Consider the following 272,661-nt stretch of genomic DNA (forward strand, 5'->3'; position numbering starts at 1 on the left):
TTTCATTTTCGTTGAATTTTTATATTCGCATTGTTATGCAACTAGAATTCAATTTTTTGTTAAATTTTCAACCAACTTCATCAGTGAAATAATGTATCAACTAAATTAAACGAAAAGTAATTTATCAAATAAAAAAACATTTTCAATCACTACATTTAATACCAATAATTGACAAGTAATGGTAAATTAGTTTAATACTGCTTCCGGTTTGACGTCAATTTCAAATGCGATCAATATGAGTAAAGTTCTCTTTTGTTATCCGGGAGATAGCTAACAGTACTAATAGCTCTTGCCCCACGACAAAGCAATTAGCAAGTCTGTCCCTATTTGGCACGTTCAAGTTATAAGTGCCCATCTGGGCGAACGAATCCCAGCTGAACCACCCGGCACCACTAAAGAAAGAGATAAGTAAGAGTATAGAGCATTTACCTCCAACATTCAGATAATCGTGATCACGACATTTATGAGCGTAAGCATGGAATGTAACTACTAATTGCTTTAGCTCGGTTAACTGGAAATGATATAAATGATTGGTATACGAGGTCCCTGATGACATCACACGCAGTAACTTAACAACGCGTATTTTAATTGTATTTTTTTTATAATGGGATGTGATTGCGAGAGACCCAAAACAACATGGGAGCCCATCCGAATATCATTCACAAAAACTGCCATCAACTTGTAATTATAATCATTATGATCAGCCGCATATCCGCTTATACTAATTTAATGAACGACCCGATGAGCCTTTTTTCATATTTGATAAACAACAACAAAAATGAAGCGAGCTGCAAAATTAAATGCTAATTACATTGTGGTTACTTATCAGGCAGCCCTAAAAGTATGCAATGAATTATGACCAAAATGAAAACGGACAACTTTAAATGTTTTTATGGCATACGCTGCCGCGCCGCTCGCAATGAGGGTCATAAAGAAAAACAGAAACACTTTCGAGTCAGGTGGAGATGGGCATGTGGCAATTTAAGTTATAATTTGCAAATAAATCTAATTGTCTTTAGAAGAGGGTCAACAGCGAACAGCGAACAACGAACAGCGGACTGCTGATAAAAGAGCAAATTGAAAAAGAAATTCGTGCACACAAAAAAGGGACATCAGGTGCGGCAAGGACTCGTAAACAATTCACCATAAATTAAGATTGATATGCAAAATATACACAGATAATTTAAGTTTTTAAATTATAAATTATTCTAGGAAATTCTTAAAATATCGATTATTTAAAATTAGAATTATGCATAATGTAATCCTTAGCAAAAGTTTATACTTTTAGTTTTCATTCACTACTGCTTAATCCCAGCAAACATTCCTGATAACTGACTTCCAAGCGCAACCGCAGCCACATCAAGCAAAGCGGCAAGGGCAACTCGCGTTGTTTCTAACGGTTTTGTTGTCTGTCAGTCAGTCATGATTGTTTTTCAGGCGCCAGCAATCTGTTGTTCTCTTTTACGCTCATCTCTCCATCTCTTTGCATTTGCTGCCTCTGCGGCTGCTGCTACTCACACAGCCGTCGGCTACATCAACTTTCATCGCTTTGTAGATGCGGACGCGGATTTGGGAGTGCTGGAGGCGCTGTCTTTGATGCTGCCGTCGTCAACGTTGCCGCCATCAACGCCTTGCCAGTCTCCATGTCATTTTGCCATTGCTCTTTATTCGCTTTTTTGCGCATTTCTTCACGTTATCATGCTGTAGCAAGTAAGTGGGGACAATGCATTGACTGCCCCTTAAATGCAAAAACAAAAAAAGGAGAAGACAAGAAAAGAAAAGAAGAGAGGGGAAGGGAAGGGAAACAAAGCAATAACTGGCCGCAACCGGCGTTGCCTTCAGGCAGTCAGAATCTTTTTCTTCTACTGCTTCTTCTTTTTCTAAGCCGTCAACGTTGTTGTCGTCTTCGTTTCAAGTTTATCCTTTCGCGTGCCGTTTCACTTTCGTTTCGTTTCCTTTCCTTTCGTTTTCGCTTTCGTTTTTTTTTTTTTTTGTATTTCTTTTCGTCAGCGAACTCTTCTGTTGTTTGCTGTTTAACGAAGCAAATCAACAAATTGTAATGATGCTCAGCAGATAGGGAGAGCAGAAGTCTGTTCTGCGACGCTTGCACTTTTCTCTCCCCCCGCCCCAGCCTTCTTCAGCAAAACACTCCAAATCCCGAATGTGAACCCGAGCTGAGCCCGCAGTCCTTTTTGCATGGCTCGCTCCACTTGGGACGCAGTGTAGCGTAAAATGAATTGAGACATTCATTTCGAACCCAAAAAAAAAAAAAATCATACAAAAACAGCAAAAACAAAAACATAAAAAAAACCGCAAGAGAAAGAATGAGAAAGAGAGATAGAGAGAGAGCAAAACCCTTGCAAACTTTTCGAACAACTAGCACTTCGGGTCTACGCTATACAAAACTGTGAATGCAAAAGTGGCAAAAGTTTCACAGCACTCAGCAAATGCTCGCCTACGACGAGCTGTTGTGCATTCAGGTGTGAAGTTTTTGGTTGGCGCACAAAAGTATGCTACAAATAATTAAATCATGCAAAGGTTATCGCAACTTTGTGGACACGACATGCAAGCTGACGAGAGTCACTTGACTTCGATGGTAATGGCGGTGGCGGTGGCGAAAACGGTGCGTGGTGCCTGGTGCGTGTAATATTGAGTGCACATAAACTCGCACAAGTTCAATGCCGCCTCTAAGTCCTTGTCAGGCTGTCAAGTAGTTTGATATTGTCTAATCGATATTTATATTTGCTCTTTGCGAAGGGTTCTCCCAATTTGCATACACGAAAAACTGAACAAAAATACGGCTCCGTTGAACATTGGTCCGAGTCCGTGTTCATGTTCGAGTCCTCCAAGTGCCCAGCAGCCATGTCGGCTTTCCTTTCCTTTCTTTTTTTTGCAGGCACGGCTTCTACTGCTGGCATTTCCGTTTCCGCTTCAAACGCACAGAAAAAACGTTAAAAGTTAAATGTTTACTTTTGCGTAGACAACTAAATGCCCTTGCTCAACGGACTTTATGATTTGCTTTAAGGTCAAACAAATAGTAACGTCGAAAGTAATGCAGTGAAGTGCTTAAAGCTGAAACACATTTCCATAATACTTAATGTTGCATCTGTTTCATAGCAGTGAATATTCCAAGGCAATACCCTTTCCATTGCCAAATGTCGAGATCAGCTAATCAGAATAGTACCAAAAACAGGTTACCTAGCAACCAGGACCATCCAAAGCGAACACTTCAGTCAAGATAAATTGAAGTTTATTTGCTCGGCTGACTGTGGGCCATAATTTATGAGCACCAAATGATTTGCATGCAGTTTTTCTTACACCTTTTTCGCACACCGACCACGTATGCAAGAGGCAAGCAAGAAAAAAACGTTGAGAAGTGGGCCAGGAGTAAAGCATAAAACATGTGTGGGGTTGACTTGGCTTTCGATATGTTGCACTCAAAACAATTGGCGGTAAACAACAAGCAAATGGCCAATGGCAAACTGGTCGAAACGGATGCGCAAATAGGTCGAAAGTCGTCGCCTGTGCTCTCGTAAAAGCTCCACCGACAACCAAAAGCTTTTCACGTCGCTGCCTTATAAACAGACGCGCTGATAAAACGCAAAAACAGTTGCCGTTTCGTCCGCGTTGCCAATGCAGCAGCAGCAGCAGTTATCGGTGTGACCAGCTCAAGTGTGTGTATCGTTGTTTGTGTGGTTGAAATAGTAGAAGAAATAACGCCAGAAGCAAACAAAAACCGTTGCCTACTTTCGAGCGCCAATTTAAATCGCCAAGCCGAAGGCGAAGCAAAGAGTTTGCCGGTAAAAGTGCATGAATGCGTTTGGCAAAAACAAGTTCTAAAGTATTTTTTGATGATACAAAAAGTGAACTACAAGGTGAAAGGTGAAAGAGCACAGCAAAAAATAAAAAAAGTACAAATAAAAGAAAATTACATTTTTAAATCCAAGCGATAAACATTCGGGTAAGTTGCTTGTGCTCAACCGTTAATTAGTGCTTATGTTTTACAAGCGATTAAGGGAATTAAACAAGACGTTAAATTAAAAGAGTTTAGCATAGGAACAATAACAACTTGAAATATTTAAAAATATGTCTTACTAAAGGCTGTTGCAATTTCACGTTAAAAAAAATAAATGTTGACAACGCTTAATAATAACATATGAAATTATTATTCATCCATCAATTTCAATTATCATTACTAATTAAGTCAGACTTCTTCTCAACAAATATTCCATTATGTTGTACGCTTCTCAGAATCTGCGTGTACTTAATATATGGAGTTCAATCGAAACATAAACTGAATGAAGCCCACGGCTTTAGCGAATAACTGTGCCGCATTCGAGGGAGAGAGAATGCCTAAAACATGTACACAAATCACTCACAAAAATGTTTGTTGACAGAATATTCCCAACGGGCGGCAATTTTACGGCAGTTTGACTTTGCCAGCGGCGCATCCTTTAAAGCCTGCACGTGAAAATGTGAATCGCGTAGGCTTAAGTGAAGCAGTGAAGAAGGAGCAGGAACACAGCGAAGAAAAAATGGCAACGCTCAAGTGGCGCGGCGCTTAACACAAATTAGACGCACTTAATTACAGCGCAAACAGTTGCGGGGAATGGCCATAAAATATGCGATGCAAACACAAAAAGCCACAAAAAATACACACAGACATTTATACTCTTATAGCCGAAGCAGAAAGACAGAAATTAATAGAAAGAGAGTGGAAGTAAGAGTGAGAGTGGGAGAGTCCAAGAGATAGAGAGACGTGCTAGTAGCAGACGCTGCATCAAGAACGTTGGCAACTTTCAATTTCGTTGGAAAACCAAAAGTTGCGGCTTAAAACTCAATTAAACGAATTGCTGAAAAATTTAATTACATTCCAGTTTATACTGTTTTGCTTTTTGGGGAAAACATTTAGCCAACTGTAGAGCAAAAGTTTGCACTCAACTAATTTTCATTTCAAGTGAAAAAACAATTCAGACTGTTTATGAATAAATGCAGAAATAAGATATCAAAGGGGGGACTCATAGAACAATGAGATTGCCATGAGAACATTTCGTTCGAATTAAGGCTATTGACAGCTTGAAAATTTAGTGTTTCAAATGGATTTTGATTGTGGACATCAGCTCAATTAAATTGCGTAGTTATCTGCAACTGTTTGAGATCCTTGAAATCTAAGCGGCGATTACGAAAGTAGCGAAAGCTAAATTTAAATTTAATTTGTAGAAATATTAAATAGTAATTTAATGAGTAATTGTAACAGTTAACAATTATCATGGAAGCCTTACAAAAGTAGAACAATGTAATCAGATTTTGAGGCAAATTTCAGCGAGCATCAAATCAACCCACGCACATTAGCTGGATACAAGTTTTCAAGGCCTCAACCCTTTGGTAAATAGCCGAACGCCCCGTCGACAACAACGGCCATTTCCGCCGTTATTCTGTTATTCCGCTGCTGTTACTTTTTCCATCGTTTTTCCTGCCGCCTCTGGCCACGCTTAGCTGGCAAACAATACGCTCATTAGTTGTCGGAACCGCCTCATTTCGGGGCTGTGGACCTCGATGTAACCGTAACCAAGCCGTTGGCTCAAAGCTCTTGCGAATGCTAAGCAAAGTTTTCTTAATTTCGACGGCGCACACATAAAATAATATTTTTGTTTCTCGAAACTTTGCTGGCAATTAAGTTGTAAGTGCCAGAAACTGGCCTCCAGGCCTCCGACAGTTTGACAATGGGAAGGGAAATGCGAATGGAAATGGGAATGAGAATGGAGTCCAGTCTCGATGAGGCCTAAAATGAAGACATTCATTTTAATTATTTAGAGCCTGGCATTAGCCGCGCTGGCATCAATTCAATGGGCTGCCATTATCAGAGGGATTTCCAGGGGCAAATCATAAAAGTGAAAAGCAATAACTGCTGCACTTGAGCTTAAAGTAAAACTAAAAGTTTTCCACTCGAGTTGTCACACAGCTGTGGGCCAAGTTAAAGTGGCCTGGCCTACTTGAAACTGGTGACAAAGTAACGCAAAATGAATATGCAAATGGCTGAAAGATTGACTGCCACAACTAAGTGGCAAGTAGAAAATGGCAAGTGGAGCAGCACAACAAGTAATACCTCTTTATTTAAGTTTTTCCTGCGGCATAAACTGTTTTGTCATTGGCCTCGAACTGTTGTCAATCCGTTCCGAAACTTTTCAATGCAAATCGTGCCAAAATGCAATCTCCCAACTCTCCAGCGATCATTGTCCGTTGCTCGTGGCACTTGGCACGTTGCAAGTTGCACTTCGCACGCAGTTCTCTGCAACCAATAAAAATGCAAACGCCCGAAAACTTTTCCACTGTTGCACTCTATGCACAATACTCTGAGCTTAGCATGAATATGCATGACCGGCAAATACTCTATAAAACTCTCTTCAACATACACAATTCAGACTCAAGTGTACTTCTTCTTCTGTCGAAATTATTCCATAGAATTCGTTCACCACTCTCACTTACCTCTCTCATTCAAGTTGTCAGCTCGACAGATAAATCCTTTCTTGCTCTGTGTATAAATTGCGCTGTTGATAAAGTTATTTGCATTTATTCAAACGCTCTCTTATCAAAGTACGAGCAGTCTCTTTTAATATAGTACTTGCTAAAGTACCACCTCTAACATTTGCATCCCCCCCCGACAACTCCCTCCATAAAAAAAAGGGAAAATGGAGGGAACTATAGTCTACTTTTGTGCCGGGCGTTCAACAAAAAGGCCGCTCTTGAGTTGTGGGAGCACTTTACAACAATCTGCACTCCACTCAAGTCATAAACATAAAATTCTTGGCAATGAAATGCGAAACAATAAATAATAAAATGAAATGAGAGCACCCAGAAATCAAATACAAATGAAAAATTGTGAAACAAGGCTGAAAGCGGAAAAGTAGATGTAGAAGTAGAAAAAAAAACAAAATAGAATTCGCTATACCAAAAAGGAAATGAAATATTTACGTTCAAAAAGCGAGGCGAGGAAATTACGCATAGTAAATAATGGAAGCCAAATAGATGTGGCAACGGGGCGTATGAGGAATATGCCAATGGTATGAGCAGATGTGGAATTTTCGGTGCGGGGTCCGACTAATTAAAGCCCCCAAGGGGACGGTTTGGTCTATTAGGCAGCATTTTGTCCTTGCTCACCACACGCATAGCCATTAATTTATTTTTATGCTTGGCATAATTTTATTATTATTATTTCTCTTTTTTTTTGTGTGTGTTCTTTTCCTTTTTCCATTACGACTTCGACTTTGGCGATATTTCTTTCTTTCACAGCATTATTGCTGCGGCTAAAACAAAAAGAAAAAACCCAAATAACAGCAACACCAGCAATAACAACAACCAAAGCACAGTCAGACACGCAGAGCGAAACGGCGAGAAAGAGGATCCGAATCCGGATCTGGATTCGATGGAGGCTTTAAGGATGCGCCTTAACCAATACAAAGGCAGGGGGCATTGGTCTGGAAAAAACCAAAAATCTCTCTCCTGGGCATACATTCCCAATCCTCGCATATCCTGCATACTTGCTCCACTCTCTATATATGTGTATACATATTTGTATAGCCCGCTTTAGCGTTGCCATTGCCTTTGACTTTGCCACTGCCTCAGCCTCTTCGACTGCCACTGCCACTGCCAAAGTGCGAGAGCCTCGTTGAGCCATTTGAATACGTATGCATACTTAATTTGGCACGGCTTTGGCTGGCGCCGGAGCCGAGGAGTTGGGCTACCGGGTAGAAAGACGGACGGACTGAGGGACGGAGAGACGGACGGACAGCCGGATCCAGCAATGGCGTACTACATTATTGATTGGATATTTGTGCGGGAATTTAATAAAATATGCAAATTTTTTTGGCAGTCCGCATTCAATTGGAAGCTGATGACGCTTGAGTAGCGGTAACTACCGGTAACAATTCCACATTCAACATTCAACTGCCTTCAAATGAGTTCGGTCAGACAAGACATTCTCCGTCACGATCATTTTTATTGACTACGAAAATGATTTGAAATCACCTCGTAAATTTCTATGATTAAATTGTTTTTAACTGTGTACTTAACAAAACTAATTTGGAATTCTCTCTAATCGATTTAATCTCTTTGACAACTTATTGATTACAAACATTCCAAATTCCTGTGTTATTTGACTACACAATTCGATAATCAAATTTTAGTTAATAAGCAAATAATTAAAGAGTTCGAATAGCACTCATTGAAATTAGATAGCATTGATTTAGCTGTCTGTGCAAGCATTTCAAATTGCATTACCTAAAGTCCTAATTAGCGGGTTATCAAACTTCTCTGCTCACCTCAACCTTTACCCCTTTTGCAAATGCAGCTGCGGTTAATCTGCATTTACATATGTAATTTAATAAACAATGATTAAAATGCATAGATATCATATTCCTATACTCAGAGACTAATATGTTAAGAAGTTATATATGCTCTGGGAATTAAAATATTGAAGGAGTAACTATTTTAATAAATTGATTATAACAATGTATCAAAACAAATTAGATGAACATTTTTTCAAGCTAAATAATCATAGTGGAATGAACTTCAGAACCTTTTAATCAAAAAGAGGATCGCGTCAGTTGTTGAACATTTTACGACTGCATCTGCACGATGTGAAAATTATTTCATTAGAGTTCGAAATGCAGTGTAAGCTGGTCATAAAAGTGAGGCTCCGACGTAGACCTCATTGCTTATGCAGAAGTAATTCCAGTTGGTCTGCGAAATGCCAGAGAAATATGTTAGCTTTTGCATTTATCCGCTTTCATTATCATCCAGTTCAGATGTAAGCCGCATGACTTTCTATGCATAGTCGTAAAAATAAAAGTCGCTCCTGGACAAGGTCATCAAATCGCATGACCAAAAACATTGAACCCGCAATTGTTCACAGCAACATCAAAAGACGCCGACGTCAAATGTCTTCAACAGCTGCCCGAGCGAAAGAAGCGCACACAAAAGCACCGACAATAAAAGGAGATGAGGCTAAAACAAAAACGAACATCACGTGGCCTACATAAAATCAAGCCAACCCAACACTAGTTCAACTTTAATCTGAGGTTGGACTACAAGTTACTCTCTATGCACTCTTTATTTTAAGCGCTCTTCTTCTTAACTTATTATTTCGATAATTGGTTTAAACAGATTAACAAAGTAATCTATGATTAAATGATTATATCTTATTTTACATAATATATTCAAATTTAGAAATATAATAATCAACCCCATTGATATCTTCATTAGAGGGTAGAAAGCCAGCAGATGACGAAGAAAACTTTTTGGCAGACGACTGTTGCCTGCAGCTGCACTGAAACTCTCCCATCTTTCACATCCTGGTGACCATTCCATTCCAATCCAATCCAAGCAAGCCCACTTGACTTCCTCCCAGCACTTAATCAGTCAAATTTTATGCGTTGCGCCAATGAAGAAGCGAAAAGCACTACTGAGTGAAAGAGACAGCAAGAAAGAGAGAGAGAAGTGAGAAATTGCGCTGGAAGCAGCTGTTGACAAGGGGCTTTAATTGCTTTTAGTTTTTGGACGACGGGCACATAATACTATATAAACGTGTTATGGAATTTACGTTGCATGTCTTAAAGCTGACAACCAAAGTTACAACTCAGCGACTGCAATTACACTAAATGGACTTTAATGCGGCATATTCTTCGAGCTGCCTTCCACTCCTCCAACCCGAGACAAAAAAGTGCTGCAAGTCATTTTAGCGGTTGGCAAAAAGTTGCCTACAACTGAACTTTGCATTTGCTTGCCGGCTCAAAAATTCTCTCAACAACCAAGAAGAAAGAGACGCAAGAAAAACAAAAACAGAACAGTGGGAGAGGGAGAGGGAGAGAGCAAGGCTGACGTTAGTTGACAGTTCGTGTTAGGGCCAAAACCTGCCCTATTGTTTGTTCTTCCCCCCTTTTTCGTCACCAGGCTTTTTGCAATTTAGTTTGTGGCAAATTATTTTGGAGCCTCCTCTCTGTCTCCTACTTAGATCTCGGCAGTGGCAGCAATGACAAAGTTTCCCTTGCCACAAAGTTGTTTTTCTTTTTTACTTTTTTGCGGTCTTTTATCCCAACTGGCTGAAGTACACAGAATTTGTGGTTTAATTCGAGGCTAAGATGAATTTGATTTGGATGCCTGAAAGTGGCAGGTAATTTAAGCTTCATCGAATGAAAAATTATTCACCTAAGATAGATATACTTCTTTAGTATCTCTGTAGTATAGCTTGCTAAATAACTGCCAAGCATGAGAGCAATTTCCGACATATACCAATTAGCATGAGTCATCTTTTTAGCGCATTTAACGCTCATCCTTACAAATTGTATTTGGCTGAGGAATTAAACCTCTCTTTTATGACTCATGAAAATGTTTAGAAGTCAGCCGAAAATGCTTTTCATCAGCTTTCAGCAGAGAGTTGCGGCCTTGGCTTTCGACCTATTTTAATGCTGATTTATGTCAACCGCAGGATAAAGTTTACCTAACCTTGGATGATCTGGCTGACGCTTTAGATAAATATGCATAAATCCTAGATGCGTGCCCCATAAAAGTCTGTGATTAAATGAAACCATTTATTAAGTAGGTAAAGACAATGCTGCCACGACACCTTAAACCACAGTCAGCCGCCTTTCGCCTCTCGCTGGGCATAAAACAATTTCTTTAAAAGTCACGAGCAGAACACGCAGACTTATGACAATGCACGCTAAATGCCAAGACACCTTTCAGCCCCATTGCCACAGACTCCCTTTCGACCTGCCCCCGTTCCACAATTTTCCACCGACAAGGGCAAGTAAACACAAACAAATTTTTAAATTTGTAAACACGCAGCAAACGAGCCACGCGGTAGCTGAAGAAGGTAACGAATTCCGACCCGAAAAACCAACTGAGTCCCAAGCCACTTGACAGACGATGCCGCACACCTGTGTAAGTTCGTGTATGTGTGTGAGTGTGTGCGAGTGTGTGTGTGTGCGTGACGTAGTGTGTCTGTTTGCTATACGCGTTCGTAACAGGAAATCCGACAATTTTTGAGTTTTTCGCATGAGCCAAATAAAATAAACAACAAGCTGAGCTGCGTTGCGTTTGTGTACTCGTAGTTTGCCAAATCGCATTCCAGAATACACAATTCAATATTATTTGTATTTGTATTTGTATAAAAAAAAAAACTAGAAATCAAATTGCATTTCCATAAATTATTATTTATTTGGTTTATTTGCACTAAGCTAATTTGCTTATATCAAAATAAACGTACTTAGTACTCCATGTGTAAATTATTCAATAATCATGCAATTAATTAAAAACTAGTATTGATTTAATGGGTACTTTAGATTTCATCAATATAAAATATTCAATTAAACTTTATACAAATAAATCGATTTATCTTTTGAGGTTCGGAATAATTTCCTTTTATTTAAACTACCGTTTTATTTAACTTTACTTATTTCTCTTCATTTTATTGCAATATTTTTACTTTGAGAAGAAAAAGTAAAGCTTAACTAATTTAATATTTTTCCTTTATGATTTTATTTGTAAATTTACATATTTCAAATACGATTTTTCGTCGTCTAATAGCTAACTAAAATCAAAAAATGTTATATCTAAACATTTTTTAAATTTACCAAAAAGTATAATAAAACATGCATTAATATATAAATATATATATAAACCTAATGTTATGAGAAATGTACAAAATTGTTAAGAGAAAGGTATTCTAAAACTTAATGCGTCTTGTCTAAGCCGTAAAAAAACAAAAGTGTTGAAATTTCATGTATCAAAGCTCAAGCGGTAACGACATATAATCAAAATGTATGCGATTTCTTGGAGCACTTTTGATTAGGCACAAAACACACAGCCCAACCCGCCCACAAAGATGACGCCCATTTGGGCGTTTAATGGCACACTCGGCGTATGCGTAATATTCCCTGCTCATATGCCACGCATATTTGCATAATTTGTCTGCCAGCCTGTACACACGCAGACCCACAACCACACACAAGCACACACGCAGAGTGTAACACACATTCAAGCACATTGCCATCATTTAGCCAGGCGAGCTGTCTGAGTTAGTAAATTGCACATACGCCCCGTATGCCATCGCATTTGGGTTTTGGGCTTGGGTTTAGCACTAAGTGGTAAGGCAAAGGTAAAAGGCATTGTTAGAACACGGTTGAGCTTATTTCACGGCGAGCACTGAGAATGGAATAGAGAAAGAGAAGTAGATGGAAAACAGAAGCGAAGGAGGTCGACGTTAAGTGTCTGTTGCAATGTTAGACGCGCACTTGCTGACAAATTGAGCCTGATGTGCGCAAAAAGGTCTAGGAAATGAATAGAGCTGCTAGACTGGGCCAAATTGCTTTGTGATGCAGCGGCAACAGGTACTTAGACACAGCTAAGAAGGCGAAGAGATAGTCAACAAAGTGAATTCATGCTCAGGTTTCTGAATCGATTTAAATGAATTTATTTGGCTGGACACTCAAGGCGATTTATTCCATTTCCCTTTCATCGGTCGATTAATAATCTCTGTGATCTGTCCATTCTCGACTCATCCTGCACACTCATTAATAAATGCTGACAACAGCAGCTGCCGTTTAACTGCAGAAACATTAACTTGGCTAAAGAACTTCATTATGTAGTATGTGCTTCGGTGGGTGGAGGGACTAATAAATCTACAGAATTGGCTACCTTTTGACTGTGGCCTAACACAAGCGAACCGAGCCAAAACAATGAATCATAATGCGGCCCCCCAAAATGGTAAACACCTTCAAGTCAAAGACAAAAGGCGGCAATGGCAGCCGCAATACGCATACGCCCCGTGTTGCCTGCCCAACCTGGGAGGCATGCTCCAAGCTAACTGATAATGTTATGGCGTGTCGACAAAAGCAAGCAATAAAGCGTAGCATAAATTAGCCAAATAAGCAAGCGGCTAACAAACAAAGCCAAACGCAACACAAAACTTTAATGTTTGCTAGGCAAATACGCACACACAAACAAACAAATACACAAAAAGTCAGGGCAAGGACAAGGCCTGAGGGCAGGACAAGAAGTAAAGTTTGGGGCCCAGTTTTGTTGCCACAACTTGCGTAACACGCTTGTTATTGTTATTAACGTTGATGTTGCTGTTGTTATTGTTGTGGTTTTTGTCTGTGTTACATTATTATAAAAATGTAACACACAGCACAACACAGCATAAAGCATAAACCATAACCGAAACAAAGGGCAATAATGAAATGTCTTTATGTGGCGATTATCTGTACATAACCCGGCCCAATGTGCAATTAACTGGCATGCGGTTTTTCGCCTCAAGGGTTCGCAAAACGAATATCAGCTGAAATATGCCATTAATGCATATATGTATATATGTATTTATTTATTATTTGCGTGGCTGACTTTTCAAATGGTTGCCAATGGCAACTGTAGCTGTATCTCTCTACTTTAAGCTTGCATTTCAATTGTGCGTAAAGAAAAACGCAAAAGTTCCTCATTAATCTTGGCTGCCTTATTAACTTAAGCTTCGCATCTCTTACATCTTCATAAGCCGCTTTATTCATTTTGTGCCTACTACAAAGTCACCATTTCTTTCTTCTTCTTTTTTTTGCCTACATTTCTCACTTTAATTCAATGTCGCCTTTGCCTTCGCCTTCGACTTTAAGTCTGGCGACCCATCTGAGCATTTTCCTTTTAATTTTAAAAATTATTTCATACATTCATATCAAAGCTCATCAAATTGTGCGCCCAGCAACAAAGTTAATAACATCAAGTCAAGTTTGTTCAAGCCGGAAATAGTCCAACAAGGAGAACAACAAAACGACTCTCTGCCGCCTCTGGTTGTCGATGATGTGTCCTGGCTGGCAGCTGGCCAATGTTTATCCAACTATCTCTGGTTCTGTGGCTATTCCAGATTGGCCTAGAGTTGGGTTTGGTTTTTTTTTCTTTTTTTGGGTTCTTAGTTTTGGGCTTTGGGCTTTTCTCTGAGTTTGTTTGCCATTTTTAAGCTGAACTGTAAATGAGATTTTGCACATTTGCTATGAGCTCATCTTTCTTGCTCTCTTGCCGTCTTTCCACCTCCGCTTTGCCTATTGCCCCTTAGCTTTCAAATAGTAATTTGTGACCGGCCCCTCAAAAACCCTGATGACTGCCTCTGACTGAGTAATAATCAACTGACTGTCGAACAGCTCCAATAGCTAGTCCACAAATTTTGCGTATATCCAAAGAAAAGAAAAAAAATAAATTACGGAACATTCGGTTTCAGCAAAATTGATAAAAAGAGATACAATTTGCTTGATAACATATCCAGCTGCTAAGGAGAAGAAACGAAGAGCGAAACAAACAATATTTTAACTGTTCTCGATCATTAACAAAAAGAAGTTTGTTAATTTTCAATTATTCATGTAGAAATTTATAAGAAAACTTTCCTTAAGTTGGCTGACTTAGCCAACTTTAAATTTCTACTTTTGTTTAAGCATACACAAATTGTTTAACTTCTGCGCAAATAGTTCTTAACTCCGCTTTCAACTCAAATTTTAAGTTTAAAATTTGTGGCTTCTACTTTATCGTCTTATTCAATTCGTTTTATAAGAAAATAACTTCCCTAAAGTCGAATTGCCGGCTGCATCTATAATCAAAACATCTACAAGCATTCACATAATAAACGCGCTTGAATTCACTATCTTCTCACTTTCAATTTGGCACACTTAAAGATATTCGATGCACTGCGAAAGTGGCAATCGATTTTAATGCTATTTTTCGCACTGCCACTCAATGGCACTTTGGTTCCCAAAGTTAATGCTGAACATCAGTATCTGATGCTGATGCTGACGCTGACGCTGACGCTGCTACGGATAAAAGCAAGCGAAAGTTTCAATTGACGTGCGAGCAGACAACCCGTGATATTTGTTGTCGGGTGAATCATGCGTATGCTTAATTAATGATGGGCCACAGGATTGTCAGTTTTTTGACAAATATCGCCAGATATTTGTGGGGCCTACCACAAGGCACTTAATCAACGCCAGACAAATCTCTAAGATGCTTTCAATTAGTTGGCGCTTAAGTAATTATGTCTAATGCAAAAACTTCTGACATATGATTGATGGCAAAGCCGTGTTAAGAACTAATTGGCAAGCAAAGCATTTAGTAGGGTAAAATGTGGCATGTCTCCGAGAGAGACTCTTTAGCTCAGTCCGAGGTATGTGCGCAGTGCAAGGACACGTTTCTTTACCTCACACGCTCTGATGGTCAGACTCAAAAGAACGGCCAACAAGCTACACATACTGAATCCCATTCACAATGTAAAATGTTTACAGTGTCATAAAATATCAGCAGCAAATGCGAAACCAAAACAAACAATGGCAAGCGCTGAAAGTAAAACAAATAAGAAAATGCCAGCACAGCTTACACGGCAAAAATGATCAGGTGAATATGAAAGGGCTGCGAATACTCTTACCACAAAAATGGCACATTCAGGCCAAGGATATGTCTTAACTTATTGCACTCGAAAAGAAAGAATAAACATGAAACAAATTCCAAATGCCAGCCAGAGTGCTGAAGCACTTTGCAGTTGAGATATGCAGCATTTTTTGCTTTGTTTTAATTGAAATTAAATTATTATTTGCACTCACTGCATGCCAACTTGAATAAGAGTCTCAAGATTGCTAGCCATAAAATCCGGTTGAGTGCAACAGCAGCAACAGCAACCGAAGCAACCGAAGCAAACGAAGCAACAGAAGCAACAGAAGCAACAGCAGAGAATGCTGAGCATGCTCTCGCACATTTGCGGTTATGCAGCTTGAAGGGTTTTTGTGTAGCTTTTGAATGGGGTTTGGCCTTAGAGTCAAGTTGCAAATGCATATTGCAAACATCAAGAGCTTTCATATCAGCCAACTCGTCTGCCTCAAATACAATGTGCCAGTGCACTCCCCTCGCACACATCACTCCGCTTTATTCTACGCTCTATACGCAGTCGAGTGTCGCAAACACACAGAAAGTGAAAGAGAAAGAGACGAGCACATATAAAAAATCAATAAAAAATATCGCATTACACACTTTGCCTGCTTTGTTTTCGGTTTCAGTTCGGTCGTTGTTTTTTTTTCTCTCGTCCCTTTTTTTGTTTGTGTCAATTTCGATTTTGGCGGCCATGCTGGCGTATGATTGATTTCGGGAGGCGCGCATACACAGAGGCACTCGCTCGACTAAAGTCCTCCCGCTGCTGTTGCATAACTAAAGGCGCCACGAGTCGACACAAATTGCAATCGCTGCGTTGACATGTAGCAAGCAACACGGAACAGCTGCCATATCAAAGCGGTTCACGAATTCCTAGTCAACAAATTCAATTCAATAAGCGCTCTAACATGGCCTGCATCAATTTTGCGTTCCACTTTTTGTATACCCTCGACACGTTAAGAGTACCAATCAAGGGTATTATCAGCTGTTACACTGAAGCCATGTATTTATTTCGTTGTGATTCTCTTGTGTATATTTTTCTCTATTTTCAATCGAGAGCATCAAAGAGTCGATAAGAGTTTTTTATGTCTTTTTTTTTGTTGCATGATACCTGCAAGCATTGACTTTATCCATGTCTGTGCTTGCCACATGCATGAATGTGGGCGATGTGCGGAGGAGGGGGCGTGGCATAAGCTGATCAGAGAATCTATACATGGCAATGGTTTGTTCCCTGTATCGCAACACGAAATGACTTTTGTGTGTTGCTGTTGTTGGACTGTTTCTAAGCGTATTAGTGTGCATGGAAAGATGGTTTTGAATGGGGCCTGGGGAGGGACACAAAAAAAGGTACGCAAATTGAATAAATGCCGCAAATATTGTATAAGAGACGTTTGCTGAAATTGTTTCTATCAATTATTTATTTTGTTGTCAAGCTAAATACTTCTCCATTTGCATAAAACAACATTCAACTCTAGCGAAATTTGGATTTTCTCTTATTGCCCACTGTGCCTCGAGGAAATGTACGTTAAAGGCAGAAGGAGGCATATTCAACCCTTTAAAGTATATATATTCGATATTGATATGACTGTCTGTCCGTCTGTGTGTCCGTCCGAATGAATACCTAGATTTTAGAGACTATTACAGGTGGAATGAAATAAGAAGCGCAATTTTGAAGGTATGCATATAATAAATATAGTATTTATGAATCTTTTAATTTTTGTATGCGATCGGATAAAAATTATGGAAGTTATTTAAGAAAAACTTTTGTATTGGTTGAGAATCTGGTATATATACTGTGGGGTACTATATCAATATACCAAATTTAATCGATGATAAATTTTTTAGTATTTCTTGTAATAAATTACTTCTCTATTATACCTTTATTCAAAATAAGTGCCGGGTATCAAACAGTCGAGCACACTCGACTGTAGTTTTTTTACGTGTTATAGATAAAAAAAAAATGTAAAGAACACTTTTCTCATCAAAAATGATCTCAATTAAAAGCTTCATTAATAATGTTTGAACGCTTGTTAAAGCCTTTCGCAGTACGGATTGATTGAGCCATGAAGCAATAACTCAATATGTCCAACTTTCACATATGTATATGTATAAAATATGAACAGCATTTAATACGGGCTTAAACAGCTTAAGTGCTCAAGCGAGAAATGCAGCAAAAATTCCAACAATTCGAAGCATTTCACATGAAAATATTTACAACAAATACGAGTATGTGTATGCATATAGAATGAAGTAGATGCAGCAAATTGTTGAGGCAACTGAGAGCAACATATGGGGAAATAAAATGCTTGTTGTTGTGCAAGATTGATTGAATTAGAGAGAGAGAGAAGTAGAAATCACGAGAGCACACACAACAAAAAATGCAGAGCAATAAATGAAAAGTCCATTTAAATGCAATGATTTAACGCAAATTTGAATTTTATCTTTAATTTTTGCAGGCCAACAGAATACACAGAGAGAACCAGTGAAAGAGTCGCCTTCAATGGATGTTTTTGCGTCGCTAGCTCAACAACAACAACAACGACAACAGCGACAACAAGGACGCAAGCAACAATAAGTGCGGACAACAAGAGCAACAACTGGTCCTCGTCATGTTGTCAACGTAATGAAAACGAAACACAAAACTTGCATTTCGGTTGCCACAGCGAGCAGTGAAAAAATGAAGTCCGTCATCCTTTATCCATATGGACCGCTAACTGGTGGCACTCGCTGCTGTCGCATGTTGCATGCCAAAAATTTGGCCATAACAAGTGCAATTTACACAATTGTAAGTGCAACGAGTCCAACAGTTCTCCTCTCCTCTCCCCCTTCTGCCTGCATTCTGCATTTGTTATTAAGTTGTAGTTGCACATTGTTTGTTTTTGAATGAGTGCCTCCCGTCCCACGGGTGGTATGCGCAATGTCGCTGCAAACTGCTACCATTGTTTCGCCCAACCCAACCATTATCGCGTTGCCGTCGCCTCCGGTTCGGTCCGGTCCTTTATGGTCCTCTAGTAATTATGTCGTAATTAATACAAGTGTCGCGACAAGCGAACATTTTTATAGCATTTTTTCCTTTCATTTGCAACGCGAATGTTTAAACCTCATTATCATGTCCTGTACGAAGTCGGGTTCTTTTTATTTAGTGAATGACCTGACCACAATTTTCTAAAAAGCAAACCACAAAAGCAATACAAAAGTACGATTAAAAAGTGCACACACTTTATTTAGTTAAAATAAAATAAACAAAAATGCTTTTGCATGCAAAAATACACAATGAAATAGCTAAAAAAAAAGAGTAAATAATTTGATTACAAAAGAGCTTTGCAAAGATAGAAAAATAAATTGCAAAATTTAAGAATTGAAAATTGCTTGCAAAAATAGTTTAATATAGAAACAGGTATAAAAAATGTATGCAGTTTATTAAATTTTAATAACTGAAAAAGAAAAATTAATTTGCTTGCCAAAATTACCTCAAAAATTAGATAAACATAGAAGAAGATTAAAAAAATAGACAAACATTATTTCGAATACAAAAATTATATATAAAAATAAAGAAAAATTATCATGTGTAATTAAAATGCAAAAATACAAATAAAAAATATATAAAGTTTATTAACATTTATAAAGAAAAATAAGGAAAATAGAATAAATGGTATATTTTGCACTCTATGGTATATTTGGAATGTATGGTATGGTATTATATCGATATTCCAAGTATACCATTTGGTATATTTTTAATATTTTTGTGGTATATTAAATAGATGGCGGGTATCTCACAGTCGAGCATACTCGACTGTAGCTTTTTTACTTGTTAGTTAGTAAAAATGAATATCAAAGAATTTCAAAAGATATTTGGTAGCCAATGGTTCCGTGCAAATGAAAATTAATTGTTGTCTAGCACAATCTACAGTTTCTACTGCATTATTTTTTCGTAGTGAGGCTTAAGTTAAGATATTCAAGTTTATGGCATTCCGATGGAGTGTTATGGAGAGCACAACAGAGCAGAGCAGTAGCAACTTCTTTGTGCTCATCTGTTGCCCCATATAAATTACAATTACATGTCGCTCATTATGGCTTATAATTTATGTTAATGGCCGAATCGTGCTCAGGATTTTTATACCCGCTACCCATAGGGTAGAAGGGTATTATAACTTTGTGCCGGCAGGAAATGTATGTAACAGGTAGAAGGAGGCATCTCCGACCCTATAAAGTATATATATTCTTGATCAGCGTCAACAGCCGAGACGATATAGCCATGTCCGTCTGTCCGTCTGTCCGTCTGTCCGTCTGTCCGTCTGTGTGTCTGTCCGTCTGTCCGTATGAACACCTAGATCTCAGAGACTATAAGAGATAGAGCTATAATTTTTTTTTTCGACAGCATTTGTTATGTTTGCACGCAGATCAAGTTTGTTTCAAATTTTTGCCACGCCCACTTCCGCCCCCGCAAATCAAAAAAAATCGAATAACAAGCGTAATTTTAAAGCTAGAATTGCGAATTTTGGTATATACAATAACTACTATAGTAGTTATGATTCCTGAAAATTTGGTTGCGATCAGATAAAAATTGTCGAAGTTATTAAAGAAATACTTTTGTATGGGCAAAAACGCCTACTCAGTAGGGGTCTGAGTTGCTTTGGGTGACAATCTGGTATATTGTGCCGTCTATGGTATATTTTGAATGCGGTACTATGTCGATATACCAAATATACCATTTGGTATATTTTTAGTATTTTTGCAGTATATTCGGTATATTTTGAGAAAATACCGCAAAATATGTTTCTTTTATTAAAAATGGGTAGCGGGTATCTCACAGTCGAGTACACTCGACTGTAGCTTTCTTACTTGTTATACTTACGCCTGAATGTACTCTTGTACTCTCTTGTACTTGAATGGGAGCAACAACTTGCCACAATTGCCGTAGCGACTGCAACAAATTATGTGCATGCAACTGGCAAAGTTAACTTGGATTTGTTTTTCGCCCTCAGTTTCTGTTGTTGCCATTTTTTGTTTCTTTTTTTTGATACTCGTATCTGGCTGCAATTAGTGCCACGTTTTATTGTTGCAAAGAGACACTTGAGTGAGTTGGCAACGAGAAGGCTACGTGTTTAGCATGAATGCAAAGCCCAAGTACACTTACCCCCAATGAGGCAGAGTTTGAGAGTAATAAATGTGCTCAGCGAGTGCAAAATTTCGCATTTAATTAGGTGAGGTGCCGCATTTATGTTTTGCTCTGCCAATGAGTTAATGCCTGCTTAAAGTAAAAACGTGTTTCATTCGGATATCAAAGAGAATACGACGATACGATACCATTTTACATGCGGTTGCACGTTGCGTATGCGTGATATGTGTTTTAATAAACCATTTAATAAGCCATTCTTTCGCTTTAGAACATTTCACTGCTAATTGTCTTGATATACTCGTGGCGCATCAATGTGAACATGCATAAATCTGCCGACCTGCAGGACGTCTACTACGGTAAGCATAAACCTCATAAATACTTATAAGCAATTAAGCATACGCAGAGACACACACACACACACATACAGGCTTTGAGCAAATACTCTGGACAGCAATAAACTGAACATCAGCATAATAAACAAGACATTTTAATAAATAAATAATACGTAGACAGCATTGCGGCTGTCACACTTGCAACTTAATAAAGCACATTCCATTTCAAAGCAAGCAGACGAACATTGCGTTAAACTGCTAGACTATAAAATACTCTGGATATTCAGTAAGCGTAAACGAGTTACCTAAAGAGGAGAAGGGTATTATAAATTTAAGCGTACAAAAATTATATGTAACAGAAGGAGGTATTACAGACCCTGCCATTTATATATGGGTAATTCTCTGGCGAAAAATGTCACATGAGACGCAGTGAAAGAAACATCAACTGAAACAATTTTAAAAATAAGTAAAGGTTGTTCTTGTAGCTCTGGATTAGAAACAGAAATAAGAAATACAGAAATACAAATACAGAAATAATTCTGTGAAGTATAGAAAGAAATATATTAAGTATACCTAAAAAAACAAATTAATTAAGTTTAGGAAGTTTTTCTGTTTTACGATTAAATATATTAATTCGATAATTTTTTGATTCTCGTACAAATTCCTTTTTTTGACAAACACCTAGCTATCAAAGACTACATGAAATAGAGCAACAATTTTTACAAAAAAATATATATGTATATGGTACACTTTTGGAATAGTAATTAATATTAAAGCACTGTTCAATTTTTATTTAGCACAGTCTAACACATTCGACTGTAGCTCCAATCTGATTTTATAACTACTAAGCATGGTATCCAGGGTATTCCTTGAACTGCTATTTAAACAACTACAGGTATAATAGATAACATGCTACCAAAAATGTTTTTTCTAATCTACACAGTCGAGTCAGTATTTATTTTAAAATAACAGCAGTCATTTCTTTTCATATATTTCCAATGCTCAAAGAGTTAAATTGTTTGGGTAAAAGAACATTGCTAAAAGAAACATGTTTAAATTTTCCAGTTGAAAAATATGTGTATTTATCATATTTGCAGCTTCTGCAGAATTTGTGGGAATAATTTCTTTGTAATTTATGGCAAAAATGGGAATTCCTGTTGATACAAAACGCACTCCTAATGGCTTTTGAATTGTTACTAATTTTATACGTTTACGTGTTTGTGTTTTGCAGGTGTGCAAATTGCATATTTTGCCATAATTGGCACACAAATGTCGATGATATTGCTCAGCATTGTGTTGATATTTGGCATATGTCGGGTAAGTCTCATTCACTGTTTGGTTAAGAGCTTTTTTGGGGCATTTCACAAAATTCAACAAAAGGTTGACAAGCAAACAGATTTCCCTAACACACACACACACATACACACTCACACACAACCTCACATTTACATATACATACATATGACGCATGTGCCTAAATTATGCGAATTTTTGGGGAACTGTAACTCGAACTCTGGACTGAACTGTTTACCAGACCCTGGCAAATAAAGCGCATTCAAATGTAAATTACGAACCAGTCCGGCCAGCTATATATGGTAGGCGGAGCTCATATCCGACACGCCTCCCCTATTCACTCACTGCTGCATCGAATGATATTTGAAAAACAATGGTAACAACTAGAGGTCATTAGTGAATTTGCTGAAAGTCAAATGCCCTTTTTGCGACGGAACCAGAAACAAATAAATCTTTTTCTGACCAAAACGTTCCGTTTCAATATTTGAGTTGATACATTATTTATGTGGGAGCAGCTAGATGAAAAAGTTGTTAGTTAATAAAGGTCGTTGATCATTTCATTTCTTACATTATTAATGATTTAAAAAATATAATAAGATATTAAACTATAAGTTATAGAAAAAACGTGAATAGACTTAAACCACATATGAAGCATAGTTTGCTTGAGGAATGTGTTAGTCGATGGGTTGAAATTCTAAATAAAGATGAACCCCGTGATGAACTCTTCATGTTCTAAGCTTCAACAAATGCAAATATGTTGTTACTTCAAATGGACCGACTGGCATATTTGGAAGGGTTGTCAAAAAAAAAATAGAAAAATGACAAGGACAGCTACAACAGCAACAACAAAATGACATTCGCAGTGGCTGAAAATGTAGACAATTTGTCACACAATTGGGTATGAAGATCCATCTGTCGGTTTAGCTAAGCATGAGGATGAGGTTGGAGTTGAAACTGACGACTGCCGGCGACACATGACAAAGATTACGGCCAGGCAGGAAAGAGAACATTGCGTAGCGCTTTGTGTGGAATTTTTTAATTTCGACCCAACAACAAATAGAACAGAACAGCAAAAGCAGCCCAAAACAACGGCGATGACAACGATACAGTTGCCGCCCCCGAAAAGTATGCTACAATTATTTGAGTACGACTGTATGCGTGTGTGGAAGTGTGTGCATGTGTGTGTATGGGAGTGTGAGAGAGTGTGAGAGTATGCCATTTGTTGAGCAAATGAATTGCAGTTTGTTTTTAGACGCCAGCAGCTGATGCGCTTAAATATTACATTGGAAAGTGGCCTTAATTAGAGCTGCCAACGTATTTTGAAATACAATGCAACAATTTTGTTTGCCAACAATGCTATTCAATGTGCAGCTGCGTGAAGAGAACTAAATTAAAAACAACAACATGATGTGTACTCTACGGAAACAACAATTACTTGATGTTTTTATATGCCAATAAGTTAATTATTCGAAAATCAGTTTGTATATATTTATTTATGCAACATTTTAATTTATTTAATTCAACAATAAACAATCAGTGTTGATGTGGCAAAATGTAAATAGCAATTATTGTTAAGCGCATGAAAATAAAATATGTGTGTATTAAAAATTGCAATGAAGTCAACACAAAATTCGCTTGTGTATAAACTAAAATTTTTGCAAGCGCTCTTTTGTTAAATAATGCTAATTGCATTATTTAATTATTACCAAAGAATGTTTGCTTTTATCGAAAAGTTCGTAATTACATTAGGATTTAGTTATCGACAGAAAACATTAAACAATTGGATAATAATTTTGTTCAATAAACAAATTAACTCGTTATATTATAAAATTAGGAAATAATAATGAATTGAATTGAATTCAATTAAACTATTAGTAATGTTGATCTGATTATCGCAATAATATTAAAGTAAGGTAGAAAAATTAAACCTAATAAAATAAAAACATAAATAAATGAAAAGAAAATGAAATAGTTTATTTAATATCATTATATTATAAAATTAGGAAATAATAATGAATTGAATGAATTTAAATTTATAAATTTAAATTAATGAACAGAATTTAAGTTCAATGATGTTGACTTTCGAAATGATTTAAAAGTTTTTTACACTTGTAGCGGTAGGATTACCAAAATAAATAAAATATAAACATGAAAGCCATTTTCATTCAACAAGCTATTTTATTTACCTAGACTAAACCAATTAAATGAATATAAACTATGCAATTTACAAACTGCAACATCGACATTACAATTTAAACGCAATAAGGTTATGAAACATTTTTGGTCTACAAATTACTGCGCAAAATATGTGGTTAAAACTGTCAGCAGCAGCTGCCCACAAAAAAAAAAACGAAATAAAAACCGAAAAACGCCACACGCGAAAAAGCGCCAAAAATCCAATCAGAGGTTTTGCGCCATTGCAAGATAAATTACAGCACACACACACAGAAACACACGCAGGCCCACACAATCACACACACACACACACTCACAGCTGCATGGTCTCACATGGCACATAAAATATTTTATATAGTGGCAGCGAGCAAATCAATGCCAACAATTTGATTCCCAGCCAAAGGTGTGCGAATGGTTTTTGTGGGCAGCCTCCTTCCATTCCCTTCTCCCCCGCCCACGCCCCCACATTTACCTTATTGTCGAAGTGAAAATGTTCTAAGAGCGATATAATATTGTGTTTCACCGGTTTTTTGTGTTTTTGGTTTGATTCTCACAGGAAAACCCTGGCCTAATTGTACCCTGGATAATTGGCTATATTACGTTTATGGCCTTGGAAGCTGTCGCCATGGTTTACTCGAATGTTCTGCGTGATCATGTGAATAAGGTAAGTGAGAATCCTTTCGGGGGGGGCGGGCAACGCTCTACATCGTCGACAGGTTGGGGAATTTAGAGCGCCAGCCAAACGCTTTTAATGCATATTTAAGATGCTTTTTTCGCCAAGGGCGATCCATTAATTTAATGAAAGGCAACCCACTCTTGTCCTTCGTGAAAGTAGTCTCAATCCCCCAGACTTTGCACATAACTCCACGAAAGCTTTGGCGCAGCGGGAGCTGCTGGTGAGTGATATCAATAAGAGTTGTTGAATGCCGCGTTGGCATAAATCAATTGGAGGCAAAAGCAAAGCAAGACACAAAGATCTGGCAAAACAAACAAATAAATTACAAAGGCCCAGGCACTAGGAAACAAACAACAATAACGAGTTCAACAACTGCAGCAACAACAACAATAACAACAACAGCAACAACAAGAGGCAAATCCGTTACATATGTAAAAGTTGGTTCTTTTTATGCTAAAATCAAACAAAGGATTTAGGTTATGCTCGGTTGCTGGCGACAGTTGAATGCGCTGCAAAGCACAGACAATGAAATTGAAATGTAAACACAAACACCAAGCATATGCTATGCTAGAAGTAGAAAAGAGTAGGAGAGAGAGAGCTAGCGAGGGAGAAGCTACGATAAATTGAAAATGGTAAATGGGAAATAGTGTTTGAGCAGCAACAGACCAATTTATTTTTGCTTCAACTCAGGGGGAGAAGCATTTGATTAGAATAATAAATACATGGCAAACACTATATATTCACTTCACTTAATCAGTGTGCATGTCAAATAATTGGTTGGGAAACATGCTTGGAATGAGGCAAATCAAATACGCTCTGGATAGTTATCTAATTTGCAAAACTATTTGATTGGAATAATGAAAGAGGAAGCTGTCATGCAAATCTTTTAATCAGTGTACCTATCAAACAATATCTGCACAACTGACTACATTTTCCAATTGTAATTTAGCATTGCAAAAACGATTCAGTGAAAAGGTTCAGTTCAGTTCATTTGAGTAAATATCAATTAAGCACAAAGCTAAGAAAGTTCCTCATCCTCATTTGTCAGTGTTTAAAACTTTGTTTGTAATTTTAAGAAATAAATAGCAAAGTTATCTTACAAGTTAGAAAATGAGCTGAAATTAAATTGTTCGCTACAAAAAGTACGAAAAGTTTAAATAACTTTCCCGTAAGCTTGAGCAAAATAAATAAATATAAATTTAAAATTAATTTTTTGCTTTACCTTTGGCTCTAAAACTTTTTAAAGTGTCCAATGCAATTGAGATAGCAGCTAATTGTTGTAAAAAAAAAAGCTTTTAATTTTGTTCTTAAGCCTTAAGTATCTAATAGCTAGTGGTTCGTACCTATTTACTAAACCTCATTTAAAAATCCCAAAGTGGAATTCTTTCTGATGAGGAAGCTAAAGTACCTGCTTTGCCTAATGAAGCGTATATAGTTGAGCAAAAAAAGGAAAAAAACTCAAGAGTCCGTCGCCTGCAAAGCGTCGACGGCGGCAGCAGCAAAAGCGGCGGCATAGCACAAAGCTGACAACACACACACACACACATGCAGTTCATTCACTTGCTCTCAAACGCTCTCTCCAGTTAACATTGCCCCGCTCTTCTTCCAGTTTATTCTCCCACTCACTCTATCCCGCTCACTCTTTTTAACTGCCTCTCTTCCATACTTAAAGCACTGCCAGAGGCATATTACACACATGCACTCACACTCACTTACACTCACACACACAGACAAATAGATACTGTGACTTGTACTTTTTTTTCCATGCCATTTTGTCTGCCCCTCGTCGGCTTCCCCTGCCACAATTTATATTTGTCTCCAACATTTGTTTTTGCGGCTTTCTCTATTACGAACGTGCTGCGAGGCTCATGTTCCTGTTCCCTGCGTTGTTGTTGTTGTTGTTCTTGCTCCTGTTGTTGTCGCTGCTGTCTGTTTGTTGTTTTTTTCTACCAAAACGTTACAAAATTGTCGCCTCATGCATAATTTATTGCAATTGTAGAGGTAAAAATTCATGTTTTTTGCGCTCTGTTCGCCGGTACACAAAAAAACTTTCACAGTGGGTGGCATTTTATTTTTGTTCACTCTCTCTTTCTCTTTGGGGTTTTTATGTTCTGTCGTCTGCCTTGTCCGTTTCACTTTTGTTACGCCTTCTATTGTTGTTGTTATTGCATTTTTCAGACTAGCCGTTTACATATTTTTACCTGGACACCTGGAGTCTCAGTTACAAATAGCTTTCATATAAATAATATTCATTTTTGCGATAGTATAAATTTAATGAAATTAAATTGTTACATGTTTTCTCTTCCATATTGCAGCAATTCGATGCCATGTGTAAAGCCGAGGTTGCGTTTTTTATCGCTCGTGCTTTTATCAATGTAAGTAGAAAGTGAATTTGTATGTTTGATTTATTGTGTTTTGTGAATGTGCCTTGCGTGTCTGACGTCAAATATTAAAGCATTGCATTATTTATAGAACTATTTGGTGATTTCATAATAAATGTGAAAAGCTGCTAAGAGGTAATAGCCCATAACAAAAATAAGCAGTAAAGTTTAGAGTTATAAATGAGTAATGAAAACGAATTGACTTTATTAGCTTAACTCTATTTAATGTAAATAAAAACAAAATTAAACACTCTAAAATTTATAAAATATGCATATCCACTTGATAAACTTTCTCTACTTTTTAAATTACTCATTAAAAAAATTTTAATTATCGCTGGGTTATTTTAATTCAGTAGGAAGTTCAATAGCATCCAAACTTGGCGACAGCTGCTTCTCATAATTAAGCTTGCAGTAATAGACAAATTTAGTGATCAGAGTATGCATGAAAAGTTCATTGATTAGAAAGTGTTTCCAGTCTAAACAGCCCTTTACTGAATCAATTAAAAATTTCGCTATATAGACGACCATGAGTAAGTACTGATAAGTCAGCCAAGGCCACATGAATTTAGGCGAAACCTGTAGGAAAAAATAACAATCACATTTTAACGAAATATATAAGTTGCGAAATCAGAAATAGCACTAACTTTTGTTTTTATTTTCCTTAGCTGAACTAATTATTTATATATTATTTTGGTATATAATTTTATTATCTTTTAATGCAACAAAAGTGAAATTAAGTGTTCTATTAATGAGATTCTATTAACGAAAGAACTTTTGAATCTAGTGCTATTTCTTATTTCAAATATCAAACTTACATTAATAGCAGCATAGCTCAGAAAAACCCAAAAATGCAGTTGTGCCAATCGATTAATCGTGCGCACAAATCGTGCATATTCAGGAGAAATTAAAGGATAGTTATCATTTTGCCACAGAGTCAGCGGCATGAAGCTTCTCTTGCTATAAGATCTTACGGTAAAGAATAGAGCATCCACCTTTTAAATAATTATATACCAATATTAATAATATACAATTTTTCTAAATACTTACCACCCCGTAGATACACAATCCAATCAGTATAGTGCGTAATGTGAAAAAATAGCTGTCATCACGTTTGGGAATCTCCATTATTTGATCGCACAATTCTCCCTTGAGGCCATAATGACGAGCCAATAAACAAAATTGCTTATTAAACGATTTTAGCTTGAACATTGCAAAACTTTTACTTGAAAAAGTTTTAATGTTTTGCTATAAAAAATTTAAAAGTTGTTGTGTATTGTGATTAAAATCTCCGGTGAACTGAAATGTTATCAACAGTTAATTCTTTTTACGTATGAGTGATTTTTATTGATAATGTCAATAAAACTGCCATTAAATTGTACATATCTTTTATCTATGGCTATGTTTGGCATTTGATACATAATCTATTTACTACTCAAATCCATTAACGTCTGTGTTATTAGGAAATATGTTATTAATTGCGCATCAATCACAAGTGCATTCGATTCAATGAATTGTGATTTGTGAATGACAGTGTGTGTGTGTCTGAGTGCTTTTGTGAATTGCATTTATGCATTATCAATAACAATTTTGCACTTTGCTAAATCAAAACAGGTTCTTGCCATGTGGGGCGTGCTGCGCTTCTACAATCTGGTACGTTCAGGAATTACATGGCGCGGACCAGAGGTGAGTTAATGACAAATAAAATAAAAGCACTGAAAATATATATTTAAGCAATTAAAAAAGATGTATCCTTTAAGTAATCTACGCTCAAATTAATAATATTAAATGAGTAGTCAAATAGTCTGAATAAAAAACTACTGTTATTAAATTCGTCCTTAAATGACAAGAATATTCTTTGTATTTGCTAATATTAAATTTTGTTATTAGATTTATTTTTCTTTAATTTAAAGTATAGAGTTATATATAAATGTAAAGTAAATACTATCAAAGCTTTCAGTATGTCCAAAAAGTGCAACTTATCGTCACAGTCTCTAATTTCCTGACTCTATATCTTGGACAGAAAACAAAATAAATATATATATTTAAAAGATATATTAAGGATAGTGTATTTCAAATAACTTAGTTAATGACTTTTCTGTACTAAAACTAAATAGAACATCAACTACAGACATCAAAAGCAAACTCTCATTCAAATAATGAATGAATGTAATGATTATTGTGAATTTATGAAAATGTTGGTAGATTTTCAAAAATATGAAACAAAATTATAAATTGTTTACTTCTTTGTCGTATTTTATTAATAAATAAATAATTTAAAGTCTTTTAAAAAATATTCATGTTAAACTTATAAATCCTTATCATTATCTCCTTCTCATTTCTTGCCTTCCTTCTCTTCTCCTCTGTTCAGGCCAAAACTGCCATCTTTGCTCCGATGTACAAGAGCGTAAGCACTCACAGCAAATCCTCGCCAGCGCATCTCGAGAGCAAGAGATCGAAGCGACAGCGACGCTACAGTGTTGAGGTGGAAAGCGGTTGCTGTGCCATCTTTGACTTTGACTTTGACTACGACGAGGAAGATGACGACGATGCAGATGAAGATGCCGTTGGCTACGATTATGATGACTACTACGATTACTATGACGATGAGGATGAGCAGCAACTGGAGCTGGAGCAGCAGGATGATGCCGATTGCAGCATGCTGGGCGCCAGAGTGCACAAGGCGCGAACACGCAGTGCCACACTGAAGGTCAAGGGTCAGCGAGGTCAGCGTCAACGCACCAATAACAATATACGCAGTGTACTGATAAACAAAAGACACAACAAGTACAAGATCAGCAGACCACAGACGCAGCTGGAGGTGATCAATGAGTCGGAGCGAAGTGCGGGCAGCGGCAGCGATGAGAATGACTCGCTGCTGGTGGCCTATGACAGCAGCTCGTCGCTGGCGTCGGTTTGACATTGGCCGCCATGCCACAATGGAGCTGCAACAAATGGGCGCGGGAGTCACACTGCCACGTCACCCACCGACGACGACGGGAGCGGGAGCGGCGGAGGAAGCGGAGAAAGTGGCGACGACAGTGATGTCAGCAGCAACAGCAACAGCAGCGGGAGCGGGAGCGAGGACGATAATCCGCGACAGCGTCTGCAGACTGGAACGCGACTCCGGGGCAAATGTTGTGGTCAACGTCAGCGTAAACGTCGACGTTCACTGCGACGCGTCTACTGCGCTGTGAATCTCTCCATAATGGGTCTCCTGGTTGCCGTGGAGATCTATGCCCAAGTCGCTATATTTCTGTAGATATCAGTCTATAGTTATCGTACCCTTAAGCATGCTGTAAAAGAGGAAATAGAAATGCAAAAATCGCAAATGAACTGACGAAACTTTCAAAGAAATCGAAAGACGGCTTTGAAAAGTATAAAAAAATCACAATATCAGCAAAAATTTGCATATTCTTATTCTTTCCTTAAAAATAAATTCTATAAATGATGCAAGATACTTTACAAAAAGAATCTAGAGAAAATAAATCAAATCTGTTAGATATTGGTAATGTTTCTCCTTTAACAATACATGTATTTAAGAAGTGGAATAGAATCTATCTAAAGAATGTTCTTTTCTCAAACTGATCTGACGTATGACCAGCTGAAAAAGCTCATAGTTAAAAATGTTCGATAAAATGATTAACAAATTACGATATACAAGATTGGTGTACATAAAGTAAGGAATATGTTTAGTTAAACTTTCAAATATGTGGACAAAAACTGGATCAAATAAAAAGTATAATAAACAGGGAACAGAGCCGCAAAAAAGATATAGAAAATACAAAACATTCTAAAAGAAACATATTGTAAATTGCAATGAAAAAAATTAAAAAGTTTCTCTTTCTTTCTTCAGAAGAATTGAACAACTTGATATAGCTACAACTGAAAAAGAAAGATAAGCATAAAGTCAGCCATAAGAGTTAATCGTATGTCAGATAAGATCTCTCTGTAATATTGCTTCATTAATATAGTCTTCGCCCTATTTCGAGTAGCTTCACAGCATGAAAAGCTTTAAAAACGTAACAATAGCTATAAGAATAATTACCAGCAAAAGTCTAACCAGCCGTAGAGAAGCAAAAACAATAAGCAGTCCTAAGTATATATAATAAAATTGTAATGTAGTTATAAACGTTGTAAATGTTTAAGTGTATTATTATTGTAAATAAGTGAACACAAAAAAACAAAAGCCAATCGAACAATAATCATATCGCTAATAATATTATTAATATTATGGTATTGTACATAAGTACAGTTGTGCCGGCAAAACAAAAACTAACCATTAAATGTGAGTTGATGTATACCCAGAGATATAAAAACCAAAAAACAACAACAAAATAATAATAGCGAAAAATAAACACTTGATTTTTGTGCATAATGAAATGAACCCCGCTCCCCTAACCACTTGAGCTTTAAACGTGTGGGACACGTGAGGGAAGTAACCACTCATGGTTCAGTCAAAATTCATATATTTGCTAATCAAATCGATAGACAGATACTTGCCTCTTGGGAGTGAGTGACGTTAACAGTGGGAATGGGCCCGACTAATTAAATGATAAGACTAAAAAACCCAAAAAGACAAAAATGTTCGCACGTTGGCACGCGCAACACGTGATGTGAGAGCGCAAAATTGAAACACACTCGCTATCTGCTCGAGTTGTATTCACAGCTTGTAGTTTGTACTCACATTCGCACTCACACTCATAATCGCACTCAAAGTTACGGGGGGATGTTAAGTGTCTGTCAAGTTTCCCCTGCCAAATGTCGATCTAATCAGTTTGGGCCGTTTTTGATTTATAAGCACCTTGGTTTTTCGGAAATTCCATCAGTAGTGAAACATGTGGAGTCCAGTTGCCATTGTCCTCCTCTGCTTGGCGGCCAGCTGCCAGGCACGTCTGCTGCCCCAAGATGCTGAGCTGCTCTGGTCAGCCGATATGATCGAGTTGCCACAGGAGCTGGAGCTTTTTGAATCCCGCGCTTGTAAGTTGAGCTAGCTATAGGATATCGAGGTTAACTTCATTTTCCGAACTTTTTGCTTAGCTGGCTGCTCCATTAAGATACGCAGCACTGAGATGAAGAACCCACAGCCTTTGCTGATTAAGCCCGGCACTTCGGAGTTTTATCCCTTCTCGGCCAGCGGCTATGTGGATGTGGAGCACGACAAGACCATTGAGTTCCATTGCACCTCGGCACTCGCCTCGCCGCTGTCGGGCAAATATGTCACAGCCAAGTGCGTCGGTGGAACCCGCTTCAAGGTGGGCGACAAGGAGCACGAGATCGAGGACTTCAAGTGCACCTCGTGGCCAGCATTCGTGGGCAAGAAGTCCGGCTCCAGCTGCAACGGTGGCACCACCTTGATCAATGTGGGCTTCGAGCTGAGCGGCTCGCGTTTCGCCAAACAATACGATGTGTGCTTCAATGAGAACGAGGAGGTCACTCGTTATGTCTACCACACACTGGATTCGGGCAGCAATTACTATGCCACTGGCGTGGATCGCATCAACTTTGCTCCTGGTGGCTACTTTGACGGCAAGAATGTGGACAAGCTGTACACACAGGTCACCCAAAAGGAGACCATCGACAAGGCCTTGGGCATTGACTCGTCCCGCTACTTTGACTCGGCCAAGAATGTGTTCCTCGCTCGTGGTCACATGGGTGCCAAGGCTGACTTTGTGTATCCACCCGAGCAGCGTGCCACTTTCCTGTTCATCAATGCCGCTCCCCAATGGCAGACCTTCAATGCCGGCAATTGGGCGCGTGTCGAGGATGGCGTCAGGGACTGGGTGTCGAAGAACAAGAAGTATGTGGAATGCTGGACCGGTGTCTGGGGTGTCACAACCTTGCCCAACAAGGATGGCCACCAGACGGGTCTCTATTTGGCCTACGATCACAATGGCAATGGCTTGATCCCGGTGCCCAAGTTGTACTTCCGTGTGGTCATCGAACCCAACACTAGGAAGGGCATTGTCTTTGTCGGTGTCAACAATCCCCATTTGAGTCTCGACGAGATCAAGCGTGACTACATTCTGTGCGACGATGTCAGCGACCGAATCAACTGGATCAGCTGGAAGAAGACCGACATCACCGCCGGCTACTCTTATGCCTGCGAGGTCAACGAGTTCCGCAAGAAGGTCAGCCACCTGCCCAACTTCTCCGTCAGCGGTCTGCTGGTTTAAGTTCCTTTGAAGTCTGTTTAAGTTTGTGTTAATAAATGAATTGTTAAAAGCAAAGTTCCTGTCGGTATAATATGTATATTAAATATATTCATAAGCACCACGAATAAAATGCTCATCTGGCTGCAGTTAGATTTCTAATAAGTAGGAATTCGCTCATTTCCCCAATAAAATGTATTCCTATACCTCGTTTTACTTAAGACTTATTTATTTGGCTATAGTCGTATATGCAAAATAATAGTTTTTAATAAGTTAAACGCTTCTAAACACGTTACAAACAAATTAAGTATACGTATAAAAAAAAATTTTTTAATTAATACTATTTTCCTTTTGTTAAATCATAAATTTTATTTAATGCTAAGCAAATTCTTAATCTTATCTCAATTTAAATATTTAGTATTATATGCATTTTCGTTAAAAAAATTTTAAAATATCACGTATACGCACAAAATACATTCAATCAAAACTACAATTTCAATATTTTTGAAACTAACAAATTATCTTCTGCTTTAATTTCTTACTTTGAATGAATTTCTACATAAATTTAAATATCACGTATACGCATTTTTTGATGACTTTCTCCACATTGACAAACTATTAAATAAATATTAATTGTTTGCTTAGCTAACTCTTATACTTCGTCTTATTTGTCAAGCTAAAAATTTTATATACTATACATTTTTTTTCTAAATATTATATATAGAAAAAATATCACGTATACGCACCCACTAATATTTCAATATTGACAAACAACAATGTTAACTTTTTGCTTTTTCATTCTTATTCATATTCTTACTTGCGAACTCAAATATGTAATACAAATATTCTTCTAAATAAATTTGTAAAATATCACGTATACGCACATTTTCGACATTAACAAACTGCAAGTTGATTTGTTGGCTTTTCAATTCTTATTCACATTCTTACTTGCTAGTTGTAAGTGTGTGTATTTTTGTAATACAATTTTTTTCCAAATAAATTAAGTGAATATCACGTATACGAACAAATTAACATTTTTTTTAAATTCTTATTGTTCTCTTTTGAAATTTTCTTATGATTCTCAAATATTTCTTCAATACTCCTTAAACAATAATAAGTGTCTTCATTGGAGAATTTATTGAAAGTATATATCAAAATATACTCAGCAGATAATAAGTTATTATTATTTGCAGTATCTAAACCTACATAACTTTTTCAAGTGGTGGCTTCTACTTTTCATTCTGCCTCTTTCCTTCAACCTATTTTCTTCTCCTTCTGACTCATTCCCACTTCCCATTGTTATGCTCGCAATGTTTGCATATTCGATATAACCGCAGAGTTTATTGATACATGTAATAACTTAGACAAGCAGACCATTCTTAGCAGTCAGAGCAGGCAAGTGCTTCACAGTCTTGAGGAAGTCGGCGACCTCGCAGGCATAAGACCAGCCAGCCTTGATGTCAGTCGTCTTCCAGCTGATGTAGGTGACCTGGTCGCTCACATCATTGCAGATCACATAGTCGCGCTTGATTTGCTCCTCAGTCAAATGGGGATTGTTGACGCCAACGAAAACGATGCCCTTGTGAGTCGAGGGCTCAATGACGACGCGGAAATACAAAGCGGGCACTGGGATCAAACCATTGTTGTTGCCATCGCGAGCCAAGTACAGAGGAGTCTCAACGCCATCCTTGTTGGGCAGCTTGGCCACACCATAGACACCAGTGTAGCAGTTGACATTCAACTTGTTCTTGGACACCCAGGCCCTGAGACCATCCTCAACACGAGCCCAATTGCCGGCATTGAAGACCTGCCATTGGGGAGCGGCATTGATGAACAGGAAGGAGGATCGCTGGCCGGGAGCATAGTCGAAGTCAGCCTTGGCAGCGAGATGGCCGCGAGCCAGATAAACATTGGCAGACGAATCGAAATACTTGTCAGCATCACCGCCCAGATCCTTGTTGATCGTCTCCAGCTGTGTGACCTGAGTGTACAACTTATCCACGTTCTTGCCATCGAAGAAACCGCCGGTTGTGAAGGTAATACGATCCACACCGGTCTCATAGTAGTTGCTGCCAGGGGAGAGTACATGACGTGAGTAACGGGTCACTTCCTCCTCCTCGTTGAAGCAGACGGAATACTGCTCGGCAAAGCGAGATGTGGTGATCTGGAAACCAACACGAATCACAACACCGCCATTGCAGGTGGCACCCGATTTGACAGCCTTGAAGGTGGGCCACGATTTGCAGGCCAGATCCTTGAACGCGTAGGTGCTTCCATCGATCTTGAAGTTGGTGCCACTCTCGCAGGTGAGGGTCAACACGTTGTCGGAGTGTGTGGTAAAGCCGCTGGGACACCACAGCTGCAAGGTCTTGCCGTTCTCCACCTCAATGGCGCCGACATCGTTGAAGGGATAGATGTTCTCCGAATCAGTCTCAAGCACCACAGGCTCTGGCTTGGGCATGCCACCACGAATGGTCACAGAGCAGCCTAGAGAAGGCATCACTTTGAACACAGTTCCATGGATGGATCGTTCACTTTTCAGTACTCACCTGAAGCACGGGCCTCTGGCAGAGGATCGAGGTAGATGCCACGCTCGTAGATCTCCTCTTCCATGAGTGGAGGCAGCTCCACATCGGGCAGAGGCTGGAGGGGCACACGAGCCCAGGCAGCGGGAGCTACAACCAACAATAGCAGACAGATGCACTTCATTTTTGCTAATAGCAATTGTCTTGGCATCGATCCATGCTTAAATAGCCTTAGACTAACTGATAATGCCGATTTAACATTATCTCACAACTTTTTATCATTGATGAACAAATTAATAAATATATATATAGTATCTTGTCTAAATGTTAAATACAAATACTTTAAGAATTGTCTTATCATTGTGTGATTGGGCATTGGAGTGTTTCGTTCATTAAATTCGAGTGCTCACAATAGATAGGCCGAAAAGAGAATACAAAAAAACTGTAGAATTGGGAGTCCCCAAGGGTAGCGAAAGAGCAGGAGAGGAAGGGCTTGCGTCTAAGCTCAATATGTCAAAGTTCGACGGCCATTGGCGTTAATTAATGAAATGTAAAATGAACAGCGACGCAGACGACAACAGGAAATGCGGTGAATGAAACGAAAGCAATTAGGTCCAAGGACACAGCTGAAAGCACGGCAAGGATAAGGATGATGGGACTTGGAATGGGAATGGGATTGGGTATGAAGACGACAGCAGCGAGGACGACAATGAGGGGAAGGCGCCGCGTATAATTTGTGAAAATTGATGATTTGTTTAGATTTACGAATGAGCGAGCAAAACGAGCCAAATTGGCACGTAGCAGGAACAACACAACAGTCGACAACAGGGACAACGCCAGCAACAAAATGGCAGAAAGCAGAAGAAGAAAAATAAACGGAAAAAGGGAAAAAAAGGTGCCTCAATTTCTAAGGAAACGGAATGTGTTGGCCAAGGTCCAACGGACCAACGGTCCAACGGTCCAATGGAGCCACGGTCCCAAGGTGTTCCCTAATTGATTTGATGCAGATAAATGAGCTAAGCTGAAGTCAGGCGCAAATGCTTAGCAACGCCTACCGCTAGATGGCGCCAGATAATGATTAATGGCTTCCACCGGGCCGACGCTGCTGGCCAAAGTTTTCGCAGGCATTAGAGCGTCTATTAATTATCCTAGTACTAGTATTTCTTATAGGCCCCAAAGGACAAAATCGAATAGCCACAACACGAGTCCAGGACTCGAGCGTGAGGCTCATAAACCTTAATTACTTGTTGATTCCAAATTATTGGCATATTCGAAATAATGCCATGCGCATTCCAGGTGGAAGCAGCTTATGAATGATTAACCAGTTTAAATTGCAAATGAGAGACTCCACAAATGTCACGTATACGCCCAAGGCATATTAGTAAAATCGTAGATTGAAATTATTTGAATAGTTGTAAATAGTTTTTGTAAGTGCGCAATTCATAAAATATAAGAAAAAATAAGTATTCCAGTTTATTATCATTTCAGACATATGAATGCAGTCATCCGAATCAGTTGAAATATTTTTAATACGTCACAAGAGATAAAACAAAAGGAATTTTTAAATGCAACTTTATAGCAGATAATTGAAAATATACATAAGTGCTCTTCTTTTTAATGGACTGCAAATTTAATAATGAAATAAAGAGCAAAAACTCAAGTTTATTATCAACGCAATGAGTTTCGCTTAATAATTCATAACAAAATTGCGCAATAAATGGAGTATTTATTAAGTAGCAAAAATTGTTATTAAATACTGAACAGAATTTCATTAAATTAGTGAACATGAGATGAAGCATTCTCTCAATTGATACAATAATATTAAAGTTTACTATCGATCCAATTATAAAACACTACAAATATCACGTATACGTCTTACAAGATAAGACAATCAGTAATTAAAGAAGCGTAAATTCCGATTTTTGCCACCAAGTTTATATTTAGTAACTTTAGGTGGCTAAAATAATACGAATACGCCATGGTGGTCAAGATAAAGCAACTTCTATTGTGTAAAAACCAACCAATTATTTAGCACGTGTCAAAAGAATTGAAAGAATTCGAGTATAATAAAAATGCCTTATATAAGTATCTTAGTAGTAAACATGAAGAGTTTGATAAAGAATTAATCTGACAACATTTGAAATATATCTATATTATGTTAGACTTCACAGACAATTTAATATTGCTCAGATTCCATTGCAAAGCTTCAAACAACATTAAAGTATTTTCAAGTATCGGAACTTGTTTTGAGGAGTCGCCCAAAGGTTTCTTCGCAAGTCGTTTCATATAAATGGAACATATTAATAACATATGTATGTATGTAAATCTATGTGCGTGTATACGCGTGGGTGTGTGTGTGTGTGTGTTAGGCAGATGCCTTTGATTGATAAGGCTGCCTAAGCGTGTTTGCTTAACATAAAGGAAAGCGAGTCAAAGAAGCAGCCAACATTTTGCACCTTTTCAACAGGTTGTGAATAGGCGTCAGGCAAATTGAAAGCGGGACTCAATAAAGCTGTGGGCAGAGCCAAAAAAGAAGAAACGAAACGAAAGGCAGAATAAGCGTGCAGCCCTCGGGCGAACAATTCTCTGTCTGTCTGACTGTTTAACTGTACCTTTTCATATACAAGATATAAGCTATACAAATATAGCTGTGTGTGTTTGTAGGTGTGTGTGTGGGTGTGTATTACCGTCTGAGCGCAATGATGGATTAAATGTATTTCAAAGGCGTGAAAGCTAAAAGGTAGCACAAAGTATCGCATTGTGGTTACATAATAAACATCGAGCACACTTCAATTTAGCTTAGGGCTGTCACACCCCTCTCCCCTCCCTCCTCGTGCACACAGACAATCACGCACACACTTGAAAGAATTCAATGGCTGGTCGGATTCAGTGTGGTCCAATAAAATATATTGGCTAATTGTCAAAGGCTTACAGCAGCTTGTTGCCTGCGAGGCTTATGCAAATCAGGCCAACTGCCAACTGTGCAGTCAGGTGAAAGATCTCCGATAATTGCACTGGACCGACCCCATGTGTGTGTATCTTTTGAGGGGTTATCCTTTGGTTTACATTGACTTACGCTCAATAAAATCAGACAAGGCTAAAGCTGCGGATATGTGAGAGCGTCCTTTTAATATTTACTGCCAGTCAGCATCGCTAGCGACCAAGCGACCAGCTAATGAAGCGTATGCTAGCAGTTCGCCTTCGGGGCAATCAACTTTATCCTTAAAGGATGATAAAGGCAACTCTGCTCAGTCGTTACATCTTTAAGCACAAGAACATAATACATCACCCCCTTCCCCTCCTCTGCCGCAGCCGCCAAGGGGAATTCTCCATCTTCACTGTGACAGCGATGAAAAATTAAGCGAACAACAGTAGCGTGAAAATTATCAAAGTAGTTGAACATGACGGGCAAATGTCCAAAAGCAGCGGGCATGATTAATGGCACAGCAGCGCCCTCTAGCGTGGCGTGGCAACATCTCTGCAGCAGCGCTTTTACGCTGTCGATGGATGACAGCGAAAATTAGTTGAACTAAATTTAAACTAAAACTCAACTTCTCTGCGGTCTTTGTTATATTATGTTGACTTAATTGATGGCGATAAAAGCTTAAATTGCAGTAAAATGAGCAACGATTTTGTGAGTAGAATGAAGTATTGAAGTAATTTCTCAAAAAATATGAGAATAATTATGCGAGCAATAAATCAAAATTTTAATTCTGCACACTATTAAAAAGACAATCATGATTTATCAATTTTGACTAGTGTCCAAAAATAATTAACAAAAGGCTAAAAATATATTTTGTAGATAAGATTATAGCCCAAGACAATTCAATTACAGACAAAAAAAAACCTTTTAGACTTATTTTTAGTATTGGAAACAGTGGAAAAGTAAATATAGATATGAATTATTCAATGTGATTTGTAATCATATTACGCAAAGCTTTTATACTACATGATTAATATAAAAGCTCTGCTAAATGTTATTAATTTTTAACATAAAACTTTCCGGCTTGATGCCAATTTAAGGTTAGGTTAGGGTAATTGCTCGAAGTTTGTATTTATTTATGAGAGACACAAACAATAGGAGAACAAAAAGAACACAAACAAAAGTCAAGTTAAAAATGTGCAAAGTTTAAAGCGCAACTTTAAGATACCTCGTATTCAGTTTTAATGAAAACATTTGAAAACTAAGAAGGATTGATGATGCCAAAAAGTATGCTATAGAAAAAAAACATAGTGAAAGTTTCTTGAATTCGGGATTGTTATGAACCTTTAGAGCAGAAAATAAATAATTTAAAATCCTAAAATCCTGATTTTAAAAATGTAATGCTGCATTTAGCTAATTACATCGAGTGATTGTACCCTTTTTAGAAGGAAGTACAGAGAGGGTATGATAATGTTGCAAATTACTTAAAGTTACTTTTCCTTGCGCACAGACACAACGAGTTAAAGAGCAAACTTGTGCAAATTTGTGCAAGTTTGTGCTTGTCGGCGTATGACGCGCATTAAGAAGCAATTACGAAAATTGAAAGCATGAAAATCTCGGGACGACAACGCAAACACAACAACAACAACAACTGCAACAAAAACAACAATAAAAAAAGAGAACAACAACTGAAGCGAACAACAACGAGAAACAGTGGCATTAGTCTGCTGTCACAGAAACAAGCCGAAACACAAACTGAACACGCCTTGTCACCACACACACACACACACACACACACACGCAAGCACACGCGTATACACACACTGGTCGCACACCCATATTAACACAATTACAATCTGCACATGTGTTAGTCTTATGGCCGCATAAGACATGCGTTGACTATAAAGAAAAACCCAATTAAAAGTGATAAAAGTTATTGAAGCATGGCCGTAGTCTTTGCTATTCCCCCCTAAAGAAAAAACATGAAATGAAGGAACAGCAAAGACACACAGAGAGACACAAGCAAAGTGGCGGGGGGTTAAAACAAATGGGCAACAAGCAAAATGCGAAAAGCGGTCGAAAACTGCCGTACAAAGTGGGTGCCATTAGTGTGTTTGCCACACCAACAAACAGCCAAGATCCAGATTATCACACGTTTGTGTCTAGCAACTGTCACGAGACAAGAGCACACGACTTCCTGAGGTAAAGAGCAGATTGGGCAAAAAGGAAGCCAGCCAAAGTTGAGCCTGGGCGTGCTGCTGCAATCTTTATTACGCCATTTTTCAAATCAATTAGAGGATTTCTTTTTTTTTGTCGCTGCTCTCAGCGCGAGTCGACACGTCAAAGAAGATAAATTGGAGTTAGAGCCAATTAGACGGGTTATTGAGAGAGAAGGTGTCAAAAGGTGCGCAATACAAGCCTTAAATAATGGCAAGCTATTGAAACTTTGCCGAAGATTATGGAAAGTGCTATTTTAGAAAAAGGATCTCTTGTTGTAAGTGACAAAATGTTTATAGTATAAAATAAATGAGACTATATACTATTAATATAAACGTATATGCACTGAAAAAAAAGACTAGATTCTAAAATCAAGAACATTAGTCTTAAAAATTGTATTCAAATTAACAAACTCTTAAAACTAATACCATTAGACTTATAAATGCCAAACTCTTAAGGTAAGACCAAAATACTAGATTAAGGTTTCAAAATTGTGTTATCTACCAAAATTCTTAAATATTTTTTTATCTATCTTTGAGTGTTTTTAATCATAGCTCAGTTAGTCGCACCATTCTTCATTGTCTAAAAGAGTTGTTCAAAAGCTGCGCGAATCAATGATAGGAATTTTGTAAGTAAAATAATTAGCATACAACTCAATAATTATATGCGCTAATTAGTAACTAACTTTTAAATTGAACTGAATAAAAAAATTGATAGAACTTGCTTTAAAATATAAATGAAAATTAAAAGTAATATTAAATTATTTGTATTAAATTCATACAGATTTAGTTTTCAATTTCGTTATATATTTTAGTGTTTTATAATTTTTTAAAATAAGGCAACATTATTATTCACATGTTTAATGTGTGATATTCCACTAAAGCAAGCTTTAACTTCATTTTTACTTAACAAAAGTTTATAAAATTAAGAAGATTCTCTAATATTTAATCGAATTTATCCTTAGTTGAAGTTTATCAATTTACAAAACTTCTTCATATCTGACATTTCGTTATTCCATTACATTTTTCCACTACCCTTTTTTGCCACACGTGACTCGCAACGATTTCATTTCACTTCCGCTCAAAGTTATTACATGTGGCATTTCATCGTTTTGAGCGGTCTCAATTAAATTGATTACTCCGCTGGCCAATGTTTTGGTCCGTTGCAAGTATTTCAAAACAGAATTAAAGTAGACTTCCGCCACGCTTTATCCTGCTTATCCAGCAAGCAATCAAAGAAGTCAGCCAAGTATAAGACCCACGCGTCGTATACTTATTGCATTGCCATAAACCAATTCAATGGGTGGATGGCCGTAAGTTTCCATCAATGGCACGTAATTGACTTTGGCTGGGCAATTTCAGTAGCACTTGGTTGACCAATTAAACGCCATCGTCGACCAATTGCAGCTGTCGTCAGAAAATTGCTACAAATTGCATGACCATCACGTCGTATACGTAATATGGCAGTAAAAATGAAAGTGCAACTGGATGTGGACACCAATGCGTAATCAATGCATAATTTTAATGCCATTTGTTGTATTTTAAATGCAGTTATAGTTAATGACTTAACGCGGGCTATAAAAGGCGACTCTCAGCCGTGGCGATGACCACGCAAAAGCGGGAGTCGCTAGCATGAACTCGTTAATATTCCCAGGACGGCTACTCTGCCTGCTGACAGCCGCGACAACAGCGACGGCAGCGACATCAATGTCAGTCCACGTGTCACCAGCAGCTGCCGGGGCAATCCCCCGCGGACAGCAAGAACCGGAGCGGCAAACGCGCGAGGTCAAAGGCGATTCATGGGGCAATCAGTTGCCGGAAATGCTAGTCGCTTACTATCGCCAGCATGGCGTGCACAGTCTGCTGCTCGTTGTTTGTCACGCGGACATTGGTGAGTTGTGAATGCTGGATGTTTCCCTCCCCCCACTCCTTATCCCCACAGCACATCCTAAAATTTATGAACCATCCATTCATCTCAACTATTCGGATGCCCTTTTGCCACAGCTGCCATACATTTGCAATTGCTGGTGCAACACTTTGCCGCACACAGTTTCTATGTGCAGGTCATCACGGAGCGCTGTTTGAACGATCTGCGTCATGCCGACAATGAGACGGACACGCCAGAGGCGCCACCACCACGCAGCTTTCCGGACGTCGACAATGCAACGCACTGGCAGCTGTCATTCAAGCTGCCCGCATTGGCCAACAAACTGGGCATCCTGCTGCTGCAGTTCACCAGTCCCTGTGCCCTGAATCTGTTACGCTGGTCCGCTGCCACCGAGCATAATTACTTTACGACGAACCGTTATTGGTTGCTGCTCTCACAGCATCTGCCGGATGTCGAGCTGCTCGAGGACGCTGAGATCTTTATACCACCCGACAGCGAACTGAAGGTTCTTTGGTATAACGACACGGAACACTTTACGGCCAGCCTGCTGGACGTCTACAAAGTTGCTGCCTGGAAGCCCTTGAAGCGTCGCATCGTTGGACAAAACCTCCGCAATGCTCGACATGTTGTTCATGCTTTGCAGCATTATGGCTCGGCGATTACGTATCGACAGAATCTGGAAGGCATTGTCTTCAACACGGCCATAGTGATTGCCTTTCCCGATCTGTTCATCGACATCGAGGACATGTCACTGCGACACATTGATACGATATCCAAAGTCAATCATCGCCTAATGCTGGAGCTGGCCAATCGCTTGAACATGAAGTAAGTTGACTCAATTTTGAGTAATTGAAATATTACTTAGATACACGGTATCTGAAACTGTCCAATTGTATTATATCTTGACTGAGTTTGAACTTTAAGTAATTAAAGTATTACTCAAATAATCGTTAAATAGGTCATGCAATTTTACCTAAGCTTAAACTCTGAATAAATCCAGTATTACTTAGATAATCATTAAAGGAAAAAATCTGGTTAACTGTACTACTTTTTTCATTTGTTCAGACATCTGTTGGTCTTAAGTTTTTCTGTTATAATTTAAGTTTGTTTTAAACTGACTAAATTGTTTTAGTTCACATACAACATTAAAGTTGAATTAGAATAGAACACGTTATTAAATAAATATTATTTATGTCATTTATTGTCAATCTATTTGTTGATTAGTTTAAATATATCGTAATTGATATTGTTAATTTATAATATCTAAAATTAATTGTCTAAATTAAGCAATTGAAATAATATATGTAATTATTATTAGTAACATGACTCAGTTGTAGGTTTTGTTTTTTTTTATACCCGCTACCCATAGGGTAGAAGGGTATTATAACTTTGTGCCGACAGGAAATGTATGTAACAGGAAGAAGGAGGCATCTCCGACCCTATAAAGTATATATATTCTTGATTAGCGTCAACAGCCGAGACGATCTAGCCATGTCCGTCTGTCCGTCTGTGTGTCTGTGTGTCTGTCCGTCTGTGTGTCTGTCCGTCCGTCCGTATGAACACCTAGATCTCAGAGACTATAAGAGATAGAGCTATAATTTTTTTTCGACAGCATTTGTTATGTTTGCACGCAGATCAAGTTTGTTTCAAATTTTTGCCACGCCCACTCCCGCCCCCGCAAATCAAAAAAATCGAATAACAAGCGTAATTTTAAAGCTAAAGCTGCGAATTTTGGTATATACAATAATTACTATAGTAGTTATGATTCCTGAAAATTTGGTTTCGATCAGATAAAAATTGTGGAAGTTATTAAAGAAATACTTTTGTATGGGCAAAAACGCCTACTTACTTGGGGTCTTAGTTGCTTTGGCCGACAATCTAGCACATTGTACAATGGTGTACTATATCGATATACCAAACATACCATTTGGTATATTCTTAGTATTTTTTAGTATATTTGCAGTATATTCGGTATATTTTGAGAATAATACCGCAAAATATATTGCTTTTAATCAAATTGGGTAGCGGGTATCTCACAGTCGAGTACACTCGACTGTAGCTTTCTTACTTGTTTTATAGAAAATCTTGTTTATGCTTTCAAATACTTTTTATTAGTTATACACATCTTCAATTTTATTATAGTATATTAATTTGCTGTTTAACATATCTTAATTAAAATTGTAAATTACTTACATTTTAATTAATTTCTTTGATTTATTCTAATTTATTTTTATGTATAAATAATACTCAGCTTATCCAATCATTTCTTCTCTATTCTTTTCCATATTTTAGCTATAATACTTACCAGACTGTGAATTATGGCTGGCGTCAACCAAATGGCTCCTTCGATGGCTTGATGGGTCGCTTTCAGCGCTATGAACTTGACTTTGCCCAATTGGCGATCTTCATGCGCTTGGATCGCATAGCTTTGGTCGACTTCGTAGCCGAGACTTATCGCGTGAGAGCAGGAATTATGTTTCGGCAGCCGCCACTGTCCGCCGTGGCGAATATCTTCTCGATGCCTTTTCAACTGGATGTCTGGATATCCATATTGATGCTGTTGATCATAACCATTGTGGTGATGATGTTGGAAATGATCTTCTCACCGCACACGCATCCCATGTCCTATTTAGACTCACTCAACTTTGCCTGGGGTGCCATGTGCCAGCAGGGATTCTATGTGGATGTGAGAAATCGTTCGGGACGCATCATCGTATTCACCACATTTGTGGCAGCCGTATTTCTCTTCACCTCCTTCTCGGCCAATATTGTGGCATTGCTGCAGAGTCCCTCCGATGCGATTCGATCGCTGGGGGATCTAGGACAATCACCGCTAGAAATTGGCGTACAGGATACGCAATACAATAAGATATATTTTACCGAGTCCACCGATCCGGTGACTAAGAGTTTGTACCACAAAAAAATTGCCATCAAAGGCGATCACGTTTATATGCGTCCCACCACGGGGATGGAGAAGATGCGCACTGGACTCTTTGCCTATCAGGTGGAGTTGCAGGCGGGTTATCAAATAGTCAGCGATACGTTCAGTGAACCGGAAAAGTGTGGTCTCATGGAGTTGGAACCGTTTCAGCTGCCCATGCTGGCGATACCAACGCGCAAGAACTTTCCCTACAAAGAGCTCTTCCGCAGACAGTGAGTAACAAAACAGCGAAGAAATAAAGAAATAAATAAAATCTTTTCTTCAGACTTCGTTGGCAACGCGAGGTGAGTCTAGTAAATCGTGAAGATCGCAAGTGGATACCACAGAAGCCCAAATGTGAGAGTGGAGTTGGAGGATTCGTATCCATCGGTCTCACCGAATGTCGCTACGCATTCGGCATCTTTGCCTGCGGCGCAGGTCTCAGCTTTCTACTGTTCCTTACGGAATTCGTCTGCAAGCACAGCAAAGCCATCTTTCGTATTATTCAGGGCTACACAATGCATCGCTAGGATGGCAAATGGTTTATTGAATATATGTTACACTTATGAAGAGTAGTTTGCTTGAGTTGTACAGTAAACATTGGTTATATGCGGCAACAGCATAAATTCGCAAATAGGCAGAAATCAACGAGGTACAATTCATGTTTACTAAAATAATATTTTGCTAATGATTATGAAAAAACTTTATAGCGCTTATAAATTGTCAATTATTTGTTGTTTCAACTGATTAGGAAATGAGTTACTTTAATTTTTGGCAATCCTTAAGCTGAACTGTCGAATTACTCTTAATTTTTTTTTAAATCACGCATCTAAATTAAATTTTTTGCTTATAAATATGCCTTTTCACTGTAGCATTGCAGCACATAACCGACCTACACTGTACTTAGATGGGTATGGATAGCTGCTGGACCACTGCACGCAGCACATCGGGAGCTTTGAACTGCCAATTTCGTATGCTCTTGCTCACACTGCACCACGATTCGCCGTGCGTGGGTTCGGCGGCAATGCAACGCTCCAGAACCTCCTGTTGCTGTTGTTCCGTGCCATGCAGCAACTCAAATTTGTAGAAATACGCCCAAGCATCGCCCAAATCCGGATCGATTTTTACCTGAAATGTTTAAATTACCCAAATGAAATATTTAAAGTGACCAAAAAAAATTTACATTTGCTTACCGTGCGATTAAACCAGTCTCGGCATTTAGAGAACTTGTGCTCCGACCAGAACAGCTTGGAGACGGCCAACAGCACGTGCGGATCGTGCTCGCACTTCTTGAGCGCATCCACAGACTTTGTCTTGCGCTGCGGCTTTGTCTCCATGAATATCGCCTCTGCCCACAGCTCCCCAGCATTGGGACACTCTTGTAGCGCACGCGCCATCATTGTGCTGGCAATCTCCTTGAGTCCGGCACGCAACTCCACACGTATTGCCTCCAACCAGAGCACGGCTACTTTTGGATTGCGTAGTCGTCCACGCTCCAATATCGAACGTGCCTTGGTCAACACACCTTTGCGCTCCTCCAGATTGGCAGACAGAATCCACAGCGGTATGGAAGTGGGACACTTTTTCAGTGCCAATGTGTATGTCGCGGCCGCATCTTCTGTACGTCGCTGCTGCTCCTCAATCTGCCCCTTCATCATCCACAGTTTTGGGAATTCAGGGAATACCTCGACTGCCTCGGCCAGCAGACGCAGCGCCTCATCGAAACGTTCCAGCGCCCATTCGAGACGCGCTGACTTCATCATGACACGCGGTGTTGGTGCCGAGCCACGTGCCTTGGCCAACAGACGTCGAGCGCGCTCATACTCTGAATTCTCCGACTCCAGTTTGACTGCAGCCAACCAAATATCCTCGGAATTGGGATTCGCCTGAAAAGCTAGCGAGAGAATGCCTCGGGCTGCGGGCACATCGCCAGCCATCCACTTGGACTTGGCGCCCATCAGCCAAAGTATCTCCGACTTGGGACAATGGGCCACAGCACGTTGCAGCAGAGCCTCCAGAGATTCGCGCGTACCGTGGTTCTTCTCAAAGTAGGCAGCACGCAGCCAAATGCTCTTCTTCGAGGGAAACATCTGCAGTGCATGGGCGTAAACTGCTCGGGCGCACTCAAAAGCATTCTCCTTTGCGCACTAGAAAAGAGAGAGAGCAGCAATTAACAAAATGAACAAGTTTACTAAGAGATGTACTTACAAATTCGGCATCATCGATCCAAGTCTGCTTCCGATCCTCCTCCTCGACACCAATGCCAATGACAGCTTTTACAATTGCCTGACAACAATTAACAGCGCCCGATTTTTCCGCTTCGATGGCCTCCTGGAACCAATGATCTCGATTGATTTCCACACCATTTGCAGTCAGTGATGTCAGCGAACGATCAACAATCTTCTCCACCATGTGAATGTTGCCATTGGCCTCTTCCAGCTTGGCTGCTGTTGTCCAAATCTGTCGATCTGTTGGTATATTCTCACGTGCCTTATTCAGCACCTTACGCGCATTTTCATAGGTCTCCAGGCGTGCCAAGGCCAGCCACAGTTCCACACTCGTATTGCAGCATTCTACAGCACGTGATAGCAAAATACGCGCATCATCCGGATTCTCCAGCTCCACAGCCGCCTTCCAAAGACGCACCGAGTTGGGTATGTGTTCAAGAGCCTTGCGAAAAACGCGTCTCTTTGCCTTGGTTTCCGTTTCCAGATCAGCAGCCTTTATCCAAATGCGCACCGACGTTGGAATGTGGCGCGCCGCTTGTGCAATGACAGCTTTCGCAGTGTCGGGCGGCTGGAGACGCGCTGCCTCAAGCCAAAGATCCTCCGACTGCGGATTGATCTCACAGCCGCGCATTATCAGATTTCGTGCCATTTGCACCTTGCCGGTAACTTCTTCCAGACGTGCTGAGGCAATCCAAGCTGGCGGATGATTGGGATTCGTCTCGCGCACACTCTTAAGCAGCAGCCGCGCCTTCTTGATGTCATTAATGTCGCCACCATAAGTGGGTATCATGCTCTGCAGATCCGTTAGATAACCCTTGGGATCGACCACTGTCTGACCCGTCACCGAGTCCGATACCTGTGATAGCTTCACATTCATTAGCGTATTACGTGCCTGTCCAATTTTACGCAAATCCAAATCCCCAGTGGGCGTCAACATGCCAGGAGTTGCCACGCCAGGCACCATAGAAGCCAAGCCAGAGCTGGCATCCAATGAGGATGTCGTCTCGCCGCCCAGATTCCGGGATAGCACACTATCGGGCAATGGTGTAAATTTCTCGGCACGAGGATTTCGCTGCTTGCGGTTGCGACTGTCGCCCACCTCGGGTATGGTAGACCATTCCTCGGAGGTGACCGTGGCCAGCGAACGCTTCAGATCGCTAAACTGCTGCTGAATCTTGGGACGCTCCTGCCGATAACGTTCCAAGTCCTCGCGTAACCGTCGATCGCGATACTCTTTTCGTTTCTCGTCCATGCGTTTCTCTATGGAATCATAGATGGCATCCGCCTCCTCGTCATCCTTATCGTAGGGATCCTTAGAGAACAGTGAGCCACTATAACCGCTAAACTCATCGTAATTCGAGTCGTTCAAGTCTTCATCCTCCTCTTCCTCTTCGTCTTTTTTCTTACGCTTGGTGGCAGGCGGTGCATGGCGATCATCGGACACATCGTTGGCATCACGCGCTGGACCAATATCCGATCGTGTGGTAAAGCCAGTGGCACTGAAATACACAATTTAAATATTAATATTACACACTAACAAAATGAAAATGAAATGAGAAAACTTACCCTCGACCCACGCCGGCAACATAGCCAAGCGGCGCCGGCACTCCTAGGAAATGCTTCTTATTGCGGTTGGCAATCACCGCAGCTGTGATGTTTGACATTTTGAAATAGTTTTTACCACTGATTTTCCTTAATAACAACTATTGAGGAAAATAAACAAAACGTTTACCGTTGTAGTGTTGGGTTGCACATGAATTAATGAACAAGCGACGCAGCTGAACTGCTCAAATGAACAAGTTCCTTATCAGCTGTTTAGGTTAGTAAGACAAACAACTGTGTCTGCATTAAAATTATACTTAAGAAGTTTGAAATATTAAAATAAATAATAAATAATAATAAAAGATAAAACAATAAAAAATAAAAATTTTGTACACCATTTCACATAGTGCTCTTGCTTATTGGCGCCCTAATCTTTGAGATGATAAACAATGCATCGATAACATAAATATCCGGTTAAGAATTGATACATCAACAATGTATTGTATATCGTATATCGATAACAACCAACACTCGATATAGCTCAACAAAAAAATCGGCAAAATCAAAGCAGCTTAATAATTTTTTGCAAATTACGCTTGCTCTCCAAAACGTAGCAAGATGCCAGTGCTGCCCATGCCGCCGCTTTTGCAGGTAAGTAATTAATTAATTAGTTGGTCGCAAATGTTGCCCCATACTTGCATTCTTTTGTTTCTTTCGTAGAATGCCGTCGAGCCAATGCAAGTTGATGCGCCACCAAACGAAGACAATGAAAACAATGAGGAGCTTCAAATTGTGGTGGAGAATCCCACCATAGACTTGGAAGTGTATGCTAATCAATACACGGGTATTGCTCGTCTCGATCGTTTGATTTACGTTGCCGACGTGTGTCCACTGTTCGCCCTGGAAGCACTTAAAATGGCCATCACCTATGTTCAGTCCACATACAACGTTAAAGTCTATCAAATGCTGCATAAGCGACTCAGCGATTTGCAGGCAGCCAATGGCGCCGGCAACGCTGCTGCTGCAGCTGCAGGAGCCGTTGGAGGTGAACAGGCAGCCGCTGCCGCCGCAGCAGCAGCTGCTGTTGCAGTTGCCGCTCTGCCGGATATTGCTGCTCAACCGGCTGCTGCCGCTGCTGCTGCGGCTCAGGGCAATAGTGCTGGTGGCGAGAAGGATGCCTTTGCCTACGACGCCGTCTGGGTGGACACAAAGGTGAAGAAGGCCGCACTCAAACTGGAGAAACTCGATTCTGATCTAAAGAACTATAAATCGAATTCGATAAAGGAGAGCATTCGACGTGGTCACGATGATTTGGCTGATCACTACTTGAGCTGTGGTGATTTAACCAATGCCCTGAAGTGTTATTCACGTGCTCGCGATTATTGCACAAGTGGCAAGCATGTGGTCAATATGTGTCTGAATGTCATCAAAGTGTCCATCTACTTAAAGAACTGGGCGCATGTGATGAGCTACATCTCCAAGGCGGAGAGCACACCCGACTTTTCCGAAGGCTCGAAGGAGGCCAATGCCCAGGTGCACACTAGACTGGAGTGCGCCGCCGGTTTGGCGGAATTACAGCAAAAGAAATACAAAGCGGCAGCCAAGCATTTTTTGTCTGCCAATTTTGATCATTGCGATTTCCCCGAAATGATCTCCACCAGCAACGTGGCCGTCTATGGCGGCCTCTGTGCTTTGGCCACGTTTGATCGACAGGAACTGAAACGTTTGGTCATTGCATCCACATCGTTCAAGCTGTTTTTGGAGCTGGAACCACAGTTGCGTGACATTATCTTCAAGTTCTACGAAAGCAAATATGCCAATTGCCTCACACTGCTGGACGAGATTCGCGACAATCTGCTGGTGGACATGTACATAGCTCCACACGTCAGCACACTCTACACCAAGATACGCAATCGTGCGCTCATCCAATACTTTAGTCCTTATATGTCGGCGGATATGCACAAAATGGCCATCGCCTTCAATTCAACGGTGGGCGATTTGGAAAACGAGGTGATGCAACTGATACTGGATGGACAGATTCAAGCGCGCATCGACTCGCACAACAAGATACTCTACGCCAAGGAGGCGGATCAGCGCAACAGCACGTTCGAGCGTGCCCTGTTGATGGGCAAACAGTATCAACGCCACACACGTATGCTAATCCTGCGAGCCGCCATGCTCAAGAGTCACATACACGTGAAGAGCGTTTCGCGCGACACCGGCAGCAATCATGGCGCGGAGCTCTGTGTGTCCGCCGGCTCCAGCACCACCACGCCTCTGGCTCGCATTTAAAGGCAAAACTATATGCAACTTTTACTATTATCTGTGGCAAAACATTCGATACACCATATGGGAGAGGGGAGAAGCCCCAATAGCCAATAATGTATCTATCGAAAAGTTTTCCTCCCTCTTTTCTGCGAATTTCATTCATTTGTGCGGCAAAATAAAGTCTTATAGCGAAGCTAATTAATTGTAACTGACTTTTATTTTTCTGTTCTGGAATAAGGAATACAACTAATAATCTTTTCGTAAAACCTGCAAAATTTCTCTAATGTAACCTTCGATTTATAAAATTAAAAATTGCAAGTGTGACATTCAGAATTTGGGTCTTACTACTTATTAAAATATAAACTATCCAGAATGCAGATAAAAGACAATATTGTCAGATTTAATTTAAAAACTTTAAAATGTTATATTGGCGGGTTTTTACCGGTTTGATTATAAAAATGTAAATGCTTCTTAACACTAGCGCCTATCGCGCTCCCGACGCTCTCGGTCCCGACGATTATCTGGACTGCGGGAACGCTGACGTCTTTCTCGGGAACGTCGCTCCTCTCTGTGATGACTGCGTGATCTGTCACGATGTCCATTGCTGCGATGGTTGTCCCTGCTACGTTTGTGGGTATCCTCAGCGGCCTTCGAGTCATTGCGTCGGCTGATACGATTTTCTCTCTGGTGGCTGCGGGAGCGAGATCTCTCTCGATTGGTTTTTTGACGATTGGACGCTTCGTTCTCGGAGTCAGAAGATGAGGACGATGATGAAGAAGAGGAGGTATCGCTTCTGCTCTCTGTAGATCTTTTGCTTTTCTTCTTTTTGACGTCCTTACTGTCCCTCTTTTTGGTCTTCTTTTTATTTGGTTTCGAGGACTTTTTCTCGCCCTTGCGTTTCATGCGCTCAATCTTCTCCAGTTTCTTCAGCAGCTTCAGTTTCTGCTTCTTACTCAGTGACTTGAGAAACAGCAATTCAGGATTCTGTTGACGGGCCGCATGTGTTGCCTCCTCGTCTTCCTCATCGCTGGGCACCAGCTGATGCCGCTGCTGCACGTCTTTGATACTCTGCAGTTCCTGAGCAGACTTTTTCATCATCAATCCGTCCTCTTTCATTTGCTCTTCGAGCACATTCTTCGACATAATATCGTTGGCCTCTGATTCCGAGTGTAGTTTACGTGCCTCGCTCATCGATATGCTGTACATGGTACACTCCTTGTCCGTGTTGATATGTCCCCACTTGTGGCACTTAAGACAACGCACATTGCGCACTTGGATGCCAAAGGGTTGATCTCGGATCTCCGTGTCGCCTTTGCAATAGGATTCACGGGGTGCATTGTACTTGCGCTGCCATTCGAATTTGTACTCCGGTTCGTTGTCGTCCTTTTCACGCTCCTTGCGAACGCCTGGCGGCGGTTCGTACATAAAATTGACGCTCAACTTGTCCTTGCTATCCTTGCTGAGCATTGCCTTGTTCTCGTGCAGATTCTGTTCCTTTTCGTACTGTGTGCGCAGCTCCTCCTGCTTCTTTTTGTACGCCTCCGCTTGCTGCTCGGCCATCCATACCTAAAACAACGAAATACAATACGTAAAAACGTTAATTATGAGAGTGCAAAACATAAACGTTTAAGTGAATGTCACTTACCCGCTTCAGGTTGTCTCTGGACGCAGGGTGGAAGAATTTCTTACACATGTAGTTGTTGAAACCCTTGCCCATCTTGTTGATTTGTTTATTGCTTTAGTCTGAGTCTATAAAACTTAAAAACTACAATTTATTGTTTTCCTTCTAGCTGTAAATATTTGTCAATGAATTGTCTATTTCAATGTGGCCACTTGCTAGATTCAGAAATATACTACTTGACTTTAAAAATATACTGATTTTCTAAATAGAACAACTTTTTAAAGCCAGTGCGACCATTTACTCCATAATATCGCATTACGCTTTTTGTTGACATTCAAGTTGCGAAACCACACGTTTATTATTAAAAGCTAATTTGCATAAAAACCGATTTCAAAATGTCTGATATGGATCCAAACGATATGGTGTATTGTCCCTACGACAAAGCCCATAAAATGCTGCGCAAAAAACTGCAGCAACACATTATCAAATGCCGCGAATATTTTAAAGATGAGATCGAACTAATGGTGTGTCCCTTTAACAAGGCGCATTTAATACCCGAACCAGAATTTTTTGTAAGTCGCAATTTAAAAGTCAATGGAAATGAAGCACTAAATACTGACTTTTATTTTATGCAGCAACACACAAAAACTTGCGACGATCGCAAAATTATTGCGCACTATCAGCACAATGCGCCCGCCGAACTCGTTGAAGACACGAAGCATGAGAAAATCGAAACTGAAGAGAATTGGGACGACGATGATGTGCCCGACTACGATCCTGAAGCATACGCTTCCAATGCAAATGTGCTCCGGTCAGCAAAGGGAATATTTCCAGCTCAGCGCAAAGCTTTTGTAAAAGAGGAGCGTAAACGATTATTGGAAGAGCAAAGCGATGATGATACTGCCAACGACAATATAAATTTACCTCAAGCAATGCCAATTCCCACAAGAATCACAACATCAGCATCGAGTCGATCAGCACCATACAAGCTTTCAAATCGACAGCGCTAAATAATAAGATGAAAATGTAATCAAGGATAAATCCAACATTAAAGAATGAGGGATGTTGTTTATTTTAAAGCATAATTAAAGTAAATTCAAATTACATAGTCAATTTTTGAGTAGGCAAATTTACTTCTTATTAGCTAATCGACGACGTTCGCTCTCCCGAAACTCCTTTCGTGCTGCCTTTGAATGTCCTTGTAGCGTGCGTATTATAGCATTCTCTTCGCAATAGACGCTTGGGTCATAAGCTTCTACGGGGGGCTCATCATCCCAGTTCTCATCGCACTCTACCAACACTGGCTTTACTGATTGTTGACCGTTGCCGTTGTCGGATCGAACTGTTGATGCCCTCAACCAATTAGCCTCTGGGCACTCCTTCTGGTGCTCCTGATGAAAACATGCGTCAAAGTCCACAATATTATAAATGCTTTTTATTTACTTACAGCAAAATCTTTCCGTTTAATATGGTGCGTGGTATTACACGGGCAAATGGTCCATTCTTCTGATATTCCCAAATTACGACTGCATTTTATTAAATGTTTTGCCAGACGTCCCTTGAGCACCCGGTGAGCTTTGTCGTAAGGACAGGTCACAAAGTCATTAAATGAATTTGATTCAGCCATGCTTAAATATTTTTTCGAATGTTGTACGAAGAAATTGTCAAGCAATGGCGGCAGTTTTTGACTCAATAAACAAAACGGTAATGTAACAGTGTGACCGCTAGCTTTGTAAAAAAAAATATTTCTCAGTTACTAGACTAGGCACAAATTGCTTAGTGATGATACACAATGAAATTGTGTAATGGCCCTTTACGCAAGTTTTATTGGGGAAATATATTGAAAATACTTTTGGTATATTTATTCGGCCCCGATTCAGGTTTCTGCTTGTCGCTACAAACCATAGATGGCGCTGCTAGTGTAATAAAACTACTGCACGTTTAGGACATTTGATTTAACCAATTGAATATGCTTTAAGAACTTTAAGTAAAATATAAAGTCACATTCTTTGCTACAAATAAAGCTAGCCAACGATTTAAGCTAATGGCAAATAACTCCGCCATATAATCCATAACTCTACCCTTTAACAGTTAAAGTACATGAGGTTTTTGTTAAGTGCATATTTGAATTAGATCCATGTACTTCACTTGAATCATTTACGTTGAAAAAGCAATAGGAATAGACTTAGTTGCTAAAGATGTTCAGAACTAAACAATTAAAAAAGCACACTATTATTATTACTTTTCTAATAAAACTGCTAATATCACGATCAGCATCAATCATTGATTGAATTCACCATTGGCAATATAGCGCTAGCCAAACGAATAACACAAAAACAGAATTTAAATTTACAATTTTTTTTGGGAAAATGTAACTCTTTTTTATTATAAAAGAATTGCGAGATTTTCTCACTTCACACTTTTTTGTTTTCTCATTACACTAAGCGTCACGGTAAAAACTGTAAACAGAGACGTTGGCATTGAATGTTGTTTTTGTTGTTGTTTGCTGCTGCAGTTACTGTTTATCATTGTTATTGTTGCTGCTGCAAAGCTTTTACGCGGTCTCCATGGGCTGGGCAGCGGTCTCCTCGGTGTATTTGCCCTTGTCCTTGCCCAGAGCAGCCAAACGTCCCTTGCTGCGACGCTCCAGAATGGCCTTGCGATCCTTGTCGAGCTTGAGCTTAACAATCAACACCTTGCTGGGATGGATGCCCACATAGACGTTGGTGCCATTGGCGTTCTCACGCTGGATCTTCTCGACGTAGACGACGAACTTCTTGCGGTAGGCCTGGACGACTTTGCCGACCTGGTTGCCTTTGTAGTGGCCACGGATCACCTGAACCTCATCGTCACGACGAATGGGCATCGAGCGCACGTTGTACTTCTGACGCAGCTCCTTGGACAGAGGGGCGGACATCAGACGACGGCGGATGTGTGAGGGAGCCTGGAAGTGACGCTTGCGGTTCTTCCTGCGGGACGATGACACGAACTGGTTCAATTTCATTTTGAATGGGCGTGCGGGCTGCTGTCGATTAAACAATTCCAATCATTAGCAATATTCATACATATATTGACATATTATGGGTCAGTGCAATTTGCTCTCGCTCCGTTTCATTTGTTTATTTTTGCGTTTGCATTTCTTCTAGATAAACTTTAAAACACTGCGCAATTTCACTTAAATCGTGTGTGCCACAATTTGCGCTATACATCTTGATTAACAACACCGCAAAATAAACAATGATTGCAGAACAAATGCGAAATTATATTGAACATGGAAACTTACACCAAACTACCGTCGTAAAAACAACGAAAAGAAAGAATTTTGACAGCTGCGACCGGCGGAAGTGTCAAAATCGGCGACTCAAAATGGTACTTGTGCGCTTTACAGCACTGACGCAAAAACCATATGTTGCTCAAAAGTTGAGCAGCTGTTACAATTGACATTGATTTAAAATTATATGATTAGTAAAGCTGTAGAAAAATGCATGTCAATGGGCTTTTCAGTTGCATATTTTGAAAATAAATGTTAAGTGATACAAAACAGAACAAAAATGAAGTAATAGTCTAATGGAGTTGACCTAAAAATACTGAAACAATATTCGAACAATTATTAGTGACGCCATTTATGTGTCTTACAGTTTTTATTGTTTTTAATTTATGCCATAATAATATTAAAAATTTTTATTTAAGTGAATTGTTTTTTATTCGTTTTAAACAGACAACAACTTATTATATTTTGAACTAAACTAAAAAACAGTGATGGAAAATGGTATTCGGCTTCAGGTGGTTGTTTTTGTTGGATGCGATCACAAATGTGTTGAGTAATTTTATTTACCACGTTTTGCCGCAATATACACCACATTTGCTGTGGTGAGTTTCTGTGATCAGAGCTTTTGAAATCTTGATTTTCTTCTTGCGGATCGCTCACTGAAATCAACTACTGGAGTCTAATTGGAAATTAGTTGCGCGTTCGTAGTCAACTGCTGCTGTTGTGCCTGTTGCTGTTTGTGGGCAGAGTTCTAAATTACTGTTCAGTCCTAGTCTCATTGATTGATTCTTTGCATTACATACATATTATCTCTACACACAATGATGAACAACCTGAAGAAGCTGCCCATGCGTATGGTAGGAACAACAACAACACAATTGCCACACCTCTTTTGTTCCCACAGTTCTTTAATTGGAATATCACAATTCTTTCAATGCTTTTTATAGCTGGCCAATGCAGCACGTCAGCAAAGTGCTGCCATGTCCTCCTCTGCCACCGGCTTGCCTCCTCCATTGACTTACCTCACCGACGATGAGAAAATGATGAAGGAGACGGGTAAGTCCTTTTGACCACAAAATTTTTACTTACACAAGTCGTGTATCCTTTGCTAGGCAGCCTTTTAAAGTGAGCCCATTAATTTAGATAAGTTTTTTTTTTTTTTTTTTGTATAGACAACTTCAGGTCTCAGTTTGTGTTACGTAATTTAAACATCGCATGTTGACTTGTTGTTGTTACTGTCGGCGTATTTATTATTATGATATGCCATTATTACTTGGACATTTTTGGACAACAAATGCTTGATGCAGTTTTATAAATTGTGTTTTTATTTTCTAGCTAGCAATGCTACTGTGTGCGTGTGTGTGTGGGAATGTGTGCTGATAAAAACTGTACATGCTTTGTTTGGTTGTTGTCTCAATGGCCAGAGGGAAGGAGGCGTGGCGATGAGCTGCCAGATAAGCATATTTAGTTGGTGATAGTGGAAAATCTGGTGAAAACCTCAAAGTTCTGTAGTGGAAAACTACATACATATATATTTTTATATACTTAATTTGTTTCATATGTAGATATGTATGTGTATATATCTGCGTAATTTTGCATGTATTGCGTTTTTTATGCCATCTAAGAGCAGTGTTGCCATTTAAATTCAATTGATCAATTTGCACAGCAAAGCAATGCAAATTATATAATTTAAATCTGTAAATCGCAGCGACACCTTCAAGGATATTTATATCCTCGTACAAATACTGTAGTCAAAAGCAAAATCTGCTAAAAGCTATAGTCAAAGGATAAAGCAGGATGTCATGAAATTCACATTCTCAATATACTTTTACAGATATATAAACATATGTACATATATTATATACAAATCTACATACATACATATGTATATGTATGTAGACATACTTTTTTTGACAACGTGGCAACTTCAAGGTCTGGGTCAAATATTTATCATTGGCTTTATATAATTTCCTTTAAAATGCATATTTTCCATTATTAACATTTCAAATAGAGTAATTCACATTAAAGTGCTCTGCTCACATTTTTCACGCAATTGCGTTTTTACCAAAAACAAAATAAACCAAATAATATCTGATGTTAGGGTGGTAGGAGGGTGAGTGGCGCACACGTGTGCTAAAAATAGCTTTTGTCCGCAGCCGCAACTTTGCTGCTGCTTCGGCTTCTGCTGCTGCTTTTGCCGAAGACGATGGGCGAGCGTCGCTGGCGGTGAGCGCTAAAGCGCTGCGCACAAAACTCAAAGCTCGTTTTAGTTGCGCGTGGGAAAGTTTATGTGTTGTAAAGTGTGCTCGAGTTCAAATCAATCTGGGGATGAAGAAAAGAAAGAAATGGCAATAGTGAAAAATAGGGAAGGGGGAGGAATAGAAGCAGCTTTTTCAAATTTTCCAGACTAAAATATCCTGTCGTTTATCGTGTCACGAGTCAGTCAGCTGTTCAGTTGCCAATTTGTATGAACTCCACAGCGTTACACTTGTGATAGAGTAAATATGCGGCTGTTCCACGCCCCCGCTCACCTGTGTCTACTGTTCTAGTGGGCGCGCCGAGCAATGGTGTGCGTGGTTCTTGGTCGCGTAACTCGCCTAGAGAGTTGAGCCAGTGGATTGGGGAGGAGTAAAATCCTACTCAAAATTCCTTCCGCTGATTCTTAGTTGGAGAGTTGACACTTTTTTCGCTTTTACTTTTTTTTTACGATTAGAAGAGATCAGAAAGGGCGTTCAAGGTGCGGCCTGTGGTTGACCGGCTGTTCGGATTCTACTTATCAATTGTGTTGCGTAACGTTATATTTATTGCATGCAAATTGTTCAAGTGCTTTGAGCTCGAACTAAACGGGTTTTTAATGAGGCTGTAAATCGTTCTCAGATTGCACTTTGCAAATGGGAAAATTGAAAAACTAAAAAACTCACTGCCATAAAATATAAATATAATGAAACAAATATGAAGCATAAAATGTGCCTGAACTAAAAGTACAGTTGCCTACAGAAGGTATGTTTAGTCGGCTTTTAAAAATTCGATAGAAGTGGTAACTTAGACTCTAGAGGCTAGAATCTGCTGTCTGCTGGCCACGTCAGGACGACAGCTGCGCATAAATACACGCTACTGAAATGCAACGTTGCAACTAAAAAATGTTTAGAAATGCTATTAATTACTCATCATTTTTTACGGTGATTGCAAAAGTCGTTCACAATATGCAAAAATATCATTTGGAGCTCAAAGTGGGCGTGTGCCTGACGTCGTCATAGTCGTCAGTTGCTGTCTTTCCGAGCAAAACAAAGAAAAGTGCTTAAAAAAAGATCAATAAAAAATAATAATGCACACACTCACACCTAGAGATTGTCATACGTTTTTCGTACATACCAAACGAGAGAAAGAGAGAGAGAGAGATAGAGTGGAGAGTGAGAGAACAGGGCAAGTGGGAGAGCGACACACGAGTTGAGAGCAAGCGGCTTTATTGATAAAGTGGATACACGCGTATGCTCACACACATGCTAACTACACACACATTCATATATATTCACTACACACATACATATGTATAGAAGCACAGCAAAGAGATAAATAACAATGTGGGGGACCAGTTTGATAACGACTTTAAAAGCTTATTGTAAAGCTTTTTAAAAGCTAACATCAAATGATCATAATAACGGCTGGTTTTGAAAAAAGCTTAATGGCACAACTTTTTTCGTAAAAAATTCCTAAGCTTTTTTCTTTTTGCTTTTCATTTTTTTAGTGGCCAAATTGGCCCAGGAACAGATTCAGCCTTTGGTCAAGAAAATGGACTTTGAACACAAGTTCGACCCCTCTGTGGTGAAGGCTGTGTTCGAGAATGGTCTGATGGGCATTGAGATCGACACTGAGCTGGGCGGCAGTGGCTGCAACTTCATGACCAACATCATTGTGGTTGAGGAGCTTTCCAAGATCGATCCAGCTGTTGCTGCCTTTGTGGATATTCACAACACGCTGGTCAACTCGCTGATGATCAAGTTTGGCACCAAGGAACAGAAGGAAAAATATCTGCCCAAATTGGCTCAGGAATATGCTGGCAGCTTTGCATTGACGGAACCTGGCGCAGGTTCTGACGCCTTCTCCCTGAAGACTGTGGCCAAGAAGGATGGCAACCACTATGTCATCAATGGCACCAAGATGTGGATCTCCAACTCAGATGTCGCTGGTGTTTTCTTGGTCTTTGCCAATGCTAAGCCAGAAGATGTAAGTCTAATGGGATAACAGGATTGTATTCAGAACGTATTTTAATTTTATTTATGGCTGTTTAGGGCTATCGTGGCATCACCACCTTCATTGTGGATCGCGAGACTCCCGGTCTGATTGTGAACAAGCCCGAGGACAAGCTGGGTATCCGTGCCTCTGGTACCTGCATGCTCACCTTCGACAATGTCCGCGTCCCTGAGGAGAATATCCTGGGCACCTTTGGACATGGTTACAAGTATGCCGCCGGCTTCCTGAACGAAGGCCGCATTGGCATCGGCGCCCAGATGGTGGGTCTGGCCCAAGGTACCTTTGATGCCACCATTCCCTATCTGCTGGAACGTAAGCAGTTCGGCGATGCCATCTACAACTTCCAGTCTATGCAGCACCAGATCGCCACGATCGCCACCGAGATTGAGGCGGCTCGTCTGCTCACCTACAACGCTGCTCGCCTGCAGGAGGCTGGTGTGCCCTTCCTCAAGGAGGCGGCCATGGCCAAGTTCTATGCCTCCGAGGTGGCTCAGCGTGCCGCCACCAAGTGCATTGACTGGATGGGCGGTGTCGGCTTCACCCGCGACTTCCCCCAGGAGAAATACTATCGTGATGCCAAGATCGGCGCCATCTATGAGGGCACCACCAACATGCAGTTGAGCACCATTGCCAAGTGCATCAAGAAGGAGTTCTCTGGTTAAGCTAATACCTTATCCTTAAGTCTATATTACAAAGCTGAGATATCGTACGTCAGATACGTCAAGTGCATTTACCAGGCCTGGCCAACGATTAATCTGTGATCGTGAATTGTTCATCAATATGCGTCCGTTGATCGTTGCCAACGCATTTTCATCGATTTTTTCTGTTATATATTGTATTAAATACAATTAAATTTTTAATAATATAAAAGCATGGTTTTAGTCTAATTGGAATGTCCATCGGTTGTGGTAAAGGCAGCCAGGAGCACATTAATCACAGTGACAAGGAATACACCCATTATAAGCACTTCATTGGTTCTCACATAGTGACGACTTTGGCGACAATGTTTCAGACGACGCTATAGGATGAACGTTTAGTTTAGATTGCAAGCTGAAGATTCTTGAACTCACCTTGAAGATTAGAACAATGCCCACGAGAACCTGCAGCACGAGGGAGAGTATAACGAGAGCCAGACTGTAGTAGTATGTGGAAGCTTCGTGATTGTAGGTGATTAAGAAGCGCAGCTGATTCGCATTGGCCGAGAGCAAAGCTATATCCATTAAACCTAAAAGCTCCCTCAGATAATTATATAATACTACCCATAACTAAATACAACAACAGCTGCTTGACTTACCCTCGGCAACATTTTTACTCGACGCATAGTTGTTGCCCCCAGAGAGTTCGCTAGGACTCTTCTTGCCTTTGGTTTGTGCTGTTACTGTCACCTCGTCAAGTCGTATTGCCTGTTGCTCATCCACTGTAGCTTCGGAGTTGCAACATTGTCCCGCCACGGTGCTAGCAAAGCTGCCCTCGGAACTGAGGGTTTCCTCCACTTCCATGACCACTTCATTGGTGCTGCCCATTTTAGCTCAACTGTTCGCATTAATTATACAATAACTACTACTGGACATTTTACACAATAACAAAGCTCTGCTTTAATGTGCCATTTGTAAACATTCATTGAAAGCTGCGGTCTGTTCTTGTTGTGGTTGATCCACTGATAAAAGACCCATGACACTGACCCCACTGTGCGAGAATTCCACTTGCTCAAAATGGTGTCACACTCGAGACCCACACCACTTGGGTTCGTGTCCACGCTACGAATAGACCGCCTGAAAGTGTGCTACGTATTATTATCTGTGTCCAAAGTAAACATGCAAAACACACAACATCAAAATAGCTAGCGGCTCACATACATACATACAAACACCCACGCCTTGTGTATCTAGGAGATACTCTTGCTGACTTGGCGCCAGTTTGGCTCGCACAGCAGATTCGCTGTCTTGCCAATTTGCGCCCAGCTTCGTGGCTCAAAAAGTCAGTTGTTTAAGGGCCGCAAACGGCCTGTCGTAAAAGGTTGCCTCTAGAATACTGTAGACTAACTACAGTACCAATCACATTGAATTTTTTATGAGTCAAGTTGGAACAAGTTTAAAATCAGGCCAACGATTCCACAAAATGTCAACGAAAACACAACAGCTGTCAAAAAGGACACATACATAACAAAACTACATAGACTGTTCCAGCAAGCGCTTTAGGGCGAGAGGTGCTCGTAAATAAAGCAAATTGATTAATGAAACAAATATAATATAAAATCTATTATCATAAGGGGTAGAAAATGGTATGGAAAATATGGATGAAAAATTTTATAAAAAAATAAATATATATAATAAATTTAATTTTTAATAATTTAATTTAATAGTATTAGACAAAATATTATTACATTTCATCATTTTTAAGTGAAAACCCATTAATTGTAATTTGTTAAGTTGTCTAATAACTAAAGAAAATTTTATTTGCAAATAATTTAAAATTTCTCATATGGGAAATACGTAAAAATAGAAGAAATATAAATAACTCATTTTATTAATACGTTTTTTGGTTTTTGTTTCTTCAAGAATTTTTTTCTTTTAGAATCTGCACTTAAAAGTAAATTGAACAACCCTCGCAAACACATGTCGCAGTGCAGGAGCAATTGCGTCACGAGAAGCACGACGATACCAACCACCCCCAAATTATGGTTTTTTCTTTCTTTGCACATGACGCACAAGCCCCGCTTCCCTCAACTCGCTCTCCTTGTTACGTTCACTCTTTCGGCGACACAATGCACGGTGGCATGCAATGCCTCTCGCTCATACTCCAGCTCCATCTCTCTTTCCCTCTCTGTCATTCTCTTCTTCTTTGTAAAGGTCTCTCCCTGGGTTCGCCTGTGTAAACTGGAGCCTGCACGTGTCGCGTGTTTGCCTTTTGGCCGCTTGTCGGGCAGTTAAAACTGACTCGAAAACATTGTTTTGACTGCTGCCGCTCTCCCATCAAGTGCTGCGCTCTCTCCCACTCGCATTGCGCTCTCTTTGTGTGAGGTGGTATGTGTGTGTGAGTTAGTGGCGCTCTCTCGGCTTCATTCATGCCTCGCTGTCGGCTCGATGCACGCATGCCCCGCAGCTCCCTAGGCCATCATGCTATCTAAACTGACTTTTTTTTGTCGTATTTTACGTCTGGACGGAGACGGTTGTTTGTTGGCTTGAGACTCGGTGTCGAGCTCGTCGATAGGCTTCTCGTGTTGGCAGTGCGGCTCAGAGTCTCAGTTCAGTTTAGTCGCTCGAAACGTTTAGCAGTATTTTTCGGTTTGTTTCTCTGGTTCTATATTGCTCCTCCTTCCCAAACCCGTCGCATTGTCTAAATACGGCTGCCGGGTCGCTGTCGTTGTCGGTGGCGGTGTGTTAAACGTTAATTTCATTGATTTTCCCAACATTTATTTATGGATATTGACTTAAAAATACACAAAGTGATAAAACAAACATTAAATAACATGCAGACGCGTCGTATGTACATTTGATACACATAGAACAAAACCTGAGAGTTTCATGCTGCGGTAAGTCGTAACGCTGCACGTGTGTCTCGCCATCCACTTGGCGAAAAATCAATGCTCCCAAAACCAAAATGCAGTCGAAAAAAAATAATATGTAAAAAGAACACTTAAGCATAAAGAGAGACCCAAAAAGACCGCCTTGACCCCACGATACTAAACGCGTCTCTTTATCGCAAACACTCACTCTCTTGCCAGCACCCTTACTCTCACCTCCTTTTTCTCTCTTTGCCGCTTTTGTCTTCCATCTATTGTTCCACTTGATCCGCTGCTGACTCCGTATGGATATTGAGTTATAGTGTTTCAACTTAGTCGTAGTTCAGCCATTGCATAATTATGCAAGTCTAGACCAGCTACCAAATAGGTCGCTTCTTGGTCTTTGGTCCCCAGGCTGCATAATCGCATTACTATATGATGAGTGCAAAGTTTCAGCTCCACTGCGAACCGGGCACTGATAAAGCCGACTTTTATATATATATACATACATATGTATATATGTGCCGCCTCTGTCTGCACTTATCAGTTCTGCTTTTGGGCTGCGCTAGACTGTTTACTTCAAGTTGTTGTGGGCGGTGCAGTTGAAGCAGTGTCCGGGAAGCACTAAAAGAAGAGTAAATCGCTTCAGTTTTTGCTTAGTGTGTCCTCATTCTAAGGTTATTACACCCATAAAAGGTAACTAAATAATAACCTTAACAGCTACTGAATACCCACGCTCATTTTGTACATATTTTAGCAGCTATTAAACTGCATACTGATTGAGTAATTAATACCACTCAAGTTGAACCTCTATTTGATTTATATTAAACATAAATGCATTTGTTTTTTTCCGGAAAAACCTTTTCAACTTTTCAACTGTTTAGAATGCTGCCGGGAATTTCAGGCACCTGCAATTGAACAAGTTTAACAACAAATGCGAGTATTGTAAATAATGCCAAGTTAGCATTTAATGTTCAGAGCACTTAAATTCAATATGTAAATTTATTCAAACACGATTATTCGCGATTGCTATTTGTTTGTTTTTACTTGAAGCTTTTATTTCTCAGGTATTTTCCCAAGATTTAGAGTTTCCTCGATATGATTTTAATCTACAATTTTATCTACATTAAAGAACAAAATATAATGAGAATTGTAAACAACGCGTTTGCAGCTTCCTATTGCTAGATGGCGCCAGTGCTGCTTGCCAAGTACTTTTGCTTTTTAAAAATTTTAAATTGCTTGTTTTTTTCTTTTTATCGATTAGTAGTTGAATGGCAATTCAGACAATTATAAATAGCACAAGTAAATATTGATTTTGGCTTCCAAATTAGATTCGTTTGTGGGAGGATAATCCTTTCTATCCATCCTAGAAATATATCAAACTTAGAAGGGATAATTTGACATACGAATTTTAAATAAATTACCAAGATAATAAATAATAAATTCGAAAGCAAAGCTATATAATTTTGAAGGAATTTGCATTGAATATAGCTGAAGATTTAATAAATAAAACAAGTTGCTTAAATATAAATAACATTACATAGAGTATGAAAGGGTATCCAAGTGTTGATCATATCATAAATAGCGTAGAAAAGCAAATAGAAGTGCCTTCTATGAAGTATCTTAGCATTTGTTGTTGTGTTGCATACTAAACAATACAGATAAAGATTGTACAAGTGTGTCGGTAAGATAGTACAGCTGTTTCCATTATTATTTTTATTATTATTATGGCATACTTCATGTCTCAGCAGTTTTGTTTTGGCTTTGAGAGCAACAGTATCAACCTGGGCAGTTCACTGGGCCAAAGAGCTGAAATCCAATAACACCTTCTGACCTGGGGTAATCTAAATATGGAATCCAGCAGCTGGACCTTGTCTGCGAGGTCTTATCATTGCCTAATTTAGCTTTTAACCCCACAGGTTAAATGCGGCCAAATAATAGTGTTGTACTGTTCGAATTATCTTCTATTATGGAATAAGTGTTTATGTTTATTATTTCTCAATATATACAAAGGTGCTGTTTATCAATTGTGTGAATCCAATGGTCTGGAAAATTGTTTAAATATGTTTTTACGATATGGTTAGTGGAGTTATCCTAGTAATTAAGGGCCTTAAATGAATTCTAAAGTAATTACCGTTGCCCACGAGATTGTAAAATGCATGTACCACATTAAAATTGTATATTAATTTGCGACATTGAGTTGACGTATGTTCATTCTATTGATTTAAAAATTCGTTTTCATTGCAGGCAAAGTTTTGTGGGCAATCATTAAGCTAAACACGTAACGTTCACTCAGGTATCTAAGAAAAGCAACAACAACAACAACAAGAAAAACAACATCGTCAACAAGTACAATTACAAAACATACAACAGACAGCAATAATCAACAACAACAACAACACCAATAAAAACAACAACAACAACAATGACGCCAGAGAAATCGGTATTAGCTTATATCAATCATTTGATAGTCAGCAATTTTTCATATTTCTGTAAGTACAACAAGTTCAAGAAACGTATTTCATTTTAAATACTATAGTCGTATTTCAATATTTATTGCACAATTTAAATCATTTTTACAATCACTGAGACAGAAATTCGGTTGCCATTGAATATTTTGAACAATTTTCGAAATTTATTTCACATTGAATCTATGAGATCATTGCTAACAAGGGTGGATCGAACATTTACTAATTGTATTGAAACTAAAAGAAATAAAACACAAATTCTTAAAGTGATTTTTAAAGTATATATAAAGTATATATATTCTTGATCAGCATCAATAGCCGAGACGATCTAGCCATGTCCGTCTGTCCGTCTGTGTGTCTGTCCGTATGAACACCTAGATCTCAGAGACTATAAGAGATAGAGCTATAATTTTTTTTCGACAGCATTTGTTATGTTTGCCACGCCCACTTCCGCCCCCGCAAAACAAAAAAGTCGAATAACAAGCGTAATTGTAAATCTAGAATTGTGAATTTTGGTATATACAATAATAACTGTAGTATTTATGATTCTTGAAAATTTGATTCGATCAGATAAAAATTGTCGAAGTTATTAAAGAAATACTTTTGTATGGGCAAAAACGCCTACTTACTGGGGCTCTTAGTTGCTTGCGGTACTATATCGATATACCAAATATACAATTTGGTATATTTTAGTATTTTTAGTATATTTAGTATATATTAATAATAATACCCCAAAATATATTTTTAGTATTTTTGTAGTATAATTGGTATGTTTTGAGAATAATACCGCAAAATGGGTAGCGGGTATCTCACAGTCGAGCACACTCGACTGTAGCTTTCTTACTTGTTTTATATTATACTTAAACCCGCTCCAATATATCATATTTTGATTGCAGGGGACGAAATCGATGGGTATCTTTATTATTTTGGCGGAACGTTGGGCACCCTGACCTTGACCAGTGTGGCGGCCAGTATTGCCTACTACTTTGCAACGCGACCAATACCGGAAAAACCATTAGTGCCTCTGGAAAATCAATCCCCATTGCTGGAGGTAAGCAAAGTCCTCCCTCCTCCATCTTCCTCATAATTGCAATTACCAATCACTTGTCGCTGCCAGCAGCATTATTACATCATCAATTTGTCGATTTGTTTGTTTTAAGAATTTTCCTCATTTCTTTTTTTTTTTTTCGTTCGTTTTTGAGGTAGAACAGCACACGAATCTTGGGACGGCCTTTGATGTGCACATGTCTCGCAGCATTGTGATTCTGTTTCGTTTCTGTTGTCGTCACATGATTCTTCACTTTTGGGACTTTTCTCATTCAGATTCAGATTTTGTTGTAGATTTTCTATTTTTGCAATGACGCGACAGCTACCGTGGTGCAAACCATTCAAATCCCACGCTCTAATTGGCGACCTATCCAAATAGCTGCCAAAATGCCAAAATGCTAAAATGCTTATGGTAAATGTGCAACAAACTCGTTGACTTGCTGCTTTGCTGCTGGCTGATAATTTATCAACTGGTCTCAGCGACAATCGCGACATATGTAGATAAATAAATCATGTCATGGCTCAATTGACGTTGAATTTTGACTTAATTAGTTTCGATAATTCGATACTCATTCAATTTGCATTGCATACATATAAGTAAGTAGTATATTTGGTATTGTTGCTTTGCAATTGTTATAAATATTTATGGACAGTGCGCCGACATTTGTTAACTTTTGACCGCATTTTGCAGCGCACTTTCTTTTTCTTTATTCAGTTATCTCGAAAATAAACATCTACATAGATATATTGACATTCTAAATAAACAAGTCGCTGCACACAAGTTCAAGTACTATATCAACAAATGCACATCGATTTTCCGATTTTCGAAAATTGTTCTTATTTCGTTAACTGCATTGTCTGCCTTGTGCCATTTAATTGTTGTTTTACACAATCAAATGCAATTGATGGGTTTGTTTACAACATTTCCTTGTTTTCGTAAACATTTTCCAATCAAGGAATACCCTTACTATAAGCTGTGATTATCGATTCAAGTTGCTTGGAGCTGCGCTATCAATGAAACGATAACAAGCCGATCACAACAAGGAAATATTGAACTAGTTCGTTAAATGTCTAATGCTATAACGAGTATGTATATTTGCTTAGTATTCATATATGTATATGTAAATATGAATGACAGGACAGGGACAACTTGTCTGGCGATGCAACAACAGCAATTTCAAGAATGTATATATCGAGCATTTAAAATGTCATATTACGTGTATGAATTATAAACGCTCCGTTGTAAATTGTGCTCATTGCGCATCGACACAACTATTTTCGTCAAAATACAAAAATACCAAAAAACATATGAAAGTATTTACATACTATATGTATGCGCATAAAATACTACAATAATTGCATTCATAAATTGAACCACTTGATTGAGGTTAGGATACACGGCATTAAATTTGCTTATTATAAAAGTTTAATGTGTGTTGAATACGTATAACGAGTTTATTCGTACTAAGTAATAGACATAATCCACGCAAGCCATTCAAATAATTATTGCATTTTCTTCGATGCTTGAGGTTATGTCCGAAATGTAAACAAATGTTTTTTAGTGTTTATTTGAAACGCGCTTTTAACACCATGCTCCTGTTTTAATTCATAAATTATGCTTTCAACACATCAAAGGGCATTTTGCCGCCACCACGCTGAATCGATTCGATTCGCTTGATTTCCCCTCTCTCCTCTCTCTCCTGTCGATCACAACCACCTTCCCCAAAAACAACGACGTCACATGTGCTGCCCCCCTGTGATTGCTAATCGCGTGCACGTAACGAAGAACAACAGGCAAGCAGAAGAAGAAGCAGACAGAATAGACAGACCAGACAGACAAACAGACAACTTGATCAAGCCAAAAACTAAGCAGAGAAGAAGAAGGTGAAATCTACATACATGAAAATGTACATATGTATGTATGTCTGTGGAAAACAACATACGAAAACCGTTTAATATAAAAATTATAAACGAATGAAATTCCTAGGCAAGCATTCGTATTTGCCAACCCCATTGCCCGACTCTCCGACCCCCCTCTGGGCACCCGCTGAAGCACCTTTGGTTAATACACCAGTGCGCTCACCCGTTCTCTCGGCAAAAGTCTGAGCAAGATCAAAATCTTTTGCCAAAATCATTTTTAGCCACCGAAATCGCTGTTCAGTTCGAAATTCAACATCGTGTCGTCGAGTTCTGCGTTTTGCGTGTCCACAAAAGAAAATACAATAATATCACAACGGCAGCAGCAGCAACAACAAAATCAAATTCGTCTGTTAACAACAAAAGCAACATCATGTACATATCGTATATATACTCTACATAAGTCGCGTATTACTTTTTTGCTTTTTCATATAAATAATAGCTCGTATATACTACAAAATTTCAAAAATACAAAAATCACAAAAAATACGCAAAAAACAGAAAACGCAAGAAAAACACACGAGTAGCTTGACAATTTGCAACAAATTGACAAAAATACGGTCGTTTAATCATTACGTAAAGCAAAAAAAGAAAGATTGTGTCAGAAAGAGAACGACATATTTAATAGACCAATGTTCAAAGTGTCAAAGTACCGTTGTCCTCGCCACGATCGCTGGGCCTGTAAACTCAGACCCTCAAGTTCAAGTTCACATCGGTGATCAGTGTTTTCTTTTGCCACATAGCGTAGGGGCCACCGCCCAGACGCCTCTACTCGCAGAACAAAATACTATATAGCATAAAAGAAATAAAGTGTTAAAGAATATAAAACATACTATATATGATACATAAAAATCAGTTGAGAAAATACTTCGGCTCTAATTCATTTTGATATATGAATCAATAAAATTAAATTATATCGCAAACAGTTGAAAAACATAACACAATCTGATTCAATCCAGTTACTATCCATAAAATCTATTCTATACTTACGTATACGTATTTTTATAGTTGCGTATACGTAATGTTGTTTGGGGGCGCGTCTAAATTCCAGAATATTACCATGTGCGCTTAATTGAATATTTAGTTTGTGGCCTTAAATACACATTTGGTAAATGGACAAATCCCACAGCGAATGTCTCATCATTTATATATAGCGTACAATATGTAATATTCCAGCCAGAAACCATAAATTGTAAGTCATGTGGAATAAAATTAGAGCACTGAACAATTGAATATCTATACGATGTCCGCATATATCTATAAGACTTTGTTCTTTGGTCTTACTTAATCATGACAACTGTCAAAGAACATTTCTTAACGCACTGCTAGTTGGATTATAATGAGAGACAGGAAGAATCGTATTATCTTACTTGAATGAGTCCTATTTTAAATGTCCAAATACTTTGTTAATTTGCTGCGCTTGACAGGCGAATTTTCCAACCGAATGATGAAAAACCATTTGAATTTATGTGTTTGAGGTCAATTCCCATCTTACCGATAGCCGCCAACGGTTTATAGCATTTTTACGGCATCCACAATTACCATAACTCAAACATCAATTGCCCATTTATATTATTCAATCTGCCATTGCCTCGAGGCATCCCAGTGAACCGAAGAACTCTTGAGTCTTTTCCCATGACTCAGACTCGCAAAGAATACTCTTATATCATAGTATAAAACCATGTAGTCTATATATTTCACATAGCTTCCGCACTTTCTTTTCTCTAATATGTTGTAGCATTTATTCGTGTGCAATTAATTACAATATTGTCAAACAACTTTGTAACTAGCGGGGCGGTCTTTCTTCAAGCGTAGCGAAACTATTCAATTATTATTATATTATATTATGCAGACGTGAACATTTGCGTATATATATTGAGTCGGTTCGCTGTGAAGGGACTTGATTTATCGAAATTAGATTTGTGTCTTTTGGCATTTAAATATATTCGAATTATTAAATTTATTATATTCTAACGTCGTCCAAAATTTGTATTCTTCATTAATGAAGGAACAATTCATGTTTCTTGAACTTAAAAGACCTTCATAATTATTGAAATTAGATTTGAGTTTATTAGCATTTAGATTCATTCATATTATTAAATTTATTATTTTCTAATATCGTTCAAAACTTCAGTAATGAAGGAACAATTTATGTTTTTTGAACTTAAAATGTATATTATTTAGAGTTCCTAATTATTTCTTAAAATTCCGGAATAACATTATACAAAAAGAGTATTAAATATTTCGTATGCCAAAGAGAAATTTTCTTGCTTGTTTTTTTCTAATTTGTTTTTTTTTGGTTTGGTATGTTTTGCGTCCACTCGGCTGTAGATAACAACAGAAGAGCGCACCTATTTTTAAACATTTGGGGCAGGCCAACTAAAGTCGGCCGTCTTGTCGATATATCGCCCGAGTCTTGGGGCAGTTCAAGTGAGGTGGCTGCAGACTGACATTATTGAATAATTATAAACAAAAATTGAATTGGCAATTGTAAATTGTCAACAGGCGCCATAATTACAAAATTTCATAATTTGCTTTGATGAGTTTCCCCCACTTCGGTCGGTCAAAAGGGCAGTGAAAAGCGACAGAGTACGTGTTTGAAAAATAAAGTGAAAATATAAATAAACCAACAAACGCGATGTGATTTAAATTTAGATCAAATACAAAACAATCTTAAATACCTGTGCAAAAAAACAAAATTGTGGAAAACATTCATATAAATAATATACTATATATAAGTACGTGCGTTTATAATTAAAGGAGAAAAGTTGTGTGACTGAATTGATTTAATTTTGCAGCTCGTTTGGAAAATGTGCATATTAAATGCGACAACAACGTCTGCGTCAACTGAATGAATGACCCATAAACAGAGACCCCTCAATTCGTCCGAAATAATCGTACGCAAATAAAAGTCAGTGAAACCAATTAAAAACCCAGTGAATTATTGTGTTAAATAATTAAGACAAACACACGAGAGTATGTCTTGTTGCGGCCAAATCACCAGTGTACGCGTGCCCATCGAACTGAACAGCCAAAGCGATGTGCTCAAGGTAAACACAAACACATTCACGATATGTGGATGAGAAGAAAATTGAAGAATTTCCCGTACCACGTCCCGTATCCTCAAGACGAAACCTAACCCCCGCTTGACTGAAGATACGCGCCAAACTAATTAACAATTTTTTGCATTCTCTTTTTATTTTGTTTTGTATTTTTTATGTTATTTCACAACTCAGCTTAAATATGATCCACTGCTAGACACACAGCACAGGGTAGGCGTGATGTGCCCCTAGGGGTAGGCAACCTTATTATGTATTTCGCATCTTGCTGTTCTCTAATCCCAAAAACCGATCCGATCCGATCCGATCCAATCTAATTCGTGCGTCATCATTATCATTCTGTCAGTCTAAACAAATCGATAACTTGCGATCAAAATCATTCTCTCTACTTTTTATCTGTACAGAAATACACGAATTTTTAAATACTTTTAGATTCGCGCATTGAAAATTTGAATGTTGTAGAGTGTACACAACTACATGATTCCCGGCAGTAATAAAATGAATTGAATTCTTTAAGAATCGTTTATTTACTTTTATAAATTACGACAATGGGATGTACTCTAAAGATACTTTTTGAATTGGCAGCCAACTGCATCCAGGATGCTTTTTCAATTGTCACTCAGCCGTAATGACCTTGTGTTTTTTTTTTTTATAGTAGCTGTGTCGGGTATATGAAAACAAACAGTGAGCAATCAACATTTCCCCCTCCTGCTGTTGCCTTCATTTATTCCAAAATTCCTCCGCCAGAGTTCCATTGCTCAGCAGGTCTCTCTGGTCTATTTTGATATTCGTTTCCATGCATCAACACATCTGCCATAGTCGAATTATCTTCGCAGCTGTTGGCCATAAAGGAAGTGGTCTATTGCCTATCGAATCAATAGCACCCACTACATCTAAGTACATTAGATGTGCACACACACTCACAGTATAGACACTCACTCTATCTTATTGCTCAAAGCTCTATTGCGCCCATTAAAATCGCTGAGTGATGGGTTTATGTTTCTCGACTAAAATAAACCATATATCATGCGAATTGCCATTTCCATAATGTACAGCAACTCGTTCGATTATTGATTTATGTCCATCAAAGTATAGCAAACGATTCGTTTTCTTTGCACTTTCTCAATCTGTTTTCGAGCACACAAAATGCGATGACAAAACAAATAAATATAAATATTTGCTCATTTGGAAATAATACAGTATTTTTGGTAAATCATATTTGCTGGAGATATAATACTATATTTGTACGAAAATTAATTTTGAAAATACAAGTTTTAAATAATTAGAGTTAGTTACTTGAAAAAGAAAAATAGTTTTCCAAACAGCAAGAGCTAAAAACATACCGGAAGTGTGATTCATTAAATTTATTTTTTTATCAATTACTTTTTCTTGGTAATTTGTTTATATTTATAAATTTAAATTTATCTAGATTAAAGTATGAGTATCATTTAGAAGCATAACCTAATTTTTAAAGAACCGAACAATTATATTACAGAACTTTTTTTTATTATATTCACAACTGTTATTTTGAGAATACAATGCTTTAGTAAACTTTAGAGTATTTATATTATTATTTGTAGATCGAACCGAAAATTTTAGATATTTTAAAATGAATAAAATTATTTTCAAATATTTTAATGAAATATAGGTTAATAAAATAGAAGGGTAAAACTATAAATAGGAACCAAGTTGAATTTAACTATGAACTTCTTCCCCCTGCTAATATTAAGTAGATCTTAATGGAAATGGTGTAGGAACATGTAAAAACGATCAATCACTTTAATTTCGAATCACTTCTGATCATTATGGTATTATATCATTGTGCTATCGTAACGATCTCACAACCGATCTCTTCCTTCTTACTCCTTCACTCATTTTGCATGAACTCGTTTTCTGTTTTGTGTCTCAAACTGATTGCAGGGTCCAGAACAAATACATGTCTCCAAGTTCTACAAGGAGTCGAAGAATGGCAAATTCGTGTCCTACATCACAGAGAATGTGCGGACGCTGTACCAAACGTTCCGTGAAGGTGCCTACGCATCCAACAATGGACCCTGCCTCGGCTGGCGCGAGACTCTGACGTCGCCCTACCAGGTGAGATAAAGTAAAGTGATTAAAATAGATGAGCAAATAACCATAATTTTCTCCACTTTCTAGTGGATCAACTATGATGAGGCGCTGCTGCGTGCCAAGAACTTTGGCGCCGGCATGTTGGCCTTGGGTGCCCGGCCCAAACAACTGATTGGCATCTACTCCCAGAATCGTCCCGAATGGATATTGTACGAGCAGGCTTGCTACTCCTTCTCGCTGGTCGTTGTGCCGCTCTACGACACACTTGGCCCCGATGCCTGTGCCTTCATCATACGCCAGACAGAGATGTCCATCATCATTGTCGAGGACGATGGCAAGGCAGCCATGCTGCTGGAGAAGGCGCCGCGTAGCCTCAAGATCATTGTCTCCATCAAGCCCATACGCCAGACGACGCTGGAGCGTGCGCGCAGTCGTGGAGTTCAGATCTTCTCATTCATCGATGTGGAGAAACTGGGTGCCAAGGGCAATCATCCCGAAGTGCCGCCCACAGCGGAGGATCTGTGCACAGTGTGCTATACATCGGGCACCACGGGCAACCCTAAGGGCGTGATGCTCACACATGGCAATGTGGTCGCCGGCGTCTGTGCCGTCATCCTGCAAATGGGCGATCATCGCATCAGGGCTGGAGATGTGATGGTCTCGTTTCTGCCGCTGGCGCATATGTTTGAGCGTTGCTGCGAGAATGGCATGTACTATGTGGGCGGCTGTGTGGGATTCTATTCCGGCGACATCAAAGAGCTGACCAACGATCTGAAAATGCTCAAACCGACCGTGATGCCGGCTGTGCCGCGTCTGCTGAATCGTGTCTACGACAAGATACAAAACGATATCTCTGCCTCGGGATTGAAGCGTGCGCTGTTCAACATGGCACTCAAGGCCAAGGAGAAGGAGATTGCCCGTGGTGTTCTGCGTCGCAATGGCTGCTGGGATAAACTGGTCTTTAAGAAGGTGCATCAAGCCTTCGGTGGCAATTTGCGACTCATGGTCGTCGGCTCAGCGCCACTCGCTGGCAATGTGCTGACCTTTATGCGATGTGCTCTCGGTTGTCTGGTACTCGAGGGTTATGGTCAGACTGAATGCACTGGCGCCATTACGCTAACAGTTCAGGGTGATCATGTGCCCAATCATGTGGGTCCACCTGTCTCCTGCAATGCCGTCAAGCTGGTCGATGTGCCCGAAATGGAATACTTTGCCAACCAGAATACCGGCGAGGTCTGCGTACGTGGCTCCAACGTCTTTCATGGGTATGCGAGAGAGTTTTTATTGCTGTTTCTATAGCTGTTTACTAAAATCTGTATTTTGTAGATATTATAAAGATCAGGAGAAAACAGCGGAAGCCATCGATGCTGAGGGCTGGCATCATACGGGCGATGTGGGCATGTGGCTGCCCAATGGAACACTGCGGATCATCGATCGTCGCAAGCATATCTTCAAGCTCAGTCAGGGCGAGTACATAGTGCCCGAGAAGATTGAGAATATCTACACACTAAGTCAATATGTCAATCAAGTTTATGTCTACGGCGAGAGTTTAAAGGTAAGACGAAAAGAGAATTTTTGGGAAAAAGTGAATCTGATTAAATTAATATATGCCATAACAAGGGAGTTAGGAAATAGTGGCATTCATTAAAAGAATTTATAATATTCAATTGAATCTGAACATAATGAACTATGCAACTATGCTACAGTCTGAATCTGATTAAAAATAAAATACATATTAAACTCGAGCTTGGAAGTATTGAAATTCATTAAGGGATTTCTAATATTAAATACAATCTGATCAAAATGAAATGTGTTGCACGTATGCTAAGAATATAATATTCGAGCAGGGAAATATTAAAATTCATTAAAATTCATTCTAATATTAAATAGAATCTGATCAAAATTAAAAGTATAGCTATGCAATTCTTTCTTAATTTTGCTAAATAAAAAGAAGAGCATACATAGATATTTAAAACGAAAGTAGATCTAATAGCTACCAATTAACGATTAGGTACTGAAATATGGATCTAAATTTATATTGTATCTTAATTATGAATATATATATCATTCTCAATATTATACTATTTCTCATAAATGTAAAGTAATTCTTAAAAAAAAATGTGTCCTTAGATCGATAAATGTGAATATAAATGTAACATATTCAATTAACTATAATTCCAGAGCTGCATTATCGCTGTTGTTGTACCTGATATGGATGTGCTAAAGCAATGGGCCATAGAGAATAATGTTCGGGGCACACTCTCCGTCCTGTGCAATAATAAGAACGTGAAGGAGCTGATCATGAACGACATGCTCAATTGGGGCAAACAGAGTGGACTGAAGTCATTCGAACAGGTGCGAATAAATAACTACATAAAGTAATCTTTTTACTATAATATAACTCTACTTTTTCGTTTAGGTCAAGGATGTGTATTTGCATCCCGATCCCTTCTCGGTACAAAATGGTTTACTCACGCCCACTTTTAAGGTGAAGAGGCCGCAATTGAAGAGTTATTTCAAGCCACAACTGGAGGATATGTATAAACATTTGGATTAAACAATTATTGCGTAGATAACCAAGAACAACGAACAACAATTTAAATCAGAACAACTTTATAGTATCTTAACTGATCATTACAAAGACTACCATACAATACAATACAATGCATAACAACCGTCAAATATTTTGAATACCGCGAAGAGAAGAGAAAAGATGTGAGGAGAGGAGAAAATTATAACAATATTTGTGATAATATTGTTTGGAGACCTTAAGAAGAAGAGCAGTCTAATTTTTTATAGTTCCGTCAATTCTTAGCATGTAAGCAAAGCGCAAGCAAATAATACAATATACAATACAAATACATATACAAAACATATATACGTATGTACCATAGAAGGAGGTACTAGAGGATGGAAGGTACATCAGGATTCTTAACTGACAAACAACTTTTGGCAGACGCATTTTTTTCTATATTCTATAATTTAATCAAAGACTAGCGGCACTTTACATCAAAAGTAACACATTAACAAAATATGTTAACTATTTCGTAACCCTATGGTTTAGTTGAAGTGACATCAAAATGTTTCAATTTTAGCAAAAAAAAAAAGAACAAAAATAAAAGCAAAATAAGAATTGCGTAGTCTGAACGAAAACATATTGAGAATATTTATAAATCACAAAACAAATGAAAAAAAAAATCAACAAAAAAAAACCAAAGCTTTAATTACCTAACACTCGTATACTACACTCACTCAGCGTTAGTTTAAACATTTTTAAAAACAAAAAGTTAGATACTTGTACTATGCTAAATTAAATAATGGGAAGATCAAATACAAAATACTACGTTAGGTAACTTAACATACACGCTTTAAAACGTAAACATATTTACAATGAATTCCCTAAACTAAAAATGGAAACCAAATTGCCAGAGTAAAACATACTACTTGGACTTCATTGTCTGCCTTAAAATTAATAGAAACATAAAAACAAAATCCCGAGTCGGCCACTCAATTCAAAATTACGCTCTAAACCTTATAATAATAATAAACCCAAACGTATAATAATATTACAACAAAAAATACTATTTTCTTTACGTAGATAAAAAAAGTACGTGAATTTATGCAATGAATTCATATTATAATTTTAAAATAAAATAAAACAAACAAAAAATGTTAAGCCTTTTATTCAAATTCAAAATGGAGTTGCCAGACTGCGAAAAATTGAGCAATATATGCGGGTGCATGCAAATTTTTTCCATTTCGTTATTGTTGCTGACAATATATTGCTGATTAAGAATTTCTATTCTCTGTATTTCAGATTTATATTTTTAGTCTAATGTCAGTATTAACATCCTTTTATAGGTATTAAATGTTGAAAGAAAACAAAGGGATATTGGCTGTTGATATTCACATAGATATTTTCATACGAAAAATATGCGCATTTTAGAAACTGTTCCACATAACCTCTTTGGGGAAGAGAAACCTCTTTGGCACCACCTATTGTCGAGCGCCCCACCACTCCGCTGTTTGCATATGACAATGCATTACTTAAGACAGTCGATAAAACATTTGAATTGGGTTGCATTCAGTGCTTTGCATTTATTGTATTAATTTCAGCTTAGTTCAAATCTTGGCGAGAGGCTCTTGGAATGCAAAATTAATTCAGACTTGGGAGCTCCGCGGCCCTTTTAATTAGTTACTAATTAAAATGTCTAATTTTATTTTCGTTTGGTTGCATGATTCTTTTTCGCTTGCTAAGTATAAAGGACATTAGACTTAATATTTACTAATGAAGTGACACAATCACAGCTCGCCATGCACATGCTCCGGCTCTGGCGGTTCCGTGGTGACGACCACCTGCTCATTGGGGCTGCCGCTGTGATTCTCATGATCCTCGATGCGGGCGAGCAACGCCTTGAGCTCGGCATCGTAATCCTTCCATTCGGGCACAATTCCGCTGCGCCGCTGTCAATTTGGCCTCCTTGGTCTGTGGATTGTTGCACAAATCGATAACCTTAGCGCTCTTGAACGAGCTGTCGCTACACCAGGTCTGACACCACAGCCACTCATCCGGCAGCGACTTGATGGCCACCTGATGTATCATATTGTTGGGCAGATCCTGATCTAAATTCGATAAACTATTCGGATCCTGACTGAGTGCCTGGTACTGACCACGTAATCGATCGCCGGCGGCAATCTTGCGGAATCGCTTCAAGTCCACCACATACAAGGCAGAGATGTGATAGCGTCTGCCCATCAGATGACTGCGCCAGTAGCCCTGCTTCCAGAAGCGGAATCCTTCCATCTCCTTGCGTGAATCACAGAATGGCGTGTACGCATATGGAGCACCGCCCAAATCCAAGTCGTACAGCTCCTTAATGTCAGTGCGCACAATGGCATCGGCATCCACAAAGATAATCTTGCGCACATTGAGCGGGAAGAGCACGTCCAAGAAGAGAATCTTATAGCCCCAGATGGTACGCTGCTTCTCTGTCTGCTGGTGCAGCCAACGTGGCCACTTGTATTGCACCAACTCGTACTGGAAGTTGTACTCCTTGGCCATGTGCGGCAAGAAGTCGGTGAACTGCGGCGACAAATAGTTCTTGAGGAACCAGAATTTCACCGGCGACTTGGTGTGCTTCAGCAGCGACACCATCATAATACGCAGCAGACGCTCGTACAGATGTCCAGAAGCCACCGAGAAAATGTTAATGGTCTCCACATCCTCATCGGTGCCAGTGGCTCCACTGCTGCCGCCAAAGCTATTCGCAATGCTGTTCCAAATGCCCGTCTGTGCTGGTGCTGTATCATCGGACAACAGCTCAGCGTGTTGCATGCCCGGACGCTTGGACACGCGCAACTTGGTCACATGCGAACGCAGCGATGTAATGAGCACCTGGACGGCTCCCGTCTGCTGTTGATGCAATGTATTGGGTCCCTCGGCATGGCTGATGGCATAGATGTCTGTGGATTTACCCTCGCGCAGACGCAAAGTCCATGCACCCGGATTAGCCTTGAGCTGGAAGTAGCCCAGATTCGCCATCACAATGGTGTCCACCAGCGTGGGCTGCGCCTTAGTGCCGAGCACCAACTGCAATCCTCTGGGTGGTGCACCGCTGGCCGCATCGAAACAATGTCCCTCGAGCAACAGATACTCCAAGCCAAATTCGCTGTGCACAGGTCCGCCGATGTCACGCAGCTTAATGTTATCCAGATCGTAGACAGCATGCACCGCCTCCACAAGCCAATTCTCCGGCACTTGCAGCTGTTGTGTGAGCAGTGGATTGGCAGGCAAGCCGCTGAACTTGGCCTGCGGTCCCTCGGCACGTGCTCCATTCGTCTCGAACTGCACTTCTGGCTCCACGACATAGCGATAGAAGTTCTTCACTGGCATGTCGCTGTGTTGTGCCACCGGCGTCAAGAACAATTGCAACTGGCAGTTGAGAGTTTGACGCAGCAAGATCAAAATGGGTGTCAGCTTCTGTGCTGCTCTCGACGCGGGATCAAGCACAGCAGCAATGTCAAAGTGCGGCAGCTGCTGCTCCTTGGCGGGCAAATTCACCACAGAGTGTTCACGACGCAGATCCGTGGGCAGCTTAAAGCGTGTCTTTGTCTGACGGGGCAATAGACTAGCATAAAGCTTAAGCAAAGTATCGCTGTTGAAATTCTCGTGCACTTCATTCGACGATTGCTTCAGCACCTCGCGCACCTTATCGCCATACTGCAGATCGCTGTAACGCGCCAACAGCGCAAAGTCCGCGCTATCGAAGCTCTCTGAAGGACCAAGTGGACCATAGAGTCGTCCATTACCAATAACCAGACGCTGGGACTTGGCCAAACCCAATACGCGCTGCGAATAGACGCGCAGCATTTTCAAATGCAATTCAGTGCTGCCCAAGATGTCCTCCAGCTGCTTGGGAATGTCCTCAATGCGTTTCGCCTGCTGTCGCAGCCACTTGAGCACCTGATCCGTTGCCTTCGCCGGCTCCAGCGTCTGCATAGCCGCCCAAGCCAAACGATTCAAACTGCGCTTATTACTTGATCCCTCCGTGTTTGGTATAAAGGCCAATCGCACGCTTTGGCTGCTCTGCACATAGTCTAAGGCATGTGTCAACAGTTCGCGTCCCTCGGTCGTGTCCAGATCGGCAAACACCCAGATGGTCAAGAACTGCAGATTGGCGCTGCCAATGCGTTCGTTGCTCTTCTTGCCACCAAAGTATTTCAGATTCGCCATCAACGTGGCTGTCATATCCCTGTTAGAGAGCTTATTCAAAGCAGCTGCATTGCCCAGCTGCTTGGAGGCGACTCCGTTAATGTCTAAATACTTGGCATCCTCTTGGCTGAGAATGCGCTGATTGAGACGCGGCATCACATGTGGTTGATTCATCAGGTAATTGATCATCTCATCGTTGTCGGTTAGTTCGCCACGATACACCGCCTTCTGCAGCGTTGTGGTCTGGCTCATAATCTCGGTGAAGATAGCCTCTTCGAAATCACTGTCGGCACTGATAATGTTGCTGGGCATGGGAGCACCATTGAGCAGCGCCTGCGGCTGGCGCACGGCACCGAAGCCCAAGCGTTGCACAAACTCGGCTGCCAACTGCCTGCCATAATCGTAATCGGAATCCTCGCCGAGTATGTCCTTGGCCTTGCTGCTGCTCAGCGAGCTAAACTCCTTGGTCAGCTGTTTGACAATGTGCGCCTTGTTGACGGGCGACGTTTCACCGACAGCGGCATAAATGTCGGTCAGGAAACTGAGTGCAGCACGTGCATCCTTCTGCTGGCTCACATAGTTGAATGCACATGCAATGGCCACATAATCCTCAACAGTTTCATCGTCGGAGGCTCTGGCGTCAAAGACCAAACCCAATCGTATAGGCGCCTGGTGTATGACAAAGGATTCGGCCAGCTTAATGACGCTGCGTGCTTCAGGTTGCAGTGGATCCACAACCAACACCAAGTTGAAAACATTCTTGCGAATGTTGCGCAACATGCCGGGGAAGGTGGGACGTAACAGATCCATGACGGATGGTGGCCAACGTTTGTACTGAGCATCTTGCTCAATATCGTTTATCCACTGTACCGATGTATCACGAATGTCAATAGCAAACTCTCGCTTGCTGGCGCTATTCAAATCCAAAGCGAGCAAGGCGCTGGCCAAATTGCCATGCACATTGTTGCCATGCAGACTCTCCAGCACACGCATCTCGGAGCGTAGCGTTTCCACCAGCGAATACAAGTCCATAGTGTCCGCATCGAAAAACAGTCCGTTGATAAACAGAGCACCATCTGGTGGCGCCACATTTAAGCTGCGACCCAACGAATCCGTGTTGTGCTTAATCTCCGCGCGCATCTCATCGCTCACCTTATGGGCGAGCAACGTCCGTGCCAGCATTGGGAAATTGTGTGCAGTGTATTGCAGAATCTGCAGCGCTTCATCGCCCTGTATTTCAGCGACAGCAGCAGCGGCCTGCAGTCCCAAGTCCTGGAATTCCCAGGCCTTCAACTGGGCAATCTCATCGTTGCCCTGCAGCAGTCGTTGTCGCAGTTGATCCAACGCGCTTTTCAGTGTGGGATGCTTGGCCTTCAGCACCTTGAAGTCAAATCCTTGAACATCAGTTTCATTGGCCAATTCGTCGGCCGCAGATCCACCGCCAGCGCCAGCCTCAGGCTTGGGTGCATCATCCTGGCTCTTGTACTCAGTGGACTTCAAATGCAACTCCACGCCATAACCCGACAATCGGACAGGGCGGTCACTGCGTTTGGCCAGCTGGTGGCGCAGAATGTAGCGCACTTTGCCTGCATTTGCAGCATTCTCCAGCAGCTTGTGATATGGTCGAAAAGCGGCACTGCCCAGATCAGCATAGAGCACCACTGTGCGCGTATTGTTCTCACTGCCCGGATAGATGTGATCGAAGCTATAGCTGCCCACGTCCGCATCCAGACTGCTCGCAGTCTGTGAAAGCTTCAGTTTCTGCTCCAACTGCGTATAGCTGCAGGCGAGTTCGGTGCCAACCTGAGCGAAGATGGCGTTATCACAGGCGCCTGCTGCACGCAGTTCGTCGGCTAGCTGGAAATGTGTTTGGATGCGTGGCGTCAGACTATGCATGGATACGACCAGCTTCAGTAGCGGCAGTTGGGGCACGCTCATGTGCGAGCGTACCACTTGCAACGCAGCATTATACTGTTGCGATTCCGTATCTAAAAGATATAGCATTTGAATTACAGCAATCTGGCCACTCTGTTGTTTACGCACTCTCCACCTACAACAAAAACATACCATAATCGTTGAACGCCGTGTCCAATGCTGACGCTGCTTTTACGTAGTCCCAGAACAGACCGGCCTGTTCATCGGCCAGATACTCGGCGATTTCCAAATATAATGGCGTTTGTGTCCATTTCGCGTTAATAAGCGTGGTAATTGGGAAGCTTTGACTGGACTCTGCAGCCACTTGCGGCAGGAGGACTGAGGCAGGTGCTGCGAAAGCGACCAGCAAAAAACTAACAAGACGTAACATTATTATGGCTGCTATGCGTTAAAGTATGCTTTCGTTTGTTACGTGCACATGTCGCATGCACAATACTGTTGTATTTTAAAATCAGCACAATACACTTTTCAATCGCGATCCACCTTTTTTTATTTGTTAATTCAATTTAATGCGAAAAACTGATGTGGCGTTTTACCGGCCGACAGCGTTGCCAGTTAACTGTAAGAATGCTGCCAGACGCATGTAAATGCTGTTTATAAACCCACAGAACTTTAACAGCTGTTGGGAAACAATATGACCGCAAATGGGGATTTTAAATTATGTTATTTTAAGTCAAACAAGCTTGGTTACTTCAAGTTGTGAACATTTCCAGAATGGTTTTAATACGGGTTGGTTTAGTTGTATTTCTGTATGACGGCTAGCGTTACCAGTTCCTTGCACGTAAAGTTAAGCGGAACCAGCAAAGTTCTTAGCCATGAACTAGAACAATTTCAAACAGCTCCTGGGATGAGCCTAACATGTTCTTCTTACCAAACAGCTGACTTGTGCGCTTTGTTTATAAACGAAAGCGCGCGGAAATCGTAAATAGACTAAAGTGTTTTTACTGATTTTCAATCGATGAAGTGCACCTTAGAAGGAAGCAATGCGCGCGGTAAGTTATACAAATGTCATATTATAGCTTTAATTAATTAATTCATTCTTTAGTCCTTGCAAAAGCAATACAATCGCTCTCCAAAGTGGGCAAGGAATTGTTCATTGAGGCCGATGGCCAAGGATTACAGATGCGCACCATTAATGCCACACAATCGGCTGTGGGCAGTATTCGTTTCAGTCGCGCCATGTTTGATACATTTCAGATGCCTCCTAGCGGCGATTGCTACTGTAAAATTGCCATGAAGTCGTGTCTAGGCGTCTTCCGCAATATGAAGCAGGTATGTAAGTTAAGGGAAATAATTGGAATAAACTTATGTTCATAAAGTAAATACTATAGGTGGAGCACTGTGAACTAAGCATTGTAAATAATAGCACAAAGTTTCAAGTTAAGCTGCGGTGCAAGTTAGAAACTACGAAGCAAGCACTGCTCTCTATTGTGGATGAACAGAACATCACTTCAGCTGTACCCACAGATCAAAGCGTCAATTGGTGAGCCTTAACTTCCTTTTGTGGATATTAATATACTAATAAATATTAACAATTCTGCAGCATACGTGGAGACTTCAAATTGTTTATGGAAATATCGAACAGTTTCATTGCCTCGGAGGAGGAATTGACCCTGGAGGCCAAACCTGACAGCTTGTCGGCCAAAAACTACATCGAAGGCGCTCGTGTAAATGATAAATTCATGCGATCACAGCTGAAACTGAAGCCCAGTGAATTTTCGCACTACCAAGTAGCCAAAGAATCCGTGATTACATTCTGCATCAAAGAATTTCGCGCTTTTCTGCTCTTTGCAGAAGCTCTAAACGCTGAAATGTCAATAGAGTTTGATGATGCAGGAAGTCCCTTTCTGCTTAAGATTAAGAAGCATGCCGAGATTGAATGTTTACTAATTCTGTCCACACTTTCACCCGATGACGTTAGCTTTTCTGAGGATTACTGTCAGCGCGAGATTCGCGAGACTGATCTGCCCAGTGTGGCTCAGAAGCGGAAAAGCAGCACACCGGGACCCACAGTGCAACAGAAACGTCGTCTTGCTGAAAACACCACTGTAATATCGGACGAGGATGCGTCAGTTTTTCAATTTCGTGAGCATCGCCCACCTCGTCCATCCGAAGCTCCATCCGTACAACCAGCAAGACTGCTGGCCGATGGCGATACTGTGGATGTGGTTGAAGAGGAGGCTGACGAAGAAGCCTTGCTGTTGGCTGTGTCAGAGGCAGCACAAGCTAGCCAGGCATATCCACCGAACAGCACTGAAGTCTACTTCTTTGAGACGGAGGAGGCGCCGCCCACAGTGTTGCCACCTGAAAACATCAATGACGCAGAGGAGGAAGACGAAAGCATACCACAGTCGCCGGAACGTGAACAAAGGCATAAGTTGCGCACGATTTTCTCACGTTGCTTTCAAAACACATACGTGCCACGCGAACCATCTCCCAATAGTCAAGTATATGCTCCCAATTCAGATACCGAGGATTAGCCTAGTTTTGTTCGTTTGTATTTATAACAAATTTCATAAACTGTCCATTTCATTGTTCTAATTGCGTTGAGTTGATTAATCTATTTGGATGACGGGCAGAAAGCTGCTCGTTAATGCTGCCGATGTGCGGGATTGCAATTGTGCTGTGTTCCTTTGAGCCTGTTGCAAGGCTGTATGTGCCGATTGCAAGGATACCTGCGATTTGATGAGCATTTGATCCGTGTTCAACAGCTGTTTGGATGCGTTCACCACAAAACTTCGTGTGAACGCTGTCAGCGATCTCCAAATATCAATATTGCTCTCAACTGCAGGTAATTATGAAGGCAATTAATAATTAAATTGTTATTTACTTGTTTGGCGCATACTTAGTTTACGTTGTAGTAGATTGTTTCGATAGATGGAAGCAGTTACACTCGCCCTGCTTGGCTTCTCATAGATGTCTTCATCTTCTTCCTCTTCAGTTGCCTCTCCAGAAACTTCAGCTGCGAATATCTGCAGGTACTAGTTATGTAGTGGAATTCAATGTTTTAAATTTCATAGCTCAATTGCCTCTTGTTTGTCTTGCTCCTCGTCCGATTCAGGAGCTTCACCGCGCACCACATCAGTCATAATTGAAGCGCTCTATTTATTATTCTAATTTGTTTATTTACATTTGACAGATCCAATAAGCAGATTTCTACTACGTCTCGATTTATCGACTAAATTCCGATTTATTATGGGAAGTCGATATGCAGTGCGGCGGTAGTTTAAAATGCCGATTGTTTTCGATAATCAAAGCATTAAAAAATATTTTTACATTCTTTGTATGCAACAGCAATATACGTACATATATATTTTAATTATTATTTATAAATATAATTTCACCATTAACACAAATAGATTTATGAACAATATTTGAAATCACATAATTACTTACTGTTTTACATTTGTAAAGTGATTCGTCGTTGGTTTTCCCAAAGAGTGAAAGTAACACATAGATGCAAGTAAGGAAAATATTGAAAAAAGAAACAATTTATTTTACAACAAATTTCTTTTAAATTACACCACAATTAACTAGTAATAGTAATTATTAAAATTATTCAAAGTATTTTTGCAGTGTTCCCAGCTCATACATGCGCTTAATATCTGTGCCTCCGCCAATGAACTTCCCATCTATAAAGACGCGGGGAACTGTGCGAGCGCCTGTCATTTCGCCCAAAACAGATTGAATCTCATTGCCATCCTTACGGTTATCCAGCTCAATAATCAAAGCGTTAACATTCAGCTTGCGGAACGGCTGTTAATTTTACAAATCCGATAAGATTAAAGCATTGATTTTACAACACTCACGATTCGCTTACCTCCTTGGCCATTGTGCAGTAAGGGCAATAAGTTTTGCTGAAAATTGTCACCTTGTTGTTGGCAATGGCATCGCGCACAAATTGAGCTTCAACGCTATCCATATTGACTGTAGGTTTCTTTAGCACACTCTCAACTAAACCCATAAAAGGAAACGGGAATTTCTTGGAGAAGGTTGATAACGCCTGAAAATCAGGCGTCGAATGAATGCGAGTGCAAAGTAAGCTGTGGGGAAAAGGTTAGTTTAATGACGCTCTATATGTAAACATTGCGTGGCTCTTAGCGTTGCCACCGTTACATCGATAAGCGATAGATCACTTACAATTTAGTGGTTACACTGAACATGTTAAATAAATGTATGCTTCTGTCGGGATTGGTACTATATTATATTATGTTAATGTTACATAAATAAATTTTATTTGCTGTTAAAATATATCGAGCAAGACAGTGCTTCTACTTACTAGAACTCTAATAAGATATTTAACCTGCAGAGTTGCCATCTCGCCAATCAGCTGTTATCAGTTGTTCGACAGTGTGGCAGTATTAAATCAACTTGAACGGAAAATCAATTATTTGGTAAATGCGTGCCACCCACAATGGAACACAAAGAAAGACTGTTGTAGCGAAAGAAGTTTAGTTAAAAAACACTCCGCCATGCCCAGCAGCTTACTGTTCGCCACCAGCAGCGAGGGCCGCGTTCACACGCTGTCCACAAGCTCAAGTGGATGGCGCGAATTCCCCTATCTTGGATTGGAATTCAAGAAAATCAGTGCTGTGCCCAACTATATGTGGGCCATTGGTGGCGATCGGCAGGTGTATGTGCATGTGCATGGACTCGATGTGCCCATACGTGTCAAAGAGGAATCCTATGAGAACGAACGTTGGCTGCCCATCGAGGGATTCTCGAAGACGCTGCTGCCCACCGATCGCTACCGTTACTCGAATGTTGATGGCAGCGTCGAACGGAGCGTGGACAAGATACGTTTGCCTTCTATGGCCTGGCAGTGGGATGGTGATTGGCATTTGGATCTTGAACTCGATGGCCAGCAATTAGCCGAAGATGGCTGGATGTATGCACTGGATTTCCCAGCTTCCTATTCAGCCAAAAAGTCATGGAACTCGTATGTGAGGCGTCGAAAATGGATACGCTTTCGACGCTATGCGGCGCTCAATAGCTGGTGTGCCGTCGCTCCATTGCACAAGGATCCTACACAGGAGCCCTTTATCGATGTAGCCATCGGAGGCACCCACGTACCCAATGCCCGAGTTGGCACTCTTTGCGTGTGGGCTATAACAGCACATGGTCGTGCCATGTTTCGCACTGGAGTCACACAGTTCGCTCCCGAAGGTCTGCGCTGGACTGCCATCAATACTCCCACTGGAAGCGAGCTCGCCCAAATTAGCGTAGGTCCCACTGGCCTGGTTTGGGCTGTGCTCTACAATGGTCGCGTTATTGTGCGCACGGGGATAACTCGCGACAACCTGTCGGGCGAGGCATGGCTAGATGTCAAATCACCAGTTGCTACAAGTTCGCAATCGGATACACCGCGTGGACTGCGCATTGTTCAGATCTCGGTGGGCACCGATGCCGTGTGGTGCATTACAAACGATAATCATGCTTGGTTTCGACGTGGCATCAAAGGCGATGTGGCAGGCATAAGTGAGGATGCCGCCATAGGCAGAGGGTGGGTGGAAATGGTAGGCAATCTATCAATGATCTCGGTGGCACCAAATGATCAGGTAATGCAGTATACATATTGTTGAGCTCCATTTAATCTTCGACTCTTTCAACAGGTGTTTGCTATTGGCGCAGCTGATCGCGCAATTTACTATCGATCTGGCGTCAGTGCAGCGGATCCCACCGGCAAGAAGTGGCTGAAGATACAGTGTTCAATGCAAATAAGTCGGTCCTCCAGTTCCTTGTCCATTGTGTCACGTAAGAGTGGAGGCAGCAGCTCCACGCCCGGCTCCAAACATCAAAGCTTCTCCAATCTATATTCGAAGGAAAAAGAGAAGGGCGTGGTGGAAACGTGTGCTGTCATAGAAACCGTCAGCAACCACAGCAATGCATCCCTCAGCAATGGTCTCAATAATCGCTTGAAGAATGAGCGTTGGAAGCTCAACGCTGACTCGCCGCCCACAATTGGCAGTCTCAATTTAAATGAGCGGCAGAAACATCGTGCCACCGCCTTGCGAGAGACCTCCTCGCATGCCTCCAGTGCACCAGCTGCAGACATTGCCGAGATCACCGGCAAGTTCGAGACACAGCTGAAGAATCCACGCGCCTGGTCGCCAGTGCGCAGCGTTGGCTCTGTTGTGGGCACGGAGGCGCATCCGGAAAGCGATTTGGCTGTATTTGAGTCGGAATCCACGCATGGATCTGATGCCTTCCTAGGCGAAGATGACGACCACAATGGCTCACAGTTTTGGACCGAGTGTGCGGTAATGTGGAGCTGCATTGCAACGGGCGCCGTCACCGTTGATGTCAACAACATACCCAATTGGTTCAACGACCACTTGGCGAACGACGGCAAAGCCGAGGCGAATCCCATGTGGCGCAACGATATACTCGACAAGCTCAAGCAACGCCAACTCAGTCTGGCCAAGTTGCAGCAGGTAACGCACTTCGAGAAGGCCGTGGAGCTCACCTCGTGGGTGAAATCAGCCGATGCTCGCTATCAGCATCCAGCTGGTGACTACGAGGACTGCATCATTGAGCTGGAGTGGGTAAGTGGCACGGGTACGGGAAGCGACAGCACCACCGACAGCGATTCCGGTACCTTCACGGTGCTCAGCCCTGATGGAGCTGCCACCAAGATACAGTTTACGCTCTCGGACATTACGTGTGTGCAGTGCTGCAGTGAACCGGGCGCGCCACGTCTGGCCATACACGCAGTGCATCTGCCTATCAATTGCAGTCCTGTCAAGCTGCAGTTTGCTGGCGATGCTGAAATGGAGGATTGGTTATCGCACTTGTCGTCAGTGTGCAGCCAAATCAATATGCTGATGGGCAAGCCGGCGAGCAATGCCATCTGGCTGACCAGCGATCTGGGTGATGTATTTGTCTTTGATGCGGCCAACATGAAGGCGCAGCAGCTGGAGAAAACCGATAGCGGAAACTGTCACTACGTGGAACGCATGGATCTGTCCACCTGCGAGACGCCCTACTACAATACGCTTTACAATGGGTAGGTAATCTCAAAGCAATTGTCCAGCATAACTCTACTAATCCCAGAATTCTTTTCTAGCATGCCTTGTGGCAGCGAAGTGGAAATCACTGGCTGTGTGTACGATGATGCCGATCAAATACGCTTCGATTTGCAGTGCCATTCGAATATCAAGGCATTGCCTCATCGTGTGGAGAAGTATCGTGTGATTGCCATGCATTTGAATCCACGTTTCAATGAGCGCACAACAGTACTCAACTCCATGGTTGACTCGGAGTGGCTCGATGAAATACGGAACGATCGCATGGTATTTGCACCTGGCGCTAGTTTCACTGTTAAAATTAGGTGAGTCATCAAAGATTATTTTTAAATTTATCAGTACTTAAAAATCGTTTTACAGAGCTCTTCAGAATCAGTATCAGATAGTAGTCAACAATGCGCTCTACGCCGACTATAAATATCGCACTGATCCCGCCGCTGTCACTTGCCTCTATGTCAGTGGACGCGTTAAGCTCTTCAATGTCTTGTATCGTTCGCCCTCGCTGATTGTGTCGATGCAGCAGATGCACTGGCGACAAATGGGTGGCCATGTTAAGCGTGTTTACAACAGTGGCGTCGATGTTGTCTGGGCCATTGCTTGTGATAATACAGCTTGGGCGTACAATGGCGGCTGGGGCGGCATGTTTCTCAAAGGACTTGAGGGATCGGGCAAAATTAATACCATGATCGATACACATACTTATTATGTGTATGAGAATCAACGCTGGAATCCAATTAGTGGCTTCACTGCCAAGAGCTTGCCCACCGATAGACATATGTGGAGCGATGCCACTGGACGACAGAAACGCAGCAAGGAGCACACCAAGCTGCTGTCCACACACTGCGAATGGATCTCCGACTGGGCCATTGACTATAACATTCCTGGTGGTGCTGATAAGGAAGGTTGGCAATATGCAATCGACTTTCCGGCTAACTATCATGCCCACAAGAAGCTGACGGATTGTGTGCGACGACGACGTTGGATGAAAAAGTGCCGGCTTAGCAGCAGCGGGCCTTGGCAAGAACTCAGCCATTCAAAAATACTTGATGCTGCCTTACAGGTGTTGGATGACGATGTGGACAGCGCAATTAATGTAGAGGATATGCCTGTGGCTGCTTGGGCCATTGCCTCGAATGGCGATGTTTTGATTCGACATGGCGTTACCACATTGAACCCACGCGGAGATAGCTGGGAGCACATTGTTAGCGATCAGCCGCTGATTGGTATTAGCGTGTCGCCAACAGGACAAGTGTGGGCGGTTGCCAGGAATGGCATGATCTTCTATCGCTTTGGCGTCAATAAGCTCAATCCGTGTGGCGACGCTTGGCAACAGGTGGAGGCTCCACCGGGCGTTACCTTTAAGGCCATTAGTGTGGGTCGTGCTGGTATCTGGGCATTGGATAACCAGCAACGGTTGGCAGTGCGTAAGGAGATCACTCGCACATTCCCCGAAGGATCGCATTGGCAATTTCTTCCAAATGCTGCCAATGTTCCGCCACACACGGAAACGCACTGTGGTTTTAGATCCGTATCAGTTGGCAAAGAAGTCTGGGCTATATCCCTAAATGGCGTCGTTTGTCGGCGATGCGGCATAACCAAAGAGAATCCAGCTGGAGCTGGATGGAATCTCGGCATTGCAGTAAGTTGTACTACCTAGCCAATTGTGACCTTAATTAAAATTTGTGTTTAATTACAGGGCCAGTGGCAACATGTGTCTGTGGAGGGTTATATGTAACCATACTGCATTCCGCTTTCAGTATTTATATGTGTATATATTCCCAGTTACCCAATATGGGTACGAAATGGGTAATAACGTTGTGCATATTTATAGGAACAGTCATTGTCTTGGATGCACATAGGATGTTTAGTCAAAACATATTCTTAATTTGCGAATAATCTACAAAAATTATTCCTTTACGATACATTCTGTAATCAACTAAATTAATTTTATATTGATATTGTCAGCCTCATACTTCCTTATAATTTTAAATTATTTAATTATTAATAGAGCTAAGTCTAAGTTATGTGCATCCATTCGGCAGCCAAGTCTAATTTAAATTATTATATTTATTATTTATATTCAACTAGCGAACCTGACATGTATTTATACAGCTTTTGCATAATACATTGCTTAGATTTACAAACTTTGTATAACTATATATATACATATATATTTCATACGCTTTTTTGATTTCCCCAGTGGTGGCATATATTGTATGTTGAATGAATATTTAAAAATAAATCATATTTGGCGGGCGCCAGGCTAATTGGAAAATTTTTATAATTATCGATAACTTTCACTACTTATGATTACATTTATCGTATTCGTTTTGATTTGAAGGCAAGTTTAAATGTGGTATATTTTCATATTCATTTAACGGCCACACTGACTCTAGTATCAAAACAAACATCAATAGTAATTTGTTTAATATATAAATCTTCTGAATCATGGCCGATTATGATAATGTACGCATAAAAAAAAATTAGTTTTAAAGGGAGAGAAACCCAAGTAAGTGTATACTATGAAAGCGTATTGCTGAAGATAAACCCTAATTTGGTTTGTTTTATAGAAAAAGTAAGAAACGCAAGAAGGAAAAGGAACACAACGATGACGATGTACCCAAACGTAGCAAGACAGTTGTTGACGAAGATGCAATTCAGCATGGCGGTTGGTGGACAGCTACAGCCGCGACCAATATTGTCGGCGCGGTGGCCATAGAGTTTGGGGACCGCTGTTACTTAAAGGCGTTGGACAATGGGTATGTCAGCAACCAAAGCAACCAAATACTTGAATTTTCTAAGAAAATATAATTCGTAGATTATTTACGCTGGGCGCTCCACACAATCAAGGTGACGGTCCAGATCCAGAGGAGATATTTACAGCGTTTCCAATCAATGATCGCAAGGTCTCTTTTAAATCTGGCTATGGAAAGTATGTTAAAATTGAGAAAGATGGCATGGTGACTGGACGTTCTGAGGCCGTTGGTTCCATGGAGCAATGGGAACCAGTTTTTGAGGTAATTTCTGTTGAATAAATAATTTACATTATTATCTAATGAATGTGTATGTCTCTATCATAGGGTAAGAAAATGGCTTTGCTATCGGAGACGGGTCACTTCATGTCCATAGATCCAGAGGACGATGCTTGTGTAGCACTCCGCAAAAAAGTGGGAGACCAAGAAATCTGCCGAGTTCGTACTAATGCGGCTCGTGATGTTGTTGTGGACGAACAGCCCAAGGAAGAGAAAGGCGACTTGGGAGAAGTGGAGAGAAATTATGTGTATGAATTCTTTAAATCCAAAATTAATAGAATTATTCATTTGAATTTTATTTTCTGCTTGATGTTGTAGCAAAAAGTTTCAAAAGTTCCAAGACAAGAAGATGCGGATAAGCAAAAACAATATCAAGGAACTGGAGGAAGCAAAGGCTCAAGGACTTTTGCATGAAACACTTTTGGACAGGCGCAGCAAAATGAAAGCAGATCGCTATTGCAAGTAATGCGTGACAATGCGTTAACAATGTAATAAATGTAGTTTAAAAGAAAATATAAGAGCATCTAATTAATGCAACGCACTCGAAATTGTATCAAGATTTGGATAGAAATGTGAAAATTTTATAGAAATCTAAGAAAAATATGATACAATGGGAAAGGAAACAAATTTAAAGAGAATTTTTAAAGTTTAACAGGCTTAACTCCGATTAGAAAACCATAGGAAATTAAACTACTATTTAAAGCCAAGTTTTATTTAGAAAAATACATTCAAGTTCAAAATGGGATTGGAAATCAAAATAATAGCTGACATTAAAGCAGAGTTAATTTCATTCGAAATTCGAACAGTTAATATAGGAACCAACAATTGTCCCACACTTGATGTCGATCGGAATTCTAAACAATGATCGCAGAGTTTCTCGCTAGCTGTAAAGTGAAATGCTCAAGAGAACGGCGAAGAGCAGGTAGCATAAACTCAATGGAATTTACAGCGGCAGCGCGAGAGCGAAACGTAAACCGGTTTTCAAAGAGCACAAAAGGCCAAGTTAGAGAGATTGAGCCTAAGATTCAGTTGCAATTTGTTTGTGAGCCAAGGCAGAACGATACGCTAAACAAAAAAAAGAATAATTTTTTAATCGATTTAGATTGTTTATATTTATATTAGAGATGCGTAAGTCGCAGGGAGGAATGTCTTTGGCCTCGGACAGACACAGACTTGGTCTAGACGCCTCAGAGACTTACTCGACATCCAGTTCGTCGCTTAACAGCTCGTTCAGCGATGGCAGCGATTTGGTCAATTGGGAGGAGTACGTGGCCGAAGACGGCAGCCTATTCTATGCCGAATATGTGCCCAGTGTCAAGACAAATGCCACAGACAAACGGGGAGAGCTGCTGCGTCGTTCGCTGCGCCTGGGAAAAAAGACAACACGGCGGCAGCAGCAGAATAGAGGCCAACAGGGCAAGCAACAGCAACACAATGGCAACAATAATAGCGGGCCACAGCCCGAGCCAGCAGACAGCAGCAATTGTAACTCCAACAACGCGCTGTTCCGCTTTGCCGACATCAAGAATTCACACGACAATCCCAAGCAATTGGAGCTGGTTATAACGGCAACAGATCGCTTCCGCTTTGGCCGACGCTCCACCGCAGTGGAGTCCATTTTGGGCTTTCGTGTGCTACCCTTTCCGGATCAGCCCGAGTGCCTGATGGTCGACAGCTTTGTGCACGACATCAGCGCCATGCAGCATAGCATTAAGCGTGGCGATTGGTTCAAGTCCCTCAATGGCATCGAGTTGTATGCCAGCAATGTGGATGAGCTGCTGCAGCAGTTCCTCGAGCCCACACAGGTCTGTCTGGCCTTTCAGGGCACCAGCACAGGCAGTCCAGCCGATGCAACTGAGGAATCCCTGGGTATGCCACAGGTGCAGCAGGTGCGCAAGCTGCTGAACTTTGCCATGTTCGCCGAGCAGTTCGAGCAGCTGCTGCCCGTCTCCGCTGCTGTGCCGGACTCACTGACACCCTTCGGTATGCTGTTGCTGCCGCCGGAATGCTATCAACAGGATCAGCACAAGGACTCGCTCTACTATTATCCCGAGTCTGCAGTCACCAACTTTTTGTACAAGGCTAGAGGCAGTTTTCTTACTTTGTCCTCGGTGCTTAACGAGCTGCAGACGGAACCGCTGACGTCACGTCTGCTGGTGGAGCAGGTCTCCTACTATGTCAACTATCGTCGACTCAACGGTTTCTTGGTGTTGTTCGCCTACGCCGCCGAGTTGTACAGCGCCGCCGAAAGCAGCTTGAGATCGGATGAGCTCATTGGCTACATACGTTTCTCGCTGCCCGGACTTAATTTGGACAACTTTGCCACCGCCGACGACGGCTCGAGTGGCTTGCGGTTGTTCCTGCGTCACTTTTGTGGCATCCAGCGGTGTCGATTGTTGGCCCAGCCACGCGGTGAGCTGCAGTTCGAGCAGCTGCTGCAGGAGTCGCGCAATCTGCCGCTGCCCAAGGAGGCGCAACTGCGTATTTTTGATGCACTCAGCGAAATGGAGGCCATGGACTATCGCAACTGGAACGATGAGCCGTTGACCACGCATCGCGAGTTCTTTATATATGGCTGCGCCTTGTACTATGATCACTTTCTGCTAGCCAGTCTCCTGCCCGCCGAGGTGCGCTCCAATGTGGAGCTCTTTCTACGCTGTCGTGGTATATTTGACTTTATTGGCGCTGCTCCCGGTGTTCGTGTGCGTGAGCTGTATGTCTGGGAGGAGATTGTGCTGGCCAATGCCACGGGTCGTTATTTTCTCACTGTTTGTTCGCGCAGTCATCTCATCCTGACCGTCATCCTCAAAATGTATGTGGATGAGCCCGAAATGGAGGCTTATGGCTCGGTGCCGCCTTCGCTGTTCTACATCGAGGAGATCCAAGAGACTTTGGATCATCTCATTCAGTGCGGCATTGAATCTTTGGCTAAATTCTGGTCCGTTTCCAATAAACGTCCTGAGGTATTGGATCAGCTGAAGATCGAGCAAGCTGGCGAAGAGCAAGAAGCAAATGGTAAACTGGAATCGTTTCTTAAGCCCAAGCTAACCGTTGCCCACTCTACGTCAGGGAATGATGATGAGGCGCAGTTATGTTCTTCGCTGGGCGGCTCCTCTATACACAGCCTCACGCCCAGTGAGGATGACATCTCCCGTCGACGTTTGACGCCCGCCGATGATTCCGATAGCGGTTCCGATTGGGAAAACTTTGCGGAGCAGCATCCACTGCACTATGGACTCAATTTAAATGCGGAGACCCAAAGCCAGATAACCACGTCGCTGTGGAAGGAGATCAACAATGTGCTGCCCGTCAAAATATCCGCCGGCTGGAAGAATTCCGTGTGGCACTATGTCTACGTGGACATGGCTAATGGGGTGGTGCTCTGCCCCTTTACCGCCACTCCCGATAACTTTCCATATCTGTCCGAGATGCGCAGGGCTTGTCACACGATTCACTTGGTGTTGGAACGCTCGAAGCTACATCGCAGGCAACTGACTGAATCCACAGGTGCAAGAAGCACCACTGGGCACGATATAACCATGATCAAAGAACATGGCATCACCTTAGAGGTGGCAAATGCGGGCAAGGATCAGGCTGGCGTTCGCTTTGTGGTGGTCGGAAGACTCTTTCAGTCACCCGCTAAGGAAGTATACGTTTGTCATCGTCCCGAGGTGCCTCAGAATATGGTGGAATTGGCATTCCGGTTGTCCTTCTTCTCGATGGGCTAACTGCTGCAATAATTAATGGATTAATTTGTTAAATAAACTTTTAAAAATAATTCTTTCTTGGGGTGCAATGTATTAATGATTTTCTGACAAATAGAAAAAATGTATATTTCTTGCCGATTCAGACTTTTATCCGTGTTTTAAGGAATACTTTAATTCAAATATTTAAATTTAGTGAGAATAGTTTAATAAGTTCTGAAATGAGTAGGACCTGTAACGAATTATTTATGTATTATTCAAATAAAATAATATTAATTAATTGAAGACAAATTATAATTTTAATTGAGAGTTAAAAGCTTACTTTTATTTTTGATACATATTTTAACAAATTGGTCACTAAATTTGAATTTAATAATAATTAAATACAAATTTTATGACCAATTTTTTAAAATTCCTATATACCTATTATTTCGATTATCGGAAAAGGACGTTATATAAAAAAAAAATGTTCTTTGAACTTTCCTTTGAAAAGTTGAAGATTTGTATGGATGTTTCTTACTAATATTTCCTTCCTAACGATATATTGTGCATAAAGGCTAAAAGCTTTACAAGAAACAATATTCTATTTCCTTCACCGAAATGTCTACCGGGTATTATCAAGACGAATGCAGCTCTTGAACTTGCTGTCATATTTCCTTTGCAGATCAGCTGGATATATGAGTGTATTCAGCGCGCTCTCCGCCATATCTTTCATTCATATTTTCAAAAATGAGCGGCGAAAACATTGGCACTAAATTTAGAAGATCGGACGCGACACGCGCCCCTGTCGCATATTTATAAACATTTTCATTTCATAAATACACGAATGTCTGTGTATTCGTATTTATGTTCGTACTCCCACAATGTCAGCTACGTTTTATGCTCTCATTTGGGCCCAAACATCCATCCATCTGTCAGTTGTCATTGTGGCCTCGCAAACAACGGAACAGAGTCATTAAAATTGCTAACTGGAGATGCCCAAGTGGTTATTGTGCATGGTATGTTGTCTGCTACTCATAGCCTCATCTCTGGCCATCGATGAGCTAGAACCAAATGTAGATGGAACTGAAGAAACCACCGACAAGCTGCCCAGCGTGGTGCAGAGAGCTGTGTGCACCGTCAACGCCGGCGAGGTCAAGGCATCTGCTGAAGCGGTTACCACAAAGACTCTGAAAGGAGTCTGCGGATCAGGTATGCTGTGAGCACTTCCAAACAAAACATCCACTAAATAGTGCCGCTTTAGATGAAATGAATCTCGCATTTCGCAATCTGGAGGAGAAGTTGTACGGTGAATTGCGGGAAATCAAGGAATTACTGAAGAAACTAGCGGATGTCCAAGAGGAACAGGATGGCAACGCCATTCCAATTGTGCCTGCACCCAGCATCGTTAAGCCTCTAACTCTGAAGCGCTTTAAGTTTGAGCAGATCACTGTGAAGCCCAACCAAGAGATTGCATCTAAAAAACTTCAACCACTGCTGAAGCAACTAGAGAGTGCGCCAGAGCGGGAGGAAGAAGTGGATAAATTCAATAATACTATGCTGGCTGATGAGGACTTTAAATTGTTTACGTATTACTGGAAGCTGGAGAACATTACGGAGCACTTTGCGAATGTATCGACGGAGTCAATGAAGAGTCCCATCTTCAGCATTCGAGGCAAGTTTTAATTGTAAGCAGTAGCCAAAAACAATCCTCCTAAATATCTGCCTACACAGGTCGCACAGTTCAGCTGCAGTGCACGTTCCAGCATTTACATCGTGATATGATAAATTTGCAGTTAACACAGGCATATCCATCCAAATCGAAGGAGAACAATATTATATTGGATATGGGCGGGCATTTGAAGCATTTGAAGTGGGCTGAGCATGAGACATTGAAGCATAAAATTTCGTTGCTCGATCAGAGTCAGACCCATCGGCGTACTCAGGATCTTAGCTCGCAGGAACTGACCAAGCTCGACATGGGATTCTCCATACCGAATAGCGCGCTCTTGGGCAGCAATTATGTGCGTCACAACTCACTGCTAATACAAGTTATTTTATATTTGTGATTGGGATTCTATATAATCAAAACTGTTATTTAAAATTAATGAAAGCAACCAAAACACCATTTAAAATACAAAATAAGTGGTAGGGGGATACAAGGGGGGTCAGTTAAAATTACAATTGAGATGCAGGCGTTCAAAGTTTGCTGCGTGCTCCCTTCGCCTTAATGTCCAAGAAAGGCATTGCGATGGGATACAATTCTTTGCAAGACTTAAAGGCAACAATATCGTTGATTGTCTTATGACGATCCATGTTCGTCACCTCGCTGACATTATCCTTCGAGTCCGCTGCGCTTGCAGTGGCAGTATTAGCATCCTTAAGTGTGGAAACAATGTGCACCGACAGAACTCTTCGCTCATCACCATCCTTTGCTATAAATCTCTGCAATAATAATAAATCAGTAACCAATAAAGACAAGATGAATGAAGATTTTTAAAATACCTTGAAGTAATCAACAAAATCAGATTTTGTTATTTTACGCAGAATTGCGACTTCGGCCTCTTCGCGCTCAAAATGATACGTTTGCAATGCAATTTCGCCATAGAATTGACTAAACTGCTGGAATATATTCTTCGGTTTCTCCAGTTTTTTAACGATCAAAGCCTCTTTATGGCGCTCGAATTCATCCTGCGGCATGTCCTCAATAACTTGCTAATAAAAAAAACCAAATTAGATCGATTTTTTATTTGTTATTGAACAGTGTCCTTACCAAATACGTCTCGAGGAAGTTCTCGATTCGATCTTCAACAAATGAAGGATGCTTTGCGGATTGTACAATGATGCGTATGCCATTGGATCCATTCACTTTGCGCACGCCACTGAAGACAATGTAGCCCAGTTGTTCCTTTGTGCGTAAGCAATCGTAGCAAGGTTCCGAAAGCACCTGCGACACCAAATTGACCATAATATTTGTGTGATCCGTTTGTGCCCCGCACTGCATATACAGCTGTGTGCAGGAGCTCATGTGATACTCGTTTTCCTTTTCGAACAGATAGCTATCGCCTGGTCAATAAAAAAATAATATTAATAAATCAATCAATCAACATTCTGTCAAATTGTATTACCAGGCAATAATTTGTACTCTCGTTTCTTGAGCATTTGTCGGGCTAAAATGGGCAATTTTGTGGCATTGGTTTCCTCGAGACGTTTGTTTACGCGTCCAGCGATATCGGTTGCCTGCTGCTTGGTCACATTGCCAAAGATAAAGCATTCAGTGTGCAGACGCTGGAAAAACTCCTTAGCAAAGTTCAGCACGCGATCGTAGGTCACAACTGTAATTTGCAAATTAATAAATGCAATTAGGTAAAATCAATTAAGAATAACTTACGCTCCATAGCGTCGAGTAGCTCTACATTTGCCCAGGCATTCTCCGTGAGGAGCAGGGCCAGATAATAGATGGAATGTTGATACGGCTGCTCAGCGTTAAAGTTCTTTAGCGACCTAATATGTTCCTCCTTGAGTATGTCAAAGCGTTTCTCATCAATATTGAAGTTAAACAAATGATCCAGCAGTTTTTCAAGCAATACAACTTGCTTGTCATTAAAGCCACGAATGGTAAACTGCAAACCGAGAAGATTGGTATTTCAAATCTAATTGGATTCAGTTAGCTAATTACTTACATCAATGCCGCATGGTTTGGTAATCACGCTGAGCTTTAAATTCGCCAGCTCTGCATCATACAAGTATTCATTAAGTTGATCCTTGATTAGCATAACCATCATGTGGTTTAAATTGCAATTCAGCGGATCCAAGTAGGCAATCGGATTGGACATGTCGAAAGTCATGCAGGCTTTTGGCTTGTTAAACTGGTTGTCCTGCTTGTGCCACACCCGCAAAATGGGTGTGTCCATAATAATCTCGGGATGCTTAGGCGCATCACTGGGAACTTCAGCGATGTCAAAGTTGCTTGGTATAAAACTGTTTGGCAGTGATAATTGTAGGTTTTCGTTGACTTCACAGTTTCCCCAGCACTGAAAGAAACGACCAAACATTTTTTTCTGAACCGTAACTATTTGAAATCAATGCTTTACCTTCAATGTAGCCTCTGGTATACGCTCCAGCCCGTACTTCGTCTTGTAATAGGGCTCAACCTGATCAACGGACTGTTCATAACTCTGACTAACTAGAGAGATTCTACTTTTTTCGGGCACCAATTCTTCGAGCAGCTTACAAATTAATTCGGGACGCCATTCATTACTTAAATAGGGAGCGCTTAAAACTTCCTCTAATGGAAATATTTGCATGGACGACACGGTGTGCGTGACTAAGTTCTCGGGTTGCTCTTTCTCTTTGAAACAAAAGCGCATTTCGTTCAATTTCACGCACTCATCAAAAATCCATTTTTTTGGTCCCTCTTGACGTAACATTCTCAAGTATTGGAATATTATGTTCACAATATCGTCAACATGCTCCAAACCTTCCTGTGTCAGATCCACTACGATGTCAAAGAAACCAAAACCATTCTGTGTGTTCTGATGTCCGGCCATAAGACTGCAAAGAGATAAAAGCATTAATTCAGAGCATTTAATACTCTTCCATTTAACTTACTCATTGCACCAACCGAGTCTGCGCAATTCCGACAAAATGCTGCCTTTGCCTTCATGTCCAATCAGATGAGTTAAATAGTTGTCCGGCTGCAATTACATTTACATATATATTAACCTATAGTTTAATTTGGAATTAATTAAATCTTACGCCAGATTTATAGAACTGCGTTAGATCGTCCGTAGTGAAGCTAATGGTAAGCGAGCGCACATCCTTTATAGGCACCACCTTCACCTTTTGACCATACTGATCATCTGCAAACGGTTCCCGCGGCCATTCCGGCACCTTTACATTTTTATTTTCAATTTCCGAGAACTTCTCAATGACCATATCCTCCAGTTTGTCCAGAGATTCTAAGAAATTAAAAGAGTAGTTATTAAATTATTGAAATTCTTAACGTTTTCTGTAGTCACAAACCTTTGCCAATGACAGCCAGGCACATGATGTTCGCCGAATACCATTGTTTGTGAAACTTGAGCAGCTCATCGCGCACATCGATGCCCTTTGTCTTGGGGATTTCGGAGAGCGTCGCCTTGTTTCCGCTGCCAAACTTGTTGTACGCATGTCCCGGTTTCGCTAAGTGTCGCTGAACTTGCTTGATACGCCACAGATCACTCGATAGATTCTTCTCATGCTCCGAATTTACTGCATTTATCTCACGCTCCGTTGCACTGGACGTAAACAGTGGTGCAATAAAGAACTGCGCAAAACGATCTAAGGCACCGTCTAGTTTATCGGGAGCCACGTGGAAATGATACTTGGTCATGAGCGGATATGTTGCCGCATTGCTGCTACCACCGCTCTGCGATAAGTAGGTTGTATAACCATTTTCATGCGGATACTTCTCGGTGCCCAGGAAGAGCATGTGCTCACAGAAATGCGCCAATCCGGGCAAATCCTCGGGGTCTGACATGTGACTGCAACAGAAAATCGCCTTTTATAGTAGGATAATATGGAATAGAAGAGCTAAATTACATACCCAACCTGCACGGATAGTGCAGCAGCGGACACGTCAGTTGTCGGATCGGAAATGAGCAATACCTTGAGGCCATTTTCCAATTTAAGTCCACGATAATCGCGCGTGTCCTGTTGCGATTTCTCGATGTTGTTTATGCTGCAATTGTTTCGATATGATTCATTAGATTTTTACATATTAATTAGCATGATTTGCAAAAAATTCACCGAATAATTGGTTTGATTTCGTCAGGTTTCACTTGCACCGTCATTTTAGGCTTGGGAGTCGCAGATGCTGATGATACAAATCGATATCCAAATAATGTGTGGCTCCTGCAAGATATGCCGCTGCTGCGTATTGCAAAATGACGACAAACAATAACAAAATACGTTTTATTATGTTATTAATATTGGTTTATTTATTCAATTCGCGTACGCTCGATTCAGATCAGCTGTTACCGCAAAAATCGATTTGCGGCTGGTGGAAAGAGTTAGATACGTTCGCCTGACAAACATAGGACCGATCGATGTAGCTATTGTTGGGGAAAGTGTATAGCTGGCATTATGGAAGCGAATAGAAATATAAAGAAATAAACGATAAGAATACAAATCAAACTTAAACAATTTGCGAAGCCAACGTTTGTTTGAATTTTTACCAAAATATGTACTTATGATTGCACCTTGTTTCGCAACAACACCAACAATTCAAAACATCTGTGATTTAGAGTTGCCACCTTGTAATAAATTTTGAGAATGATACTTGCTATTTTTGTTCGCAATGCAATCATTGATATTTTAAATCAAAAATTTAAACCAGTATATAAGAAATATTTGTAAAATTAGCCATAAAGTCAAGACAGATGTGATGTATATGAACAAAATATTTATTAATTAAAGTAAATAAGCTGGATTATATATGGGAATGGTAACCTTAATTACCGCCAACGACTTTTCGACTTATAAAACACTGGCTAGCTGCAATTATCGGCAAAAGTTTATCGACGGCGGCGCACGATTGTTGTAACAGTTGTTGTAACTGCATTTTATTATTTAACAATTAAAAACCATTAGCAAGTGCACTTTGCTGTGCTGTGCAAGGATTAAATGCAAGATATTCGGTTAAAAAACCGTTGTCGAGTTCAGAAATGTGAAACTAGGGAGTTTGTGCATTTTTTTTAAAGAATATTGGTGCAAATAAGGCTTGCAATTGTTGTAAATTTTGCTTGTGCTACTGTGAGTGTGAGCGTGTGTGCGTGATAAGTGCAACACGCAAATAAAGAAGAACTGGGAGAGCAGAGCACGCGAAACAACACAACACAAATAAAGAAGCAATTGTCTCGAGGTATAAAAATGAATATTTTTCTTATTCTTAATTCGTGCAATATACTTTTATGTGTAAATATAGATATTAAAGGTGTCAATTAAAATATATGCTAATTGAATAATTTCGGAACTAAATATTTCTGTTTGTGTGTTGTGTGTATTATATTTTTGTATGTAAAAAAAACTTGTGTAAATTGTAAGCGCACATCATTGATTTATTTAAATATTTACATTGATTTAAAAGCAAATAGCATTCATCAGTTTAAAATATGTATCATTTTTTCTTGCTAAATATATTCATATGTATTTACGTAGTACATATGAGGAAAATTCGGTGCCATTCTCATTTGAAAATTTCGCTGACGCGGTCGCTTCGACCTGAGTCTGAGTCTCTCGAGTAGTCGGAGGCCTGGAGGCGACACCACTTGACAATGGAATGAGAAAATCAATACGCTTTTGGTAATAGGGCATCTTAGGTGCCGGTCGTCGTTCCTTCCTTCAAAGGAGCTCATTAATATTACTGCCAATTGATTAATTGAAAGCGATTACGTTAGCAAATATTAAAGAGGGAGGAGGTTTAATATGTAAACAAAGAGATGTCGATTGAGATTAACGTCTGGATTAATATGCGTATATAATAAATACTTTCTGGAAGGTAACTAGTAGAATATTTATTTCTGATAAGTAAAACTCAATTTTAAATGTTAAGATATGAAACGTATATCAGTAACTCTCCTTAAAAGCTAATAATACATTTGCATTTTAATGGTAGCTAAAAACAAGTATGGATAATTATGAAAAGGGTCCGCGCTATTGTACGTCTCGAGTGTGTCCAAAAATAAACACCAAAGGAACAAAACGGCACGTTTAACACAAAGAACGCAATGAAACAAACAACAAAATGTTACATTTTCATATGTCGCAGGCTAAATACCCTAGTTTTTTTTTGCAAAATAATAATATATATTTTGGTATTACTGAGTTTTCAATAAATCATCGTAAAATTATCTTATATAGTAATTTGAAATGTATATTAGGTATGCGCATTTCTTTTTTAGTGGCAAATTGTGGGGAATACCCATTATTCGAAAATAACTAGAGGGTATAATAAGTGCGATTTCTGCTCGCAATTTGATTGAAGATATTTTTATTTCAGTTTCAATTGAGTTCAATTAGAGCTCTAAAAGAGCTCTTCTCGCTGTATTTTAACAACGCAATGGGGTTGTCTTTATCATGATTGTTTCTTTTGCTTTCGCACTCGATGTCATTACCCACTGCGTATCACAAGCGGTGGAGTACTATGTAAACAGCATATGCAAACAAGGAAATGTTTATTAAGAAAACACAATTAGCTTATTAATCCTCCAATTATTATGATTCAATTACTGTATCACCTTTTGCAGAGTTTGTTCAATCAACCAACCATTGCTTAAGTGAATGCCAAAGATGGACAACGAACAGCCGCATCAGGAGTTGGTCAAGTGCGTCTTAGTTGGAGACACTGCCGTGGGAAAGACGCGTCTGATTTGTGCCAGGGCCTGCAACAAGCATGTGTCGCTATCACAACTGCTGTCCACACATGTGCCGACCGTCTGGGCGATCGATCAGTATCGCATTTACAAAGACGCAAGTGACAAAAACAGTCTGAGATTCGTCGCAATGTTCTTCGATTACACATAGATGTTGTTTTTGTTATATTTTTATGACAGGTGCTCGAACGATCGTGGGAAGTTGTAGATGGGGTTAATGTCTCGTTGCGATTGTGGGACACATTTGGTGATCACGACAAAGATCGCCGCTTTGCCTACGGCAGGTAAATAAAACTGCTCTAATTCGTTGAAATATTAATAAATCAATTACATTCGTCCTTTTTAAATGTAGATCCGATGTTGTGCTATTGTGCTTCTCCATTGCAAGTCCGATCTCGTTGCGCAATTGCAAGGTCATGTGGTATCCGGAGATACGTCGCTTCTGCCCAGATGTGCCCGTCGTCCTAGTTGGTTGCAAGAACGATCTGCGCTACATGTACCGCGATGAGAACTATTTGTCCTACTTTGGCGAAAAGGGAACGTTCGTAAGGTATGCGTAAAGCCTTCTTTAATCTATGTAAGGCGCTCTTTAAGTTAGCTATAAAATTAACGAACTAAATGATATACTCATTGTTCCAATTAAACTTGGAACTTATTTAATAAAGAATCTTACTTAATTTCCTACCATTCTCAAAATATATCATCTCCAATCTTTTTATTATACTCCCCAGAGCTGCATTAAAGAGCGATTTGGTCATGCCGGATGAGGCACGCGCCGTTGCCAAGGAGCTGGGCGTAAGCTATTATGAGACTAGTGTCTTTACATACTTTGGTGTGAACGAGGTGTTTGAGAATGCCATCCGATCAGCGCTAATAGCGCGTCGTCAACAACGCTTCTGGATGACAAACCTGAAGAAAGTACAGAAACCACTGCTACAAGCACCATTCCGGCCACCGAAGCCGCCACCACCGGAGGTTACGGTCATGGTTGGCCACTATCGACAGGACATTTACAACATGTTCCTGTCACAGGCATATGCCGATCTCATTCTTGTCGCTGGCGGCACAAAATTTGCTGTGCATAGATTCATGCTTGCCGCTGCATCGAGCATTTTCCAACGCATCCTGACCACGGAGTTGAGCGACATGGGAGGACGCAGCAGCAGTGAGTCCAGCATGGTCAGCTCAACATTTGGAGAGGCGACCATTGCTGATTTTAATGATGATACTGAGTATCTCATACGCTATGAAACACGCACACAACGGTAACTAAGAAACAAATTTGGTGTAATTAGTTAAATTATTATTTCTTAATCTTATTCTTCAACTAGCATGTGGGAGCATCTTAAGAGGCGTTCCAGCTATCAAGCCTTGCCATTGGTTGAGTCAAAACGGTCGGGAGATTTACATAAAGATCTGCAGCATCCAGTGTTGCAAAGTCTTCGCTTGGTTCAAGTGGAAAATCAACGGGGAGTCAGTGCAATCCAAACAATCGTCACCCTCAACAAACTCATTTCACCACAGGCTCTTCATCAGTGCCTAAGATTCATTTATACCGGCACTATTGATAAAGAATGCAGCAATATTCAGGTAAATTGACTGTATTTCCTATTTAATAGATTTTATAAAATCATGATTATCTATAGGAAATAAGAGAAGCTGCCGATTTCTTAGAACTGCCTCAATTAACCATGTTGCTTACCAAGCCACAAAGCATCATGGACAGTCCAAGTGATGAACCAAATCCACACATTTGTCTTGTGAGTTGAAAATTTGAGATAAACAAGATTCGATTAACTTATAAGATTTGCATTTGCAGCGCATAAAGGAGAGCATGGAGAGACATTGCATCGGCGATGGTTGCTTCACCGATGTTACCTTTGAACTGGATGATGGTCTGATGAAGGTGAGCCACAATATTCACAATATTTTACTCCAAATATATGTTAAATTCTGTTTTTACTTAAAGGCACATCGAGCTGTCTTGGTTGGGCGCTGCGACGTTATGCGAGCCATGCTCTTGGGTGACTTTCGAGAGGCACATTCTAATGTGGTAAGTGATTAAAAATGTGTCATAAATTTGAAATCCTTTTAACTGAATTGGTTTTGCAGATTGTTTTCCCTGGAGTTACCATCTATACATTCCATAAGCTGTTATGTTATCTGTATACAGATCAGATTCCGCCCATCTCAGCGGTGAAATGCCTCAATTTGCTGGAATTGGCCAACCGATTGTGCCTGCCGCGCCTAATCAATCTAATTGAGTGTCGCGTTATCGAAGATCTCACAATAATCTCACAAAACGAAACCAATGAAACGGTGGATCACTGTCTCAAGCTGCTAGAGCCCGTCAAGGTGCGTCCGTCAACCAAAAGCAAAATAAACAATATTAAAATACTTTTGATTTTTATATTGCAGTTGCACAATGCTCATCAGTTGGCCGAATGGTGTATGTCGTATCTGTGCGTTAATTACAATGTTATTTGTAAGTTTTCACTCAAGGGCCTCAAGGCTCTGCATCAGGATAATCAAGAGTATTTGCGGGAGCATCGTTGGCCGCCAGTTTGGTATCTGAAAGACTACGACTACTATCAGCGTTGCATCAATGAATTGAATAAGGAGCTGAAGCTTAAGAGCTCACGCCGCGATTTTCCCAGCGACGATGAGGGCTGTCTATGCTTCACTGGAGGTAAGTGTCATCATCATCATCACTCATCTGCCATACACATACAACAGACAAAGAAAAACATGATATCACATCAATCTGCCACAAGATGACCCGAAGAAAACCAAGTTATGTACTGCAATATTACTAATTGCTTAGAGTTTTTTCCATTGAGATACTACGATCCAATAAATAAGAAAAAAGGAAGAAGTTCTGCTTCTGGGTTTGTATTTGTTTTGAGTCTCGTTACCTCGTTTTCCTTGGCTTCATGCAACACACTGTCCAAATCATCATCACAATATTAACGTGCAATATTTGGACAAAGTGTTTTCTTGGCTGCTAGGTAAATCAAAGCGGAATGGAGTCGTCACGTCCAGCACGACCAATGGAGACAGCAGTGGCGGAACAACGGCTGAGAATCAAATATTTAATAGCTCAGCCAACTCAATGAACCACATCGACTTAGAGGCGGACATCGATCTGAATCTCTGACACCCAGCCTTAGGGCACGGAAGGTGCGTAACTTGTTATCAATTTGATATTTAATTCATTAATATATTTCTATGTTAAAGATCACTGCGATTTATTGTGATTCTGCCCGTGCTGATTTGTTTCATCTGTACAATTCTAAGTATTTTGATACTTTTCCAAATACACACATAACAATCGCCGTGGACTAACGGATGGTGGCGGCGACTCTGCTTTTGACACTCAAAACACCGCCCAGGGACATATATGGATTCATTAATTGCTTCTCTCTGATATGCTTCAAATTATGCCTAACTAAAGTGCAATATACTCGTATGCATATATACATACTTAGTGTGTATATATTTTTGGGCCGTATGTCGTTTATTTCGTTTTATTAGTGCGCACTTTTAATGCCGAATGCAGAAATATTGAATGAACTGTATGATAAACCTAAATCATGTGTATACTTATACTTATACTTGTGTATGTATATTTTTAAATTCCAACTTAGGGAAACATTTGTCTAGCCATAGCTTTTAAGCAACAATTTATAATCTAAGAATGCATTTTGTACAAAATGATATAGAATAAAGCAATTATAAATATGAAAACCAAACCGTAAACGTAAACAGAAAACCAAACATTGTTTTGGTATAAATATTACAAGATTTTTAATTCAACCATAATCTCACAAAAATATAAATATATGTTTTAACAAACTCTATGCTGACTCTTTTGTCCTAAAACTAGCATGCGAAATTGTTTCATCTGCTACCTCCAAATTATCCAACATGGCAAGCAATTCTGCGTCATCAATTACTATCTCAGGCTTATTGTTATTACTAAAAGATATATTAGGAAGCACAGCTTCTTTTTCGCCCAAAAGTTCCTTCAGTTCCTTTTCTAGATCATCCTCATCCACAAAGGCCCCGTCTGCGTTGCTATTGGACAAAGCATCTTGCACCTCTCTATGCTGATCTATTGTGTCACGCACATCGGCCAACACCTCATCTACATTATCGTATTTAAGGCCAGATTCATTAAGAACATTTTGCAAAGTCTTGGAACCAATCTTATAAGCATCAAGCACAACGCCAGTGTTTTGTGCCTCATCCACATTGGAGAGTAGTGTTTCAATGTTATGCAGAGCAATGCTGCGACGCTCTAAGTATAGAAACATAGATAGATTAATCGAATGAAAGTAAAAAGATTTCAACCACTACCGACCATGATTCTTTTCCAGCAGACGTCTTTTTCTAAGGTATGTCTTGGCCAATTGTCTTTTGTTTTCCTTTACATATTGGCGTGCTTTGGTGTCATTCACTTTAATCTCCTCTTCCAGCTCCTCCAGCTGTTTCAGTAATCCAACACGCGTCATATCCAGATTATGCATTGCATGATCCTTCTCACTGATAATTGGACTATCATGATCGTTAGCTAAAAGATCAATTACGTGAGATTAGTTAAATGCTTGCTGATGATATTTTTGACTACACTTGCCTGGTATCTTGATGAGATGTATACTTTTCGTTTGTCTCTCAATCTTGAATTCTATGGCAATAAGTCTACGAACCTGCAGCGTTATTAAACACAATGGCAAACAAATCTCGTGAATGTCCATTTCACAATTCTTACAAATGGACTTGAAGCCCTCGAAATGAAGCAATTTTCCACGATTCTTCTGCAATACTTTCGTCTCCAGTTCACTGCAAAGATGCTATAAATATGAACAATACACTTAATTATACATCGAATAAGTTGTGAACCATATATTGTACCTGAATCACATCGACATGGATCCATTCTACGAGGGATCGAGCTCCCATATCCTCGGCAACAATGCTATGCTTGAGTTTTAGCCAACTTTGCGATAGTGGACGTTTCACAAAACTATTCACCAGCCAGCCGCTCCACGAATTTACTGGATCGTACTCGTATTCAGACCGAAGTCGAATTTGTTTTCGCTGTGCCATGTCGGCTATGACCGTCTCGAGGCAGGCTGGGATTTGCTCCCCTCGCATGAATTGCAATTGCAGTTCACGCAAACTGAAATTTGCTTTGGCGTAATGTTGGCAGTATCTTTTTATTAGATCAGTCCAAAATATCATCTTTGCATCGTAGTTTCCGGGACTTATATGACGCGAATGAAAAGCTGCGAGTAACTCCTTCATTTTCCCGTTCTCCTCCCAAACAGGTGGGAACTCGAATTTTCTAGGATTATTATTTTTCTCCATTTCTTGATTACTTGTTTGCATAGTTTCAGTTTTCCAAAAACCAGTAGAAAATGCGCAATTTAAATACTATGAAACGAAATGTGTTTTTCTTTAGTGCCGCAGTGCTAACGGACATCCAATATTATAATAGGAATAATTACAATCAAATTTATTTAAATAATTCACGACATAATTAAAAATATTTGGTTTTTGTTTTGTTTTCACTTGGTTTTGCTTATTTATTTATTTCGCACTGTGACCAAACGAATTTATCGGAATTGCGCACATTCATCGATTAATCATGTTAAATTTGAGTGTTCACTGTTATATTGTTTTCAGTTGCATTTTTATCTATGGTTTCAAAGAACAATAATAATTAGTAAAGGAAGTCAAAAAATAAAGAATTTTATTTTTCGCGTGGTCGTTCACAACTGTCTATTTATTTATAATAAAATAGGAAAATAAACATATGTGTCTCCTGCAACTGATCCTTATCACAAATTCGATAAAATGCGACCTGCAACTTTTTATCGTTCCTTAAAGAGGCATTTAGCAGCTGTTAAATTTAAAAATAAGCGGCAATCTTCATTTCTTTGCGATATTATAAGTATAAAATAAGGAATTATGTTTTCAAAACCCAATCTTACTCCAACAACAACAATCTAACACCAACAACTCTGTTGAACAATAGTTGCAACTTTTGTAAACCATAAATCAAGTATTCATGTTAATAACATTTCAGCAAAATGTTAATCATTTGTTGTTGTATTGCTGCAGCTCAGCTGTTCTGATTTAATGTAAAGAAGCAGAAAACGTGCAAGGCCACTAGATTTAGCTATTTTTCTTAATTGTTGTCGAGTTTGAATTGCAAAGTGCGAAGTTCAGCAAATAAGTATTAAAATAATTTGATCCGGTTCTGGTTTTGCCAACTGAGCATTGCAGTGTTAAGAATTTTCGCGGCAACATAAGAAAAGAAATCGAATTGTAAACAAAACAAAGGGAGCAAAACTTGCCTGTGTTTATTTGTGTTTTCACCGTTTGATGCGCCTGATGAAATAGAAACCATCTCTCTCTGTTAATAAACATCGCTGATGTGTGAGAAAAGGCTGCGCCAACGCAATTGATTGGAGTTGGGCCAAATTCCATATTTCCATAATCAACAATATATATTATCAACGACAACAACTGCAAGCAAGTGCTGTGTTAGCTGACTCACGTTACTGGTGGTGGGCTTATCTTGTTAGGATACTGCGCGAAATAACGACCGCCTCATTACCGGTGTTTTCATTATTTTTCGCTGTGAGTGCATTGATAAGCGTCAACTACAGCTGTTGTGTGTGTCATTATGTGTGACGATATTATATTTTGCACCAAGCTGGGTAGAGGTAAGTTACATGAATTTTAATCAAGCTAATTTATTATTTCAGATAGTCTAAGCTTTACCCGTTTTTTTTGTAACACTGAAGCTCACAAAAGCTTATTTCGATATTTCTGATTTCAGTTTCAAGCTCTACTTTTGTTGCTTGCCATTTCTTTTGTTTCGCCTATTCGCGCTCTGTAGAAATTTCTTTTACAATTACATATAGACGTGCATACATATATTTATGGTATGCATTTGTATTAGTATTTAAGCACTCAGCACATGCGTGTAGGGCGAGAGTAAATAGTACATTAGAGCTAAGACGTTATTTGGTAACTAAACGGATCTTTGCTTTAAAACTCAGACGAAGACAGTCGCGTAGATATCTCAAGCTCATGTCAAGGGTATTGGTATTGTTGTAGTTGTTATTGCTGTCGTAGTAAAGTTCAGTTTTACTTTTGGATGTAGCTTTTGCTTTGTTTGAAATGGGCTTTCGTAATGTTTAAGTTCGGCTTTTGCTTGACGCCGATGTCTCCTCATTAATACACTTATCTATGTATGTAAAAAGCTAATATATACACGCATACAAATACACTGCTTTTGTTTTTGGATTTGTGCAAGCGCTACAAGCGCGATTGAGACGTCGACGCCAACTCGGCTGTTGCCGCGCTGTCGTTGCCTTTGCTATTTGCTTCTGTCGCTGACGACGGCGCTGTTGCCTATCGTATCGGCGGCGACGGCAGCGTCGTTTTTAACGAACTGACAATGAAATTTCATTCAAACACGTTTCACGCCTTCAAGCGGTCGGTCAAACGACGACGCGCGTCTCTTTTTCAAAACAACTCAAAAGCTAAAGCTGATCTTTTTTGTCCGGGATTATTTACTGTGCTCACAAGTAGTGCAATGTAAATAAATACCTTTGCACACATTATATATGTAAAGGTGCTGCTCAGGTGTTTGAGAATCAGTGATATGCTTAGTGTGTGAAAAAAACACTGAAGTAACTGTTGTTAAATTGTAAATTACACACAAACGATCGACAGTGGGACAGATACAACGCATTTAAAATGAAAGTGCCTACGCGAGACTCGAAATATTCGTTCAACTTGAAAATATTCAAATTGCATAACGAGAAGAAATCAACATCAACAACACACGCCTCGTTAGCTCCGACGGTCAATTCACCGACTTCCCCAATGATCACAACTAAAAGAAATTCATGGCGCTCTTCATGGCGTGCTGCCATTGGAGTCGGTCACAAAGCCAAATCGGTCAACACCACCTCACACAATAATAACATCAACAACGACAACAGCAATTATGATGATATCAATAATGACATTTTGCATGAGAAATTGTCAAATGAATCATGCAATCAACTCAATCTCAATCCTGATCGCATTCCCAACATTGATGATTTGATGTGTAAGTAGTTGTCAAAAGAAATCAGAAGTCTGAAGCATGACATCCAAAGTCGAAAACAAAAATACAATAAATGCAACAACATAATCAGCATCTGATCCACACCAAAGCTCAAATTGATAAGAATCTTTCCATTCGTTTGGAAACAAACTTGATTACAGTTGTATGTGTACTTTGTAGCCATCAACATAAAGCCAAAATACATTTCAAATAAAATTAAAAAAAATTGTAAAATAATATACACAGAAAGTAACGAATATTAAGTTCTATACTATTATTGTACTGTTTTTATTATTAGCAAGGTGGCAACTTTATTTGCTCTTAACATGGACTCAAAGTTAAAAGAGAAACAAAAGTTTAATCACTGTCGCTCTCTTGCTCTTTTGAAGCGCATATCAGGCGGCTTGCTCTTGATGTCCTCTCCATAATCAGCTGATACAGACCAGACAGCAGATTAAGAAGTACACATGTATTGTGTTTTACAAGGGAATTTCTGCAAATGTTTTTTTCCTCTCTCTCTTTTTGATATGAGTTATTTGATAGTGAAACCAACCAAATTTGCTGTCAAAGCTAACCCAATACAAATATATGGATGAATACGCGTGTATTTTGGTACCCATTGACATATGTATTGTGATTAGATAACATCATTGGATAGTTTGGGGACTTATTGTAAGCAATTCAGAGGCCAGCGGTCAAGTTGAAAACTTTTAACTGGCGATAACTAACGAATGCAGGGGGTAGATAAGCGAACACGCATCGATATCGCTCGCTCTCTTAAAGTTGCCCTGCAGTATCGCACATGTTTCAGTCTGATTCGCTCAGTCTGCAAAGGCTCATCTAAACGTTGTTATAATAATATCGGTCTCGTTGTCCGTCGGTACTACTTACATATATAATTTCTTGTGTTTGAAGTTAGCCAAAATGATTTCACTCTCTCTATAAACATTTTATAACCGTGAAGAAAAAAAGTGCATATACAATACGTAATACAAATTAACTTTCAACAATGACTGAATTGCATTTTACGACGATCTTTGATCTCATCATTCAAAGCGGTACGTGTGTGATGAGTCCAAGTTTCTTAGTCCAAATGTTATATCCAAGCACATAAATTTGAATTTTCCAGTTAGGCAATATAATTATATATTTTGAAATAGGTAGAAACAATTCCAGTATAAGATTTATTTACGAAGATTATGTTATACATATATTAAATATTTCAATGATAGATTTCATAAATGCTAATTTCTTTTTATACCCGCTACCCATAAGGTATAACTTTGTGCCGGCAGGAAATGTATGTAACAGGTAGAAGGAGGCATCTCCGACCCTATAAAGTATATATATTCTTGATCAGCGTCAACAGCCGAGACGATATAGCCATGTCCGTCTGTCCGTATGCAACACTGGATCTCAGAGACTATAAGAGATAGAGCTGTAATTTTTTTTCGACAGCATTTGTTATGTTTGCACGCAGATCAAGTTTGTTCCAAATTTTTGCCACGCCCACTTCCGCCCAAGCAAATCAAAAAAATCGAATAACAAGCGTAATTTTAAAGCTAGAGTTCCGAATTTTGGTATATATAATAGTTTGATTGCGATCAGATAAAAATTGTCGAAGTTATTAAAGAAATACTTTTGTATGGGCAAAAACGCCTACTTACTAGGGGTCTTAGTTGCTTTGGCTGACAATCTGGTATATTGTGCCGTCTATGGTATATATTGAATACGGTACTATGTCGATATACCAAATATACCATTTGGTATATATTTTTTGCATTTTTGCAGTATATTCGGTATATTTTGAGAAAATATCGCAATATATATTTCTTTTATTCAAAATGGGTAGCTGGTATCTCACAGTCGAGTACACTCGACTGTAGGTTTCTTACTTGTTTTTCATTTGTATTGCATTAAATTGTTATTTCTTAACGTTTAACTATTGTTGTGAATTTGATATTATCATTTTCAGAAAACATTGATTTCAAAGACTCTCCTAAAAACTTGTAATAAAAATATACCTTGTAAATTCAGAATGTAATATATAATGCGATCCTCCAAACATATGCCAATATGTGTGCCAATTAAATGTATTATGACTATCAAATTAAAATCCTTCTTTTGCCATAAATATTTAATATGTATGTAGCTTAAATCATCTTGAAATTGTACTATATACCCATTATTTATCGGCAAGCAAGAAAAGGAAATTTATGAGCCTTCTTCTATTACAGCGATGCCATGGTTTGGCATGGACATTGGAGGAACACTCACAAAATTGGTGTACTTCGAGCCGAAGGATATAACGCCCGATGAGCAGGATCGCGAGGCGGGAATCTTACGCAATATCCGGCGATATTTGACCAAAAATTCGGCCTATGGCAAAACCGGTCATCGCGATACCCACTTGCAGGTGAGTTAATTCTTTGAAATGAAATTATCTGTCAGTATAATCGTTGTGAAGTATAGACTTTTTGATTGGATTTCCAAAGCGTTACATGATGTTAATTTTCTCAATCTCCCTCTCTGAAACGTTATCAGTACCTGTAGCCATGATCAGAGAGATGAGGTCAACTGATTCATACGCTAATTTTGCATTCATTTGTAAGTTTTGATGTCATTGACGTCAGCTACCTAGGGGTTACTTCGCATTTGCAACTCATATTATATTCGACTAGTTTTGTAATTCTAGATTACGAAAGTATTGAAACACTTCATTGAGAATTAAGATTTAATATCAGATTGAAAAATTTTCCCTTGAAAGTTTGCCAAAAATTTCCCAATTTCTGATTTATATGTATAAACAAACACACAATTTTATTGTCTTATCGATAAGAAGATAATCGTGGTACCAATGAAAAATTTCCCGACTTATCAATATAAATGGAAGTTGGTATATTTCCCTGACTCACAAATACATGCAAGCATATGTATTTAGTTTACCACTTGTGACTAAGTGAATTTAATCAGATTGAAGTTAAGTAGTTACGAGTTCAATGAACTGATTGATCTACAACTTAATAATATAGCTAGTACTAGCTATAAAACAAGCCAAGTCGTCAGCACTGTTAGGAACTTGGAACCACATGCACGTCGATGTTCTCGACAGGTTTACATAGAGCATTCATTGACTTTTGACTTCCTGAAGTGCGATTTTTGTTTCGAATGTTAAATGGTTATTGGCATATAAAAAGTCCGAGTCTCAGCGCGTCACTTATTACACATCGGCAGCACGACAGCTTGTGGTCAAGAATTCCTCTCTAAACTTGGACTAAGTTCACAATTTGGTTACGTCTGCTTGTATAATGAAGATATGTCTGGTTGATTGGCAACAGCAAAAATGTTCCACATTAGGAACGCAGTTTTGTTGACAATTGCCAATTTTAATTTTAAATTAGCTCGACGTATTGAATTTACGTAAGGAAATGCTTTTTTAATGCAGCTTTTGAACTGGAATGGGCAATATACATATATATGTATATTATATATATTTTTTTTTGCCAAAATAAAATAACATTTTATTATCAACTGCTTAAAAACTCTTCAAGAATGCAATAAAGGGATAAGAAAAATGTTATCCCAATTTTATTTTATAATTTCTAATACCTAAAATTCGTCAGGTTTTTTTTTTATAAATTCAGCTATTTTGGCTTTTTTAATGGCAACCCAATAAATAATTGTATAATAACACGTCAACATACTTAAAGAAATATAATATAATATATTATATATATATCGAAACACCTTAATGAGAAAAGTATATATTTTTCAAATTGAATGATCAAATATACCAAAGATGATCTCTTTTTAAATGTATCAAATACTTAAGAACAGCGTATTAACACCTTCTGAATTGTTTACTGAATTGCAAGTGTTTAATCTAACTTTATTTTTTTTCTTTCAAGATGGACAATGTGGTAATTCGCAAGCGAAGAGGATCTTTGCATTTCATACGCTTCCAAACCACAGATATGGGCAACTTTCTGTCGCTGGCCAAGCAGAAGGGCATGGCCGAGCTGGTGACCACCGTCTGTGCCACGGGCGGTGGGGCGTTTAAATTCGAGAAGGATTTTCGCGATCAAGTGAATATGAAGCTGGCAAAGTTTGATGAACTGGACACGCTAATCAAAGGAATACTCTTTGCCGATATGCACAACAGCACCGAGTGTTATTACTACGAGAACGCACGTGAAATTCTGTAAGTCAATCAATTTGTATTGTGATTCTTGTATTAACTCTAAGCTATCCTTGCAGGAAGAGCGAAAAACGTGCCTTCAACTTCTCACAGCCGTTTCCCTTTATTTTGGTAAATGTTGGCTCAGGTGTCTCCATTTTGGCCGTCTACGGACCAGACAACTACAAACGCATTTCGGGCACAAGGTAAACGATCTACGCTTTACATTATTACCGAGGGTAATGTGATTAATATTATTTGTTTTGCTATGCAGCTTGGGTGGCGGAACATTCCTGGGATTGTGTTGTCTACTCACCGGTTGCACAACATTCGAAGAAGCAATACAGCTGGCCACTAAGGGTGACAATCGAAAAGTGGACAAACTTGTCAGAGACATTTATGGCGGCGATTATAATCGCTTCGGTCTGACTGGCGATTTGGTAGCATCCAGGTTAGCAATAAATAATTTCACAATTCTATTTCACGCAACTGATTAAATTTGCGTTATTCTTGCAGCTTTGGGCAGATGCATATGACCGAAAAGCGACAGTCAGTCTCCCGAGAAGATTTAGCAAATGCCACACTTGTCACCATTACCAACAATATTGGCTCAATAGCACGAATGTGCGCTTTAAACGAGAAGATCGACAAGGTAAGACTAAATAGCATTATCTATATTGGGTCGTAAATCTAATTTATTTGTTTGGTTGCTAGGTCGTCTTTGTGGGCAACTTTCTGCGCGTGAATCCCATTTCGATGAAACTCTTGGCTTACGCCATGGAATTCTGGTCGAATGGCACAATGAAGGGTCTGTTCCTGGAGCATGAAGGTTACTTTGGCGCCCTGGGCTGCCTTCTGCAGTTTAATGGTGAATTGGCTGCCGCATTGAACGAGGGTCTCGACCATTCAAATACACCAAGCACAAACCCAACGCATACCACAGATGCCGGTGGGGATCCGTCCACATCGTCACCCTCACTAACCTCAGATGCAACGGATAAGCCAAACGATAACACAAACTCGTCAAGTAGATAGTCGTTGCCCTAGAGTAAGGGAGAACGGTGTACGGAATGACGACAAATGCAATAGTGGCATTTTCTCGCTAATAAATTAATTAAATTGAAATTTTTGCTTAAGAATACACTTGTAGAGGATGCACAAATTGTAAATGTATGAAATTAAAACACACATCAAATCGATAAAGTGCCTGTTAAAACGCAACAAAACAACAACAAATTAGGGCTTGTTCTTATGTACTACTTACTATATATACACTGCACTTACTTGCAATCAAACTTGATGCCAAATGTCTGCACACATTTCAATTGTTATTATTGGAGGATTCTGGTCTAAACATAAGTTTTGTTTTCTGCAACTAAAAATATTACGATAGTATTACTAATACTTGAATACACCAAAAGGCCGCGTGATTGTCCGATATTCATTTGTCTTCTATCGAACTACATACTACGTATATACGATTATCAGAGAATCTATGGAAAATAACAATACTAACAACAACAAGAGTACATCTAAGTTTTTACCATTCACATTCGGCGTGTGAAACATTTTGTTTTCAGTGGATTTTTAAGGCCTCTTTGTTTAGTATAAGTTTGTGGTCTATTCATGTAAGATTTTACCTTGTCAACCATTTCTACTATTAAGCAGCTCAATGCAATTTGTTTATCGAAAACCCTTCGATTGAATTCAAATAAATAAATATACTATCATACATATGGAATTTTAATGTTTAACAGACTATAATTATACATAATAGACCGTAGCTTGGCAAACAAATCACAGATTTTATTGTGGAAAGAAACAAACAAGTTGCTATACAATCAATTTGTTGGTTGCCAATCGCTATAATCTCGTTTAATACCAAAATTTGTTCTAAAATCAAAAACCCGCAAATTGTGATCAGTGGCAACGAACATATATTGACTGTCACATGCGAGACTATATACAGGTGAGCTTCTATGATGTTGACGCGTTCGTCCTGGAAAGTACAATTGAATGTATTTCCCCGGCACACGAATGTCATATAAATTAACACGACTGTGGTATTTGGCACCGCACAGCACGGCATAGAGACCATCATACTCGAGGCAATAGAACGATGAGTCAAATGGATCTTCCCAAATGCAGACGTCTCGATCGATGCGTCGATCAAAGATGCGAAACGTGGTATCAAAGTTGGCAGTGAATAAAACTTGATCGTCTTTCATTTTGAGATCGTAGATAGAGATGGTGTTTGAATTGAAAACTTGCTCCTCACCACTGTTACAAAAAAAAAACAGAATTATAAATAAATGTAATAAGAAATTTAATAAAGATAAACCAACCTTTCTGTGTGAATTCCTCGAAGCGCTCTTCTGCCCGCATCTGTGTAAAGACCACCAAAGAGCCACTGACCATCGTCACTGAGTTTCATGCACTTGAATGAGCGTTGCAGATTCATGAATAAATCAAAGTGCGACAAGCCAAACTCCTGCGAACGTTTCCACAGCTTACAACACGTGTCGGTGCTGCTGGCATAAACATCGTCCACAAAGTCAACACAGAAGAGGTATTCCTTGGCGTGGTGCAATGTTTCCTCGGTGATGCCATCGCCGTCTCGCACAAAACAAGAGCCATTTACTCGTCCGGCGAATATTGTGTTCTGTTTCATCACAAAATCCGATATATCCGATATCGTTGGGGTGCTGATCTCCTCGGCGTAGCGACGCTGCAGTGACTCTGGGCCCGTTCGCAGATATTTGCGTAAGTAATTGGCATGCGTTATGTACAGAGCATCAGCGTGAACGCAGAGTTTGGAGGGGAACATTTGGACATGATGGAAATAGTGTCGTTCCAAGTAAATGCCACTCAGCCAATTTCTCGCCACCTGCAGACGTTCAAAGTAAGTCATTTGTGATTGATTCCTGAAATGAGATAATGTATAAGAAAACCGTGTGTACATAAAAAAAACTCCTTACCTCCTCTCTACACGTGGCCGATTCCTGTGGCCGCACAAGAGCGAATCCATTGTCATGGCATAGAACACATACTGCTCAATGACGCTGCCTAGATAGTTGTTAGCCTTGCACAAATTGACTAGATCTCGTTCGGGGCAGTATTTAAACACTCCCAGCAAGCAGTCAACGTTTAGGTCCGTAAGCTTCATAACGACTATTTGTATATTTGAATCACTGCTACCAATTAGAAAGCTGCCAACAAATTCGCGGCATTTTGATTAAGAACACTAGATTGGACAACAAAAATGAGCACATCTTCCTTGCCAACAGTTATCATTATCGAGCACTATGTTTGTTATCGAGCACCATACGTGTAATCGAGTAAAAAGCTTGTATTCGATTTTAACTGACGATAACACGATAGTCCGATGAATGTACTGACGATAAGAAGTAGAGTAGAAATTTCAAATCTTAAAGCTTTGTAACCGTCAATAAGTGCACATTCGTTTTATTTCATGTGCATTGAGCTTTAGCGGAAAATGTCGTGCAGTTCTCATCAACCTATTTACACATTTCATCAAATCAATTAAATGCCACAATGTGAAGCCAAAAAAAGAAACATTCTCTGCATTTGAAGTTATTTAGCACAGTCTTTCTCTAATTAGTCACAGAACTTTTGGGGGAAAATTGTTGCGCCAAATACCGAAAATAAAGCACATTTGGTTATCTCAACAATTTTCCTAGAACGCCTGCTGTCAGACGTTTGAGAAGCCATTGATGTAATACCTGCATAGACAATATGCTGAAATATTCGCTTCCGATTGCATTATCATATTAGGCTATAGACGTATTTATTGTATGCATACATACTTACGTGCGTACAAAATTGTCAGATAAGAAGAAGACCACGTAAATTTATTTACCAACAGATTAAACATATTCATATAGTTAATATCACGTGCTGCCATCGGAAATCGCCAGTTGTCAACATGTTGTTGTTTACATTTTCTAGATTTCGCTAGAATATTAAGCGTAAATGGAAAAGACTTCAAATTAAATTATCGCCCCATTAGTTTATCTCTTCAAAAGCAAGGCAATCATAGTTTCAAATTTTGCCACACTCATTAATAACGGGCAAAAAGAAACAAAGAAGTCATAAAATGTTCTAGAAGTTCAACCACACCCAATGCAAAATGTTCCTGCATGCCAAGTTAAGAGAGTCGGAAGTCACATTCACATTCGACTGGCGCTAAACGTTATTCTCTGCTGAGCTTTACGTTTTTTACGAAATTCTCTCAGCAATTTCATAATATGATGACTAAAGTACACAACTCTGGCTACGTAGAATTTGTCACGTCGACTCGTCGTCTGCTATTGCGTCGTGTTAAAAATAATAGTTACTAGCTAAATGAAACCGATTTTTGGGGTGGAAATTTTATTCATGGAAACAATATTAATGTAACCCAACCCCCTTCGCAATTGTATACAAACCTTTTGTTCTTTGTTCAGGTTTTTCATGTGCTGTATTTCGCATTATTACTTAATGGCGTTAACGTCGTATGCTCATGCATACTATACATATGTCTGACTTTTAAACTGGTTTAAGATTTCAATAAGCAATTTCAATTTAGTTTTGGAGGTTCATTAAATGTTATGTAGGACTTTGACTTATGTTATGGTGATTATTTTTTTTGTTTCGAGTAAGATAGATAAATTGGTTTTCGTATATTATATTTAATTTCGATTTTTCAAAGTTCACTTTAAAATAAATACTTTTTTCTTCATCAACGTAACAAATGATCTTAAAATAAAAACATAATTCGACTAAAAAATACTCTAGAAAAGGTGAAAGAGTTTTGAACTAATTTCGATCATTATTACAAATATTGATGAATAATTTTAAAATTTCCAGATGTCGATCATTAATACGAATGGAGAAGACTTTTTGAATAATTTACAAATGTAAATTTAAAATAATCGAAAGTTTTAAATATGTATACATATGTATCTGCAGTTTTTTCGATTCTATAACCTTGAAGCGATCGTTTTTTTACGGCAACCTTCACATACGGTTACGATACCCTTCATTTTCAACGATTTAAGAGGGTATACACGTTGACATTGAAATTGCCATCTCATTCTGGCTGTCACTGATAAGCCCCTTATCAAAAGATTAAATTTTCCCTCGTGTAAGGTATTCAACATTTTTTCCCAGGTACTACGTGTACATATAAACATTATTACTTTTATAGCACCACAATGGGGTAAGGTAATGCAGGTGCAATGAGTCCATATGACATCAGCATGATTTGGCCCTAGACGCACATCATATGATGATGACGTCAATCTACATACATATATCTATAGATTGAGAGAATCTGTGTGATGGATCTATAAAATCTGTCAAGGTAATTCTCAAAGTAAATGGAATAAAATAGCACGCAATTTATTTTTGAAAAGTGAGATCAAAGTTTGATGTTTTATTCGTTTCATAATTTTTTTCACTTTGTATGCCATTTTTTCATATCTATATGCAAAACTTCAAAAAAAATATATATATTAAATAATAAATAACAATTTGCATTCGTTGCCATTTTGAAACATTGAAAATAATGCTTTCTACTTGATATATAGATTGATAAATTCAACAATTTACAGCAAAGTATTAATTTATGTATTGTACATAAGTTGCTTTTAGGAAGAATAAGTTGCAGTTACGAGGATTCGGATTCGGTGTCTCATCTCTCTCATCTCAGTTTAGACAACACAATAAGTTTTGAGAGTTCTACATAATAAAGAACGAACTACAATTCGTCTCTCATGGAAGGCAGTGAGTTTTTGTTTTTAGTATAGATTTGTTTTTTTGTTTTCCTATATAAATGATACTTGTAAGTGAGCGAGGCTTCAAAGTCTTTTCGTGTGCGAGTGAGTTGGGTGTTTTGGTCACCACCCCAGGATGGATGACGTGGAGAGCCCGGGGCCGCCTTAGCCTCGGCTATCTGACGTCGCAGCTGTTAAATCAGTCTACGAGTATACGCCTCCCCAAAAAAAAGGGTCGAGGGTCGAACATCGAAGCTTGAGACGATCGAATGATCGATCGATCGATCAAGTTCACGCGCCAGCGTATACGAGAAAGCGAGTTTCAAGTGGCTTTATCCGCGGCTCAATGTCAACTAATGGTCAGCCCATGTCCTCATCAGCGTCATCATCGTTTACCGTCGTCAAAGGTGTGGCAGAGCTATTGCTGTTGCTGTTTTGGGCCATTTGTAAGGTGGTGTGTGTATAGTCGAGAGGTTCGACGCCAATATCCTCGTATTCATGCTCTTGCTTATCTCCGCTTAAGGCACACATTTCGCTCACATCTCCATCCTGCTCCATGCATTCAAGCTCATCCTCATCGTTATCCACATCCCAATCGTCGGCAATCTGCACATTGACCGGCAGATACAAATGAAATGGTCGCTGCTCCTTCAGCCAAGGCGTTAGAAAAATATGGCTGGCTGTCATGCGTTCCGTGTAGTTCTTGCGCAACAACGAGAGCATCAGCCAGCGCACCGACTTGGACAATGTCATGGGGATCTGAACGTTGCCATGTCTGATTACTGTAATCAGATTGCAGTTGGCCTTCTCATAGAACGGATACTGTCCCACTAGCATGGTGTACAGTATGACACCCAGTGACCACATGTCCGCTGGCTTGCCTTGGTACGTTGGCTGGGGGCAGAGTAACTCGGGTGCGGTGTAAAGCGGGCAGCCGATCTTGTCGCTCAGTGTATCATCGTCACCATCGAGTATCATAGAGCCTTCCAATGATTCATATTGCAGTTTCGTTCTGTAATCGGTAAGATAAATAGGAAATTTTCTCTTAAGTAAATCTCTTCATTGTAATAAAACAATTATACTACATTATTGGATATTAACCTTATGTACTTCAAAATTCAAATTTATTAAAATAAATCGTTCTACATCAATTAAATTAAATAATAAATACTAAATTGTCAAAGCTCTCACATTTAAATTCATTATTGTATGCAATCTCAATAAGCTGCAAAGTTTCAGAGTTGCATAAGATTTGAAATTTGATGGTGTTGCCATTTACTGGCTGGCGCATTACAACACTGACACACACTCAACTTAACTCAAATCGATTGGCATTGCGTTGGCGTTGCCAGTGTTGCCAGCTGGCGAACGTAAGTAATTGATATAACAACAGCAACAACAACAATACAACTTGTAGCCCATCTCTGACAAAGCTGGCGACCCCAAACACCCAAGAGCGGTGACACCATGTTGACATTGGCCTACATTATTTCCATGCAAAAAAGCTCGTGAGCGAGAAAGAGATAGAGAGAGGCTCTCAGCTCCAAGTGACGTTTGGAGTTGCAACAACTCCACCTACGGTTTCAAATCTTCTCGTGGAGAGACAATGAAACACACAACTGCCAAACATCTATAAGATAATGGAGTGAGGAGCCACAGCGCCAAACCCAACCAAATATTTTTGATTGTGCCATGAAACAAACAAATAAAGATACATAAATATGTATGCATGTTTGCATATGTATGTATGAACTCAAAAACCTCGAGCTGACCCTGAGCAAAAATGAGCAAACCAAACCGAATACAACAACGAAATAACGAAAAAAAAAACACAAAAAAACTGAGCGCACCTCTTGCCATCAGACAAAATTACAATACACCACACCAGCAATCAGTGAGATAGAGAGAGAGAGGAAGAGAGCAGCGTGGTGTACCGACGACTCTCAGCGCGATCGTTGTTACAACAAGCGACCTTGTTGGGTTTTTGGAAGAGGGGAACGACGAGCATTGCGCAGTCCATTCATTTGAAGAGCGCAGCGCAGCGCATGTGATTGGTGATCAGTCCTTCTCTCTCTTGCACTCTCTGTACAAATAATGCGCGTCTGTTTGTTGTTGCTACGATTTGAAATTAACAAAATGTGTATTTTCCAAAAGATACTCACACACTCAATTAGCTAGAGAGGTGAAGTGGAGAGGTGAGAAGTGGCAAGCAGAAAAGAGAGAAGAGGGCAGACAAGGTAGCTAATACGTGCTGCTAATTTAAATGCTATTTAAATATGTATACGCGTAGCCAATATAATAACACATGAAAATATACACACAGAAGATCAGAGTCAGGGCCACAGCACAATTTGACCTTACTGTCGAATGTCTTCAATTGTGTGTTTTAAGTGTGTGTATTAGTTGTGTATATTAAATTCCCGTCTTTATCGCCCAGATAGATATTTTTGAATATCGATAACTTATCATTCTATTTTGATTATTCAGAGTGACTGATTTCTTCACACATGATCGTGATAGACAACTTAACGAAGAACTTAGACTGTATCTTAAATTGACGTAAACAACAAATTTGTATTCGTATGTTTCATATTTCAACGATAAGCGAACAAACAACGTACATTCAACTCAAAATACTGAGGAATTGTTTTTCTGTTTTTGATGATAATTTCCAAATTTGCCTGACTCATACATATATAAATATAGTCGTATTCTGGGGATATATTTACAATGATTATTATTAGCTCCTCAAGTTAAAAATATACTTGTCAAAAATAATGTGTAATAATAATAGTCAACTACTAAATATATTGTACACACAGTTCCTCAAACTGATCATTAATATTCCGCACTTGCACAACTGTACTACATACATACAAACGTACATACATACATACATATAAACTCTCTTCAGACTTGTGTACAGAGTATGAGAAACAACAAAAAAAAAATGCATAAAAATAAACGGGCAATACGTAAAGCGGAAAACGTCAATGCAATAAATTTGCTAATTGCATTGGCAATGGAAACGTAAGGCAAACAAAAAAAATATACAAAAAGTTCAAAAACATTCAACAAGTATTGCTTCATTGCTAAGAACTATACACTCACACAGACAAATACGATATAATGTGTGTGAACATACGAACAGAACGAATAAGTAAGAGAAAACGATTTGCAAGTGTTTTTCTCGCAATCAACAGGTACGACGAGAATGAGGAAAAGCAGAAAAGGAAAGCTTTTCGCTTTGCTACGAGTCTAGATTCAGAATACGTTATACTATAAATAACTACATTCACATTTATGTACATATTCACTAACATTCATTGCGAGTATAATGACACAAAATGAATTATTTTGCAAGCGGCACACAGAGCACAAGTTTGAAGGTGAGCCTAACATTTCGACGTGCACTGTACTCATACCACCATACACACACGCACACACATTCACACATATTAATACTTAAACCGCAAACAGTGAAACGGGTAAATGAGTACAAAGTAGGAACCTCGCTGCGAGCACTTTGTACGCTCCAGATATACATACACATATGTGCGTGTATGTTTGTAAGTACGCATTTTGTTGTTGTATTATCAGTGTTTCGTGTGTACAGTATTAACGAAAATATTGAGTACGCAACACGTACGCGTTTGAGACGAAAAGAACACAATTGTTCTATGAGCCCATCATAGTAGCGGAACTACTTCTATAAATGGATGCTATTTCTTCATCAGGTCGTACAGTAATTTTCGAGCTGTACTGTATTCATAGATCATAGCATTTGTTGCTGCTGCCGTTGTTGTTGTAGTTGCTGTTGATCTATTGGTTATTTTTATTGCAACACTTCTTAAACGTTCAATGTTACCCACAACTGGCCGACAGACAGCAACAGCAATAACAACAACAACAACAGTGTCGGCCAATAACAAGAGCAACAATTGTGGCACCAATAACACTACGAAACGAACGAACGAACGAATGAAAAAAAAACAAACTGTTGCTCATAACGAGTTTTTATCGAATTGCAAAATAAAGATATGCAACCAGTACAACGAGCAAATGTGTGCGAGGTGTGAGTGAGACAGCCTCTAGTCTGTCGTTGCTGGTGGTGAGTATATGATGCGGGTGAGGGGAAGGGTCACTACCAATCGATTACGAAAGTCATCAGCACATACACATACATACTACACAGATGCATATGTATGCAGGCGAGCATATGAACATATGCCACAATTGTAATGGCACATTTGAACTTTATGTGTGGCGGTTATCGATTAATTATCGATAATATGAGTGGGTGGGTTTGTATACTGACCTCGCCTCGTCGATAAAGTAGAAGCGCTTTAGCTTTAGATCACGCAGAATAATCCCATTGCGATGGCACACTTGCACAGTCTGGCAAATCTGATGGAAAATCGCACGTGCCTCCGATTCACACAGTCGCTTCTCATGTCTGATATATGTGTGGAGGTTCTCATAGACACGATGCTGCTGCTGCTGTTGCTGCACAACGGGGGCAATGATGATGTAGGTGCGATTCTTGGAGAGTGGCACAAGGTCATGCACACCACGGATCAGCGTATGGCCATAGATGGTGCTGCGGCAGAGCTGCTCGTCCTGCTGCAGTTGGAAGTAGGCGCGTTGCACTTTGTGCAACGGTTCGTTGATGATCTTGCAGAGAAACTGTTCGCCGGTGAAGACATCCACGCACTGCAGGTTTGATGAAGTCAGATCGATGAGATGGCGATAGGAGGCGGGTGTTTTTGCCGCTGCTGCGGCTGAGATGTGACTAGGCTGGGCACTGATCAGATAACGGTTCTTGATCACCTTAACGGGCTGCTCGTTAACGTTGCTGCCGCTGCTGCTGCTGTTGATGATCGTCTGCTCGGCAAAGCTTAAAGCTTGCAGCTCCGAGACGCCGCCTGGAGTGCGTAAAAGCTTCTCGCGAATGGTGCGTAGCATTTGTGCATTCGGGAATTCCTTCGTTGGCGTCGATAGCGCAGAGTGCGGCATGGCGGGGGATGAGGGTGTTGCAGTTGCAGCTGTTGCTGTTGCTGCAGCAAACGCTGGCATTCTGCTCGCAGCTAACGGCATCGCATAGTTGACTATTTTGTTGGCCTCCACGGCAGTCGTCGCATTGTTGCTGTTATCCATTTTGCTGATGTTTGTTGATTTGTTTTTTTTTTTTCCTTTTTATTGTGGCGGTTGGTGGTAAATGTTATTTTTATTCACTTGCGCCTTGCCTTTTTCAGCTTACAATTATCACAGTTGTTGCTTTTACTAACTGCAGTTTGACTTTAGCTCACGATTGGCATTTTCATTGTCTCTTTGTATGTGTTTATATGCGTGTATTTGTGATTGTTGCTGTTTCTGTTTTGTTGTTGTGTTCGAGAAAACGAGGAGACGCCGCGCAGACAGCAAAATTTAATTTGTCAATTTTTGTGCTGACTTTAATTTCACTTGGTTTGGTTGACGCAATGCAGCAGATTTATTGCGAAATATTTTTGTTTAATAAACGAATATATTTATTTTCGCGTTAGTAGTTGTTGCTGCTTTTGTCGATTTTAAAACAAATCGAACGATACAAAAATTCACTCACTCGTCGTACAACACGAAACGAAACGAACGCGCCCGTCTGTCTGCTTTGCTCTCCGAAATTGTAATGGTTCCATTTTCAATATTCGTTTCGTTTATGTATGCTTGGCATGGCGAAGAATGTCAGGTAGCGTGTTCCACTTGCGAGAGTAGCAAACGTGAGCAGCTGACGTCACAACGCCGAAATGTACTGTACATGCTGAGCACGAAATAATATATTTTGAAGTTGTGAATCATTGACGTTTTTGAGTAAGAAATGAGTAATTCATTATTTCAGTTTAATTTTCAAATTTCACAATCTGTGTTATGCATATACTATATACACTTATTTCTAAACAGATAACAAATGCATTCTAGTCACCATATTTACTAGATGTCAATTTAGTAAACATTTTACATACTACACACGCTCTAAGACGTCGTGACGTCATTCTTCTCTCTTGCTATTAACTCAACATACGAAATACAGCACAAAGCAGTAGATCAAAAGGCAACCTCTCGTAGCGAAGCGTGAATGGAACGTCTGAAAGTGAAACACTGCCAGGGCTGCGCTATCAAGACTTGCATTGGTATGCGTGAGAAAGTGAGGGCTTGTGCGACGTTATTTTCGAAAACAATTGCGTGGAGCATTGAAATACTCGCCATTTCATACACAACACGCTTGCCGACAGTCTTCGTTTACGTTTTATTGTTAAACGTATACGGAAATTTTTGATTTGAGAATGAAACGTTTATTTTGAATGCCATATGCTAGCGTCGTTTTTGCTTTACAATGCTTACAAGCAACAACCCCTAGATGTCATATGAATGTATGAGAATGTGTGAGTGTTTATGCGTTGCTGTATTCTAGCACTAAATACCAAAAGACGCTTACTGTATCAGCGCAATGATCAACACGCATTAAATGCGCTGTAGTTTTTCTTGCTGCTGTAGTATGTGCACACGACGCTGACTCTGATTTTCATGTCGTGTTCCACTTTCTACTTCAAAAAAGGTATTTTTGCATGATGTATTATTAGTGCCAGCTCTCGAAAGTTAACTTATCGATATACAATGTTAATGGTCAACGATATCAATACATCACTCTGAGTTTACATCAGCACAATCGTAAATATTAATTTGAGCATACTGTACATTCAACATCATTCAGACAATGTATACATACATACATATGTACATATGCGAACGTAAAGTATGCCTGAAATAATTATTCGATATGCGCAGCGCAGTTTATGATTTCGTTGAGCAGCTGCGACTCACAAAATAAAGATCATTGGCCTACGCAGAGGGAATTATGCCAGCGCACAAGCAGATCAGCGACATGCACATTGCATTACTGCCTTAGTGTTTGTGTGCGTATGCGTGCATGTGTGTGTATGTGTGTGCAGGTAAAGACAACGACAACAACTACAACTACAGGTAGATTTCCATTTCCCAAACTCTGCTTGCGTCTGCATCATCCCCTAAATTGTGAGGGATGGCTGTACACATTCATTGTAGGATGTTGCAGCTGTTGCAAGGTGATTTCCAAGTACATTCGAAAAGCATATGCGTGTTTTTCTGCTGCCTGTTTGCATCCATCTGTCGCTACGATTGCGAGGTTAGCTTGAAAACTATGTACAAATGGCGTTGAGAAAAACAGGAAATACAAAAATATATTACTATACATGCATAGAGTAGCAGAAATAATATGCTACTATTTTCTTGTTCGCTATTAGTCATCAAATATTAATATACAAACAAACATATGTACATATGTACATACATGTACGTACATTTGTTTATGTCTGCTGATATTGATATTTGAGATTACCACCTACGTACTTCTAAATCTAACCTCGCATGTCTTTATTGTCTGTATTTTTTGAATTCATCGCATTGGCATTGGTACATTTCGTTTTCGTCTTCGTTGTCTTCTTCTTCTTCTTCATAACGTTACGTTTTTTGAGCAGCCGGCATCCATCCTATCACCTTGTGCTTCTTCAACAATGCTCGTGCACGAACGAATGAAACGAAATATCGCAGAGCGAAACTTGTCAATGGCATTGGCTGGTTGATATGTTGGTACAGCAGGCGCGTAGTTGTGGATTTTGTTTTTCTCTCAATCTTTTTGGGGGCCATCAAACGCACGGCAGAGAAACAGACAAACTTGGCTTGCCGGAAGAGCAGCAAAATCAAAATACACATTTCATATTAAAATGCACTCATTTTGACTAATTGCAACAGTGCCCAACTGAACAACATTTAGTCATCGCATTGGAGCATCCGAAGTTTCACACACAAAACATACATATTCACACATACATACATGTGTAGAACGCGCGGCTGTGTGAAATTAGCGAGCGTTACTTTTTAAATTTAAATTTAAAGGCAAATACGTTAAGTTCAGTATCAACGGCTATTTGCGCTTGCGAAATAGCGCCAAGCTGTTGCTGCTGCTTAATAAAGCGCCGCCGCCGTCGGGAACTCGTTTTGACTTTGAGCAAATTCTAGCCGCAGAGATTTTTTGTTGTTGCCAAGCTCGTAAGCTCTCGCACGATTGCTTTATGCTCTCAATCCGAGGCCTTGTCTCGAGTAGTGCACAAGCACTCAAACATACATACATAAATATCCATATGTTTGTGTGTATGTCCAAGCACGTGAACATGCTTGGAGTAAATATGCTTCTCTACACATTGTATGCGTCATCACGGCTGCGTCATGAAATTCGAACTTGTTTGTTGTTGACGATGACGCTTTATCTCCGTTCTTTCCCTCCCGCCCAACTTTTACTCTGCAGCTTTATTTCGTTAGATAGACAACTCTCTTGAAATCGCGCGATTCGCGACATTCCAAATGCACAAATTATTTTTGCCAGTCACATGGTTACACTCTCGCATGAAATGCAAAAGTGTATGATACTCGTATAATCGCTCGCATGCAAAAAGTCACGAATATTTTGAATGATAAGTGACGGTATGTGTGTTTATGTGTTTGTTTGTGTGTGTTTGAACCGTTACTACACTGATTACAAAGCTCGTTCGAAAGTTTAGAAAACCATATTGGAATACGGAAGAGTACCTGACTTGCTCTTCGCTGCTTTATCTTCGTTTTAATCTTATTTAACTTGATAAGAGTGTTTTTCTTCTTTTATGTGACTTCTCTTTAGTCATGCTGCGATCTTATTCGAAAAGTAACGATGACACATCGGGGAAGTATTGACCTGCTAAGGGCAAGCAAATGTTCCAGAAATAAAACCATGCACTTGTAGTATTGTTGCAATAAATATTTAATTGTATACATATAATATATCTATATATATCAAACAATTCATCTTTAATAATTTGCAATATTTAATGTAATATTTGATGTACAGAATACATACATACATACATACATACATACATTAATAAAAGAGATGTTGAAAGTATATGTATTTTCTTTAGGTAGACACTTTGACAGTTTACAGTTTACAGTTTAGTTGAGTTTAATAGGAATGAGAGGTACTTTATTAACAATCGTTAGAGGCAGGGATATCCACTAGTGTATATAGACATTGTACGTAGTATATGGGCAGAATAGACATACAGACATACATCGATAAATTACTGTTATTTGTGTATACTCTGACATCATAATATGTAACATATCTTCTCTTCTAACGAGCAATTTGTTATGCCCGCTACCCAAAAGCGTGAAAGGAAACAAAATCTCAGAATCCATCAGAGCTAGAGATACTAAAAATTGACGATAATACTTCATATTATTTCAAAGCGATATCATTTTGCAATGCAATTTGGAATACAGAATACCTACAGTAATCTAAATGGTTCCTGAGAGATTAATTACGATCGGAGAAAGAATAAACAGTTTCAAAGGGCGCACTTTGAAAATGGGTAGCGGGTTTCTCACAGTCGAGACCACTCGACACTAGCTTGCATAATTGTTTTTGGTTTGTTTTCAACATGTTTTCGATTTATCATAAAGCATAACAAAGGAATAAATCAAGAATCTTGTTGCTTCACAGACCATTGTGCTTTTCTCCCAGATGCAACACATCTAATGTGGGCTCTCTGCATTCTCCTCGTCGTACTCCTCCTCGACAATAGGTTTCTTATCCTCCAGCTTGCTGCGACCCATGAAACGTTCCAGGACAGTGTGTTTGGCTGCTGTCGAACTGCGCGATCCCTTAAATGAACCCCAATTGAGCTTACCTGCCTCGGAGGAGGTCATCAGTATGGAATAGGAGGAGCACACTTCGCCCTCTTTGCTGTGTCGTATGCCATAGAGGAAGTAGACGACCATGCCAATCGATACCCAAACAAAGAAGCGTACCCAGGTCAAGGCATCCAGATGCACCATCAGCATAATGTTGCAAAAGATGCCCAAGGCCGGAACAAATGGAACTAGCGGTACCTTAAAGTTGAGGCCGCGCGTATTCTGATTATGCACGGCCATGATGGCAACACAAGTGCTGGCCGCAAAGATGATGAAACCATAGACGATTAGAGCCCACCAGGTGCCAGTGTACAACTCCGTCCAGGACACCTTCAGCTCCAAACAGATGGCAAAGCTGAGCACAATGAAGAGCAGCACGCACACAGAGACCACAGACCCAGGTGCAAAGCGTCCCAAGAGCGGTTCCAGCCAGCGGAACTGCGGCTTCAGGCGACCAGCCAGTGCTCCCTCGATGAGATCACTTGTGGGCGATGCGGTGTCAATGCTGGACTGCGACTCTGCATCCTCGTCGTTCTCATCCTCGGGTGTGTCGGGCGCATAAACCGGATTCGGACTGCCCAGGTGTGTAATCGGACGATAGCGCAGTATGATGACGCTGGCCGACACAATTGTGTAGGCCAGCAGAGTACCAATCGACATGAACTCCACCAGCTTGGCCAAATCAAAGACCAAAGCCAATGCAGCACTCAGCAATCCCGAGATGATGAGGTTCAACAGCGGCACCTGAGTGCTCGTATTGATGCGTCCAAAGCAGCTGAAGAGCAGCCCATCCGAGGCCATGGCATACATGCAGCGGGGCAGCGCATAGAGGGAGCCCAGTAGAGTCGTTGTCATGCCACAGAGTGCGCCTATAGAGATAATGTACTTGGCCCACGGCAGTTGCAATTGACCAAAGGCCTCGGGCAACGAAGCTGCCGGATTAATCTCACTGATGGGTATCATCAAGGTCAAGGCAGCGCTCACAAGGATGTAGCCCAGTGTTACCACGCACAAGGACAGCACCGTGGCAATGGGTATGGAAACCGAGGGATTTTTAGCCTCCTCGCCGGACGTGGCAATCGAATCGAAGCCCACAAAGGCATAGAAACAGGTGGCAGCTCCCGCAATGACGCCACCAAAGCCATAGGGCAAGAAACCTCCTTCCGCTTCGGACCAATTGTTGGCGTCCGCATACCAGAAGCCAACGCTAATGACCACAATCATGACGCCAATGTTGACCAGAGTGAGTATGCTATTGAAGACCGCGGTCGCCTTGACACCGCTGCCCAAAGCTGCAGCATAAATGATGCACACAAGGAAGGCCAACACATCGGGGTATTGCGCTAGACCGGGTTCATGAATGCCGCCCATCAGCGAGAGCGTCGTATTGGCAATCCAGCCGCCCAGCATGGAGTCCACATAACCACTCCAGGCTCGTGCCACCGATGCAGCGCCCAGCATATGTTCGAGCAGTATGTTCCAGCCAATGACAAAGGCCCAAAACTCACCAATCGATATGTAGGTGTAGACATAAGCCGAGCCAGCCTTGGGTACCCGAGTGCCAAACTCCGCGTAGCACAACGCCGCTAGCATAGACACAAATCCGGCTAGCACAAAGGATAAGATGATGCCAGGACCAGCCATTTCCTTGGCCACAGTGCCAGTCAGCACATAGATGCCCGCTCCTACCATATGGCCAATACCTGAAAGCAATCGCGCACTTGAATTGATATTTTAGTTCTCTCACGTCAAGATCCTTGTCTTACCCAGTAGCGCAATGTCGAAGGTGGTCAGACAACGCTTGAGTGGCGTCTCCATCACATCCGCGGGCACCGGCTTGGTGCGATTCATTTTGCTGCATAGGCCAGACATAATGTGTCCCAGTATCGCACGTCTTGAGCTGGGCATATTACTCAATATTTCCTTCTATTGCTCAACCATATGCCACATAATCATTTAAGGTGCTCCCAAGTTCAAGTCGTTTAACACCTTTGTTTTTATTTATACGAATTAATACTGCTTTAATTGGCAATTTGTTGTATATTTTGTGCAGTTTGTGCGCGATTTAAGTTTCGATTTTCAATATTTTCCGGTTGTGTGCGACGTTACACTTGTTGTACACGAAACAGCTGTGACAGTATTGATTTTTCCTTCGGTTCCCCCTCACCGACATTTCATGTACGCCCACACAATTTCGAGCTTTGCCAACACTGTTTGTGGAAAAACACTTTAATCACTGTGAAAAGCTTTTGTCCTAACGCATCCCTAAAGTAATTTTTGTAAAAATGTGAGGATTACACAATTCACAATGGCGTTTCTTAAATATAATTTGAATTCAGATATTAATATTTATACATTTTAATTTCAATGAATCTCAAATTAGCAAAAACATTAAATTTAAATAATAAAATTGTTTATCTTCGTTTAATAATGGTCCTAATTAAATTTTACTCCTCAAAGTATGCTACAATATTTTCAATTCGCTGCAGAGCTACGCGAAACGGTTTTCTAGAAAAGTGTTGCATACTTTTGTGTTCTACCTACAAAATACTGAGAAACCAGTATTTTCGACTGCAGCATAAAGGCAAAACCTTTTTGATTACTTTTTGTTTCATGGTATTTCATTGTTTACATTAGCAGTCATATCAATCCATCAAAAGCCTTATTTTCCATCCAAATTAATGTTGTTCATTATAATGCAAAGCTTTTTTCTTACAAATATTATTATTACTAATGAAAAGATAAGCATAAAAACCATTTGTTCATTAAACTTTGAATTTACAAGGTATATAAAATCTTTTTGCTGACATATCGAAGGTGCAAAAATAAAAATAAATTATATGCACAACCTTCGCCCATTCGGAATGGCCAAAAAATGGCATGACTAGCAGAAGACGGCATTTCCGACCATATGCAATTATACATTTTATACAAATGTACAGATGCTGATCAGTATCAGCACATAAGTTGTGTTGCCCAGCCCATCAAGTTAAATCTTCGTGCGTCTATACGTCCGTCCGTCCGTCCGTCCGTTTATCTCTATGAGAAGAAAAGACCCAAAATATTGGAGTGTGTGTCGCAATTGATATATTCGCAAATTTAACTTCAAAAGACATCAAGTTTTTAATAGTTTTTGTCAGGTATGAAATTTCCTTATTTTCTTTAAGAGTTGCTTTTATTATATTCTAGATAATACATGCTTAAATCGAAAAGCTACAATACACTTATTTATTTATGAAGGTAGTTGTTAAATGGCTTTTATTTCAATATGTGTATATTAAATGTGAATATATGAATATATATTGTGAAGTTAAAAATGTAATGAAATGTTTTGTAATTAAGTGTATAATCAATTGTCAATTCTCAATTCCAATTCCAATAAATATATTATTTAACCTTCAAAAAGATTTTAAGTTCAATAAGCTCATTAGCGACGTTCTTTATGTGCGAAATATAGTTAAATCTTGTATTTCATATTTATGATAAATAAGATAATATTTTTATTTGTATTTTAATATTTTCCGATAATATCGTTAATTGGCTACAGTTCTTACAGATCGAAGATTGTGGCTTCACAGACTTTTGTGCAGTTGTGTCGCTCACTTTGAGGTCGAGCTCACTTGCGACTTGTTCTCCCAGGAATCATCCGATGATGACGCAATGCGTTATTGGAAGTATTCTCGGTTGTCAATCAATGTCCCTTTTGTGTGCTTAGAGTTTTGAAGTAGTAAGTTGTTTTTTTCTTGTTGACATGAATGCAAAACTCCATGGCCTCAAAAGTGAGTATTGAAAAATAGAAATACTTTGACACTAGGCGTAGTTTTGCGAGTTATTTTATTATTTTTGAACTTTTTTGACTAGTTATAAACTAACCAAAGGGGCACAAGAAATAATGATAGACAATAATTAAGTATATGTTAATATGTATAATTGAATATTTGCACACACATTTTCATACATATGTAAATAGTACAAGCATGTCTCTAGGCTATAGGTGTGTGTGTTTTTTTTTCTACTTCACTGTCTGTGTGTGCTAGTGTGTGTGTTGTTTTTTATACGTCCCTCCAGCGTCAGCGGACATAACTAAGTATGAGCAAAGACATAGCACACATAGCAATTCGCCGTCGTCGTCGCCATGACCGCTTGGCGTCTGTCACCAGCACGAAGCGGACGCTGGGCACCCAAAAAATCCAACTCTGACTTCGACTATACTATAGTATACTACTACTATATGTATGTAGGTATTAATACCTGTTCGGGATGATCGGCGCGCAATGACTGTAGTACAAGTGTGAGTACAAATACGAGTACTCGCGTAGTTGCATGACCAGCTCAGCGTTGAAGTCGATGTCGATGTCGCTGTCGATGTCGAAGCTGGCCACGATTTCAGTTACGACAATGACGGATTTTGGCATTTCGGCCCTAAAATACATACAGAGGTGTTAGCCATTTGAATTTGACGTTGCGGATCTTTCAGCTGAAGTTGTCGCCGCATCGCGTCGCCTTCTCGCTGCTGTCGTTGCTGTTGCTGTTGCAGCACCTGGGACCGGGTCAAGATGAAGAAGACGCAGTGCAGCGGACAGCGAGTAAGTTCGGCTCACGCGACTGACTTGCGCATAAATATAAAAATGCATAACATAATAAACGCAGCAGCTCGACGAACATCCAACACCCTATGAATGGCACTTGTAATTAATTAAACTTTGAAAAGGTCATTGGTCACATGGAAAACTTACAAATTGTAATACTTAATATTTTACTCTTTTAATAGTAGTCATTTATTATTATTTAATATGATTAATTGAATGTGTACAGGAAGAAAATAAGAATAAGATTTAGGGATCATCCCAAAACATTTCGAAGGGAGTTTCGGGGTTATAGAAGTAGCTAATTTGTAATAAAAGATTTCTAAAAAAGGTCATAAAATATGAACAGAAAACCTGAAAGTTGATTAGCTAACATATTTAGCACTTAGCTGATAATAACATATTTATTCAGTTTTATTTCGCATTTTACGAAAACGTATTTAAGCAAAGCTGTTTTTTTCTAAACAGAATTAATCCTCAAAGTGAATGACAAAATGTCAAATGCTCGAGTTCAGTATTAAAGCTTTCTGATAAAAGAAAGAAATTAGCTAAAAATGTTTTTTGTCAAGAGCATTAATACTGAAAGTGAATAACAAAATGGCAATGGTCATAGTTCTAAAGTAACGATTTTTGATAAACGAAAGAAATTAGCTAAAAATGTCAATTCACAAACATAACTAGCAAAGAATAAATATAATTTCATTCAAAAAGATTTAAGAATTATCTCATGTTTTGTATGACGCAAGTAGCGGTAGAATAAATTAAATTAAACCTGGAACAATGCTGAACAAATAAACAAAGTTGAGCATTTGAAATAAATATAATTTTATTGCCATTTGAAATATTAAATTTTACAACAGCTGAGCTGGAATGTTAACCCAGCCAGCGACATTTAAAAAACGAATATATTCGGATATTTCTAAGACGAAACCTGAATATTACATCACGTAATAGAAAGCAATCCTTAAAAGGACGAGCTGCAGATTGTATTTGGTTTGGGAGAAGGTGATGCACATCGCAGTGTAAATACTCGACAGCTGAGCATTTGGGGAGCGTATTCATTGTGGGCTTGGACGAGGTGCAATTGAAAAGTATCTGGAATCTTGCCACATTTGTTTACAATGCAATTGGCACAGAGTTTGTTGTCGCATTGTTCAACACTGCACAAATTAATATAACTGCTTGATCAGGTCTCGCGAGTATTCAAAAAAATAACAAAAATAAAAAAACAAAAATTGTAAAGTAAATAACTCTTTTGTGGCCGGCCGTGCTGCTGTTTTAGCTGCTGCTCTTTCGCCCGAAGTTGATGTCGTCGCTGCCGACGTCGCTGCTGCTGCGACAGCGGCTGCTGATGCTGTTGTTGTTGTTGTTTTTGCACTGACTGCGCCTTTGGATTTTGAAAGCAGTGTTGTTCCAAACGAATTTAGTTAAAACATGCTACGTGTGTGTATAAAAACGAAGACGCGTCTTCTCGAAGCTTAGTGCGACAGCGAACTCTTAACCAGCCGGCGATCCAACCTAACTCATATTTTTAAAGCGCCGACCACTCGACAATTCCAGTAAGTTTACTTACTTTTCGATCAAGTGCATTCATTTCAATTCGAAATTCAAAAGGCCATCTCCTAACGGATTTCATCATTGTCCAGAATAATGCATTGCATATGTTTTGTTATCTCGTTTCTTTCGCTTTTGTGTGTGCTGGAAAGGTTTAACCTATTTTTGGAAATCAAGTAAAAGTGAAATTTTTGGGGATTCTCGACGAAAGTGAATTTGAATTGAAAGTGAATTGAAAGTGCTTATGCGTTGCGAATATTCTTAAAAAGAAATTAAAATTTAAGCGCTTTCGGCTTTAGCGGCATACGAAAAAACCTGATGTGTGAATTATTTAATTTTAATAGAACTATTAGCATATTATTAACATTTTCTTCAACGCTCCGAATGACAAAATATTCAAAACAAACAAAAATATCAATCAATTAAATTCGATTTCAATTCTGAATTGCGAATAAACAATGAAGAACAAAGAATTATATTTTAATGCTGATCACGACTTAACATAGTCCGAACATAATTACATCTTTAATCTCTAAGTACATTTGGCAAAGTTTATTTAATGAATTATGGATAATTTGTTAAGTCAAATGGTAGATTTAATTATAGATTAGGCAACGCATTAGGCATGTAACCGCATAAGCAAGGCCGAATTAAAAGTGATCAAACCGCATTAATGCCGCAAAGAGCTCAACACCAATCAAGACAACTCGTTAAGCCGACAAGGTTTTGAACAGGTAATTGAGGGAGGATGAGAATGCCTTCCTCACTAATGAAGAAATCCCTTGTGGGTGTCAAATATCGTGCAATAAATTGCCAAGCCAAATGTTGCGGATTGCGGCTATTGCGGCAATCCAATCCAATAATCCGAGGTGAATAAACATTGGCCAATCTTTGGCGCGAGACACACAAAAAGTCTGCCCCACTTACTCGACATTTGTTGCCCTAGACTCCAACGGCAACTGCTACTCTACTGAACTAATGTAATCTGAGGATGAGGTCGACACACAGATACCCTATTTACATTACCTTATACTTGTGTGTAATTTAATGCCATTAATTTGATTGCAAAAGAAAGACTTAATTATTAAATATGCGGGGACCTTTCAAATTGACACCTATTTTTCGCAAAAATGTTAATAACTTTTTCCACAGACCGAATCAACAAAAAAGAGACAAACAAACAACCAAATCGAAAAAAAAACCTAAGCGAATAAATTTATTAAAAGTCGGTTATTATTGGGCAACGTATTGTATGTTTTATCGGTTGATTCGCGAACAAGAGATTTAAATACTAAGTTAAACATTGGAGTTGGATAGAGTTTCGTGTGTGTGTGTGTGTGTGTGAGGAGATTAGTGAAAAATGAATATTATGGTTAATTTGCGTGTTGTGCGAATCAAGCAATCAATTCCATCAAAATTGCCGGATATACTCGAATTCATCTTGACATTATTATCGAATGAACTATAGCATATATCAAATATAATTACCCCACAATTATGACTCTGCATAATTAGTTGGACTAATGCACTCCACACTACAACACTTTGCTTCATTGATGTCTACTGTCCACTTGCAATCCACACAATGCAGTGTCCACAGTCCACACCCAGCGAGATGGCCCACTGAAAGGTGGGTGCTATGTTAGTTGCAGATTATACACTATACACTATAGTATCCATCTCAGATCTGTTTGTATTCAGACTTTATAATATGTACACAATGCGTGGCTGTGGCGGCGTCAAGCCTGTTGGGTAATCACCTGTTTGCCATGACGAATACGAATACGAATACAAATACGAATACGTATTCGAATATGAACACGAATACACAGATGAATAGAGACGCCTATGTGTGATGCGCCCAAATGGCAAAAGTTCACGGCAAGATCATCAATGTCCAAGTTATTATTTATCTCATTTTGTAACCAGTCAATAAAATCTGTTTTTTTTTTTCTCGCGCTCTTGCCCACGGGTATGACGACTCAAAGGTAGTCAAGATGCTAAAGATGTGCTAAGATAGCCGAGAGTGAGAGATCTAATCAATTCCGTTCCGTTCCGATCCGTTCCAGTTGGGTGATAGATGCGGATGCTTAAGTTTTGCTACTTGCTGACATTAACGAGATTAACGGTACCGACATTTTGACCAGGACTGTGTCTTAGTTTATAAATACATCAGTGTCAATTTATTAGCATATTTAACAAGTTCAGCAATATCACTTTCATTTGTCTCGTTAATTTATGAATGCTCATCCAAGCTGAGTTGGCATGAGAACACCCAACATTACCTGTTTATTATCCCCCCACACATACTCTCGTACATACTTCAATTCTATATTCCCAGTAAGATAAAACGAATTTCAATTAACGCCGAATTGCACCGGTGACTTTTGCTGCTGCTAACGAAACAACGCAAAAAACAATGCAAACAACAAACAACAAATAAAAAAGAATATAATGAATACAAGTAAATGCTGCATGCGAAAGTGAAAAAAGATACAATGAAACCAGTCAATATTTCAAAATTTTAAATGTTGAATTAAATATAACTATACTGAACATTCGAAATTCGAATGCAAAATGAGTACAACACAAATACTGGTACAAGTGTGTACGACATTCATACGCCCCACGCCGATGATCATACAATATGCACAAATTGCGCATTAATAATTTAACATATCAACAATAGCCATAAGCCAAAAGAAATAATAATTTAGGGATTCCAAAATGTTCAAGGTCGCCCCCGTTGCTTTTACAACTCGACTCGATCCGCATCGCATCGAATTGAATAAACATCTATGAATGAATACTATTCACAACATCCACTCGAAATGTGGAAGCTGTGCATATCATCTTCAACTTTCGGCGTCCGTATAAATAAGCTGTCCGATCATTTGACGTTTGGATAAACATAGTGTTTTTTTACTGTCCCTCTTTCTGCCGGCTATAACACACTAATTGCTAACTGGCTAGCTCTGTATACCCTGTTATCATCGGAAGTGTAAAAGAGAGTCTCATTTGCTTAACAAAACACAAAAGAAAAGACAACTTTGACATTTTGAAAATTGATTAAGTGCTATTCCATTCTTCTTCCTCGGTTGCATAATATTGAGTATGGATTTCAACAATAAATTTCAGAAATAAATATAGCCTTGACTTTTGGCAAACAATTATTCTAATTAAGAATCAAAATTATTAGAGTGAGTAATCCAACCAATTTATGCGATCTACTATGAGACAGGGTATGAGACTGTTGATTACACCCAACTGCAGCATGTTTGCTTGTTTTATTATAACTGTTTTACAACAAATTTTGACTAATTGTAATTTTGAACCGGTTGGAAACATTTTCAGAACTGGTTATCAAATACCATCTGAAATAATTCACATGAACAACTGTCAATATATGATCAATGTGTCCCAAAATAGAAATTCAATTCCAAAATCGAGTGACGAATGTTATTTGTCAACAGTTTGGACAAGCGTTCTAACTATTTTCTTGTTATAGAAAATACTTCAAAGCAGATGCGCGCTTTACATGTTGAATAATAGAAATACAATTTCCATTTCTATTAATATTGTATCTGCATTTTAATATTCAATTTTCATTTACAACAGGTTTTGATTGAGCCGCAATACACTAAACATGGTCCGAGCTGGCCATATTATACTCTTGACTCAACTTTTGGTATGGATTTCGCATGGAGATGCCTAATCAATTTGAGCTAATAGTTTATTGCTTTTAAAGGTCATTGCGAACGGGGTAGATCTACGAAATGATGATGATTTTGCTAATAACGAAGTCAGCCCAGCCGAGGTGGCACTTTCGTTTCCCAGAGTATCTCGCAAAACCTCTTCCATCGATGGTAACATAGATAAAATCGAAGTCAAATGTGATACATCGAATGGCATGATAGTAGAGGTTGAATTTGCCGAGGTATTCAATGGAGTTATTTACAGTCAGGGATACTACAACGATCCCAAGTGCAGGTATGTTCTCTTTTCAAGGTAATTTTCTCAGAATAAAAGTTATGATTTTCCTCAGATATGTGAGCGGTGGAAGTAACGAACAGAGATATGTATTCAAGGTGCCCTTCGATGGTTGCGGTAGCAAGCCGTCCTGTTCGCTGTGTGCATCTGTTGATAATATTCTGATCATTCAGAACGATGAAGATATTCAAGAAAGTTGGGACACAGCTCGCAAAATAACATGTAGTCGCAGTGATGAACAGGAAAAAACGGTTTATTTCAGACCATTCGTTGTGGATATGTTAGAAGTGATATCAGTTGAAACCCCAAGTGGCCCAGTTCAATGTTGGATGGAAATAGGAACAGGAATACCACCAAATATTAAGCCTATAAATTACACATTGAAACTTGGCACAGATATTACTTTCACCATAAATGTTAAGCAATCGGTGCAATCGTGGGACATCAACATCCTACAATGCTATGCCTCCGATGATCCAGAGTTTGATGCACGCACTACAAACAAATTACAGCTTTCCGATAAAAACGGATGCTCAATTAAGGAAAAAATATTTGGAGAATGGAAAAGATTTGAGTCCATTCCTGGTCAAACTTTAACTTATTATAATACATTGAAAGCATTTAAATTTCCAGACAGATCTCAAGTTTATCTTAAATGTGATATCGAACTATGCAATGGCTCTTGCGATAGAGACTACAAGTGTGGTGGCCATATACCAACAACTGTGCCAACATTGCCTACTAATAAAACGCCGCGCTGCTATCCTGGTTCAACTGATTCTCGTTGCCCACAAGAGCCAAGGACAACGGTTGCTCCCAACTGCTACCCAGGATCAACAGATCGGAGGTGCCCACAATCACCCAGAACTACATCAACACCTCGCTGCTTCCCTGGATCAACAGATCCTCATTGCCAGCCAGCCACTTATTTACCCCCGACTACAGCCAGACCTCCAGTAACACCAGCTAAGCCTCAGTGCTATCCTGGCTCAACCGATGCTCGCTGCCCGCAGCAACCTAAAACTACTTCCGCTCCCATTTGTTATCCAGGATCACCTAATCCTCGTTGTCCACAACAACCCAAGACGACGTCTGCTCCCAACTGTTATCCAGGATCAACTGATCGAAGGTGCCCTCAGCAACCTAGAACTACATTGCCACCAACTACATCACGACCTACAGTAACCCCTAAGACGACTTCCACACCCATTTGTTATCCAGGATCGCCTAATCCTCGTTGTCCACAACAAGCTAAGACGACTTCTGCTCCCAACTGTTATCCAGGATCAACTGATCGAAGGTGCCCTCAGCAACCTAGAACTACATCGAAGCCCCGCTGCTTCCCTGGATCAACAGATCGTGATTGTCAACCAGCCACTTATTTACCCCCGACTACAGCGCGACCTTCAGTAACACCAGTAAAGCCTCAGTGCTATCCTGGCTCAACCGATGTACGCTGCCCGCAACAACCTAAAACAACTTCTGCTCCCATTTGTTATCCAGGGTCGCCTAATCCTCGTTGTCCACAACAACCTAAGACAACATCTGCTCCCATCTGCTATCCAGGATCGACTGATCGAAGGTGCCCCCAGCAACCTAGAACTACAACAAAACCTCGCTGCTTCCCTGGATCAACGGATCCTGATTGTCAACCGGCTACAACTCTACCTTCGACTACATCACGACCTACAGTTACACCTAAGACGACTACTACTCCCATTTGTTATCCAGGATCCCCTAATCCACGTTGTCCACAACAACCCAAGACAACGTCTACCCCCAAGTGTTATCCAGGATCGACAGATTCTCGTTGTCCACAACAATCTAAAACGACATCTACTCCAATCTGCTATCCAGGATCGAAAGATCCTGCATGCTTAAATTGTTACCCTGGATCACCAGATCCAAGATGCCCAAAGGTTGCAACAACCAGAAAGCCTGGATGTTACGAAGGTTCCAGTGATCCAAATTGTCAGCCTGCCACTTATCTTCCCCCTATCAAAACCACTAAGATTCCGGGAAGCCAAATTACTCCTTCAAAGCCTAATTGTTTCGATGGATCTACTGACCGCAGATGTCCGCAAAAGCCGAAAACAACGCCATTGCCTAACTGTTATCCAGGCTCGACTGATTCTAGATGCCCACAGCAACCAAAGACAACAATTCCACCAAAGTGCTACCCTGGGTCCAGTGATTCTCGATGCCCTCAGGAACCCAGAACTACAACTCGCCCACAAATAACTACGACAAAACCAAGGTGTTATCCTGGTTCAACTGATCTTCGCTGCCCGCAAGAGCCTAAAACTACAGCTGCTCCCAATTGTTATCCAGGTTCCTCAGATCCGCGATGCCCACAGAAGCCAAGAACTACTACAAGGCCCAGCTGTTACCCTGGATCGACAGATCCCGATTGCCAACCAGCTACATATCTTCCACCAACTACAGTTCGCCCATCGATTACAACATCTAGGCCAAAATGTTATCCAGGTTCAACTGATGCAAGATGCCCTCAAATACCAAAAACAACTTCCAAACCAAACTGTTATCCAGGATCTACTGATCCCCGTTGTCCACAACAACCTAAGACGACATCTAAGCCAAACTGTTATCCTGGATCCACAGATCCTCGTTGTCCGCAGCAACCTAGAACGACATCTAAGCCAAACTGTTATCCTGGATCTACAGATCCTCGTTGTCCGCAGCAACCTAAGACGACAGCTAAGCCGAACTGTTATCCTGGTTCGTCGGATCCACGATGCCCTCAGGAACCAAGAACTACATCGAAGCCCCGCTGTTACCCTGGATCGACAGATCCCGATTGCCAACCAGCCACATATCTTCCACCAACCACAGTTCGCCCTTCGATAACAACTTCCAAGCCAAATTGTTATCCAGGTTCAACAGATACAAGATGCCCACAACAACCAAAGACAACATCTAAGCCAAACTGTTATCCTGGATCTACAGATCCTCGTTGTCCGCAGCAACCTAAGACGACAGCTAAGCCGAACTGTTATCCTGGTTCATCGGATCCACGATGCCCTCAGGAACCAAGAACTACATCGAAGCCCCGCTGTTACCCTGGATCGACAGATCCCGATTGCCAACCAGCCACATATCTTCCACCAACCACAGTTCGCCCTTCGATAACAACTTCCAGGCCAAATTGTTATCCAGGTTCAACAGATACAAGATGCCCACAACAACCGAAGACAACATCTAAGCCAGACTGTTATTCTGGATCCACTGATCCTCGTTGTCCGCAACAGCCTAGAACAACACCTCGTCCCAACTGTTATCCGGGTTCGTCGGATCCTAGATGCCCTCAGGAACCAAGGACTACACCGAAACCAACAACTAAGGCAACTGTTAAGCCTGCATGCTATCCAGGATCAAAAGATCCCGAATGTTTGAATTGTTTCCCGGGATCCCCAGATCCAAGATGCCCAAAGGTTCCAACAACCAGGAAAGCTGGATGCTACGAAGGTTCACGTGATCCAAATTGTCAACCGGCGACATACCTCCCGCCAATTAAAACAACTAAGATTCCGGGTAACCAAGTTACTCCCTCAAAACCTAATTGTTTGGCTGGATCTACTGACCCTAGATGTCCACAAAAACCGAAGACAACGGCTTCACCAAACTGCTACAGAGGATCTTCAGATCCTCGATGCCCCCAAGAACCCAAAACTACATCAAAACCACGTTGCTACCCCGGATCTAACGATCCCGACTGTGAGCAAACCACTTATCCACCGCGGACTACAATTCGACCTCCGATAACTACATCTAAACCAAGATGCTATCCAGGATCTGCGGATCCTCGGTGTCCTCAGGAACCAAGAACTACTACAAGACCCAGCTGTTACCCAGGATCTGCAGATCCCGATTGCCAACCAGCTACATATCTTCCTCCGACCACAGTTCGCCCTTCGATAACCACATCTAGGCCAAATTGTTATCCAGGTTCAACTGACGCAAGATGTCCCCAACAACCGAAGACGACAGCTAAGCCAAACTGTTATCCTGGATCCACAGATCCTCGTTGTCCGCAGCAACCTAAGACGACAGCTAAGCCGAGCTGTTATCCTGGTTCATTGGATCCGCGATGCCCTCAGGAACCAAGAACTACATCAAAGCCCCGCTGTTATCCTGGATCGACAGATCCCGATTGCCAACCAGCTACATATCTTCCACCAACCACAGTTCGCCCTTCGATAACTACACCAAAGCCAAATTGTTATCCAGGTTCAACTGATGCAAGATGCCCTCAAATACCAAAAACAACTTCCAAACCAAACTGTTATCCTGGATCTACTGATCCCCGTTGTCCACAACAACCTAGAACGACATCTAAGCCAAACTGTTATCCTGGATCTACAGATCCTCGTTGTCCGCAGCAACCTAAGACGACAGCTAAGCCGAACTGTTATCCTGGTTCATCGGATCCGCGATGCCCTCAGGAACCAAGAACTACATCAAAGCCTCGTTGTTACCCTGGATCTACAGATCCCGATTGTCAACCAGCTACAAATCCTCCACCGACCACGGTTCGCCCTTCGATAACAACCTCTAGGCCAAATTGTTATCCAGGTTCAACAGATACAAGATGCCCACAACAACCTAAGACAACATCTAAGCCAAATTGTTATCCTGGATCTACAGATCCTCGTTGTCCGCAGCAACCTAAGACGACAGCTAAGCCGAACTGTTATCCTGGTTCGTCGGATCCACGATGCCCTCAGGAACCAAGAACTACATCGAAGCCCCGCTGTTACCCTGGATCGACAGATCCCGATTGCCAACCAGCCACATATCTTCCACCAACCACAGTTCGCCCTTCGATAACAACTTCCAGGCCAAATTGTTATCCGGGTTCAACAGATACAAGATGCCCACAACAACCGAAGACAACATCTAAGCCAAACTGTTATTCTGGATCCACTGATCCTCGTTGTCCGCAACAGCCTAGAACAACACCTCGTCCCAACTGTTATCCGGGATCGTCGGATCCTAGATGCCCTCAGGAACCAAGGACTACACCGAAACCAACAACTAAGGCAACTGTTAAGCCTGCATGCTATCCAGGATCAAAAGATCCCGAATGTTTGAATTGTTTCCCGGGATCCCCAGATCCAAGATGCCCAAAGGTTCCAACAACCAGGAAAGCTGGATGCTACGAAGGCTCACGTGATCCAAATTGTCAACCGGCGACATACCTCCCGCCAATTAAAACAACTAAGATTCCGGGTAACCAAGTTACTCCCTCAAAACCTAATTGTTTGGCTGGATCTACTGACCCTAGATGTCCGCAAAAACCGAAGACAACGGCTTCACCAAACTGCTACAGAGGATCTTCAGATCCTCGATGCCCCCAAGAACCCAAAACTACATCAAAACCACGTTGCTACCCCGGATCTAACGATCCCGACTGTGAGCAAACCACTTATCCACCGCGGACTACAATTCGACCTCCGATAACTACATCTAAACCAAGATGCTATCCAGGATCTGCGGATCCTCGGTGTCCTCAGGAACCAAGAACTTCTACAAGACCCAGCTGTTACCCAGGATCTACAAATCCCGATTGTCAACCAGCTACATATCTTCCTCCGACCACAGTTCGCCCTTCAATAACAACCTCTAGGCCAAACTGTTATCCAGGATCCACTGATGCAAGATGCCCCCAACAGCCGAAGACAACATCTAAGCCAAACTGTTATCCTGGCTCCACTGATCCTCGCTGTCCGCAACAACCAAGAACGACACCCGGTCCTAACTGCTACCCTGGATCGTCTGATCCTCGGTGCCCCCAGCAACCGAGAACTACAACTTATCAACCGCCTATTACAATTCGACCTCCGATAACTACACCAAAACCAAGATGCTATCCAGGATCTGCGGATCCTCGTTGTCCTCAGGAAACAAGAACTACTACAAGGCCCCGCTGTTATCCGGGATCTACTGATCCCGATTGCCAACCAGCTACGTATCTTCCTCCGACCACAGTTCGTCCTTCGATAACTACGTCGAAGCCCAACTGCTATCCAGGATCAACTGATTCGAGGTGCCCTCAACAGCCAAAGACAACATCTAAGCCAAACTGCTATCTTGGCTCCACTGATCCTCGCTGTCCGCAACAACCAAGAACAACACCCGGTCCTAACTGCTACCCTGGATCGTCTGATCCTCGGTGCCCCCAGCAACCGAGAACTACAACTTATCAACCCCCTACTACAATTCGTCCTCCAATAACTACACCGAAACCAAGATGCTATCCTGGATCGTCTGATCCTCGATGCCCCCAGGAACCGAGAACTTCTACTTCTCAGCCCCCTACTACAATTCGACCTTCGATAACTACATCAAAGACAAGATGCTATCCTGGTTCAACTGACCCACGTTGCCCACAGCAACCTAACACGACACCATCACCTAATTGCTATCCAGGATCGAACGATCCTCGGTGCCCAACAACTAAGACAACTGCTACGCCAGCATGCTATCCAGGATCCAAAAATCCTGCATGCTTAAATTGTTACCCTGGATCACCAGATCCAAGATGTCCCAAGGTTCCAACAACTAGAAAACCAGGGTGTTACGAAGGTTCAAGTGACCCAAATTGTCAGCCGGCTACTTATCTCCCACCAATTAAAACAACCAAGATTCCCGGGAACCAAATTACTCCCGCGAAGCCTAATTGCTTTGAGGGATCTTCTGACCCTAGGTGCCCTCAAAAACCGAAGACTACTTCTTCGCCAAACTGTTACAGAGGATCTTCAGATCCTCGATGCCCCCAAGTGCTCACAACTACATCGAAACCCCGCTGCTACCCAGGGTCTACTGATCCCCAATGCGAATCAGTTACTTACCCACCCCGCACTACAATTCGTCCAACAATAACTACCTCTAGACCAAACTGCTATCCAGGTTCAACTGATCCTCGATGCCCACAACAACCGAGAACAACACCTAGACCCAATTGTTATCCGGGATCATCGGATCCTCGATGCCCTCAAGTACCAAGAACAACTTCGAAGCCACGCTGTTACCCTGGATCCACTGATCCCGATTGCAAGCCAGTAACTTACCTTCCACCAACTACAGTTCGACCATCAATAACTACGTCTAGACCCAATTGTTACCCTGGTTCAAGTGATCCTAGGTGCCCACAGCAACCTAAAACGACTCGTACACCCTGTTATCCTGGATCGTCTGATCCTCGCTGCTCCCAAAACTTGGTCACGACAACATCGCGGCCTAATACTACACCTTCTTATTGCTTCCCAGGGTCTGTAGATCCTCGTTGTCCTGACACATATAAGGGTTCAACTCCTATTCCTGACACGTACTTGCCGCCTTTAAGTAATCCAGGCTATGATAGGACCATAAGAGACGCAAAAAGCCAATTCTTCACAGAGATTAACAAATTGGCTTCAACAGACAACAATGTTTTTGAGCTAGATGATGATGATGAGAGTGAAACCTCTAGAAATAAACGCGATCTGAGCGATAAAGATATAGACCCAATAGCATATAATGAAGCCAGCGAAGATCTTCTATCAAGAAAAATCATGAAGCGTGAGTTTAATGAGCGTCCACCGGAAAGAGAGGTTATTTCCTTTACCCTCGGCATTCGAACAGGGATTCAAGTGAATTAGACCGATTTGTACAATAGTGCATTGTTATAGCCGATAACGTAGCTCTCTCGCAATAAGATTAACTTGTTAAAAAAAATGATATATTATGATATTTATATATATATATATATATTACTATTAAACATAATCATTCAAATATACTCGAATTTAGTAATAGTCTCATTTTAAGTATTTTCAAATTTTAACGAATGATTCATGTACTCGATCAGAAATTCTCGTGAATTTAATTGACACAATAAACGATACAACAAAATTATAAAAACTCGTTGTGATTTGGAATTTATCAATAGATTTAAGAAACCGGGTTTCCAGAGTATATGAGGGTTGAATGACTTCATGCCTTTAAAAAATAAGTATAACAGGCAGTCGCACGCGCCTCTGAATCCTAAAATATAGATATTCTTGTTAAAAATTAGATAGGTTGCCACACATATAGACAAATGTTATTTCAATGATAATATTTTTTCCTTTAGCAATCCTTTTGTAGTCCATTTGCGAGCAGAAAATATAATTATTTCTTACTTCTTTGAACTTCACTTTGCAGTCGAAAAATTACTTGTAGTTTTTGACTACATAATTTTGAGATTTATTTATCTAGGTTTAAGTAAACAACCGACAGAAATAAATGGTTCAAGAGTGTGCGATTATTTACGACTCTGGATAACGGCAATAGGAATTGCTTTCGATAGATTCATTTGGTATCCACTCTTCATATAAGGGTAAGCGATTTTTCAGGGCTTCGATTTCGCGCAGAATTCTCATAACATTGCCGCCAACCAGTTTCTTGATGGCAGCATTGCCCCAAACCCGATCCCTGGCCAACTCAGCTAGTAGCAGGGCATAGCTCTTGGGTGCGCCACCGAGTCCAATGTGATCAACTCCAGCCACCTTGCGGACATAATTGATGGCAAGTATTGCCTCCTTAACGCTAATTGATCGATCGCCACATCGCTCCAAATTCAGCAAAATGACTCCACCATTTTCTGGCAATAAACTGAAAAAGAATTCAAACCATTAAAGTTAAGGGAAGACAATTGCTTGCCAAGATTGAAGCATACCTGAGCACATGATCCGGAATAGAAGCCACATTGGTGCCATTGCATAAGGAAAGGGGTGCAGCATTCATGAGCAGCACCGGTGCCTTGGCAGTGCGCAAGGCTATAACCATGGCTGCTTCGCTGAGCTGTGATATCTCCACCAACATCCCCAGGCGGTTCATTTCGAAGAGCATCGTCTGCACGCGAGAAGTTACCCAAGATTGAAATATTTTATTTGATAGGCTTTGATTAACTGTTTGCTCACCTTGCCAAATTCGTTGAGCGAATTGGTTGCATTTTCCTCAATGAGATAATCTCGTCGCCGTATGGCCGCCGCAGCCCAAGGAGTTGTGCATTCCAGGCTAGTCACCGACACGAAGCGCGCCCCCAACAAATAGATCGAACGAAGCACAGCGAGGCTAGTGCCCAAGGCATGGCCACCGCCAATGCCCATTAAAACGGCCACCTCACCCCTGATATGGGTTTGCTCCATCTCGTCGGCAGACTCGACAATGTGCATGGAATTACTAGCCGCTGTAATGCGCTTGGCTTCGTCGATGCCCTCCAGGGCGAGTTGCACTGCATCTAGATACTGCGCGCCGCAGTGCACCGCAATGGGCCAAAGGACAGCACCAATATGATTCTGTCGTATATCGGCCAGACCACTATTGTTTGTCTTGATGTCACTTGGTGGCTTCCAGGAGCCCTCGATTAGCGGCGATTCGGTCAACAAGCGTCTGATGAAGGCTAAGCGTGCCTCCAGCAACGACGAGGAGCGCAATTGCAGAGCCAGTGGAATGCCACCGGCCATGGCAATACAGACCAGAACAAGGCAAATGCCTATTAGAATTCGGCGGCTTCGCGAACGTCCAGGACGCTCGGCGGACGACTCACTGCAAGAGTCCTTTTTTGCAATTATACGTTGGTATGCCGCCATTGGAGCAACGCAGTTTTTCATTGCCACCGCCAAACTTTGTTATTTCCGCTGGCAGCTCAATGTCTGCTATTTCCGTGAACACAAAGCATTGCTGCTTGCAATGTGGTTGATGCTGATGCAACGGATGCACCTCCATAAAGTCACGGTTTGGCACTGGGTTCATTGCATTCTACAATTGGTAATGCCTGAAAAACAAACCAAAGTTTCGGCGCAGTGTTTTAACAACTTTTAGCCAAGCACTCCGAGAACTTCACAATATTGATTTTCATCTGTTTCAGCATAAACTACTCTCCCACTTTTGATCCTGCGCATTGCACGCATCCTTACATTTTTCTTATCTGGCAACCTAAATTCAAAGGATGTTATTTGGCGGAAAGTTGTTTAGTTTTGTAATCTTTCCGTTTGGAAAATTTAATATGCATTTTTATATTATCTAAAAAACGTTGAAGTTAAGATTTCAAATAGTACGGTAAGAAGATTCACATTTTACGGCCCACAATAAAGGGTTAATAACTATAACACAACACTTGCTGCTTAGTAGAGGATTGACATAGGAATTTAATATTGTTTCAAGAAATTTAAAAAAACAGTTCCTTGAATAGCCTCAAATTTTGTTGTTATAAATCGATATAAGCAACTCATCTTAAGTCCGAGGTATATCTCGGTAAGATATCAAAAGATTTCGAATGGCCATAAATTTTTATATTCTCATGGTAGCCAAGATTTTTAGGATATACAGCACATAAAATGAAAGAAAATAATGACTTTTGCTTTTCCAAATAACACATATTTACATACATATGTAATTCATAAAAATATTTGAAGACAAACCATAAACTTTACCATTTTAATATTTTTTGAGAATTAAGCTTGCTTAGAGATGCTTGATATCATGGAATTCATTTTAAATATTTGAGATAAATTAGTCAACCTTTCCCAGTTAGAAGTTTTACAATATTATATAAACCACAAACGCAAATCCCAAAATTAATGCCTTGATAATATAGTTGGTATAACATATGTTTATTTAAAGTTTTTTGTGTGTTTCAAGAACTATTTTCATAAGTGTATGCTGTGGCAAATTCTCGAGCACACAGAGCAACTGGATCTGATTGGTGATGCACTTGGAGGCCAATGCAATTTGCACTGCTTGGGCAAAGCGTTCCATGCACTTTTGATATGCCGCATCTTCCTCTGGTGCTACTTTGGAGTCCTTCAGGCGTGTACAGTATTTTTGCAATGATGTGACAATTTGCAGCAGATCTTGGGCATGCAAGGGAGTCGCTTCCGCACTCTTGTCCAACTGCATTAAAGTGTGCAGTAATGATAAATGTAGGTTGCTATACGCCGGACGGTTTGAGACCAATGGCGCCAACACCACCCAACGAAGAAGGCCAGCCAGCGGAGTGGCAAAAGGCATCGCAATGGCGCCAGCAGGTAATACTAGAGGCTGTTGAGGAGCCTGGCATAACAGCGGATTTTCTGTTGTCCACTCTGTTATGGCATCCAGCAGTGCATCTGGTGGTGGCGTCAGCACTCCGCCACGTTTATCATTTAGGTAAAGATCAGCCACAGCAACCATAAAGTTGGCAGCAAAATGCGAGCCTACCATCGGCAGTTGTTTCAATTGATCTGGTGTTTTGCGAGAGAATGATATGAAATCACTCACAATACTCTGTGCCACCTCTAAGCTTGGTTGTGACTTGCAGCCAACTTGTTGCATCCACGTGCCCGCCGAAGAGAGTAGCGGCGCCACCGATCCCGAAACTGCAGTGCTTATTAGTCGCGATAACAGCCGAGAACGCTGTGGTGTCAGATGGCTACCAAATAGCGAAAGGAATATTGCATTGCGTGTAGCATCCCGGCCGGGCCTCGAGAAGTATTCAATGAGCGCAAGTATCAACTGAAACTCTTGATATATATTCATTTGACTTATGCCCATTTTGCGTACGTCCCCATCCTTGCTACGCTCCAGGAAAATAAACTCAGAAATAATCTGCATTACCAAGTTCTGTTTATTTCTGCTTGCAATGAGGCTTTCTGCAACAACAAAAATAAGTCATTTACGATATACGTATACAAATGTTTATTATTGACCAACCTAGACGGGGAGAGCGCTTCAACTGCACACATTGGATAGTCTAGCTTGCGCAAGCTTAATTTACCATCGACTGCAGCAGCCATTATGTTTAAAATAAGTCAAAACTAAAATAATTACAATTGTTTACGTTTTTGTACTGCAAATTTCTAATTTCATAAACTTCTGCTCAGAGTGACCGCAGAGTGAGAACTAAAACACAGAGTTATAGCCTCTTTCCACCTCTCGGTTTTCTTTGGTTTTCTTTGGTTTTTTCACGTTCAGGCCGAATGTTACGTTCGCCCCATGTAAAATCCCATAAGAAAAAAACGTCGGTTTTTCTACGTTCGCGAGCTACGTAGAAATAGCGAACGCACTTTTTGGGTAATTATGCGATATTTTGATCGATATGACAACGAAAAAGAGCACACCACTAACAAAACAGCTGACATTAAAGTGCGCCAAGGTATGAAAATAGAAAAATAAAAATTTTATTTTGCTTTTTAAAGCAAATTTTTTATATTTTAGATGAGCCAAAAAACTCGAAAGCCGTCAATATCGTGGAGTGGCATCCACAAGGCTATGTTGTTCGAGTTATGGGAGGAGAAATGTAGTGCCTTTTTTGGCCAATCCACAAAGGCGCTCCACAAGGATGCCAAACTCCTCCCTATTAATTCGAAAATTATCTTCAAAAAATGATTCGTTGTTTCCAGGAACATCGCGCTCCTAAAAAACACCCATGCCGTTGCTAAAAAGTAAATGTATTTATGTAAATAATACATTGCTGCCAGCAATGGCCTATACTGTATACTTCGCTAATTTTCCCTCCATTTCGTTAAAATCCTCATAAAAATTCTGCAATTTAATAAAATTTTCCATTTTCAAATGCGCGTGCTGTTTTTTGAAATGTTCGCCAACTCGTGTTTACATTTGAACAGCTGATATTTCAGAGCGGCCATATTGAGAAATTTACCGTTGCCCATATTTTTCGGTTCGTGCAGATGGAAACCCCGAAACGGGACTTTAAAAAACGTAGAAAAACTGAGTGAGGTGGAAAGAGGCTATTAGTGTGGCCATTGTTTCAACAGAACAGCTGTTTCCCTGAGAGCATTCAGAATATCGATAATTATCGAAACTTGTATACTGAGCAATGCGCGGTCTATTTGAAATGACATGAAATTATCATAATTAAGCCTTCTTTTTCCAAATCGCTTTTCACTTGCAAAACTCGAATTTGTATTTTTTTGTTTTAAGAAAAAGAGAATGTATTGGAAAAAGACGGCAATATCGTTTATTTTGATCAATGGTAAAATTTCATCATTCCTAACGTACTAATTCCAATCAATTTAGGCCCATAGATTTATTACATATGTATATCTTTATTGCATGTATTGATTATGAAATTAAATTGCGGTACTAAGGCCCGTTTCTTCATATAAGTAATTGTGTTACAACGTGGTAAACACCAATCTGCAGATGACGAAACAAAAGTCTAACTTTAGGTGAGATGAGGCGCTGGGCCTAAATTAATAATCTATAAAGAATTAAAACTTATCAAAAGCCCATTTACCCAATCATTCCATTTGTTACAAAATTATGCATTACAATAATTCTGAATTGACGTCGAAATGTCGAAAACTAATTAAAATAAATCAAATGGCAAAAAGATATCAAATTGGGTTGGCCCACTTTGAAATTGGATAAAAAACTAAAAGCCAATACACAATACATAGGCATGTTAATAAATATACATACATATGTTAAAGAACTTTTAAAAAATACTATTATTGTTGGTGTTCTTCTTGTTTGAAAAGTATTGAACAAAATCCATACATACTCGTTCGTATCGCGTGATCGTTCGTTTGTGTCCGATTATGTGTGAGACAAATGTCAATGTACCTTATATAATGTTTAATGCTAATTGTAAGTCATGCTGCTCATACACATGGTATTGTAATGGCAGTCTAGTGTTCTCGCCATCGCTGCAACAAATATATGCTGGTTGCAAGGACGTGCGCACCACATTTAGATCGACATTGGGAGTTTTACTTATAAATCTAATTCTGAGTCAAATATTTATGCAGATTTACGCAACAGAGGATCGCACACACATATAAACGGACACGAATATACATATATATTAATATGTGTATATATTAATGATTAGAACATTTTCAAATATTGAACTCTGCTTTGTTACCAGGAAAATACACTATTGCAATATACTCGCTACAATTAAGAAATATCCATTATTTTGAGCTATCGAAAATGGCTTTTGACTAAAGAGAAACCCGAATCTCACACTAAAATTAAGTCCGTGTGCAACAATCCTCCATTATGCATAGACGCCACACAAACACAGATCTTGAAAGCGGGTGTTTAGGTCATGTTCCACGAGGACGACGATGAGCTGGATGAGCAGTCATCGCTTTCGGTCGTTGCACTGCTACCTGTGGGCTTCGGACCCCAAATACGAACTGTGGCATCATCGCTAGCGCTGGCTAGTAGGGACGGATATACTGGATTCCATGATACGCAGTTAACCGTCTTGGTGTGACCGGCCAACTTGGCCAGCGGCTCCTCACGCTTAAGATGCCAAATGTACACAACCTTGTCTTCGCTGCCGCTCGCCACGAAGCTCTCGTTAACGCCACCAAAGCACGAATGAATGGCAAAGTTGCTCTGCCTAATTCCCTGAAAACGTCGCAACAGACACTTGTCCTCAATGTCCCAGAGATGCAGACCTTGATTGGAGACATTCAGCAGGGCCAAACGATCGGCTGAATTGATGCTGAACGTCATAATTGGATGTGATTCCCGCAATATATCAAAGTCCGAGCGCGGGGAATCAAAGTTATAGCTGCAGATGCATTGGAAAATTGTCAAAATATTGTTTACTTATTATGAACTTCTAATACTAACCCTCTTATGCGATAGTGATTATCGGCTGCTAATATGGTTTTGTTGTCCGCCCGAAAGGCGACGCTGTTTACGCGCACTCCTTCCCAGGAATCGAGAAGGTTGCCGTCTAGATCACATAGATAGAGCTGACCCTTTTGTCCTCCGCAAACAAAGTGATTGCCATCGCGACTGAAAGTGCCGCACGCCAAACTATCCTCCAGGGATTGTGAAAACTTGAGGACCAACTTTCCATCGTCCACATTCCAGAAAAACAGCTCATGCGAGTCCTCAGTGCCACCAACTAGAATCACTTTCGAGTCTGGGCTCCAGCTAACAAAGCTAACATTCATTTGCGGCTGGCTAACGAGCACACGGCGATGTTTAAGTGTCAGCTTATATGGATCTACATCCCAGATGATCACAGTGCAGTCTTTGCTGCCCGTGGCCAGCTTTAGGCCATCGGGTGAGAACTTACAGAACCACACCTCATCACAGTGATCGGTGAGCACTTGTATTGTCTGCATGGGAAACCCGTCTGTGGTGCAGCAGTGATCGGTTAGCAACGAGACCGTCTGTAAATTGGTCTCCCAGGCCATATCGTGACAAGGGCAGTTCTGACTTTGCAGCTCAACCGCCTGTTGGAGCAGCGTGCGTAGGCGACGTGGAGACATCATAACCGATGGCGGCATAAATGTCTGTAGGCGTTCCATGACAAGGGCACGCGATGCAATGCCCTTGCCCTCCCACTTGGCGCGTTGATAGAGGTCGTGATTGGTCGAACACATCATGTACGAGGATAATTGATGAACACGCAATATATTATGCTGCAGTGGCGTCAGTTCGCTGCGCAGCACATGAAGGGCATCCAAAGGATTGCCATCATCCAAATGCTCCAAATATTTCTGTTCCAGCAATATGAATTTCATTTCAGTAATTGTTGACGACTTGCCATTATCGATCAATGGCTCCAGATCCTATAAGAAGGAAAAGAAAACCCTGACTAATCTATTGGGAGGGCAGCATTGTCTTGGTTTCTTTACCTTGAGATCAGCATCCGCTTTGATCCAGTCGCCAACCAAAACATGCTCTCTGAACTTGGTAGCCGATGGGTGCTCCAAGTAGCAATTCGATTCACCCATTAGAGTCTTCACCGACTTCTCCAGACCCACGTCGTGCAAATATTGACCAATCAAGCGTATGATCTCCTGATTTGATTTGTCCAAGTGCACCCCACTGTAGCCACTACTGTTTTCACGATTGTTCTCGCCATCAACGGCACAGCTATTGGTGCTGCCATTATTATTGGCCGCGAATCCATTGTGCTTCACATCATGTCCGTTTGTGGTATTATTGCTATGTCCGCTGGATGCTGGAGCGCCATCATCGGTTGCTCCATCAGCTCCAGCCCCGCCACCCTCATTGGTGACATGATCGGCACCTGGTGGCAGCTCGACAGCGGACCCAGAGCCATCTGAGGAGCCAGGCCCGGCACCGCCAGCCGCGGAGGACGACAACGCTGTACTGTTCTGCATATTCATACCCGAATCGTTATAAGTGATGGCGCTATTATCGTTGCTGCTCTGGCTACTATTGCTGTTTCTTGTCTGTGTGGACGAGTTTTGGTGCAGTCTTGCTGGATGTGTGTCCGAATTGGATGACTTCCTCGTGCTTGAACTCGAACTGAGCTGTAGAGCCGCTCTGGACGTCGATGCTGCGTTCGAATCTACGATTGAAGCGGAAGTGGAAACGGAAATGGATATTGATCCTCCGGAACGACGTCCCTTTTTGCGCGGCGGCTGGTCCCCGGCTGAGGCACCAGTTGCAGCAGCCTTTTTGTTCTTTCTATCAATTTTGAGTACTTTTTGGTAACCGCACGGCAACAAGCAGCCACTCTACCACTTCGTCTTCGTCTTCTTCGTTAATCAGCCTTCTTGATTATCACAAGCCCTCCACGCTGTAGACCAGGATCTAGGGATCGTCTATAACAAAGAGCGCCGATCCACTGCCAAGATATGGCTGTAATCAAAATAAAAACATGCTTTTTTTATATTATCCATATCTATAATAGTGGGTAATTCATTTTAGACACGAAGCAAACGATGATATTCTAATTTATAGTGAAGAAATATATACTGCGTTATAAATATAGATGGAATAAATTGAAATGGTGCGATATATGTAAGTACATATTAAATTTATTTACGCAGTACTCATTTCATTAATTCTCTGATTTTCCACAATCTTTTTTAATGTATATTTTGAACTTTTCTTACAAAGCAATTGATTTCTGATAATGACAAATTATCGTCATACTTAATCAATAATATAATTTTCATTTCACATTCGTATAACAAAGTGAACTGATACCAAAGCAGCAATTGTATATAATAATTGAGTGTGTTTGTATCTACATCATTGATGAAAAATATACCCCAATCATAATGTGAATTACAGAGTACACTGATACGCATGTATACATATACATACATACACGAGCATGCACTTCTGCATGCATACACATACACGAATATGCATGTATTAGTGTAGAAAATGCATTTGCTGCTTATGATACAGGTTCAGCTACCTACATAATTATAACAACCTATCCAACATCAGCAGCCCGAAAAACGTCGGGTTTCAACACAGACACAAACCAAAGAAGGCCTACAGGGGAAAGAGAGTGTGTCAAAAAGGGAACAATTGCATTCAAAACAAAAACAAAGTCGAAACAAAGCTGCTGGTGAAAACTAATACATTTGCACATCTGGGGTCTCTCTCTCCATGGTCGCAGATGATGTATGTAAATATATGTATGTATATAAATACAAATGTATGTACGTATCTATGTAATTACGAATGTTTACATATGTAGCTCTGATACATAAATACAAAGAGTTTCTGTATTTCTTTTTTGATTCCACAATCTGTATTTACTTTGCTTTTTCTGTACATATATCACAATTAAATGGGTTAAAAATTCGACAACTTCCTACTCTTTGTGTCACACACATATTCAGCATTCACCACTCACACTATGAAAGTGTGTAAAAACAAAAACGCACTGCCACACATGCATACATATGCGTATTACATATGTGTGCATGCATATGTATGTACGTACATAAATACAGCAAACTGCATACATATACAGCTTATCTTATTTCATTTCTGCATTTCGCTGTTGACGTTCTTTCTGCATTCATTAGAATGTATGTTTTTCACTTTGTTAATGCTAGTTAATAACGTATTTATTGCCTTAAACAATGAATGACGAACTTTTTATATGCACTTTCAACTAAAAACAACGACAAATGGTCACACAATAGATAAAACGAAAAATACGCAGTTGCTGTGTGCCCGAAGAAAGACAAAGAGAAAATGCTAGTATTTATAATATACTAAAAATTATAGAATTTGTGAATTGAGAAATTGAATAGATTAGAAAATTCACTTTCTAATTTGCAAATATTTACAATTTATTCAGTAATTTTCTAATGTTGTGACAATCAAACAGATATATTACAAATTAATATCATTCAATGGTGTTTTGTTTATTTCTTTTTATTTATTAAATTTTTAATTTTAATAAAAATACCATTCCAGCTGGCCGTCTAACGTATTATGAAGACGAAATCTAACGTAAACTAATACGTATATCGTAAGTGCAGTGTCACCTACCATATTTTACGTTACTATTTAAGATTCTAAGTTCTGCAATTATTTTATTGATATTAATAAAATATATATTTAACGAGTTTAAACAAATTTACAAATATACAAACAATGCTAATTTTTCTTAAGACGTCTCGTTCTTTTTCCTTCGATTGGCCAATATACTTGTGATGAAGAATTCTCCTGCTTTGTAAGAGCTCCTCACAAGCGGCCCGCTGGCAGTATAAAGAAAGCCCAACTCATTGCCTCGCTCCTCCCAGTGCTTAAATTTCTCGGGCGTCACATACTCGATTACTTTCAGATGTTTTTTTGTGGGCTGCATGTACTGGCCCAAGGTCAAACACTCAACTCCGACTTCTCGCAGGTCCAGTAGGGTCTGCTCAACTTCGGCATCAGTTTCACCCAGACCCAGCATTATGGAACTCTTGGTAATGAGATTCGGATTAAAACGCTTTGCCTCGCGCAAGACCTGAAGTGTTTGTCTATAGTGAGCACGACGATCACGGACGTAGGGTGTAAGTTTTTCGACAGTTTCAATATTATGGGCATAGACATCGAGGCCGCAAGTAGCAATTGTCTTTACACAGTCCAAATCTCCGCGGAAATCGGGAACCAAGCACTCCACAAATATATTCGAGTTGCTGCGAATGTACATTAAACTAATCAATTCCGATCAAAATTGTAATAATAATTTAACTAACCGCGCTTTGATCTCACGAACTGTCTCTGCAATATGCTTTGAGCCTCCATCGGGAAGATCTACAATTAGGAGAATATTATAAATTAGCTAAGTAAATCCCATGTTGAACATTTTCATAACAAACCATCGCGATCCACAGATGTCAACACTATATAATCGAGGCCCCAAGATGAAATTGCTTTGGCAGTGTTCACAGGTTCGTTGACATCCAGCGGAGGTGGAGCACGAGCCGTTTTTACGGAGCAAAACCGACAGCCACGAGTGCAAGTGTCGCCCATCAGCTGTAATCACCGAAATGTGTTATATACAAACTCGCTATCAGCAGTAAATGTCACAGAGGTCTTACCATAATTGTTGCTGTTTGAGTGCCATGCTCGCCACCTCCCCAGCACTCACCGATGTTGGGGCATCTTGCTTCCTCGCAGACCGTAGACAACTTGAGGTCTCTTAGCTGTGACTTGATCTTAGCAAAATTCTTGCCCACTGGAATTGTGGTCTTCAACCAGGGAGGCAAACGCAAGTATTGGGTCTCTCCTTTTTCACGACGCAATTTTCCTTCATAATTCTCCCAGTCTTCTGTTGAATTTTCCGGATTTTGAACGAAATCTTGAAAGTTTGGACCTTTAGAAAGACGTTCTCGAATTTCTTCGAGTTTCTCAGCGCGTGTTGAGGCTGCTCTCTGTAAATAAAAACATATTAATATTACAGATTATTTATTATTTACATTATGTAAAAGATCCAAAAAAAACGGTTGCTACTGACCATGAGAACAGCTGGAGGAGAGTGAAGTTTCCGCAACATTGTTTATAACGCTTAAATTTAAAGTATTTAACCGTCAACAGTGAATTAACAAAATCTTACGAAATAAAATAGCCACAAAAATATTTACAACAGCTGCAAAGTAATCGATTATTGTTCCTCACTTTCGATATTTTGTAATTGACATTTTCTTAAATATAATTTACGGAATTAAATATTTGATTAGGTTTTTGAAATAAAAATTATTACGTCCAAAATCACGTCCAAAGAAAAAATAATAACTATTGGTTTAGTTTACTATATCGACAAGCCACCACAGCCGTTAGAGGGTAGTGACTCAGTTTATCGGAAATCTAATCAAGAAAGTCGATTAGTCAAATGGCGGACTTTTTAAAGACCATGGGAGAAAAATAGATTTATTGTTTGTAAACGCTTTATCAATAAAAAAATACACAAATTATATAAAATTCTTTATTGGAATGCAAGTATATACATATGTATGTATGTTTTGATAAGCATGTGAACGTAAAAATGTACACATATGTATGATTAGTTTATATAATATAAATACAAATATGCTAAACAGAAAAACATACTTATTAAATATTTTAAATTATATGTTATGTTAGCCAGACGGAAAAACCAATATTGGACGGAAAGAATACTATATGTCAATAATATACGTATATATATATGTATATCTGGACGCAAGTTGGTGAAAACTAAAACATGATTAGTGCCAGCTTAGCACATAAATTTTGGTATGGTTTCACGGTGGTAGACAGGGCAAAGAACCCAGTTACTCGATGCAATTACACGCATCTCTGCTTATGCTCCACTGCGGTTGTTAGCACAGCGTTAAGAGTTTATAACATAGATGCCTTTGTGTCTGATTGTTAATCGCTAGCGCTTCTGGTCTAAATTAAATTTACGATACAGAATTACACACACATTAGTTGTGAAAAACTTAAATAAATATTCCAAAACAGGCTTGGGTATAATTTTAAAGATTAAAAACAAATTCTATAAACTAAAGCATTTTCGTTGCATTTCTTTGTCATTGTGTTCCATCTATTCCGCATGGAAGCACAAATTAATCGATTTCAAATACGTTCTAGAAGCGATCCTTGGATGTTGCGCTGTACTCTAGTTCATTAAGATTTTGTATCTCCTGAAGTTCCTGAAACTTTTCGTGGTCACGAATGTGTGCGTAATTTGCGGAGAGACACATTAAATAATGCACAAGACTGAGGATCACCAAGAGTGTTGATAGCGTGGCTAAGATAAACATGACTTCAGCAGGTTCTACACCATCTTTGCAAAAAGCCTTAATCTCGTATTTTTCGCAGACCTTCATGTCCTCGAGTTTAGTATTTGGCGGAAACATGAAATCTAAACGGTAAAAATGGAAGATTTAAATGTATATAAATAAAATTAATAGCAGCTATGAACTTACGAAATTGTGTTAAGTCAATGCAGCTCAGGGACTGCTCCACACTGCTGCACATGTTCCAGAACATGGTATAAATAAATGTGACAATCACGAGGAAACATAATATTAGTGTCCAGACAAAGTTCAGCAAATACGTAATGCCCATAAGAACAGCACAAGAAATACGGCCGCCAACTCGTGATCGCCACGCCCTGTAGACCTTGTAACGAGTGGCGCCCGTGGCAAGAAAACCAACAAAGAGAATCATGAATCCCAGAGCAGCCATCCCAGCGGCAATGATCACAAATATCATCTGCACAGCTTCAATCCTAGAAAAAAAAAAGATTTTAATTGAAGTATGCCACAATTGATGGTAAAAAGACTTACCATATAAGGCGCAGATGAAACACTTGATCCATCATAATGACCGTTAGAGAGGCTCCTCTGTACATGGTTCCGCAGAAGATGCCCACGCCCAGCAGACACATGAGTGTCGCTATCAGCGTCGCGTAGGGAATCCGTGCCATACATGACTGACAGCAGTCGGCTAAAGGAATGAACAAAGACTTTAGTAACTATGGGATAAACTCACAACACACAAAGAATATAAACTGCGAAAATACATGTAATAGTTACATTATACTCTGCCTAGCCATAGGTGACATATTTACGGATACAAAACATAGATAAGACAAGCACAGTGTAAAGTGTGATAAAGCTCATAGACATGTCCGATTCTCGGAACCACTGTGCGTAGTAAATTCGTGAGTGCGATTGTTTCTTGTCGTACTACATACATATATTTTCCTACCTTCACCATCACCACCGCGTTCTGTGTACCTGTCCAGAGAGCGCTCCGATTGGTAGACGCTGTTGCGTCTATTCTGGTAAGGATGATTGTTATAGGCACGAGTTAATACCCCACCGTCGTCTTCGAAGTTCGTTTCAAGCAAAATCTCTTCGCGTGGATCCCGCACACGATCGCGGTTATTGTAATTGCCCTTATTGGACATATTGCACAGTGAAATTGATTCTTTTTGGGTTTTACAAATTAAAAATTAAAATCGTTTCGTGTCTTAATTAGTTGCAGCAGCCACAAATGATCGAAACTGAAAGCTCTCTGCGAGCGCACTGTGAGTTTTTCAATGAACCTAGCACAAAAATGAGTGAATCACACTCACATAAACGTCATGGCACACTCAGTGTCAGAGTTCCTACTCTCTCTCGCTCTCTTTTAACTGCCATATTCGAGTATGTAATAGTGTGTATCTAGTGAGCCCTTCTCAAAGAGAGCCAATTGAGATAGCAGGCTACAATAGTCGGACGGCGACTCCATTCTGTCCAGTTGTGTGGCGCAGTCTTTCAAGTTATCGTTCGTACGTTGGTCGCACTGAGGTGCGGTTGGCTTTGCTCTGCGTGCTGCGATGAGATAAGTATATCAGACACACACACACACAAACACCTTATCGGAGTAGCTCTCTTTCGATATTTCAATGAGCGTAACAGTTTGTTGTTGTCTAACCGCTTACTCAACTGGCGACCAGTGTTGCCAATTCTTCTGTTCATCAAATAGCTAAAGTAACATATGAAAAACGCTAGAAACCGCCAGAAAATAAGGAGTAGTTAATTTCATCAATCATGCCCTATTCTGGTGCACTTTGTTCTGCGAAAATTGTTCCCTCACAACAATCCCAAATGGTCAATGGGGCTGACCAATGAATGCGTCGTTTTTTTTAGAGACAGTCGGAACAAACGTTATTTTGTTCGACTGTGAAAACGCAGATGACGAAGACTTATAGTTGTTTGTCTTGGCATGTGCTTGCAAATCACAAAGTTTCGCATTAATGGTACATTTGCAATATTTTCATTTTAGATCATCGGCTGCATCTAGAGCTAACCAATTCTTAAAGAAGGAGTTATAAGTCTTGGGCATTTTAACTGCCCCACACGATCGTTTTGGAAATTGTGAAATACACAGATGGTCATGTATATCTAGTATAAAACTAGTAAAAACTATAAATCGATAAAAATGCAAAGATCTTTTGGCATATCGATGTTTTTTACCATTGCAATGCAAAAATACTGCAAGGTTTTAAAGTGTGGCATAGTAAAACATAAAAATACACAAAAGTACCAGATATTTTTAAAAAACTAAAGTTCCATCAGTTTTGTTTTGAAAATAGCTATATTTCCCGCTAGCCGCTAGTTTTCAATTTATCCCGCATTTTGCTTTTGAAAACCGTCAGATCTAGCGGGGGAAATAGCTAAATTGGCAACGCTGCTGGCGACTGACAGCAACTGGTCAGTCGAGTTCGAATTCGAAAATGTTATAACAGAGCGCCAAGTCTCTGCTGGTTCAATTGGAGTTGCCAATTAAAGAGGTCATGCTTAAGCTGCTTGCACATCTGTCAATTGCAATAAACAACAATAAGGTCTGATGTCTGAATCAGAGATAATTATGAATTTAAAATAAGCGTCAAATTGGTAAAGATAACCGACAAATAAATTTCAGAAGAATAAAACAAAAAAAATGCTTAATTGTCGAAAACCGTCAACTTTTTTTGATACGTGGAGCAAACATAGCATGCCGCTTTAGTTGTTTAAAGTTATTTATGTCAGGGGCCATGAACCACCCTCTTTACTATCAAACAACTTCAGTAGCACAACTAGGACACTGCTTTGGTATTTTAAGGTAAAGTAAGCTTCTTTGATATAACTTAAAAGAAATTAAGTAATTATAATCACTAAGATATACAATTAATTCATTTTAATGACAAACTGAATTGAATAAGGTATTTTTAAATTTAAATAACTTATAAATAAATATGTAAGTGGAATAATAAATAATCAAAACTCTAAAGCCACCCACCCACAAGATTATTAGTTATTAAGCAATAGCGCCATCTATGAGCGAGAGCAACTAATGTTTGTTTGTACGTGTGTTAAATGTTAAAAAATTTGACTTGTAGTTTTCCAACGTTAGCACATGCACATGCTTTAAAATGTCAACAAAATTTCCATGTTTTTTGGTTTAATAAATGCATAATTCATTAGAAATTAAACACTTACGCATTTTTGGGAGTTTTCTTAATATCAAAATTCAAATAAGAAAATTGTTGTATATAGCAACTTTAACTGTTACGACGGTGCACAATTACGTTACAGTTATTATGTTTACATGTATTTGAGCATAGTAAATACGTGTGTGAATGCAGACTTAATGCGACTGAAGTTTGTGTACACGAAGCCAACTGAATGAAACCAGTTTTGAAGCTGGGGGCCAGACTGCGCGACTTAACAAAAAGAGGCAGGGCCAAGCACTAAATAAATTATGCGTTGATTATTTCTGCAATGTGTTTACATTCAATTAAGCATTATGAACAGTTCTTAATGTTTGACACACATTTATTAATTGCGCCCAAAACACATTACTATCAAACCAAAATAAACATAAACCAAACTGTGCAGCACTGACAAAAACACTGAATCGGTATGTACTAGTTGCTGCGTGACCGTAGCTTAATCTTGAGAATATACCGCTATCAAAAACAAAAAATATACCATAAAATACTATATAAAAAAAACGCTTATTTGGAAAATTTTATTTTTTAAAAATTGGCGTATTTCAGTGAAAATAAATTAGTCATTGATAAAATACTCGACTTATATACTTAATAAATATGGACAGAAATTACATTATTCGGTACTTTTACTTTACTTACTTTTTAATTGCTTTTTTAATAAATATTTAAAAAAAAAATTGATCATAAATTTAGTAAAATATTTTTTTTTGGTTTTTAACTAGATATAAATTGATTTAAACGGTTAGTATAAAATATATTTGTATAAGGCAAGAGACTATTATATAATACAAATGCATTGAACTTTTTTACTTAACGATTATTTTTTGTATATGTGATTTAGTTCATATTAGCATGCGATTGTGCCAAGGAGTCGAAGTCGTCGGCTTCGCAGGCAATGCATTGCAGTCAAATTTTTTGCTACCGATTAAAGGAGCGCACTTCAGTTTCATCTGCACTTGAGGCAGTTGAGCGAGTCGATCCCTAACCGCTAACGGTAGGTCGTCATGATCAGGGAAGTGGGTTGAGACCCCGCTGGGCTGAGTGTATGTTACTCCTCCTCCCTGAGCCTCTGGTATTACAGAGATCACTGATCCATCATAGAATTGCACTTGCACAACACCATGGGACAACTGAAAATAAATGACTAATTAGGAAATGAAAGTAAGAATGTTTTCCATTAGAAACCACCTCAGTTGCAGAGCCAACTCCTGGAATATTCAATCGTCTAATAGGCACATTCTGTTGGGCAGCTAACACCTGTGATCCAATTACATCGCTTCCACTGCGCATTGACGAGAGTGTGCTTATCGAGAAGTTAATAGAGCCCTACAACATTTAATTCAATTATTAAAACTGAAGATTAAAAAATAACTGAATGACTCACATGGTGTGATTTGGGTGTAGAATATGCAAAGTTTGTTGTATCCTTTAATCCATCTGAACGTTCAGTTGGTGGTAACTGAGCTGCTGACGGCCGTCGTCCGATAGTAACTGGAAAACACGTATTATTTCCCGTTTGAGCCAGCTCCAAAGCATTGCAGATACTAAGACAGTGGGCGAAGCACTCGTTGCTATGTTCAATGAGGCTTTTCGCTTCGTTACTCGCATGATCCGACAATAGCACGCCATGAGTATCATAGACCTTGATGCCTTCGCTCGGGGACTTTGTCAACTTGGCGCCTGCATAATAGTTCATCTCAAAATCTGCCAGATTCTCCATCAAATGGCATTTGGCCAAAGCACTGAAGTATGTTACTTTTGGCGTTTTGCTTTTTACTAAGCCCACAAAGCGAGCGGCATAAACATATTTCTTCCAATGCTTGTTGGGCAAATTGTCATAATCATAAGACCAATCCTCGCCACTTAAATATTGGGCTGATGGTTGCTCTCGTATAGGCAACCCTCTGAAAATAAATAAAATCTTTTAAATATGTTATTATTTGTTGGAGTTTCGCTTGTTTACCGCCCAGGATCCGGTTGATATATGATAATGCGGCGTCCATCGTTGGAAATGCGACAAATATCGACAATGCGGTCTTCATTCATCTTGCTTTTCGACTTTATAAACTCGATTATGACTTCTCCATTTGCCATAATGCTCATAATAGCATTTTTAGTTTTGTAACGCGTTGGCTGCAATCTCAACGTGTTTAAAGGTGGTACAGAGATGCGTTCCTTGTTCTCTCGCCCAGCAGAGGGTACGGCAGGCGTGGAGTGTGCTACAAATGGCACATTCTGAGCTCCATTTCCAAGCCTCTGCCAGTCCATATCTGTGCTGTCAAAGGACGCCGGTTTTGAAAACTTTTCCTGATAGAATCCATACTCTTCCTGAATCTGCGGCAGCATATTCTGCGAGGATTGCTGCTCAACCGAACGTAGCCGGTTAGAGTTCTTTGAATCATCTAAAACATATTGAATTAACATATAGTCTTTTATCTATTGATGTTCTCTACTTACTGCTCGCAAAGGTGACGATGCCGCTATCGCCGCTGGCAAGGCTATAAGCATCCGACGCACCTGGCGTTGTATATGCCACTGCATGACTTCCAGCCGACTTAAGCATGAATGGATGTCTGAGCACTTGTTCCAGTGATATGCGCTCATGTGGATTCTTTCTTAACAGTTTGTCAATTAGGTCGCGTGCCTCATACGACAAATGCGTTGGCATTGTATAGTCGGAGTGGATCACTTTATTGAGAGTGGACTGTACCGCATCGGTGTCAAAGGGTGGCCGTCCCACAAGCAACGTGTACAACATGCAGCCGACACTCCAAAGATCCGCAGGCAAACCATGTGACAAATGTGAAATGACTTCGGGTGATATATAATTTGGGGTTCCACACATCGTCATATGCCTTTCATCCGGTCGTTTCAATTGCGTCGCTAAACCAAAGTCGGCAATTTTCACTTGCATATCCCTGCTGAGCAGCAGATTCGACAACGAGATATCGCGATGCATAATGTTGTGGGAGTGTAAATATAGCAGACCAGCTACCACCTGTCGCAGAATTGACGATGCCTCATCCTCAGTAAAGGGGCGTTTCATTTGCTGGTTCATGTAACGATGCAGTTCCGCATTATCCGCCAGTTCCAGCACTAAGTACACATAGTTGGCATCTTGAAAGAACGTGTAGAGTTGCAATACGGATGGATGCTTGAGGCGGGAATGGATTTCAACCTCTTGTCGCACTCGATTCGTCAATCCTGAACTCTGAATTAGCTTCTTATCAATCTGCATGAAATAATGTCATATTATACATTAGGTGTTAATGAGTATTTGTTATTTATTTACCATTTTAATGGCTACATCTTGATGTGTGCGCAGGCATTTCGCCTTGTAAACACGAGCGAAGCCACCTTTGCCCAGTAGGTGCTGTACTTCGAATTCCTATGGATACAGATAGTTGGATATTATTTAAATTTTTTATACAGATGCATTTGAGTGAAAGTAATTACATCGATCGTTTCTCCATAGTTTCGATATGGCAGCATAGTTTACTTTGTTACACTTGTACTCTCACTTCTAATTTTTAATAAACAAACAAAAATAAGCCGAAAATCATTTAAAAGAAGAACGCCAACTAAAATAGTGTTGGAAACTAGTGAATGCGCACAAGAAAATGCCATATGCCTTTTACAGCACTGAAATCGATAAATATATTCGATATTTTTTGTGTCAGATACGCATAAAGAACATGTTTTCTATGATCGATTTAAAAATTTTAAATTGGAGTCGTTATGCAAAATAAAATAGAGAAAATTCTACTCTACTCACCTATTAATATTCCTAACTTTGGATACCATGTCTCCTTTCAAAGAAAACTTTTTGACAATTGTATAGATTATCTTAAACAACTTCAATTTTAAACGTCGTTAGAAAGAAATCGCACGATATAATTATTATTAACATCCTTTATTAACACCCATTTGTCAACTTCTCTCGCACCATATAATGCAAATCAAACCATCATCTTATCTTAAACAAATTTCATGCTCAATATGATAATTCATTTCATGTATATTTGTGTGAATTGTGTGTGTAAACGGATTGACAGATCGACAGATCATTTTCTTATTTGATTATAGTTGTCGTTATGATTTGAAAACCAAATTTCTATTTGATTTGCGCTTTGGGAGATTAATGTCTTGTTATATGGAATTTTAGAATTAACGTTTTACAATTTTCGTTATTGAAATTGCACAATTTTGTGTTCAATTATTTTCAGTCTCACGCATATTTTTTTTGTTTTATTAAATATAGTAATTTTTATACACATTTTTTTTTGCTTAATGGGCTTCATTTATATATTAAAAAATATAAGCTTTTTAAAATATATGTATATATTTTTTGGGTGCTTTTAGTACACATTTACTTTGATAAATTCAATTGTAACTTTACATTTTAATTTAAATACCTAACAAAATAATCATTATAGTTTTATTCGTACAACATGCATATGTTGCTATACTAATTAATACTATTACTACTAACTTAAATTAGTATATATATGTATATATATTTTTATATACACATATGTAAGTTTATATAACAATTTATTTAGTTTTAAAATGCTAACCTTTAACTGCTTCACATTTCCGCTTTTATTTTGAAACTAAGCACTGTTTTCTATTTTTGCTGATTTTTCGTTTTCGTTAAAATAAACAGAAACTAATTGCATCAATTGGTCAATCGTTTTTCTATTCAAAGAAATTGAACAAAGGAATTAAATTTGGTACACATTGGTTAAGTGTGTTATTTCTCATGCTCTTTTTTTTATTGCCAATTTGCGTATGTAAGATTGTGGATTTTAAAATATTACTCTAAACATAAAAAATAATGAACAGATGATGCTTTAATATATTAATTGTTTTGAATATAGCAGCAAATGGTATATACATTTTACAATATTATACAGCGGTCAATTTGAAATGCCCGTTTTGTAGCAATTCATCACTAATATATTTATATATATATGCATATATATATATATGTATGATCTAAGTTAATCGTGTTGTTTTTTCTTTTAAGAGATGACTTAAACAATAAGAGTGCTTTGGTAGAGCATGTCAACCCGATTTGAGTCTGCACCTGCCAAACTGCCAACTGCGAACTATTTGTAATTTCGTTACAAACTTCGATATTAACTTTGCCACCAGGCATACTCCACCTCTCGCTGTTTATAGTCTTCCCCTTCATTGAAGCATGAAGCATATAGTAAATGCTAGGCATCCCCCACCATCGCAGCACCGTGTTGTTGGTACTTGGCAGAGCAAATTACACCTGGTGGCAGCGACTCTTGTTGTTCGCGCAGCTGGCGACGCCTCTTCTTGCTCCACAGTTCATGGCAGTCCTGCCAAGTGGGCAATTGTGGCGTTGGCATTCTGTTGATTGAAAAATATGTCAGTTCATTGTCAACGTCATTGTTAACTCTACAAAGCCAATGTCGATTTTCTTCCTTTCTATTTTATATTAATTATAGAAAAATATGCAATTTGTACTCACTCATCCGGATTGATATTCTTGAGCCATGGAGACCGGAGTGCATCCTCCGCAGTAATGCGTTTGTCCGGATCCAAGTCTAGCATTTTGTCAAGCAGGTCAAGAGCCGACGCTGGCATAAATTCAAAATCTTCTCGCAAGCGTCGCCGATGCGTTTTCTTCTGCTTAAGTGTATGAAATAGGGGTAACTTTATTACATTAGGCCAAACGGCAGGAATTGGTGAACCACATATTTTCGATATAGTTTCCAGTTGCGCCATTTCCGCATTTGCTTGAAACAGCGGACGCTTCAGAAACAATTCACCCAATATGCAACCACAAGACCAAACGTCTATCGACGGTCCATAACGCTCCTCGCCGAGCAGCAGCTCCGGTGGACGATACCAAAGCGTTATGACTTTGTTCGTATAAGGACGTTCTCGATCATCCGCGTTGTACAAACGAGCCAAGCCGAAATCAGCCAGTTTTACTTTGCCCCTATAAGCAAAAAATCGAAATTATACATTAAAGAATTATGTAAAGGGTATCGCGAGCATACTGGTTGTTCATCAGGATATTGGAACATTTAATATCGCGATGAAGAAAATTCTTTTTGTGGCAGTAATTAAGACCGTCCAATAGCTGTTTCATAATGCTCGCATTGTTTTCCTCGTTAAAGTCTACCATTCCAGACTCGAGCAGACCCATGAGATCGTGATCCATGTACTCAAAAACCAAGTAAAACGATCCTTTATCCTTGCGAAACTCAACAGCATCTTGTTTGTCCGTTACGATCTCATGCAAATTCACAATGTTACGATGATTTAGTTGTCTAAGTATTTTGATTTCGCGCACAGCCGTTATGGGGAAACCTTCCTTTTCATGCTCCAGACGCACTTTTTTCAGTGCCACCATATCGTTTGTATGATGATCTCGCGCCTTGTACACCTAAAATAAAAGTAAAAATAAGACATTAATAAGGAATCGCAGATAAAGTGTGCAATAGCACAATAAATTCACTACAGTACCTGTCCATATGTACCCTCTCCAATCTGGGCGATCACCTCAAAAACATCTACACACCGTTCGCCCCAATCGCGAACATTGTTTCGAGAGTCGCGACGATTAAGTATAACGGGACGGCGACGTCCACCTGCTTGCGTGGCATTTGTGTTTGCATTGGGATTCGTGCTGTTGCCACTGGGCGTATCGAAGTCTTCAGGACTGTCTATGACATCATCATCGCCACTCAATTCCTCGCTGCCCGGTATAACCGGTGGCATTGGCAAATTCAAAAGGCTCTTGTTGGCATTGGCATTCGCTGTAAGATTCTTTTCATCGGACGACATCTTTTTCATCGACTTTGGCGTCGATTGCTTGCCCAAATCCGTTGGCGACGGCGTGTGTGCTGCATTCACCAAGTCGGCTGCACTCATTCCGGGTGGCATGGGCAACGCTGTTAGACTCTTCGGTTTCTGACTTGCGTTCGTTTTCAGGGCCATTGTCATTGTCGATGTTGTTGTTGTCGTTGGAGAGGCATCCGTGACATCTGCATTTGCAATATGGGGATTAAGCTTTAGTAGTGTCTCATTCTCTCGGTTGGGCATTGGAATGTTGTTCAAGTCCAAATCAGTTTTACCGCCACCTCCACCACCGCTAGCGATGCCATTTGGTGTCGCATTCGCTGAGGATTGTGTCGCCAAATATGATGATGAGCGATTGTCGCCCACATTGGGCGTGTTGCCATCCACTGATGAGCTGTTCTCATTGATGGTCAGTGCACCATTGCTGTTGCTATTCTCCTCCTGTCGTTCAATAATCTCTTTTAGCGCCTTTTGCCGCTTATGGCGATCCTTGACCAATTCAGCGAACAAGCTTGTTTCGCTGATCTTCTTAATGTATTCATCGCGTTTATGCTTAAGATCTCTTGATGTTGGCGATCTTGAGCGTGGGCTTGAGCTTCGACTGCTTCCCGAGCTTGGAGAACGTTTGCGGCTGCTGTTTCGATGATGCTGCTGATGGGACCTTGGTGAGCGTCGATGGTGGTGAGAGCTCGATCCCGATACACCAGCAGGTGATGGTGGCGATGATTCATAGTACCGTGAGCTGGGGCGTGGTGAACGCGATGCGTAGCGTTCGACGGAAATTCCCATGCCGCTGCCAGAGGCGCGTTTGGAAGACGATCGCGCTGACATTGGAGGTGAAGGAGAATGAGGAGCTCCATATTTGCTGTGTTTATGACTACTGCTATTACTATGGCGATACATATTTGAATTACTGCTCCCCGATGTGGCTCCTCCTCCACTTGGCGATAGACGACCACGCGATAATCGATGTACACTAGGACTCCTGTCAAACATACAAAATGTTATTACATTTCACCAACATTTGGAGTTAATGCAGCTTACTTAGATATCCGACGCGAATAGCGATCTCTGCTGTAGCGATCATATTTAACAGCATGGTGCCTGCTATGTTCGTAAGCTCCCACAGATGCATCACGTCCATCGCTGAACTTTCGTCGTTTGTGCGGTGGCGTGCTCGGCTGATGGTGATAGCGGTCCATTTCTAAAATAGACAATTATTTTTAGATAATAATCAATACGTTGATCACAATAAACTATCACTTACCCGGTGACAAGCGCTTGAGTTTACCGCCTTGCCCAGCAACTGATCCACTTGCCGAGTAGCGACCTGAATACGTATTACCTGACGACCGGTGATGAGCATTAATGTCCTCCTTTAGGGGACTTTGAACATAGCGAGAGCTGCGCGAGTCACGTGCACTTCCTGCTCCCTGATGAGAATGACTGAGTGACTGTGGCGGAGTGCGTGGCGACGAGGCATAGCGCTGCATAGCTCCTCCTCCGCCGCCGCCACCAGCGCGTATTGGAGGCGAACGATGACGACTATTTGCATTGGTTTTGTTCGTTACAGTCACTTGAAGGCTGCTCCCAATCGGTGTACTTGCCGTCGCAGCAGCCGCCACAGCAGCATCGCCATAATAAGCATTATTGCTGTTGGGGCGTCGGGCAGGCGGAGTGCCAGCTGATATGGGACTACTTTGACTGTCTTTGTGTGGTGTATAATTGGGCAGGGCAGCGCTAACTGTGCGCTCGGCACTCTTGGCTCGACTATTTGGTGCCGTTGGTGGCGTATAGCGACTACGTCTATCTGCCATTAATGTGTTCAGGTTGCTGTCGGACAGCGAATCGATGCTCGAGTATGATTTGGCACGCTTTTTCTTGCGCTTCTTCGATTTCTTTTTCGACTTGTGTTTGTGCTTATCCTTCTTCAGCTTTTTACGTTTCTGCCGTTTCATTTCAGCTTCAAGCTCATCAGTGTCTATCGAATCGCTGGACATGTACAGTTCCCCATCCCACTGTTCTTCTTTTGAAATTTTGCTGGGCGAGCTTAAAGAGATGTCGGAGCGATGATGATTGAGTTTCTCAGAGACTGATGCAATGCTTAATCGATTGCTGCCGCTTGCAACAACAGAAATGCGCGATCTCGACTCAGCAGCTGTCGTAATTGAAGCAATGTCTTCATTGCCTTCGATACGTCTCTTCCTACAAATAAGATCATATACAGCATTTGAAATAGTTTCAATTTAATATTGTTTTGCAGAATTTTACTACCTGTAGTCATTGGTTTTTGTGATACGTAAGACGGAATCCGAAGTTGGTTTTTTAGTTTGATTTGCTGATTTCGTTGCCGAACCACCGCGGCCAGCTAAGGCCGCATCGGAGTCAATTTCACCAGCCTCGGGATCGGAGAAATCCTCAGAACTCACATCCGAGTATTCCACAAGCGCATTCGACGACGACGCCGACGCCGCCGCCGACGAAGAATGCATCTTTCGTAGTGCTCAAGTTCTTTCCTCAAGATTCGAGGACCTCTTTGCCCTGCGTCAATAAAATGGATTTATTCAATTTGCGATCTTGTTGTCCTCTTCCCCCTGCAGAGTTCTAAAAACAAAACTCGCGCAAGCAACCAACGTCGTAGAAGCTGACATTGAAATTTGATGTGGCTTAACTACTCTACGTGATCTTTGCCTTGCGGAGTTAAAGTTAATATATATATATATACGTTTTGTGCTTTAATCGCTGCACAACAATCAACGCGGTCGGTCGTAGGTTTGTCGTAATTTTCACTTTTGCTTATATTATTTACATCGCTTTATTGTTACAGGCAAAAACAACAAAATCACAGTGTCACCTTAACAAATATTCATTATTTAAAGAAACAGGAGGGGCAAGTGGAAAGGCTACAATCGGAGACACTGCACAAATTGGTTTATATTGACGTTGTTAAAGTTTTTGTCGCTTAATTTGAACAAAAAAAGAAATTTGTCACTTTGTCATTTTTAAGGTTATATTTTATGTGTGACCAGACTTGACAACATTCAAAATGTATGCTTCTAACTCTAATACACATTTAAATGTATTTAAAATATAATGTAAAGACAAACATTGTGAATTTTAAAATTAAATTTTTATAGAATAATTATTTGCTTATTGTTTATTTATTATTTATGTATTTACTATGTATTTGTTTTTAAAGCATAGATCTGGATGCGAAAAAGTCATTTAGAGAAATGCACAGCAAAAGTCACACCTTTAGGAAAATAGTTTTTTTTATAAAAATAATATATTTTACCGGTCACATTGGTAACACGAATAATCTGTCGTCATATTGGATTCTGATGCAACTACACAAACTTTATTTATTGAAACATTAATTACCACTTAATTTCACAGCACTTTATTAATTTCAACAATTTCACAATGATATGAAGGCACATTCTTATTTTTTTTTTTGTTGCGGCAACGAGGTACATACAAACATACACGTCTTAAGTATGTCTGCCCATACATGTCTGTACAAACACACATATGACATACATATGAAGTATTTGCATGCACTAGTATGTATGCATGTGGGTCACTTTTTTTTGTTCTAGACTTACCAATATTGTGATGCTTATTATGCAAATTTCACTTCTCATTCAGAGGTCTATGCTTTTTATGTTTGCAATTTGTTGTAATACGCGCACTCACTTGTTGTGTTGCGCTTACATTATTAAATAACACGTTTGCTGTCTTTTTTATAGCCGTACGAGAACACGCATTAGGTGCTTCGGCTTATGCATATTGATTTTCTCCACGGCATTAATTTTCAATACAATAATAATCATATCAGTGATTTCGCCAGAGATATTCTCAATTTTGCATAATGAAAATAAGCAAAAAAAAGCATAGAATTGTCATAATTCTGCATGCGACAATGTTCGTCCGATAATTGCCACTCAGTGTGGCCGCAGACTCATTTTGAAAATGTTTTAATTTACGAAGTGCAATTATTAAAACCGGGCATTGATTTAAAAAATATTTACGTTTTTTCAATGATGTTTTGTTGCTATAGAAAAACGTGAATATAACTTTATTAGCATTCATTTAAACGATTTAATAAAAATATATATATCTATATTTGTAAATATCTTTGAAATGTATTTTACGCATAGTTTAGTATTTATGCAGTAAAAAAGTCGCATTTATGTTCAATAGGGCTGGAAAATTTTTTTGGAATAGAATATATTTTTTAGTAATAAAAGGAAATACTGTATTTATTGTTTAAACAGAATATACATACATATAATGACCAAAATAACTTGTTTATATGCATATGATAAATCACAGAGCTTATCTTTATTCTATAATATTTCTAACTCTATCAAAGCACCATTTGAAATGCTGACAAATACCTAACATACTCTTTCATAATAAATGCACAAATTACTAATAGTATCGAAAGACATCGATGATGTTTGCCAATATTACCGACAACATTGTAGGCCATAACTAATGAGCAAAGATGATGGCCGGTAACTAGCATATAGTGCAAGTTTCGTCCAAAATCAGTTGTATTACTACCCCAAACTAATATGGGCAGTAAAAAGAATTTCGAAAAATTTGAAATGGCCACTACTTTAAGGATTGTTAAGGTTAACGATGCTAGACTGACTTTGCTCAACTGACCAACACCAAGAATGACAGTTATAAAAAGCAGCAGAACAGTTATCATAAGGTATTCTGCAAAAGAAATTTCACTGATTTAATGACTGCACGAAATGCGAACAGACTAATTCGCTCACCTCCTAAGTTTTGTAGCGCCGACATATAAAATCCTTTTTCGTATAAAGCAGTATTTACTCCATCCTCTCGATTTTGCCGACATAGAGCAAATGATTCCAAGAGTAGAACAACAAGTGAGATCTTCCAATAGAGCTGAAAATAATTGATTACGAATTGAAGGAACAGCATGGAAATGTACAATTAATACTTTAAATTTCCCATTATATATCATGTGACGGAATGCTGACGAAACCAGAAGCAATGCATCTATTAGGATTATGAATTCCTCCACCTCAATGTATTTGTCCGTTATTTGATTGCATTTGTTCTGTTAAAAATTATAAGCAGGTGAAAATGCATTTACAATTTAAAAGACAGTCTTACACAGTGAGTAGGTTTGACGGTATTGCTGTATTTTTTGTAGAGCTCTCGGACAGGGTTTCCACAACTGACACACACATACTGTTTTCCATTCAGGTCAGTCATTTTTAATTAAATAAGTATAGAGATTTATTTATTGCAATGTCAACAACAATATGCAATCCCACAAACAGCTGATTGAGGGACTGAGCAATATCGAATAAAACATCGAAAGCAGGAAACATCGATTCGTTTACCAATGTAAAGTTAATCCTTAATATTCACCGAAATGTACATTTTTTCAATTATTGAATTCCCACAATTTTATCGAATCTTTGATTTTTTTTTACGTTTTTAATGTCGAACAATCGTTCGAAAATATGTCAAACTGTAAATTCAACTATCGTATAAAAATCAATTGAATTTGTTAGCTTGTTCGATAAGCCATTAAAATAAGAATCATCTCTAGTTGAAAGCTGTGAGAGCATAAAAATAACGGATTGTGTAGTTTTTTTTTAGAAAAACGTGTAATAAATAAAAATTAAAAACTTGCGCCCTCTGCCACAAGTCTTATATTTATTGTGTTACCAAACTGGTAATATTATGAAAGTTACGAATTTGGTATATTTTTGGTCTTTAAATAGAACATTTTGAAATTTCGTTTGCGGTCAGCTTGTGCATGAGCATCAATTTATAAATTGACATCACAACTACAATAAAAGTTTGAACAAAACGTAAGAAAATAAAGTGCTTAATTTAAAAAATAACAACATTTACAAAATTAGTTGCAACGCTTCGCTCGCGAGGCTGCCAAATGTGCAGACGTGTTTGATCTTCATTGAGTGTAATAAAAAGGTTCATTTCATTCTCACAATAGATACGTTTATATATGTGTACATATATATGTATGTATGTACATACATGCATTTATATGCATGCTAATATATATCGAATATACATTGTGTGTACATTCAAAAAGCTGCAATTGTCAGTGTTCATAAATGTAATTTTTAAACGTGCATGTGCTTAAATATTTATTTATGTTTTAGTGCGTCTGATACACACATTACATATGAACATGCAATGAGTATTGAGTTTTGTATTGCGCAAAACAAGTCCAGTTATTGCGACATCTTAATTTTTTCTCATTATACACACACATACACCCATTGGCACACGCACGTTATGTACATATTTATGTATATCGATAAGTCACGTTTATCGAGGATATACTCACATTTGCGTATGATTCGCAGGTCAGAGCGTCTAGTTTGGTCGGAGAGATCATCTGTAGAAACTTTTTGCACGTGCAAAATGAGTTCCGTTGGCGTTGGTAATATCGTTGAAGCCCCCATTTTAAATGTGCCTGGTCGAAGTCAAACCATTTGCCGTTATTACTTGCGCGGCATTTGTCGATTCGGTGACCTTTGTCGCTTCTCCCATGATTTAACTCGAGGCCATCCTGAAGGTGAGCCGGGTGCTATAAACAATACAGCAACAACTAAAGCATCCGACGATGCCAATGAAACCGATGTGGAGGAGATTCCCAGCACCAGCCGAAACAATTGGGTTAACGCATCTATCTTTGTGCCTGGACAAAAGTGTTTTGTGACCCAAAGTCAAAGTCTCGGTGGAAATGACCACGACGAAGATGAAGAATCCGTTGCTGCGACGGCAACTGGCAGTACAGCTTTACAAAATGGTATCTCATGGGCGCAAATTGTCGGTGGACCTGACGTTGGTGTTGTGAAGCACGCAGAGTGTCGCTCATTAGACGATGTTTGCCCCTACGAAAGTCCCTGTCCCTATGGCCAGTATTGTCCCTATCGCATACATATGGAGCTTTGCGAGATGTGCGACCAATACTGCCTGCATCCCACGGACCAAGCGCAACGTAAGAAGCACAATCGCGAGTGTTTGCAGCAGCATGAACAGGCCATGGAATTGTCTTTTGCGATTGCCCAGTCCAAGGATAAGACATGTGGTATCTGCTTCGATACTATCATGGAGAAAGCCGGCAGAGAGAAACGCTTTGGCATATTGCCTAACTGCAATCACATATTTTGCTTGGAATGCATTCGAACATGGCGTCAAGCCAAACAGTTTGAGCATAAAATAACACGGTAAGTGTACAAAAAAACTTTGCTTTGACAATTCTCAACGTCTATTGCATACTTTCGAGTGCGCTAAATTCTTCTAAACAAAATCGATTTTGATTGCTTGCATTTCGAAATTTTAGAGCTTGCCCCGAGTGTAGGGTGTGTTCCGACTTTGTTTGCCCCAGCGCCTTTTGGGTTGAAACAAAAGAGGAAAAGGATAAATTGCTGAATGACTATCGCGCCGCTCTCGGAGCCAAGGACTGCAAGTACTTTAAAAAAGGCGAAGGCAAGTGTCCATTTGGCAACAAGTGTTTCTACAAGCATGCACTGCCCAATGGCGATCTTGTGGATGTTGGATTGCCAAAACGAGCAAGGAAATTGCATAGCCAGAATGATCTAATTGATTTACTCGATGTAAGTAGTGCCCACCTTCTTCTAATAACATTATTATGAATTACATTGTACTTCAATACTTTATTTGGTTTTACTATTATTCAATATTTCGCATCTCTCAGATCTATCTTTGGGAATACGTAGATCGACGTGATTATCATTGGCTGGAATTAATTTCAAGTGATATGAGCGATATTTCCGAATCCGATGAGGATGATCAAGATCAATAATATTATCGGATCAACTATAAGTAATTAAAAATACATGCATAACTAAAAGTTAGATAAAACAGCAAAAACTGCAACAAAAAAAAAAGAAAATACATAATATAAACATTACAATGCTGATATATATATATATAATACTGCATGATAAAATCAAATGTGTAATTAAAAGTAAGAGATCATTTAAGTACCAAAATTTTTGTTTACGTACGGAAATAAATACATATATATTTTTGCCCAACACAACGCAACGAAATTAACAGCAAATTTTCCGCAAATACAAAGAAAAAAAACAACTATGTAAAGAAAACCAAAAACAAGTGGTTAAAATAAATTTAAGAAATTAATATTGTAAAACACTTATTATTTAAAGAAACAAAACGAAGCAAAGCAAAACTATTTTAAAAATAAACAAAAACAGGATAAATTAAACAGTTAATTATTCAAAATAGGTGATATAAAAATGTGTATACACAACTATGCCTTTCAGACTGAATTGTAAACATAAAAAATAAGCAAGTTTTTTATGATGTTTTCCACTTACTGTCCTTTAAAGTTTACTTAAAAATAAGATAATACACGCACACAGGAATATTCAGATGCTCATGCACATACATATGTATACATATAAACTTATATTTAAAAGAAAAAGTGAAATTGTTTTTTGTCAATCGATTCAATTGTTTGTATTGTTACGAATCTACTTATTACCTTTATTAGATATTATTTACATAATACATGCATATATACCTTATTATTCGAATTGTTCAGTATACATTCTTTGGACGGAACAGACACATTGATTTTAATTTAACTGCTTGTAATGCCCATTTGCGAATGATACACATAATACACTATATATACATATGCTTAGATATTTTATGTTATTACGTTATTATTACCTGTTATACAAAAAATTAAATATATAAAGCAAACAATTTAAATAAATTATAATCTCAGAATGAAATATTACGTTAATTGTTCCAAAGCTAATTCTATTTTTGTGTAAAATTATTTGTCATTCCCAAGAACACAACATTACATTCGTTTTATATAGTAAAAAAGTCTAACAATAAAGATTTATTTATTCATTCAATCAACATAATATGTATGTTAATAAGACCATTGATAATAACAATTGCGCCAATATTGATCTCCCCATTTGAGGGTCCAGTCAAGGCTTAATAAACGCATTGTAAAAGTAATTCTGTGAAAAGTTTCGTCAAAGCTGCCCCAATTAACAAAATATATTGCCAATATTATATTAATACATATGTATGCTAATATATATTATATGTTTATCTGATTAACATTATGTGTATTCATGAAACATGTCACAAACCAATGGCTTGATATTACAAAGCCTTAACTAATGAATTAGATATAAAGTATTTAAAGCAAGAGGAAAAAACTAATGAGCGTATTTACATATATCCCAACACAATTGGTATGAAATAAATGCTAATAATCAATTATTTTAATGAAAACTATGTATTATCATTTGTGATTAGATTATTAATATATATATTTAAAAGCAGCAAAATTAAAATTTGAAATTAAAAACAATATGCACAATACAATTGCTGCCAAATACAATATTGCCTATTGTTAGATTTCGGAGGAAGTTTTCCTCAATATTTACATTATACAGGGCGTTCGTTAGTAATAACTTACAGAATATCATCTAATTTCAAATTGGTAGATACCATAATTGGATTACTAAATCATATGGCTGCCATGACACTTATCGGTCCATAATTAATGTTTGGTATGGAAAACTATGATATTTCATCAACCAAACTAACATTTGTTAGCATAAATGATATTAATATATAAGTTAACTTCACTTTGCAAGGGTATTTAATCGTCGGTGTGCCGGAGATTGCTTTTCCTTCCCATTGTTGAATATATCAAATAATGTACCTTAAGTAGCTTTAACAATAATTTGTATCCTTCAGTTAATGAAAACAATAAACTATACGAGCCACAAATCCAAATCTAAAATTGAATTCATAATTAACCAACGGGTGGTGGCATTTGGACAGTTCTCCCATCTCTAATATAAATGTCGCTATGGTAATAGTATATTCTCCACGTAACTGTTATTAAATTCTGTTGTTTTTACCTGTGTCTAAATACATTTCACAAGTCAAACCATTTTCAAACATTAAACACAATATAAAAAAAGGAAATATATCATTATTAAAGTATCAAATTAAAAAATGTATACTTTCAACAATACGCATAATACAATTGCTAAACCATTTAAAAAATTAATACATTATATAATATATTGCAATGCAAACTTTCTGTTTATTAAAGACCGTTGAACAGCAAATTAAATTTCAGTTGGTTTCCAATTGTGCTCTGTCCCATCACAAGTTAAGTGGAACCGCCCGACAGTGGTATATGTTGGTATATTTTTCTATGTAAAATAGTATATTTATGAGTTGAAGCTGCGGTCACGCTGCTTCTGACAACACCATCAAGCACACAACCAACATTCATTTCTGCAAAAAATAAGGAAATCAATCAATTTTCAAGATGTTCCAAAATAGTGCTGCTAAACTTTTGGTTCCTGCGATGCGAGGTGCCCTCCAAAGGCGCAGCCAATCTGTTGTGTCTGGTCCCCCAACCAAGCACGTCTCTACTGCTGTAAGTATAATTTTTTTTGCTTGCCTTTTCGGGGTTACGTAAACGAAATATTGGACATATTCCTTACATGCGACATTGATTTTAAAATGGATAAAATAAATATTGAATTCATTGCAGGAGAAAGTAATCCTTGGTGGTGGCATGTGCGCTGCATCCCTGTTCATTCCGGCTTGGGTTTTGTACCACATCCGTGACTACAAAGGCGGAAAGTAAGCTTGGAGCATCATCGACCTTTTAGAATTCGCTACTGTAGATAAAATGTTGCTTACAAATACAGAGTCAAAGTAACCAAAATACATTTAACTTAACTAGATTTCCACTTATTTTACTCAAATGGGGCAGTAGTTTTCCCAGCAAGAGCATGGGCGAATGAGTCAGTGAAATATGACATTTTCCCTGTGATAATATAATGGTTTTATTTGAAGCATGAACATAATCTGCGCAATGTGTTACACGATGTTAGTTCATTTATGATTTCTGGATTAATGACAATTTTTTAATATATATTTAGTAGTATAATTGTAGATAGCTTTTTCCATTCAGCATTCACTTCTTTTGGTCATCCTTGGCATCAGTGCTCTTATCTTTGTCCTTATTGAGCGAGCCAACAGCATCTCGAACTGCTTCCGATTGTGGATCCACGCCAGGAAGATTCTCAAGAACGCTCTGCAAAAATGCCGGATCGCCAATCACTTCTGAATAGTCTTCATCCACATCCATGGGGGCAGAAGCATCATCAGTTTTGGGACGCTTCGCTTGCTGTGTCACATCATCGGCCGCATCCTGCATAGACATTTGCATGGCAAAGGCGATCTGTTCCTCTTCGGTCATATTGGCAAAATCGGGCAAATTGTCCTCGGGCGTTTCAGTAGATAATGCCAAGGCGCGTTGCAACATTGCCTCCTCAGAATTGGAGCTGGGCACAGTTACGCCAGTGGCGCTGCTGGCGACGCTTTCACCACTGGTCACAATCGCTCCGCCAGCAGCAGTTTCAGCTGCATTGCCAGTGCCTGATCCAGCTCCAGCGTTGTCGGCGCCAGCGCGACGTTGCTCGCTTTCTTGGCGTTGACGCTGCTCCTCCATGGAGACGCGTAAAGCCAGAGCCAGCTCCGGATCCTCATTGGGATCGACACCAAACTCAAAGGCAGCTCCACCCAAGCCAGCTGCACCCATGCCATCCTCACCCTGGATAATGGGCGACGACAATAAGGCGTCGGACAGTGCTGAGCCGCGTGGAACGCTAACCAAATGAGAACCGGTGCCGTCTTTGCCGTTGAGAGCATTAATAAATGCAGTCAACGTTTCAATGTTGTTGCCATGATCGCCAAAGCTAACAATGTCGACATTAACCTTTTCTTTCTTCAAACGCTTGGCCTGCTTAACAAGTTCACCTTCTTCGTTGGTGATGGGCGAGCCAACAAAGACCACAATACGCATTTTATGGTTCTTGCCTTGACGATGCTTCAACACCAAATGGGCAATTCTAATTCCAGTTAGCAGATTTATTTCACCCTTTGGTTGAATCAAATGCATCTTTGAAAATATGCGTCCCACGTCGCTGGTGAGTGTGGCTAGCACTTCGGCGGTACTGCAATTAATTGGAATATTAATAAATTGTGCAACTCTGAGCAACCTCAATTATTGACGCTGTCTGCTTACTTAGATAGGGTCATGAGACCAACATTATTTTCCGGATTGGAGCGAAGCTTTGTGAGACACACCAAGTTGATGCCATCTTTTTGAACATTTAAACGGGTTGGAAAGTAATCACCATTGCGCTGGTAATCGCTGTTATCAAAACTGTGAATTTGTGATGCAAAAACTTTATTATTATTGCCAATTTCATCAATAATTCTTTATTTACCATATCATAGTACTTTCCAGGACCATTTTGTATTTTTGCTTGTCACTTTGCCACTGAACTGTAATTCCTAGCTATCTACACAGAGTTGTTTGGCTACTTCGATAATTTCTGTTGTTATGTGATTATCGATATGCTAGTTCACGCAGTTGCCACTTTTTTTATATTCTTCTTTCTCGTACTTTTTTAATGTATGAATACTAATGATGTTTAATTTTTTTTAATTGGTCATTAAAGACTGCACTTATTCAAAAAATTTAAAATTCCATAATAAAAAAACCTATTTTTTTGACAGCTTACAACACAACACACCCATGCGAAGTCTGGCAGCGTTGTCAACATATGTTTCTGTCCCATGTCTGTCATGTGATATTCATACTGATTGAAAAAAGTGCCTTGTTCGTGATCACTTATTAACATTTTTTTGTTTCCGAACCATCAACTAAACCTGCTGATCACGGCAGATCTTCAGTATTACATATAAGTTACAAACAGTGCCTAAAAATGGTTGAAGCCTACGTTCCCCCAGTTATTATCACTGCTATTTGGGCCTTTATTGGCATCATTTGCCCCTTCTTTGCTCGGGGCCCTAACAGGGGGTAAGTAACTCAAATTCCACAATTTACTTAAACTCTACTTATAATTACTTCTTATTTGTACATAGTGTTACCCAGTGCTGCATTATGCTTACTGCTGTTACCTGTTGGCTATTGTAAGTATCTCTTATTGGTGGCCCTGATATGTGTGCATAAGTTCACACACACAGATACCAAGTATGACAAATACATTAACTTTTATCATCTTTCTTTCGCAGTTGGCTTTGCTGTTATTTGACGCAGATGAATCCCCTGATCGGACCCAAACTATCCATGAATGAAATTATGATAATGGCCCGAGAATGGGGCAATGAAATTAAGGATACCATGGATGTTACAGTGTAACTTGTAAATATGTGGGTCATTCCATCGAAAAGATTTGTTTATGTTTCTTTGATTCATTTTTGATCCATCCCACAAATGTGTTAATCAAATGTTTCTTTTTTTGAAAACTGTTTAAGTTTGCATTATATTATTATGTACGAGTAAATAAATCCCATATTCGTGGATGAAGTTTAAAAGAAGTAATGTTTTCAATTCTTTGTATTATATTCAATTTGTATCTGTATTTTCTATTACATAAACGCAAGTGCTCCATACACTTGTTACCATCCAAGGTAACGAGCTGAGCTCATACATATCAATAGTAAATTCTCTTTTAATTTAATTCTTGGCGCAAATATTCTTGGGTTTGTTGCAATCTTTGGATTTATCAGTGGTGGATTACTTTAGTATAAAGGTACTAACCGTTCAGAAAAATTATTTAGTGAAGAAATTTTGGGGACAGATGCAACACACAGTCTCCAAAACAATATTAAAATGTAGAAAGCATTTTTAAAAAGCTAATGCAAATGAATATAATTAGAAAATACTGTGAAGCATAGGTATTTATTCGAATTCATTCGCACATTATAAAAGCACGAATGATGAGTGATAGTAGTTGCTAGCATGATTCTGTACGTTATTCTTTGTTTTAGAAAGCGAAAAAAGCAAAAATTGCAAATTCCATGTCCTTGCCTTCGAAAGGGTTCTGGAGAAAGACGGTTGTATTGATATTATCACTTGAAGTTCAATAAAAGTTTATTTATTTAATAACTACGCAAAAACATAAATCACTGATGGTTTTAAAATATATAGTATGTATATATATAATAATAATAATAATAGTAATAAGTATGTATCTTGATGTATGAGTGTACATGATATTATTGAAATATTTATTTACACTTTAGCGCTAATCAAATTTACAATTTGCTTAAATAAAATCCGAAACTTCATTTTGATTGACAACAAATGAGAGGAAACAGCATTGCATATAAAGAATATGAATAGTAGAAATCAAAAACAAAATTAAAACAATAAGCGAAACAATGGCAAATCAAATCAAAATAACTGTGTGACTACATATTTACAGACAATTTTCCCCCCACATAATCCGACAACTTTGCACTTAATATCTAATGGCAGATCCAGAATTTTCGAAATCGCAATCGTGCCCAATAGCAGAGTTCAGTAGTTGCCAAACCATTTTCGGGGTAGCAATATTTTAATGACTTGTCATGAAATTGAGGAGGGGATGCGATCGGTTGCTGATTACGGTTGCTACGACGACGCCGCGGCAACACTAAATGGATTCAAATTGTTGAAACGTTTATGTATTTGCTGAACCGGCTGGTGTAGTGTTCGACGATGGTGGTGCTGGTGCTGCTGTCGCTGGAGCTGTCAAGTTTGGTTGAACCGGAGCAGCAGCTGGCGAATAATACGCGGTCGTTGCTGGCGCATTTGTGCTAAGAGCTGTAAGAGAAACGTTTACATTAAATAATTAATAAATTTGAATATGAAATTATGCTTACATTGGCGTAATGCCTTTTGGAACTTTTCATATTCCACGTAATGCTTCAAGCGCAGTTCGTCCTCCTCGATGAGCTGTCGCTGACGCAGAAGCAGCAGTCGCTGATGCTGGTTTGTTCCCAAGCGTGTGTTGCACAATTGATTGACCAACGAGTCTAGATTATGCTTAATATCCTGTAAGGCAGACATGGAACTTTAGTTGAAGGCCATCAAACGTAAATTATGATGCTTACCGATTGAATATCGCTAGGCAAAAGATGTGGATGTGTGGCGGCCAAAGACACGGGCTCCTCAGCAACTGCAATTCAATGTTGTTCGATTAATCTATGTAAATTGATTAGGCGAGTGTTATTTACCTTCTGCCACAGCTGGATTGAACAGTGGTTGCAGCACATGCTGCATGGGCTGAGCTGGCTGCTGGTTGCCTACCAGCGGCGCTTGTTGCAGCAGCTGACCCGTTGCAGACACTTGAAAATTTGGCTGTTGCTGTTGATTATACATGGCTGCCTGTTGCTGCTGCAGATGCGGCTGTAATTGCAGAGCTTGCTGTTGTTGCAGCAATTGCTGATGCGTTGGCATGCCGGCCAATTGATGTGGCTGCATCTGTTGTGCCACACCCACGCCCATGCCCATGACGAGTGGCGTCAACTGATGCATTTGATTTGCCTGTGTTTGCATATACTGCTGCTGCTGCTGCTGTTGTTGTTGCTGCTGTGATGTGGACATGGCAAACTGCTGTGCAGCTTGCTGTTGTTGTTGCAGCATCATCGATTGCTGTTGTTGCTGTGTTGGCTGCTGCTGCTGTTGTTGCTGCTGAGGTATAAGTTGCGTTGGCTGCTGCTGTGGCACCATTTGCTGCAACGGTATTTGCTGAGGTTGTTGCTGTTGTGGCACTGCGTTCACAATTTGTTGATGACGCTGCGGCAGCATTTGTTGCGGCTGTTGCTGCTGCTGCTGTTGTTGTTGTTGCTGTGGCGCGTGTTGCACTTGCTGCTGAGCAGCAGCTCCATTTTGCAACGCCTGATTTTGGGGCACCATCACGTTGACACCCGTGGGAACAGACTGCTGTTGCTGATAAATCAATTGAATGCCGTTAATGGCCAACGGCACGTTCTGTATGGGCGAACTAATAAGCTCTGTGGGCGTATTGACCATGCTACCATTTTGCACAGAGTTGGCATTAAAATTGTGCCCCTGGCCGGCGATCTGCAGATCAATCTTCAATTGATTATGCAGCGCCTCGTCCGTGGATGTCTTTTGCTCCTGTACGCGACTAACGCTAAATCGAGAGATTTTCCGAGCATTCACGCTGACCACCGATTCCTCCGATGGCTTTGTCACAGGTACGGCAGCAGGTGCAGCTGGCTGCTAAAGCAATTGTTTAAAAATTATTATTTGCTTGGATCGTAATCAGGTGCAAATAAGTTTATTACCTCCTCTGTGTTGTCAGCATGTCGCAATGCGGCCAATTTCTTTTCCAGATCCGCAATGGAGTTCTGGTTGAGTGCACCATTGCTGGGATTCCTGGACTCGCTGCCCGCACTCGTGACTTTGTCGAGACTCTCCTGTTTGGCCAGCTTCTTGTCGCTGCCCTCAGTCGTAGCGTCGTTGGCGGTGACGACGCCTTCGTGGTTGATGTTGAGGTTCGTTGCAGGCAATTGCATATCGGATCCCATGCTGTTGTCAATGGACGTGCGCCTCGAGTTGTACACCGATGAGCCACGTGCCGAGTTCAGCACTGCGGTGGGTGTATTCTGTCCAAATGAAGCAGCCGATCCGCTGCCACCTCCCACGCTGTTTGATTTGTTAACCTGCGCATAGAAACATATTGCATTGGATGAGAGATAACCGACAAATGCGCGACTGCGGATACCAGATGGCAACATGAAGGCAGTTGTTATAGCTGACCAAAAACGAAAAGCGTTAGTACGAAATCAAATCAAATACGATTACAAACTACGAATGGAACTACAACCAAAACGACAAGTCTGTCTGGTGAATGGAGATAAGTCTTTGGAAAGCAGTCGTTATTAGTTCTGTGTAGCCAGACCAAGTTAAACTATGTTATATAATAGTATGTTAGGTGACTACAACCGCAACCAGTGTAGACTGATGTTAAACATTTTAAGGATATCCTTCAATTACAAAATAAAATATGAATTATTTACTGTTGATCTGTTGAGTTTGCTGCACAGATTATTATACTAATAGAGAGTTTTAACTACTTGAATAATGTAATCCTATTAAGTACAAATTATTAATAACAAATCAAGAGCAGTAAGCAGTATTAGTATGCGTTTTTGTTTAACATTAAATACGCAAATCTACGAATAACAATAAGAAAAAAAATCAAAAGAAAGCTAAACCAAAAGAGCCAAATTATACACACAATATATAGATTTACGATACGAGATTACGATTAACGATTACAATTACGAATACGAATAACACATAACAATTTGAATTAGAATTTGACTACCAACCACAACAATGTCGGACGACGGCACCGGCTGCTGTGCCGACAGAGCTTTCATCGATGCAATTGCCGGCGAGGCTTGATAAGTACTTGGCCGCGTTCCAATTGACGCCACCACAGCAGAGGCGAACGCATGCGCATGCGTAATGTTCTCCAGTTCGATCTTCAGTTGTTCGAGCGTATTGGCGGCTCCTCCACCGCCGCCTGGTGGCTGCACTGCACCCAGCTGGACACCACTCTCTTTGGACTTGTCGGCATTGGCATTGGCCAGTTCCGTCGATTGCTTGGCCACCTTGCTCGGCGGCATCTCGAATGTGATGTTCACTTCGCTCAAATCATCCAAACTGCGAGTATGCTTCAGATCCTCGACAATTTTCAACTGCCGATTCAGTGGCAAATTCAAACTTCTGGGTTTCGCTTCACTGCGCGTCGATTCCAACAGCATTTGCACTCGACTTATGGCCAGACTGCGTGCCTTCTGCTCGGATTGGGGTTTATCCAAGTAGCCATCCAGCGGATGAAACGCATCGTTGCCCGTTGGCGTAATGGCGCTGTCCGGCATATAGTCAATGGACAGCGATGTGTACTCCGAGGCGGTGCTGGTCTTTCGTGAGACCGAACCCGAGCCAATGGTCACGTCATTGCTGTTGTTGCCGGCATCCCGTGAGGTCGTCGATGAGGATGACATCGTGGAAGTGGTTGTTGGTGGCGTTGCAATGTTTGTCTGCAAATCCGCATTGCTTTGGATCGAAGATTCGCGTGCTCTGCCCTCGCCAGTGCTAGATTTATCCGTGGCGCCTCCAGCTGCATCCGAGGTGCCTCCAGCTGCATCCGCGTTGTGCGCTGTCGAGTCGAACATCTTTGTGATGTCGCTGGCGGTTTCATCCCGCTAAAATAATTCGTGCGTTGAAATACATTTCGATATCAATTATAAACTATGAAACTTTTTTGGGTTTTTAAGAGTTTGTCTCGGTTTAAATGCGCTGGTGTTGTAGGTACTCATAAGCATTAAATATATATATATATATATAAAAGAAAGAAACAAGAGTTTGTCGAGGGAATATAAACATAGTAATATATATGGTATCGTTAACCTGATAAATACATTGACAATATAAAATGCTACTGCCTAAAAAGTAAAACAAGTGTGTTTGTGTGTTGTTGATTTGGATCAATTTCGAAAAATGTAAATGATTAAAAGCCAATTGAGCTCGTTGAGGAGAAGGGAACGGAGCGTGGGAGTCTTAGTTGGTGTCAAAAATCCACTCAAAAACAAAAATGAAAACATCAACTTATGCGGTAAATAGGCAAACCCTAACATCGAATTTTGTTATAATAATATAATACATATTGATTTGTCAAGATCTTGCAGGTGTTGTTGTTTGTGTGAGTGTGCTGCCTAAATATGCAATCAAAAATATATATGTAAATACAGCGTTTTCGAATAAACGAATAAACAATACAATAAATACTTGAAATGTTCGTTGAGTACGATATAAAACGATAAACCTATTAAGTAAAGAAACTATGTTGTAGTAGTATATTGTATGTAATTAAAATAGTAAGTAAGTAGTATATGTTTATACGAGATAAGATAAGCCCTTAACAGTGCACTTAACACTTACAGATCTATGTCTTTGATGTGTTCTAAATGTGGAACGCTGTCGAGTTAGAGACGCGTGACGGACCTGTTTTATTATAAGTAGTAGAGATATACAACATACATAATCATCATCAGGTTAAAAAAATGTGTATAGTAGTAGTATTTCCAATTAATACTCCTTCTTCAATGCACACATATTATCTGCTCTCCATTTCATACATATATATTAAACATTTAAAAACATAATAAGAATATTCCAAAATGGATGGCTCCAATGGGATTCGAAATGGCTGTAAATGTTTTCCAAAACCGCTGCAATCTTGAAACCGTTTCTCAATTTGTTTGTTTTGTTTTTTTTTAGGGTGCAAAAAGATAAAATTTGAAATGAAATTGCGCAATGAAAGTACCTTCTCAATGTTGCGGCGATAGGTGGTTGGGATTGGAATTTGATTCGGATTCTGCTTAACCTGCTCCACAATATCGTTAATCATTTCCACAAACACAGTGCTTTGACAATTCGACAATAAATCTTGCGCAATCTGCAAAAGCATTTCATTTTCATTGAATCAGCATTAATCATTAATTTGTATTGTAAATTGATTGCTTACCAATTTATTAGCAATTTCAACGGGATTGACGTCGCTAATGTCAAATTTGAATGTTATGGTCTTCAGCTTGTTCTCCATGTGACAGTTGATTACACTGCCCTCATCCACGCTGGTCACGCTTAGCTTTGGTATGCGTTCGTTGCCGCTGCGATTCGAGCGACGCGGCTTTTGGACGCGTCCTCCAGCGGCTTGTTGCTGTTGTTGTTTCTGCTGCTTTTCTCCATCGGTAGCAATTGCTGTTGGCTCGACACTTGGCGTTGCAGCATCAAAATTGGTTGGCACCGGAGCAACTACATGTTCTTGAGCCACAACGGTTACAGTTGCTGGCTGAGTAACTACTTTGATAGGCAGTTGCTGCTGCTGCTGTGGCTGTTGCTGTGCCTGCTGAGCATGTTGTTCTGTCTGCAGTGGAGGCTGCGGTTGCTGTTGCTGCTGCACAATTTGCGCCTGTGATTGGCTGTGCAACAACTGCTGCAACTGTTGCTCTAAGGGTATCGGCTGCTGCGGCTGTTGTTGTTGCTGTGGCTGCTGCTGAGTCTGTATGAATTGCTGCTGCATTTGGTTGGCATTCGCATAGTTGGCTAGTTGTTGAGCTTGTTGGTGCTGCTGTTGCACATCTGCAACATTAGCGAGTGGCTGCACAATTTGTTGTTGCTGCTGTGCAGGCGGAGCCTGACTGTAAGTGGCTGGCAACGATTGCTGATGCATCGTTGCCGGCACCTGTATTTGTCCTTGCATTAATATTGCCGTCGGCTGCTGTTGTGCCATTATCTGTGGGGCACTAGCAACAAGTGGTTGCATCGTCATTTGTGTGCTATGCGTTGAAATGGGAATTTGAAGTGGTTGCGTTAATGCATTTGGAAGGAACTGCTGTTGTTGTTGTTGCTGCTGCTGCTGTTGAACGAACTGTTGCTGTTGCTGCAGCTGCTGCAAATGGTGTTGCTGTAATAGCTGCTGCTGAGTTGCAGTTGGCTGTTGAATTGTCTGTTGTTGCAGAGGTTGTTGAATGGTTTGCTGTTGCAAAGGTTGTTGCTGTAAAGGTTGTTGCTGTAAAGGTTGTTGTTGAAGAGGTTGCTGTTGAAGAGGTTGCTGTTGAATGGGCTGTTGTTGAATAGGTTGCTGTTGCAATGGTTGTTGTTGAATGGGCTGTTGTTGCAGTGGTTGTTGCTGAATAGGTTGTTGTTGCAGAGGTTGCTGTATGGGTTGTTGTTGCAGGGGTTGCTGTATGGGCTGTTGTTGCAGAGGTTGCTGTTGCATGGGTTGTTGCTGAATGGGCTGTTGTTGTATAGTTTGTTGTTGAAGAGGTTGCTGCTGCAAAGGTTGTTGCTGCAAAGGTTGCTGTTGCATGGGCTGCTGTTGAACAGCTTGTTTTGGAATGGGCTGTTGTGCTGGCAACTGATGTTGCATTTGCTGTTGCTGTGATGCTGGCAGCTGTTGTTGTTGCTGTAGTGGTAGTGTTTGCATTTGCTGTTGTTGCTGGAGAGCATACGCCTGTTGCTGCTGCTGTTGTTGCTGTGCAAGCTGTTGCTGATAGTATTGTTGCTGTTGCTGCTGCACCAAATCGGCTGCTGGCAAATTAGTGTGCATAAGCTGTTGCAGTTGTTGTTGCAAGGGTATTTGCTGTACCTTCTGCTGATCAACCAAATGTTGCTGCTGCTGTGGATGACCAACTACAACGGGCTGCACCTGTTGAGCTATCAATTGGGCTGGCGCTGCAGCTTGCGGTGCTGCCTGCAGTTGCACAACTGGCTGCTGCTGTACGGCCTGCTGTTGTTGCTGCTGCTGTTGATTGCCCGTGGGTGAGATGACCTGGCCATGCCCATTCGCAATGTCCTGCATGGCGCTGTTGGCATTTTGATATGAAGCCATCTGTGGGTTCTGTATGTAGTGAACCGGTGCTGAATGCTGCTGCACTTGCGCAATAGCCGGAGATGCAATCACCTTTTGCTGTCCGGCCACTAATTGTGGCAACGCCTGCTGTTGCAATGGATTATTCCCGTTTTGTATGGAAGTAGTTGATCGGGCCACCAGATTCTGGGGATCGGCACTGTTCGTGGAGGTCACCAGGCTGGTTTCGGAGTCGGTGTTTAGTATTTCATACTTGAGTCGCTGATTCCATTTAACGCCATCCTCCTCGTCCTCTGACTCGTCTTCTTCGTCATCCTCTTCCTCCACATTTGTCGGCAAGCTTTCACGTTGCTTTTGCAGCGCCAATTTCTCCAGCCGTGACTTCTCATTCTGTAGCTTGATTTGGGTTTGGCGCTGGGCGCGTTCCTTCAGCAGCGACACAACTTGCACCTTTAACAGACGAGCCACAGCACGCGAATCGTCCTCCGAGATGATGTTCTCCTTCATCATATCTTGGGCAATTTGCTCATACTCATCGTGTTGAACGTTATACTCAAACTGGATGGCTTCGTTCTCCTTGTGGCGAGAAGAGCGCTTCTTTGGATCCATAAAACGCAGTCGAAACTCAATGATGCTAATGCTGGGATCGGACAGGAACTGTTCTGATGCCGTGGGCTCCACGCGTATTCCGATGTCTTCGTCGAAAAATTCCGATTCAAGCAGCTCGTTACACCTGGGACGATCCTCTTTCTTTAGCTCAATGCAACGCTCGATAATGTCGCGGACATTCGGATCCTCGACCTTGGAGAGGGCCGCTGGCTTAATGCCAGAGATGACCTTCTTATAGATCTGGGCGGGTCCTTTGCATTCGCTGTATGGATATTCCGATATGGCCATCTCCAACATGCACATGCCGAACGCATAAACGTCGACGGACTCATCATAGTGCTCCTCGTACATCTCGGGTGCCATAAATTCAGGTGTACCAATCACAGATTTAGCATGGGACCGATTCTTCAGTGTTGCCAGTCCCAAGTCACCGATTTTAACGCTACCAGTGGTGCCAGTTATAAAAATATTATCACATTTCAAATCACGATGAATTATAGGAAATTGACGAGTATGCAGGAAGTTAAGACCTTTCAAGATCTGACGACACCATGACTTCAATACCTTTGGGTGTATTTTTTTGAATCGCTTCAGATACCTGTAAAGTGAAGACACATTATTTAATAATTCGTGAAACGTTTACACAATATACTTACGACTTCAAAGTACCAGATAACATTAGCTCGGTGACTAGTACTATATTCTTTTTGCGTCCAATAGGAAACTCCCAGTATGTATAGAAACGCACTATGTTAGGATGCTGCAATTTCTTCAACATATCCGCTTCTTCTCGGAACCTGGTGCGCTCGCTCTTCTTCACTTGCTTGTCCTACATAAATTCGTAAATCCTTAGTAAGATAATTTATTGATTTGCTGTCTTACAAAAAGACTTACGAGTAATTCGCACCAGGCCACAGGCACTCCGGTTAGAGTGTCCAGACCCCGATAGACGGTTTTAAAGGAACCACGACCGACTTCCTTGTCGTATTTAAAGAAACGTCCGCAAGGCGACATCGCCACCGGATCGTCATCCTCATCGCTTTTGCGCTCCTTCGTCAGTGAAGTAACCGACGAAGTAGCCGACGCTGTGGATGTTGATGATGGCTGCTGGGATACCGATGTTTCTGTGCCGGGTGTAGATGAGTCGCCAGAAACGGGTTCACCACTCTCGGCCTGCTTGGATAAATTCTCGAAATCCTTTGGCTGACTTGCGTCGTGTTGCCGGCCCTCGACGTCGATCTTCTCCTCGACTTGAAAGCCAACGCGTTTGCCACCCGTCGACTGTTTGTTAGCCGGTTTGCATGGCACATCAATCTGAGTCTTTTCGGTTTTCACGCTGCGCGACGCCTCCGTGATGATATTCTCTATGAGGCCGGCCACTTGATGGTTGGCCGCATCTGTGGTATTCGAGCGTGTTGGCGTACGGAATTGTTCCTCCAAATGCTCCGCTTCACGCGACAACATCTCAATGTTGTCATCGTAGTCGCGAGGGAATTCCGTTTCCAGTTCCTCGAATTGTAGGGGATTCGCATTGCTCTTGTATTGATCGACATTCTTGCGCACAAAACGTATGGTCTGCACATAATTGTCCGTCCCCTTGCCGCCCGTCTTGCCTGCCTTGCCATGCGGCGACTTAAATGGCAACGGACCCGTCATTGACTGTGATCCTGTGCCGGTGGATGCTGTGTGCTGCTTCAGCACCGGCTCAATGCCCGTATCCGACGATGATTTTCTCGTCTCACGTTGCTTGGGCTTGACATTGGCATCGGCAGCCGTGGATGGGGACGGAGACACAACCACTGCCTTGGCTGGCATGTCTTTGCTGTCTGCTTTGCTGCTATCCGCGTTTACTACACCAGCGTCTGCTGGCTTCGTGTTCTTGTTGTTGACTGCATCAGACGACTGCGCTTCACCATCCATTGTTGCCTCATTATGTGTCGCAACGGTTGAATCCGTTGCCTCGACGCCAACGAGGCCCTCAACGTTGGACAAATTGGTTAACGTTACCGACTCGCTAAGATTACACTCCAGCTGTTGTTCTTCCTGTTGCTGCTGGTTGTGATTGTTGTGGTTATCGTATTGAACTTGCAGCTCCTTGGTGGCTTTACTATTGACTTGGCGACCAGTGATGGCACTGCTGGAGAACTGACGCAGTAGACGACTTAACAGATTGCCTTTGCTATGAGATGGTGAGGCGGCAAGTGGATCCACTGTGGCTGAATGACGTGCAGATGACTGTAGTTGAGTGCAGGTGCTTTGAATGTGTGGCTCCGGTGCAGATCCCTGACGATGACGACGATATCTACTGTTGCTCTTTTGCTGCTGCTGTGCTGTGTTTGTGTCTTTTAGTTTAGCAGTCGTTCCGTGGACTTTTCTAACTGGGGAGGCAGTTTTCGGAGAAGCGCACTGTACCGATTTTTGGATTTTAGCTGCTTCTTGCACTGTTTGTTCCTCGCCGGAAATATCTGAGTTATTTCTGCAAGACAAAAATAGAAAAGAAATAGTAACTCAATTTCTATAGAAAAGATGTGTCATCTGCTCACCTTTGAGGTTGCGTGGTACTGGAAGTAGTACCATCTTCGCTGATGGTGCTGCCCTTCCGAATACTGTTCGTGGGTACGACTTCTCTCTGTCGTACAAAGTCGCAAAGGGTTTGTCCAATTTTGCAGTTTTTTCACAACAACCGAATAGGTGGAATCTGCCAGCGACAAAAGATAATTGTATTACAATACTTACATATGTATGTGTACATGTATGTCTGTGATATTGATTTCTTGTCGGCAATTGAGTAGTTATCTCCACAGCAAGCAAACAAAATCAACAAACATTCGCTTGTCGCTAATCGATTTATCTTTCATTTAAAGTCTTCATTCTTTCGCATATAAGTACATTATGTATATAGACGATGTTTGTATATATAATTTGTTTGTACATTATTTAAGTTATGACATCGCCTCACACTAAACAACGTACAAGTTTTTACTATTGATATTTCACTGCGCCTGTGCTCGAATAACATATGTATGCACACACACACACATGCATATGCTCTATATGCTATGTATGTATGTGGACTGCATATACTATATAGCTAGATGTACGTATTTAAGTTTGCATGTATGTACTAGATGCTATACATACATACGGCATATACTTATGCACTTATGTATGTACTTTGTTCTGTTTCGATTGCAAAACAGCTGTCATGCAGTTGTCGGTTTTAGTTTCTTAGGGTGTATCTTAATTATGAGTCACACATAAATCCCAATTGCACCAAACTACGCCTACTTCTGCTGACTTCTGGTTTTTTATCCGATCGCTCACTGACACACACATACGCATGCAAACACACACTTATTGTTGTACTCTTGCACACAAACACACACTCTCACACGCATGCAAATAAATACTTTCAATACATGAGTACGCACATATGTTAAGTGGAGTACATGAAATAATTACAATTCCTTTTTGTACTTTCGCAAACCAATTGATTTGTCCTGCAAGTGTTGTCACAACATGAAAATTACATATTTGTGTCGCAGTCGCACACACAAAATGTATGCATTGCCTTATGATGTCATAGACGTGGACAACCACCACAGCAAACTTGCATAGTCGAAATCACGGTTTAGATGACTGCGCCAAGCCCATTATTTAATTTATTGTTTGGACACTAGCGCAGTACGATTTCCCGTAAAATAATTGTGTCAAATACATCAAAATTGTAGCACGTTCATTAAATTTCACAACAAAATTTACAAAATATACCGCCACATATGTAGCCGTCCCCGCACCAACAAATTGTGTGATTTATCGATATTTATTTTGTTTGCCTTTGTCAAAATGGGCTTTGGGTTATTGGTTTATATTTTTGTCTAAATGGCCATGCTTGTGGTCATTTGATGAACACTCACTATTCACTATTGCATATTTGCACAGCACTTATATTATTTTTGTTTAAGAACTAAAATTGGACTATTTTTTGTTCTGTTTGTTACACAAGAGTAGTACTTGTTAGCGATGAGCAAAACAGAGTAAAGGTGGAGAAACACCGATGGCAAAACAGATACATCGTACTTTGCAATTTTTTCAAAACATCGATTTTTTATGGCAATATTCGCTCGATTTACGATAGGTATCAGTGCAACTGTGAACTTTGTAAATATATCGACATTGAAATATCGCCCGGTTGTTATTTAAAATTTATTTTCGCCTTCCCTTATCTTTAATCCTATAAAATATTCTGATAAGACCATCTGAATTTGAAAATAAGCTTTAATTCATAACACATTTAAAAATATTATAATTTAATTTTCTTAGTTGGTGACTCACCTTAAAAATAATCAATTATGTACGTTACTTAACGTTATTTCAAATAGTTATTTCATAGTCTAAAATTGTATTAATTTCACTTTTAAAATTACAATAAATAATTGTAGTAATTACCATAATAATAATAATAATAATTCATTGCATAAAGTCGTAGCGCAGTGTGCGCTCATTAAGTTGTAAGTCAACTTAAAAATGTGGAAAAAAGAAAATAAAAAGCTACACCAAACACATCATACCGTGTATGTATGTTATGTATGTATGTGCGAGTATAAAGTGATTAACATTGTGAGTCGCACGACGGGCTCTTTGTTGAATTTATCTTTTTGCTGCTATTTGCATAAGTTGGATTTTATCTAATCAATTTAAATGTTTACCTTTTTACTTATTTATTTACAAGCTTTAATTATATTGTCTGCGCAAAAGTACATGTGTATGTGCATACATACAAATGTTTCAAGACAACAAATATTTAAAAAGAGTTTCAAACGTAATTATTGATTTGTTTATTAGTGGGTCTGTATTCTTTGTAAATAAACATTTTCAGATAAAAAAAACTAGACAGCTGCTGTTGAAATTTATTTGAGAACATTAAACAATTTATTGTATGAAAATTCTTGACTTTACATTTAATATAAATAATTTAAATGTGAAATTATATCGTATTACCAATTGGGCGTCTTTTATATTCAAATGATTGTAGATGTGTGCGAGCAAGTACGTATGTGGTTTATTTTGAAAGATTAATTACCCGCCTTGGCGCATAGTAAGAAGAAAAGTACATATTTGCAAACTGTTTATTCTTATCTGAATATGATTTTGTATGAACAGTAATCTGCGGTCATCTAAAAATTGCGCTATTACGTGCCGGCAACTGAAACCGACAGCTTACTCGTAGTTTTCTCCGTTCTCTGAATAATTATATTTTCGATATTCGGTTGCCAATTTATTCGAAAATCCTTCAAAATGTGTGCAGTGAATGTGTAGTTGGAAAAGCTCTTCAGCTTCTTGAATCTAATCTGTGATCTTTAATTTAAACTATCGAAAATTCAATTTTTATTTTGTAATTGAAATTTTTGTGAAATGGAAAATTTTGAAAGCACAATTTCTCCAGACATTTTAAATATGACAACAGCATCGACAAGTTGGCTTCCATCGAATCTAAGCACATATTTGGCCACATCGGATGCCACAATATCCTCAACCACTGAACCGTACGATAATGATAATGGATGTCCTCAAATCAATTGTACGACCGTTGAATACACATCTTACATACTTGGACCACAATCATTGCCGCTTCACAAGGCGTTGATGGTAAGTTTTGTGGCTGTTTCCTAGAATTTATGTAAATAGGTTTAAGCTTCTTATTAAAATGTAGAATTCTTTTACAAAATTTATAAATTCCTATTTACAATATAGAAATAATATCTTTAAGATTTTTTTCATATTACAATTATTTACTTAATTTTGCGTTGCCTTTCGATTTAATCTAACTTTGGATTTCAAAAACTATTGCTCTATAGATAACCATGATTTATGGAGTCATTTTCTTGACTGGTGTATTGGGAAATGTGCTGCTCTGTATGGTGATAATCAGACACGAAATTATGCACACAGCAACTAACTATTACCTGTTTAGTCTGGCTGTATCGGATCTTATCTATCTGCTTCTAGGTGGGACTTTATCAGATATCAGAACATCTAGAGAATTATTTGCTAATCTAATATACTTGATAGGTTTGCCAACTGAAATCTTTCTTTACTGGCATCAATATCCATATTTATTTGGTTTGCCATTTTGCAAGCTGCGGGCATTCATATCTGAAGCGTAAGACAACAAAATCTGCTGGAATATAGATTCTTTAAAAAGGATTATATTATTCCAGATGCTCATATGTCTCCGTATTCACAATTGTGGCTTTTTCCATGGAGCGATTCTTAGCGATTTGTCATCCATTACATTTGTACACCATGACAGGCCTTAAAAGAGCAGTTAAAATTATTACAGCCCTCTGGATTGTAAGTTTTATAATTGCCATACCATTTGGAGTCAAGTCTCAAATTCAAATGCTGGAGTATCCAATTGGTATGACTCGAATTATTTATAAATATTTTGTTTTTTTGTTTTTTTTTAACATGTGCAATTTAATAAAATACTTACAGATGGAACTCTTATAGAGGACTCCGCCTTCTGTTCAATCGAATTGGGGTTTCCCGAAAAGTTCCCAATATTTGAGATTTCCATTAGCATATTTTTCATTATTCCCATGATACTCATAATATTGCTATATGGTCGCATGGGTGCTAAAATTCGAAGCAGAGCCACCAAAGACTTAGGTATGTTTACACATTTTATATTTACTAATGATAATGATTGCAGTGTTTGCTTACAGGAGTTCAGGAGGGCTCAAGAAATCGAGAATCTCGCACTTCACAGAAGAAGAAAAAAGCCGTTATACGAATGTTGGGTAAGCATAGAAGATCTAGAGGAAATGTTTTACTTTTTTTATATTTTGATATTTATCCAATGTAGCTGCCGTTGTTGTCACATTTTTTGTGTGCTGGTTCCCATTTCATTTGCAACGAATGTGGTTCTTATATGCCAAAGACAATCTCCATTACCAGGAGATAAATGAATGGCTGTTCTCTATAGCGGGCTTTGCTTATTATATTTCTTGGTAGGTTAAATATAAAGATAAAAATATTTTATATTTAAATAAATTCCTTTTGTTTCAGCACTGTTAATCCGATCCTATATAATATTATGTCTCGCCGATATAGAGTTGCCTTTAAGGAGGTACTTTGTGGGAGAAAAGTTGTTGGCTATTACAACAATGGACTGCTGAGAGAGCAATCGAGTTTTATGAGGAACCAGAGAAGTTTTCGACATTCCAGCGTAACAACCAGTCTAGGTGCTGATACTCCATATAGTCGAGTGCATTCTGTAAGTAGGTAAACATTATCATTTCCATAACAAACTTTATTCCTTTCGATATTTCTTGTAGAAAACAATAAGCGATTTTCCTGTACTTAATACAACGAACATTGTGATTGTTCTGGGGAATAATACGAGTGGCTGTCCAAATGAGATAATTAAAGAAAAGCTAGAAGACTTAAGAGAGGAAAATTGAATATATATGTATATCTATGAATGAATATATCCATATCTATCTTTAACTATAATTATTTAAATAAATGTATACAACTCCTAATATAAATAACAATAAAAGTATCTATATAGAAATGAATCGGTTAATTGCCGGAAATTACATATGTTGTGCTTTTCTTTTGAACTTGAATAAATCAACTCAGAAAGTTAGATCTTAATTATTTCATCAAGCTATATTATTGAAGTAACAGTATTATTTCATGAATAGTTATGCTTGTCTAACTGTCTGCTACGATCATTTAAATAACAATAACTGGAATCATTCAAAAACAAAACCGAAAAGCAGCAGTGAAAGTTTTATCATGCGTATTACAATTCGGCTGCATGGGCATTAAAATAGTTGTACCAGGTAGATGGAGGATAATGGGGTATATTGCTTTGTATTCATCGCTAATAGCAAACTAAAGAATACGAATACACGAATAATGTTAACATTTTATGAATATCTATTCATAAACATTCATATTATATTAAGATAAATAAAAAACAGAAATGTTTATAGAGAAACTATAAAATTTGTTAATTTGGAAATTAATACTAAAATTAGTAGTAGTAATAATAATGTGAATGAAAGAATAATTTTTGTTAAAATTTCTTTAACAATTTCTTACTTTATTCATTCCGGATATTTTACAGTCGATCACATTGCGACTTTCTTACATGCTTTACTTAGCTTCGAGCATAAAAATTCAATGCGCAGCCCAAAAATTCTCGAACTCTCAATACTCTATTAGCTTCAACTTTCGTCGAACACTGGCTGAAATAATAAATAAATAAGTTGTTGGACTGATTGTGATTAGAGAGCAATTTGTCGGAAATTGCGAGTGCATTATAACATTGGCTTTACATAGGTTTTCGTACAGAAGTTCGCAAAAGAAATCTCGAAACTGGTTTCAAAAGACACAGATGTGACACTCACCACGAGATAAGCTAAAACAAGATTGAGGCCTCTGCTTGATTGGCTACGACTTGCTAATACCGTGTAGCCAACGACTTTAGTATGCTTAGCACATATTTTGGGTTTAAAGTTCGTCGAGAAAATTGTGCCTATAGGCTTCTTTAAATGAACTTGGAGTTGGGAAAATTTAGAGACATGATTTATGAAAGCAATCATTAAGACTTGGACTGCAACACAATTTGTGTGAGTTCGTGTTGTGTGCTTCTTCAGTTGTGGTGAACTGATCAATCCGGTTCCTTGCATACGTGCACTACACAAATACAAATAGAAAAAAAATTCAAGCGCTTTGTTCTGTAGGAGATCTGCAGGCAAACGAACGTTAGTCGCAGCATTTGACCCAGAGACGACAGACCGAGACCAGAGACCAGAGACCAGGTTCAGAAAACATACATAAAAAAAACCGATACCGCAATATACTCGGAGAGATCAATCTAACGAACAACCAGTTCGAAACAAAAGAAGCTGCCAATGCGCATGCTCCACTGTTTGTGTGTGTTAAATTTACAAAAATTGGAATTTGTTTATTTGTTGTTTTTTTTGTGGGTAAAAGTAAAGTAAAAGTTTGAAGAACTGACTGACGACAAACCGTCAAGCGACAGCTGTGTGGCCAAGTGGGGAATTAAATGCTTATCGACAGTCGCAGCTGAAAGACACGCGTGTCGCGAAACAATTTCTCAATACTAGCTCCACTTTCAACAGACTCCAAACGCACTTAATATGTGGAATAACAGAAGAATTAAAATGCCAACTCTTACGGTGACTGTGATACTTATTATCCTTGGCTGCCTCCTTCTGTCGGTGGAAGGCCTGAATCTCGAATTGAGTCCCTCAACAGCGGCGCGTAGTGCTCGTCTTATGCGATTTCTAACCGATCCTGCCACCATAAATCGTCGTGCCAATGCTCCTGGGCAGTTCGCTCGCGTTCGTCCAAGTGTAGAAAATGTGCATCCACCAGCTGGATGGAGGCCACCGCCAGGTCCGCAATTGATACGTCGCGAATTCAATAACAATTTCCCCAATGGAGGACGTTTTGCACATGCCAAGGATGCTGCTGTGCTGGATATAGGCAAGAGTCAGTTCTATAGGCCCAAAGAGATTCAACAATACAATCATCAACCCAATCAATACACACAGAACTTTAAGGCATCGCCTCATTTCAATGGTGTTGCTATAAAAAGTGAAGTCAACAAATTCCCCAATTACGCGCCCATTCAACAGCACGCCATTCCAGTTGAGGCCAACAAATATCTGGCCTACAAGCAGGGACAAGTTCAAGGGCAAGGACAGGGTCAGGGACATGGTCAAGGACACAGTCAGGGACTGGGACTGAGTCAAGGGCAAGTGCAGTCATTTGGACAAGCAGCAGCCTATGCCGATGTCGCCACGAAACAAGCTCTGCAATATAATCAATTTGGACAAGCTCAGAATAGCTATGCAGTCTACGAAGATGCTGAAAATGCGGCCAAAGCGGCAGCCAACTTTGGCCAAAACTATCAGCAGTCGCAGCCCGCTGTGCCCCCAAAGTTGACGAAAGCAGCCGAGGAGTATTTGCATTTCATGAGCACCAACGAGTATTTCCTGCCTCGACATGAGCCTAACTACAAACAACTCGATGTGGAACGCGATCAGATCAAGTATCAGCATCAGCAGCAGAAATTGATACAAAAGGAACCGCAAGCTCAACCCCAATTGCATCATCTGCCGGACACAAGTGCTTCATCCAGTTACAACAAACCTTTGCGTGCTGCCGATCTATTCTACCAACAGGATCCTGCTCCTGGCAATTTGGCTGTGGTTCGAGGCAGTTATCAGGCAGGTCAGAATTCCTTTGTCGTTAAGTCCGATGGCAACAAATCGGTGAAGCACATTTTATCTACTTCATTAGCTTCGAAACCAACTCAACCCCAACCTGCACCTCAACCTAAAGCTCAAACACCACCTGTGACCTACAGCCATGTTTGGCATAAGACAGAAAAGCCAGAACCCCTGAGATTTGAGTTTACCGAACACGATGCTATTAAAGGTTCTGCCAGCTACACAAATGCGCCGCAGGGACAAAAGTTTTACTACGAGACACATCCCTCTACTCCTCACATCCCCACGGTCAGCGCAGCTCCAATCATTGAGAACGTGAAGCCAGTGCAGGAAGTTCCAGTCATCGCTAAGGATAATAATGAATATGCTAATAAGGTAAGCACTGAAAAGTGAACTCTACTAAGTCATATACCGATCCATAATCGTCTGTCCACATAACCTATATTTCCAAAGCTTTATGACCTGGATAGATAAGTTTCTTTTAGAATTTCTTCACTTCCGCTTCTTACCACTCAAGGCGAAATAAACGAGTTACAAATTCATTTTCATTCGTAATAAAACGAGTCCAAAAGCGCCTAGAAACTTTCTGTATGATAAGATTATTAAAATCTTACAAAGTTATTCAAAAATCCGTTACTTTCGTAAACTCGAATTTGGTATTCTTTAACTATGCTACCGGGTGTTAAAGAGTCGACTCTAGCTTTCGTGTATTCTTTTCTTATTTTTATACCACACCCAAGTCATTATTCATTGTTGTTTGGATCTAAACATTTACAAATGGTCTGTTCTTGTTTGAACTGTCGCTGGATGATAAAAAGAGTTCAAATGGCATTTCGTGTATCAATTAAAATGTAAATAAGATCGATAACGCTGTGTATCAAATTTCCAGATAAATCTTGGACCACAAAAAACAGTTTCAAAGCCCGAAGAACGCGCAGCAACTTTCCACTCTTAACAAATGCCAAAAAACCGCTCAATTATGTGAGTCGGCCACAATATCGTTTTCTTATTTATGGTTGTCTGGGTCCGATCTTGTTTTTGATGAGAATTGCGTGAAGTAATTTGAAGATCTTAATCAGCTGTAAATTAACCAAAATGCTAAATAAGTTTAAAGCCATTGAGACCAATTTAGTTTCGGGTGATCTAATTTTTTATTGCTTTCACCACTTTTCCAACAATTAACTGTTTACTACAATTGAACTTTATTTATCTGATTGAACACATTGTTGATTTCTATTTTCAGAATGCGGAAGTGCAGTCAAATCCACAGCCTGCAGTCACACCGGATCCAGCCGAGCTCGAATCGGACAAGGAAGCTTATTGTGAGAAGATTTGTGCCAATGTTTACGATGAAAATGATGAAATTGTCTGTGGCTCCGATGGATATATGTACACTGGGGAATCACAACTAGAATGTTATTCATCCTGCTTGAATATTGGTATACTATTCTTAACAATAAATTCATATTTATATATCTAATCATTATTTTATTGCTTTGCAGAGGTTTCCATAAAGAGTAAAGGATCATGTTCTTAAATATAAGCTTTATATTTAAAATATTTATTTGCTTAGACATAATTCCTTATTATAAGTTTATTTATTTTTGATTTAAGAACAATAAAGCATTTAATGAACTTGTTGTGTGAATTACTTTGAAATCGAGCAATCATACTTCATTTAAAAATTAGCGCTCTTGTTGATAATAAATGTTATCGTTGTCATGAATGAGGTGTGGTGGCTGATCGATAAGATAAATATTCGATATGTGAATACAATTACTATAAACATATTGGGTAAAAAAAAAATATATATTGAATACATAAAATGGAATAATTTTGAAGTCTAACGAATTTTATAATATCGTAAAATATATTTTAAAAAAAATAGATTTATATCCACAACGCATTAATTTCTTTATCGTTAAGGTCGTTACCATAAATATCGTATGGTAAAATGAGCGAGATGGATGTATTTATCGCTGCTTTCATTAGTATCGATACTATCTTTACGCAAACAAAGCAATTCGCGTACGTCTATTATTATTTTGGGCAGTATTTATTATAATTTCGGTCGAAAAGCGTCGCTAGCTTCACCAAAGCATTCTATATATAACCAAGATTCGTTTGCCTGTTGCGCGTGTGTAGAATTTCTTTTGCATGTTGACGGAATCACTGCAAAAGAAAATCTCTACACCAAGTCAACAACGCAGCGCCCTGCGACCTCGAGACGCAGCCAGTGCAATACATTGAAATGCAAAATTACGGCGTTGGAGCTGCTAATTCTGCTGCAGCAGCTGCAGCTCCAGCCGTTAAACGCCGTACCGACAGCTATGAAGCTGCTCAACACCACCCACATACGCCCAGCAGCGGGGAGAACTCACGCTGTGAAAGCGATGAGGAGTACGTGAACACCAGGATATTGAGACGACGCATGGAATTGCAATCAACGCCTGTAGTTACTGTGACAGCAGCACCAGCAACCACATCGATGTCGCCACAAGGTCAGGTGGAGCAGCCGGAGTTTCCAGAGCCCACATCCTCGGCATCATCCTACAATGAGGAGCGTATGCGTCGCAAGCTGCAGTTCTTTTTTATGAATCCCATCGAGAAGTGGCAGGCACGACGCAAGTTTCCCTACAAATTTGTGGTGCAGGTAAATTGAATAATTGCTCACTTATTGCATGTGTATGTAAGATGAGAGCACATCACTAAGCTGAGTGTATTCATCTGTTGAGCTTTTAATTGTCTCGCATCGTGTCACGTGATTCAATTCGATAGCCAAAACAAGGGGCCGAATAATTGCTGTCTGTTTGTCTCTCCGTCTGTCTGTTGTTTGTGTGACACATCTTTGGAATATTGTTTTGTATGCTTTTCTCGTTGTAATCAATGTGCGCCTCAGAGGAAATTGTATTTGCTTAGCTTTTAGCGTGTGAGCCAGCTAAATGGGAACAATTAGAGACCTCAACAACCGCAAAGTTTTTCAGTTTGTCGTTATAACAAGGGCAACAGTTACACTATTTCGCTTATCTTTAGAAAATCGCACTTGAAAAAGTACGTAATAATGCTTGGTACTTGTGGAGGTACCATATTTTTTTAAGATATTACTTAACTTGATAAATACATAGCTTAATTGGGGATTTTTTTCTAGTTGTGCGTGGGCATGATTAATAATATTTAACGTCTAGGGTTTCTTGTCAGTTGCACAAGTTCAAAGCCAAACTATAGCATATAACTATAAGAAGTACGAGCCTACAGAAGATAAGACAGCATGACGTAACTAGCAATACCCCATAAAGCATTTTAGCGTATTTATAGAAAACGTTTATAGTGTTTATTAAGAAATTATCAATACGTGAGTAGTCCCTGGCATAAGAATTGAATTGGGGACAAAGTGGCGGGACTTTTTAACAAAATATGATTTGGCTTATCAATTTGATATCTGACTTCTTTGGAATTATGTGCACATTATTCATACCTTTTGTTTTACAGATTGTCAAGATTGTTTTGGTGACGATGCAGTTATGTCTGTTTGCCCATTCACGATATAACCACATCAACTACACCTGGGATAATCGTATTGCATTTTCGCATTTGTTTTTGAATGGATGGGATTCTTCACGAGAAGTCGAGAGCTATCCTCCAGCAGTGGGACCATTTGCATTATATAAAAAATCGGAGTTCTTCGACACTGTGCAATATGCGGTTGTGGGATATGACAATATCAGTCATTCTATTGGACCATATTTTTATCCCACTCCGAACAATACGATGCCGCCATTAACGCTCTGCCTGTGGAACTATAAGGAGGGCACCATTTTTGGCTTCAATGAATCGTATATCTTTGATCCGCATATCGAGAAGATATGCGAGAAATTACCACAAAATGTATCAACTATTGGAGTGGAACAATATCTAGAAGATCGTGGAGTTGAAGTCAACTTTGCGTCGCTAGTGACAGCGGAGTTGACGTTCAAGATCAAGACAGTAAACTTTAAGGCGAATGGAGGACCGTTGTCTGCACCGGATTGCTTTAAGTTTGATGTATCCATATTGTTTAACAATCGAGATCACGATGGACAAATGCTGCTATCGCTAGATGCGGAAGCAACGCGTTTAAAGTGCAAAGGCAATACGGATTTCATATCGGAAGCGCATTTTGATGCAATACTCAGAAGTATTCTGAACATCTTTGTGTTGCTAACCTGTGCCTTATCCTTTTCACTTTGTATTCGCGCTCTTTGGCGAGCCTATTTGCTGAGATGCACTACGGTCAACTTCTTCCGTTCACATTTTGGCAAGGAACTGAGTTTCGATGGCCGTCTGGAGTTTGTCAACTTCTGGTGCGTAAAATAAGATTTAAAATGCGGATTGCATATTAATGAGATTGTTTTTTTTTTAGGTATATTATGATAATCTTTAATGATGTGCTGCTGATTATTGGATCGGCGCTGAAGGAACAAATCGAAGGTCGTTATATGGTGGTGGATCAATGGGACACCTGCTCATTATTCTTGGGCATTGGCAATATGCTCGTATGGTTTGGCGTGCTACGTTATTTGGGCTTCTTCAAGACCTATAACGTTGTAATACTCACACTTAAGAAAGCAGCGCCGAAAATCCTACGCTTTTTAATCGCCGCCCTGCTGATCTATGCCGGATTTGTATTTTGTGGCTGGCTTATACTGGGACCTTATCACATGAAATTCCGTTCATTGGCCACCACCTCAGAGTGCCTATTTGCGTTGATCAACGGCGATGACATGTTCGCGACCTTTGCGACGCTCTCGACTAAAGCGACTTGGCTTTGGTGGTTCTGTCAGATCTATTTGTACTCGTTCATATCGCTATACATCTATGTGGTGCTATCGCTGTTTATTGCGGTTATTATGGATGCATACGATACGATTAAGTCGTACTATAAGGAGGGATTCCCAATCTCCGATCTCAAAGCCTTTGTGGGCACCCGAACCGCCGAGGACATTAGCTCTGGTGTATTTATGAACGATCTGGATGACTTTGAGCAGACCAGTTTTTTGGATGTGATGAAAAGCATTTGCTGCTGTCATTGTTGTAGACGACGAGCGGAGCCTGCTCAAGGTGCCAGCGGCTACACAAGTCTATCGAGTATTATGAAGTGATGATCATAATTGATGAGCCATAGAAATTTGTTTTTATGCCTTATAAGCTTAGTCAAGATTGTTGTTAGCTTGTTGTATATTGATTTTACCAATTTTTTCGTAGCCAAAGTTTACTGGTCATGAGCTTGAAATAAGGACCTCCAATTTATGTACGTACAATGAGAATTATTCACGAAAATCTACTGCCAGTTTCTCTAGTAAGTTCATTTTTTCAATCTACAATGACGAGATGCGCGACTGGCAGCATTAGCTGAGTCCATAGATAGATTTTCAATTCAAAACAAAAGATATTATAGTATGAATACAATACCAAGTTAAAACCTAATGTATATATATTATTATATATATAAATGAGTGTGATAACGTATGAAATAACAAAACAATAGCATGAGAACACGATATGAGTAGCATGGGAACATTTTTGGTATACAAATGGCATCAAGATCTTCCATGGAAACGATTTATCGAAACGAGTTTACGTACAAATAAGAAAGTCACTGAATTCAAAAATAATAATATTGTAATTGTAGTTTAATATGTTTAATAGATTTATGTTTACAATGAAGCGCTTGTAAAATATCCAAAAATGCAATAAAACTGTTGAGCCTATCTGAAAGTGGAATTTATGTTTTAGCTGCATAATTACAAACCAAAACCAATAAGTTCTGTCAAAATGTGCAAGGATATGGCACAGATAGAATTTATTTTCGTTTAAAGGACATCTTAATTTTAGCTATAACTCAGTAGGATCTGAAGGGATTTCAAAAGGACATGCATTTTTGTGTTCACACAGGCCAACACTATCGACTGACATTCAAGAATTTCCAGGATACAACAAAAAAAATTATCGAAAATTTTTAAAAATTTTCCAAGGGGGAGGTATGCAAAAATTGTTGAAAAATCACTTTTACCGTCGTAACTTCGCCATTTCAAGGACGATATGGATGTCCTTTACCAGATCAATAGATATTACCACCCAGAAGCAGAATCCGTATAAATGTCCTTGAAAATCCTTCGAGCAGCTGAGATTAAAGGACTTTTTTGTTTACAGAAAACTTGTTATATCTCCCGTGTCCTTGGAAGGATCAAAATAAATTTAGCGTCAAACGATATATTTTTAATGCGGCTAATAACAGGCAAAATGACACTCAAATCGTCCTTCTACTTTTGAAGCTAGACAGGATTTTATGATTTTAGCAATTTCTTCATCGCCCCGAAGTCGAAATTTTACAAGTGTTGGATTCTTAGATGACCCCAAATTATTTGATGCCAATCGATAGATTTTGCCTTCACGATTCGAATGCAACAAGTCCTGCTAAAATGCGTAAGGATATGGCCGAGCTAGGATCGTTTTTCTAATTTCTACAGGTTCAGCAAATAAATTTTTTTGTTGCATACTTTGAGGCTGAAAATTAAATCTATCGAAATATAAATGTTTGAATGCAAAGCTGTGGGTCAAGTAGTATACTTATATACAACTATATACAAAATATCTACTTCAGTGTCTAAAGCCAAATAGGAGGTCAGTTTATTTTACGAAAGTGGACCATTAACTGGATGCATTGACTTGGGTCTGTCAAATCCAAGCGAAAGTTTAAGGCTAATGAACTGTTTGCAGTTGAGCAAGGGATCCATAAAAAGCATTAATTTTGCACAGAAATCGTTTTTCTATTGTTCAGGATGGCTAATAAATGTTAGGTCCGCACATTATCGCCTCCAATAGGCCATTTACCATCCCATTAGCCGGAGATTCAATCCTCACCCCAGTGCAATAGTCGTAGATGAAAATCGATATTTTATGTTGTTAGATTTTATTTTAAATGGTTTCCTTTTCTCAATTACAAATGTATTTAATATTATTTGTTTTTTGCTTGTTTTTTTATTTCCTTTGTTGATGGTTTATTTGTTGCTGTTTCTGCTGTTTTGTTGTTGTTGTTATTGTTGTGGATATTGTTGCTGTTGTTAACGAATTCAGTGCCAATTGAAATGTGCACAATATACAGACAGCATCGCATTTAATTTGGATTTAAAAAATGTAATTTCTTGTGTAAATAAAATAATGTCTGCATTATTTGTATTGTTAAAGTATTTAATGCCGTTCATTATGTTTCTTTAAATATATATAAATATGCATTGTATATATAATTTGTTTGATTTTTCTTTATTCTTCATTTGCATCTTCGTTTAATATTTGTTTATGGTTTTTAAATTACATTTCACAAAATACAATTCACAACTACACTTGACGTCAAGTTTCTGGTTTTGTGTAACTTCAACCAATCCATCAATCACCCAGCTTTTCCAAATCCATTTATGAAATATTGTTTCCATTTTTTTTTTCATTATTATTTATAAATTTTAATTTTCTTTTTTCGTTGGAAAAAATTAAAAATCGTATACATTCGCAAATTGCAATTCATTTTTACTTTTCATCAATTTAGAAAACTAATTTTCAATCACACAAAATCAACGTAAAATTGCTCAAGAATATTCATTTCCATTTTTCTGTTTTTTTTTTTTTTGTTTTTTGTTTTTACATTTGCCTTTTGACTGGTTGTCATTTACGTATATTCGTTACACTCTTTAGCCTTTAATAAGTATATTTTACTTTATAATGATTTATTAATTTTACTTTCTTGATAAAAGCGTTTACTATTTACGCCCAAAACTAAAATGTAAAACGCCGAAATGTGAGAAATTCTTTAAAGATTTCGCACAAATTCCTCGCAAACTAAATGCTACTGGCTAGCAATATTCTTTATGTTTATTTTTTTTTTATTTGTTCATTAAGCTTATTAACAACATCGAATAGTACGCGTATCTTGTATTTTCGTATTTCGTATTTGGTAATTTGTTATTGTTTTACTTTTCATTATATGTATGTATATTAAACATTGTACGTCATTTAGAGAAATTTGCTAATTAATGTTTACTTTTTGGTTTTTTTGCTTATCGTTTGTTCTTTTGTTCGCTTAACTTGGAGAGCTTCGTTTTTATGATACGTATAAGTGTTGAGGGTTCTCGTGTAAATGCTAAAAGTTAAACAAATTTAAACAGAATTATAAATAAAGCAAGCATGCAAACATCCTTATTAAAAGTTGAAATACGCTGAAATAATAAACTTACGTTTAAAATGAAATAAAGAAATAATACAGAAATGAAGAACTCATAAGATAAATTTGTGTTTTTTTAAATAATTTTTATTACAACTTTTCATGTTTTCGTTTTTTTTTTTTTGTTTTTGTTTATAGAAATAGTTATAGTTGCTAAAACATTACACACATAGTTTCTACGCTATATTATATAATTTATTATATAATTGTTTTGCTTTGTTTTTGTTTTCTTTCGTATGTGATGCGGGTTTTAAAATGCCAACAGTTAAATTGTCGCTTTTCCTTACATCATCATATTTATATATTAATATATATAAATATATGCAAATATTAAATAAAAATACAATAGTTTTTAATGCTTGAAAGATATTTTTTCGTTTTTTTGGGGATTTCCGTTTACAACTAACATTACATTTATTTAATACTATTATATAAATGTTTACTTTATACAATTTTCCTTTGCTTTATAAATGCAAAAAATGCCCTGCGTTTGGCTGCAGCTGAACTTGGCAAAATCTTCTTCCATACACTTTTCGTATATTATATTTTTTCATTTGTTTTTTTTTTGTTGTGTTTTTAGGGAATTTTTGTAAAAATTAAATTCAATTTTTGAGCTTAAATGCAGCGCTGCCTGTGACGCTAAAATGCAAATTACGTTTGATGTCCTCATATTTCTATTTTGTTTTTGTTTTCGTTTAGTTTAGTTTACGTTTTTAGTTTAGTTTAGGATTGTAAGTTATAAAAAAAGTCGTTTACAAACTAAGAGCAATTTGAAAATATGTACAAAAAATAGTGCTGGATAATGCCTTAAGTTAGATTAAATAATTTACAAATGGTTTCCTTGCAACACTGTGCGCTCTCTCATTCTGATACTGCGACAACCCTTACTAATCGTAGTTTTCTATGCGAATGCGAATTCGAAATATGTGTTTTGTTTTTTGTTTTCTCTATGTTTAAGGTTTAGGTATAGCTTTAGGTTTAGGTTTAAGGTTAATAGTTTAGGTAGTTTGATTAAAAGTTACTTGTAATTTCGAAATATGGCTCGTGGCTCTGACTTGGCAGTGTGGGCAGAGTTTATTCTTTCGCTTTAGCTCTCTTTTGTTGTTCTCTTCTTCGCGATTTCTATTTGTTATGTGTATTGTATTTACTTATCATTTTGTTTTCTCAGTCTATTTCGTTGAAGAAACTAATGGAAAGAACCAAAAAAGAACAGATGCTTTAAATGGGGGAGGCTGCAGAACAAACGCGCCTGGCTAACGGTAACTTGCGCTTCAACTTTCTCGCTCTCTCTCTCTCGGTCTCTTTCTCTTATTCGTTCTTCTGAGCGCTTTAACATTTTTCAAAGGCTTTTTGTTTATTTTTTCGACTAGAATGTTACGCAAATAGTTCAAACTCTGTAAACAAACTACGGCTACAAAAAATTAATATGGCTTTGCTTTTCAAACCTCTGAAAAAGAAATAGCTAATAGTGCAGCACAGAGAAATGAGACAGAGATAGAGATCAAGAGATGTTTAGAGTAGAATGAGACTTCGTTCAGGTGCTGGAGCTGACAACTGCGCTCTTACAGCTGGCTGAAGCTACTCGTTGAGACCCAGTGCGCGGTGTCCGGGCGTACCATTAACTATATGGGACCATAGTCGCTCAACGCCTGCCCCGGATGTTGGGAGCCCGGCCCGCCGGGCAGAGTAACCACCACGGATACAGCTCGCGAATCGATAACCGAACCGGGCGCTGTGCTTTGCCCACCGCCAACGCCGGCGCCACCAACACCCCCAACACCGCCAACACCGCCACCATTGACATTGCCGTAAACATTACCGGGTGCACCGCCATTGGCGCCAACACCGCCCTGTTGTAACAAGCTGCCAGGAGGAGCTCCCATGCCAGACATACCGCCGCCACCGACCGTACTATTGCTCATGCCCGCCGTGCTCATCAGTGTGCCGTGACCACCCAGCACGCTGCCGCCACCCATGGTTGATGCTCCTCCCGACTCTCCATGTCATACATGACTGGCCGCCGGCTGCTTGAGAACGTGGTGGTGCAAATGGTGGTGGCTGGTCGATGCCACCGAAGCACCGCCCGCTTGTGTGTAGGGCGTGGCCAACAGCGATCCCGCTGCCGATCCCACGGGCATGCCCATTCCCGAGCCCGCATATGGATGCGGTATTGGCGGCCTTTGCTTAATCAACGCCTGATTGGCACCAGTGCGATCGGGCGCACCGAAGAGTCGCCGCCAGAAGCGACGCCAGCTCTCTAGCGTCTTGCCGGACCAGATCCAGACGCCCGAGGTAATGCCCACGGCTAGTGCCATGAAATACTTGAGCATGAGCACCGAGTACAGCGGCTTTTTGCCCGGTCCCTTGACCTGAGCGCAGGGACAAGCGAGTGCCTTGATCCAGTCCTCAAAGTAGGCGGCCTCGTAGAGATAGCAGCCAATGACAATTGTGGCTGGCACTGTGTAGAGCACGGAGAAGATGCCAATGCGTATCATGAGCTTCTCCAACTTGTCGGCCTTGACGCCGGCTCCAACGCCACCTTGTTGCTTGATGACCGAACGGATGCGGAAGAGCGACACAAAGCCAGCCATGAGGAAGGTGGTTCCAATGACGAGGTAAACAAAGAGCGGTGCTAGTACGAAGGTCTTTAGATGATCCGGATTGAGATTACCCACATAGCAGATGCCCAAAATGGGATCGCCATCGACGGCAGACAGCAGCAGGACTGCAACCGATTGCACCGTCGGAATAAGCCATGCGGCAAGATGGAAGTACTGCGAATGCTTCGTGATGGCTTCGTTGCCCCACTTCAAGCCTGCGGCCAGGAACCAGGTGAAGCTGAGTATAACCCACCAGATGGATGAGGCCATGCCAAAGAAGTAGGTGAGCAAAAAGACCAAAGTACATGAATGCGGTCCCGTTGAGCTCTCACGCAGCAAACGTCCATCGCAGGCGATCTCCTCGTTTTGCAGGAAGTTCCGTGACAAGTAGCCAACGGCAACCATGAAATAGCAGGCGGAAAGGAAGACAATGGGTCGCTCGGGATACTTAAACCTTTCGGTGTCGATGATGAATGTGGTTAGGGTCATGAGGGTGCTGCAGAAGCATAGACCCGACCACAGGGCGATCCACAGGCCGGCGAAGTCCTTTTCGTCGTTTGTGAAGAACGGTCCCTTGCACGGTATGGCGCAGTTTGGCACGTTTGCGATCCTTTGGACAGTCAGATTCATGTACCAGTGATGGTGCAGCATTGGGGACTGCTGCATTAGCTGCTCCTTCCCCAGGACGATGAGCGGCGATCGGCATGAGCATGTGCACTCCTTTCCGTTTGCCCTTTCTCCTAGGGGATTTTGGCAGTTTTTTGAATTCTTGCCCTTGCACTTGTTGGCTGTCGATGAGGAGCCACCAGAGCCACTGGCGCCACCTTGCTTGCGCTTTCCTCCTGAACCAGAACCAGAGCCAGAACTGCTACCACTGCCGCCACCGCTGCTGGTACCGCTACTCTCGGTATACGAAGGTTGTTCCATGCACAGATTGTCGGTATCCCCATGCAGCGGCAAGTGCTCGCAAGCCATGCGTTCGGGCCACTCGAAGCTATACTGCTGCATGATCGGTGCACAGCCTGAGCGAGCACGTTCGCAGACACTGCGGCAGACAGGCAGCGGCTTGTGATAGTCCTCCAGACAAATAGGCGTATACATGCTGCAGAGGAAGAACTTCAAGTCCGGCGAGCATTTGATCTCGACCAGCGGCCAGAACTGATGCACCTCCAGGCCCGCCTCGTCCTGTGTCTCGTGATTCATTTCGTTGGGAAACGATGTCATGTTGTAGCCAATTCCCCGGCACATGGGTATCGTGATTTCTTCGCAACGTGAGTTGGGATCTTTGGGTATGGCGGGCACTCCATAGCCAGGCGCTGGACTCACCTCCATTGAGTGTGATCCCATGCCCATGCCCATTCCCATACCCATGCCGCCGCCGCCCATATGCTGTGGGCTATCCGCCAGCACTGAGCTCCTTCTGCTGGCCAGTAGCAGCAACAGCGCCAGCAGCGTTGCCAGATTCATTTTGTGTTGCATTTTGTGCGTAGCCGTTAGCTTTTGTATGTGTGTGTTGAGCTTTGAACTCAGAGTTGTATTGCGCTCTCTAGCTGGCGCTCTCGCTCTCTTTCGCTCTTCCTTTGTAACTCGCACGCTTCTCTCGCGATTGGCGCTAAGAGAAGAGCGAATTGTGTCCAAGGATTTCAGCGTCAAATTGTCAACGCTTGACAATCGGCGTGGCCTAACTGCAAAGAGAGAGCAGAAAAAGACGATTACATTGGGAGCAGGAAAAAAGAATAATAGATCTTAGTCTAAGCAGTGTTAAAATTGAACTGAATTCAACAAAATTTGAGAAATGAAAAACTGTCTCGTTGGTAAAGCTGAGCTGTAAGTGTAGTTGATGGGGTGTCGACAAGTTGCAACTGCTCTTTCCTGTTTCATGCGCTTCATTTGTTTCAATTGGAGCGACACTTGGGCGACATCGAAGTGTCACATGTCTCTACCCTTCCGCCAATATTTGCTGACTGGGCGATGGGCAATGGGCAATGAACGGTGGGCAATAGCCGAGAGCACATCAATCAAAATCAGTGATTTTTATTAAATTTGACGGCGTCTGCTGGTGGAAGCTGCTTGATGGGCTTGATCAAAGTGTTTGCTCAGCACCAGGGCAGACCACCGAAGGGCCCAATGGAAAAAAGGGGCAGTTGTGTGTGTGTGAGTGTGTTTGCTTATGGGGCGTGTGATGAAGCAGAAATTAATTCAAGACAATTGCTCACTTGACGGCACCGAAGACGTCCGATTGCAGGGAGTTTGAGGCAAGCGTTCACCGTGGCGTGACCAGCGTTGCCACCTGACGTCAGACATCTTTGGAAACTGTGTCAGCTTTGTGGCGATATCGATGTCAATATCATCAAGCATTCCGTGGTCAGAGCCTCAGAGCAAAAATGCTGTGAGAACTCAGGCGAAAATTGACAGCTGGTCAAGCTGGGCGTGGCGTCAAGTGGGAGCCAAAAGTGAAGGGCGTTTAAATTCTTACATATGTACATAGTATGTATGTACATTGCATTGACTCTTACATATTACAAGTAGCAAGTGTCAAATGACATACATATTTGTGGCTTTTGTGGCAGCTCCTGCAGCAGCAGCAGCATCGACAGCAGCTGCGTGTGGTCCACAAAATACCAGAGAACATGAAGCGAATTTCGTGTCGCAAAAGTCTTAAAAGCAACGAAGCAAAACTGTCAACGCCAGCTGCAAAAAGAGTCTGCGTAGTTAGTTTGCTTTCCTTGTCTACGACGTTGCTGCTGCTGCTGCACTAGAGTCCTTTGTTGCTTTACTTTTTAAATGAATGACATTTTAATTAATAACATTTGTGCGACACATCAACCCCCAGTCACGAAACTTTAGTCGTGTCGCTGAAGAGGTTTTGTTTTTTGGGGGCTGATGGCGCGGCTTCTGTTGTTGTTGTTGTTGTTGCTGCCTGCCTGAAACATTTTTCGTGTTAAAATTGTTTGCCAAGCACTTGAAAATAATTAAGTAAATAACGCTGCCAAAATGGGCAAATGCCAAGTACTGTAGTTGTTGTTGTTTTTATTGTTGTAAGCTCGCCCCCTTCACAACAAATAAACGTTGAAATTCAATATCGAGATATGTGCGTGGGAATAATGCAATGCGTTTGCCTAGCTATCGATTACAGTCTCTAACGTCTATTTGCAGAGATCGCATGTAATCGATAGCGCGATAAATTAGTCAATGAACTAAATGAACAAAACTAGGATACTCGAGGAACTATGTACAAAATGAACGAAGCGCGTGATTTAAGCTTTGAACGAAACAACAACCATTCTGAATGATTTTATTTCAGCACTTCGTATGTCTGTGTAATTATAAAACTAACATGTGAGCATTTTTATGTTCACATGTATGGGTGTTTGTACTTTCACAATTAAATAGAAAACGTGACCAAAATGGATGAGAAGTCTGATGAGAAATGCAGGATGGACAAAAGCGTAGTCATGTCCACATATGTGCATCTACACACACACATACACACTCTTACAAGTGTCGATATCTATATGTATGTAAGGTAGAAAAACACTTGTGATGGGATGGCCTAAAAACAACAACAACACGCCCTTATTATGGCTGCTGCTGCTGCTACTCGATACTGTTATCGAGTGGCATAGAAGGCATACATTAGGATTGCTATTGGTATTGGGTATGGAATATTGGCTGTGGTTCACCCAACTACTAGTATTATTGCTTACGAACCTTAGCCAACTAATAAGTGCTCGCAGCAACTTCAACTTCTGCTCGCACATGTGTTCATGGGAAATGGCTTGGAAATAATAGCAAACGTGCCTCTTTCTCAGCTATCGAGAAAATGCATAAATATTGCTTTTAATAGACAGAGACAGAGCTAGCGACTGGCAAGAAGGAGAGAGAAAAACAAAAACAAAAAAAATGTCTCAAGTGGTCGTCGTCGTCCAGTCCGAGGTCCATGGAAAGTGGTAGCAAATTATAAATATATGTGTGTTTGTATTTCTATGTGTGCGTGTGTGTGTGTGTTTGTGTTTGTCTTGGCCCCGATCACCATTCGTCCGTCTTTCCGGCAGTCTCATTGCGTTTGTCTGGCATACGGACATATGGCATGTTTATTTAGTGATTTGTTGTTTCTCTCGTCTAAAAATGCGACTCATATTGTTTATTTAATTGTTAACAAGCGTGCAGGTCGAAGCAGCTCGTTACAAGTAACAAATTATTACTACCAGCCACCAGCCGGCAAACGGCAAAACTAAGTCCCAAGCTCAATTCGAGACCCCGAGACTCAAGACTCAAGACTCGAGACTCTGGAGGAGTAATCGTGAGTCAAGTTGGCGGGATTCATTTTGCAAATCATGCAGAGAGCGAGTCAGTCGACAAAAGAAATTGAGTCTAGAATTTATACAAAATCACGCTGCCAACAAGTCTCAACGATGTTTGCACAAGCTCTCGAACCTCCGGAGTCCGGACCGCGGCATGTTTACCCAAGACTTGACTTGGCCAAGTGTGGGGAGAGATCGGTTTGTAGAGATCGTTGCGACGCGATTGCTGGACTGGATGGGATGCTACATGATACGATGCGATGCGATGCGTTGTGTATGCGTGTGCGTGGCGAGGTGTGCGTGCTAAAGCAAAGTTGAAGACATTGGTGAATGGCTGCGCTTCAATGCACTAAAGAGGCCATTGCAGGCCAAGCAAAACTAACCCGAGCAGCATCTCTTGCAGCATTGCAGACGGCGGAAGCTGTGACCAAAGTTGGCAGCCAGGCAGCCAGAGAAGCGACAACTACAGCTTGACTGTTTTAATTAAACAAACAAGGCAAAAGGCAGCGAAAACAAGTCGTAAAGCAAGAGCAGACTAACGAAGAGACAGAGCGAGACAGACAGAGAGACGGAAATGTTGTCTGGTAGCTTAAGATGTACAGTTGATGCCTGCCTAAATATGCAAGTGTTGCTGATAATTATCGCGATCAGTTTTATCAGACAAACAAATGCGAATAACTTGCTTAAAAGAGCTAGTTCAAACATGGTAATTGCTCGATAAAAGAAAATGCTCGATGAGCAATTAGAGCTGACAATCGACTAGAGTCTGCTGTTGCAGTCTTGTTAATCGATAAGTTATCGTGCGCTTCAATGGCGGCAATCAATCAAAACGTCAGTGAAAAGAGCTGACTGAATGCCCGATTAAGGAGGAGGAATGCAAAAAACTTGCAAACCACAGAGCACTTAAACTTTTCTATGGCTCGCTGCACACAAAGAAGCGTTGAAGCAGCACCAACAACACGGAGTACAGGTAAACACACGTAGCTAGGTGCAACAGTCCCCCCAAAAAAAGTAGGAGACGAGATGAACAGATGAAAAAAAATGACGTAGAGTTGGCCTTGGCTGTACTGCAGCAGCAGCGGCAGCAGCAGCAGCAAAACCGCGAAAATCAATTGAAAAACTCGCAACCAAAGGAACAAAAGGGTAGCAGGAGCAACTGCAGCCAGCGAGAGGGGGATGGAAAGGTGAAGCAGGGCGAGGGAGGAAGCAAACTGTCGGCGGCATCAAAAAGCGCGTAGCGGCGCAAAATGAAAACAGTTTGTCGACTTGCTGCCAACCAACAACAACAACAACACCGACAACGGCAGCGACGTCAACGACGAGTCAAGCGGGGCAATGAAAAATGAAAAACTTTTTCCCGGCAGTCGACCTGTGCTCCCGCTGCCTCTTCGCCCCCGTTGTCCATGCTGGCAGGCCGCAAAGTCAATGCAGACAAGTTCCATGACCTTACAAAACGCAGCCGGAGAAGCAAATACAGTGAGCAACAGCCACAGCTGGCATTGCGAGTCCTGTGGGGCGTCAGTTCGTCAGTTTGTGGGCGAGGTTGCAGAGGGCGGCGGGTGAGGCGCTTCAATTGCAGCTTTGACAACGGGCAACGTCAACGTCAACGTAATAAACAAAACTGGCTCAAGATTTTTACGCGTCCGCCCATTAAAATCATTGACATTTAAATGCGCATTTTTGTCGCGAATGAGTCCGCTAGAGGGCGCCAGCCAGGATACACTTTTGCTACTTTTCAGTTTTGCTTAGGAGCAACATTTTTGTATTTTGTTGCTGCTGTTATTGTTGTTGTTGCTGCTGCTGCTGTTGTTGAGTTTTTTGCAGTTTCGAGTGCCCCGCGTCCCTTGTGCGTTGCACAGCCCTGCAGCCCTTTTTGCATTTCGCTTTGATGTTTTTGTGTGTGTTGTTGTCGCTTTTGTTGCTTTGTGCGATGTGCATGCAAATTGTATGTGCATGTGGCGCCCCCCGACGGCTGCGTTGCAGAACTGCAACGCTGGCTATCATTAAATGCTCTTTGGCATCCATATAGTTGTTGCTTTTGCTGTTTTGCTGTTTTGTTGTTTCTGTTGTTCTTGTGCGCTTTACAATTAAATTTTAATTAAGTGGACAGAAGGATTGTCCGTTCTTTTTCTATGTCTCTCTCTCACTCTTTCTCTTTGGCAAATCGTCTGCTTGGGCATAAAGCCCATTGAGCTTTGACTCTGCCTGATTATGATGATTGCAGTTCTCTTTTCTGTTCTCTTCGCTCTCTCTCTGTCTATCTCTCTGGGGATCGCATTTGAGGCTTTGGCTTTGTTGTGATGAATTATGTAATGAGGCAAATGCATAAATTATACGCCAAAAAACAGCAGATAATGCTGAAGTGGGTTAAGGAAACCGACAAATGCTGAACGATTTTGCAACATAAATAATAATAACAACAAATGCGACAGAAATACTTGTTTTCGTTTTCGGTGTTTCTTTTTTTTGGTTTTTTACCCTTATGGTGAAGAAGCTTCCCTTGGGGGTTGATTTCAGCCGAGTTGTCGTTCCACTTTTCGAGTTCCGAGAGTGTTTTCTATTATTAAATTTTTTGCACAAAACTGTTCTCTGTTCTCTTCGTTCCGAGGGCTAAATGACACCGCAGAAAAAAGGACAAAGTGACAGGCGTTGAGTGTTTCTCTTTTTTTCGTATTCGTTTTCGTTTTTGGGCAAGCTTGGCGGGGGTTGCTGACGAATGCAGGACGAAACATGAAAATAAAATTAAATTTCCGATTTCCTTGACTTTGTCGTCGTTGTCGTTGCCTTTGCTTTAGCGCCGAGAGTTGCCTTGGTAAATTTTGCTAATAACGAAACGAGTGCAGCTGCAACGTTTAAGGATGTGGTGCTGGAGGGTTGCTGCTCCTAGATGTGGCAAAGGGATGGCGATGGATGACGATGGTGATGGTGACTAAATACAAAAGAGTGTCAAGTGTCGCTAAAAAGGCAAAACATGTGGGTGTCCTTCATTCTCCCTGTGCAGATTTATTTTTCATTTGCTGCGACATTTTTGCTGGATGAGCAGGCGTTTTTATTTTGACAGTTGGCCTGTGTTTCCGGATGTGTCTTTTGTCAAATACATTTCACTCCGTTCCCCATATTTTCAGCTTAGCATACTTTTCCGGGACACAGGAAAAACAATTAAAAAGGAATTGCCTTTGCCAGTCTTCATAGAAATTTGAGTTGCCAGCCAAGAGGTGAGAGTTGAAAGGTCGTAAATTACAAAAGTGTCAAAATAAACACATAAATTTGATGGCCTGTTGAGTGGAAGGAAGGCAACAACAACAACGAGTGATGTGGAAGTGAATAGAAATTATTGCCGAGTTTTTACGACTCAACGTGCAACAGCAACAACAACAATTCGATTAATATCAAAATTATAAATAAATATTGTGAAATTTATTATTGTTTATTTCCCTCACTGATTTGTATATTTATTTTTTAACGACTTTCTGACGACCAATTTGGCCTTATTTATTATTTAGAATCCAGCGTATAAAATATATTGTATATATACATTTGTTTTTATTATTATGATTATTATATTTTCAACAGCCACAAAATGTTTATTGCCATTTTGAAGAGCATTTTGTATTCTTGCATGATTTACATTTATGGCCTTTAATAATCGACTGCGTTTTATGGTTAATTTGTTTGCCTGTGTGTTCGTCGTCGCCTTCTAACAATATATTTTTTTATTTGTATTTTGTTTTTTCATTTTAGATGTCATAACTGTGTCGTAAATGCATTGCGCGGTGAACCATTAAATTTTCATAGAATTGTAATTGTAATTGCAGCGTTGCAACGTTGTGTGTTTGTGTGTGTGTGTTTTATGGCAATTAAAGTGGCAACATTCGATTGCGTCTTGACATTGACATAGAAAAAGAGGAATTGCTGCTGCTGCTGCTTCTTTTATGTGAGACTGTCTTAAGAATTCCGGCCATAAACACAATTTTTTATGGCACTTTGAATGCGTGAAACAAACGACCTGTGGTCAAATGTGCGTTGCATGCCACAAGATGAACGACGGCGACAAAACATGGGAGATTCCCCGAACGGGGCGCAAAACAATTTTTAGTGCCACACGTGTTCTGCACACGTATTAATTAATGTCTGTCTCTGTGTGTGTGTGTGTGTGTGGAAATTAAGTGAAATACATCTGCAACATGTTCACATAAATGCGATGCGAGGATGTTCATGTCATCATCTTCTTTCCTGCTTGTCTATGTGACAAAATGTCGCTGACATGGATAATTAATGGTCTGTCAGTGAGGAGAGAGAGAGTGAGACAGCGAGAGGGAGAGAGTTATCACAGCTAAGTATATTTGTCCTGCTCCTGTGTGCTTAATTGCTTGTTTTAGGTACAGACTTTTGCTTCACTTCACAACTTGTTTTTGTCGATCAAATCTACGATTTTTTTTCTCTTCCTTTGTTTGCGCTTCGTTTAACATATTTGTTTTCGCTTGCATTGTCGCATTAATTGCTTGGATATTTTACTTAATTTATGGTTCATTTTCAGCTAAATGAAATAAACGACTTTGGCAACATTGTTGCCAGCAACATTGTTGTTGGGGATACAAAAACATTTAATTTGTGCATTTGCATGCAAAATGCAAACAAACAAAACTTTCTTGCTGCTCATAAATTTGACTTTTTAGTGGTCAAAGGCGCTTTATTTATTTGATCAACTAATAGTAGTAGAAGCCAAAAACAAAAGAATTCTGCAGCTTGACTTTGAGTTTAGCCAAAAACGAAAACGAAAAATAGTTGTTATTGTTATTTCGTTTTCATTGTTGTTGTTGCTTCTTTTGGCTTTGCCTTGTATTATTTTCTTGTATTTAATGGGATTTCTAGCGTGGTTTATTTGTTGGCATCATTTGTGATGATGTTGTTTTGTTAGCTAAAGAAGGAATTTTTGACGTCTCGATGTCTGGTTTGTATTTCAATGCCATAAATTTGTCGCCGCTTTTCTGTAAAAATAAGCTGACTATCACACACACATTGTTCGATATCTGTGTATGTGTGTGTTAGTGTGTGTGCTGGCATCATTTGCTTTCAGTGCTGTAATATTACGCATACGCCCCGCGGGCTGCGTTGTTCGCTTGGTTTGCTGGGTGGGTGGCTTCCTGGCATTGATTTTTATATATGTATGTATATGTTTGTTAGACTGCCTTCTTCTTGTTGTTATTGTTATTTCGTTTTCATTGTTGTTGTTGTTGCTTCTTTTGGCTTTGCCTTGTATTATTTTCTTGTATTTAATGGGATTTCTAGCGTGGTTTATTTGTTGGCATGCGTGCGACTCGACGCCGAGCGATAAACACGCGGCTCCCCCCCTTCCCCACACACACAACCCCTCCCCCTCTACCCCACTGGCTGCTCACCCCTCTTGGCTGCTGTCTCTGGCATGCGTTTAAGTTTTCAGTTAATGGCTTTTAATGGCATTCCTGTTGTTTTTGTTGCCGTTGCCTTTGCTTCAGCTTCTGCTGCAGCATTTGTTTTTCTTGGCTTTGCCTGTGTATGTTTTCTTTTTGTTTTTTTTCTGTTGCTCAAAATCTTAAATAAATATCAAAATCAATTAGTTGCGTAAATTTCGTGTCGAGTTTCAAATGCTTTCAGTATTCTGTGCGAAGCGAACTTCGTTTCTCAAATAAATTTTAAACATTTTGTCAATAATTTAATGCGCTCGAAGTGCTATAAACATTAGCTAATCCAAATGCATAACCAATTCCAATGCCTGCTCACAAATTACCAAATACCACAAATTATTTTACTCCCCAAAACATATAACATAAATAAATTGTCGATGTTCCGAGGCGCTTCTCTTCTTCGTTTTCTCGCCTTCTCTCTCTCTTAGCCACTTGACTATTTTGTTGGCTTTTGTGGACGCTGGCTAGAGGGGAATTTCAATGAGGCATCTCGTTTATAATTTATGGCGCTGTGACTAATGGCCAAATTGCCCATAACAATAATTTGCATGCATGCGCTTCAAGTTTGACTAATTTCTTAGCCAGTCAGAAAAAAACAATGGACACAGAAGAGAGGGGAAGTGGAGGTGCTAGCCAGAGCTTCTGACCGGGCAATCTTATCGATAAGAACTCACAGCACACGTCCATATATCACTCAATATCAAGTGTATTCGATATGGTCTGTTCTGTGCCACAAAACAAAACAGAAAAATCGAAACAATTTATAACAATTGCTTAATTGAAACGAGGGCCACACCGCAATCCACAATACCAGAAAAATAAAAAACCGAAATTTAAATTTATGAAAGCAGCAGCCCAAAGCCACAAATCGAACCAAAAAATCATAAATAAATCGTTCGCTTATCGCTTGTCGGTTTCCCCCGCAACGAAATCAAAGTGAAAATGCCGCCGTCGAAGCTTGTTGTAGAGCATTTTTCAATTGGGGAAAGTGCTTGACAAGCCATCGACGATCAACCATAAGCATAAGCATCTGAATCCAAACTGATGGCCAGACGGCCGTCAAGACTGAACTTTGTATTCGCCTGTGTCCATATCACACAACTGTCACTTTTAAATACGAAATGCTCGAAATTTACTAACCTCATAAAGAGACCCGCATTTTGGAGAGAACTGAACTAAAGAGCTCACAGGTCAAGTCAGTCGTGGGTTGTTCTCTGATAAGCTTCACTGCTTTCTGTTATCACTTATGAGTGTTTTTCGTGTGTTACTCGAAATGTTTCTTAGCTCGAAATGTAAAGGTTTATTCATATAAGGGGAACATCATTATTTGTTGAAGGTAAGTTTCTTTAAAATCTGAAATTCGTTTTCAAATAAATGTTTACACTCGAAACATTTGTTACTCCAATAGCTTCATCCTCGTAATTTCCTTAAAACGAAAATCTGTAAATATTATGACATTTTTAACAACGCTGGCACTCAAAATATTGTATTTCCTAGTTTATTCTCTTACCAGCATAAATGTGACTTGCGTCTAGAACTCGTTAAGAATATTCATATTTGAGAGAAACAAAAAAAGAGTAAAAGAACAAACGATCGAAATAGTAATTTGAAAAAGCCAAACTCGTAAATTGTTTCAGTGTTCCACCAATTTACAGACTGTATCATTTTGTTGACTTGGCTCTGCTTTATGGCCAGCTGCCCGTTAGAATTGGCTCTTACATATTTGGCGCTATGGCATCGTAAATATTTTTATTGCAGCCCATAAAGAAAAAAGTGCAATAGACTAGTGACTAGTGCTATCAACAGTTTCACGCCTTCCTGTTTGTGTGTGTGTGTCCGTGTGTGTGTATTTGGCATTGGCGTGCGAGAGTCTCAAGTATCTAGTATCTGGTATCTGGTGTCTTTTTGGGCTTTGTTTATGCCACACATGTTACGCCTACGAAAAAGTCGTATAAAAAACGCACTACGTCCGCTTGTTGTCATTGCCACCAAGCCCAAGTCCAACTCGTAGTCGATATACCAGCTATAGCCCTCTCTCTCTCTCTCTCTCTTCCTCCTTCTTTTCTGCAGCCCGCCCGCAGTGGCCTCTCGTTGCTGTTGTCGTTGTCTGTCTGCTTGCCTGCATTGTGTATGTTTCATTGGGTTCCTCCATTTGCCTGCCATATGTGGCAGAAATGCTAATGGGCCAGTGGAAACTTGGTTTTTCGAGTTCTACCTTCATGCCTGCTTCTATTTTTATATGTTTTTTACATATTTTGTTGTTGTCCTCAACCAACAACAACAGCAACAACAAAAACATCAACAACTACAACAGCAGACATGGCATTGCCTCTTGCCTCTTGTTGCTGCTGCCTGGGCGCTTGTCAATCAAAAAAATTATGCGCAGGTTCTTCAGCAGACCAAACTCCTGCCGAGACGCGACGAGTTGAAGTTGATGTTGGTTCCGCCAATTTTATGTATGAAATTACTTTGAGTACACATTGTAAACTCTGTGCAACTCTTAGAGAAAGCAGCAGCAGCAGCTGTGTGTGTGTGTCTCCTGCAAGGCAGTTGTCATGCAGATGCTGCATTTAAAAATATGTTAATTGAAATCATGACAACAATTCTAGAAACTAAGGAAACTCACAATATCTTAGAACACACACGCAGTGAATTCGCTGAAAAACATCTTTGCAACTTGAGCTTTACTTATTCGCTAGTGCACTTTAGCAGCGCCATCTATGCTCTTCGATGACAACGCTAATTATCGATAAGATTTGCATTCTTGAGAAGGAACTCTGGTTTGAAATTTGCTCGATAATTGAGCTCATTATCGATAACGTGCACATATCGATGCTGCACATCTTGCATACTAAAGAACAAAATGGCGACGATTGCGAGTATTTTTTTTTTTTTTGGGACTGTAGTTGTGCCAATTGCCAATTGCAAAATGGCCAGACGTGCTCCCATCGATGCGTTAAATGAGCAGCCAAATGGGAGAGGGGGCGTGTGTGTGTGTGTATGGATGTATCAGCCACGAATGCAATGAACTCTTGGCATCATCATCCGGCTGCAGTGGCAGACGATGCGAGAGTTCTTTAAAATAGCCGCGGCACGCGGCAACTGATGGAGATCGAGAGCAAAAGACGGGAGGGAGGAGAAGGCAGCCCACGCTTCTTTAGCATTGTTATACTTTGGAAAGTGCAGGCTGCCGGCAATCAACGCACTTGTTCCTGTTGTTCTTCATGCCGTTGCTTCTGTTGCTGCTTCTGCTTGTTATTGTTGTAAACTATTTATGCATTTCGAAGTTTATTTGAAACACGAAAGCAAACGCGCGCAGGAATTCCATTCCATAGCATTTCAAATGTTGTTCTTGCTGCTGCTGTTGTTGTTGTTTTTTTTCTCGCATCTTTTCGTGGCTGTTTGTTGATTTTATGTACTGTTTTTCTTGCTTCACTTGCTTGAATGAGGCACATACACACACAAACACACACGCACACACACAGTCGGGGGCTTCTGCCCTGCGGCCACATATGGTCACCTTAATTTGCTCGCACCCCCCTTCCCCACTCCCACGCACACTGCTGCAAATAATTTATGCGTTTTTCTTGAGTTTTGGTTTATTTTTTCAAGCGCATTTCAACAGCTAAAGCAATCAGCAATTTGTTGGGCGGAAACAGCACCAAGGGATGTTCAATGTTGGATGATGATGCACACAACAGTTGACGCGACGGGTGGTGCCACCTCACCCCTACCCCACCCCCCTCCTCTCTACCACTTTCACTTCCACAGACATCTCATCAGATGCCGTAGGGCACAACTTCTTTGGGCTCGATTTTGTTTAGATTGACGCCGTCGAGGCGTTTCAATTGAACCGTGCAAGTAGCTGGCAGCAAAGGTGTGAGAAGCACGATCCTAAGCCTTGACAGACTACAAAATACAGACAACAGACTGCAGAGTTATTAACAGCGGTTGTGGCGATGTCGCCAGTCTGCGTTGCGTTGCTTCCATAAGCCCAAAAGCAGACTACGCAAAAACGGCGTCAGTTTTTATGGCAGTTTGCCAGCAAGAGCGAGAGAGAGAGAGAGAGTGAGAAAGGGAGACACATTTTGGCAATGCGAATCATAGCTCACACACGCACACACACACACATACGTATATGTGAGTACACTCGCACTCAGCTGCTTGATGTCTTCTTGCTGCTCTATTGGTTTAAGGAACTTGAGGCAACTTTTATGCGTCATCGTTCTTTGCTCGAGTCTCGTCTCGTTGACTCTTTGGCAACTTTCGACACTTTTTTATATTAGCCATAAAGTTGGCTGTGCTGGGCTTTTTACTGCCGTCGCACATTGTCAATTAATGTCAGGTAATGGGCGTACCAGATGTCATATAAGACATTAAATGATGTAATGGCAACTCCAAAAGAGAGAGACACGACACACTTTATATGTGTGTGTGTGTGTGTGTGTGCTTTCCAGCAGCTACTCTTCTATTCTATGGCCCAATGTTGCATCTCGTGGGAAACATTCTGGTCGCTCTACTTCTATGGAATTGTACCCAAAAAATACTATTACCGAAAACAGTCTCATTTAATTGTATAACGCATGTAGATCTAATTAATGATTAGCATAATGTGGCTAGCTCTGCTCTTCTGCTCTTTTGGTACTCTGTGTATCTCTATCTAACTTACACCTCTCACTCGCTGTGTCAACATTAGTTTAATAGCAGAACATATATTTTCATAATACTCGCACTTACTAATCTTTATGACAACAGCTTCATTAGTTTTCTGCTCTTTTTTTTTTTTTGGTGGGGTACTTTGAAAATCATCTTTGTTTGCAGATGACTTTACCTTTATGAAAGTTGTTTAAGGTATATTTCAGTTTATAAATTAAATTTTTAGAACTGCTTTAATGGGAATTATTAAAGTTAATATATAGAAGAACTACCCTGAAAGTACTCTCTTAATATTTCATACATTTTAGCATTTGTTGAATTATATGCTTATTAGAGTATTTTCTCTTTAGCTATTTAGATTAATTCTGTTTAAGAAAATTTTATGAACGCTTAAATTAAAACAGAAATATGCTGAATGATTAAAAGTCTTTGCTTCGTTTCCATTTTTTATCGGATAGAGATGCCTATAATCTCAAGAGATTAAATGATATTTATATTTATGTATTCTTCACATATACAAGGGAATCCCTGATTTTATAATTAGCCGAAAGAAATCGTACAACATGTGGATTGAGTGATTGAGCAAGTTCTTTGAGCTTTCTTCTGCTGCTGCTTGCATCTCGTGTCGAATATCGAATAATTTATCTGCCTTGTCGATATCAGTCATCGACATGCCTCCACTCCTACGTACATATGTACATATACACATAACATAACACAGTTCGCCCCCTTTCGAGCCTTGCCCATTTTTTTGTGCCTACTACAGTGGCATTTCCAATTAAAGGCCGAACCCATTCGGTACATAAATAAACAAAGCAAATAGACAAAAAATATGGAAATACATTTTTGAGCATTGATTGACTGCTCGACATGGATCGTGATCAATTTGAAGAGAGGCAGCCACAGATCAGGGGAGGGTTAGGCACACACAATTATAATTCAATTAACTGTAAATTTAAACGTCTGCCATCAGTTGGGACTCAAAGAGAAAAGAGAGAGAGAGAGAGAGGGACAACAGCGCCACATGCTGAGAGTTTCTCTGTGCTTTTTGTTTTGTACTGAGAATTGAACAGCGCGGCATGTTTGGCATATTTAATTAATTATTGTATTTTTTTTGATTTTTTTTTTGGTTGAACAGAAATTTTAGTAAACAAGGCAAGAAATCAATGTGCGTTTTTATTTTTTTTTTAATTTTTGTTTTGGGTGTAAGTTGAAGATGATCGGCTGAGACGCGTTTATGGAAATATTTTCATGTTTAATTACGAGAACATTTTGATAGCGCCTCGCATAACAAATGAGCCACAAAAGCGAAGCACGACAGAGATTGAGGGGAGCATGTTAACTAGATTGAAACGCCTGCCAAACTCAGACAGTGATGAAGCGAGAGACAGAGAGAGTGCGAGAGTGAGAGAGCGGTAGCTAAAGGATATTTTGCATGCAGAAGCAAAACATTAAAGCAGAGACGCGGTAAATGATGAAGATGCTACGAAGGCACAGCAAAAAAAAATAAATAAAAGAAGAGCAGATGTGGAGGTGAAAGATGGAGCAAGATAGAGAGACAGGAGAGCAGCAACAACAGCAGTTGTGAATGCCTCTGCACTCAACTCAGCTGTCGGCGAGCAGAAAGAAGTCAACAGCTCGTTAACGTTAAAGTGGCAAGAGATATGCACGAGACTCCAACGGAGGCTGAGACTGAGGCTGAGAGGAGGCTGAAGCTGAAGCTGAAGCCGAGGCCGTGTCTCAGAATCTCGACTCGAGTCGAGTCTGCAGTTTGGATTCAATGTGTGTGAATGTTTTGTGGGATGTTTTGATACCCGTTAACCAAAAGTGTAGTAAGGGTATAACTATTTAGTGTGCTATGCAAATGTATAACAATAGAACAAAAGGAGTCTTCATATAAAGTTAATACTTAATCAGCATGAAAAGTTACGAAGTTGATCCGTCTGTCTGTCTGTCCGTTAATATAAATACCTAAATCTCTAAAACTATAAGAGCTAGAGTTGTGAAACTTGGAGACAATATTTGTATAGGCTCTACATAATTAAAAATTGCTACAGAATTCAGATATGTTGCATTCTAACCTCTTGAATTGAAAAACTATAAAATCAATTTATATACCAAATATCAAAATTTTTGAAATTAGAAGAAATTCGGAGTCAATGTTCCTATAGTTGTTACATAAAAATATTATTGAAGATTGCTTCAAAAATTAGACACTCAAATAGAAAAATAATTCAAATATTTTAAGCAGCAAATTTTTCGGTAAACATTCTAAATGCTTGCTAAGAATTTGTTTATAGTTAAGTAATAGCTTAACTAATTTCTAATCTAAATACACATTCCAAATGCTTGCTAATCTGTTTACGAAGTAATTTAAGTAATTGCTATAACAAAAATCATGTCTATAATGTTTATAGCAGGTATTTCGCAGTTGAGTTGTTTCTTTCAGATCGTTTGTGCAAAAGGGTAAGCAACAATGGGGCAACAAGTCGCGTCTGCAATGCATCGCCCACGGCAACAACAGTTGCAAGAGCTCTAGCTAAAGGATGCCACATTTTGAAGAGCAAAATTGGCGTTGAAAAGTATCTGACGACGGAGACGACTCGAACAACAACAACAATAACAATAACAACTGCAGTCTGTGGCTGAGACTGCGACTTAGCCTCAGCATGGTCAATTGCACAGGGTCAGTCGTTTTTTTCCAGCATTTCCAGCAACTACAAAAGCCTGCTCTCAGTCTCAGTCTCAGTCTCTCTTGCCTGGTTGTGGCAAAGTAAGCGCAATGAAGTAGCCAAAGGGGCAACAGCAGTCGGCAGTTGGTAGTTGGTAGTTGTCAGTTGGCAGTTCGCTTGGCTAAGGTCAAGTTTTTGGTCTATGAACACGAAACGAAACCAAGATGAAATTGCACACGACAGCCTGATTATGACTGCAGATTCGAAAGAGTTTTTGCTTTACCTCTCTGAGAGCGTGTTTTAATTAAGATTAGCAGCGACTAAGACACGATTTTGTTCTTTTTTATTATTTAATATACGCGGAAAATAATTGGAAATTTTCTTTGTGGGTATGTAAATGAACTTACCATTTTTTCCATTCCGTTGTGATTTTCCTTAGCGTTGTTATTTTTTTGAAGATGACTCGAGCTACAATAAAGAAATATTGCTCAGCTGTAATGAGATGCAAGAAAAGAAAAGTTGCTCTGATAAGTTTATCTGAAGTTTTTATATTGACACAGCTTAAGCTACCGAACAAAAACATAAAACGAAAGTCACTTTGTTGTTGTTGTTGTTGATGATCATCGTAAAAGAATGTTTATAAAATTTTAATTAGAAATTATTAAAAGCAGTACAACTTAATTATGTAATGAGCGTAAAACGTTGATGAGCTCAGGGAAAAACGTCGCGTTGTTGCTGCGACTGATTTATGTTGTGACAGGCAACCCGGAAAATGGCGTGAAAAACTGGCCACGAAAAAAACGAAAAACGAACAACGAAATAGGAAAAAGGAGAAAGGAGTAATGCGACATAATTTACAGGCTGTGTCCCAAAGAATGTGCCTCAAAATTGAGAGAGGGGGAAATTGGGGAGTTGAAAGTCAAGTGCCGCGAGGGCGGCTAGAAGAAAAAGAGTTGTTGGCTGGCTTAGCCGGCTAAATTGTGGCCTGAATTATGTGCCGCCTAGGCAAATAATATGTTAATATTTAGCTAATGAATGGGGCAAGCGAGCAGCACAAAGACAATTGTAGTAGCTGTTCCATGTTGCAAGTTGGGCGAGAGACACACTTCAAAAGCGCGGCAGCGACTCTTGGGCAAACAGACAACTGGAATACAAACAGGAAAAGGCAGCGGGGGCAAAATAGACAAAAGAGAGTGAGAGGGAGGTGGAGGAGACGCTGGACTACTTTAATCACGCCATGGGATTAAGGGCAACGCCGCAGATGATGAAGAAGTTGCGTGTGCACAGCGAGTGAAGGGGGGGGAAGGGACAACAGCAGCAACACTACGCTTACAATTTAATTAACTTTTTGTTTTTATTTCTTATTAAAGACAGCCCCTTGTTTGTTGTTGTTGTTGTTGTTGTATTTGCTTTAACGGCACTCTTTGAATGCCATAATGCAAGTTTAATCAGCGCGCGACAAAACAAAAAAAAGAAGGAAAACAAAATAAAAGGCAAGCAGACGAAGCGCAGATACAGATACAAGTGCAGATACAGATACAGATACAAATGTATGTGTGTGGGTGTAAGATTTGCCTAACCACGCACTTGCAGATAAGTCGAGCAACAACAACCATGACAAAAGTATCTTCTGCCGCCTTTGATTCGAGCTCCTTCCTAGCGCACCTTCAATTTGCCAGTTGTAATCTCTAGTGTAAGCAGCTTCGAGTTGATAAAGTTAAGCAAACGACAACAAAATGACAATTTTTTAATTATAAACGTTGGCGCTATTGTTTAATTAAAAAATACAAAAAAAAAAGAACGATTGCCAAACTATGAAACAAATAAAATCTTGCAACTTGTTGTCACTTAATAGAAACATGATTAGATTGAAAGTAACTTTGATTTTAATTAAAGTCAAAGCAAAAAATGTATCTATCAGATACAAATCGCTTTCGCAATGTGTTTTTCTAGCAGTGTTGCGATAATGTCATGTATCTGGGCAATCTTTTTTCTTTTGGCGCTTAGATTAATGACCAAATACGTTTTGACATGCGCATAGTTAATAGATTATGATCATGCTGTGAGATAAGCGCGAGGCGCGAGATTCTCAGATTCTCAGGCGATTGTGTCAGGCGATTCATATAAATCATGTGTCTTTTTCTCTACGACGCGACATGACAACGCTCACAAATCAAATTCCCAGAAATGCCAAACGAAATTCGAATTCAAATTGTTCCGACATAAAAACAGATATTTCAAAAGAAATCTAAGCGAGCTAAAGACGAACAAAAAAAATACTATACAACCTGCCAATGCCAGACGAGTTGAAATAAGATGAGAGAGCTGAGATTGTGAAGACTCCATTGGGATGCTCTTTTTGGCTAATTAAATGGGCGACTCTGGCTCTGCTTTGCCTTGCTTCTCTGTCATGTGGCAGGCCAATTAATTAAGCGCATAATTTATGGCGCAAATATTTTGCGGGGTGCGTCGCTTACTCGATAAAGTTTTTAGTAAAAGTCTCTCCTCAGCTTGTGGTCGAATGTCAACGTCGTCAATATACAATATATGTGAAAGAGTATAAACAAAATGCGATCATAAACTCATTTAAAAACAGAACGGCAAAAACGTATCAGTTTCCAAATGTTTAATTTATGACGTTTGCAAAAATTTATGACTACAAATTTAAATGCTCAACACGAGACGAGCCAAGAGACGGCGACGGCGACGACGACAATGAATATGTATTGTATCTTTTCAAATTGAAATTCCAATGAAGCTCAAGGAGCACAAACACAAGGCATGCATCGGGCATCGGGAGAAAAGGCAACGGCAACAAAAAACAAATAAAAGTCATCGGTCGTAGAGAGCGCAGGAAGCAGCAGTCAGACCAGGCCCAGACCTTAAACAAACAGAAATTAATTATGTTTCGATGCCAGAGAGAAAGATACACACACTCTCAGATACACATGCACAGCTGCAGATTCAGATACAGATACAGATACAGATACAAAAGAAAGAACCTGCGCGTAGAATGAGACTGGAGACTCAAATAAAATAATTTCGTTTCGGTTCTCATGTCTGTTTATAAGAAAAATATGTTTTTGTTTGTTTTAACGCGCTTCCTTTGCACACACGCACACACACACACACACACATGTTGTGCGTGTGAGTGCAGCCCAGAGATGCGTATCTGTTGTATCTGCTGGAAACATGTGCAATGTACAAATGTATCTACATAGTTGTATCTATCTATTGCAGCTATTTTTGGTCATCATTTAAATTAATTCACTTGCATCTCTGTAGCCTGAACACTTTTATGAATTATATTGCATGCCTCAGCTCCACTTTTCACCCTTTCCTCTTTCCTCTTTCCCTTCTCCTTTTCTGCTCGCTGTTTTCATTTTAATTAGCTTGACATTTTTTTTTTTTTTTTTGGTCCGTTCTCCTTGTTGATTTCTCGCTGCCTTTTGCTGAACTTCGTCAGTCTGTCTGCGGTTTTTTAGGGTTAACAGCGCGTAGATTGATATCTTCAAGTTCATTAGAGTTGCAAGTTGCTTTAATTGGAAATATGCGCAGATCTTAAATGAGCACACTTGGGTGAGAATTAATGATGCCTGAGTCTCAACTCTCGACTCCTTCAACTGAATTCTGCTTAAACTTGTGCAGACTTCTTATACCCGTTATCCATAGGCTAGAAGGGTATTTTAACTTTGTGCAGAACGAGGATTTTTCGAAGTATTTACATACGAGAAGATATAGCCATGTACATTTATATGTCTGTCCGTCTGTCCATATGGAACACTGGATCTCAGAGAATATAAGATATTGTACTTCGGCTGACAATCTGGTATGTGTTGTGCTCTATGGTATATTTTGAATGTAGTATTTATATAAAATATACCAAATATAATAATATATATTGAATACAGTATTTATATAAAATATACCAAATATAACATTCGGTATATTGTAGTATTTATGTGGTATACTAATTTGGTATAATTTTGGAATATGGTTCTTATTGAAAATATATATTTTGTAATCTATTGGTATATTTTGAATGTACTACTACATCAATATACCAAATATAATTTTCGGTATATTTTGTACTTTACTACTACTTTGTACTTTTACTATATATATTGAATTTGGTACTATACACAATATACACAATATACCAAATATATTTTAGTATTTTTGCGGTATATTAATTTGGTATAATTGAAGTAGCTGGTATTTCACAGTCGAGCACACTCAACTGTAGCTTTCTTACTGATTTTTTTTTGTCTTGTTGTGTTCATCTTTTTCTTCATTTAATTTCTTTTCTCTTTTTTTCTTTGTTATCCTTAACTGATTTCAATGGAAGCAATGCAGCTGCAGCGGTTCAATTTAATTAAAACGTTTCATTAGAACCGTCTGCGATGTCCTGCAAAATCTAAACAAATATTTTCTCAATCTAGATTTACATATTAAATTTTCGTCTTGTTTTCGGCTTGTTAAATTTCATTCTAAACGCGTGTTTTTCTTTAGCTTTTTTCGAGTATTTGTTCTTCAAACAAAATTAACACATAGTCGCTACATTTCCAGCTAAAATACACACAGAATGTAAAATGTTGAATAAGAAAATGAAAGACCATAAGTCAAACCCCTAACAAGGTGTCATTTGGTTGTCGTTGTTGTTCTTCTTGTTGTTGCTGCTGCTAAATGAATTAGAGAGCGGTGAAAAGGGAAGGGAGAGGGAAGGGAAAGGGGAGGTGAGAGAGCTTCACCCACATGTCGCGCCAGTTGGATTTATAACTGACACTTTCGGTTTTTCCCCACCATTCATTTAAATGCAAATTGCTCAACTAGGCGTATGCTCAATATTTGCACTATCAATTAGCATATTAAACAAAACAATAACAACACGCTCTCTATGCTATTATTTTTATTTGTATTTTTTTTTTGGTGTTTAGAAAATGTTTTCATCGTTCGTTTGCTCTTTCGACAATAATTTTTCTATGACGACCAAAAATAAATTCTAGTTAAAATTGCTCAATAAAGCGACGTCGTCGACGTTTCGTTTCGTTTTGTATGTGTTTTGTATTTGTATTTTAGAGTTCTTCTGTTTGTCTACCTCGGGCAGCGAGAGGTTAGAGGAGAGGGGAGAGGGGGAAGGGGAGCTGGGCATGGGCTGACTTCAGCGCCCCGCTGTTCTATTACCGTAATTTTCTACTTGATTTCTGACGCTCATAAATCATCATCAGTTCTCCGCTCGCTGCGCCACGATAGCGTCAGCAACCAGCGTGTTGTTGTTGTCAGTGTTGTTGCTGTTGTCATTGTTGTTGTTGTTGTTGTTTAGGTAGTCGTCGTTATAGTTTTATGGAATTTATCTGCACAACGACGACGACAGCAACAGCAACGCGAAGGAGAACAACAGAGAACAACGACAACTTTGGCGACACAGTTAGCACCAACAACAACAACAACAACAACGACGACAACAACAGCAACAAGTTTTTAGTGTTGTTGTCAGCACTCTTTATTGTTGTCTTCGCTTTGGTTGTTTAGTTTGATGTATCTGCCAGATACGAATGCTGAAAAATTGATAGCTTGTTGTGTGTGTTCAACCAAAAAAACCAAAAAAAAAAAAAAACTGAAAAAACGATGCATAATAAATGTTTCGATAAACACAATGAAAAGAATTTATTGAACTGCGAGACAAAATGGCAAAAGTAGCAACAACAACCACAAAAAAAATATCTAGGTAAGTAATAAGCGAGAAGCAAAAAAGAAGATCTCATTAGGCTCTTGCCTAATAATTGCCAAGCTAACACACACAAAAATCAATTTCGAAAACGAAACGAAATAAATAAATAAAAACCCTCATAAACAAAGAGCATTTAGCAAAAGTGCCATTAAAACTCAATTTGACGCCTTGTTATTGGACAAAGACAAACAATCAGCAAACGTTTTGGCCATGGCTTAAACACAAAATTATCAAAAAAACTGAAAAAAACTGACAAAAAATCGCGCTAAAGTTCATACTTAAAAAGATGCCGAAAAACTTTACACACAACGAAACTTGGCAGAATTTTCGAAATGATTTAAATAAATGTGTGTGGCTAATTGTTTGAAGCTCCATTCAAAACGAGAGCCGAAAGCGACTAATAGACAAACACACGAGTCGACAAAAAAAAATAAAAAGAGTGGAAAAAAACAACAACAAGATGAGTAGAAAAACAAATATGTTAGGCAGCGAAAAGTGCCCGAAGAGAAGTATAGAAATCGATGAAGGCACCAGAAAATTATGATCAATGCAATCATGTCAAATTGATTTCGGGCCTGGCTAACCACAACGAAGAAGAAGAGGGAAGAGGGGGAAAAAACTACCTCAAGCAGGGCTAATGATATGACTGAGCTGCGCAGCCCAAAACGAAAATTGAAGGAGCTGCAAAATAAATCAAACAAACGAGCTACAAGCTGAGAGAGAGAGAGAAGAAGAGAAGAGAGGAAGCGAGAGGTGAACACATGGCAAATGGATGAACCAAGAACCAAGAGGATGGAGATGGAGCACATCGAGTTTGATGAATTGCAGCACACGGCAATGTTGACTTGGCCAGTTTCAGTTGATGAACGGTTTTTGGCTCTCGCCTCGTCTCGCCTCGGACTTGACTTGACTTTCATGCTCATCTCTCTGCTCTTCACTTCACTTTTCTGCGGGCAAAGGGAGAAAAAATTAATCAATATGCTGTGTGGTTGATGTTCTTCTTGTTGTTTAAACAACAAGCGTCCTCTTTCTTCTTTTCTGAAATGGTTTTATAATTATGAGGGTCGCGTTCAGGTTGACTGAAAATTATTGGTTGTCCAATGTGCGGCTTGCAACGTGAGCTCGTTGAGCAGGGCACAAAACTGACTGAGTTTAATATATCCAATTCCAATACCAATTCCCTATAGCTATAGCCTGGGCAATAAGTACAACTTGTTTGTCAATAATAACACGACAGCCCAAAAGACAATATTCTTCTGTGGCCAGCAATAATTATCCGAGTGCTGACCCTGGGAAGCAGTGCAACGAGTGTTGTATGCCACCAAATTGGGTGCAACCTAATGTTGCAGCCAGATGTTGACAGCATAATGTGTAGTATTAAAAGACCCTAATTAAAAGGCAATTAAAACACTAAAAATAAAGTTACTTTAGGAATAAGATTTGCATTGAAAACCATTAAAATAATGTAATAAATCGAATACATTTTTTCATTAATGTTGCAACGACGTGTTGACCGCCATCAAGGAAATTTAAAAAACTACAAATAAAGTTTGGAGTAACCAATATATTTTATGAACATAATTTGCAGGTGCTCTAAAGAAATTCTGAATACAAATAAATCACTGCAATGAAAGTTAAATATGAAAAAAACTTAAATTCAAATAGTTTAATTTCAAATACTATTTGAAGTTAGTTTTCTTTGAAAGTTCAATTGTTCTATAGGCAATTAAATAACTAGAAATAAAGTTGCAAATATGCAATAAAATTTAGAGACAATATTTGCATTGAAAAATCTTTCTAGTTTTATCCAATTTTCTGTGCAAACTGTTCAAAGAGTGTGTGTCACAATTTGAGTGTATAAATATATAAAAGTATTAATAAAATTTGTAAGAAAAATAACTGTAAATAAAGCTGCAAATAAACAACTTAATTTGTCAACAAACTTTGCATCGAAAAACTTTAAATCAAACCATATTTAATTATAGTTTTTGTTGCTATTTTTGCCCCATTTTTGTGTGTGCCAAAAAAATTGAGAGAAACAATGTTGGAGAACAATTGTATAAAATATGTTGTATATATATATTCTTAAGGCAATTAAAAATCGACAAATAAAGTTTCATAAAGATAACACAATCTAAGAAGAAAATTTGCATTGAAAAACGTTAAAATAAAATCAAATTTTAAATTAGGGTTTCTTCTTAAATTTTCTGTCTAAAAAAAGTGAGTTACCTAATATATTAAAATATTTCAGTAATATATCAAAATATTTAGGGAAAAGTATTGAATATATTTCATCAGTGAGTATATAAAGCTTGGCTTCGCATAATATTTAAATAAAATGAGTAACAAAATTACAGTCGAAATGTGTACTAAATGGTATATTTTGTACATCTACTATTACATTTAAAATATACCATAGAGTATAAATTATTGACAGCAGCCGTTTTTTCGCCATCTAAAACCATATTTGAAATTAGTTTTTCTGGCTAGTTTTGTTGTCAACAGAATGCGCATGAAATACAAATAATATAGCTGCGGCGATCTCGAGATCGCATTAGTATGCGACATTAGCGCCCAAGAGTGACAGCTGGCTGAGAGAAATGTTAAACAGGATACCAAATTGACAACTTAACTGGCTGACAAGTCAACTGACTGACTGACTGACAAAGTGACGGAGTGTCAATGCGCTTGTCAATAAATTTTGCAGCTATTTCTGAGAGTGGGGAACGAAGAAAGAACTCAGATAATCCGCACAATTAAGCGCGAGACACCCAAAAGCGAATTGAGCAAGTTACACACACACACTCACACACACACACACGAACACCAAAAAAAAAAAAAAGTCAAGACCAGGGCCACAAATTTATGGCCAAGACGCAGACTGAGAACGGGCAATAAAACAGAGCCAAGGGACGCTAACAAAATTTATGATCTTAGCCAGGTAGCAAAAGGAGCGAAGCGTTTGTAAACTGATCACCTGTTCAGTCGAGAGCAGTGCAGAGCGAGGGGGTGGAAGCGGAGGGCTGGACAAGATCTGCGGGCGGTCAAAAGCGAACCAAACGAGGCATATGACAAAGTCAAAGGCGAGTCTCGTCTGGCATTTGAGTGTCGCCACAGCATGAAGTCCTGCGATCGTTGCTCGATCCTTCTCCGCTGACTGTGCGCAATATTTCGCATTGCAATGTGCGGGCTGCAAAAAAAAAAAACAAAACTAAAAAGAAACTCGAGAGAAAACTGCGCACCGCATGATGTCCCATGTTCACTCAGCCAGCAGGCAGTCCAAGTCCAAGTCGAAGTCTGAGTCGCAGTTTCAGTCCTCGTTCCATTTCCAGGCCATTGGACTGTTGTGTGTGTTGTATGTAAATTGATATTTTTGCTCGGGCATTCGTGCAACACCTTTAGCTACTTCCTTTGGCCTGGCCTGGCCTGGCCTTGAGCGCGTCTGTTCTTCTTTATTTGTCTTTTTATTGTTGCATTTAACTGAAATTTAATGAAATCATTTTCGTGCCACAGCGACCAATAAAAAAAAACTCGATCCTCGTTCACAAAAAAATATAAAAAAGAAACCTGCATCGAGAAAGGTGTCACGTTACGCATAATTTATGACCACAAAAACTATAATTTTCCAAATGAAAATGCAACAACCGAAAGATGCTATCTCGCTAGTTGTAGTTAAATCTGTATCTTTCTCTCTCTCTTGCTCTCTCTTAGCTTGTTGGCTGGCAGATTAATGAGATCCGAACCAGGTAGCTTCAACCTGACTGTGGCCCCAAAACAAAAACACAAAAAATAAAAAAATAAACGAAATGATTGTGGAGTAGTCAAAGAGTAGTCGATACGGCAGCCGAAAACTTTGACAACAAATAATGAAATAATGTTCATGGCAGCCACGCACCGAGCACCGAGCACAGAGATAAGATTCCAGTTACTTTTTCCCTCTTTTTTTCTGTTTTTTTGACAGCAATATTGATTCGTAGTAGTAAAAAAAAACACAGAAATACAACCACACACACTCGTATTTCTGTGCGCGCTTCTTGAACTCTTTGTTGGGTAAACAAAAGCTGGAAAAACGAAACTAAACGAATGTGGAAACGAAAGGTGAGCAACACACTAGGTAGGAAATCGAAATCAACAAAAATGGGCAGAGATAAGAGGGCTACCAAAAAAAAACACAGAGAAACAAACGAAACACGAATATATCTGCCGTCTATATGTGTTATGATATTGTTGTGCTTTTGACAGAAGTTAACGTGGAAATGGATTGAAATGTTTAACTTAAGAGCGAGAGGGGAGAGAGAGAGAGAGTCCACTAAATGTTGTCTGCTAATCGATTACGTTTACTTAGTGTAACATGCGTAATGAAAGAATCGCATTAATACAGCGCAAATATCAAGTACAATCCATCTTCTATGTTAGAATACATAAATCATTTTCTTAGACACTTTTCTAAACATTTCTCAAATATTTTCCATTGCCAGTTTGCCAGAGTTGACACATTGCAAATTATGAAATTGACAGTCAACGTTTTGGCTCCCATGACTGCAAAAGATACATTTGTATCTGCTGCAATGCTGCTGTGTGGTTGGTGGCATTTTCACTGTCACACATACCTGCTGCTGTTGCTGCTGAGATTTGATACTGCTTCTCGGATTGTTGTTGTTGTTGGTAATCCCAGACGTGTCGTGGTAATTAAAAAAGCGCCTTGCAACTGTCACAGTTAATCCAATTTCACAAGACGACAACGACGACGAGGACGGCGAAGCAATTGCAGTTGCAGATACAGATACTTTTGGGTGCGAAGTAATTTGACTTTATTTTTGGACAGATTTTTTAATTAAAATTTCATGTAGCGCCAAAATGTTGTTGAGATATCTCGACACACTCTCGTTTAGACACGACGAGTACTCAGCAATGCGGATAGGTGTCAGCTTGAAGTAGACAGGCGACAGCTCTCTGCCAGATCTCTGCGAGATCTATGAGTCGGGTGGCTGGGGGGGAGATGAGCGCCAAAAATCCAATTTTCAGTTGACGCTTGTCGTCGTCATCGATCACAGATCACCAAAGCAATAACAAAAAAACACGCGACAAATCTTGTTTCTTTTTTGTTATTTTTGTTTCGTTATTTTGTTTTGTTTTCTATAGTAGACACACTCACACGCACTCAGTTTAGAGAGATACAACAATTTGTATTTTCATAACTCGTTTTGCCTCAGCAGAAACAGAAACAGCGACAGCAACAACAACATCGACAACAACAACTTCTCAGCATGGTCGTCTTGTTATGAGATGCCACTTGGCGGCTGTTTTATTAACTTCTTTTTAATTTATGACAGCCTTTATTTGTTGCTTATTTATTATATTTTATACTTTGTATTTTCGTCGCTCGTTTACACTATGCTACGATGATAATAATAATGGCAGCTCATTTGCCGAGCCACAAAAAATGCACACGACAAATGCTTTCGTATCTTACAGATACACAACAAGAGCAGTCTTTACCGTTTTCATTCGTTTTGTGCTTTTATTGATTAATTGAAGTTGCAAAGGTGTAATTAAGGCACTCGCTTCGCAATCGCGCAATTGTCAAACCGATTTTGGGGAAGACGCGAGCGAGTCTCTCGAGTGTTGGTTGGTACAAACAACGTGCGCGACACCACCAAACGCTGCGATCGTCGAAAATAAACTGAGGCGACGCAACCCAACGAGTTGTGCTCGCTGTGCACGCAGAGCACAGCGGAGAGAGCGCACTTTATGTGAGAGCAACTGCCGGAGAGAGACAGAGCGCGTTGTGAGAGCGTAAAAGAGCAAGTGCCAAAGGTATTGCTCTGTGTTGTTTATAGCATGCGATAATTGGAAATTGAAACGGTTGCTGCGATGGCTTGAAATTTTAAAGAGACGCTGCAAGTGCCAGGACAGCGAAGCAAGTATTTTAAAGCATGCGATAAATGCATACCACAGACATGTGTATGGAAAAATGCAGAGAAAGACTTCTTGTATTGAATTCAAAATTAGGAAGTGGAATATTAGAAAAATAGAATGCAATTATTGAAACTTTACTTTTTGCAAGTCAAATTGAAATTAAGTTATCGGCTCTTAATTTTGTTTGTGATTCATAAATGGAACTTAAAGGTTTCCTGGCAATATTTTTGGCAGTGCAGCTGTTCACATTCGATGTGGTTGCTCATTAGTTGATGTTCCCTTTGGCAAACTTTCACTTTTCCCAACCCCCAGACTTCCATACAGTTGACAAATGTGAATGAAATGACAGTTTTGCGTTAAGACAGCACACACATGTGCAATGCTGCCTGCAACCTCCCCCTCGTTAGGCTGCGTTTCTTTCGCATATTTTCTGGTTTTGCACTCTCCCAAAATACTCTACGTGCGTACGTTCTCTTTCTTTCTGTCTCTCACTTTTTTTTGTTGCTTTCTTTGAACGTGCGTTGCTTAAGCATTGCACCCTGCTGTCATACAGCTAGGAGGAACAAGGTGGTGGGTGAGTGAGGAGCAGATTGATGTTCATGTTGCTGATGCTGATTGAAGCACGTTTCGCATACAGGGTGTTCGCACTCTCTCTCTCATCATTAGCCGCAATGCACTCATTACACACTCCCGGGAGCCTATCAGTGCATGACAATCACAGGAACTAGCCCAAAAAGTACACTGCGTTAATTGCAAGGTCTTCCTGTATGTGCATGCTCTCTCTCTCTCTCGCTCGCACTGTCTTGCTAATGAGCGCACGTTTTTGCAGTGCGTGCGAGAGCCGCGCTCTTGTGCTCTTAGCTCTCTGTTGATGGTTGGACTCTCTCACAATATATTTGGTGCGTGTGTGTGTGTTGTCGACCGGTTTTCAGGTTTTTATCTGCTAAGGGTCTTGTTAAAAGTAATTCGTAACACGTTGTTACCAGATAACGCCGCCGTCGACGTCGTCGTCGTCGTCGAGTTGTGCTCCTAACGAGTTGCCCAGTTGCTGCTCTGCCTCTTCTTCCTCCGGCTGCCTTGTTAGCGTCGTTCGCTACTAAAAGAGCGATAAAAGCAAAAGCGAGAGAGAGAGAGGCAGCCACACTAAACATAGCAAGATCAAGGCAGGTTTAATGGGCAGCGCACCTCGAGATCCAGGCTCACGTTTTGACTTTTGGCTTTGGACGCTTCGCTGCCCGGTTCAATACACCCTGTGCTTGTTTGTGTGTGTGTGTGTGTGTGTGTGTGTGTGTGTGTGTGTGTGTGTGTGGGGAGCTGTTTAGCTGCAGGGTGCCCCCAGCACTTAGTGGTGCTTGATCGTGCATCACAACAACGAACAGAGAACATGACTGCTGGAGCTGGAGCCGGTTTGGCAGCAAGAAGAGAAAGAGCGTAAGCTGCACCACATGTGGCCAGTTTTGTGGCTTTTGCCTCCGCCTATGAGTGATTTTTGCCTAGTTAGGAAGCGGAGTTGCAGTCTCCGATGTGTAGACATTGCAAAAATCTCATGTTTATATGCATTTCGATTCAGTCGCAGTCGCAGTCGCAGTCCCATTCCCAATCCCAATTTTTGTGGCAGAGCTCGAAGCTCGAGTAAATCGTGCGCTTGGCCGCTAATGAACTTACAATGCTTCGCTTGTTTGCTTTGTGCGCTGAGCAGCAAAGTCGTGGGCCAGGACAACAAAACATTCTTCTTCTACTTGCCACACACACACACATACATATACACACCCACACACACAGAGAACATGCAAGATGCAAACAACATCCCGCGCGCCTCTCGTGATTGAGCGACAACGAAAATGTGGTCGTGGTTTCAATCAAATTGGCCGCTGGGCAGCAAACTTCACTCTGGAGTCGAGTTGTTATTGTCGTCGTCGTCGTTGTCGTCGATGCCTTGATCATGATCAGTAAAACTAACAAGAGGTGTTGCTGCTGTCGTTGTTGCCGTCGAGCGGGCAACAACTATCGGGCCATGCATCAGCTCGTCAGTCGCCACAACTTTAAGCTGCAACATCGTGATTTTTCTGGGTGGCAGCTCTCCTCTCTTCCCTCTTCCCTCTCTCTCTCTCTGCTTCCTTTGCTGCCTTTCCTGCTGGCCTTTTGTTTCAGTCGCTGATCACCTGCACTGATTGTCTGCGCTTTGTTTGTTTCTCAGCCTCCTCAGAGTCTCCTCCTGTCCTCTCCACAGTCGTAGCCCCCAGGGGAATTCTCCTTAACTAGTCGAGCCGCAGCTCTGTCAATGCTCATTGAGAGCGCTAAACAGCTCACTTCAGTTGAAATCGGTATTGAGTGACTGACTAACTGACTGACTGACTCGCTGGGTGGCTTACTATGGCTGACAATTCAATCGAGAGCCGAGATCCGAGAGAAAACTCTGTTTGCCCCGTCATGCCAATTGACAGTGGATTACAAATGAGAGTTGCAGCCATTTAAAGCTCATAAATCGTTGGACATAACATGAAAGATTTGCCATCGAGTGCCATCAATCTTAAAACTTTGCTGCGATAAAGATCGACATGGCTGGATAGAACGAAGATCACTCTTAACAACAACGACAACAACAAAATAGCACACTTTCCAATCGCTGGTTAAAGTCAAGGCCAATCATCGTCAACAACAACTTGTTGTGTGGCTTATCAGAGTCCAAACAGTCAAAGATCATAGAATTAATGAGCTCGAGTTGGGGTCGTAGAACTGATCATGGCAAAAGATTGCACGCTGGCAAAGATCATCTCAATTGCGACAGCATTTCAATTAAACGACGACGACGACGACAATCTCTTCTCTCTTTCTCTCTCTCTCTCTCTGGGGGTAATATCAATGTCATCATTGAGCAATAATTACGAACACCAGACATTCCATTCCGATCGTGCCATAGTTTTGTAGTCCAATTAAATCTCATTTTCCATAAGTATAACACACGATTTATGATCGACCCCAAACCGTTGTTATTATTGTATTATTATAAGTCTGAGTATTATTATACACTAAAGTATTCCGTATCGCATTTATCATTATCGCAGATGTTTGCCAATCGAAGTGTGTGTATAGCAATTGTCTGTCAATCACGCGACATTATCAGAAGAGAAGAGAGCTCGTATTTTTTTTTTTGGATCATAATAAACCATTAAAATAATTAAGATATAAACAGCTCGACAGCGGCACGTAATGAGGGCAATAAATTGCGGGGAAGCAGAAGATGATTCACACCATTTTAGAGCTAATTATGTTGGCTGTGCTGAGAGATAAACTGTTTTGCCCCAGAGTTGCCAGATAACCCGCATGGATAGATATATGTATGTGTGTTGCATATAATTTGGTGAGTGAGAAAGGCAATATGAGAATTTATGGCCATCGGGTTGAACTTATTGGAAATTGTACTACTTGTTGGCTATATTAATATTAAGTGCCATAAATATGCCAGACAAATTTTGCCCGTCAGTGGCCTAATTAAGTTCGTAAATTAGAGAGAAAGAGATGTAGAGAATTTTGGCTTGTGGTCAATTCACTTAGCAACGAAAAAGAATGTCGCAAACTCTTTTCCAATACATTTGAGGCAGCAACAAATGAAAAAAGTTTCCACATTCGCTGGCAAGCAAACTGTGCGGAACAATTGCAGAGTGCAACACACGACGATGACGACAACAAAGGAGACAACATGGCTAAAAGGGCAGCAGAGTAATCGGCCAACTGCAACAACAGGCAGCCAAATGGAGCGACAACTCTGGCAAAGTTAAAGCCAAAGCCAAAGCTGAAGCTGAAGCTGAAGCTAAAGCACGAAGCGAAACTTTTTGCTAAACACAAAACTAGTGACAAGGAGAAGTTTCGTCTTTGGGGTTAGGTTTGGGGTTAGGTCGTGTGGGCCAAATGCAGTTTTGGCAATCAGATAACAACAATGCAGCAAAGAGGAACACAGAGAGAGAGGAGGGGAAGGGAGAGACGATCGACCAACTAGAAACAGAGCAGTTTATCGGCCAGCAAACACAACAACACATATCGAGTTATTTGGCAGTCGAAAATTATACAAACGACACAAAACTTTGACTCACTTCCAAAGCAACTCCGCATTGGGTTACCAGAGGGAGGGGAGGGTATGCGGGGTTAAGCGTCTTGTTTTTACATTAACTCGAATTGTTTGCAGTTTGCACTCAGTCGCTTGTCAGTTGTTGTTTCTTATTTCTAAGTATTCTTTTTTTCTTCGTTTTTTTTATCAAACTCGATGCAAAATATGCGCAAATTTTCTACTCGCATATTTTTTGTCCTTTATCCTTTGTCGGTTTTTTGGTTTTCTCGCTCTCTCTTTCTAATAAACTTTTTCCCCAAAACTTTACAATTTGTGAGTGTGTGTGTGTAAGTTTTTGCAACCGAAAAATTTTACCATTTGATTGCTTTTTCATTGTTTTCAAATGGCTCTTTGAACGCTGAAATGTCCTGGTTTCCTCCGTTTTTCCAAAGGATGTGCACGAGTGTGAACTGTGTGTGTTTTTTTGGTAGACTTTGGTGGAGTTGTCTGTGCAAATCGATTAAAATCATATTTATGAGATGCTCAGGGAGTGAGTTAAGAGGCCACACACGCCTCTCTGGTTTCTTTGGGGAGAAGCGAGTTTTGGGATAAGGCAAAAAGTTAACTTGTCACTTGCTTTATTCTAATAAAGTCAATTTGGTGTTAATAAAATAAGATCATTATAGAATGTACAAAAAAATTCAATATTATTTCTGATTTATAAATTCAGCGTTTATTATAAATGATTTGCGAAAAATTGTAGAACTATAATTGGAATTAGTATTATTGCCTTCAATTCTTAAACTTATTTGGTATTTTTAAGATTTCTTTTTAATCAAAGTCTTTAAAGTTTTTATGTATAATTTATCTTGCAATGATAAGTCAATATTGTGAAGGAATATACTGACAGACTGTTTTAGATATATAATTGTAAATAAATAAAAATATATAAAAAGAAGAGGTGTTTTTCAAAAAAATTAGCTTTTCAATACAGAAAGTAATTGATATATGCTATTATAATAAGAATATATTTTATTGATAATATATTGGCTTTTCAATAGTCATAATAAATTTTCTTTAAAAATACATATTATTTGTTGAATTAAAAAATTTTGGGTTTTAGAATATATTTTTATTACGTCAATATATTTAATATAGTCTGTCTTTTGAAGTCTATTCAAGGAAATTAAGTTTGCTGTTGCCAGGCAAATATTTTTTTTCAAATTTGAAGAACATTTTAATTATGTTTATCGACATATTTAATGTACTCTACTATTTATAAAGTCTGTTAATAGAGTCTGCTGTTGTTAGGTGTTATTCTTTTGAGTACTTTTCCGAATTCTTTTAGGTAAGTTGATACCATTTGCATTTGCACAGCTGCTCAAGGAATTGTGTGACCTCACTTAACACCTCGCTAGGCGGCTCAAAAGTGTGTAGGGAAAGTCGGGTAAGTTATATCCAACTGAGAAGGAGAGACAGCAAGAGAGAAAGAGAGAGCGGGGTACAAAAAGAAAAGAGAGACAGTTAAGTATGTCAAATATGCAAGCATTGACCTCAGGGCAGTCTTGACGGAGCAAAATGCGGGCTTAAAAGGAAACACAAATAAGAAAAAGGTTAGCCGGAATTGTAAACCCAAACATCCTGTGAGCATTAGAAGTCAGTTCGCTACACGATGCTTGTCAAGGTCAGCCAGAGGGCCGGTCATAAAGCAAAAACAAAAACAGAAACGGAAAACAGAAACCGAAACCGAATCGGATTGAGTATCGTAAAAAAGGGTTAAATAGTCAAATGACCTTTTTTCGGTTAACGACCAACAAACAAGAAGAAGAGCAACATTTGAAGCTGTAAAAATGAACTTTAAAATTGAGAAATAGAAATTGAAAATGCCTTGGCTGCACTTGAGCTCAATTTGAAGAGTCGTTTCCGTTTTTCTTTTTCTTTGCTTTTTTTCTATTCGATACTCAGTTCGATTCACAGATTCACAGATTTTGGTTCTGTGTTTTTCTGTTTCTGGTTCGAGACGCAGCCTTCAATTTATTAACCTCAATATCAATTGTGGCGCATAAATCACGATAAAAGTAAATACGCGCTGTGCATATTTCCCACAAAAAAAAAGAGAACCGAATACAACAAAATACAAAAAAACGAATCGAAATGAAAAGAAACTAAAGCAAAAGCAAAAGCAAAGCAGAGCAAACGAAACGAAACGAAACGAAACGAATTCATTTGGGCGCAGTGAGCGTTGAGCTCACAGGATGTAAAAAGGATTGTGCAGGGCAGTGATTTTCAATTTAAAAAATTGCACGCAAAAGCGCCACAAATCAAAGGAATTGACTTTGTCAGCCAGAGCGAGAGAGAGCATTAGAGTGAGAGAGCGAGAGAGGGAGAGAGAGAGGGTGTTACGTTCCATCACTACAATAAATTTCAATCTAAAAACTTAACTAAAGGCACAGCTTCTGTTCTGTTCTGTTTGGTTCTGTTGGGGCGTGAAGTTCCCGTAAAGTAGTGCAAATGCAAAACAAGTGAAGAACGCCACTTCTGCCCCTCCCCTCTCTCCCTCTCCCTCTCGCTCTCTGCCTAACTCACAGCCCCCATCCAAAGCCCTTTAGTCGGCCCAATACACGCCGCAATAAATCTCAATTGAAATGCTTTTTGCTCTTTGCTCGCTTTGCCAGAGAAATTCGCTTCAGCTTCAATGGACTGCAATGGCATGCTGCGCTGTTAACTTTGATGCGTTCAAAAGAAATCAATGGCAAATAGTTCATACAACAAGTACAAGGACAACAAACTAATGCAATCGACTCGGCGAATACCCTGTAAATCCATTGATCTTATAATTTGGTCAGACGCAATCAAACACTCTACTTAATCGAAATAATTTTGAGTTTTGTGATTTGGTAAATGTTTGTTGCCAGATATTTTGTATTGATTGAATTGAATTATAGGATTTTTTTATGCAAAATTGTTGTTATTATATAAAGTTTTTTCCTTACAATAAAAACTCTTTGTAAAATGTATATGTGTTGGTATAAAAATGCATTTTACAAATTCGTAATATGATTTTCAACGCTGATATCACACTGTTTCTTAATTTAGAAGTTAAAATCATATGGGATATGAAATCTTACAGGCAAATATATGAGTTGAACTTATACCAAACGTTTAATTTAGTGTATTTTAAAGAATATTCATAGTATGCCAAATTAAAATTTAAAAAAAATAATATTTGGAATCTATTTAACCAAAATATGTATTAAGAATGGGAAAATATAAAATAAACAGTTAATTAAAAACATAAAGTAGTCATTAATACTAATTTTCACATCAAACTAAATGTATAGCTTAAAAACTATTATTTTTATTTGCCGTATAATTTTGTAGCGCACTTTCGATTCAAATTTCAATTTAGCTGGTCATACCCAACGTTTGCTGGGTATCTGTAGTGCAGTGTGCATAGCGCCCCCTGGCGATCACTTTGAGCAATTGACAGCATTTATAATTAATAAATGCCAGGCACTAGCTTCAAAATAGAGTGCAAGGGAATAAGAGATAGAAAGAGAGAGGGGGACAGAGGGGAGAGAGGTGATGATTAGTGCGCCTGAAATGCAATGACAAAGCAATCAAAACACTTGGCCACATCATCCACACAGCGGCCAATTAAAATGCACAAAGCCCGAAAAGGCGCCCTCTGTCGACCACAAACGACAACTACATACGATTGCTACTGTTTGATTGCTCTCACTCACATGACACGTGTGTAAGAGAAGAGAGCCATGTGTGTGTGTGAGTGTGTGTGTGTGTTTGAGGCAATCACACCAAATAAATCATTCAATGCATTTGCACAAGTTTTCAGTCGGCCATTTTGAGCAACAAATTCAGTCGAAGAAAGGAAGTGCAAAAGGAAGCTAAAGGGAGACAAAGAGAGAAGAAGAGAGAGAGAGAGAGGTAAGTTTCCATTGCGAATTATTCATGTGGCTGGCTGCTGGAGGTTTTGCGGTTAAAAGCATTGGGACATCAGCGCAGGCAACCGAAGCTGAAGCAAGCTTATCTGTCATCAACCGCACACAGTTTAGTGGCTGCAAAGGAAATTACACGACTTGACGCAAAATGGCCACCGGAAGTGGCCACCCGATATGCATATAGCATATATAGAGTGGGATGCACTCGGTACTCGGCTTAATGGAAGGTGTCGAAAACGTTGCAGAAATCCAATGAGAGAAAAACGAAAATAGAAAACGCAAACGCAAATTGCAATTAATGGCAAGACGCTTAGTTGATTGTTTGTTGCTTTGGCCATGGTTAATAATGAGCCTTGAAATTGCTCGATTGTTGCAGATGAATCGTCTACCAAAAACTAAAGCGTGTTAAATTTCTCGTCGCTGTTTTGTTTCCACTCACTTTTCGGTGTCTGGCAGCTGTGAAAATCCAATTTAGAGAAACTCCTAAGCGGATGTTGAGTCCGACATTAGCCAAAAAAGGAAACAAAGCGACAGAGACAATGCCAAGCAGGTCACTGTAGAGGATTTGGGATTGGTATAAGGATGAGGACGAGGATTTGGCATTGAGCTGGGTCAGCCAGTCAGTCATCAGTGGTGCGATGACAGACATGGGACGATGTCGCTGGCATCTAAGTGACATTGCATTGCCAGTTGACGCGTCTCGTCTGCGGTTGGTCCACAGAGTCTCGAGTTTACAGTTTATCCTGCATCCTGTGTGAGTTTCTGTGTCTGACTGTCTGTCTGTCTGTCTTTTGGGGCGCGTCAGAGATTTATAGAAATTACTGCACTGTTTAGACAATATTATGGATCGTTTTGTTACTCTGTTGACAAATTGCTCGCCATTTCCTAATCAATTTCCAAAGCGATATTTTGTGCAGTTCAATAAACTGCAGCAATGTGATGTCGCTGTGTCATGTCTCACGGCGATTGCGATGGCAAAACGATGGCGAAAAACTTTTTCTATTCCGCAAATTGGCCAGATACAAATAATTTCAGCGCAAAATGTGAGCAAACACGCCACATCAAAATGAAAGGTAGACACAACATACATACATTTTATTTTTATTAAATTTTCTTTAGCAGAGCGACAGACGAGGTAACCAACCGCAGTGGCAGCCGTCAAAACTTGTCAATTTTCCATATAGTTAAGCAATTTGCTGCAGCATGATATGCAGGTATGGAAAACTAGAGAGTAAAAGAGAGAGAGAGAGAGAGAGAAAAACTCAACTGCGAGTTGCATATGATATATGGAAAATTGATTGAAAATGCTTGACATCAAACAATGAGCGATTGGCAACAAAGTAAACACAACTGAAAATTTGTGAATGAGAATTGATGACGAGCATAAACTGTGATTTAAAGAGAAGGACTTCTGCGAATTGCAAGTTTAAAAGAATTCCAATGCAACAGCAGCTAAAAGAGTTGACAAGCTGATTTATGATACAGTTGTCAAGGCAACTAAGGGAGCCGTTAGATATGTCATTCAATGGCCGAAGACTTGCAACAGAGGCTTTGAAGTGCCACCAACATCGTGGAAGGCAAAACTAATCTCAATCTAAGCGTCAGCAGTGAAGCGATATAAACCGCTTGATAGCGACAACAAACAACATTGAACAGCAGCAGCAGCAACAACTCAAATAAATCGCTGGAATCGAATCGAAGCAAAAGAAATGCGCCATAAACCAGGAAAAAGAAAAATGCGTTGACAGTTTTAGGCAAGCTGTCGATCAAAACAAAAAAAATAGAGAAACAAACACACACAATTCACACCTTGAAGACGGTTGTAAAACGCGGTGCAATCAGTGCTTCAAATCTAGAAAAATCAACAAAAGAATTGAACTGTACTCGGGGTGGCAATAAAAGAAATAAAATATCATATTGTACATGCATGATAATAAATAATAAATGCGATACGTTCAATGTTTAGGGATAAATCGAGTGCGAGTTAATATTTGTAAAGGAGACTAGATAACAGAAAAAAAAGTATTCAGCAAATCAGAAAGAGCGAAGAGAGAGAGCTTAACATTTTAAATGATTGCAAACAAATTGAATCTGAGAACACACACAGCTGAGAGGCATTTGGATAGATAGTATCTGCAAAAGATACTCACTCGATGCAATAAATACGAATACGAATACGAATTCAATAGCAAAACTAATAAACTGCAATTGCAACCGGCTAAGGTAACAAGCAACTGGCGATTGCTTCTACTATTTACACAACATTCAGATACAGATACGACACAAGCTCTATTCACATACATATAACATAGTACATACAATGTTGAGTTGCACGCACATAAATCAAAGCACACTCCAAAGATACGACACCGAGTGGCTGTCGTCGCCCGGCATTTTGCAGTTGTTTTGGCTAACGGTGCTTATCTCTGCCTCTGCCTCTGTTGTGCAGTTGCAGTCACAATCGCAGTTGAAGCTCTCGAGCCTCTCTAGACTCCAGTTGGGTTAAGTAATGGCGCAATCGTTGATAAGAGTGCGCCTCGTTGACTACTAAAAGCTTAGAAATGAATTTTAAATATTTTATCGATGCGCTGCGTGACTCACTTTAGACCAAAGGGACAGACAGAAGCCGACGACGACTCCCGGTGGACATTTCACATCCACATTTTGACATCGCTTCGCTTCGCTCGCATTTTCATCAAATGTAAGCCAAGTCGAACCCAAAGCCACAGCCACAGCCACAGACATTGCATTCAAAATTCCCCAAAAGCGACCAAAATTATATATACCAAGTCAATATATAACAGCAATATAACTATATGTGAGTCACGTATCCGAGCGGAGCATGTAAATGACTTGGGTGACAAACAGACTACGACGACAGCGCCCAACTCTCTGTCAGCAATCGGCAGTCAAGAGTCAGCAGTCAGACCTTGTTACATTGTTTCAAAGCACAGGAAAAATTAGAGAATGTGGCCGAAAGAGCGAAGGGGGGGAGCAGAGGGAAAGAGGTAGCGCGCTTCCTTTGCTTATTCGTGACACGCGCCAAAACACAAATTTTCGATTTATGCAATTGAGGAAATGGTTGAATGGTCTGGATTGCTTCTGGTCCGCTCGAACCTTGTGCCTTCCCTCTGCCTACCCCCTGCCCCCATTTCTGTGCTCGCCCTCTGATGCAGCCGACGTCCCTTAATCGCTTTGTGGTAAATGCGAAATTAATAATTAAATAGGCGGCGACACTTTTGAAGGATGAGCAGAGTTATTGCAATTGCCACTGGGCCGGATACAAAGTCGGTTTCTTTTCCAAAGGGGTGACAGTTCAAAAGGGAATTTGACAAACCAAGCAGCGGGTTGAATAAATTGAACTTTTTTGAATCTTTAAAAAAATGTAGCAAAAATTGTTTTGGCACAAGACTTGATATAACAATAGATTTTCGAGTTTAAGCATAATTATTTTTGCGAATAAACTTAAATTTCTTTTCAAAGGCTTGTAAATAAAATTTTTTTTAATAAAAATGGTATTATTTCTTCGATTCTAATACTCTGAAAATTCTTTTCCCAATTTATTCAAACATTTATTTTTATAAAACCCAATACACAGAACTCACAAACCATACAAAGTGTTAAATAAATGGAAATTTCTTATAAAAATGTATAAGGTTTTCGAAGTCGAGCAAAATTTCTTTTGTTTGTAGAATAAACTGAAATTTTTTTATAAACTAAACCAAAAGTTTATCTTAAATAAAACCTAAATCAATAATTGATATTAAAATAAAAATATGTCTTTGAAAATACATAAATAATTGAAATTTGTTTTTAATATATTTAATAAAGTTTACTTCAACAGAGCCCCTTATAATAATAGATTTTGAAAATAAAAAGTAATCACTTAATGGGACCTAACTATTTCAAAAATAATTGTTTCTTCGAGTTTTGTAAAATCTAGTTTTTTTTACACAAAACTTAATATGAATTTTTATATTCACATAACTATATAGTCAATTCCTTTTCATTAAATTATAAAGTTTTATAGAATATAATAAATAGTTGTCTTTTTTTAAGGAATTCGAACAATTTTCTAGATATTCTTAGAAACTTCTAATTGTATTTCAGCAATCAATTACTTAATAATGTAATATTAACGTAAATATAGTATTCGAATTATTTTTTGCTAAATAAAATCTCAATTTCGTATTTGGATTACACAAAATAAACTTATTAGGCTTATCACTTTTCTAATAATTTTCCAGAAATATCTTTCTCAACCCATTTCAAACCCACACACGTTGAGGAATGTCTGTGTGGCAGGAGACAGCTCATAATTTAAGCTACAGTTTTGCTGTATCTTTTCATTGTATCTCTATCTGTATCTGTATGTGTATGTGTATGTATATGTGCATCCTCAGACTTGCATGTGGCAATGTCACAGATTGCTCATGTTTGGGTAACTTGAGAGCGCAGTCCAGGCATTTATTTCATTAGCACGCAAAACTCTGGAAAGGGGAAACCAAAAGACGCAGCATGTCTCCAATGAAGCATGTGGGGAATGGAGATGGGAATGAGGAATGGGAATGGAGGGGAGAAGTTGTTGCAGGCGACAAACAACGATATTCATTAAAAAGAAAGAAAAATTCGTATAAGAATAATCATCGTAATCATTGGCTGGACTGAAGCTGTGATTGTGGCTTGTGTATGACTGTGACCGAGACGATGCCCGGCCAGCGATAATCCCGCGACATGTTGCACCCCAACCTCAAGAGTTCTCATCTGGGATCCCAATGCTCAGTCCTCGACTGTTGCTGTTGCTTTTGTTGCTGCTGCTGCTGCTGCTGGGTGACAGAGCGTTTGTAATTTATTTAACTGCATTTTTGTGGATTCGATTTCCAAGGAGGCAACAACAAATTTGTATACGCACGACAGAATGTTGTGTTCAGAGAATGTGTGAGTGTGTGTGTGTGTGTGTGTGTGTGTGTGTGGAGTAGATGCTGAAGATACGCGCCCATCTGAGAAGCAAGAAAACAAGCAAAAAGATGCTGGTTACGTGGTTCTCCGTATCATGTTCGCTGCAGGTAAAGATGCCAGGCCCACGATAAAGAGACAGACAGATCGAGTTTGTATCCTTTTCTCTCTCTCTCTCTGTGTGTGTATGTGTGAGTGCAGGTATAGACTCATGCGTGTGTGTGTGAGGCAAATATAAATATTTATGTGGAAACAGCAGGCGTTTTGTCAAAATATTTGTGTAAGTCGGAAGGAGACAACTTCGAGCTCGAGAGCGACATCGACACACACAAATCTTTGGTTTGATTTTCCAATGAACATTGCGTACAAATTGTTTACAAAAAATTATTTGTTTGTATTTATGTACGGCTGCAACAGCCACAGCAACAGCAACAGCATTTGAGCCTCATCACAGATTAATATTAAGTCATCCCAGCGCTGCGGGTAAAAGAGTTCTGCTTTTGTTCGTGTTCCTCTTAGGCCAGGTGATCCAGAATGCGGCTCTAACTGTGACTCTGTGTTCCCTGTTCTCTAACTCGTACTTTGACAGTGACTGCAAATGTGATTGTGCTCTTCGTTGTTACGAAATGGGGTTAGTATGAAAAATTGCCAGGCTTATGCGTAAGTGTGTGTGTGTTTGTGTGTGTGGAGGGAACAACGAGCGACTCGGCATTAGGATCGCATAATCCTTTCGGCTGTCATACAACGGCAATTGCTTCTATTCTCTCTGCACCACCTCCTCTCATCTCATCAAGATTTCTACCTTCCTGCTTTTTGCCATGCAGCAGCTGTCCCTGCGACAATGTGTTCTGCTCTGCTGCTCTTCCTCTGGCTGGCTTCGTTTTTTAGCGGCTTTTGTTACACAACTTATTAAATGAGATTATCTACATATGTAGTATGTGCTTTTTGATAGCATTAAATTTCATTGAAATCATGAAATATCACAAAAGTTTGAATTGAGAATTGAATTGAGAGCTACATGTATAAGTGTGCTAATATTAAATTAAATTGGTTTCTGTTTACAAGTGTTTGAATTTCATATTTACAATTTTACTAAAATTTTCATTGAATCATTCAATTTGTTTACGATTAGAGAATTTCGAATTAATTCACAATTTTGCCAACATATCTAATAAATATGTCCCATGTTAATTTTCAATAAAATTTAAATTTTATATATCGATTTTTAATTAAATTTTCATTTAATCAGAAACACATATCTTTAAAACACATTTTGCTAATTTTTTAGAATATTATTTGAAAGTTTAACTAATTTTGAGGAGGTTTTTTGTTATATATTAGTTACATCAATTTAAACTAAAATATAAAATTGATGATTAATTCAATGCACAATAATGATAGCTTAGAAAAATAATATATATGTATGTACATAAGTATTTTGAGAATTTTGAAAAATTTTTAAATATAAAAATAATATTTTCGAGTATATTTTTATTTAATTTTTTTAATATAAAATTTTACTAAGGGTTGCTCTTAGAAAAAATCGCATTTAAAAAGGTTAACTTTTAATTAAAATGATATTTTCAATAAAATTGAAATCAATAAGTAATTTTTTAAATATTAAACACTTAAATTGTGTAAATATTTAAATCATTATTTTACATATCTTTAACTTTGACATAAATTACAAATTTTTAAAAATAATTTCAATCTAAGCTTTAAACATTACAAACAGTGAGTTTTTATTTTCACATATTTTTATAATTATGCAAATAATATTTCATATCAATCTGTTGTTATGCTTTACACTTAAACATTTTACGACAAATAAAGAGTCTTTAAAAGTGGTTAATGAATTTTTAATGTGGCCATCGCTTAGTGAAGTTCTGAGTTCTTCTGGGTTGAGCATACCCTTTGAATTCACTTTTATTACTATATGCTCTTACTTTTTCATTCTGTTTTATTTTCATATATATATTTTTTTGGTGGCTGCCGCTTTGCGGTCGACTTGCCGCATTATCCTATTTTATTTACTGCTAATGTTGCGCTTTGCCTTCTAAATCGCATTTGCTGTGATTTTTTTTCGACATGGCATAAAACACATCATTAATTTAATATGAAGGAAAGCAGAAAGAGATAGCGATAGCCAGATGGAAAGAGAGCTGAATAGTAAGAGCTAGTATCAAACGAGGCAAAAGTCAAAGGACTTAACCAGCAAAAGCAACCAAGAAACACAACAACAGCAAAGCACAAAAATTAATTTAGCTTAATTCGTCCACGAAACTTCAGTTGGAGCGTGCCGAGGGAGACGACTCGAGGCTAATGGAGTGAGTCCTTCGACAACACCAACAACAACAACAACAACTAGAACAAAAAACAAGGAAACCGAACTTAGGGAACCAAGTAGAAGGAGCAACTGAGTAGCTTCGTAGCTGGAAAGATTCACCATACACAACATGACTCTCGGCAGTCAAGAGAGGAATCCTTTAATCCCATTGCTGCCAGTTTAATTATGTAGTTTATTAGGCGGAAATGAAAAAGCGAAAGCCAAAGGCGGAAACGGAAACCCAAGCGACTCGACTCGACTCGACTCGCCTCGCCTCGACTTTAGTCCTCTGAAATATATATGTACATACACTCGCCTCGTATTTCCACATAACCGCCCACTTAACTGGAACTACTTTGCATAGACTTTGTTTTGTAAAAGGTTAAGGAAGGTTGCTTACCGTTTTTCCTCTTTTTTTCCCGTTTTTTTTTTTTTTTTTGGTAGCTGCAGTCAATAAACCAAGGAAAAGGAGTCAGGCTCTGTAAAATAGAAAAGGACAACAACAAATAGAAAACATTAGCTTGAAAATTGTACAATGGGAAAAAGGTTAAAGGTTGTCTTTTTGTTTCAAGGCTGAGTGCCTTATATTTATTGTAAACGCGTAGCATCCAAAAAACAAAAAACCAAAGAAGAAAAATTTGTTGACTCGCTAGATGCCAGAAAAGCTACGTGAGCTAGCTGCAATTTTCCAGTTTTCGGCTTTGAATTTTCGTAAATTGCCGCACAATCAGCATAAATTTGGTGTCTGTGAGAGAGAGTGACTTACCTCCTCCCCCTTCCCCTTCTCCTGCCCCATATCTCCCCTCTTCTTCATCGAAATTAGCCAAGCATAGTTGCTGGGGCGTGCCACAAGGTGGCAACTTTGCTTTTGGCCATCTCGTATTGAAAGGCACAAATTTGTGCTAATGAGTTTTGAAAAGGGATTTGTAGGTGGCTCCGGTAACAGACCGTCAAAAGCTCGACGACGAAACGAAACGCTCGACCTGCTTAATGCGTTCGCTCCTCACCCCGCTCCCTTCTCCTCTCTCCCGCTCACCTGATTCCACACACACTACACACTCTACACTTGCTTACTCTTGGCAATTTTTGCTGGCTGGCCACTCCGCCTGGCGAGCTAAGCAGGTCAGTTTAGTTCACCTGCCTAATTCCCTGCTCGTCTCACCTCACCCATTGCGCCTTGACTCAGCTTGGCTAGTCACGTGTGGCAACACAGCCTCTGCTCCGCTCTGCTCGTAATTGAGTTAAAGTTTTGTGCTCTGCTGTGCTGCAAAGTAGGCCATGCCACAGGCTTCATTGAGCCGAGAGCCAGCCAGCAAAGCGATTGCATCACAACTTGATGCCCAAGCTCTTTCTCCGCTCTATGGAAAGTTTTAGAGCACTCACACTCACACACACACACACACTCACTCTTTCACTAACACACACTAACAATTGAAAGTGTGCCCGCACAGGACGTGCCTTAGTGTGAGGTTCACACAAAACCCATCGAATATGTTTTTTTGGAATGTACGTTTATGCGTGCGCACAGATCGTGATCAAGGGTTACAACCAAGCAACGACTTGTGCTTACATCTTACAATTTTGTTTTCGAATTATATTGAAACTAACTTTCAGTCTCTGTAATATTATTATTTTTACAATACTTCTTCAAATAATACAAAAATATATTTTTTAAATGCTAATTCTTCTAAAGATATTCTATGAAATTGTTGCAATTATTTTATATTTATTTGTAAGCAGTTACACATTCTTAAAGTCGTTTGTAGACAATGAAGCTTATTTATCAACTTAAAAGTAATTCTTTTTCTATTGCATTTAAGAATATAATATTTATTTGGATGTTTTCTTCATGCTTTGGCTGACAATCTGGTATATTTTGACCCTTATGGTATAATTCGAATGTAATACTTGATAAATATACCAAACATAATCTTCGGCATATTTTACTATGTTTGCGGTATATTATTTGGTATATTTTAAGAATAATACACCACTATTTTGCTTTTATTGAAAATGGGTAGCAAGTATCTCATAGTCGAACACACTCGAATGTAACTTTCTTACTTGTATTATAATATTTTGAAATTCAATTAGATTGTAGTCTCGTTAATATTTCTAAATTTAAAATTAATATAATTTACAAAACCTTTTTTTTAATACAAAAATTGATTTTTTAATCCAGACTATTTTAAAGGATTTTTATTGAAATTGTTTTACTAATTTCTGATTCAATTTTATTTCGTATTTCTTTTTGAATGGTTGATTTCATAAAGCTTCTTCACTCATTATTCATATTGTTGAAAGCAAAAAATATAATCATTTTATTTTTCATTCTCATTTCTTCATTTCTCGATATCCCAATATCATGCTAAGCGTCGTTGTATAAACATCAGTTACACTGAATGCATTTGAAGGAAAAGGCTAAGGGCTCATGGTGTGTGCTGGGTTGGGATGGGGCTTGCTTTGCTTTTGGTAATCCAAATATGGCAAGTGCCATTGGTTTTTGGGTAGAGCTATGGCCACTGGAATCGCTGGCATTGCCTGCCTGCCTGCCTGAGTGTTGGAGTGCTAAAGCACTAGACACCCGCACACAATGGAAAGTGCATTTCCATTTGCAGTCCGAATCGCATCGCATCGCATCGCATCGAATTCAATCGAATCGAAAAGCAACAGCAACAGCAAAACCAAAACCAAATCCGAATACGAATACGAATCGATTCAGGCAACAGCCGGGGAGCGCACTTCAAATGTTATTGAAATATTTATAAGTTAGACACCAGGCAGCAGCAGCAGCACACACACACACACACACGGAACACACACATACATGGAGTGCAACCTCAACACTTACAGCAATCAAATGCACACAATAAAACATTTTCAATAACTCTTTCGACGCTGCGCCTGTGCCATTAAGCAGCTTGAGGCCTTAGCACCCCCTCTTCCCACTTCTCCCTCCCTTCCCCTACATCCCCGCAGTTAGTTAGCACACAATTTTGGGCTGCCCATGCTGGGCTTTAGACTGCACTTGAATCTCCATCGTGCTCTGTTCTATGTCTGTCTCTCTCTGTCTATCTGTTTGTTGTTGCTTGTGTCCCACTGTGCAAAAGTGCCCAGGCCTCCCAATGCGTTCGACTGCACAGTGCACTGTGCAATGTCAATGGGTTTAGACTACACTCAGAGAGAGAGAAGCAGAGAGAGAGGGGGAAGAGGGAAAGGAGGTGCAGAGCGCTCAAGTGGCTATCAATCGTTGCCCTTGCCCGTTTTTGGTTTCTGGTTTTTTAGTTTGCGGCCTTTTGTGGCCTGCGTGTTGATGGAATTATTTGCAGTTGGAAATCTATTTTTTTTGTTGTTTTTTTTTGTTCAGTTCAGTTCAGTTTCTCTGTTTCACATTCTCTCTTTTAGTATTTTTAGTTATGGCAGCGAGTGCAGCGCGAACTTCATATGAATATAGACGAGCATTTGATTGCTTAGAAAACACTGAATGTTTTCTTCCGCTCTACTTCCCCGCACTCTCCCTTTCGATCTTTCGTTCTCTGTCCTCTTTGGTAAATTACTAACGAGTTTTTCAGTGTTTGGGCCGCAAAATAAATGCAAGTCACGTACTGCGAGCGGCGCAGGATGAAAGCGCTCCACAATGCCAGCAAGGACATTGTCAACACAAAGCTGCCTCCGACTACCGCTGTCCTTGCTAGCTCCTTCTGTCTGACGCTACTGCTGCTGCTGTCCTAGGTCCTTTTGCCTGTCTTGGGCGTCACTCAGCGCCGCTGTTTGTTTGTCAACACTGACTGGGCTGTGCTGGAACATCCCGAAACCCTTCATATACTATACGTTTGTATATATACATATATACATATATATAAAAAAAAAAGCCCCGCACGCAAATTGCGCAAATCCTTTTAAAGGCATAAGGTGGGAGGCGGGGGGGCGGACAACAACGCTTTCCATCTCTGTCTGTGCAGCCGTCTCGCTCGCACTCTTGAAACTGTGTGCACGTTTAAATACGCAAACAGCCGACGGAGCTACGTGCTTGGAAAATAATTTAAAAGCTCAAAAGGTGAGCAAAGCAACGCGCATAGGCACGTCCTAACAACAACAGCAACAGCAACAACAAGAACGGGAACAGCAACAACAACCCTCAACAAAATGGCGTAAAAAATCCGACAACAAACTTTGCTTCCAATTCTCTTCCATTTTTTTTTCCTTTTTGGTTTCTGCTGTTTTGCTTGTGCCGTGTGTTTGTTTTAAAAATTTATGAAAATTTGTTTTTCCCCAAAGCGCCGCACACATCAAAAAGCAAAGACACAAGTCGCTCCTGCTCCTCCACAAATGCAATCGGGAGCAAGCGAATCAGTCGAGCAATTTGCATTTTCAATTTGCAACAACAAACAACAATGATAACGAGAGAGCGACAACAACAATCGAGAGCAGCAACCACACAAAATGCCGCCTCAAATTGCGACCTAACGAAGCAATAATCAATTATCAATAAATTTTACGGAAGCTACATCATTTCCCCTTCTCCTCTCTCTCTCTTCTTGGCTGGCCGCACTTTGCTCTTGGCTCTTGGCATTAAATGCGCCCAGGGAAAGCTCGAGCAGCAACAGCAACCAGGCGCTGATTAAGGATATGATGTGGCTGGGCTGCGTTGTCTTGTGAGTCTTTGACTTTTATCTGCTCCGACGCCGCCCAGCTTCAGACTCAATATCAAACCCAGACCCCGATCCAATTCCACTCGCAATCCTGCGACGTCGTCGTCTCGCTTTATGAGCTGTCGCAGTTGCTACAGTTGCCAGTTGCTAGCTGCCTCCTGGCCACGTTACTCCTCCGCCTTCCACTCCTCCTCTTGCTCCTTTGACACTCGACGCTTTCAATGCTCACGCCCATTCTGCGCTTTAATGACATTTTAAGCACACACATTCAGCGGGGCCAAGAGACAGGAGGCGGGGAGACTAGGAGGGGGGAGAGACAGAAATCGAAACTCTGTTTATGCGTGCAAATTGCGAATTTAGAAAGTAAACAGGTCTAGTCGAATATTGATATCAAAAATATATAATTACCAATAAAAAATGGATACATAAAATAAGAGGAATAATCATGATTTTCTTTAGAGAGTTAAATAACTTTAGAATAATTGATGTTTAAAGTACACTATTATGGTCCATAACATCATAGCCATTTTTTTTAGACCAAATATTATCTATTTATTATTTAACTTGCAATTCAAATAAATATATCGTTGGGTTTATTTTTACTTTAAATCTGTGAGCACCAACATTTGACAGTCACAAGGATTGTAAGATTGTTTTTGCTGAGCTGATTAATATGTCAAAACTTGATTGTTGTGCATATAATATATTTGGCATATAGTATATTTGGCAAGTCAATGAAAAACTGTAGCACGTCAATAAAAAAAAATCTAGTACAAAATAGGATGGCTTACAAGTTATGCAGGAATCACAAACATGCAATTTTATTAATGGCATTTAAGTGAAACGATTTTGAGCAACTTAACTGCATTTTTCGCTGTTTATACAATTCGCTGTTCCTTTTTTAGATGTGCAATTAGATATAGTCACAATTGCACACTGACGAAAAAAACTGTAACTCCAAAGGTCTGTCATTTTTTTTTTTTTATTTTTGTAATGCTAAAAATCTAAGTCTTGTTTTGTTGGTTTTAAGCCATTTCATAATAGGAGTAATCTTAGAGAAAACTGTAAAAAAAAAGTCTAAAGTCTAATGCTACCGTTTTGCACTAAGTTTATTTTTGAAAACAATATTTTAATTAATAAATATAGATGTTAAAAACAGAACCTTAAACCCTGGTAATTTCTTCATATTGTTAAATGCAACTGATTTATTTCTCTATTTTAAAAACTAAGCTATTATAAGCTACACTAATGCTTTTAGAAAATATTGTTAACATTTTAGCATTCATGTGAAATGTTCAATTATTGTAAACACTAATTTCAAAAGTATTCACCTTCTGCACCTTGAATATTTAGCAGAACCTAAAAGAAATGATTTGGCAAAAAGCATTTCCTAACTTGCTTAAAATTGCAAATTTGGCAAGCTCTATTCTAATCTAGAGTAGTGTCAGCCAAGCCAGTGTTTTCACTGCTGTTCTGCTGCTGCTCGCTGTTCGCCTGGTGTTATCCTGATAAACGCAGACGCATAAACGCAGTCAAGCAATGACAGCGACACCTTAACACCTTGTAGCGCCTTTAGCGGAAGAGCAGAAGTTAGAGGGGATCGAAGGGGCGGGTGGCAAGGTGGCAGTCACCTGCGTTCTGTTGTCTGCCACACTGCGACGACTTTGTGCCCCGTCCTCTTTCATCCTTGACTGCATTTTGGCGGCACTTGCTTTCTGTTCTCGCTGCCTCAGTCTTGTCTTGGCTCTTTTGCAAATTACTTTGCAAAAATGAAGCGACATTTGCGCCGATCCCTTGCCCCAACGTGCGTCTTTGCCTAGCAGCAGCAGCAGCAGCATCAGCATCTATAAGATATGCGCAAACACTCGGCAGGACGAAGTCTGTGCATTTGCCTACCTCGTTGCTGCATGCAACACGAGACACGAGACACCGACGAGTGAGTGCGATTGCCGTAGCCATTGCCAAGTGTTTGCTGTTTGCCTTTGCCGTTGCCTTTGCCCGTTGGCATTTGAGAAATGGCGTCCTGCATGCAGCAGCGGCAACTTCTTGATAACCCCACCATTCCCTGTGTGTGCATGTCCTGTCTCCGTGTCCTGGCTTCATTTCTCAGCTGTCTGTTTGCTGCCAGGACACCGCACAGGCAAAACAGCAACGTAATCACCTTTTGCAATTAATTTAAGTGGATTTAGTGTGCGATGGTTTTGCGTATTTGCCCCCCGCCAACACAGCACAGCGCAGTGCTCCCCGTGGTATTATCCTTGCTGCATGATCCTGCTGAAAAATGGCTGACTAAAGGTGTTGATGAGCTCTCTCTTTTTGTTGCTCCCTCGCTGCCTGCTGTGGCAAATGGCAAATGACTTTGACTCGCTAAACTAAATGGAGTCGCAGCTAAAGGGGATTTTTGGCCAGGATACGGATATTGCTCGCTGCTTGCTGCTGTTGCTTGCAACGCTCGGATTAGAGAGATATTGCACACAAACTGTGTGGCAGCTTATTTCGGGGGCACAGAAAACCATCAACTTTCCACTAGATTAGCCACTGGCAATTTTAATACCAGCTACACTTTTGATACACTTTAAGTTCAAGTCAAGTTGAGTTGGGTTTCGCCTGTTGTCTGTCATCTTGTTGTATGGCGATTGCCCCTGTCCACTCGGTTTATGAGTGCGCTCTCTTACTCCGAAAGTTCGAGTCGCACTCTTTTTGTTTATTTTGAAGTTCTCGTCTTTGACGACTCGCATTTCCATGGAAATTTCATCTAATGCTGCCACTGTCTCTGCCTTTGACTCTGACGCTGTGGCTGGCAGCTGTTCGGTTGCATTTGATTTATTTACTTGCCTCGCTTTGGTTGTCGTACCGTTTGGCATTGTTGTTATTATTACCATGTCTGGCATTCTTCTTTTTATGTACAGTAAAAATTCACATAGTTTATATTGACTGGAAAATAAATACAAATAAATAAACAAATTGTATGCGACCGTTGTTGTTGTTGTTTTCACTGTTGCGCATACGACGCGTTGTCTCAGTTAATTTGTAGAGCTCACCAGGCAGCAGCAGCAACAGCAACAGCAGCATCACTTTGGGGTTTATTTGCTTGAAATGTTTACGCTGCAGTTTTCACAACGGCATTTTCGTAGAAGTTTTCAATTGTTTAGTGCATCAAGTGCATCATGGAAATAAATTCCATGTATGGTGGAGAGTATAGAGATCATTCATTCGATGTGGATCAAGACCTGACTTGGCGCAGTTAATCATTATTATTATTTTGCTTTCAATTTAGGATAGCAGCAGCTATATCTTATATGTACGTATTTATGTGGAGAGTGGAGTGGCGACCCTTGTGTTTACTTAGCCGCAGCGCTCATTACGAATGCAGTCGCAGATTGCAGCGAGCTCTAAATGAAATTAACATAAATTTTTATGAGCTCTTCCCGGTAAACGAGAAACGAAACGAAACGAGCATGGAAAAATATTTTCCCTCCACTCTGTGCCATGACTGTTTCATTTCGATGTTGTTGATGTTGTTGTTAGCTTCGTCTCTTTTTTTATGCTAAACTTCAATAAACAAAACACAAACTCGAGTGAGACTGTGACAGAGATGAACTAATGAGTTGTGCCACTCCAACTACAAGTCTCGACTCCATCTCCATCTCCAACTCTCAACTTCCAACTCCCAACTCCAACTTCAACTGCATCTAGCAGACTCTTTCCCAATCTTGCTCACATTATCGATCTCTCCACACACAGTTTGGACCATCTCTGACTCTGTCGTTGGCTGTTCGCTAAACTGTTGCCACTTGAGCATTGCAATTCATCAATTTATCAAACGTTTGCACAGCCAATTCAATGATGGACCGCACCAGACCCTGACAGACCCAATAGACCCAATCCAAGCAGACGCTGCTTCTATCCACCACTGGAGTGTGTTCTCTTCTATGTTTTCCCTACTTTTTTTTCATTCTGTTTTTGCAAATCATCATCATTCTTTTGTATCGTCATGAAGTCGTTTGTAACTATCAGAACGCCGATTTCAAGTTACGAGCCACAGTTGGAGCTGGGCACAGGGAGCGTCTCTAGTGCTTTCAAGTGTAGTGCATGACGTGTGGGTTTGCTTCTCCCTCTCTTTTTTTTTGTAGTGTTTAGTTTTTCTCGATTTCTTCGTTTTGTTGCCCCCATCTTGTTGTATAGATGCATTTTTATTGCCAGTTCTAACGGCTAGACAAGTTTTTAGCTCGCACTGCAGCGGCAGCAGCTGCTGAGTTGACCAAACACGAACTTTGCCACGGAGATTTATGGGACTCTGCCTTATCCTTTCTGGCTAAGCTGAAGGATAAGGCTATTTTTGGTTTTTTCCTCACCATTTTTTCGGTTTGGCTTTTTAGCGAAACAGTCGTTGGAATCTGCAGTTGCTCAGTTTGAGCAACTTGACAAATGTGTTGCTTATTTTCAATGAGATCTTTTTCGGCATGACTTGACTTTTCTATGCTTAATTAAGCAGTCTTAAAAGTCCATTTGTCACTAATTAGTGGTCCTGCAAGTTGACTACTGATTATGATATTGGAACTTTAAACAAAAATTACATTAAAGAATATTATTTAGTGCTAGAATTTTTTAAGTTACTTACACGTACTGCAAGTTTAGGACTCTTTATTTTATTTATTTATTTTAAACAAAAATTGTTGAAAATATTTAAGAAATAATTTTATATGGCAAAGAAAGACTGCTGCAATTAAGTTTTAGTGGCTTTGGCATATTTTGTACTGTATGGTATATTTTAAATACCAAATATAACCCTCAGTATATCTTATCGTAATTATACTGTATTTAAAATGTGATAATATACCGATACTCCAAATATAATCTTTCGTATATTTTCAGTATATTATTTTTGGTATATTTTTAGAATAATAATTCATATTATCGCATTTTTCCTTATATTGATATTGACAATTTTATATTAAAGTTTAATGAAGTATCTATATAATATATACCATATATAAGCTACCTATTTTAATAGAAATCTAATTTTTAAGCAAAAAAAAGATTCACTTCCAAATTGAAAATCGCCTACCAAAATTCTCTTGGATAATTTTCTAACTCAACTTCCATAAGATTGATCTCTAAATTGGCAACAATGTTCTCTGTAATTTCTGTGTTATGTATCTTGACTTCCGATATTGCTAGTAAGTGTGTTGGCTATAGATACACATGTTGTTCGAAGCGCTCCCTTGGTTGCATAGAGCATCACAAACATCACTAATTTGCTCATTTCAATTTCATTAAGTTGGCAGCACTGTTTGCATATTAGCATGCCAAACAGAGTCTGTAGTCTGTACCTTTGCCAACCGAAGGGGCGGAATGGGGAGAGAAGCCTAACAGTTGATGAGACATTTAAACAGCTCTCTGCTGACTACGACTACGATGATGATGATGATGATGACTATGGAGATGACGATGACGATGAGTTTGTGGCTCAAGAGAGAGGCAGTAACAAACACAAGGGCCAAATGAGCTGCAGGCAAAACAGATAGCGAGACAACACAAAACTGGCAACGGACAACGAAGAAACAGCAACAGCAGCAGCAGCAGCAGCAGCTCGAGACTGAAAGGATGTGAATCCGCATGTCGTTGTCTTTGTTGTCTTTGTTGTTGTTGTTGTTGCTGCAGTTTTGTTTGGCAAGAGCCCTCACGAAGCTACCGTCTATGATCCCAACTAAAACT

General features: G+C 39.8%; 48 protein-coding genes and 1 long non-coding RNA gene across 70 annotated transcripts; 21 read left to right on the plus strand and 28 right to left on the minus strand.

Moving 5' to 3' along the window:
- The first annotated feature begins 3,621 nt into the window (after positions 1 to 3,621).
- On the plus strand, positions 3,622 to 30,341 carry LOC133843508 (uncharacterized). Its single transcript, XM_062277107.1, has 8 exons — positions 3,622 to 3,961; positions 17,904 to 18,232; positions 20,835 to 20,922; positions 22,130 to 22,215; positions 24,923 to 25,030; positions 27,358 to 27,417; positions 29,035 to 29,106; positions 29,792 to 30,341. Exons 2-8 carry the CDS (start codon positions 18,071 to 18,073, stop codon positions 30,338 to 30,340), a joined length of 1,125 nt encoding a protein of 374 aa, XP_062133091.1. The 5' UTR covers positions 3,622 to 3,961; positions 17,904 to 18,070; the 3' UTR covers position 30,341.
- On the minus strand, positions 27,622 to 28,726 carry LOC133843509 (uncharacterized). The gene is made up of 3 exons (XM_062277108.1): positions 28,471 to 28,726; positions 28,239 to 28,415; positions 27,622 to 27,999 (listed from the first exon to the last, which is right to left on the minus strand). The coding sequence occupies exons 1-3, from the start codon at positions 28,630 to 28,632 to the stop codon at positions 27,763 to 27,765; spliced, it is 576 nt and encodes a 191-aa protein (XP_062133092.1). The 5' UTR covers positions 28,633 to 28,726; the 3' UTR covers positions 27,622 to 27,762.
- A 1,892-nt stretch (positions 30,342 to 32,233) lies between the features above and the next one.
- Positions 32,234 to 33,802, plus strand: LOC133844007 (uncharacterized). The gene is made up of 2 exons (XM_062277788.1): positions 32,234 to 32,400; positions 32,461 to 33,802. Exons 1-2 carry the CDS (start codon positions 32,259 to 32,261, stop codon positions 33,594 to 33,596), a joined length of 1,278 nt encoding a protein of 425 aa, XP_062133772.1. The 5' UTR covers positions 32,234 to 32,258; the 3' UTR covers positions 33,597 to 33,802.
- Positions 33,803 to 34,893: 1,091 nt separating this feature from the next.
- Positions 34,894 to 36,301, minus strand: LOC133844709 (uncharacterized). Its single transcript, XM_062278809.1, has 2 exons — positions 36,122 to 36,301; positions 34,894 to 36,059 (listed from the first exon to the last, which is right to left on the minus strand). Exons 1-2 carry the CDS (start codon positions 36,279 to 36,281, stop codon positions 34,933 to 34,935), a joined length of 1,287 nt encoding a protein of 428 aa, XP_062134793.1. The 5' UTR covers positions 36,282 to 36,301; the 3' UTR covers positions 34,894 to 34,932.
- A 5,897-nt stretch (positions 36,302 to 42,198) lies between these two features.
- On the plus strand, positions 42,199 to 46,574 carry LOC133844707 (uncharacterized). Its single transcript, XM_062278806.1, has 4 exons — positions 42,199 to 43,127; positions 43,241 to 43,949; positions 45,417 to 46,277; positions 46,331 to 46,574. Exons 1-4 carry the CDS (start codon positions 42,869 to 42,871, stop codon positions 46,572 to 46,574), a joined length of 2,073 nt encoding a protein of 690 aa, XP_062134790.1. The 5' UTR covers positions 42,199 to 42,868.
- Positions 46,575 to 46,825: 251 nt separating this feature from the next.
- On the minus strand, positions 46,826 to 50,046 carry LOC133844706 (pre-mRNA-processing factor 6). Its single transcript, XM_062278805.1, has 4 exons — positions 49,839 to 50,046; positions 48,253 to 49,771; positions 47,238 to 48,191; positions 46,826 to 47,172 (listed from the first exon to the last, which is right to left on the minus strand). Exons 1-4 carry the CDS (start codon positions 49,934 to 49,936, stop codon positions 46,948 to 46,950), a joined length of 2,796 nt encoding a protein of 931 aa, XP_062134789.1. The 5' UTR covers positions 49,937 to 50,046; the 3' UTR covers positions 46,826 to 46,947.
- Positions 50,047 to 50,304: 258 nt separating this feature from the next.
- On the plus strand, positions 50,305 to 52,290 carry LOC133844708 (COP9 signalosome complex subunit 1b). The gene is made up of 2 exons (XM_062278808.1): positions 50,305 to 50,465; positions 50,535 to 52,290. Exons 1-2 carry the CDS (start codon positions 50,433 to 50,435, stop codon positions 52,104 to 52,106), a joined length of 1,605 nt encoding a protein of 534 aa, XP_062134792.1. The 5' UTR covers positions 50,305 to 50,432; the 3' UTR covers positions 52,107 to 52,290.
- Positions 52,291 to 52,455: 165 nt separating this feature from the next.
- Positions 52,456 to 53,943, minus strand: LOC133844711 (corepressor interacting with RBPJ 1). The gene is made up of 2 exons (XM_062278811.1): positions 53,728 to 53,943; positions 52,456 to 53,648 (listed from the first exon to the last, which is right to left on the minus strand). The coding sequence occupies exons 1-2, from the start codon at positions 53,797 to 53,799 to the stop codon at positions 52,560 to 52,562; spliced, it is 1,161 nt and encodes a 386-aa protein (XP_062134795.1). The 5' UTR covers positions 53,800 to 53,943; the 3' UTR covers positions 52,456 to 52,559.
- Positions 53,944 to 53,988: 45 nt separating this feature from the next.
- On the plus strand, positions 53,989 to 54,816 carry LOC133844712 (gametocyte-specific factor 1 homolog). The gene is made up of 2 exons (XM_062278812.1): positions 53,989 to 54,275; positions 54,339 to 54,816. Exons 1-2 carry the CDS (start codon positions 54,099 to 54,101, stop codon positions 54,711 to 54,713), a joined length of 552 nt encoding a protein of 183 aa, XP_062134796.1. The 5' UTR covers positions 53,989 to 54,098; the 3' UTR covers positions 54,714 to 54,816.
- On the minus strand, positions 54,734 to 55,423 carry LOC133844716 (gametocyte-specific factor 1 homolog). Its single transcript, XM_062278819.1, has 2 exons — positions 55,151 to 55,423; positions 54,734 to 55,094 (listed from the first exon to the last, which is right to left on the minus strand). Exons 1-2 carry the CDS (start codon positions 55,328 to 55,330, stop codon positions 54,834 to 54,836), a joined length of 441 nt encoding a protein of 146 aa, XP_062134803.1. The 5' UTR covers positions 55,331 to 55,423; the 3' UTR covers positions 54,734 to 54,833.
- Positions 55,424 to 56,045: 622 nt separating this feature from the next.
- On the minus strand, positions 56,046 to 57,139 carry LOC133844715 (large ribosomal subunit protein uL24). 2 transcript variants are annotated; one of them, XM_062278817.1, is made up of 2 exons: positions 56,987 to 57,139; positions 56,046 to 56,725 (listed from the first exon to the last, which is right to left on the minus strand). In XM_062278817.1, the coding sequence occupies exon 2, from the start codon at positions 56,705 to 56,707 to the stop codon at positions 56,258 to 56,260; it is 450 nt and encodes a 149-aa protein (XP_062134801.1). In that variant the 5' UTR covers positions 56,708 to 56,725; positions 56,987 to 57,139; the 3' UTR covers positions 56,046 to 56,257. The 2 variants fall into 2 exon arrangements, with proteins under 2 accessions (XP_062134801.1, XP_062134802.1); XM_062278818.1 differs by having other exon boundaries at positions 56,046 to 56,728; positions 56,987 to 57,103.
- Positions 57,140 to 57,652: 513 nt separating this feature from the next.
- Positions 57,653 to 62,092, plus strand: LOC133844710 (short/branched chain specific acyl-CoA dehydrogenase, mitochondrial). Its single transcript, XM_062278810.1, has 4 exons — positions 57,653 to 57,828; positions 57,919 to 58,027; positions 60,717 to 61,195; positions 61,261 to 62,092. Exons 1-4 carry the CDS (start codon positions 57,793 to 57,795, stop codon positions 61,882 to 61,884), a joined length of 1,248 nt encoding a protein of 415 aa, XP_062134794.1. The 5' UTR covers positions 57,653 to 57,792; the 3' UTR covers positions 61,885 to 62,092.
- Positions 61,034 to 63,348, minus strand: LOC133844713 (ninjurin-B). Of its 4 annotated transcripts, none has more exons than XM_062278816.1 (4): positions 63,097 to 63,348; positions 62,517 to 62,994; positions 62,293 to 62,447; positions 61,034 to 62,240 (listed from the first exon to the last, which is right to left on the minus strand). In XM_062278816.1, the coding sequence occupies exons 2-4, from the start codon at positions 62,743 to 62,745 to the stop codon at positions 62,106 to 62,108; spliced, it is 519 nt and encodes a 172-aa protein (XP_062134800.1). In that variant the 5' UTR covers positions 62,746 to 62,994; positions 63,097 to 63,348; the 3' UTR covers positions 61,034 to 62,105. The 4 variants fall into 4 exon arrangements, with proteins under 4 accessions (XP_062134800.1, XP_062134799.1, XP_062134798.1 ...); XM_062278815.1 differs by having other exon boundaries at positions 63,083 to 63,348; XM_062278814.1 differs by having other exon boundaries at positions 63,079 to 63,348.
- Positions 63,349 to 64,602: 1,254 nt separating this feature from the next.
- Positions 64,603 to 66,975, minus strand: LOC133845512 (uncharacterized). The gene is made up of 3 exons (XR_009894788.1): positions 66,149 to 66,975; positions 64,962 to 66,090; positions 64,603 to 64,651 (listed from the first exon to the last, which is right to left on the minus strand). It is a non-coding gene; the product is annotated as an uncharacterized LOC133845512 (long non-coding RNA).
- A 108-nt stretch (positions 66,976 to 67,083) lies between these two features.
- Positions 67,084 to 78,418, plus strand: LOC133845508 (long-chain-fatty-acid--CoA ligase 5). Of its 3 annotated transcripts, XM_062279980.1 has the most exons (8): positions 70,457 to 70,531; positions 72,955 to 73,206; positions 73,393 to 73,428; positions 75,136 to 75,309; positions 75,373 to 76,550; positions 76,612 to 76,840; positions 77,467 to 77,640; positions 77,705 to 78,418. In XM_062279980.1, the coding sequence occupies exons 2-8, from the start codon at positions 73,135 to 73,137 to the stop codon at positions 77,840 to 77,842; spliced, it is 2,001 nt and encodes a 666-aa protein (XP_062135964.1). In that variant the 5' UTR covers positions 70,457 to 70,531; positions 72,955 to 73,134; the 3' UTR covers positions 77,843 to 78,418. The 3 variants fall into 3 exon arrangements, with proteins under 3 accessions (XP_062135963.1, XP_062135964.1, XP_062135965.1); XM_062279979.1 differs by lacking the exons at positions 70,457 to 70,531; positions 72,955 to 73,206; positions 73,393 to 73,428 and adding exons at positions 67,084 to 67,216; positions 68,089 to 68,243; XM_062279981.1 differs by lacking the exon at positions 73,393 to 73,428 and having other exon boundaries at positions 70,458 to 70,531.
- A 152-nt stretch (positions 78,419 to 78,570) lies between these two features.
- LOC133845507 (UDP-glucose:glycoprotein glucosyltransferase) lies at positions 78,571 to 84,491 on the minus strand. Its single transcript, XM_062279978.1, is given in 3 exon segments — positions 78,571 to 79,737; positions 79,739 to 83,985; positions 84,065 to 84,491. Coding segments are annotated over 3 exon segments (4,635 nt in total). The 5' UTR covers positions 84,303 to 84,491; the 3' UTR covers positions 78,571 to 79,587.
- A 273-nt stretch (positions 84,492 to 84,764) lies between these two features.
- Positions 84,765 to 86,473, plus strand: LOC133845509 (cell cycle checkpoint control protein RAD9A). Its single transcript, XM_062279982.1, has 4 exons — positions 84,765 to 84,924; positions 84,978 to 85,204; positions 85,264 to 85,415; positions 85,476 to 86,473. Exons 1-4 carry the CDS (start codon positions 84,891 to 84,893, stop codon positions 86,410 to 86,412), a joined length of 1,350 nt encoding a protein of 449 aa, XP_062135966.1. The 5' UTR covers positions 84,765 to 84,890; the 3' UTR covers positions 86,413 to 86,473.
- Positions 86,409 to 87,100, minus strand: LOC133845510 (biogenesis of lysosome-related organelles complex 1 subunit 3). Its single transcript, XM_062279983.1, has 3 exons — positions 86,962 to 87,100; positions 86,778 to 86,904; positions 86,409 to 86,717 (listed from the first exon to the last, which is right to left on the minus strand). Exons 1-3 carry the CDS (start codon positions 87,019 to 87,021, stop codon positions 86,488 to 86,490), a joined length of 417 nt encoding a protein of 138 aa, XP_062135967.1. The 5' UTR covers positions 87,022 to 87,100; the 3' UTR covers positions 86,409 to 86,487.
- Positions 87,101 to 87,405: 305 nt separating this feature from the next.
- On the minus strand, positions 87,406 to 88,090 carry LOC133842600 (uncharacterized). Its single transcript, XM_062275769.1, has 3 exons — positions 88,073 to 88,090; positions 87,753 to 87,975; positions 87,406 to 87,688 (listed from the first exon to the last, which is right to left on the minus strand). The coding sequence occupies exons 2-3, from the start codon at positions 87,894 to 87,896 to the stop codon at positions 87,488 to 87,490; spliced, it is 345 nt and encodes a 114-aa protein (XP_062131753.1). The 5' UTR covers positions 87,897 to 87,975; positions 88,073 to 88,090; the 3' UTR covers positions 87,406 to 87,487.
- A 161-nt stretch (positions 88,091 to 88,251) lies between these two features.
- LOC133842589 (tectonin beta-propeller repeat-containing protein) lies at positions 88,252 to 93,466 on the plus strand. The gene is made up of 5 exons (XM_062275745.1): positions 88,252 to 89,490; positions 89,545 to 90,938; positions 90,999 to 91,262; positions 91,318 to 92,596; positions 92,654 to 93,466. Exons 1-5 carry the CDS (start codon positions 88,405 to 88,407, stop codon positions 92,690 to 92,692), a joined length of 4,062 nt encoding a protein of 1,353 aa, XP_062131729.1. The 5' UTR covers positions 88,252 to 88,404; the 3' UTR covers positions 92,693 to 93,466.
- Positions 93,391 to 94,532, plus strand: LOC133842599 (protein FRG1 homolog). Its single transcript, XM_062275768.1, is given in 6 exon segments — positions 93,391 to 93,432; positions 93,435 to 93,466; positions 93,528 to 93,716; positions 93,776 to 93,974; positions 94,038 to 94,237; positions 94,308 to 94,532. Coding segments are annotated over 6 exon segments (795 nt in total). The 5' UTR covers positions 93,391 to 93,405; the 3' UTR covers positions 94,456 to 94,532.
- An 87-nt stretch (positions 94,533 to 94,619) lies between these two features.
- Positions 94,620 to 97,983, plus strand: LOC133842591 (protein inturned). The gene has a single exon (XM_062275756.1). It carries the CDS (start codon positions 95,114 to 95,116, stop codon positions 97,715 to 97,717), a length of 2,604 nt encoding a protein of 867 aa, XP_062131740.1. The 5' UTR covers positions 94,620 to 95,113; the 3' UTR covers positions 97,718 to 97,983.
- A 392-nt stretch (positions 97,984 to 98,375) lies between these two features.
- Positions 98,376 to 99,795, plus strand: LOC133842598 (uncharacterized). Its single transcript, XM_062275766.1, has 3 exons — positions 98,376 to 98,884; positions 98,937 to 99,347; positions 99,407 to 99,795. The coding sequence occupies exons 1-3, from the start codon at positions 98,668 to 98,670 to the stop codon at positions 99,739 to 99,741; spliced, it is 963 nt and encodes a 320-aa protein (XP_062131750.1). The 5' UTR covers positions 98,376 to 98,667; the 3' UTR covers positions 99,742 to 99,795.
- On the minus strand, positions 99,748 to 104,068 carry LOC133842590 (insulin-degrading enzyme). 9 transcript variants are annotated; one of them, XM_062275748.1, is made up of 14 exons: positions 103,915 to 104,068; positions 103,671 to 103,767; positions 103,463 to 103,585; positions 103,260 to 103,394; positions 102,698 to 103,197; positions 102,431 to 102,633; positions 102,284 to 102,369; positions 101,767 to 102,226; positions 101,356 to 101,706; positions 101,064 to 101,295; positions 100,801 to 101,007; positions 100,446 to 100,738; positions 100,178 to 100,387; positions 99,748 to 100,117 (listed from the first exon to the last, which is right to left on the minus strand). In XM_062275748.1, the coding sequence occupies exons 2-14, from the start codon at positions 103,748 to 103,750 to the stop codon at positions 99,872 to 99,874; spliced, it is 3,126 nt and encodes a 1,041-aa protein (XP_062131732.1). In that variant the 5' UTR covers positions 103,751 to 103,767; positions 103,915 to 104,068; the 3' UTR covers positions 99,748 to 99,871. The 9 variants fall into 9 exon arrangements, with proteins under 9 accessions (XP_062131732.1, XP_062131731.1, XP_062131730.1 ...); XM_062275747.1 differs by having other exon boundaries at positions 103,671 to 103,790; positions 103,915 to 104,064; XM_062275746.1 differs by having other exon boundaries at positions 103,671 to 103,790; positions 103,891 to 104,061.
- A 157-nt stretch (positions 104,069 to 104,225) lies between these two features.
- Positions 104,226 to 109,468, plus strand: LOC133842592 (rho-related BTB domain-containing protein 1). 2 transcript variants are annotated; one of them, XM_062275758.1, is made up of 13 exons: positions 104,226 to 104,576; positions 105,961 to 106,183; positions 106,267 to 106,370; positions 106,439 to 106,636; positions 106,818 to 107,351; positions 107,418 to 107,676; positions 107,733 to 107,846; positions 107,906 to 107,992; positions 108,056 to 108,139; positions 108,199 to 108,441; positions 108,505 to 108,775; positions 109,095 to 109,266; positions 109,324 to 109,468. In XM_062275758.1, exons 2-12 carry the CDS (start codon positions 105,995 to 105,997, stop codon positions 109,241 to 109,243), a joined length of 2,232 nt encoding a protein of 743 aa, XP_062131742.1. In that variant the 5' UTR covers positions 104,226 to 104,576; positions 105,961 to 105,994; the 3' UTR covers positions 109,244 to 109,266; positions 109,324 to 109,468. The 2 variants fall into 2 exon arrangements, with proteins under 2 accessions (XP_062131742.1, XP_062131741.1); XM_062275757.1 differs by having other exon boundaries at positions 104,227 to 104,576; positions 109,077 to 109,266.
- Positions 109,469 to 109,597: 129 nt separating this feature from the next.
- LOC133842596 (charged multivesicular body protein 7) lies at positions 109,598 to 111,796 on the minus strand. The gene is made up of 4 exons (XM_062275764.1): positions 111,001 to 111,796; positions 110,723 to 110,939; positions 110,450 to 110,659; positions 109,598 to 110,386 (listed from the first exon to the last, which is right to left on the minus strand). Exons 1-4 carry the CDS (start codon positions 111,475 to 111,477, stop codon positions 109,944 to 109,946), a joined length of 1,347 nt encoding a protein of 448 aa, XP_062131748.1. The 5' UTR covers positions 111,478 to 111,796; the 3' UTR covers positions 109,598 to 109,943.
- Positions 111,797 to 112,246: 450 nt separating this feature from the next.
- Positions 112,247 to 120,126, plus strand: LOC133842594 (pantothenate kinase 3). Of its 3 annotated transcripts, none has more exons than XM_062275761.1 (7): positions 112,247 to 112,820; positions 116,455 to 116,633; positions 118,126 to 118,418; positions 118,475 to 118,600; positions 118,669 to 118,845; positions 118,911 to 119,046; positions 119,109 to 120,126. In XM_062275761.1, the coding sequence occupies exons 1-7, from the start codon at positions 112,781 to 112,783 to the stop codon at positions 119,427 to 119,429; spliced, it is 1,272 nt and encodes a 423-aa protein (XP_062131745.1). In that variant the 5' UTR covers positions 112,247 to 112,780; the 3' UTR covers positions 119,430 to 120,126. The 3 variants fall into 3 exon arrangements, with proteins under 3 accessions (XP_062131745.1, XP_062131743.1, XP_062131744.1); XM_062275759.1 differs by lacking the exon at positions 112,247 to 112,820 and adding an exon at positions 113,583 to 114,220; XM_062275760.1 differs by lacking the exon at positions 112,247 to 112,820 and adding an exon at positions 115,044 to 115,275.
- Positions 119,534 to 121,714, minus strand: LOC133842597 (F-box/WD repeat-containing protein 4). Its single transcript, XM_062275765.1, has 3 exons — positions 121,373 to 121,714; positions 120,740 to 121,318; positions 119,534 to 120,674 (listed from the first exon to the last, which is right to left on the minus strand). The coding sequence occupies exons 1-3, from the start codon at positions 121,558 to 121,560 to the stop codon at positions 120,236 to 120,238; spliced, it is 1,206 nt and encodes a 401-aa protein (XP_062131749.1). The 5' UTR covers positions 121,561 to 121,714; the 3' UTR covers positions 119,534 to 120,235.
- Positions 121,715 to 123,796: 2,082 nt separating this feature from the next.
- LOC133842595 (tribbles) lies at positions 123,797 to 129,942 on the minus strand. Its single transcript, XM_062275762.1, has 2 exons — positions 128,490 to 129,942; positions 123,797 to 125,183 (listed from the first exon to the last, which is right to left on the minus strand). Exons 1-2 carry the CDS (start codon positions 129,326 to 129,328, stop codon positions 124,532 to 124,534), a joined length of 1,491 nt encoding a protein of 496 aa, XP_062131746.1. The 5' UTR covers positions 129,329 to 129,942; the 3' UTR covers positions 123,797 to 124,531.
- A 3,074-nt stretch (positions 129,943 to 133,016) lies between these two features.
- Positions 133,017 to 140,490, minus strand: LOC133840823 (cationic amino acid transporter 4). The gene is made up of 3 exons (XM_062272913.1): positions 140,126 to 140,490; positions 135,733 to 136,176; positions 133,017 to 135,669 (listed from the first exon to the last, which is right to left on the minus strand). The coding sequence occupies exons 2-3, from the start codon at positions 135,872 to 135,874 to the stop codon at positions 133,808 to 133,810; spliced, it is 2,004 nt and encodes a 667-aa protein (XP_062128897.1). The 5' UTR covers positions 135,875 to 136,176; positions 140,126 to 140,490; the 3' UTR covers positions 133,017 to 133,807.
- Positions 140,009 to 152,092, plus strand: LOC133840822 (mucin-2). The gene is made up of 4 exons (XM_062272911.1): positions 140,009 to 140,113; positions 143,726 to 143,794; positions 143,855 to 144,096; positions 144,152 to 152,092. Exons 2-4 carry the CDS (start codon positions 143,753 to 143,755, stop codon positions 151,755 to 151,757), a joined length of 7,890 nt encoding a protein of 2,629 aa, XP_062128895.1. The 5' UTR covers positions 140,009 to 140,113; positions 143,726 to 143,752; the 3' UTR covers positions 151,758 to 152,092.
- Positions 152,093 to 152,254: 162 nt separating this feature from the next.
- Positions 152,255 to 154,023, minus strand: LOC133840824 (dipeptidase 3). Its single transcript, XM_062272914.1, is given in 4 exon segments — positions 152,255 to 152,751; positions 152,816 to 152,991; positions 153,060 to 153,707; positions 153,709 to 154,023. Coding segments are annotated over 4 exon segments (1,356 nt in total). The 5' UTR covers positions 153,895 to 154,023; the 3' UTR covers positions 152,255 to 152,405.
- A 651-nt stretch (positions 154,024 to 154,674) lies between these two features.
- LOC133845881 (integrator complex subunit 15) lies at positions 154,675 to 155,784 on the minus strand (the record flags this gene model as incomplete). The annotated part of the gene is made up of 1 exon (XM_062280506.1): positions 154,675 to 155,784. A coding segment is annotated over one exon (1,026 nt), but the record flags the coding sequence as incomplete, so codon positions are not given.
- Positions 155,785 to 157,167: 1,383 nt separating this feature from the next.
- Positions 157,168 to 160,247, minus strand: LOC133844496 (WD repeat-containing protein 26 homolog). The gene is made up of 3 exons (XM_062278519.1): positions 159,750 to 160,247; positions 158,731 to 159,683; positions 157,168 to 158,668 (listed from the first exon to the last, which is right to left on the minus strand). Exons 1-3 carry the CDS (start codon positions 160,245 to 160,247, stop codon positions 158,188 to 158,190), a joined length of 1,932 nt encoding a protein of 643 aa, XP_062134503.1. The 3' UTR covers positions 157,168 to 158,187.
- A 2,157-nt stretch (positions 160,248 to 162,404) lies between these two features.
- LOC133844497 (lipoyl synthase, mitochondrial) lies at positions 162,405 to 164,003 on the minus strand. Its single transcript, XM_062278520.1, has 5 exons — positions 163,844 to 164,003; positions 163,428 to 163,760; positions 163,206 to 163,362; positions 163,083 to 163,140; positions 162,405 to 163,022 (listed from the first exon to the last, which is right to left on the minus strand). The coding sequence occupies exons 1-5, from the start codon at positions 163,880 to 163,882 to the stop codon at positions 162,506 to 162,508; spliced, it is 1,104 nt and encodes a 367-aa protein (XP_062134504.1). The 5' UTR covers positions 163,883 to 164,003; the 3' UTR covers positions 162,405 to 162,505.
- Positions 164,004 to 164,340: 337 nt separating this feature from the next.
- On the minus strand, positions 164,341 to 168,751 carry LOC133844498 (neuronal membrane glycoprotein M6-a). 2 transcript variants are annotated; one of them, XM_062278522.1, is made up of 4 exons: positions 168,342 to 168,751; positions 165,660 to 165,819; positions 165,297 to 165,601; positions 164,341 to 165,232 (listed from the first exon to the last, which is right to left on the minus strand). In XM_062278522.1, exons 1-4 carry the CDS (start codon positions 168,343 to 168,345, stop codon positions 164,955 to 164,957), a joined length of 747 nt encoding a protein of 248 aa, XP_062134506.1. In that variant the 5' UTR covers positions 168,346 to 168,751; the 3' UTR covers positions 164,341 to 164,954. The 2 variants fall into 2 exon arrangements, with proteins under 2 accessions (XP_062134506.1, XP_062134505.1); XM_062278521.1 differs by lacking the exon at positions 168,342 to 168,751 and adding an exon at positions 166,084 to 166,436 and having other exon boundaries at positions 164,344 to 165,232.
- A 317-nt stretch (positions 168,752 to 169,068) lies between these two features.
- LOC133844495 (serine/threonine-protein kinase PLK4) lies at positions 169,069 to 171,992 on the minus strand. The gene is made up of 7 exons (XM_062278518.1): positions 171,812 to 171,992; positions 171,648 to 171,743; positions 170,813 to 171,587; positions 170,319 to 170,757; positions 169,740 to 170,259; positions 169,544 to 169,681; positions 169,069 to 169,485 (listed from the first exon to the last, which is right to left on the minus strand). Exons 1-7 carry the CDS (start codon positions 171,845 to 171,847, stop codon positions 169,198 to 169,200), a joined length of 2,292 nt encoding a protein of 763 aa, XP_062134502.1. The 5' UTR covers positions 171,848 to 171,992; the 3' UTR covers positions 169,069 to 169,197.
- Positions 171,993 to 173,079: 1,087 nt separating this feature from the next.
- On the minus strand, positions 173,080 to 179,140 carry LOC133844494 (cyclin-dependent kinase 12). 2 transcript variants are annotated; one of them, XM_062278516.1, is made up of 8 exons: positions 178,804 to 179,140; positions 177,473 to 177,739; positions 176,466 to 177,403; positions 176,243 to 176,402; positions 174,863 to 176,183; positions 174,394 to 174,782; positions 173,859 to 174,332; positions 173,080 to 173,737 (listed from the first exon to the last, which is right to left on the minus strand). In XM_062278516.1, the coding sequence occupies exons 2-8, from the start codon at positions 177,688 to 177,690 to the stop codon at positions 173,578 to 173,580; spliced, it is 3,660 nt and encodes a 1,219-aa protein (XP_062134500.1). In that variant the 5' UTR covers positions 177,691 to 177,739; positions 178,804 to 179,140; the 3' UTR covers positions 173,080 to 173,577. The 2 variants fall into 2 exon arrangements, with proteins under 2 accessions (XP_062134500.1, XP_062134501.1); XM_062278517.1 differs by lacking the exon at positions 178,804 to 179,140 and adding an exon at positions 178,053 to 178,218.
- Positions 179,141 to 179,431: 291 nt separating this feature from the next.
- LOC133844283 (protein ARV1) lies at positions 179,432 to 180,663 on the minus strand. Its single transcript, XM_062278201.1, has 4 exons — positions 180,353 to 180,663; positions 180,177 to 180,296; positions 179,989 to 180,121; positions 179,432 to 179,926 (listed from the first exon to the last, which is right to left on the minus strand). Exons 1-4 carry the CDS (start codon positions 180,452 to 180,454, stop codon positions 179,568 to 179,570), a joined length of 714 nt encoding a protein of 237 aa, XP_062134185.1. The 5' UTR covers positions 180,455 to 180,663; the 3' UTR covers positions 179,432 to 179,567.
- Positions 180,664 to 180,837: 174 nt separating this feature from the next.
- Positions 180,838 to 184,442, plus strand: LOC133844282 (probable E3 ubiquitin-protein ligase makorin-1). Of its 2 annotated transcripts, none has more exons than XM_062278199.1 (4): positions 180,838 to 181,183; positions 181,585 to 182,451; positions 182,568 to 182,841; positions 182,943 to 184,442. In XM_062278199.1, the coding sequence occupies exons 2-4, from the start codon at positions 181,643 to 181,645 to the stop codon at positions 183,048 to 183,050; spliced, it is 1,191 nt and encodes a 396-aa protein (XP_062134183.1). In that variant the 5' UTR covers positions 180,838 to 181,183; positions 181,585 to 181,642; the 3' UTR covers positions 183,051 to 184,442. The 2 variants fall into 2 exon arrangements, with proteins under 2 accessions (XP_062134183.1, XP_062134184.1); XM_062278200.1 differs by having other exon boundaries at positions 180,838 to 181,062.
- Positions 184,443 to 185,505: 1,063 nt separating this feature from the next.
- LOC133844286 (uncharacterized) lies at positions 185,506 to 186,012 on the plus strand. The gene is made up of 2 exons (XM_062278203.1): positions 185,506 to 185,699; positions 185,817 to 186,012. The coding sequence occupies exons 1-2, from the start codon at positions 185,589 to 185,591 to the stop codon at positions 185,910 to 185,912; spliced, it is 207 nt and encodes a 68-aa protein (XP_062134187.1). The 5' UTR covers positions 185,506 to 185,588; the 3' UTR covers positions 185,913 to 186,012.
- On the minus strand, positions 185,628 to 187,722 carry LOC133844281 (26S proteasome non-ATPase regulatory subunit 4). The gene is made up of 3 exons (XM_062278198.1): positions 187,564 to 187,722; positions 187,359 to 187,499; positions 185,628 to 187,287 (listed from the first exon to the last, which is right to left on the minus strand). Exons 1-3 carry the CDS (start codon positions 187,587 to 187,589, stop codon positions 186,246 to 186,248), a joined length of 1,209 nt encoding a protein of 402 aa, XP_062134182.1. The 5' UTR covers positions 187,590 to 187,722; the 3' UTR covers positions 185,628 to 186,245.
- Positions 187,723 to 187,996: 274 nt separating this feature from the next.
- On the minus strand, positions 187,997 to 199,822 carry LOC133845887 (serine/threonine-protein kinase Wnk; the record flags this gene model as incomplete). Its single annotated transcript, XM_062280519.1, has 12 exons — positions 187,997 to 189,950; positions 190,010 to 190,181; positions 190,241 to 190,305; positions 190,364 to 191,375; positions 191,441 to 191,818; positions 192,491 to 193,372; positions 194,109 to 194,171; positions 194,494 to 194,625; positions 194,695 to 197,749; positions 197,808 to 197,980; positions 198,046 to 199,627; positions 199,695 to 199,822. Coding segments are annotated over 12 exons (7,785 nt in total), but the record flags the coding sequence as incomplete, so codon positions are not given.
- Positions 188,023 to 188,680, plus strand: LOC133844284 (V-type proton ATPase subunit e). The gene is made up of 3 exons (XM_062278202.1): positions 188,023 to 188,159; positions 188,225 to 188,272; positions 188,375 to 188,680. Exons 1-3 carry the CDS (start codon positions 188,065 to 188,067, stop codon positions 188,499 to 188,501), a joined length of 270 nt encoding a protein of 89 aa, XP_062134186.1. The 5' UTR covers positions 188,023 to 188,064; the 3' UTR covers positions 188,502 to 188,680.
- A 2,494-nt stretch (positions 199,823 to 202,316) lies between the features above and the next one.
- LOC133844643 (neuropeptides capa receptor) lies at positions 202,317 to 204,727 on the plus strand. Of its 2 annotated transcripts, none has more exons than XM_062278726.1 (9): positions 202,317 to 202,800; positions 203,010 to 203,160; positions 203,224 to 203,314; positions 203,373 to 203,572; positions 203,650 to 203,823; positions 203,880 to 203,954; positions 204,020 to 204,164; positions 204,223 to 204,434; positions 204,492 to 204,645. In XM_062278726.1, exons 1-9 carry the CDS (start codon positions 202,567 to 202,569, stop codon positions 204,518 to 204,520), a joined length of 1,311 nt encoding a protein of 436 aa, XP_062134710.1. In that variant the 5' UTR covers positions 202,317 to 202,566; the 3' UTR covers positions 204,521 to 204,645. The 2 variants fall into 2 exon arrangements, with proteins under 2 accessions (XP_062134710.1, XP_062134709.1); XM_062278725.1 differs by having other exon boundaries at positions 202,331 to 202,800; positions 204,223 to 204,430; positions 204,492 to 204,727.
- Positions 204,728 to 205,959: 1,232 nt separating this feature from the next.
- Positions 205,960 to 209,063, plus strand: LOC133845755 (uncharacterized). Its single transcript, XM_062280315.1, has 3 exons — positions 205,960 to 207,803; positions 208,672 to 208,867; positions 208,931 to 209,063. The coding sequence occupies exons 1-3, from the start codon at positions 206,331 to 206,333 to the stop codon at positions 208,963 to 208,965; spliced, it is 1,704 nt and encodes a 567-aa protein (XP_062136299.1). The 5' UTR covers positions 205,960 to 206,330; the 3' UTR covers positions 208,966 to 209,063.
- A 356-nt stretch (positions 209,064 to 209,419) lies between these two features.
- LOC133845754 (mucolipin-3-like) lies at positions 209,420 to 213,201 on the plus strand. Its single transcript, XM_062280314.1, has 3 exons — positions 209,420 to 210,081; positions 210,918 to 211,768; positions 211,828 to 213,201. The coding sequence occupies exons 1-3, from the start codon at positions 209,680 to 209,682 to the stop codon at positions 212,564 to 212,566; spliced, it is 1,992 nt and encodes a 663-aa protein (XP_062136298.1). The 5' UTR covers positions 209,420 to 209,679; the 3' UTR covers positions 212,567 to 213,201.
- Positions 213,202 to 215,066: 1,865 nt separating this feature from the next.
- LOC133845757 (uncharacterized) lies at positions 215,067 to 217,655 on the minus strand. Its single transcript, XM_062280316.1, has one exon. The coding sequence runs from the start codon at positions 217,653 to 217,655 to the stop codon at positions 217,302 to 217,304; it is 354 nt and encodes a 117-aa protein (XP_062136300.1). The 3' UTR covers positions 215,067 to 217,301.
- Positions 217,656 to 217,682: 27 nt separating this feature from the next.
- On the minus strand, positions 217,683 to 228,022 carry LOC133845753 (frizzled-2). The gene is made up of 2 exons (XM_062280313.1): positions 227,983 to 228,022; positions 217,683 to 219,964 (listed from the first exon to the last, which is right to left on the minus strand). Exons 1-2 carry the CDS (start codon positions 228,005 to 228,007, stop codon positions 217,683 to 217,685), a joined length of 2,307 nt encoding a protein of 768 aa, XP_062136297.1. The 5' UTR covers positions 228,008 to 228,022.
- Positions 228,023 to 272,661: the final 44,639 nt, after the last annotated feature.

The sequence above is a fragment of the Drosophila sulfurigaster genome, chromosome 3 (assembly GCF_023558435.1).
Source record: "Drosophila sulfurigaster albostrigata strain 15112-1811.04 chromosome 3, ASM2355843v2, whole genome shotgun sequence".
Lineage (NCBI taxonomy): Eukaryota > Metazoa > Arthropoda > Insecta > Diptera > Drosophilidae > Drosophila > Drosophila sulfurigaster.

Bases quoted from the DNA above. Each gene is read 5' to 3' on its own strand.
- LOC133842589 (XM_062275745.1), top strand. From the start codon at position 88,405: ATGCCCAGCAGCTTACTGTTCGCCACCAGCAGCGAGGGCCGCGTTCAC. The intron at 89,491-89,544 runs GTAATGCAGTAT...CTCTTTCAACAG, and splicing joins CGGTGGCACCAAATGATCAG to GTGTTTGCTATTGGCGCAGC. The intron at 92,597-92,653 runs GTAAGTTGTACT...GTTTAATTACAG, and splicing joins GATGGAATCTCGGCATTGCA to GGCCAGTGGCAACATGTGTC.
- LOC133844712 (XM_062278812.1), top strand. From the start codon at position 54,099: ATGTCTGATATGGATCCAAACGATATGGTGTATTGTCCCTACGACAAA. The intron at 54,276-54,338 runs GTAAGTCGCAAT...TATTTTATGCAG, and splicing joins TACCCGAACCAGAATTTTTT to CAACACACAAAAACTTGCGA.
- LOC133844710 (XM_062278810.1), top strand. From the start codon at position 57,793: ATGATGAACAACCTGAAGAAGCTGCCCATGCGTATG. The intron at 57,829-57,918 runs GTAGGAACAACA...TGCTTTTTATAG, and splicing joins AGAAGCTGCCCATGCGTATG to CTGGCCAATGCAGCACGTCA. The intron at 61,196-61,260 runs GTAAGTCTAATG...ATGGCTGTTTAG, and splicing joins CCAATGCTAAGCCAGAAGAT to GGCTATCGTGGCATCACCAC.
- LOC133842597 (XM_062275765.1), bottom strand. From the start codon at position 121,560: ATGAAGCTTACGGACCTAAACGTTGACTGCTTGCTGGGAGTGTTTAAA. The intron at 121,319-121,372 runs GTAAGGAGTTTT...ATCTCATTTCAG, and splicing joins CGGCCACGTGTAGAGAGGAG to GAATCAATCACAAATGACTT. The intron at 120,675-120,739 runs GTTGGTTTATCT...TTTTTGTAACAG, and splicing joins CGAGGAATTCACACAGAAAG to TGGTGAGGAGCAAGTTTTCA.
- LOC133844497 (XM_062278520.1), bottom strand. From the start codon at position 163,882: ATGTTGCGGAAACTTCACTCTCCTCCAGCTGTTCTCATG. The intron at 163,761-163,843 runs GTCAGTAGCAAC...TTTTATTTACAG, and splicing joins CTCCTCCAGCTGTTCTCATG to AGAGCAGCCTCAACACGCGC. The intron at 163,363-163,427 runs GTAAGACCTCTG...CGGTGATTACAG, and splicing joins CTCAAACAGCAACAATTATG to CTGATGGGCGACACTTGCAC.
- LOC133844643 (XM_062278725.1), top strand. From the start codon at position 202,567: ATGGAAAATTTTGAAAGCACAATTTCTCCAGACATTTTAAATATGACA. The intron at 203,161-203,223 runs GTGGGACTTTAT...TATACTTGATAG, and splicing joins TCTTATCTATCTGCTTCTAG to GTTTGCCAACTGAAATCTTT. The intron at 204,431-204,491 runs GTAAGTAGGTAA...TATTTCTTGTAG, and splicing joins CATATAGTCGAGTGCATTCT to AAAACAATAAGCGATTTTCC.
- LOC133844282 (XM_062278199.1), top strand. From the start codon at position 181,643: ATGAGTTCCGTTGGCGTTGGTAATATCGTTGAAGCCCCCATTTTAAAT. The intron at 182,452-182,567 runs GTAAGTGTACAA...TCGAAATTTTAG, and splicing joins TTTGAGCATAAAATAACACG to AGCTTGCCCCGAGTGTAGGG. The intron at 182,842-182,942 runs GTAAGTAGTGCC...CGCATCTCTCAG, and splicing joins ATCTAATTGATTTACTCGAT to ATCTATCTTTGGGAATACGT.
- LOC133844716 (XM_062278819.1), bottom strand. From the start codon at position 55,330: ATGGCTGAATCAAATTCATTTAATGACTTTGTGACCTGTCCTTACGAC. The intron at 55,095-55,150 runs GTAAGTAAATAA...TGTTTTCATCAG, and splicing joins TTAAACGGAAAGATTTTGCT to GAGCACCAGAAGGAGTGCCC.
- LOC133844007 (XM_062277788.1), top strand. From the start codon at position 32,259: ATGTGGAGTCCAGTTGCCATTGTCCTCCTCTGCTTGGCGGCCAGCTGC. The intron at 32,401-32,460 runs GTAAGTTGAGCT...CTTTTTGCTTAG, and splicing joins GCTTTTTGAATCCCGCGCTT to CTGGCTGCTCCATTAAGATA.
- LOC133844706 (XM_062278805.1), bottom strand. From the start codon at position 49,936: ATGTCAAACATCACAGCTGCGGTGATTGCCAACCGCAATAAGAAGCAT. The intron at 49,772-49,838 runs GTAAGTTTTCTC...TGTGTATTTCAG, and splicing joins GTTGCCGGCGTGGGTCGAGG to TGCCACTGGCTTTACCACAC. The intron at 48,192-48,252 runs GTAAGTACATCT...TCTCTTTTCTAG, and splicing joins GGATCGATGATGCCGAATTT to TGCGCAAAGGAGAATGCTTT.
- LOC133844708 (XM_062278808.1), top strand. From the start codon at position 50,433: ATGCCAGTGCTGCCCATGCCGCCGCTTTTGCAG. The intron at 50,466-50,534 runs GTAAGTAATTAA...TTTCTTTCGTAG, and splicing joins CCATGCCGCCGCTTTTGCAG to AATGCCGTCGAGCCAATGCA.
- LOC133844715 (XM_062278817.1), bottom strand. From the start codon at position 56,707: ATGAAATTGAACCAGTTCGTGTCATCGTCCCGCAGGAAGAACCGCAAG.
- LOC133842590 (XM_062275748.1), bottom strand. From the start codon at position 103,750: ATGTTTGTCAGGCGAACGTATCTAACTCTTTCCACCAGCCGCAAATCG. The intron at 103,586-103,670 runs GTACGCGAATTG...TGCAATACGCAG, and splicing joins ACAGCTGATCTGAATCGAGC to CAGCGGCATATCTTGCAGGA. The intron at 101,296-101,355 runs GTAAGTAATTAG...CTCGGTTTGCAG, and splicing joins CCAAACCATGCGGCATTGAT to TTTACCATTCGTGGCTTTAA.
- LOC133844498 (XM_062278521.1), bottom strand. From the start codon at position 166,285: ATGTCCAATAAGGGCAATTACAATAACCGCGATCGTGTGCGGGATCCA. The intron at 165,602-165,659 runs GTAAGTCTTTTT...TTTTTTTTCTAG, and splicing joins TTTCATCTGCGCCTTATATG to GATTGAAGCTGTGCAGATGA. The intron at 165,233-165,296 runs GTAAGTTCATAG...TTTACCGTTTAG, and splicing joins CATTGACTTAACACAATTTC to ATTTCATGTTTCCGCCAAAT.
- LOC133842600 (XM_062275769.1), bottom strand. From the start codon at position 87,896: ATGGGTTTAGTTGAGAGTGTGCTAAAGAAACCTACAGTCAATATGGAT. The intron at 87,689-87,752 runs GTAAGCGAATCG...TAAAATTAACAG, and splicing joins ACTGCACAATGGCCAAGGAG to CCGTTCCGCAAGCTGAATGT.
- LOC133840822 (XM_062272911.1), top strand. From the start codon at position 143,753: ATGGTCCGAGCTGGCCATATTATACTCTTGACTCAACTTTTG. The intron at 143,795-143,854 runs GTATGGATTTCG...TTGCTTTTAAAG, and splicing joins TACTCTTGACTCAACTTTTG to GTCATTGCGAACGGGGTAGA. The intron at 144,097-144,151 runs GTATGTTCTCTT...GATTTTCCTCAG, and splicing joins TACAACGATCCCAAGTGCAG to ATATGTGAGCGGTGGAAGTA.
- LOC133845508 (XM_062279979.1), top strand. From the start codon at position 67,150: ATGACGCCAGAGAAATCGGTATTAGCTTATATCAATCATTTGATAGTC. The intron at 67,217-68,088 runs GTAAGTACAACA...TTTTGATTGCAG, and splicing joins CAGCAATTTTTCATATTTCT to GGGACGAAATCGATGGGTAT. The intron at 76,841-77,466 runs GTAAGACGAAAA...CTATAATTCCAG, and splicing joins TCTACGGCGAGAGTTTAAAG to AGCTGCATTATCGCTGTTGT.
- LOC133845755 (XM_062280315.1), top strand. From the start codon at position 206,331: ATGTGGAATAACAGAAGAATTAAAATGCCAACTCTTACGGTGACTGTG. The intron at 207,804-208,671 runs GTAAGCACTGAA...TTCTATTTTCAG, and splicing joins ATAATGAATATGCTAATAAG to AATGCGGAAGTGCAGTCAAA. The intron at 208,868-208,930 runs GTATACTATTCT...ATTGCTTTGCAG, and splicing joins TTCATCCTGCTTGAATATTG to AGGTTTCCATAAAGAGTAAA.
- LOC133844281 (XM_062278198.1), bottom strand. From the start codon at position 187,589: ATGGTCCTGGAAAGTACTATGATATG. The intron at 187,500-187,563 runs GTAAATAAAGAA...ACAAATTCACAG, and splicing joins CTGGAAAGTACTATGATATG to TTTTGATAACAGCGATTACC. The intron at 187,288-187,358 runs GTAAGCAGACAG...AATTAATTGCAG, and splicing joins GGTCTCATGACCCTATCTAA to TACCGCCGAAGTGCTAGCCA.
- LOC133844713 (XM_062278816.1), bottom strand. From the start codon at position 62,745: ATGGGCAGCACCAATGAAGTGGTCATGGAAGTGGAGGAAACCCTCAGT. The intron at 62,448-62,516 runs GTAAGTCAAGCA...GGGAGCTTTTAG, and splicing joins GAGTAAAAATGTTGCCGAGG to GTTTAATGGATATAGCTTTG. The intron at 62,241-62,292 runs GTGAGTTCAAGA...TTCATCCTATAG, and splicing joins GCATTGTTCTAATCTTCAAG to CGTCGTCTGAAACATTGTCG.
- LOC133845509 (XM_062279982.1), top strand. From the start codon at position 84,891: ATGAAGTGCACCTTAGAAGGAAGCAATGCGCGCG. The intron at 85,205-85,263 runs GTATGTAAGTTA...TAAATACTATAG, and splicing joins TCTTCCGCAATATGAAGCAG to GTGGAGCACTGTGAACTAAG. The intron at 85,416-85,475 runs GTGAGCCTTAAC...ACAATTCTGCAG, and splicing joins ACAGATCAAAGCGTCAATTG to CATACGTGGAGACTTCAAAT.
- LOC133844711 (XM_062278811.1), bottom strand. From the start codon at position 53,799: ATGGGCAAGGGTTTCAACAACTACATGTGTAAGAAATTCTTCCACCCT. The intron at 53,649-53,727 runs GTAAGTGACATT...TCGTTGTTTTAG, and splicing joins CCAGAGACAACCTGAAGCGG to GTATGGATGGCCGAGCAGCA.
- LOC133843509 (XM_062277108.1), bottom strand. From the start codon at position 28,632: ATGTTCAAGCTAAAATCGTTTAATAAGCAATTTTGTTTATTGGCTCGT. The intron at 28,416-28,470 runs GTAAGTATTTAG...ATTATTTAAAAG, and splicing joins GATTGTGTATCTACGGGGTG to GTGGATGCTCTATTCTTTAC. The intron at 28,000-28,238 runs GTAAGTTTGATA...TTTTTCCTACAG, and splicing joins TGAGCTATGCTGCTATTAAT to GTTTCGCCTAAATTCATGTG.
- LOC133845510 (XM_062279983.1), bottom strand. From the start codon at position 87,021: ATGACTGATGTGGTGCGCGGTGAAGCTCCTGAATCGGACGAGGAGCAA. The intron at 86,905-86,961 runs GCAATTGAGCTA...TAGTACCTGCAG, and splicing joins AGGAGCAAGACAAACAAGAG to ATATTCGCAGCTGAAGTTTC. The intron at 86,718-86,777 runs GTATGCGCCAAA...AATTACCTGCAG, and splicing joins TCTACTACAACGTAAACTAA to TTGAGAGCAATATTGATATT.
- LOC133842591 (XM_062275756.1), top strand. From the start codon at position 95,114: ATGCGTAAGTCGCAGGGAGGAATGTCTTTGGCCTCGGACAGACACAGA.
- LOC133842598 (XM_062275766.1), top strand. From the start codon at position 98,668: ATGCCCAAGTGGTTATTGTGCATGGTATGTTGTCTGCTACTCATAGCC. The intron at 98,885-98,936 runs GTATGCTGTGAG...GTGCCGCTTTAG, and splicing joins GAAAGGAGTCTGCGGATCAG to ATGAAATGAATCTCGCATTT. The intron at 99,348-99,406 runs GCAAGTTTTAAT...CTGCCTACACAG, and splicing joins TCCCATCTTCAGCATTCGAG to GTCGCACAGTTCAGCTGCAG.
- LOC133845757 (XM_062280316.1), bottom strand. From the start codon at position 217,655: ATGGGTGGCGGCAGCGTGCTGGGTGGTCACGGCACACTGATGAGCACG.
- LOC133844709 (XM_062278809.1), bottom strand. From the start codon at position 36,281: ATGAAGTGCATCTGTCTGCTATTGTTGGTTGTAGCTCCCGCTGCCTGG. The intron at 36,060-36,121 runs GTGAGTACTGAA...TGCCTTCTCTAG, and splicing joins GCCAGAGGCCCGTGCTTCAG to GCTGCTCTGTGACCATTCGT.
- LOC133843508 (XM_062277107.1), top strand. From the start codon at position 18,071: ATGAAAACGAAACACAAAACTTGCATTTCGGTTGCCACAGCGAGCAGT. The intron at 18,233-20,834 runs GTAAGTGCAACG...CTTTCGCTTTAG, and splicing joins CAAGTGCAATTTACACAATT to AACATTTCACTGCTAATTGT. The intron at 25,031-27,357 runs GTAAGTGAGAAT...TCCATATTGCAG, and splicing joins TGCGTGATCATGTGAATAAG to CAATTCGATGCCATGTGTAA.
- LOC133842592 (XM_062275757.1), top strand. From the start codon at position 105,995: ATGCCAAAGATGGACAACGAACAGCCGCATCAGGAGTTGGTCAAGTGC. The intron at 106,371-106,438 runs GTAAATAAAACT...TTTTAAATGTAG, and splicing joins CGCCGCTTTGCCTACGGCAG to ATCCGATGTTGTGCTATTGT. The intron at 108,442-108,504 runs GTGCGTCCGTCA...TTTATATTGCAG, and splicing joins AGCTGCTAGAGCCCGTCAAG to TTGCACAATGCTCATCAGTT.
- LOC133842596 (XM_062275764.1), bottom strand. From the start codon at position 111,477: ATGCAAACAAGTAATCAAGAAATGGAGAAAAATAATAATCCTAGAAAA. The intron at 110,940-111,000 runs GTACAATATATG...TCATATTTATAG, and splicing joins TCCATGTCGATGTGATTCAG to CATCTTTGCAGTGAACTGGA. The intron at 110,387-110,449 runs GTCGGTAGTGGT...TTCTATACTTAG, and splicing joins TCTGCTGGAAAAGAATCATG to AGCGTCGCAGCATTGCTCTG.
- LOC133844707 (XM_062278806.1), top strand. From the start codon at position 42,869: ATGAACTCGTTAATATTCCCAGGACGGCTACTCTGCCTGCTGACAGCC. The intron at 43,128-43,240 runs GTGAGTTGTGAA...CTTTTGCCACAG, and splicing joins TGTTTGTCACGCGGACATTG to CTGCCATACATTTGCAATTG. The intron at 43,950-45,416 runs GTAAGTTGACTC...TCCATATTTTAG, and splicing joins GCCAATCGCTTGAACATGAA to CTATAATACTTACCAGACTG.
- LOC133842595 (XM_062275762.1), bottom strand. From the start codon at position 129,328: ATGGATAACAGCAACAATGCGACGACTGCCGTGGAGGCCAACAAAATA. The intron at 125,184-128,489 runs GTCAGTATACAA...TACCGATTACAG, and splicing joins TACTTTATCGACGAGGCGAG to AACGAAACTGCAATATGAAT.
- LOC133845754 (XM_062280314.1), top strand. From the start codon at position 209,680: ATGCAAAATTACGGCGTTGGAGCTGCTAATTCTGCTGCAGCAGCTGCA. The intron at 210,082-210,917 runs GTAAATTGAATA...TTTGTTTTACAG, and splicing joins CCTACAAATTTGTGGTGCAG to ATTGTCAAGATTGTTTTGGT. The intron at 211,769-211,827 runs GTGCGTAAAATA...TTTTTTTTTTAG, and splicing joins CTGGAGTTTGTCAACTTCTG to GTATATTATGATAATCTTTA.
- LOC133844286 (XM_062278203.1), top strand. From the start codon at position 185,589: ATGTTCCAAAATAGTGCTGCTAAACTTTTGGTTCCTGCGATGCGAGGT. The intron at 185,700-185,816 runs GTAAGTATAATT...AATTCATTGCAG, and splicing joins CCAAGCACGTCTCTACTGCT to GAGAAAGTAATCCTTGGTGG.
- LOC133840823 (XM_062272913.1), bottom strand. From the start codon at position 135,874: ATGCCCAGCTCAAGACGTGCGATACTGGGACACATTATGTCTGGCCTA. The intron at 135,670-135,732 runs GTAAGACAAGGA...GATTGCTTTCAG, and splicing joins CTTCGACATTGCGCTACTGG to GTATTGGCCATATGGTAGGA.
- LOC133845753 (XM_062280313.1), bottom strand. From the start codon at position 228,007: ATGCCAGAGACAGCAGCCAAGAGGG. The intron at 219,965-227,982 runs GTGAGCAGCCAG...CTCTCTTTGCAG, and splicing joins AGAGACAGCAGCCAAGAGGG to TTAGGCCACGCCGATTGTCA.
- LOC133844284 (XM_062278202.1), top strand. From the start codon at position 188,065: ATGGTTGAAGCCTACGTTCCCCCAGTTATTATCACTGCTATTTGGGCC. The intron at 188,160-188,224 runs GTAAGTAACTCA...ATTTGTACATAG, and splicing joins GCTCGGGGCCCTAACAGGGG to TGTTACCCAGTGCTGCATTA. The intron at 188,273-188,374 runs GTAAGTATCTCT...TTTCTTTCGCAG, and splicing joins GCTGTTACCTGTTGGCTATT to TTGGCTTTGCTGTTATTTGA.
- LOC133844495 (XM_062278518.1), bottom strand. From the start codon at position 171,847: ATGCTGCCATATCGAAACTATGGAGAAACGATCGAT. The intron at 171,744-171,811 runs GTAATTACTTTC...CTGTATCCATAG, and splicing joins ACTATGGAGAAACGATCGAT to GAATTCGAAGTACAGCACCT. The intron at 170,260-170,318 runs GTAAACAAGCGA...ATTTATTTTCAG, and splicing joins TATCAACCGGATCCTGGGCG to AGGGTTGCCTATACGAGAGC.
- LOC133844494 (XM_062278516.1), bottom strand. From the start codon at position 177,690: ATGCATTCTTCGTCGGCGGCGGCGTCGGCGTCGTCGTCGAATGCGCTT. The intron at 174,333-174,393 runs GTATGCTCGCGA...TTTTGCTTATAG, and splicing joins AATATCCTGATGAACAACCA to GGGCAAAGTAAAACTGGCTG. The intron at 173,738-173,858 runs GTGAGTACAAAT...TTCAATCAACAG, and splicing joins AAGAATATCAATCCGGATGA to AATGCCAACGCCACAATTGC.
- LOC133844496 (XM_062278519.1), bottom strand. From the start codon at position 160,247: ATGAATATGCAGAACAGTACAGCGTTGTCGTCCTCCGCGGCTGGCGGT. The intron at 159,684-159,749 runs GTAAAGAAACCA...TCCTTCTTATAG, and splicing joins AAGCGGATGCTGATCTCAAG to GATCTGGAGCCATTGATCGA. The intron at 158,669-158,730 runs GTTAGTATTAGA...ATGCATCTGCAG, and splicing joins AATCACTATCGCATAAGAGG to CTATAACTTTGATTCCCCGC.
- LOC133844283 (XM_062278201.1), bottom strand. From the start codon at position 180,454: ATGACTGACCTGAATGGAAAACAGTATGTGTGTGTCAGTTGTGGAAAC. The intron at 180,297-180,352 runs GTAAGACTGTCT...AATTTTTAACAG, and splicing joins CCGTCAAACCTACTCACTGT to AACAAATGCAATCAAATAAC. The intron at 180,122-180,176 runs GTATTAATTGTA...AATTATTTTCAG, and splicing joins TATATAATGGGAAATTTAAA to CTCTATTGGAAGATCTCACT.
- LOC133842594 (XM_062275759.1), top strand. From the start codon at position 113,863: ATGAAAGTGCCTACGCGAGACTCGAAATATTCGTTCAACTTGAAAATA. The intron at 116,634-118,125 runs GTGAGTTAATTC...TTTTCTTTCAAG, and splicing joins ATCGCGATACCCACTTGCAG to ATGGACAATGTGGTAATTCG. The intron at 118,846-118,910 runs GTTAGCAATAAA...TTATTCTTGCAG, and splicing joins GGCGATTTGGTAGCATCCAG to CTTTGGGCAGATGCATATGA.